This window comes from Bos mutus, chromosome 15 (assembly GCF_027580195.1).
Source record: "Bos mutus isolate GX-2022 chromosome 15, NWIPB_WYAK_1.1, whole genome shotgun sequence".
In the NCBI taxonomy this organism is placed as follows: Eukaryota; Metazoa; Chordata; class Mammalia; order Artiodactyla; family Bovidae; genus Bos; species Bos mutus.
Window position 1 is genome coordinate 25,832,488 of NC_091631.1, and position 283,634 is coordinate 26,116,121.

The 283,634-nt window shown below is 42.3% G+C and overlaps 2 protein-coding genes and 1 pseudogene across 3 annotated transcripts; 1 reads left to right on the forward strand and 2 right to left on the reverse strand.

Annotated features, from left to right (window-relative positions):
* Positions 1 to 1,088: 1,088 nt before the first annotated feature.
* On the reverse strand, positions 1,089 to 169,736 carry ACER3 (alkaline ceramidase 3). The gene is made up of 11 exons (XM_070383662.1): positions 169,517 to 169,736; positions 115,257 to 115,367; positions 92,778 to 92,830; positions 72,976 to 73,028; positions 70,182 to 70,263; positions 67,341 to 67,376; positions 51,435 to 51,493; positions 28,915 to 29,016; positions 24,143 to 24,247; positions 9,828 to 9,873; positions 1,089 to 9,341 (listed from the first exon to the last, which is right to left on the reverse strand). The coding sequence occupies exons 1-11, from the start codon at positions 169,617 to 169,619 to the stop codon at positions 9,288 to 9,290; spliced, it is 804 nt and encodes a 267-aa protein (XP_070239763.1). The 5' UTR covers positions 169,620 to 169,736; the 3' UTR covers positions 1,089 to 9,287.
* LOC138990991 (heterogeneous nuclear ribonucleoprotein K pseudogene) lies at positions 76,328 to 79,035 on the forward strand (annotated as a pseudogene).
* Positions 169,737 to 222,750: 53,014 nt separating the features above from the next.
* Positions 222,751 to 236,204, reverse strand: TSKU (tsukushi, small leucine rich proteoglycan). Of its 2 annotated transcripts, none has more exons than XM_070383663.1 (2): positions 236,104 to 236,204; positions 222,751 to 225,244 (listed from the first exon to the last, which is right to left on the reverse strand). In XM_070383663.1, the coding sequence occupies exon 2, from the start codon at positions 225,235 to 225,237 to the stop codon at positions 224,161 to 224,163; it is 1,077 nt and encodes a 358-aa protein (XP_070239764.1). In that variant the 5' UTR covers positions 225,238 to 225,244; positions 236,104 to 236,204; the 3' UTR covers positions 222,751 to 224,160. The 2 variants fall into 2 exon arrangements, with proteins under 2 accessions (XP_070239764.1, XP_070239765.1); XM_070383664.1 differs by lacking the exon at positions 236,104 to 236,204 and adding an exon at positions 235,320 to 236,036.
* Between the last annotated feature and the right edge of the window lie 47,430 nt (positions 236,205 to 283,634).

The window sequence follows — 283,634 nt, forward strand, 5'->3', positions numbered from 1 at the left end:
TTCCTAATTTGGAACCAGCCCATTGTTCCATGTCCGGTTGCAACTGTTGCTTCTTGACTTGCATACAGATTTCTCAAGAGGCAGGTCAGGTGGTCTCGTATTTCCATCTCTTTAAGAATTTTCCACAGATTGTTGTGATCCATGCAGTCAAAGACTTTGACATAGTCAGTGAAGCAGATGTTCTTCTGGAATTCTCTCGCTTTTTCTATGGTCCAACGGATGTTGGCAATTTGATCTCTGGTTCCTCTGCCTTTTCTAAATCTAGCTTGGACATCAGAAGGTTCTCGGTTAATGTCCTGTTGAAGCCTGGCTTGGAGAATTTTGAGCATTACTTTGCTAGCGTGTGAGACGAGTGCAATTCTGCAGTAGTTTGAACATTCTTTGGCATTGCCCTTCTTTGGGATCGGAATGAAAACTGACCTTTTCCAGTCCTGTGACCACTGCTGAGTTTTCCAAATTTGCTGGCATATTGAGTACAGCACTTTCACAGCATCATCTTTCAGGATTTGGAATAGCTCAACTGGAATTCCGTCACCTCCACTAGCTTTGTTTGTAGTGATGCTTCCTAAGGCCCACTTGATTTCATACTCCAGGATGTCTGGCTCTAAGGTAGTGATCACACCATCATGGTTATCTGGGTCATTAAGATCTTTTTTGTATAGCTCTTCTGTGTATTCTTGCCACCTTTTCTTTATATCTTCTGCTTCTGTTTTCCCATACATAGAAAAGCACTAAATTCCTTGAGATATCTGGTTTTCCTTAATCAACAATAATCTTTCATGTTCAGACTACCTGCCCCCTGCTTTGTTGCAAACTTCTATATAACCTGACTCCTTCCCTTGCCTCCTCAGGGCAGTTTCTCTAATCGAGATGCTCTCTCCCAGGCTTGAAGTCCTGAACATTCCCACTGAATAAAACAACTCTCTGCTTTCAGGTTGTGACTATATTTCTTAAGTTCACACACACACACACACACACACACACACACACACACACACACACACACAGAGTTCCATAGTGTATAAATGTAAAACTAGAGGTTGCAATTCCCTCTGTTAAAAGGACAAAGTTTCTTAGATTATCGGTCTGTATTTAATGAGACAATATAATTACTGTCACTTTGGTCACATGGTTAAGTAATTTTTCACAGTGACCTATTTAATTAAACATTCAAACCTTTTAACAACTTCTTCAAATCAAATTCTAAATTAAGTCTTCTTGACCTCTGACTCAGGTTTCCCAGAGGGCCCCTGGAAACTCTTAAAAGGATTTGTTCTCTCAGCTTGTAAAATGAGAAGTATTAAACTAATTAGATTTATTTGATACATTAAATAAATGCTTTGCATGGCAAGCATTAGCAAATACATGATAATGCTTTCTAGATTATACTTTCCCTAGATTATAATTCTATGGCTATGTATTATTAATATAAGTATTTTGGCAACTGTACAAAATTTCTAGAAATTTGTTAATGTCATAACTATCCATTTGTATCCTATCATAACTCCACTTATCTTGAAATGTTCAATGTCACAGAGACAGCCAAATTTCCTTCTCAAATGCATTATAATGAACTTTCATCAGACCTTCAACCACAGCCATTTTAAACCTTTTGTCAGTCGCAGATACTGTTTTACTCTGATGCCTTCCTGAAAACATTGGTAATCAGCTACAGGACTCACTTTCAACAATACCTTCTCAGAAATCTGTGGGAAAAGACTGTAACAGGTACTCTGGCTTATATAACTTTATATACAGGGCTATATTACTTTAAGATCACACCAGTGTACTGAATAAAGATTTCCAGAACTAATGGAGAAGCTCACAGGTTCATGAAATTGCTAACAGAAATCAAGGAAGACCTGAATTTATCACATGGAACTAAATAGACTGATGAAGAATGATTCCTTCTATGACTTTTGCTTAGAATATTCCTGGTTCTTTAATGTTCTATCTTCTAGATTTAAGGAATCCCTTTTCTCTTGAGCTATCTAGAGTTTAAAGCAATTTAGTAGATTATATCTTTGTAAGCAGAAATAAAACATTTCTCTTTTCTCCCTGACTGAATCCTCAGAAATTTGGAGAAAATGCTTATTGAATACTTATTTTCATGGCAATATAGTTATTTGAATAAATTCAACAAGAATTTGTTCTCCTTGTAACAGGACACAATTGGAAACATTAATTATATTACCAAGGTTTTGACTGGAATGTCATATTTGAGGATGGTGTGCATAAATATGACTCGTTTTAAGGAACTAAGGTTGACTTTAAATAGCCAGTGCTTCTTGGAAGTGGCCCAGGACCTGGTTTACAGGAGGCTCAGCTTTACAGGTGAAAGAAGAAGGCCACTTCCTGGCAGGCCATGGAAGCTTAGGACATTTGAGGTACCTGAAGACGGAGGTACTCATCCACATGTGCAGGTAGCAAGATAAGTCCAATAGCAAGTTCTTACCTTGGATTTCTAGTCTCAAGGCTTTCAAAAGTCCCAGCTTGGATTTCTAACCAAAGTTCAAAAGGTCTATGTCTTCAATTACCATTCCTTATGCACTTATATAAATAATCAGGCCAAGTTTGATGAGGCTAGACTCATCTTGTTAACAAAAACAGTCTTACCTTGATTATCTATGATAGAAATGGGGGGGATTATAGAAGTAAATCATGTATTTCTGTAATTGCTGACTTTCAACGCTCCCTGAAAGGAGCTCAGGGTGGAGAACAGAAATGAGGGACTCTGTGCTCTGGGAAAAACTGACAGAACAGGTCTTCAGATAGTTAGGTATTTTCAGGAGCCAATTTTATGTGCCCAATTCTTGTATTTCCTCATATCTAGAAAAGCAGAAACATCCTTCGTGGTGACATCCGCTTCTTGTGAGTAGCAGAAACCTTGGCGGGGAGGGGGTGGGGGTGGGGAGTGCTTGGTTCCAAGTACTATCCCTTCACCAAAATCACACATATACTGACCTTCCCCTCTATCTCTTTGGACTAGTTTCTCAGAGCTATCTAAAATGCTGTCTCCTAGGCTGAAGTCCTCATTTTGCCCCCGGTAAAATTTAACTCACAGTTCTTAAATCCTCTCCTGGGAGTTTCAGTGCCACATCTAAAACCACATCGTCACAGAACTAGCACATCTCCCACCTATTCTCCCAAGGGCCTATTTATCTTTCCTTAAGCATCATTTGTTTTCCTCTAAGTGCCCTTTTCTGCAGTCCCCTTCTCTTATTAAGATGGTAAGTTGCAAATTCTTCAAGACATAATTTACTCTGAACCCCAATTTACATATGTAAAATTTGCCATTTCTCTTGCTAATCAGGCCTTTGTCAGTTTATTGCACAGGCCACCGCCAACTGAATCTAAGAGGGTAGAGGAGAGGCTTCCCCTCACTATTGGAGAAACCAAGTCCAGGGGTATGCTCTCATAAACCTCATCAATACTGGCAGCTTCTCCCTATCTAGTAACTACAATTAGACATAAAATAAAAGTTTCCTTATTCTTAAAGGGAATGCAGCTGTTTCAAAAATAGCATTGAAGTTTTCATTCAGATGGGTCTTGACTGCTCACTTCTAGCCCCCTCCACAATGGACTTCTAGCCAATTTTTAGTCATTACTTCCAAATATTTAGGGGCTTCCCTGGTGGCTCAGAGGTTAAAGCGTCTGCCTGCGAGTGGGAGACCTGGGTTCGATTCCTGAGTCGGGAAGATTCCCCAGGAGAAGGAAATGGCAACCCACTCCAGTATTCTTGCCTGGAGAATCCCATGGACGGAGGAGTGTGGTGGGCTACAGTCCACGGGGTCGCAAAGAGTCAGACACGACTGAGTGACTTCACTTCACTTCACTTCCAAATATTTACAGCATGATGAATGAGCTGTAATTTTAGACAACGAAAAATAAGACAAAGTGTGGAGCCCTATACCAAGGTGACAGCCGTGGAGCCCTGTACCAAGATCACGGAATAAAAATCTCTAGAACTGATCAAGCCCCATAGCAACTGTTGCCATGGGTGTCCAGATCTAAATCAGCCAGTTCCCTGACTTCATATTCCCTATAGCATCCTAACCAATCACCTAATGCCACCGTTCCAGTAGGAATTCTGTCTTGAGGTTATAAAAATTTGGCCACTAGCATGCAAAAGGGCCCTCTCTTGAGCTGGTCCACTGTTCTAACAGCATCTTGCACTCTAATAAACTTCATTCTCTTTTCATTCTGCCTCATGTCTGGAAATTCTTTTCCAACCCATGCACGTACCACGACACAAAGTGATCAAACATGGTACTGATATGAAGCGAGCTGCCCTGACAGCTCAGTTGGTAAAGAATCCACATGCAATGCAGAAGCCCCAGGTTCGATTCCTGGGTTGGGAAGACTGCCTGAAGAAGGGACAGGCTACCCACTCCAGTATTCTTGGGCTTAACCTTGTGGCTCAGCTGGTAAAGAATCCGCCTGCAATGCAGGAGACCCGGTTCGATCCCTGGATTGGGAAGATCCCCTGGAGAAGGGAAAGGTTACCCACTCTAGTATTCTGGCCTGCAGCATTCACGGACTGTATAGTCTATGGGGTCGCAAAGAGTTGGACACAACTGAGCGATTTTCGCTTTCACTGATATGAAGCAACTGGAAGACAGATGTAGATCTGCAAATTGCTACTTAGTTGCAAATTCCATTTAGAACTGGTGCTTTTTGAAACATCAGTTTCACATAAATGCTTATCCAGTAGCACATCATAAACCACAGGGCTAGAATAATTTTTTTTCTCTCATGTAAATGTGGAATTGAGAGCTAAAACTGTTAAACTTAGCAACAAATGATTTTTTCAAGAGCAAAATAATACGCAACCCATAGGACTCATAAGAAAAACTTAAACTAAATTATTAGCCACCTCTCAAAGCAAAGGCATCACTTTGCTGACAAAGGTCCACATAGTTAAAGCTATGGTTTTTCCAGTAGTCATGTACAGATGTGAAAGCTGGACCACAAAGAAGACTGAGCACTGAAGAACTGATGCTTTTGAACTGTGGTGCAGAAGACTTGAGAGTCCCCTGGACTGTAAGGAGATCAAACCAGTCAATTCTAAAGGAAATCAACTCTAAATATTCATTGGAAAGACTGATGCTGAAGCTCCAATACTTTGGCCACCTCATGCAAAGAGCTGACTCACTGGAAGAGACCCTAATGCTGGGAAAGACTGAGGGTAGGAGAAGGGGTCGACAGAGGATGAGATAGTTGGATGGTATCACCAACTCAAAGGACATGAATCTGAGCAAACTCCAGGAGATAGTGAAGGACAGGGACTGCGTGCTGCAGTCCATGGGATTGCAAAGAGTCAGGCATGGCTTAGCAGCTGAACAACAGTCACCTCTAGGGACCCTGACTAAATTCTGAACGTATTGTCATTAAAACAGCCCTTGTGTTTTTTTCAGGCATTTAAAGATTTTCATGTACCATATACCTGAAGTTCTTGGTCTCTTGATTTTCTTTGACTCACATCTCTTCCTTTCCTTGGTATATGAAAATCCCTCTCACTCTAAGAAAAGTCCAGTCATGGAAATTCTGTACTGAAATTAAGTCATAATACTTGATCTAATTCTAAACCAAATAGCACTATTTGGGTTTCTCATTTGGGGATTACTCAAAAACAAATGTTTCTCCTGTTCAAATTAATTCATATAGTAGCACAAGGTTGAAAGAGATCATTTCAGGAGTGGCAATGTTTCAGGAAAGCACCACGTTGGGAGGGGTGGGTAGAGTGACCAATCAGATGAACATAAGCACCTTTCACCTAGTTTTTCCTTAAAAGGAATCAAACAGCTTTCAATTTTCTGGAGTTAAAATGGCAGCAGAGGTAGGATATTAAAATGTGCAAGCTAACTGCTTCTTTTGCATCCTCATAAAGAAAATGAAAAGAAATAGAGGAAAACACTAGAATGGGAAAGACTAGAGATCTCTTCAAGAAAATTAGAGGTACCAAGGGAACATTTCATGCAAAGATGGGCTCAATAAAGGACAGAAATGGTAGGGACCTAAAAGAAGCAAAAGATATTAAGAGGTGGCAAGAATACACCGAAGAACTATAGAAAAAAGATCTTCATGACCCAGATAATCACGATGGTGTGATCACTTACCTAGAGCCAGACATCCTGGAATGTGAAGTCAAGTGGGTCTTAGGAAGCATCACTATGAACAAAGCTAGTGGAGGTGATGGAATTCCAGTTGAGCTATTTCAAATCCTGAAAGATGATGTTGTTAAAGTGCTGCACTCAATATGCCAGCAAATTTGGAAAACTCAGCAGTGGCCACTGGGCTGGAAAAGGTCAGTTTTCATTCCAATCCCAAAGAAAGGCAATGCCAAAGAATGCTCAAACTACCGCACAATTGCACTCATCGCACACACTAGTAAAGTAATGCTCAAAATTCTCCAAACCAGGCTTCAGCAATACATGAACTGTGAACTACACGACGTGTAGTCATGTATGGATGTGAGAGTTGGACTATAAATAAGGCTAAGCGCTGAAGAATTGATGCCTTTGAACTGTGGTGTTGGAGAAGACTCTTGACAGTCCCTTGGACTGCAAGGAGATCCAACCAGTCCATCCTAAAGGAGATCAGTCCTGGGTGTTCATTGGAAGGACTGATGTTGAAGCTGAAACTCCAGTACTTTGGCCACCTGATGCAAAGAGCTGACTCATTGGAAAAGACCCTGATGCTAGGCAGGAGAAGAAGGAGGATGAGAGGTTGGATGGCATCACAGACTCAATGGACATGGGTTTGGGTAAACTCCAGGAGTTGGTGATGGGCAGGGAGGCCTGGCGTGCTGTGGTTCATGGGGTCGCAAAGAGTCAGACACGACTGAGCGACTGAACTGAACTGAAAGGACTAATGTTTTCTAAAATACAATTTGCTGTAGGGCTCATAGATGAGCACCTTTCACATTAAGTGATATATACACAAAACATTCTTCACTCAGAAGAAAACAGGTTTCTTTGGGCACTTCCTAGTTAACAGGAAAGGGAACAGGAAATGAACAGACAATGTTAATAAAGGGAAGAGAAGTAGTAATAACCCTGTAATACTATAACCCAAAGTCCTAGAAGGAATAAAAAAAGTAAGCCACATTGAAATAAAGATGATTCAGCAGTATCACAAAGTTCATTAGTATTTTTGTAATACTGATACTCGATATGGCACAGATACAAAGTTTTGTGTGCTAATACACAGATTGCTAAAAAGGGAGCCAGGTGTGAGACAAAAACTAACTTAGAAAATTAAAGAGCCTGATTTAGTCTCTGCTTTCTGACCAACCCTTCTAAAATGTCTTCTGCTAAGCTTTCATGCTGTTGTTTTCACAGCAGAAACAAGGGTGTTTGAAAAACTGGCCAGTGTTATAGTCTCCAAGCTGCTGGACAACTTTATTCAACAAGAAATTACACGTGGCTGTGGTTGAAACAAAACAAACTGTTCAAAAGGACCTCAGTGTCAGGGTATGTTCTCTGTACCCTTAATCTGACCTTAATACTGTAGAACCTTAGTCTCACAGTGCCTTCCTGACACAAACAAGACAATGATGTGAAACAAATGACTTATTCAAAAAATGTCAGATGGCTGACAGCCTAGGTAGGTGCGCGTGAAATGCAGCCAGACGCCAGAATCTAGAAGCAAAAGAAAGAATAGTCCTACAGGCTTGTGTTGGTTCTGTTTAGTTTCCATTTTCCTAAGGCACAACCAAAGTTCTTTCATATTTATACTCTGGTAAGTGTTTTTCTCGCTGGAGGATCATAAAAGCAGGTGGAAGTAACAGTCAATTGGCATGCTAAAGTAAGAAAAACAGGACTTGGACTAAAACTAAGGTCAGCTGGTGAAAAAAAACAACAAAATTTGTATTGGTTTTAAATTAATACCAAGGTTTCTTACTGAAGAACAGAAAAACAACAGAAGTGTCTTACATCTTTGCATAAGAAAAAAATGACTTTCCTTTGGAAGCTGTAGCTCAGAATTTAATCTGGGGTAATGATAACATGTAATAAAAACAATATGGATTTTATAATAATGTATAAGCACAGAAAAGTTGTAAAAATGCTAAGGTACAGAGCTACAAATATGGTGATATATGAGCAAAGGGGTCAAATCAAGTTTTCACTCCAGGCAGGTGTTGTGTTTAGACAAGTGACTCAATTTGTTATACATTCAATTCCAATAGAATTAGCTGCCTTACAATGAGATTTCACTGCCATCTCTTAGCGCTTTAATTTTTGGTAGTTCTGTTACAAGTTCAAGTAAGTTAGAGCTGTTTTCAACCCTAATGTCTATTTCCTTCTAAAAACATGAAGGAACAGGCATTCTAATAAGCTTTATGTAAATAGGATCCTGATCATTTTAGCTCTAGTTAACTCCATGCATTTCCCTGGGCATAACTATTGACTCTCTGAAAACTGGAAAATATTGCATAATTTTAAAGTCAGAGTACAACAACATTTACTGGTAACCTCAAATAAGTTATTCTAGGAGGATGAAATATGAGTAGGTCAGTCCACCAATCATGTTTGCCTAGCCATAAGAACAGTCACAACTTAAAGATCTGCAAAGATCAAAGGAAACATGGCAACAACCTTTAACTGGCTGGAGGTGGAACATTCTACAGGTGTCCTGGCAGCCTTCATAAAGGGCAGAAGGTGACTGACTCACCCGCTCTGCTGGGCTGTGACCACACAGAGACACTCCAGCGCCCACCGTAAGTCTGGAATGTGACAAGTGTAGAACCCAGTGGCAGGTCTGAGCTTGCTTACAACACTCCGACCAGCAGAGGCAGATAATGACAAAAATATAAATCAAGGCTGATGCAGCTAAGTGCTGCCTCATAGCAGGCCAACTGGGTATGGGGTTTTGCTAGTCCTTAGCTGACTGTTTTCATTATTTAATCAAATATTAAGAAAAATTCATATGCAAGCCTTGTCAAAAAAGAGAAAAAGTTAACTTCCTATGATCAGCATAAACTGTTAACCTGTTAAGAGAAGACCAATACTTCCAGCATTCGGGTATATACATACACATTATGTCTGTTTCTTTTTAAACATCTTAGGGTGAGGCTGAGGAGAGGGAAGACAAATGAGATAAAGACACAAGCTAAACATCCAACAAGTCCCATTCCTCATTCTCTGTGTGGCTGGCAGCATGTCAGAAAGTCACTCCTTTGCTGTGACGGTCGTAATACATCTGAACATGTAGATCTTTATTTCCTTGTTTGTTTGGCTAGGCCTAGGGTACGTGCTATTTTATTTTCTTGGTGTAACAATTCATCACTGCTTCCTGAGAGGCTCAAACAGGATCACTGGCCAGATTCCGAAGAGAAACTGTTTGGAAACAAGTTAGGACAAAATGAAAGAAGATAAAATTGTTTCATGTTATCCCTGAAAAAGAAGTCTTAGGCTATGACTACAGTGGTTTGTTAGTGGTTGTCCTGGTATTAATAATCAGAGCACAGCATATTCTTTCCAGGTCTGCAGCATATCTCAGAAACAATTTTTACTTATTTAAATATATTAAGCATTTACTTTGTCAAGCATGGAGCTGGGCATTTAAATTCTCTCAGATGCTTAAAACAGCTCTTCAACTTAGCTATTAACAGCTCCATTTTATTGCTGAAGAAACTAAGGCTTGAAGAAAGGAGACTTGCCCAGGGTCATAAACAGTAAGTCAAAGACAGAAGATTCAAGAGCATCTGGTTCCAAAGCCTGTACTCTTTCCACCCCATCCCCTTCTTCTACCTCCATCCCATCCTCCCATTACCTCCTCCTCCAACACACACATACAAACAACTCCCTAGGAAGAAGACTTACCTTCACCTTTGGCCTGTATCTCAAATAAAGTGTTCTTGTATATAAACTGAAAGAAAAGGGGAGAGGGAAGAGCTTTTCAGACAATTTTTTTTCTTTTAAATTAAAGTATAGTTGACTTACAGTGTTGATTAGCTTCAGGTGCACAGCAAAGTGATTATATACACACACACACACACATATGTATTCTTTTTCAGATTATTTTCCATTAAAGGTTATTACAAGATATTGAATATAGTTCCCTGTGCTATATAGTAGATCCTTGCTGTTTATTTTATATATAGTAGTGTGTATCTGTTAATCCCAAAGCCCTAATTTATCCCTCCTTCCCCAACCCCTTTTCCCTTTGGCAACCATAAATTTGCTTTCTATGTCTGTGAGTCTATGTCTGTTTTGTAAATAAGTTCAGACAAATTTTTAATTCATGTAAACTGGCTTATTGACAAATTCAACCACACTGCCTCTGTATATACAAAGAAAAAGTAGCACTGATAAATGAACTTTAGTAACCATTTTTTGAGAATGTACTCTGTGCAGAATACTTGGCAAAGTACTAAGAGAGACGGAGAAATGAACAACTCTAGCACTGGACACTCAGGATATTTGTAGGGAGCATTCCACTCATGCTTGATGTGATTCATGTCATGATTGCCAGTTTCATCTCTGAAGTTATATGGCAGTAAGAATTAAGGCAGAGTATTCCTAGAACATTTTAGAAATGGTTATATCAACTCTATAAGGATTATAATATAGGTGTGAAATAATCAGAAAGGTATCACTTCTTCAGAGAATTCTTTAAAATGAATCACCTCTGAAGATAAGATTTTAATATCAAAGTTAAATTTATTCCTGAAAAATTTATTAAACTATGTATAACTTACAACATACATAGTTTATGTACACTATTTAATTGTATTTGAATAGTAATATATAGCATGAGTACATATGTAAAACATAATTTTAGAGCATGAAAAATTTCCTACTTTAAATAAGAGAATGAAAAAGAGCATGGTAACTTTGTGTGGCTATACCATCCTACTGTACCTCAAACTGGAATTGTGAAGAGAGGCATCATATATTAAGAAGAATACTGCACTGTTTTAGAATATAACCTTTGTTGTTATTCAGTCACTCAGTCGTGTCCAACTCTTTGCAGCCCCTTAGACTGCTGCACACCAGGCTTCCTTGTCCTTCACTATCTCCCTGAGTTTGCTCAAACTTATGTCCATTGAGTCAGTGATGCCATCCAACCATCTCATCCTGCTGCCCGCTTCTCCTGCGCTCAATCTTTCCCAGCATCAGAGTCTTTTCCAAAGAGTAGGCTCTTTGCATGAGGTGGGCAAAGTGTTGGAGCTTCAGCTTCAGCATCAGTCCTTCTGAAGAATATTCAGGGTTGATTTCCTTTAGAATCGATTGGTTTGATCTCCTTGCTGCCCAAGATTATAATAATATAAACTTACTTTGACAGTTTTTCAGACATTAATCTCTAAAATGAGGCTACCATACTCTCTTTAGTGAAGAGTCCTGGACTGGGGCAGAGAAGCCCTGGATTCCAATCCTTGCTGTTCCCTCTACCACTGTCAACTATTTATTAAGTACCTACAACATGTGGGCAAGCACTGGACCCAGAGCTGTATACACACTTCATTCTTAAATTACCCTACTAGATAGGTATTATTCTTGTTTTGCATATGAGAAAGTCTCAAAAAAGGTCAAACATTTCATTCAAGGTGGTATAGCTATTAAATGGTAGAAGCAAGATTTGAAGTCAGGTGCCATCTAATGATTATCCAACATGTTGTCCTGTAACTGGGCAGTGATCAAGTCACCTCTCTCTGGGCCCCAGTTTTGTTCACCATAAAATGAGGAAGTTATACTGGGTTATTTCTAAGGTCTTGATTGGTAGATGGTTGTAAATTTGTGTGAGTAATGTCTGATGGCTACTTCTGTGAAACATATTCCTCTCCCCTAATTTACTATTTTTTTTCCTCTGCTCAGTTTCAAAGCAACTAACTTTTTAGTCTTTTGGGGGTGGAGTAGAGTGAGCTTCTGATTCATTCAACTTGATGCAGAAAAGTCTTCCATTAGACTCCCTTCTTTGGGCTGGCTCCTTTTCTTTGGTTAGCTTTAGGTCTTGACTTCTGCCTCCTTTATTCCATGAGGCCACGGAATCAGAGCTTAGAATTGATGGACTGACAAAAATTCTTCCAGCCCAAAGCAGCTGTGGTGCTCTTTTTAGGTACCTGTTTTCTTTTAGACTGTAACATTTCTTTTAATATTGTCAACATTTGATGCTTTAAATATTTTATTCAACACTCTTCGTTGTTTTAGCAGGAAATCTGTCTGAATATCCTAGGCTGGCATCATTGCAAATGAAAGTCCTGCTCAATTTAAACATTTCAACAATCTATGGAATAAAAGAGTATTCTCCTTATTTTAACAGATCAGGAAATGGAGACTTAGAGCTAAGTAAATAACTTGGCTCAAGATTGTTACCCAGTTATGAAGTAAAGGAGTAAAGATCTGAACTCAGATATTTTTACTCTACTGTGTTACTCTTTGTTTCAAACATCTGTACAGGACTTAAGTTTTAGAGTACATCATGTTACTAAATTCTCAAATCGTCCCTCTGAAATATCATTATTTACATGTTCCCTTCAATGAGGGACCTACAGAATCAAAATTTCCATATAATTAAAACTTATAACATCGAAGTTTCTTTTATTTTAGTTATTTAGGGTGAAATATATCTAAAATATATTCTATTCTTCCCTGTCTCCTTAAAAAAAAATAGGAAAACATTTTAACATTACTAGAAAAAAAAATTAACTCAAAATCTTGCCATCAAATCTCACCAAAATGCTTCAATTTTTGTGTATTTACTTTAAACTGTGTCACCATACAAATGAATTTTTACACTGGTTTAATAATTTTATATACATGACTTTGTTTCACTTAAAAATAAAAATGTCTGTGATTCCATTTTAATTTCTAGATTTTGGATCAATTTCACTATCATTATTCGGAATTCTTTATCAGGTAGATTCCCTAAATAGATAAATAGCTTGGAGACAAGGATTGAGAAGATGCAAGAAAGGTTTAACAAGGACCTAGAAGAAATAAAAAGAGTCAATATACAATGAATAATGCAATAAATGAAATTAAAAACACTCTGGAGGCAACAAATAGTAGAATAACAGAGGCAGAAGATAGGATTAGTGAATTAGAAGATAGAATGGTAGAAATAAATGAATCAGAGAGATAAAAAGAAAAACGAATTAAAAGAAATGAGGACAATCTCAGAGACCTCCAGGACAATATTAAACGCTACAACATACGTAATCATAGGGGTTCCAGAAGAAGAAGACAAAAAGAAAGACCATGAGAAAATACTTGAGGAGATAATAGTTGAAAACTTCCCTAAACTGGGGAAGGAAATAATCACCCAAGTCCAAGAAACCCAGAGAATCCCAAACAGGATAAACCCAAGGCGAAACACCCCAAGACACATATTACTCAAATTAACAAAGATCAAACACAAAGAACAAATATTAAAAGCAGCAAGGAAAAAAACAACAAATAACACACAAGGAATTCCCATAAGGATAACAGCTGATCTTTCAATAGAAACTCTTCAAGCCAGGAGGGAATGGCAAGACATACTTAAAATGATGAAAGAAAATAACCTACAGCCCAGATTATTGTACCCAGCAAGGATTTCATTCAAGTATGAAGGAGAAATCAAAAGCTTCTCAGATAAGCAAAAGCTGAGAGAATTCTGCACCACCAAACCAGCTCTACAACAAATACTAAAGGATATTCTCCAGACAGGAAACACAAAAATGGTGTATAAATTGAACCCCAAACAATAAAGTAAATGGCAATGGGATCATACTTATCAGTAATTACCTTAAACGTAAATGGGTTGAATGCCCCAACCAAAAAGACAAAGACTGGCTGAATGGATACAAAAACAACACCCCTACATATGTTGTCTACAGGAGACCCACCTCGAAACAGGGACACATACAGACTGAAAGTGAAGGGCTGGAAAAAGATTTTCCATGCAAATAGGGACCAAAAGAAAGCAGGAGTAGCAATACTCATATCAGATAAAATAGACTTTAAAACAAAGGCTGTGAAAAGAGACAAAGAAGGTCACTACATAATGATCAAAGGATCAATCCAAGAAGAAGATATAACAATTATAAATATATATGCACCCAACACGGGAGCATCGCAGTATGTAAGACAAATGCTAACAAGTATGAAAGGAGAAATTAACAATAACACAATAATAGTGGGAGACTTTAATACCCCACTCACACCTATGGATAGATCAACTAAACAGAAAATTAATAAGGAAACACAAACTTTAAACAATACAATAGACCAGTTAGACCTAATTGATATCTATAGGACATTTCATCCCAAAACAATGAATTTCACCTTTTTCTCAAGCGCACATGGAACCTTCTCCAGGATAGATCACATCCTGGGCCATAAAGCTAGCCTTGGTAAATTCAAAAAAATAGAAATCATTCCAAGCATCTTTTCTGACCACAATGCAGTAAGATTAGATCTCAATTACAGGAGAAAAACTATTAAAAATTCCAACATATGGAGGCTGAACAACACGCTGCTGAATAACCAACAAATCACAGAAGAAATCAAAAAGAAATCAAAATTTGCATAGAAACGAATGAAAATGAAAACACAACAACCCAAAACCTGTGGGACACGGTAAAAGCAGTCCTAAGGGGAAAGTTCATAGCAATACAGGCACACCTCAAGAAACAAGAAAAAGTCAAATAAATAACCTAACTCTACACCTCAAACAACTAGAAAAGGAAGAAATGAAGAACCCCAGGGTTAGTAGAAGGAAAGAAATCTTAAAAATTAGAGCAGAAATAAATGCAAAAGAAACAAAAGAGACCATAGCAAAAATCAACAAAGCCAAAAGCTGGTTCTTTGAAAGGATAAATAAAATTGACAAACCATTAGCCAGACTCATCAAGAAACAAAGGGAGAAAAATCAAATCAATAAAATTAGAAATGACAGTGGAGAGATCACAACAGACAATATAGAAATACAAAGGATCATAAGAGACTATTATCAACAATTATATGCCAATAAAATGGACAACGAGGAAGAAATGGACAAATTCTTAGAAAAGTACAACTTTCCAAAACTCGACCAGGAAGAAATAGAAAACCTTAACAGACCCATCACAAGCATGGAAATTGAAACTGTAATCAAAAATCTTCCAGCAAACAAAAGCCCAGGTCCAGATGGCTTCACAGCTGAATTCTACCAAAAATTTAGAGAAGAGCTAACACCTATCCTGCTCAAACTCTTCCAGAAAATTGCAGAGGAAGGTAAACTTCCAAACTCATTCTATGAGGCCACCATCACCCTAATACCAAAACCTGACAAAGATGCCACAAAAAAAAGAAAACTATAGGCCAATATCACTGATGAACATAGATGCAAAAATCCTAAACAAAATTCTAGCAATCAGAATCCAACAACACATTAAAAAGATCATACACCATGACCAAGTGGGCTTTATCCCAGGGATGCAAGGATTCTTCAATATCCATAAATCAATCAATGTAATACACCACATTAACAAATTGAAAAACAAAAACCATATGATTATCTCAATAGATGCAGAGAAAGCCTTTGACAAAATTCAACACCCATTTATGATAAAACTCTCCAGAAAGCAGGAATAGAAGGAACATACCTCAACATAATAAAAGCTATATATGACAAACCCACAGCAAACATTATCCTCAATGGTGAAAAATTGAAAGCATTTCCTCTAAAGTCAGGAACAAGACAAGGGTGCCCACTTTCACCATTACTATTCAACATAGTTTTGGAAGTTTTGGCAACAGCAATCAGAGCAGAAAAAGAAATAAAAGGAATCCAAATTGGAAAAGAAGAAGTAAAACTCTCACTATTTGCAGATGACATGATCCTCTACATAGAAAACCCTAAAGACTCCACCAGAAAATTACTAGAACTAATCAATGATTATAGTAAAGTTGCAGGATATAAAATCAACACACAGAAATCCCTTGCATTTCTATACACTAATAATGAGAAAACAGAAAGAGAAATTAAGGAAACAATTCCATTCACCATTGCAACGAAGAGAATAAAATACTTAGGAATATATCTACCTAAAGAAACTAAAGACCTATATATAGAAAACTATAAAACACTGGTGAAAAAGAAATCAAAGAGGACACTAATAGATGGAGAAATATACCATGTTCATGGATTGGAAGAATCAATATAGTGAAAATGAGTATACTACCCAAAGCAATTTATAGATTCAATGCAATCCCTATCAAGCTACCAACAGTATTCTTCACAGAGCTAGAACAAATAATTTCACAATTTGTATGGAAATACAAAAAACCTCGAATAGCCAAAGCGATCTTGAGAAAGAAAAATGGAACTGGAGGAATCAACCTACCTGACTTCAGGCTCTACTACAAAGCCACAGTTATCAAGACAGTATGGTACTGGCACAAAGACAGAAATATAGATCAATGGAACAAAATAGAAAGCCCAGAGATAAATCCACGCACATATGGACACCTTATCTTTGACAAAGGAGGCAAGAATATACAGTGGATTAAAGACAATCTCTTTAACAAGTGGTGCTGGGAAATCTGGTCAACCACTTGTAAAAAGAATGAAACTAGAACACTTTCTAACACCATACACAAAAATAAACTCAAAATGGATTAAAGATCTCAACATAAGACCAGAAACTATAAAACTCCTAGAGGAGAACATAGGCAAAACACTCTCTGACATACATCACAGCAGGATCCTCTATGACCCACCTCCCAGAATATTGGAAATAAAAGCAAAAATAAACAAATGGGACCTAATTAAACTTAAAAGCTTCTGCACATCAAAGGAAACTATTAGCAAGGTGAAAAGACAGCCTTCAGAATGGGAGAAAATAATAGCAAATGAAGCAACCGACAAACAACTAATCTCAAAAATATACAAGCAACTCCTACAGCTCAACTCCAGAAAATAAATGACCCAATCAAAAAATGGGCCAAAGATCTAAATAGACATTTCTCCAAAGAAGACATACAGATGGCTAACAAACACTTGAAAAGATGTTCAACATTACTCTTTATCAGAGAAATGCAAATCAAAACCACTATGAGGTACCATTTCACACCAGTCAGAATGGCTGCGATCCAAAGGTCTACAAATAATAAATGCTGGAGAGGGTGTGGAGAAAAGGGAACCCTCTTACACTGTTGGTGGGAATGCAAATTAGTACAGCCACTATGGAGAACAGTGTGGAGATTCCTTAAAAAACTGGAAATAGAACTGCCTTATGATCCAGCAATCCCACTGCTGGGCATACACACTGAGGAAACCAGAAGGGAAAGAGACACGTGTACCCCAATGTTCATCGCAGCACTGTTTATAATAGCCAGGACATGGAAGCAGCCTGGATGTCCATCAGCAGATGAATGGATAAGAAAGCTGTGGTACATATACACAATGGAGTATTACTCAGCCATTAAAAAGAATACATTTGAATCAGTTCTAATGAGGTGGATGAAACTGGAGACTATTATACAGAGTGAAGTAAGCCAGAAGGAAAAACATAAATACAGTATACTAACGCATGTATATGGAATTTAGAAAGATGGTAACGATAACCCTGTGTATGAGACAGCAAAAAGAGACACTGATCTATAGAACAGTCTTATGGACTCTGTGGGAGAGGGTGGGAAGATTTGGGAGAATGTCATTGAAACATGTGAAATGTCATGTATGAAACGAGATGCCAGTCCAGGTTCAGTGCACGATGCTGGATGCTTGGGGCTGGTGCGCTGGGAAGGCCCAGGGGATGGTATGGGGAGGTTGGGAGGAGGAGGGTTCAGGATGGGGAGCATGTGATTTTTTTTAAATATTTAATAAACAAACAAACAAACAAAAAAAAATGTCTATGTTGCCATAAAATGATCATATTTATAATTTTAAATGGCTGAATAAAGGAGATACTATGATTTACTTTATGATTTTTTCCCTAACTATTGGATATTTTCTTTTTCTTTTTAAATATAAATTTATTTATTTTAATTGGAGGCTAATTACTTTACAATATTGTATTGGTTTTGCCATACATCAACATGAATCTGCCACAGGTGTACACATGTTCCCCATCCTGAACCCCCCTCCCACATCCCTCTCCATACCATCCCTCTGGGTCATCCCAGTGCACCAGCCCCAAGCATCCTGTATCCTGCATCGAACCTGGACTGGTGATTCGTCTCATATGATATTATATATGTTTCAATGCCATTCTCCCAAATCATCCTACCCTGTCCCTCTTCCACAGAGTCCAAAAGACTGTTCTATACATTTGTGTCTCTTTTGCTGTCTCGCATACAGGGTTATTGTTATCATCTTTCTAAATTCCATATATATGCATTAGGATACTGTATTGGTGTTTTTCTTTCTGGCTTACTTCACTTTGTATAATAGGCTCCAGTTTCATCCACCTCATTAGAGCTGATTCAAATGTAGTCTTTTTAATGACTGAGTAATACTCCATTGTGTACCATATATGTACTACAACTTTCTTATCCATTCATCTGCTGATGGACATCTAGGGATTATTGTTTTTCTTTTGCTAAATTAAATAACAGTGATAAAACTTTCTGTGTCTACACACATTTTCATTTTCCCAGGTTTTTTTCTTTAGGATAAATTTTGAGAAAGCTAATAATTGTGATAAAAATATAAACATTTCAGTTTCATCAACATATGTAGCATCAAATTTCTTTCAAATGGATTTTATCAATTTACACTGACAAGTAATGTATGATACCATTTTCACTATAACTAAAGAATAAAGAAGAGAGTTTAAAAATATTACTGTAGCTCACTTAAGGGTTATATAAACTATCCCACTCTTTTATTTCTAAATTATTTTTTGAAAGGCTAATACAAGCATTTGGTTAAAAATTCAAACAGTATGAAAAGGTATACAGGAAAAAAGAGGTCTGTCTCCTATTCCTGACCCTCAGCTCAGAGCTAACTGCTGTTATTTAACAGCTTATGTGTAACCTTAAAAAGAGTTTTCACATTTCTCAGCATATATGTGTACTCAGCCTCCTCTTCACAAAAATAGGCCTGGCCTGCCTCTCTTGTTTTTTTTTTAAATTTAAAAACAGTTTGAAACTTACAGAAAGGTTGCAAGATTAAGAATTCTTGTATCCCCTTATTCCAGATCCCCAATTGTTACCATTGAACCACATCTGTTTTATATTTATACCCATACACAAAAACACATAATGTATGTGTATCTGTATATCTATTTATCTATTTCCTACAGGGTCATTAAATGACATGATGGCCATCATCCCTAAATACCTCATTGTGTATCACCACAAAACAAGAACACTCTCCTAAATTATTATAATATAACTGTTCCAACCATGAAATTAGTATTAATAAAGTACTCCATCCAAGTCAAAACAATTCAACTTGTGCTGAATGTCCCAACAATTTCTCTTCTCCATTCTGATTCAGGGTCTTATCCAGAAACACGCACTGCATTTAGTTTCCATGTCATGTCTTAACCATCATTTCCTAACTCAATAATTCTTCAGCTCTCTGTCTCCCATAACTTGATGGTCTTACAAGACTTTCACTCTGTAGAAATACCTTCAACATGATTTCATCAGTGTTTTCATGGCCAGACACAGGCCTTGCAACTCTGGCAGGAATACCACAGAACTGATGCTAAACTCATTTCAGTGCACTGTATCAGGAGTCACACTGTAGTGACCAGCCCCAACACGGGCAATGCCAACCTTAGATGCAGGAAAGTTGGTTGCTACTAGTTTTCCCCACTGTAAATTCACTATTTCCCTCTCTGTATTAGTGTTTTAGAAGGGGAGCCTCATGGGAATATTTCATAATACTCATGAGAGTGTTCAGTAATTCTGAATTATGTCAATCTGTTTTCCTCATCAAACTTCCACCTATCAGCCAGAGATCAGTTGTTAACTAATATCTATCATATATCCAATAGATAGTTCCCAAATGGTAATTATTTGTTTCTACTGTTCCTTCTGCATTTATCAGTCAGCATTCTTTTGTAAGGAAGAGCTTTCCCTTCTCATTTATTCATATTAGTATGCAGTCACTGATTCCTATTTTATTCAATAGATTGCAATTTGAATACATCTAATGTGTCCTATATCTGAGTGTATGTACATATGTAAGTGTGTGTGTGTGTCACACATTCTTGAGTGTGTTTTTGGGGATGTCGGCAGCATCACTGTACAGCTTGTGGGACCTTCGTTCTCCAACGAGGGACTGAACCTGGGACACAACAATGAAGGTGCGGAGTGCTAACGAGTGAACCACCAGGGAATGCCCAATACCAATATTTTTAATCCCAATCTAACCCCCTCAGAGTTCCTTCTATCTTTCCCTCTTTTCATATTTTTAAATCCCTTGTAATACAGTGGAGAAATCAGGCCCTTGTTAACCTCTCAATATATTTACTTATTGTTTAACCAATTAATTTATTTGTCCAATGTAATCTATTTCCCAACTCCAGCTACCTCCTCCATCCATCCCTTCCTCTCACCATCCTGTTTCCTGTCCCACACAGAAGCCCCATCCTCATCACCTTGATTTTCTTAGAGTATTTCAGCATGCTACTACCACTGACCCCTTTTCCTCACTCCCTATTCCTTGGTCATTGAATCCTGGTACCTCTGCACAGCACTTCTTCCCCCTCACTGCCTTATTTCCTTGAAAGGTTTCTACACCAGGAAGACAGAAGGAGAAAGTAGGGAAAAAAAAAAAAAAGATAGAAAGGAAAATGTAGAAAAGGGGAGGGGGGAGTAGGAAACCCTCAATTCAGTTCAGTTCAGTCGCTCAGTTGTGTCTGACTCTTTGCGACCCCATGAATTGCAGCACGCCAGGCCTCCCTGTCCATCACCATCTCCCGGAGTTCACTCAGACTCACGTCCATAGAGTCAGTGACGCCATCCAGCCATCTCATCCTCTGTAGTCCCCGTTTCCTCCTGCCCCCAGTCCGTCCCAGCATCAGTCTTTTCCAATGAGTCAACTCTTCACATGAGATGGCCAAAGTATTGGAGTTTCAGCTTTAGCATCATTCCTTCCAAAGAACACCCAGATCAGAACATCTGATCTCCTTTAGAATGGACTGGTTGGGTCTCCTTGTAGTGCAAGGGACTCTCAAGAGTCTTCTCCAACACCACGGTTCAAAAGCATCCCTAGTCTTTCAAAATAGGATATATTGAGTATAATTTCATCCCTTCTTGAGTCCTTACTAGAAAAATTCATTGGTATATTATATTATACTGCGTTAATGTACTTGGGATTTCTTGGGGAGTGTTACAGAACCAAGTTTTTAATTCTTGGGTCTGTTCTAGTTACTTTTGGTTCTCCTTTTCTATCATTTGTCAGTTTTCCTGAACATTTCCTGTCATAACCCTTCTTAAATAGGTATTTCTAATATGCTATGGGCTAAGAATCCAAACAATTAATGCAGTAACAGTAGCAAACCAGAATAAGTATACATAGAGCCAGAGTTTTTAAAGCTCTTCCATAATTAATAACCTTGAGCTCTTCAAGGTATGAATTCACCGATTCTTATTTAGCTGCCCAGAAGTTCTTTTTATGTAATTCTCAAGTAGTTAAATTTTAGATAATTCAGGTTGCCTAAATAGATTATCTCTAGATAGGTGGGATGCAAATGTTATTTTGAGAAGGTATTCTAAAATTTCATTTGAATAAATTTTCACATTGGTTCAAAGGAAAATTTTCTTCCCTTTTCTACAAATACTTAAGATCTCTCAATTCTTGAGATGAATTTGAGATTAAACATTAGAGATACCAAGGGAATATTTCATGTAAAGACGGGCACAATAAAGGAAAGAAATGGTATGGACCTAACAGAAGCAGAAGATATTAAGAAGAGGTGGCAAGAATACAGAGAAGAATTATACAAAAAAGATCTTCAAGATCCAGATAACCACGATGGTGTGATCACTCACCTAGAGCCAGATATTCTGGAACGTGAAGTCAAGAGGGCCTTAGGAAGCATCACTAAGAACAAAGCTAGTGAGGTGATGGAATTCTAGTTGAGCTATTTCAAATCCTAAAAGATGATGCTGTGAAAGTGCTGCACTCAATATGCCAGCAAATTTGGAAAACTCAACAGTGGCCACAGGACTGGGAAAGGTCAGTTTTCATTCCAATCCCAAAGAAAGGCAATGCCAAAGAACGTTCAAACTACCACACAATTGCACTCATCTCACACACTAGCAAAGCAATGCTCAAAATTCTCCAAGCCAGGCTTCCACAGTATATGAACCATGAACTTCTAGATGTTCAAGCTGGATTTAGAAAAGGCAGAGGAACCAGAGATCAAATTCCCAACATTTGTTGGATCATTAAAAAGCAATAGAGTTCCAGAAAACTATCTACTTCTGCTTTACTGACAATGCCAAAGCCTTTGACTATGTGGTTCACAACAAACTGTGGAAAATTCTGAAAGAGATGGGAATACCAAACCACCTGATTTGCCTCCTGAGAAATCTGTATGCAGGTCAAGAAGCAACAGTTAGAACTGGACATGGAACAACAGACTGGTTCCAAATTGGGAAAGGAGTACATCAAGGCTGTATACTGTCACCCTGCGTATTTAACTTATATGCAGAGTATATCATGAGAAATGCCAGACTGGATGAAGCATAATCTGGAATCAAGATTGCCAAGAGAAATATCAATAACCTCCACTCTTATGGTAGAAAGCGAAGAAGAACTAAAGAGCCTCTTGATGAAAGTGAAAGAGGGGAGTGAAAAAGTTGGCTTAAAACTCAACATTCAGAAAACATCATGGCATCCGGTCCCATCACTTTGTGGCAAATAGATGGGGAAACAATGAGAGACTTTATTTTCTTGGGCTCCAAAATCACTGCAGATGGTGACTGCAGCCATGAAATTAAAAGATGCTTGCTCCTTGGAAGAAAAGCTATGACCAACCTAGACAGCATATTAAAAAGCAGAGGCATTAATTTCTTGATAAAGGTCCATCTAGTCAAGGCTATGGTTTTTCCAGTGGTCATGTATGGATGTGAGAGTTGGACCATAAAGAAAGCTAAGCACCAAAGAATTGATGCTTTTGAACTGTGGTGTTGGAGAAGACTCTTGAGTCTCATGACTGCAAGGAGATCCAATCAGTCCATTCTAAAGGAAATCGGTCCTGAACATTCATTGGAAGGACTAATGCTGAAGGTGAAACTCCAATACTTTGGCCACCTGATGTGAAGAATTGACTCATTTAAAAGACCCTGATGCTGGGAAAGATTGAAAGAGAGAGAAGGGAATGACAGAGGATGAGATGGCTGGATGGCATCACTGACTCGAGGGACACGAGTTTGAGTAAGCTCCGGGAGTTGGTGAGGGGCAGGGAAACCTGGCGTGCTGCAGTCCATGGGGTTGAAAAGAGTCAGACACAACTGAGCGACTGAACATCCTCTGGTAAAGAGATCACTATGATAACATTTATTCATTAAATCATTTAGCAACATATACTGAGTGCTTACTATGTGACAGGCACTATTTTAAGCACTTGGGAGGGTAGCAGTGAATGAAATAAAGCCCTTGCTCTCAAGGAACTTACAATCTAGCTGGGGAAGGTAAACAAGTAAACCCTTATATAACTGTTTAAAAATGCTGTGAAGAAAAATGAATTCTGGTAAGGGGAGAGAGAATGATACAGACATATTATGTGAGTAGGATGAATAGAGACAATTCTGGTTCCATTTTTACTGTAAGTGGCTGACCTCCAATAAATTCTTTATAAGGGAAACAGTAGCAACCAATTTGTTTCAGGGAAGGAGACAAAGTAAGTTGGTGACTTCAGATGTACTCATGCTTTCTCAGTTGCTGCTCAGGGGATCTGGCTGCTTTTTCCCTCTTAAATTTGTTCTTTATAAACAAAGATATGCTGTTCAACAAGAATTGGAAATGTTTATATCCTACTGCACTAAAAAAGGAGGTGAATGATCTACTTAAAATGTAGATCATGTGCCAGAGGTCAGTTATACAGCTGTCACCCTTTCAGGATGAGAAAACAGGTTCAGGGAGAGGAAGGGACTTGCTTAAATCACTCTGATTCAGTCTCTGACGTTTTGTATTTACACATTCTATTTGAAGAGTAAAGAAAGAAACACTCCAATAGTAGGATTAAAAAGTCTCTATTTCCTACCTGAAAAGGATGTGAAGATAAGAACCAAGGCCAGTTAAAATATGCCACCATGCATGAAACTGTGTGGTAACACCTATGACAGGTGGTACCTTCTTTCGAAAGTTCCTGTGTGAAGGGGAGGAAAATAAGCATTCAATTATTTTTCATATTTAACAATTAATACTGATAGTATCAAAGCATTTTGAAACATTAGTCTCAAACATGGCAATTATTTCATTTCCTTTTGTCTGCTGTATTGTTTTCCAAAGTATATTTTGAGGAACAGTATTCCTAATAGACGTTCCATGAAGAAATGACTGTGGTCAAAATAAATGTAGGAAACAGTACATAGTCTGCTGCCCTTTTGGAGATTTGTAATGCATATTAACAGATTAACAGCTGTAAAAAGTCCTACCATAACTAAACAGTTTATCATCAGTTTTTTCAGGTAAACTACTCGTTCATGGAACCTTTCTTTCAGGTAATATTTATTAACACATTATGGACCAAGTGTTTCCTGCAAGGTCTCACTTCATAGTGAGTCTTTGAGGTGGCTGTTAAAAGCTGTGCTTTGCAGATTAGGAGCCTAAAATTCAGAGATTACTGAGTTGCCCAAGTACTCAGCTAGTGGGACAGCTGAGCCTCAAATTCTAGACCTTGTGATTAAGTGTGTATTATATTAATATTCTCATCTATCAGAGCAGAGAAATTGAGTGTGAAACACCAAATTGTTTTCCACAAGTTTTGCGAACATCTCAACATTTCTCGGAAACAAAGAGGACTCAGCTAGAGGATGATGACTTACTTTTGCACTGTAAAAGCGCCAACGAGAGTTCTGATGGATACTGCTGATTCAGAACCACTCCATTAGATCTTAGTTTTCTAAGCAAGATGTATTATTTGTGTGCATTTAAAGACATTTCAAACATGTGCAAAAATATGCAAAATAATAATGTACCCATTACCCAGCTTCAACAATTATAAATTATTTATTTTTAACAATTACAATTTATGGCCAATCTCATATCATCTAAGCTCTCACCTACTTCTCTTCTCCCATATTATTTATTTTGAAGCAAATCCCAGATAGTGTATCATTTTATCTCTAAATATCTCAGTATATATCTCTAATCCCTTAATCAGACATTCAATTACTAATCATATTTGATATTCAATTAGTGATCATAAAATCATACAGATTTTTTTAAACACAAGTCTGTTTCAATCAAGATCCAAAAAAAGTAATTACATTACTTTGGAGTTTGGTTGATATAGCTCTTACGTCTCTTTTATTTTATTTTTTCATTTCGTGGCTGCATCAGGTGGCATGTGGAATCTTACTTCCCAAACCAGGGATAGAAGCCTGTGCACCTACATTGAAAACAGAGAGTCTTAACACTGGACCACCAGGGAAGCCGCAAGTCTCTCTCTCTTTTTAAAAAAAGTTATTTATTTATGGCTGCACTGGGTCTTTGTTGCTGTGCTTGGGGTTTTTCTAGCTGCAGCAAGCAGGGGCTACTCTCTAGTGATGGTGCACAGGCTTCTCATTGCCGTGGCTTCTCTTCTTGCAGAGCACAGGCTCCAGGGTGCGCAGGCGAGTGCTGGCTCAGTAGTTGTGGCGCATGGACTTACTAAACCCATGGCACACGGGATCTTATGTTTCCTACATTGGCAGGTGGATTCTTAACCACTGGACCACCAGGGAAGTCTCCAAGTCTCTTTTAATCTATACATTTCTCCTCCATTTCCCCCCTCCGCCTTCCTGCAATTTATTTACTTAAGAGGCTAGGTTATTCATTCTATAGATTTCCCAGTTTGAATTTTGCTGATTGCCTCTCTGTGGTGTTATTCAATATTACACAATACCATTAAATCAGCTAATTTTGAGTTGGAAGGAAACTAGTTTAACCTACTTAACATGTTCATTTTATGAAAATTGGGGCCCAGACAGAAGGTGTCTAAGGTGACAACTAGAGTCCAAGACCCATGATTCAAATTCCAGTAAATATTTCTTCAATAAAGCAGATTAGACAGATTTCAAAGACCTAGACAGAGAAGCCTGGCAGGCTACAGTCCATGGGGTTGCAAAGGTCAGATATGACTAAAGCAAATGAGCACAGTCAATATTATTAATATTTGATTAACTGTACACTACTGTGATGTATGCACAAAAATCCCTATAGATGTTATGAAATATTTTTAAGTTCAAATTTTTAGGTAATTTAAACAAGTGTCCCCATAATTTAACTTTATTGTGCTATTAGTTGAATTTAGTTCAGTTGCTCAGTCATGTCCGACTCTACGACCCCATGGATGCAGCACGCCAGGCCTCCCTGTCCATCACCAACTCCAGGAGTCTACCCAAATTCATCTCCAGGCCTCCCTGTCCATCACCAACTCCAGGAGTCTACCCAAATTCATCTCCATCAAGTTGGTGATGCCATCCAACCATCTCATCCTCTGTCGACACCTTCTCCTCCTGCCTTCAATCTTTCCCAGTATCAGCGTCCTTTTCAACGAGTCAGCTCTTCGCATCAGGTGGCCAAAGTACTGGAGTTTCACCTTCAACATCAGTCCTTTCAATGAACACTCATGACTGATCTCCTTTAGGATGGACTGGTTTGATCTCCTTGCTGTCCAAGGGATGCTCAAGAGTCTTCTCCAACACCACAGTTCAAAAGCATCAATTCTTCGGCGCTTAGCTTTTTTTATAGTCCAACTCTCACATCCATACATGACTACTGGAAAAACAATAGCCTTGACTAGACGGACCTTTGTTGGCAAAGTAACGTCTCTACTTTTTAATATGCTGTCTAGGTTGGTCATAGCTTTTCTTCCAAGGAGCAAATGTCTTTTAATTTCAGGCTGCAGTCACCATCTGCAGTGATTTTGGAGCCCAAGAAAATAAAGTCAGCCACTATTTCCACTGTTTCCCCATCTATTTGCCACGAAGTGATGGGACCGGATGCCATGATCTTCGTTTTCTGAATGTTGAGCATTAAGCCAACTTTTTCAGTCTCCTCTTTCACTTTCATCAAGAGGCTCTTTAGTTCTTCACTTTCTGCCATAAGGGTGGTATCATCTGCATACCTGAGATTATTGATATTTCTCTCAGCAATCTTGATTCCAGCTTGTGCTTCTTCCAGCCCAGCGTTTCTCATGATGTACACTGCATATAAGTTAAATAAGCAGGATGACAATATACAGCCTTAACATACTCCTTTTCCTATTTGGAACCAGTCTGTTGTTCCATGTCCAGTTCTAACTGTTGCTTCTTGACCTGCATACAGATTTCTCAAGAGGCAGATCAGGTGGTCTGGTATTCCCATCTCTTTCAGAATTTTCCACAGTTTATTGTGATCCACACAGAGAAAGGCTTTGACGTAATCAATAAAGCAGAAATAGATGTTTTTCTGGAATTCTCTTGCTTTTTCGATGATCCAGCGGATGTTGGCAATTTGATCTCTGGTTCCTCTGCCTTTTCTAAGTCCAGCTTGAACAACTGGAAGTTCATGGTTCATATACTGTGGAAGCCTGGCTTGGAGAATTTTGAGCATTGCTTTGCTAGTGTGTGAGATGAGTGCAATTGTGTGGTAGTCTAAGCATTCTTTGGCACTGCCTTCTTTTGGGATTGGAATGAAAACTGACCTTTTCTAGTCCGGTGGCCACTGTTGAGTTTTCCAAATTTGCTGGCATACTGACTGCAGCACTTTCACAGCATCATTTTTCAGGATTTGAAATAGCTCAACTGGAATCCCATCACCTCCACTAGCTTTGTTCGTAGTGATGCTTTCTAAGGCCCACTTGATTTCACATTCCAGGATGTCTGGCTCTAGGTGAGTGATCACATCATTGTGATTATCTGGGTCGTGAAGATCTTTTTTCTATAGCTCTTCTCTGTATTCTTGCCACCTCTTCTTAATATCTTCTGCTTCTGTTAGGTCCCTACCATTTCTGTCCTTTATTGTGCCCATCTTTGCATGAAATGTTCCCTTGGTATCTCTAATTTTCTTGAAGAGACCTCTAGTCTTTCCCATTCTATTATTTTCCTCTATTTCTTTGCACTGATCACTGAGGAAGGCTTTCTTGTCTCTCCTTGCTATTCTTTGGAACTCTGAATTCAAATGGGTGTATCTTTCCTTTTCTCCTTTGATTTTTGTTTCTCTTCTTTTCACAGCTATTTGTAAGGCCTTCTCAGACAGCCATTTTGCTTTTTTGCATTTCTTTTTCTTAGGGATGGTGTTGATCCCTGTCTCCTGTACAATGTCACAGACCTCCGTCCATAGTTCATCAGGTACTCTGTCTCTATCAGAGCTAGTGTCTTAAATCTATTTCTCACTTACACTGTATAATGGTAAGGATTTGATTTAGGTCATACCTGCATGGTCTAGTGCTTTTTCCCTACTTTCTTCAGTTTACGTCTGAATTTGGCAATAAGGAGTTCATGATCTGAGCCACAGTCAGCTCCCGGTCTTGTTCTTGTTGACTGTATAGAGCTTCTCCATCTTCGGCTGCAAAGAATATAATTGGTCTGATTTCAGTGTTGACCATCTGGTGATGTCCATGTGTAGAGTCTTCTCTTGTGTTGTTAGAAGAGGGTGTTTGCTATGACCAGTGTGTTCTCTTGGCAAAACTCTATTAGCCTTTGCCCTGCTTCATTCTGCTATACATATCTTTTTAATTTCAGTGATGGGAAAAATTCACTTCAGTGCACTAATAATTCTATATGTCTATGAAATGCTCTGCTTAACAAATTCCAAAAATATTTTTCAAAGATTGAAAATATATCTTACCTCAGTGAATCACAAAAGATGTTATCTATGTTCCAGAATAAAAATCCTAATAAAAATACACCCAAGGATGTGTAACCCAGCCCTCTAAGCCATGGATAAACCCTGTGTGGAGGAAAAAAAAGAGCAAAATGAAATTTTGTCAAGTCATGTCATGAGAGGGAAATGTTTTCATAAGTATTAAAAGCAAACCTAACTATTAAATTCTCTAATACATCTGCCCATTACATTTAGCCATTAAAAGTTACTGAGGAAGAAAAGTGCCACTAAGAGTTTGCTAAATGTATCAAGAAGGTAATCTGAAAGCACTCAATAACTTTATTAGTTCTTTGGAAGAGGTAGAAGGCTGGTGGGATAGAGAAAACACTAATGGAGTCACCAGTTGTGTGTCAGGCACTACAGCATATTAGGTACACACGATATATATAAATAAACACACATATATGAATATAATTTTCAAATAAACACACACATATGAATACAATCTTCCAATAAACACTTCTTTAACTTTGCTGATGAGGAAACTGAAGTTTGGTGAGTTACCCAAAACAACAGGTATAGCTAATGTAGTTTTTTTTATAGCTTTACCCTTTACCTCCAAAAACTTATATATTTTTTAGAATGCTATATAAATGGAATAATACAGTATATTTTCTTTGTTATATGGCTTCTTTCAGTTGGCATAATTATTTTGAAATTCATCTATGCTGTTGTATATCAATACTCATTTCCTCTTACTGTTGAGTAGTACTCCACTATATGGATACACCATGGTTTAATCTGTTCAAATGTTGTTGGATACTTCTGTTGTATTCCAGGTTTTTTTGCTCTAACAAATAAAAGAAGCTATGAACATTCATAAATAAGTCTTTGTATGGATATATGCTTTCATTTCCCTTGGGTAAAAAGATAGGAGAATAGTTAAATTGTCTGGCAGGTAAATGTTACTTTTTAAGACAGTTAAACTGTTTAATCAGCACTAAGGGGTTGTATCATTTTACATTCCCATCAGCAGGGTAGAAGAGTTTTTTGTTCTACAATCTCACCAACACTTGCTATGATATAAGTCTTTTTCATTTTAGTTGCCCTATAGGTACATAGAGGTATCTCACTGTGGCTTTAATTTTTATTTCTCAATGATAAATGTTATTGAGCATCATTTCTTGTACTTATTTGCCATTCCTATATCTTCTTTGATAGTTTGTTTTGAATCTTTGCCCATTAAAAAAAATTGTTACTTATTATTAAGTTTCAAGAGTTCTTTATACTTATCTAAATATAAGTCCTTTGTTGGATATATATTTTGCAAACATTTTCTCCAAGTTTGTGAGTTGCCTTTCACGTCCTTTTTTTTTTTAATTGAAATACAGCTGATGTACAATGTTCTGTTAGTTTCTGGTGTATGACAAAGTGATTCAGTTACATACATATATTCTTTTCAATTACAGTTTATTACAGGATATTGAATATAGTTCCCTGTGCTATACAGTAGGACTTGTAATTCATTCTGTATATAATGGCTTGCATTTGCTAACCCCAAACTCTCAATCCATTCCCCACCCTAATCTTGCCTTTGGCAACCACAAGTCTGTTCTCTCCATCTGTGAGTCTGTTTCTGTTCTGAAGATAAGCCTCTCTGCTGTTCTTTTTAAAAACTGTTTTGGCCCTTTTAGATCCTTTGCAGTCCCATGTAAATTTCAGAAACTGTTTCCCAATTTTTACCAAAAAGCCTGCAGAGATTTTGTTGTGACTGCCTTGAACCTGATCAATTTGGAGAGAACTGACATCTTAATAACATTGAAGTTTTCTAATCTATGAAAATGAAACATCTATTTACTTAGGTCTTCTTTAATTTGGCTTAGCAAAAACTTATTCGCCACAGTTTCCAATATATACAGCTTGCATATATTTGCTAAATTTAATCCTTAAATATTTGATGTTTTTTGATGCTACTGTAAATTATACTTTCAAAAATTTCACTTAACAATTTCACTTACTATGCACTTGTTTGGTGCTAGCACACAGAAATATGATTTTTGAATACGGACTTGAACCTCATGATCTTGCTGAATTCCACTTATTGCTTCTAGTGATTTTGTGGTACACATCTTGTGGTATTTTCTGTATGTGATCGTGTCATCTGTAAACACTACATTGGATAGGATTTCCACCAATACAGTGTTGAATAGAAGTGGTGACGATGTATATCCTTGTTTTAGTCTTGATTTTAAAGGTAACTTTAAAAAACATTTTATGGAAATGTGGTAGATGCTGTAGTTTAAAGGTTAAGAAACTTCCCTTCGATTGAGTTTGTAAAGGGTTTTGTTTTGTTTGTTTTGGGTCATAAATAGCTGAATTTTATGGAATGCTTTATCTGAATGTACTGCTATCATCATGTAGTTTTTCTCCTTTATTTTTTAATATGGTAAATGATGAGAATAGATTTTCTGAAATATTTTGTTAACTATTTGTGCTTAGTTGCTCAGTCGTGTCCCAATCTTTGTGAGCCCATGGACTGGGATCGCTTCTGACCATGTGATTCTCCAGGCAAGAATACTGGAATGGATTGCCATGCCCTCCTCCAGGGTTTGCATATAAACAAATGAATTGTGTTATTAACTTAAAACTCATCAGGGACTTCCCTGGTGGTCCAGTGGTTAAGAATCTGCCTGCCATGCAGGAGACACGGATGTCATTCCTGGTCCAGGAGGATTCCACATGCTGTGGAGCAACTAAGCCCACACACTGCAACTAGAGAAAGTCTGCGTACAGCAACAAAGACCCAGCGCGGCCAAAAAAAAAAAAATCATCAGAAAAACACAAATCTGCTTGTGCATGGAAGGGACATTATTGCCATAGTTTGATGAAGATTCTTGGAAAAGATGAGTTTAAAAGAGTCATAGTATGCCTTCAGCTTTTCAGAGTTTATCACTTTCCCATTTGAGGGAGGCAAGAATGAGTCCCAGAAAGCACAAAGTAAAGGCATTTGGCAGAACTGCAGGATGGGCCAGGTGCTGAGATATGACAAGGAAGTGATCACTAGGGGTGAGATACTCTCTATTTTCTGCTTCTAAGCTTACTTACCAGGGCCAATCTTCAGCTCTCAGAAGTAATTCAAAGCAAAATTCTTCTGTGGGGTGAAATGAATGTCTCTGGTTATCCAGGTAGCAGGGCACGTAAGAGAGAGCAAGAACTTCATCAGCACATGGTCCAGGCAAGCTAAGTACAGGTAAGATTCTGGGGACAGACTACTTGTATATTATCAGGTCAAGAGTGTGTAACACAGAAGACCCTCAACATATCTGTATCAGGAGTCACACTGCTTCAATCTAGACTGGTTGCCTGTCCAGTGGACAGCCATTCTCTGAAAAATCCCTTCCCTTTGCCTTCACTTTGGAAATTGCCTTCACCTCTTTGTGTTGGATTTTCTATGTCTCGTTTCCTATATCTTCCTCCTTTTTGGTTTTCTCATTTTGGTCAAACACAACCTTCCACAGGTTTCTGAGCACTAGTTTATGGTATATAAGTATTTTTCTTTTTTTTGAGAACTTAAAGGTATGAAAATGTATTCTGTCACCATATTTTATCAATAGTTCGGCTAGGTATTATCCTGTAACTGGCTTCCAGTTTTCCTTTGCCAAGTCCAAAACCATTCTGATCCCTGATCCTTTGTATGTAGTGTATCTACCTTCTGACTCTAAGCTTGTAGAACTGTCCTTGTCTAGAATTTTGAAACTTGCATGGGTCTATTTCTACCCACTGTGCTAAGTACGCAGTAGGTTCTTTTAATCTATTAACTCTTATTTTTCAATTACAGGATATTTTCTTAAATTGTTTTGGTAATAGTTTCCTCCCTTCCCTTTCCTCTACACAGTACTGGTAGAGGAAATATGCATTTTTATATGCTGGTCCTGAAATCAGAACCCCTACTGAGTTCCTTCTATTCTCCATTTCCTTCCCACCATTCTGATGGAACCCAGGGACCATGGACTTGAGGAAACACTTGCTATTTGTCCACAGCAGTGGTGGTGAGTGGGTCCAAGGGTCCTGAGGCCAAGAGGCCCCATGCTGTCCTGTTCACTCTGGACCATAACATGAGCTCAGTGCCTCTCCTGTGGTGGATGCTTGCTGGTGAATGGGTATAGGGGCTCCTGGACCATAAAACAATCACAATGTGTGTTCTGGAGAAAGAATTCCAATGTCTTCATTAACTGTATCTTTCAAAATATTCATTTCAGCTTTTTACTATATTTTTAATGTCCATTTTTGGGGGATTCTCTGAATGTTCTTTTTTATAGCATTGTACTCTTGATTCATAGATATACTATATTCCTAAGAATATTAATGAATTATAATATTTGTTGTCATTTTGTTGTTTTTAAAGTTTCTTCAGTTTCTTTAAAGCTGATTTTTTTCTCCCTTATTTGTTATGGCCTCTTTCATATTGAATGTATTCATCATACATCTGGCACTGTCTCCTCATTCTTAAGAGTAAGAAACTAAAAAGGTGGTCCCAAGCAAGTATTCAGTTGCTAACCTTTACTGTAGGGCTATTTTCCCTAGTTAGTAACCTTTGCTGTAGGGCTATTTTCCTGGGTCAATTGTTAGGGAACCCTCAACACCAATACCAATAAGGCCTTTTAGGCTACTCATATATTCAATAAGAAGATTCTTTCAGTATTCTGTCTAGACGTTTTTGCATTCAGCATTCATAAAGCACAAGGTCACCTAACTTACCTGATTTCAATATGGTATTTGTATGCTCAACTGTGCCTGGCAAAACCCAATGTAGACACACTGTTTACCCTTTTCCAGAGATTAAATCTGTAGATTTCTGCAGTTGCTTCATGGCATGAAGTTGGGTGAGGGAACCTAAGCATATAACCATTTCTTAAAGCTTTTAATCAATGCCCTTTGTTTTAGACTCCTCCTCCATCTCCTTCACCAAACTGTCTGTTGCTAAGGCTTGATACTTAAGAAAATTCTCTGATGTAAACTGGTGGTTCCTGGCTTAGAATTTGGCTCTTGGGTTAGTTATGGCAATTAGCAGTAATCCATTTACTTTCTAGCTTCTAAAATTTTATTGAGTCTTCAACTTGTGGGTTTATACTTTATAAATTCTTTTGTTATAGTTTTAGTAGTGTCTCAGAAAGGAACAAAATTAGATATCTAGTGATCTTCAATACAGTAGTGCTTTTTTTTCCCATTAATTTCTTTTATCAGTATCATTCTTCATTTCTCTTTGGGTTTATTCTATAAATATATTTTCTAATTACTCAAATACTTAGCTCATTATTCTTCAGACTCTCTGTTTCTAATGTAAATATTTAATGTAAACATGTCCCTCTAAGAACCACTTTAGCTACATCCTATTTTGGTTTATAGTATTTTCATTTTGCTTACATCCTAAGTATTTCAATATTTTTATTATGATTTTTTTTACTCATATTTACAAGTGTACTTATAAGTTTCCAAATATATGTGCTATTTTGACTAATTCTGTTTTATTTTAACTAATTGTCAGAGAACGTGTTATGCATGACACCAATTCTTTATAATCTGTTGAACTTTGCTTTAATGCTAGTATTGGTAGATTTAATAATTACTCCATGAAGGAAAAGATCATGCATTCTTTACTTGTTGAGTATATAAAATCATTTTGTAATGTTACTCAAATTTTGCCTATTCATATTTTTTGGTTTAAGTACTGGGCTAAAATATCTCATCATGGTAGAATGGTTACCTATTTCTCCTTTGTAATCCTGCCAATTTTTGTTTAAAAATTTCCACACAAGTTTAGAGTTGCCACTTTTTAGAATGCGGTAAATAGAACCTTTTAATAACAATGTAATGAACACACCTGTTGTGAATAATGCCTTGAACTTCTTTGTTGTTCAAACAACTAGTCCAGGCTTCTTTTAGTCAATATTGGTATGGTATGTATTTTTTATATCCTTTTCTTTCAAAAGTACTATGTATTGATGTTTTAACCACATTTCTTATGAATAGCAGATATCTGGATTTTTCCCTGTTTTGGAGTCTTGGTCTTTTAATTGTTTAGCTCTGTCCATTTATATTTACTGGGATTACTGATATATTTTAAATTATTTCTACCCCTTAATTTTCTGCTTTGTATTTTTCCTCACTTTTCTCTGCTTCCCTTTTCCCCCTTCTCATTTTCTTTGGATTCAGTTTTTATAATCCCACTTACTCCTTCATCTTTTTGTAACTGAAATTATGAAATCAATTACTGTTTTTAGTAGTTACCAAAAAAGGACATGTAAAATCCAAAATTAATCACTGGCTGTATCGTATCCTCAAATAAAGACCTTGGGAACTATGTAACTAAGAGTATTCTCCTGTATCTCCCATGTTATTCTATCATCATTTTAATTCCTTTTAAAAAAATCTCTCAAACTAGGTATCACTAAAAGTCACAATATTTTGTTTAGATAGTCCCATAAATTTTTCACTTTTTCTTCTTTACTGTTCTTTCTTGTATCTCAGCTCTTCCTTCTAAAAAACATCTTTAAGAAGGATACTAGTAAAATTTCTTCTTTTCTATCTATCTCAAAATGTTTTTATATTACCTTGGTTCTTGAAAGATATCTGGATATACAATTCTAACTTGATGGTTAATTTCTCTCAACTCTTTGAAGATAATAAGTCTACCATGTGTATTGCTGTTCATAAGTCTACTGTAGACTATATGTTATTCCTTTACTGGTAATGTTTTCTATGTCTGGATTTTTTTAGGATCTTTGTCATTGCATTTCAGTATTTTTACTATGCTTTTTAAAAACAGGTATCAATCAGGGTTCAACTTCAGATAATACCTCTATCTAAAGCAGAAAATAAATTGTTTCAATTCCAAAAGAAATACTGAATAGATTTAGACACTTCAGAAATGACTTTTGAACACTACTACAGGATTATTTTGCCAAAGGAATTTTTTTTTTCTTTTTCATATTTACAAACCTGGAGAATTGGAAAGCCTCTGGACCAACCAACTGTTTCATCCAGCATCACACCATCTTAGCTATAAATCACAGCTCAGGAAGTTGCTATCACACATTTGCTCCAGAGCTACAATGCACACCCTAGATTCATATAAGTAAATGGATTCCTTACATACTACCATGTCTCCTCCCCGTTTAACTTGGTTCTGAATTCAAGTCTCATGTGAATACATGTGATTGGCAAAATCTAAATGTACTTGAAAACTTACCTACAAAGGAAATATGAAAAATATACATTTTAGCTTTTTAGCATCTACATTACAGGAAAGCTCACTTGATGGAGGCTGAAACAATATTGAACTAACTAATCTATTATACCTGCTTTACCTGATAAAGACTTTCTTTCATTTATCTTGCTTGGGAATTATTGTTTTTGAAGCTGAGGAGTTATCTTTTAAGGATACTAGAAAATGCTCACCTATTATCTCTTTGAATATCTCTTCCTTCTCCATTTTTTCTATTCTCTCCCTTTGGAACTGCAGTTAGACATGTTATTTCTCTGTGATGCTTTCTGGCTTATTTCTTTAGATATGTCTTTCCACTTAATTAGTTCTCTCTTCAAATGTCTATTTTTAACTTATCCATTGAGTTTATTTCAATAATTTTTTGGGTTTTTTGAAATTAATTTTTATTGAAGTATATTTGCTATACAATATTGTGTTAAGTTTCTACTGTACCACAAAGTGAATCAGCTATATACATACATATGTCCCCTCTTTTTCGGATTTCTCTCCCATTTACGTCACCTCAGAGCACTGAGTAGTTTCCTGAGCCATACAGTAGGTTCTCATTAGTTGTCTATTTTATACAATAGTGTATATATGTCAATAGTATATATATGGTCAATCTTTATCTTCCAATTCATCCCACCCCATCCTTCCCCTCTTTGTGTCTATATGTTTGCTCTCTAGGTCTGTGACTCTTTCTGTTTTGCAATAAGATCATGTATACCATTTAAATGCTGCTGTGGTAAGTTACATGTGTTTTCTTTCTGCCTCAGACACTTAAGAGTTGAACTGAAGAAGCTACCAAGCCAGAAATACCACTAGGCACAATAAAAAAACAGACTGCTGTCTCTCCAAAGAAACAAGAAAAAGGCAATCTAGCAAGATAGAAAGCTTACAATAATCACTATTCTATAGCAAAACACCACAGAAAAAACAATAGCCTCACCCTCCATTCATCCTCAAAGCCTGAATGGGAAGCCTAGACTTCATTCCTAATCAGGCCCAAAGAAGGTACCCCAATCTGCTGCTAAGTCACTTCAGTCATGTCCGACTCTGTGCAACCCCATAGATGGCAGCCCACCAGGCTCCCCCGTCCCTGGGATTCTCCAGGCAAGAACACTGGAGTGGCTTGCCACTGCCTTCTCCAAGGCATGAAAGTGAAAAGTGAAAATGAAGTTGCTCAGTCGTGTCCGACTCTTAGCGACCCCATGGACTGCAGCCTTCCAGGCTCCTCCATCCATGGGATTTTCCAGGCAGGAGTGCTGGAGTGGGGTGCCATTGCCTTCTCTGACCCCAATCTCCTGCTATACTAATACCCCAATCTCCTGCTATACTAATATCAAGCAGTGAGGGGCTGGAACTTTCCCCACTCAGAAGTAACAAGCTCTCCATTTCCTGCAGTGTCAGTGGAGACCATGTGGGGAGCCTGGACTTCCATCGTCATGTGGTAATAATCAGGTGCTTTCTCTCCTCATTGTGGTGATATCAGAGTAGATCTACTGGGGTGTCAGAATTTCTGCCAATGGCCAGAGGTAACAAGGTCGTATCAACAACCTCAGATATGCAAATGATACCACCCTTACCGCAGAAAGCGAAGAGCAACTTAAGAGCCTCTTGATGAAGGTAAAAGAGGAGTATGAAAGAGCTGGCTTAAAACTCAACATTCAAAAGACTAAGAACATGACATCTGGTCCCATCACTTCATGGTAAACAGATGGGGAAAAAATGGAAACTGTGGCAGATTTTATTTTCTTGGGCTCAAAAGTCACTGTGGATGGTGAATGCAGACATGAAATGAAAAGACGCTAGCTCTTTGGAAGAAAAGCTATGACCAACCTAGACAGCATATTAAAAAGCAGAGAAATCACTTTGCTGACAAAGGTCTGTCTAGTCAAAGCTACTGTTTTTCCAGTAGTCATGTATGAATGTGAGAACTGGACCATAGAGAAAGCTGAGCACCCAAGAATTGATGCTTTTGAACAGTGTGTTGGAGAAGACTCTTGAGAGTCCCTTGGACAGCAAGGAGATCAAACCAGTCAATCCTAAAGGAAATAAACATTCACTGGAAAGACTGATGCTGAAGCTAAAATACTTTGGCCACCTGATGCAAAGAGCTGACTTATTGGAAAAGATCCTTATGCTAGGAAAGACTGAGGGCAGGAGGAGAAGAGGGCAACAGAGAATGAGATGGTATGGATGGAATCATGAATCAATGGACATGAGTTTGAGCAAACTTGGTGAGATAATGAAGGACAGGGAAGCCTGGTGTGCTGCAGTCCATGGGGTTGCAAAGAGTTGGACATGACTTAGTGGCTTAAAAACAACAATTAAATCACGTCAGTAGTCAGAAATTTGTATGCAAATGTGACACTGCTAGAATGTTTACCACACATTAAGATAAATAATTGCAGTCTTACAGATTCTCACAGTGAATAGAAAAAGAAGAGACACTCTCCAAGTGATATATGAGGCAATTATAGTTTACTGTAAGATACTGAATATAGTTTCCTGTGCTATAAAGTAGGACCTTGCTATATATCTATTTTATATATAGTAGTTTATATCTGCTAATCCCAAACTTCTAATTTATCCCTCTGCCCGCCTTGTTTGGCAACCATAAATTTGCTTTTTATGTTAGTGAGTCTGTTTCTGTTTTGTAAATAAGTCCTTTTTTATTTATGTCCTATTTTAGACTCCATATATAAGTAATACCATATATTTGTCTTTCTCTTCCTGACTTACTTCACTCTGTGTGATAATCTCTAAGTCTACACATGTTATGGCAAGTGACATTATTTCATTTCTTATATACTTGTTTAATATTCCTCTCTCTTTGTATATACATATATATATATACAGTGGAATATTATATATCTGTGTGTATATATATATCTCACACCTTTATCCATTCATTTGTTGATGGACATTCAGGTAGCTTTCATGCCTTGGCTATTGTAAATAGTGTTGCCATGAAAATCAAGGGGCATGTAGCTTTTGGAATTAAGAGTCTTCTCTAGATATATGCCCAGACATGGGCTTGCTGGATCCTATGGTAACTCAATTTTTGGTTTTTTAAGGAACCTCCATACTGTTTTCCATAGTGGCTGTACCAATTTACATTCCTACCAACAGTGTGAGAGGGTTCTTTTTTTAGGGTTCTCTTTTCTCCAAATCTTCTCTAGAATTTATTCCTTCTAGACTTTCTAATGATGGCCATTCTGTCAGATGTGAGGTGATATACCTCATTGTAGTTTTAATCTGTGCTTCTCTAACAATTAGCAATATTTACCATCTTTTCATATTTTACTGGCCATGTGGATGTCTTCTTTAGAGAAATACCTATTTAGGTCCTCTGCTCATGTTCTGAATGGGTTGTTTTTTGTTATTTAGATGTATAAGCTGCTTGTAGATTTTTGAAATTAAGGCTGTTGGTTGCATTGTTTGCAAATATTTTCTCCTAGTCCACAGGTTGTATTTTCACTTTGTTTATGGTTTCCTTTGCTGTTCAAAAGCTTATAAGTTTGATTAAGTCCCATTTATTTATCTTTATTTGTACTGACCTGAAAGACTGACCTAAGAAAATACTGGCATGATTTATGTCAGAGAATGTTTTCCCTATCTTGTTTTCTAGGTGTTTCATGGTGTCATGTCTTATAAAGTCATGTCTATAATCCATTTGAGTTTATTTTGGGGTACGGGGTGAGGAGTATTCTAACTTCACTGATATATATGTGGGTGTCTAGCTTTCCTAGCATCACTTGCCAAAGGGACTATCTTTTCTCCATTGTGTATTCTTGCCTCATTTCTCAAACATTAATTGATCATAGGTGTATGGGCTTATTTCTCAGCTCTCTCTTCTGTTCTACTGATCCATAGGTCTGTTCTGAGCCAACATCATGCTGCTGTGATTACTGTACCTTTGAGGCATTGTCTAAAGTCTAAAAGGGCTATGCCTCCAGCTCTGTTTCCTCAGAACTGCTCTAGCAATTCTGGGTCTTTTATCTTTCCACATAAATTTCAGGATTATTTGTTCTAGTTCTGTGGAAATTATCATGGGTAGTTTGATAGGAATCACATTAAATTTGTAGATTGCTTTGGGTAATAGGGTCATTTTAACAATATTAATTCTTCCAAACTGAGATAATGAGATGTAATTCCCTTTCTTTGAATCATCTTTAGTTCCCTTTAACTACATTTTATAGTTCTCAGCATATAAAGTCTCTGACCCTCTTCATCAGGTTTATTCCTAAGCATTTTGATTTTTCAACGTGCTTTTAAAAGAGACTGCTATTTTACTTTCCCTTTCTAATAATTCATTGTTAATGTAAGGAAATGCAACAGATTTATGTATGTTAGTCTTATAGTCTGCTACTATATCTTGCTTAATTTGCTTATCAGTTTGAGTAGATTTTGTGTGAAGTCTTTAGCTTTTCTATTTATAATATCAATGCTGAATCTTCATTGGAAAGACTGATGCTGAAGCTGAAGCTCTAATACTTTGGCCACCTGATGCAAAGAGCCAACTCATCGGAAAAGACAGAAGGCAAAAGGGGATGACAGAGGATGAGATGGTTGACTGGCATGACCAACTCAATGGACATGAGTTTGAGCAAGCTCCGGGAGATGGTGAAGGACAGGGAAGCCTGGCAAGATGCAGTCCATGGGGTTACAAGGAGTCAGACACGACTGAGCAACTGAACAACAATACATAATATTAATCATCTGCATATAATAACAGTTTAACCTCTTCTGTTCCAACTTGGATACCTTTATTTCCTTTTTCCCATCTGATTGCCGTGTTGAGGACTTCCAATATAATGTTGAATAGAAGTGGTACGAACGGGCATCCTTCTCTTGTTCCAGATTTTAACAGGAAAGCTTTCAGCTTTTCACCACTGAGTATTATATTGGCTGTACATCTGTCATAAATAACTTTTATTCTGTTCAGGTATGTTTCCTCTATACCCACTTTAGTGAGAAATTTTATCATGAATGGATGTTGAATTTTATCAAATGCTTCTTCTGCATCTATTGAGATGATTTCTGTCTTTTGATGTGGTGTATCACATTGAGTGATCTACCACACTGATTGATCTATCACATTGATTGATCTACTACTGTGGGCAGGAATCCCTCAGAAGAAATGGAGTAGCCATCATGGTCAACAAAAGAGTCCAGAATGCAGTACTTGGATGCAATCTCAAAAATGACAGAATGATCTCTGTTCATTTCCAAGGCAAACCATTCAATAACACAGTAATCCAAGTCTATGCCCCAACCAGTAATGCTGAAGAAGCTCAAGCTGAACGGTTCTATGAAGACCTACAAGACCTTTTAGAACTAACACCCAAAAAAGATGTCCTTTTCATTATAGGGGACTGGAATGCAAAAGTAGGAAGTCAAGAAACACCTGGAGTAACAGGCAAATTTGGCCTTGGAATACGGAATGAAGCAGGGCAAAGACTAATAGAGTTTTGCCAAGAAAATGCATTGGTCATAACAAACACCCTCTTCCAACAACACAAGAGAAGACTCTATACATGGACGTCACCAGATGGTCAACATCAAAATCAGATTGATTATATTCTTTGCAGCCAAAGATGGAGAAGCTCTATACAGACAGCAAAAACAAGACCGCGAGCTGACTGTGGCTCAGACCATGAACTCCTTATTGCCAAATTCAGACTGAAATTGAAGAAAGTATGGAAAACCACTAGACCATTCAGGTATGACCTAAATCAAATCCCTTATGATTATACAGTGGAAGTGAGAAATAGATTTAAGGGCCTAGATCTGATAGATAGAGTGCCTGATGAACTATGGAATGAGGTTTGTGACATTGTACAGGAGACAGGGATGAAGACCATCCCCATGGAAAAGAAATGCAAAAAAGCAAAATGGCTGTCTGGGGAGGCCTTACAAATAGCTGTGAAAAGAAGAGAAGTGAAAAGCAAAGGAGAAAGGAAAAGATATAAATATCTGAATGCAGAGTTCCAAAGAATAGCAAGAAGAGATAAGAAAGCCTTCTTCAGCGATCAATGCAAAGAAATAGAGGAAAACAACAGAATGGGAAAGACTAGAGATCTCTTCAAGAAAATCAGAGATACCAAAGGAACATTTCATGCAAAGATGGGCTCGATAAAGGACAGAAATGGTATGGACCTAACAGAAGCAGAAGATATCAAGAAGAGATGGCAAGAATACACAGAAGAACTGTACAAAAAAGATCTTCATGACCCAGATAATCACAATGGTGTGATCACTGACCCAGAGCCAGACATCCTGGAATGTGAAGTCAAGTGGGCCTTAGAAAGCATCACTACGAACAAAGCTAGTGGAGGTGATCGAATTCCAGTTGAGCTATTTCAAATCCTGAAAGATGATGCTGTGAAAATGCTGCACTCAATATGCCAGCAAATTTGGAAAACTCAGCAGTGGCCACAGGACTGGAAAAGGTCAGTTTTCATTCCAATCCCAAAGAAAGGCAATGCCAAAGAATGCTCAGACTACCACACAATTGTACTCATCTCACACGCTAGTAAAGTAATGCTCAAAATTCTCCAAGCCAGGCTTCAGCAATATGTGAACCATGAACTTCTTGATGTTCAAGCTGGTTTTAGAACAGGCAGAGGAACCAGAGATCAAATTGCCAACATCTGCTGGATCATCGAAAAAGCAAGAGAATTCCAGAAAAGCATCTATTTCTGCTTTATTGAGTATGCCAAAGCCTTTGACTGTGTGGATCACAATAAACTGTGGAAAATTCTGAAAGAGATGGGAATACCAGACCACCTGACCTGCCTCTTGAGAAATTTGTATGCAGGTCAGGAAGCAACAGTTAGAACTGGACATGGAACAACAGACTGGTTCCAAATAGGAAAAGGAGTACATCAAGGCTGTATATTGTCACCCTGTTTATTTAACTTATATGCAGAGTACATCATGAGAAACACTGGACTGGAAGAAACACAAGCTGGCATCAAGATTGCCGGGAGAAATATCAATAACCTCAGATATGCAGATGACACCACCCTTATGGCAGAAAGTGAAGAGGAACTAAAAAGCCTCTTGATGAAAGTGAAAGTGGAGAGTGAAAAAGTTGACTTAACGCTCAACATTCAGAAAACGAAGATCATGGCATCTGGTCCCATCACTTCATGGGAAATAGATGGGAAAATAGTGGAAACAGTGTCAGACTTTATTTTTCTGGGCTCCAAAATCACTGCAGATGGTGACTGCAGCCATGAAATTAAAAGACGCTTACTCTTTGGAAGGAAAGTTATGACCAACCTAGATAGGATATTCAAGGGCAGAGACATTACTTTGCCAACAAAGGTTCGTCTAGTTAAGGCTATGGTTTTTCCTGTGGTCATGTATGGATGTGAGAGTTGGACTGTGAAGAAGGCTGAGCTCCGAAGAATTGATGCTTTTGAACTGTGGTGTTGGAGAAGACTCTTGAGAGTCCCTTGGACTGCAAGGAGATCCAACCAGTCCATTCTGAAGATCAGCCCTGGGATTTCTTTGGAAGGAATGATGCTACAGCTGAAACTCCAGTACTTTGGCCATCTCATGTCAAGAGTCGACTCATTGGAAAAGACTCTGATGCTGGGAGGGATTGGGGGCAAGAGAAGGGGACGACAGAGGATGAGATGGCTGGATGGCATCACTGACTCGATGGATGTGAGTCTCAGTGAACTCCGGGAGTTGGTGATGGACAGGGAGGCCTGGCGTGCTGCGATTCATGGGGTCGCAAAGAGTTGGACACGACTGAGCGACTGACCTGATCTGATCACATTGATTGATTTGCCTATATTGAACCTCCTTGTAACCTGGGATGAATCCAGTTTCATAATGGCATCTGATCTTTTTTCAGTTCTGTTAGATTCGGTTTGTTAATATTTTGTTCAGGATTTCTGTGTTGCTGTTTATCAGTGATGTTGGCCTATAATTTTCTTTTTTGGTACTGTCCTTGTCTGGTTTTGGTATCAGGGTGGTGGTGGCTTCAAAGACTGACTTTAGGCGTCTTCTTTCGTCTTCGCTTTTTTGGAAGACTTTGAGACATACTAGTATAAGTTTGTCTTTGCATGCTTGGTCCTAGAATTCTCTAGTGAAGCCATCCAGTCCTGAATTTGTTTGCAGGGAGGTATATATTTTTTGTTTTACAGATTCTATTTCACTTCATGTAGTAAGTCTGTTCAAATTATCTATTCCTTCTTGATTCAGTTTTAGTGGGTTGCATGATTCTAGGAATTTATCCATTTCTTCTAGGTTGTCCAATTTGCTGGCATATAACATTCATAGCATTCTCTTATTATTATTATTTTTTTTTGTATTTCTGTGGTAGTATGAGATATAATTTCTCCTTTTTCATTTCTTATTTTGTTTATTTGGGAATCTCTTCTTTTCAGTGAACTGTGTAGAGGTTTGTCAATTGTGTTTATCCTTTCAAAAAAACAGCTCATGGTTTTATTGATTTTTTTCTATTGTTTTTTAATCTCTATTTTATTTCCTCTCTCACCTTTACTATTTCCCTCCTTCGCTAACTTTAGGTTTCTTCTTTATCGAATTTTTTTCAATGATAGGTTAGGTTGTTTGAGATTTTTCTTCTTTTTCTTTTTTTTTTTTTTGAAGAAGGCCTATATTGCTATAAACTTCCCTCTTAAGACTGCTTTTGCTGCATCCCATTTTTAATTTTGTATGGTTGTGTTTTCACTGACATTATCTCAAGGTATTTTTAAATTTCCTCTTCAAGTTGAGCTACTGGTTTTTTTAGCAACATGTTACTTAGTAACTTTTTTTCCCCCTTGTTTCTCTTTCTATGGCTGATTTCTAGTCTATCCTAGATCATGTTCCATGTGCACTTGAAAAGAATGTGTATCCTGGGTTTTATGTCATGTCACCATATCAAGATGTATCAAAATTTTAAAAACCAATTAAGTCTAACTGCTCTATTGTGCCATTTAGGATCTCTGTTGCCTTACTGAGTTTCTGTCTGAAAGATATGCCCACTGATGTCAGTGGGATGTTAAACCCTACTATTATTGTATTCTCATCAATTTCTCCCTATTTGTCTGTTAGTATTTGGGTTCTTCTACAGTAGATGCATAAAAATATAAAATCCTCTTCCCTTGTTGATCCTTTTAACATTAGTGGCCTTCCTTATCTTTCTTTCTAGCCTTTAAAGTTTATTTTGTCTGATACTGAGTATTGCAATTCCCACTTTCTTGTCATTTCCGAGTGCATATTTTTTTCATTCCCTCACTTTTCAATCTATGTGTGTCCTTCACTCTAAAAAGGGTCTCTTGTAGGCAACATATATATTGTAGGCTCTTGTTTTTTATCCAATCTGCCACTTTACGTATTTGATTGGAGTCTTTAGTCCATTGACATTTAAGGTAATTATTGATATGTATTTATTGCCATTTAAAACCTTGCTTCCCAGTAGATTTTGTATTTCTTCTTTATTCCTTTTTTCCCTTTTCCTTTTGTAGTTTGATGACTTTCTTTTGTATTATGCTTGAGTTCTTTTTGTTGTTTCTGTATCAATTATGTTTTTTATTTGTGGTTACTCTGTTTTCCAAGTATATTAATCCATTAATGTATCTATTTGCCTGAGACTGGTAGTCATATGGGCTTAAAAAAAAAAAATCCTACGTTTTCTTACTCTCCTCTCCCACATTTTATGATTTTGATGTCTTCTCTAACATCTTCATGTTTATTCTTTTGCTGTTCATTGCAGTTATCACTATTCTCACAAAGTTTTGTTTTGTTTGTTTTTTTAAATTCTGCCTTATTTTCCAATCGTGATTTTCTCTTTCCTATAGATTGTTGCTTCTTTTCTATGTATGTATGTATTTAATTATGCCAAGCTGCATGGCTTGCGGGATCTTAGTTCCACGACCAGGAATTGATGTTGGGACCGGCCCTGAAAGTGTTGAGTCCTAACCGCTGGACTGCTAGGAATTCCGTATTTCTTTTCTATTTACAGACAACCTTTCAATATTTCTTTTAGGTTAGGTTTAGTACTACTATATTCCTTTAGGTTTTGTTTGTCTGAGAAATTCTTTATCCTTCTATTCTGAATGATAATCTTGCTATGTAGAGTATTCCAGATTGCAGGCTTTTCATTTTCAGAACTTTGAATATATATTGCCACTCCCTTCTGACTGGAATGTTTCTGTAGAGAAATGAGCTGAGAGCCTTATGGGGATTTCCTTATAACTAACTCTTTGTTTTTCTCTAGCTGCCTTTAAAATCCTCATTATCTTTAATCTTCACCATTTTAATTATACCATGTCTTGGTGTAGGTTTGTTTGGGTTCTCCTTGTCTGGGCTTCCTGTGCCTGGCTATCTGTTTCCTTCTTGAAGTTTGGGAAGTTTTCAGGCATAATTTCTTCAACTATAATTTCAACCCTCTTTCCTTTTTCTCTTCTAGGATCCCTATTCCACAGACTGGCTCACTTTATATTATCCAAAAGGTCTTATATATTGATTTTGTGTGTGTGTGTGTGTCTTTCTGTCTGCTGTTTTGATTGGGTAATTTCCATTATTATATCTTCCAGATCACTTGTTTGATCTTCTGCATTATTTAGTTTGCTATTCACTGCCTTCAGCTTGGCTTCCATCTTCAGCAAATGAGTTTTCTAGTTTTAATTGATTCCCCTTAATAGTTTCTAGTTCCATGTTACAGTGATGTACATTTCTGTTGATAGCCTTTCTTAATTCCTTCAATATTTTTACTACCTCCTTTTTGAACATGGGATCTAGTAGACAGGAGAGGTCTGTTTTATTGTTCTTTCAGGGGACTTCTCTCGTTCTTTTAATTGGCAGTGTTTCCTCTGCTTCTTTTTACCTCTATTTCTCTATGAATTTAGGAGGAGCAGTTATCTACTGTGGTCTTTAAGGGCTGTTTTTATGTAGGAACATTCCTGTGGAGGAGCTTCCCTAATAGCTCAGTTGGTAAAGAATCCACCCTCAATGCAGGAGACTCTGGTTTGATTCCTGGGTTGGGAAGATCCGCTGAAGAAGGGATAGGCTACTCACTCCAGTATTCTTGGGCTTCCCTTGTGGCTTAGCTGATAAAGAATCCACCTGCAATGCGAGAGACCTGGGTTCAAATCCTGGGTTGGGAAGATCCCCTGGACAAGGGAAACGCTACCCACTCCAGGATTCTGGCTTGGAGAATTCCATGGACTGTATAGTCCATGGGGTCGCAAAGAGTCAGACACAACTGAGCAACTTTCACATTCCCGTGGAGCCTGTATGAGACTAATATTTTTGGTGCAAAGTTTGTTTTTTAGTATGGATGCCTGCCATGTCTTTCCTCAGTATGTGCTGGCTCTTATTCCCTTCATAAGGGTGGGTGCTGTGGTGACCACAGCCTGCACTGTATGTTGACTAGGGCCTCCTCTTTACTCTGTGGCTGTCACAGCCCTGTCAGGGGCAGGGTCTGCTCCCCAGTTGTTGAGTAGAAACCCCCAAAGTGAAAGTGAAGTCGCTCAGTCATGCCCGACTCTTTGCGACCCCATGGATAATAGCCTGCACCAAGCTCCTCTGTCCATGGGATTTTCAAGGCAAAAGTACTGGAGTGGGTTGCCATTTCCTTCTCCAGGGAATCTTCCCAACCCAGGGATCGAACCCAGGTCTCTGACATTGTGGACAGACGCTTTACCATCTGAGCCACCAGGGAAGTCCAATAGAAACCTCCAGATCCAATTCAAAACTCAGTGTCGGGTACATGGAACTGGCGTGCTTCTGCTGGGAGAGGAACCACTGAGTATTCCTCCACAGGAGCTGTCCACCAGAATGTGACTCTGGTGTCATCTGCCACCATTGTGTGGGCTCACAAAGTACTTCATTGTTGGCACTACCCTCGGCCCTGCTTCAGTCATGGGAATGCAGCCAATCAGTATGAATGTCCCTCAGCTGCTGTGCTCAAAAGCCACTGGCCCAGATCTGCCAAAGTCAGGCACTGGGACTTGCCATAATGCTCCCCTGGAACTGCCATGGGAGCTACGGAATCCGTGTAGACCCTGGCCCATGTGTGCATTTACATGCCTGCAAAGCCAACAGCCACTAAATCTGGACCCACTCCAGGCTCAGGAGCACAAGTAATCCACTGAGATGTCCAGCAGGCACTGAACTTACAAAGGCACCAGTGTTGTAAATCCATCAGTCACAAAGCTGCAAGCCCAGATTTCAGCCCTGCCTCAGTGCATGGCCAACTGCCAGGGCTTGCAAGCTCCTAGAGCTCATAGAGGGGGAACTGTGCCTGCTGTGAACAAAGAGGAAAAAAAGTTTTCTACGGCAGGGTCCTTCCCCTCTGTTTGTGTGTGCATTAACAATGGGGCTTCTATGGTGGACATGGGCTCCATCTTGTACATACCCCCAGTTGTGGCCTGGGCCACACTCCAGCTTCTTCAGGCTGTCTCCATATAGCCAACCCCAGTCCAGTCCTCTCCCCAGGTTTGTCTGCTGAAGCCCAAATTTCAGCACTCAGCCCCTACATGTAACAGCAGATGCATGTCTCAGGCTAGGGGGTGCAGCATGGTGGTCAGATCTTCTGTACTGGTCTCTCTCTGTTTTGCCTGCCACAAGCCAATTGCTGTACACTCCTTTGAAGCTCCGATGCTCCCTTTCTGTCCTGACTGATCTCCCAGCTGAGGAAGGGCATTCCCAGGATGAGGGAATCTTTCCTGTTTCATAGTTCCCTCCCAGGGTGTAGGTCAAAGCCCAATTCTGTATTTTTTTTTCCTTTTGTTTTACACAGTTACATGGTGAACTTTCTTGCAGCTTTCGTTGTATGAGATCTTTTGCAGTGTTCAGTAGTCATTATGAGAACTGTTCTGTGAGATGTATCTGTGGGAGAAGGTGAGCTCCATGTCCTTCTATTCTGTCATCTTGATCTCTCTGGTACTATTATTAATATGCTATGTTTATACATAATAAATGTTTGGACAGCAAAATTTAAAAATACAATACCATTGTTAAAAAAAAAAATATCAAAACTCCAAAATGCTGATGGAAGAAATCAAAGATTATCCAAATAAATGAAGAGACACATAAGACACATAGTGTTCATAGACTGGAAGAGTCAACATAGTAAAGATGTCAATTCTTCATAAATAGATATGATGGTTCAATGCAATGTGCAATTCCTATCAAAATCCCAATAAGATTTTAAATATAGACATTATTCTAAAACTTGTATGAAAGGCAAAGAAATCCAAATAGCACAAACAATTTGAAAGCAAAGTGAGAGGGATCAATCTATATGATTTGAAGAGTTATTCTACAGGTACAGTAATCAATAGAGTATAGGATTGGTAGAAGAATAGACACCAAAATCAGTAGAATAGAATTCCAAAACTCAGAAATACATCCACATAAATATATTCAAATAAATTTTGAGGACGGTGCAAAAGCAATTCATTGAAAAAATGGCCATTTCAACCAGTGGTCTTGGAGTAGTTGGATATCTAAAGGCTAAAAAATGGACCTCAAGCTAATCCTTACCCTTATATAACTCAAAATAAAGTTTCATGTAAAATGTAAAACTATACAAAACTTTTAGTAAAAAAACAAGGGAAAACCTAGGGTTAGGCATAGAGTCCTTAGACTGGACACCCAAGTGTGATATATAAAAGGAAAACTGATAAACTGACTTCATAAAAATTAAAAACTTTTGCTCTGTGAAAGACCACGTGAAGACCATGGAAAGACTAGTACAGATTGTGAGAAAATATTTGTGAGCCACATATTTGAGGAAGGATTAGTATCTACAATATACAAAGAATGCTCAAAACTCAACTGGAAAAAGAGAGAAACAATCTCATTAGAAAATAGACAAAGACAGGAACAGACATTTCACCAAAAAGGACATAGAGATGGCAAGTAGGCACATGAAAATATGTTCAACATCAATACCCATTAGGGAAATGAGACTTAAAACCACAATAAGATATCAGTACTTATCTATAAGAATGGCTAAAATTAAAAATAGTGACAATACCAAACATTGGCAAGGATGCAGAGAGAATGGCTCACACATACAGTGCTGGTGGGAATGCAAAATCGAACAGCCACTCTCGAAAACAGTTTGGCAGGTTTAAAAAGAACTAAATATACAACTATCATACAACCAAGTAATTGCATTCTGGGCATTTATTCCAGAGAAATGAAAACTTATCTGTAAACAAATTTTCATAGCAGACTTATTTGTAACAGTAAGAAACTAGAAATAAAAAACTATAAATTCAGATGTCATTCAACAGGTGAATGATTAACCTGTGGTACACCCATATCATGAAATATTATCCACAATAAAAAGGGACAAACTACTGATATATTCAATCACTTGTATCAATCTCCAGTGAATTATGCTGAATGCAAAAGGTCAGTCCCACTGGTTATATATACTGTATGATTCCATTTATATAACACTCTTAAAATGAAAAAATTAGAGAAATGAAGGGCAGATTAGTGGTTGCTAGGGGTTAAGGATAGCTAGTGAGGGGATAGGGCAGGAGCAAAAGTGGATGTGGCTACAGAAAGACAACACAGGGTGATAGAATTGTTCTGTATCTTGACTCTGTCAACGTCAAATCCTGTTATGATATTGCAGAATAGTTTTGCAAGACATTGTCACTTGAAGAAATTGGTAAAGAGTACAGATGATCTCTATTTAATTTCTTACAAATGCATTTGTTTCTACAATTATCTCAAAATAAAAAGTTTAAATAAAAGAGAAAAAAAAAAAGGAACAAACCCATAAATCATATACTATTTACCTACTGAGCACCTGCTATATGGCGAGGCCCTGTGTCAGGTACTCACATGAAATATTTTATTTTTCACAAACTCTATAAAGTTTATGCCTACTTCCTAAATGATTTTTCTGGAACACTGTTTCTCTGTGACACAGACAGCCTTTCTTGAGACATAGTCTGCAGTAGTTTGAGAAACATAAAAACAATTATTTTCCTTTCTACTGTAGGAGTTTTCAAGTCCTTTAATATACTCATGTACATTATAAATACTCAAAAGGAGGCCATCACACACAGCTTTCCTCAAATTTCTTTTATTTTAAAAGTCTTGCTTTCACATGATGCCTATTAACAACTTGCTTAAAGAATTAGTATTCCTTGCAATCTACCATAATAAATGTTGGGTTGTAAGTTTTCTATCAATATCCCTTCTGGAGTTGGATTTTATGAGTTATTTCAATTAGGCTATAGATTTACCACCTAAGTATACTCTTTTGATCCAAACTACTTACCATGTAACAATATAAATAGATCGAACCACTAAAGTGAAGACCAACATTCCATACATGACCTGAAGAAGAAAGGAAAAATGAAGTTCTTAAGATCATCATTCTTTGGCAGTGGAAGTATACTTTGCCTACAAAAACAGCCCTCCAAGTTAAATGTAAACATTTATTATTTTTCATTACATTTTAAAGAACATATGTGTTAATATAATTAAATAATTAAGAGTCATACTAACCTTTGAGGAAAGATCCTGCTTGTGAATAACCAATATCAGAAGTCCCGCATTAATTTTAACTCTGAATGGTTACGAGAAATTTTAAATATCTGCTGAAACCTGAATAAATGCTGTATTTCTGCTTCATACTCCCTAGATATCCCTCCCTTTTTGTTAGGTTCACTTTTAGCAAATGATTCTACTTCCTGTCTTATATATCTGGACTCTTTCAAACTCTCCTCCTAAGTGTTTCTGCATCCTCTCCCTGTATTCTTTCTCCCATTCCTAGTTTTCAAAGAAAGAGATGCCCATTTTTTCTTGACTGAGGTTAGTCCACTCCCCTGTGTTCTTTATTCTATATGTTCCCACATCTTCTCAGACTTGGTTCCAACAACTAACCTCTTTCTCTTCTATACTGAGCACTGGATAGATATTACCAACTGGAAACCTGAAACTAGTGGGAAAATTTAGCTTTTAAGAGTGTGAATTATTAAATACAAGAAAACTTCATAGAATATAAAGGTATAACGTAACAAATATTTATAAAGCCAATAACTGGGTACCATTCAGGTCAAGATATATGTTGTCTCTTCCCAGTCCAACTCTCTCCCCTACTCCTTAGAGAAAACCACTCTGATTTTTTAAATAAACATTTTCCTTTTCCTTACATATTTACTAAATTAAACTGGTCTCCTAAATATGCACTCTTAAATATAGGTTTTTAAATTTTTAATTTTAATTTACAATAGAATAACATTACATACATTTGTTTTTTTCTTTTAAGATCTAGTTATATGTTGCCATGGTTCAATCACTTTTGACATCACACAAATAAATATCACAACTTATTTACCCATTGCTATGCTGATGGACATTTTTGGGTTATTTCTAGTTTTCAATGTTATGAACATTTCTTTTTTTTTTAAATTCTGTTTTTATTTATTTAACTTTATTTTTAAAATTTAATTTTATTTTTTAACTTTACAATATTGTATTGGTTTCACACATTCTACTGCACACATACAAAAACTTCTCCAGAGTATGTACCTAGGGATGTAGTTGCTGGATCAGAGGGCATCTTATTATCAAAATTACTAGAAGTGTCAAACTGTTTTCCATTGATTCAATTCAATTCCAATTTCTAGGATTTCTCTGATCCATGTTATTTAAAATTATATTACTTAAATTCTAATATAATTGCTTTATAGTCAGAAATTATACTCCGATTAAGTCATCTGAAATTTGTTAAGACTTACTGTATGAACAAGTATATAGTCAATTTCTGTAAATGTGGAACAAAAAGTGTTTCTGCAATTGTTGGGTGTAATATTTTACATTTGCTCTATAGGTCAAATTTTTTTAATCATATTGTTTGTCTTCTGTATCTTCTATAAGGTACTGATAATTGTGCACTAAAGTAACCTAAGGTTATAGATTTCTCTAGTTTTTCTTCTAGTTTAGTCAATTTTTTCATTATATATTTTGAGGTATTATATATATTAAAGTGAAGTCGCTCAGTCATGTCCGACTCTTTGCGACCCCATGGACTGTAGCCTACCAGGGTCCTCTGTCCATGGGATTTTCCAGGCAATAGTACTGGAGTGGATTGCCATTTCCTTCTCCAATATATATTAAAGGTACATAAATTATAAATTAAATTAAATTATAAATTAAATTATAAGTTTCCAAATTGAACACTTTTAATACTACAAAGTAATTCTTTTCTATCAACAGAAATATTTTCCCCACTTAAAGCCTATTTTGTCTGATACTATATCATATTTTCTTTTGCTTAGCATTTGCATGATATATATTTTTCCACTTTCACTTTCACCCTTTCTATTTTGGACTCTCTTATAAGGCCCTGCTATGATTCTTGCCTACTAGTTGTGTTTTACTACATAGAATCCAACCATATCTATTGAGCATTGCACTAGTCCCTGGGGAGATAATGTTATGCGTAGAGGGTTAATATACAGCCTGGGATGGTGTGGGCCTGGTTGAGAATGACCTCAGGTCTCCCAGCCTTGAAAACAACAGGTAAGATAAATGAGGAGTGTTGTGTCTGCTTTTGTTGTTGTCAAGGACTGCACATGTTGCAGGCTTGGGGACTACATGAGAACAGTATAAAAGATGCCCATAATAAAGAATGGTGAGGGGGAGGAAAGAAAGAAAAAAGGGGCTGTTGCTTCTTTACAGTGACTTCCATTACTCTTAGCTTTCAAACCTGGCAGATGTACACACGTACATGAATGAGAGGGCAAAACGTGTATCTGATACACAACGTATGTGTATAAGGCTAGCTCTGAATTTCTTGATAAGATGAAAATGTTATACTTGTTGTATCCTCTACCATGTATTTTACAATAAAAATAAATAAACACAGTATTAGATTAAAGTCTATTAGAGACTGATACCTGGGCTTCCCTGATAGCTCAGTAGGTAAAGAATCCACCTGCAATGCAGGAGACCCGGTTCAATTCTTGGGTCGGGAAGATCTTCTGGAGAAGGGATAGGATACCCACTCTAGTGTTCTTGGGCTTGCCTTGTGGCTCAGCTGGTAAAGAATCTGCCTGCATTGTGGAAGACCTGGGTTTGATCCCTGGGTTGGGAAGATCCCCTGGAGAAGGGAAAGGCTACCCATTCCAGTATTCTGGCCTGGAGAATTCCATGGACTGTATATGGGGTTGCAAAGAGTCGAACACGACTGAGCAACTTTCACTTCACTTCACTTCAGAGACTGATTGCCCACCTGAATCAGTAATTGCAGCTATGCTGCTATAACAGTGAATAGAAAAGTCATAATCCCTGCAATTACAACCTGGTGAGGAGAGGGATAAGCAACCATGCAGTTAAAATGTAGTATTTTATCTCTGTGACAGGGACTGAACAGAGCATTTTGCAAGCACATAAGAAGGCCACCTAATCTAAACTTATGCAGATCAAAGAGATTTCCATGGATTAGGGATGTAATGTATAACATGAGATGTAATTAACACTGCTATATGTTACATATAAAAGTTGACAAGAGTAAATTCTAAGAGTTCTCATCACAAGGAAAAATTATTTTAATTTCATTAATATACTGTATCTCTATGAGATGATGTTCACTAAACCTACTGTGGCAATCATTTCATGACGTATGTAAGTCAAATCATTATGTTATACACTTTAAAATTATACAGTGCTGTATGTAATTTATGTCTCAATAAAACTGAAAGAAAAAAAGAAAGACTTTTTGGAGGATATAATGTTTAATTTTATAACAGAAGTATTAGTAGGACAAGAATTATTAGTAATAACAAACATTATTAAAAGAAGGTGGAAGAGAGTAACTGGCATAGCTTACACTGTGGGGACTAGAAAAAAGTAATGCTGTCTAGGACATACTTATTGGAGAGAAGAGCAAGGAAAATGAAGTTAGAAGGTAAGCAGAGATCAAATCTGCTTTACAAGTCATGTTAAGGAGTTGGGACTTTATGTAAAGAACAATGCAAAGTCAATAAAAGTTTCAGCAGTAGCTCAATATAATCACTCATGTATTAGAAAGATGTCCCTGTCATGGTAGACAGAGAATGAATTAGGAGGTGAGACTAATGGAAAACTGACCACTGACAAGATATTGTAGTGACCTAGGTGAGACACGGGGGCCTGAATTAGGGTAGTATCAATGGGAAAGGAGAAAAATGGATAGATTAGGGAGATAATAAGGTTTAGAACAACTTTAAGATATGGTATAAATTCCTGTGGTCATGTATGGATGTGAGAGTTGGACTGTGAAGAAGGCTGAGCGCCGAAGAATTGATGCTTTTGAACTGTGGTGTTGGAGAAGACTCTTGAGAGTCCCTTGGACTACAAGGAGATCCAACCAGTCCATTCTGAAGATCAGCCCTGGGATTTCTTTGGAAGGAATGATGCTGAAGCTGAAACTCCAGTACTTTGGCCACCTCATGCAAAGAGTTGACTCATTGGAAAAGACTCTGATGCTGGGAGGGATTGGGGGCAGGAGGAGAAGGGGACGACAGAGGATGAGATGGCTGGATGGCATCACTGACTTGATGGATGTGAGTCTCAGTGAACTCCAGGAGTTGGTGATGGACAGGGAGGCCTGGCGTGCTGTGATTCATGGGGTCGCAAAGAGTCGGACACGACTGAGCGACTGAACTGAACTGAACTGAACTGAACTGAAAAGTTGGGAACATCTATGATGGCCTGGTTTATGACTTGGGCAGTTGAGTGCATAAACTGTTTATTGGGTTAAATAATAATATGAAAACAAAGACAAGGGATGAAAATGTTTATTTCATTTCTGTGTATGTTCAGACTTTGAGGTGTCAGTTAGATAGCCAAGTGGAGATCTGTAACAGGAGTTGGATACTTGGATCTAAATCTTAGAAGAAAAAACTGAGCTTAATTAACAGATTACAAATTATTAGCATAGAGAAGTCAAAAGAAATGGATGATTCAGAGAGCATGTTAAACATATCTAATGGTGGATAACAACCTATACCCTGGAAGTACAATGAGGATTTTCCAAATAAATTTTCTCTTCTTCACAAAGATCTCTATCCTATATATATTTTTTTAATTTATTTGTTTTAATTGGAGGCTAATTACTTTACAATATTGTAGTGGTTTTTGCCATATACTGACATGAATCAGCCATGGGTGTACATGTGTTTCCCATCCTGAACCCCCCTCCCATCCCATCCCTCAGGGTCATCCCAGTGTACCAGCCCTGAGCACCCTGTCTCATGCATCAAACCTGGACTGGCGATCTATTTCACATATGATAATATACATGATACAATGCTATTCTCTCAAATCATCCCACCCTCGCCTTCACTCAGAGTCCAAAAGTCTGTTCTTTACCTCTGTGTCTCTTTTGCAGTCTCGCATATAGGGTCATCGTTACCATCTTTCTAAATTCCATATATATGTGTTAATATACTGGTATTTTTCTTTCTGACTTACTTCACTCTGTATAATAGGCTCCAGTTTCATCCACCTCATTAGAACTGATTCAAATGCATTCTTTTTAATAGCTGAGTAATATTCCATTGTGTATACGTACCACAGCTCTCTTATCCATTCGTCTGCTGACGGACATCTAGGCTGCTTCCATGGCCTGGCTATCCTATATATTTTTATTCTCCCCTAGAAACCTGAGGCAGAGCCTGTAGTGGCCTACTCAGTATCTACTCCTGCCTCTGTCTTTATAAAAGACTGATCTTATTAGGATGGTTATATGTCCAGCTATAAAAGCTTGATTTCCTAGGTTTTCTTAGAGCTAGGAGTGTCCATATAACCCTTTTTTTATACATATTCAAAGACTGTTGTTGTTGTTCAGTTACTAAGTTATGCCTGACTCTTTGCAACCTCATGACCTGCAGCACCCCAGGCTTCTCTATACTTTACTTATCTCCCGGAGTTTGCTCAAACTCATGTCCATTGAGTCAGGGATGCCATCCAACCATCTGAACCTCTGTCACTCCATTCTCCTCTTGCCCTCAATTTTCCCCAGCATCAGGTCTTTTCCAACGAGTTGTTTCTTGCATCAGGTGACCAAAGTATTGGAGCTGCAGCTCCAGCCACAGTCCTTCAAATGAATATTCAGGGTTGATTTCCTTTAGGATTGACTGCCTTGATCTCCTTGCTGTCCAAGGGACTCTCAAGAGTCTTCTAAGATTATTCATTTTTAAATAAAAAGATAACAGAATGTACTTTCCCATTCTCTATAATTTTCATTTTAAAAGATTACTATAAGGAATTTTCATCTCTATCCATATTTAATAATTTTTTCAATCTCCAAACTCCAAAGAGTATAATAAAAATAATATTTGCATTTTCTCGCTGCTAAAGCATCATAGAAATATACTGTGTGTAAGCTGAGACCTGGTACTTATCCCTAAGAAGCCTAGGAAAAAGGCATGTTGTGATTTTGTTTATCAGTAAAAAGAAAGATTACTTGAGCAAGGCAGAAAAACAATTTTTTCTTCTGTGATGTGGCATTAAGATGCCTATGTGGAAAGATTTGAAGATAGATGAAACAGAGAGGTAAAAGAGGGCAAATTAAGTAGGCTGAGGCTATAGTGTGGGACCTGAAAAACTGTGAAGTGAAGTGAAATGAAGTTAAGTCGCTCAGTCGTGTCTGACTCTTTGTGACCCTGTGGACTGTAGCCTACCAGGCTCCTCTGTCCATGGGATTTTCCAAGCAAGAGTACTGGAGTGGGTTGCCATTTATTTCTCCAGGGGATCTTTCCAACTCAGGCATTGAACCCAGGTCCCCACAATACAGGCAGATGCTTTACCAATCTGAGCCACCAGGGAAGTCAAAAACTGTAGATATACAATAATTATTTTGATAATGAGGGAGATTGACTTTCAATATTTCTTCAGAGCTACATTCTCCATGACTTATTCATTATGTTCTATTCCGTGGATCAAGCAAAAACATAGAGAGGGGTTCCAAATAACTGGCCACTTTATTTTCTAACAAGTACTTACTGAATGAGAATTCTGAGTGACTCAGCAGTAAAGAAACTGCCTGGGATGCAAGAGACACAGGTTTTATTCCTGGGTCAGGAAGATCTCCTGGAGAAGTAACTGGCAACCCACTCCAGTATTCTTGCCTGTGAAATCCCACAGAGAAGCCTGGTGAGCTACAGTCCACAGGGTCGCAAAAGAGTCAGACACAACTGAGCGACTAAACAACCACAAATTATTGAACACAGACTGTGTGACAGTAACTGGACTAGGCATCTGTCATTCAAAGATGAAAAGATACCCTATTTCTGACTGCAAACAGCTCAGTCTAATAGAGGAGAGACATATGTAACCACATATCCAGCACTTGGATCTGGTTTCTAAATTCCATTCTCCAATAAAAGAAACCAAGGCTCCATGGAGATCAGGCCTGGAGCAGGGAAAGAACAAGATGAGTCAAGAACATCTTCTTGTGCCAAAAAGTAAAACATATTCAAAGAGTGATGGGAACAGGTCAAAAGGGCACAGATACCAGCCTGAAATTGCTCCAATGGCGAAATCTGAGACAATTTGTATACCAAAATATATCATGATGGTTCAGTTCAGTTCAGTTGCTCAATCGTGTCTGACTCTTTGTGACCCCATGGACTGCAGCACGCCAGGCTTCCCTGTCCATCACCAACTCACAGAGCTGGCTCAAACTCATGTCCATCGAGTCAGTGATGCCATCCAACCATCTCATCCTCTGTCTTCCCCTTCTCCTCCTGCCTTCACTCTTTCCCAGCATCAGGGTCTTTTCCAATGAGTCAGTTCTTAGCATCAGGTGGCCAAAGTATTAGAGATTCAGCTTCAGCATCAGTCCTTCCAGTGAATATTCAGGACTGACAACCTTTAGGATTGACTGGTTGGATCTCTTTGCAGTTCAAGGGACTCTGAAGAGTCTTCTCCAACAACACAGTTCAAAAGCATCAGTTCTTCAGTGCTTAGCTTTCTTTACAGTCCAATTTCACATCTATATATGACTACTAGAAAAACCACAGCTTTGACTAGAGGGACCTTGTCTCTGCTTTTTAATAAGCTGTCGAGGTTGGTCAGAGCTTTTCTTCCAAGGAGCAAGCATCTTTTAATTTCATGGCTGTGGTCACCATCTTCAGTGATTTTGGAGCCTCAAAAAATAAAGTCTGCCACTGTTTCCATTGTTTCCCCATCTATTTGCCATGGAGTGATGGGACCGGATGTCATGATCTTATTTTTCTGAATGTTGAGTTTTTAGCCAGCCTTTTCACTCTCTTCTTTTACTTTCATCAAAAGGTTCTTTAGTTCTTCTTAGCTTTCTGCCATAAAGGTGGTATCTTCTGCATATCTGAGGTTATTGACATTTCTCCCAGCAATCTTGATTCCAGCTTGTGTATCATCCAGTCTGGCATTTCACATAATGTACTCTGTATACAAGTTAAATAAGCAGGGTGACAATATACAGCCTTGATGTATTCCTTTCCCAATTTGGAACCAGTCTATTGTTTCATGTCCAGTTCTAACTGTTGCTTCCTGACCTGCTTACAGATTTCTCAGGAGGCAAGTCAGGTGGCCTGGTATTCCCATCTCTCAGAATTTTCCACAGTTTGTTGTGATCACAGTCAAAGGCTTTGGCATAGTCAATAAAGTAGAAGTAATTGTTTTTCTGGAACTCTCTTGCTTTTTTGATGATCCAGCGGATGTTGGCAATTTGGTCTCTGGTTCCTCTGCCCTTTCAAAATCCAGCTTGAACACCAGGTAGTTCACAGTTCACTTACTGTTGAAGCCTGGATTGGAGAATTTTGAGCATTGCTTTGCTAGCGTGTGAGATGAGTGCAATTGTGTGGTAGTTTGAGCATTCTTTGGCATTTGCCTTCTTTGGGACTGGAATGAGAACTGACCTTTTCCAGTCCTGTGGCCACTGCTGAGTTTTCCAAATTTGCTGGCATATTGAGTGCAGCACTTTCACAGCATCATCTTTTAGGATTTGAAATAGCTCAACTGCAATTCCATCACCTCCACTAGCTTTGTTCGTAGTGATGCTTCCTAAGGCCCACTTGATTTCACATTCCAGGATGTCTGGCTCTAGGTGAGTGATCATACCATCATGGTTATCTGGGTCATGAAGATCTTTTTTGTACACTTTTTCTGTGTATCCTTGCCACCTTTTCTTTATATGGAAATCATGATATACCAAAATAAATCATGATAGTTACAAATCAGTGAATACTGAATAAAGTAGGAATATAAGAGAGAGTCCAAACAGATAAAAATAAATAAATTCAAAGTTTAATAATTAAGAGTATTTTCATAAATCTCAAAGTACTTTACTACCACGTTGTTATTAATTATGAAAGGACAGAGAACAATTACACAATGGAGATGTCTATTAGACACTATCATAAGTCATCATGTTCCAGTATGTTGACAATAAACTTTCACGTGGTTTGGGGCAAAAGTTCTTTTTATCATCCTTGCAGCTTTTCTGTAATTCTGATTATTGTTTAAAAGTAAAAGACATTTAGACAATAAAGAATTCCATAATAACCCGCTGAAATAATTAACAGCTTCACATTAAATGCCCAGAGTGGGTTCAAGTCTTTCACTCTTGGAGAAAGGCACTCAGCTCATCTGTGGTCAAGAAACATTTATGAGGGTGGGAGATCAGGTAGGGATCTGTGGATAAAGTACCAGTGAGTGGGAACCGATGGTGGTAATAGGTAATGGGATTTAGGCATTTGGAATTTGTAATGAACTCACTCAATTGCCCAAACATAGTAAAGGGAGCCTCTAACAGAAAAAGCCAAGGGCTACAGTCAGGGGAATCCAGATTTTTCTACCACCTGATTACAGTTTCAATACGTAAGTCACTTGAATAAGTCCATTCACTCATCTTACTCTTGGATTCCCATTTGTAAAATGAAGGGACTGAACTAGGTGACTGTGGTTTCATATTTTTATAATCATACTCAAAATACTGATGTAAGAGGCATTTTATTTTGGGAGTTAATAGTATAAATTATTCTCTGGCGTGCTGCAGTTCATGAGGTTGCAAAGAGTAGGACATGACTTAGTGACTGAACAATTCTCATATGATAAGGCTAAAAGGCTGGTGCTTCCTACATAATTAGATGATAGTTTAAATAGTAGTAAGCTAAATGCAGATACTACTTTTTAACTGTAATATAATTTCATAAGACTCATAAGGCAATGAGACTTTGTAAAAGCATAGTTTTTGTAGGTATTCAGAACTAGTTTAAAATCTTAATTCTGCCCAAACTATACAGCCTTCTAATCCAGCCTACATGCAACTACTATAATGTTATGTCTCTGTCAATGACAAAATAAGTTCCAAACTCTAGCATGACAGTCAATAAGTCACAATTTGGTTCCATTCTTCTTTCTCTTCTCATGTTCTACATGATCTTGTGTTTAGCATAAGATTTCCCAAATAAGACCCCAGAATACCACTGTGCTGAGGGATATTAAGAGATATTCAATGAAAAGAAAAAAAAAAGAGTTCCATGGTCAAATAAATCCTCCTCAAATGTCATTTCCTGTGTGAAGCCTTCCAAATATCCTTCTATAAAAATTACTTAATCTCTTTTTATTCCCAAAGTACTTCACTTATATTTGACTTTGGGCAGTTTTTTAAATTGATAACTGAACTGAGGTTTAAAGTAAAGCACAGCTATCCCTAAGTTTTATATATTTGGTCTTCACATTCTTCCAAGTTCACTATTGCACAAAAATCTAAATAGTATTTTTCATTCTTTTGAAAAACAGATCTTTCGGACAATAAATTAGATTCCAAAGTAATTAGCTATAGGGACATATCATAAAAGTAATATGGGTTTCAGGGGAAAAAAGGATCTGGGTTCAATGTCCAGTTCTCCAATCAATGAGCTGAACACTGGGCAAATTATTTAACCTTTCTGATTCTCAGTTATCTCATCTATAAAATGAAGATAATCCCAATTCCTAAACAGATTTGCTGATATTTTAATAAGATAATGAGTTAGTCAATCTACATAAACTATATGAAAGAATATATAATATTTAGCACAATATTTAGTAAACACTAAAAAAGTCAGCTTCTTTTCCAGTGTGCTTATATATCCTTCTACTCTAATTTGTAATAAAATGGCACAAACAAAACATGATAGAATACAAATTTAAAAATGTTAAAAATCCAAGTTTCTGCTTTTCAAATTGTTTACATAGTGTGTCCTTTCCTGCAAACCTTGAGTGTCAAATTAGAAGGCACAGTAATAAAATACTGATGTGCCATGTCAAGAAACAATCTTTAGGAGACATCTACTTTGGTAAGATTTTAAGCAACAGTACTCTTTGAGACATTAGATGAGATCTCATCTGAGATACTCAACTACTGATTGTTCAATTAGCTTCTTTAAAAGGGTTACATTATTTCTTAAATGTCCATTTAATCTATTCTCATGTATGCTTTTGTTTTTGTTTTCCTCCTTAAGACATGCTGGTGTTTCTATTCAATGTGACAGCTATGTGATTTGAATATTATCTTTCGCAAGGCCATCAAGTTAAATAAATAGCATTTGGCTCCCTTTCAGATGTCTGGATCACCTTGGACTCAATAAAGTAGAACTGTTATCAGTATATTCTTCCTCAGAGAAGCTAATCTGGTTAGCAAGACAATCATCCTTGTTGTGACAGGTACTTTTAATTTTACTATCACTACTATCGGGGCTTCCCTCATAGCTCAGTAGGTAATGAATCTGCCTGCAAGGCAGGAGACCTGGGTTTGATTCCTGGGTGAGGAAATCCCCTGGAGAAGGAAATGGCAACCCACTCCAGGATTCTTGCCTGGAGAATCCCATGGACAGAAGAGCCTAGTGGGCTACAGTCAACGGGTCGTAAGAGTCAGACACGACTGAGCGAATAAGCAAACACACATCACTACTATCACTACTTCTTGTCTAGCTCAACTCAAATATCTCTTTCAGAAGCTTTCCATGATCATCATAGGCAGAAATTTATGCATGTCATCTTACATCTTACTAAGTAATTTTAGTATTACACAGTATTATTATGCTTATTGCCTTATGCTTTGCATTATCTTATATTAATTACTTTTATATAATCTTTATGAAATAGTACATATCCTTGTTTTGAACATTTTACAGACAAAGATATTGGAGAATACAATACTGGATTATTGTACAGCAAGAAATCTGTTGATGGATAATAAAATAGCAAGATACTGAGATTCTGAACTTTAAGAAATCAAAGTAGTAAGAAATAAAGATCCCAGCCTTAAGTCAGAGTTCCTTTAGATTAAACCACATTGCTCTGCTTTCCTTTTTCATTATTGTTAAGATTTTGAAAAATCTTGTCACAAATTCCAAAACAATTTTTCCACTTACAAATTCCAAAGCAATTTTTCTAAGTTTCTACAAATAAAAACATCAACATTTATATGAAAGAAAAATACTCTAAACTTTGACAATTAGAAGATTCTCAGAATAAGGTCTCTTTTCTTAAAAATGATACTCAGAAGATAATTAGGCATAAGTTTTTTTTTAAGCCATAAATAGAAAGTATCAATTATAATTACTTAACAGATCAGCATAGGATACTCTAGATCAGACATCTGAGGCTAAATTCTCTTTAAATAAAACTTAACAAAGTAGCAAGGAATACTACTGTATCAAAACAGTGAGCCGTTTTCCTTACTATTGCTCTTCAGTACCAAAGAAAGCAATTATTTAGCTACATACAATAAGTATATTTTGTAATTCTATTTTGAGTCATCTAGGTAGATAGACTGTGTCTTTGCCTGCATTAGTACTTCTTTTACATGTTTATTATAAAGCATATATACTACAAATACATTTTTACAAGTTAATCATCCTGATCAGATAGTGAGTTCTGAGACCAACAGCCATGTAGTATATTAATACTAGTTAACATTTACTCTGGACTTCCCTGGTGGCTCAGACAGTAAAGCATCTGTCTACAATGTGAGAGACCTGGGTTCAATCCCTGGGTTGGGAAGATTCCCTGGAGAAGGAAACGGTAACCCACTCCAGTACTCTTGTCTTGAAAATCCCATGGACGGAGGAGCTTGGTGCAGGCTACTATCCATGGGGTCGCAAACAGTCGGGCACGACTGAGAGACTTCACTTTCTTTTACTTTCTTTACATGCTAGGTTTAAATGCACTGTTTCATTTAAACTTAGACAACTTTAGGAGATTATTATACCAACTTTAGAGACGCAGTCTATAGAGCTCTATAAGAGCAGAGATGTCATTATTTCACTCACTAGTATATCTCTGCTTTTTTGGGGGGCGGGGAAGAATACTGGAGTGGGTTGCCATTCCCTTTTCCAGGGGATCTTCCTGACCCAGGGATTGAACCTGGGTCTCCCACATTGTAGGCAGACGCTTTACACAGAGTACATCATGAGAAACACTGGGCTGGAAGAAGCACAAGCTGGAATCAAGATTGCCGGGAGAAATATTAATAACCACAGATATGCAGATGACACCACTCTTATGACAGAAAGTGAAGAGGAACTAAAAAGCCTCTTGATGAAAGTGGAGAGTGAAAAAGTTGGCTTAAAGCTCAACATTCAGAAAACGAAGATCATGGTATCTGGCCCCATCACTTCATGGGAAATAGATGGGGAAACAGTGTCAGACTTTATTTTTGGGGGCTCCAAAATCACTGCAGATGGTGACTACAGCCATGAAATTAAAAGACGCTTACTCCTTGGAAGGAAAGTTATGACCAACCTAGATAGCATATTCAAAAGCGGAGACATTACTTTGCCAACAAAGGTACATCTAGTCGAGGCTATGGTTTTTCCAGCAGTCATGTATGGATGTGAGAGTTGGACTGTGAAGAAAGCTGAGCACTAAAGAATTGATGCTTTTGAACAGTGGTGTTGGAGAAGACTCTTGAGAGTCCCTTGGACTGCAAGGAGGTCCAACCAGTCCATCCTACAGGAGATCAGCCCTGGGTGTTCACTGGAAGGACTGATGCTGAAGTTGAAACTCCAGTACTTTGGCCACCTGATGTGAAGTTAACTCATTGGAAAAGACTGATGCTGGGAGGGATTGGGGGCAGGAGAAGAAGGGGATGACAGAGGATGAGACGGCTGGATGGCATCACCACCTCGATGGACATGAGTTTGAGTGAACTCCAGGAGTTGGTGATGGACAGGGAGGCCTGGCGTGCTGGGATCCATGGGGTCACAAAAAGTCGGAGATGACTGAGCGACTGAACTGAACTGGAATATATCTCCTGTGCCTAGTACAGCACCTGATATACTGAAGGTACTTAAAAAGTGTTTGTTGAATAATGAGGAAACCAAAGCTCAATAAAGTTAAGTAACTTATACAGTAAGTGGAAAGACTAGCTTGAATTCAGTTATGCTTGACTTTAGATCTTAAGTCTGTGCTCTACTGCCTCTTTATTTCCAACATCAGGCTCAGAATTTGGTACTTAGAAAGTATACAGCAAACATCTAACGAATAAACGAATGAATGAATCCCTACCTTCAGAATGCTTATCCACTTCATCTAGCATTCCTCTACTTCTTCATTTCCCTATCCTGATTTTTAATCTCTAAGCCTAGATGCAAAGAGCTGACTCATTTGAAAAGACCCTGATGCTGGGAAAGATTGAGGGCAGGAGGAGAAGGGGACAACAGAGGGTGAGATGGCTGGATGGCATCACTGATTCGATGGACATGAGTTTGAGTGAACTCCGGGAGTTGGTGATGGACAGGGAGGCCTGGCGTGCTGCGGTTAACGGGATCGCAAAGAGTTGGACACGACTGAGCAACTGAACTGAACTGAAGCCTAGGATATTAGTCATAATTATAAGTTTTCATCCCTCCTATCAGCATACACAGATATCTATTTATCTTTCCTATACACAGAGAAGAAAATATTATTGGAAAAACACAGGAAATTACAGCATGGAAAGTTACATGAATAGTTTGTACCTTTTATTACAAAACACAGTACCAAATAAGTAAAAAACACAAAAGAGAAAACTGAGTGGTCATAAACGTAGAAAAATTAACTCAAATTTTTCAAGTAAGAAGTTTATAAAAACTGAAGTATTCTTCACATAAACTTACTTTATTTTTATACTGTGTTAATAAATATTTCTAATAAAGGGATAAATACACAATGACATCACCTCGAGTTATAACAAACAGGAAAGTGAGAATGCCCCCCTCCCAATACCATCTATGTTATTCAGTACATCTCCTTTCAGCTGGCCTATGGAAAAAACCTAGGCACAATAATGTGGATATGGAATTTATTTCTTTAAAAAACATATTTCAGATGATTATTGTCTAGTTTTAGTTTAAAAGGTTACAGGAACATTTACTTTTTAATATAAACACAAAATATTCTAAAGAGTATAAGGCCTCTAATCCTCCTGGAATATGTGGTTCCTTGCTTATGTATATATTTCTATCTATCCTGCTTTGTTAAAAGAATAGTGACAGGAGTCAAACAAATCTAGTTAGAATCCTAGCTCTGCCCCTTAATAACTGTGTAACCATGGGGCAAATTACCTAATATCTCTGAGCTAGTTTCCCTTAAAATGTAGACAATAATCCATAATTTTTAGGACTGCTGTGGAGATTAAAGTCTATGTAGTAATGAGCATAGTGACAGGCACATCACACCACTCAATAAACAATGGCTCTCTTTATTAAGGGTCTCATACTCATTCTACCCTAGTTTCTTTCTAGGATGCACATAAGTTACTATTTCTTATACCAAAGTTTCTTATGTTTGTTTCTTTTGATATAAATAACCTCCCAACTCATATATGTTAGACTGAAAATTTCTTGAGTATTTTCCCTATATCTTCTCTAAAAGATAATGTCATAAAAAAGACTGTTTACATGTGCATGTGAATAATAGTTCCTGTTTTTTTGTGCTTATAAGAGCAATGCTGCACCTGCATGATTGTCTAACAACAGCTAGTGGAGCCTGGGCATTGAATGTTCTTGGTATTTGTTTTGTTACACCTCCTATAGGAGCTTGTCTGCAATCTGTTTTAAACACTGTTCTTTTGTAGAGCATCCACCATTTCATTTCCATAAGTTATACATGCATATAATATACTAGAAAAGGAAAATACAAAGCAGGTTAAGTAATAAAATGTGTAATAATTTTCAAAAATTACCTGATGGAATATAGGCTCCTTTACCTTAAGGTAAACCTGAAAAAAGATTAAAAGAAATAGATGTGAAAGAAGTGCCTTATGAAGGGGAAAGAAAACCTATACCTACTACCTTGCAAATCTCATACGTCTCTGGCTTCCCTTGTTTTGCATCCTAGAACTGACTCCAGCCATGTGAAACCAATCAGATTACGTGGCTGCCACAAAAGGGCTACTACCTCAGGTGTGTCTGCGCCACGGCTAGCTTCATCATGTTGTCATTTAGTTGCTAAGTTATGTCTGACTGTTGCGACCCCAGGAACTGTAGCCTGCCAGGTTCCTCTGTCCATGAAATTTCTCAGACAAGAATACTAGAGTGGGTTGCCATTTCCTTCTCCAAGGGATCTTTCCGACTCAGGGATTGAACCTATGTCTCCTGCACCCCAGGCAGATTCTTTACTGCTGAGTCACTAGGGAAGCCCGAGCTTCTTCGAGGTAAACTAAATGTTTCACAGCTGTTGTGGACTACTCTGGCCTCTTGGCCTCTGCATGAGCATCAGGGAGCACAGATGCATGAATACTCATCAGAGCTGAAGAGGTTATGCTGACAATCCCCGCAGCAGATCTGTTTCACACTAGCAAGAACACTGGGCTTAGCAGCAAAATTTCAAACTGCCACTTACTTGCTATATGTCTGAGCAAGTCATTTAACCAAAAGACTCATTTTTCCTTATCTGGATAATGGGAATAATAATAGTTAGCAATAATTAGCCAAAATATGCGCAAGTCTCTAGCACATAATATATGCTAATAAGTAAAAGCATTTAAAATAAATTTCTTGTTCTTTCTTCTGCTTCCAAAAATCTCTAATGCATTCACTGAGAAACATTTTCAGTTACACAAACTCTAGTTTCAGGCTCCAATGTCATGTGGGTGATTAAGTTCAATGCCCACTTATTGTATGCATTTATTGCCCTGTAAGAGTACACCTTTAAAAAGACATGGTAGAGAGGAGTCAAAATTTAAATCACAAATCTGAAATGACTCCTATCACTTACAAGACAAAGTCCAAATTTCAAAGCCTTCCCATGACATTGCTCTAGCCTTTCTGTTTGGCCTTATTCGTATCTTCCTGTCTCTTTCTCATCCTAGGCTCCAAAAAGTATACTGCTACCCCAAAGACGCTAGTTTCATGCTTCTGTATCTTTAAACATGCCATGCTTCACTGGGTTAGCAAATGCCCCTGCTGGTAAACACTCATCTTTTAAGATTCAGCTCAAATTATACCTCTTTCTTGAAGTCTTTTCTGAGGTTTTTTTTTTTCTGCTTAGCAGAATCCACCACTCATCCTTCTTTCTACCAGACTGTCAATGTATAAATGTTATGGCATTTATTAGTTTGCTTCTCTCCCCTACAAGGAAATAATCTTTTTGACAGGAAGGACCATTTTTATACATCTCTATAGCCTCATTTAATGTACTGCTGATCTCACAAATTTTATGTAATTTTACAATTTGCTACAGAATTTCTTATTCCTGGAGGAAGTTCCTTCTTTACAAGAGTAGATCATTTCCTTCAAGCAACCAGAAAGCTTTAATAGTAAGATGTGTATGAAATATTTATATACGTATAACTCTAAACTCAATAAAGCAGAATGTTTTTAAACTCTGAAATTTGCTATTTCAAAATACTAATTTCCCTTTACATAATTTCAGATTCTGTTAGTTACAGAAGAAATGCAGAAGGGCAAGGCTCTTAAAAGGCTTTTTTTTTTTTTTTAAGGCAAAAGAATTATGGAGTCCTTACTGTGTACCAGGGATTAATTTTTACAACTAATATGAAATGTATGTTTATTACTATTTTCACTTTACAAATGAGGAAATTTCAAGAGGTTAAGTAACTTGTCCAAAGTCCCATAGTTATTAAGTAACAGAGTATTTAGTAGGTCCTTAACCAAGACAAGCGGAGAAGGCAATGGCAACCCACTCTAGTACGCTTGCCTGGAAAATCCCACAGGCAAAGGAGCCTGGTAGGCTGCAGTCCATGGGGTCGCAAAGAGTCAGACACCACTGAGCGACTTCACTTTCACTTTTCACTTTCATGCCTTGGAGAAGGAAATGGCAACCCACTCTAGTGTTCGTGCCTAGAGAATCCCAGGGATGGGGGAGCCTGGTGGGCTGCCGTCTCTGGGGTTGCACAGAGTTGGACACGACTGAAGCGACTTAGCAGCAGCAGTAGCAACCAAGACAAGCAACTTAGAGCATAAGCAGATTTTGTAGGAAAGATAATGAGTAGGTTTGTATCATGGGGCAGGGGTAAATAAGTTCAACTTGGAATGTGCTGAGATTGAGGTTCCTAATATTAGTGATATCTAAGGCTTAAGATGTGGATTTGGTAGTTGTCAGGTTATAGGTAGTACTAGAAATGTGGGAACAGATGAACTGGCACACATAAGTGATCAGCTATCTCAACCTATTTGGAAAAGTTTAGGCATTAAAATAGTCACAGGAGGCACTAAAGATCAGAGCCAATTTCTTTTTTTAACAAATAGGACGTAATATGTTCATCCATGAGGAAAAGTTAATCGTTATTTGCTTTCTATTGCTATTGAATATCTGCTTTTTGACTTTTCCCACTTTCTGTCAAAAAAAAAAAAAAACAAACAGGTTTAAAAAAAAAATTGTTTCAACTTTTTGTTGAGAAATAACACCTAAATAGAAAACAAAGAAGCAATATCTATAAGGGAGTTTCCTTTAGAAATATTTCAGTTTGAACAGCATGAAGCAAACACTAGAAGCAAAATGTACCAAACTCCATAAATGGCAGTTCACATGCTTAATTTATTAGAAATAAAATATGACTTACCATGGTTACTATTAAACTGAAGAGAACTAAGGTAAAAAGCAGATGGTAATTTACAGACTTCTTCATCTTAAAACATTCAAACCTTAAAAAGAAAAAAAAGAGAGAAACGTTTTAGAATATAAAACTAGGAAAACAAACAGAATGCTATTTTGCCATGTGTATACATGACCTGGGTATACTGGTGCCCATCATTTCCTTGCAACCACACACTCATCTTAGAGAACCCACACGGCCTACAGCCTTCAACAGGCTGTGGGGATCAGGAGAAGACACCTGATTTCAAATAAGGGAAGAAAGCAGTCATCTTCTGCTCTTTTATTAAATTATCTACTCTCAACGCTGTCTCACGCAGGTACAGGTGTATCAGGATATTAGTTTATCAATGCTCACTGTTACTTTTTCTTTCAATAAATATAGTTTTGACAGAAAATATAGATCAACAAACAATGTTAGGGAGAGCACAGACTCTAGTCTCAGTCTTAAGAATAGGTTTCAGAAAACAGTAGCTAGAATTTCCTTGGTTTTGATCTTAGGTTTTCTAAGTGCCCATATCTGCACTGTCACAGATGGGTTGATGACATATTTTTCTAGATTGGGGTTCAGTTCTGTTCAGTTGCTCAGTCGTGTCCGACTCTTTGCGACCCCATAAATCACAGCACACCAGGCCTCCCTGTCTATCACCAACTCCTGGAATTCACTCAAACTCATGTCCATCGTGTCGGTGATGCCATCCAGCCATCTCATCCTCTGTCATCCCCTTCTTCTCCAGCCCCCAATCCCTCCCAGCATCAGAGACTTTTCCAATGAGTCAACTCTTCACATCAGGTGGCCAAAGTATTGGATTTTCAGCTGTAGCATCATTCCTTCCAATGAACACCCAGGACTGACCTCCTTTATAATGGACTAGTTGGATCTCCTTGCAGTCCAAGGGACTCTCAAGAGTCTTCTCCAACACCACAGTTCAAAAGCATCAATTCTTTGGCGCTCAGCTTTCTTCACAGTCCAACTCTCACATCCATACATGACCGCTGGAAAAACCATAGCCTTGACTAGACGGACCTTTGTCGGCAAAGTAATGTCTCTGCTTTTGAATATGCTATCTAGGTTGGTCATAACTTTCCTTCCAAGGAGTAAGTGTCTTTTAATTCCATGGCTGCAATCACCATCTGCTGTGATTTTGGAGCCCCAAAAAATAAAGTCTGACACTGTTTCCACTGTTTCCCCATCTGTTTTCCATGAAGTGATGGGACCAGAGGCCATGATCTTCGTTTTCTGAATGTTGAGCTTTAAGCCAACTTTTTCACTCTCCACTTTCACTTTTATCAAGAGGCTTTTTAGTTCCTCTTCACTTTCTGCCATAAGGGTGGTATCATCTGCATATCTGAGGTTATTGATATTTAAACCACAGTGCAAAAATCAGTTTCTCAACCTAAACTGACTTTGTAAATAAAATGTACTGGAAAACTGTTACACCCATTGGTTTATAGCTTATCTGTGGCTGCTTTTATGCTATAATAGCAGAGGTTGAAGACTTGCAACAGAGACCACAGGCCCAGGGAGCCTAAAATAATTACTTCTGGTTATTTACAGAAACAGTTTCTGATGAGTTCTTTTTAATAATATATTTTTTCAAACTATTTTTAATTTTTTAAAATTTATTTAGTTTTTCAGTTCATTTCAGTCACTCAGTCATGTCCGACTCTTTGTGACCCCATGGACTGCAACACTCCAGGCTTCCCTGTCCATCACCAACTCTGGAGCTGGCTCAAACTCATGTCCATCAATTCAGTGATGCCATCCAGCCATCTCATCCTCTGTCATTCCCTTCTTCCCCTGCCTTCAATCTTTCCCAGCATCAGGGTCTTTTCCAAGGAGTCAGTTCTTTGCATCAGGTGGCCAAAGTATTGGCACTTCAGCTTCAGCATCAGTCCTTCCAGTGAATATTCAGGGCTGACTCCCTTTAAGATTGACTGGTTTGATCTCCTTGCAGTCCAAAGGACTCTCAAGAGTCTTCGCCAACACCACAGTTCAAAAGCATCAGTTCTTCGTGCTCATCTTTCTTTATAGTCCAACTCTCACATCCATACATGACTACTGGAAAAACCATAGCTTTGACTAGACAGACCTTTGTCAGCAAAGTAATGTCTCTGCTTTTTAATATGCTGTCTAGGTTGGTCATAATTGCTTTACAGAATTTTGTTGTTTTCTATCAAACATCAACATGAATCAACCATAGTATACATATGAAAACTTTTTATTTTTGCATATCTTTAAAAGAAGATATTATTGAGCTAACAATGATGATCTGGTTGAAAAGAATCAGATAACCATCACATAAGAGGTTCAGACAAGTTTGAAGTATTAATACTAGGGAACAGAAGGTATACTTTAAAAGTTAAGTTTATTAAACTTGTAGGTTATTAACTGCATGACCTTAAGCAAGTCATCTCAGCATAAGCTATGCTTATATTCTTAGATAAAATGGGGACAATATCCATTTATCTCGTACAACTGTGAAAATTTAGAGATGACTTGCTGCCCTGCATAATTCAAGGTACAAAGTAGAAAAATGTTATGGATTTTGGATAATATATTTGAGATCACACAAATTCATAAACATTGTTAGTATAACTTCCAAAAGATTATACTCTGAATTAAAATCACAAAAGTTATAATCTTCTACACCGTTTTTATCTCCCAGTAATATAACTGCATTAGTTATGTTAATTCCCTATGAAACAAACATGAATTTTAAAATATATCAAGTAAATGAATTTTAAACATAAATACTTACATGCAGTATACAAATATACAACAGCTGTAGATCATTGGGAGTTCATCCAATAGCTAAAAGAAACAGACAGGTAATAGGACTTGAATACTGTAGAGCTGCAATTATTATCAAAATCCAAAATAAAACATCAGAATGACTAAGATGGTCACCTCTTATTATCTAATACATTTTACTAATTATCATATATATATCATCATCTAATTTACTCTCTGTGTGTATAGATTATTGTTTTTGAACAAATGAACTTATCTAGCCATCCATCTGTCTTAAGGTACATATTTAAGTAGGATGCCTGACTCACTGCTCAGCTTGGATCATTCAGCATCATAAACTATGATAACATGCCTCCATCAAGGAATGATGTCCATCATATACAGGTGATAGGTCCTATCAGTATTCTTTTGCATTTTTTTCTTCATCCTATAGCACCTAAGATAAATAAAATGGTTGGATGGCATCACTGACTCAATGGGTATGAGTTTGAGCAAGCTCCAGGAGATGGTGAAGGACAGGGAAGCCTGGCGTACTACAGTCCATGGTGTTGCAAAGAATCAGACAAGACTGAGCAACTGAACAACCACTCATATATATAAGAAGAGATAGTAATGGCTGGGGAAGTCAGTTAATGTAAGTGACGTCAAAGTATGTCTCTGAGAAATAATATTATTATTAGCAATAATAACAACTATAGCTGCTGCTATTGCTAAGTCGCTTCATTCGTGTCTGACTCTGTGCGACCCCAGAGATGGAAGCCCACCAGGCTCCCTTGTCCCTGGGATTCTCCAGGCAAGAACACTGGAGTGGGTTGCCATTTCCTTCTCCAATGCATGAAAGTGAAAAGTGAAAGTGAAGTCACTCAGTCGTGTTTGACTCTTTGCGACCCCATGGACTGCAGCCTACCAGGCTCCTCTGTCCATGGGATTTTCCAGGCAAAAGTACTGGAGTGGGTTGCCATTGCCTTCTCACAACTATAGCTGCTGCTGCTGCCAAGTCACTTCAGTCATGTCCGACTCTGTGTGACCCCATAGATGGCAGCCCACCAGGCTCCCCGTCCCTGGGATTCTCCAGGTAGGAACAACTATAGCTACTATATATTAAACTACAAGCTGGAGAGTGTCCAGCTAAGTGTTATGATAGTTATTTCTTTTTTTTTGGGGGGGGGGAGGGTTTACTTCTAATCCTTAAACCAATCCTATAGAATTTACTCACTAAATATGCAGTTAATGAATTCTTTAATAATATACTACTATACGCTAGGCAACATGTTAGGAGCTGAGGATATGAAGAAAACAAGACATAATCACATAATTCCCCTCAGGCAGTTCACAGTTTACTGAGGTAGAGGGAATGAAAAATAAGTGATTAAATATACAATAAATATTCCCAAAAAAGAAGCAAAAGAAGCCAGAAAAGGTAGTGGCAGGAAATGAAGTGAGATGGCAAAGAAAGGCATTCTAGGGAGAAGGAAGAGAATTTATGCAAAGCGATATATTCTAGTAAATTATTATAATAATGAAAATGACAGCATTTGTGCAAGGTATTATGATTAAATGTTTCACATTAATTATCTCATTTAATCTGCACAATCCTAAGGTAGGAACTATTATCTACATTCCAAGATGAAAACACTGAGGCTTAGATGATTTAAGCAACATTTAGAAGATCACAATGCTAATAAGTAACAGAGCCAGATTTTGAAGGGACTCTTTTATATTATGTTGCCTCCAAGACCTTTCACTTGAGTCACCTTTAAATGTTCAAAAACACTGGTATAACACAATGACAGTTCAGTTCAGTTCAGTCGTGTCCAACTCTCTGCGATCCCATGAATCGCAGCACGCCAGGCCTCCCTGTCCATCACCAACTCCCAGAGTTCACCCAGACTCACATCCATTGAGTCAGTGATGACATCCAGCCGTCTCATCCTCTGTCGTCCCCTTCTCCTCTTGCCCCTAATCCCTCCCAGCATCAGAGTCTTTTCCAATGAGTCAACTCTTCGCATCATGTGGCCAAAGTACTGGAGTTTCAGCTGTAGCATCATTCCTTCCAAAGAAATCCCAGGACTGATCTCCTTCAGAATGGACTGGTTGGATCTCCTTGCACTCCAAGGGACTCTCAACGGTCTTCTCCAACACCACAGTTCAAAAGCATCAATTCTTCGGTGCTCAGCTTTCTTCACAGTCCAACTCTCACATCCATACATGACCAAAGGAAAAACCATAGCCTTGACTAGACGGACCTTTGTTGCAAAGTAATGTCTCTGCTTTTTACATGCTATCTAGGTTGGTCGTAACTTTCCTTCCAAGGAGTAAGCATCTTTTAATTTCATGGCCGCAGTCACCATCTGCAGTGATTTTGGAGCCCAAGCTGCAGGTAAATCAACCACCAGTTTTATGAAGATTCCTTTATTTAAAGTTTTGTACCAGGATCTACTGACTTTACATTAAACATCTAAATGGGTCTTTTGTATTTCCATTTAAAATTTTAAACTTTTCGTTCCAAGTCTGTGAAAAATGTATTATTAGGGATTGCACTGAATCTATAGATCACCTTGGGCAGTATGGTCATTTTGACAATACTGTTTCTTCCAATCTAAGAACATGATGTATCTTTCTACCTGTTTGAGTCATCTTCAGTTTCTTTCATCATGGTCTTATACTTTTCGAGTACAGGTCTTTTGCCTCTGTGAAGTGAAGTGAAAGTCACTCGGTCATGTTCAACTTTTTGCGACCCCATAGACTATATGGTCCATGGAGTCCTCCAGGCCAGAACACTGGAGTGGGTAACCGTTCCCTTCTCCAGGGGATCTCCCCAACCCAGGGATTGAACCCAGGTCTCCAGCATTGCAGGCGGATTCTTTACCAGCTGAGTCACCAGGGAAGCTTTGCCTCCATAGGTAGGTTTATTCCTACGTATTTTATTCTTTTTGTTGTAATAGTAAATGGGATTATCTCAGTTTCTCTTTCTGATATCTCTTTGTTAGTGCACAGAAATGCAACAGATTTCTATATAATAATTCTGTATCCTGCAACTTTATCAGATTCATTGATGAGCTCTGAGAGTTTTCTGATGTTGCTTTAGGATTTTCTATGTAAGTATCCTATCATCTGCAAACAGTCAATATGTGATTTTTAAGGGGACACAATTCAGTTCACAACTGTGGTAGTATGTTTTGTAATATAAATTTTATTATTATTCAGGTATGGTGAAGCCAATAGATCAGGAGATGACTGCCACTGAAAAGGAATTTCCTGGTGGTCCCCTGGTTATGACTCTGCACTACCAGTGCTGGGGCCCGAGTTAGCTCCCTGGTTGGGGAGCTAAGATTCTGCAAGCATTGTGGCAAGGTCAAAAACAAGCAAACGGAAAGGAGGAGGGCGCTTCAGGCAAAAGCACTGCAGACGCCATTATCCTCTGTTTCTCTGCTGCACCGACCTCGACATCTTGCCTACTTCCCGCCTATTTGCGGCCTATAGGCTACTACAGCACTAGGGTGTCAGTTGGTCCCGCCCAGAACACTTCAGTTCTGCCCTGGAAGGATATATTTAATAACTGATTGGTGTGTCCCATGAATACAAGAAAATGGAAACTGAACAGCCAGAGGAAACCTTTCCCAACACTGAAACCAATGGCGAATTTGGTAAACGCCCTGCTGAAGATATGGAAGAGGAACAAGCTTTTAAAAGATCTAGAAACACTGATGAGATGGTTGAATTACGCATTCTGCTTCAGAGCAAGAATGCTGGAGCAGTGATTGGAAAAGGAGGCAAGAATATTAAGGCTCTCCGTACAGACTACAATGCCAGTGTTTCAGTCCCAGACAGCAGTGGCCCCAAGTGCATATTGAGTATCAGTGCCGATATTGAAACGATTGGAGAAATTCTGAAGAAAATCATCCCTACCTTGGAAGAGGGCCTGCAGTTGCCATCACCCACTGCAACCAGCCAGCTTCCACTCAAATCTGATACTGTGGAATGCTTAAATTACCAATACTATAAAGGAAGTAACTTTGACTGCGAGTTGAGACTGTTGATTCATCAGAGTCTGGCAGGAGGAATTATTGGAGTCAAAGGTGCTAAAATCAAAGAACTTCGAGAGAACACTCAGACAACAATCAAGCTTTTCCAGGAATGTTGTCCTCAATCTACTGAAAGAGTCATTCTTATCGGAGGAAAACCTGATAGGGTTGTAGAGTGCATAAAGATCATCCTTGATCTTATATCAGAGTCTCCCATCAAAGGACGTGCTCAGCCTTATGATCCCAATTTTTATGATGAAACCTATGATTATGGTGGTTTTACAATGATGTTTGATGACCGCCGTGGACGTCCTGTGGGATTTCCCATGCGGGGAAGAGGTGGTTTTGACAGAATGCCGCCTGGTCCGGGTGGGCGTCCCATGCCTCTCTCCAGAAGAGATTATGATGATATGAGCCCTCGTCGAGGACCTCCTCCACCCCCTCCCGGACGAGGTGGCCGGGGAGGTAGTAGAGCTCAGAATCTTCCTCTTCCACCACCACCACCACCTAGAGGAGGAGATCTAATAGCCTATGACAGAAGAGGAAGACCTGGAGACCGTTATGATAGCATGGTTGGTTTCAGTGCTGATGAAACCTGGGACTCTGCAATAGATACATGGAGCCCATCAGGGTGGCTCTGGATATGATTATTCCTATGCAGGGGGTTGTGGCTCACATGGTGATCTTGGTGGACCTATTATTACTACACAAGTAACTATTCCCAAAGATTTGGCTGGATCTATTATTGGCAAAGGTGGTCATCGGGTTAAACAAATCCGTCATGAGTCAGGAGCTTGATCAAAATTGATGAGCCTTTAGAAGGATCCGAAGATCAGATCATTACCATTACGGGAACACAGGACCAGATACAGAATGCACAGTATTTGCTGCAGAACAGTGTGAAGCAGTATGCAGATGTTGAAGGATTCTAAAGCAAGATATTTTTTCTTTTTTATAGTGTGAAGCAGTATTCTGGAAAGTTTTTATAAGACTAGTGAAGAACTGAAGGAGTCCTGCATCTTTTTTTTTTATCTGCTTCTGTTTAAAAAGCCAACTTTCCTCTGCTTCATAGGTGTTCTGCATTTGAGGTGTAGTGAAATCTTTGCTGTTCACCAGATGTAATGTTTTAGTTCCTTACAAACAGGGTGGGGGTGGGGGAGGGTGTGCAAAAACTAACATTGAAATTTTGAAACAGCAGCAGAGTGAGTGAATTTTAATTTTTGTTCATTGTTGGTGGTTTAAAGAAGTCCCCCCATGTAATTATTGTGAACACTTTGCTTTGTGGTCACTGTAACATTTGGGGTGATGGGACAGGGAGGAAAAGTAACAGTAGTCCATATGTCCCTGGCATCTATTCAGAGCAGTGTGCAGAATGTAATGCTCTTTTGTAAGCGTTTTATGATTTTTAAAATAAATTTAGTGAACCTATTTTTGGTGGTCATTTTTTTTAAGATGGTCATTTTTCAAATGGCTGAATTCCCTCCAACCTACCCCCAAACGGAACACTAAGTTTAATTTTCAGTCCTCTATTGGATATAAATAAATGGCATCTCTTCTTGGACTTAGGCAAAATATCTTGACAATACTCAGTTCTGGTGATTCTTAATGATTTGAAGTCCATTGCTTGGGAGGAAATTCCACCACACATTCATGCTTATAATAAGCTGGGATTTTTGTTTGTTTTGCAAATGCTTGCCCCTACTTTGCAACGATTTTCTGTTCGTAATTCTGAAGAACCAAGGTGGGGAGCAACACAACCGATGGAATAGTGGTATAAGTTTATACCAGAAGCTTAATGACAAGTTTTATCAATCAGAATAATACTTGGTTATGGAAGTGACTGATGCTAAATAAATTCTGATTATTTTTTATTAGATAATTTCTCACATATAGACTTAAACTGTCAGCTTGGTAGTGTCTATTAGTTAAACTTTGTAAAATATATATATACTCTTGTTTTTCCATTGTATGCAAATTGAAAGAAAAAGATGTACCATTTCTCTGTTGTATGTTGGATTATGTAGGAAATGTTTGTGAACAATTCAAAAAAAAAAGATGAAAAAAAAAAAAACAAGTAAACAAACAAAATAGGAGGTGAAAATTAAGGGGGAACTTTCCTCCTTCAAAAAGAAAAAGAAGGAAAAGATAGTTTGCTATTCACAGTTCCTAAGAGAGAACTGCCTTGCCATGCAGAGCAGCACAGCAAAGCACCAGGGTCAGTCAGGAGGCAGAAAGAACAAGAGGAAGGTTATGGGCAAGAGCCTTTATAGCTATTTCCCTAAGAAATGCAAGGCAAGGGAAGGTAAGCAGGTTTAGAATTGACTAATTTGAATAACTTCAAGGGGCTCTAGGATATAGGCGTTATCTCTAGTTATCTGGTTGTTGCTACTACTGCTCAGTCGCCTAGTCCAACTCTTTCCAACCCCATGGACTGCAGCACACCAGGCCTCCCTGTACCTCACCATCTCCCAGAGTTTGCCCAAGTTCATGTTCATTATATCAGTGATGTCATCCAGCCATCTCATCCTCTGACACCCTCTTCTCCTTCTGCCCTCAATCTTTCCCAGAATCAGGGACTTTTCCAATGAGTCGGCTGTGTGCCTCAGATAACCAAAATACTGGAGCTTCAGCTTCAGCATCAGTCCTTTCAGTGAATATTCAGGGTTGATCTCCCTGCTGTCCAAGGGACTTTCAGGAGTCTTCTCCAGCACCAGTTGGAAGACATCAATTCTTTGGCGTTCTGCCTTCCTTACAGTCCAGCTCTCATAACCGTATGCAACCACTGTAAAGACTACACGAACCTTTCTCAGCAGAGTAATGTCTCTGCTTTTCAACACAATGTCTAGGTTTGTCATCACTTTCCTGCCTAGAAGCAACTGTCTTCTGATTTCATGGCTGGCACTATCAGGTACCTGGCACTGAAATGATTAGGGCAGAGAAATACTGCCTCCTGTAGTGTAAGAGGTAGTTTAGAGAATGGGTTCTGAATTGGTTAGTTTGCATATAAAAGGCACAGTTCAGGCTGAGTAGTTTTGCTATATCTAAGAACTGGCTATCCCTTGTATATTCATGTGCCAGAGCATCAAGAATACAGAAGATAATAAAGTTGTTACAAACTGAATATTTGTGTCAAACACAAATTCATATGCTGAAGGTCTAACCCCCAGTCTGATGGTATTTGGAGATGAGTCTTTTGGGAGGTAATCAGGGTGAGATGAGGTCATGAGGGCCGGGCCCTCATGATGGAATTAATTAATTAATTAATTAATTCTAAGAAGAGACACGAGAAAACTAGCAAGAAGGTGGCTGACTCCAAGCCAGGAAGAGAGCTCTCTCACCAGATCTGATCACGCTGATACCCTGAAAAAAATCTATTGTTTAAACCATCTAGTCTATGGTATTTTGTAATGGCAGTCTGAGATAACTCAGTTCAGGCGCTCAGTTGTGTCCGACTCTTGGTGACCGCATGAATCGCAGCACGCCAGGCCTCCCTCTCCATCACCAACTCCCGGAGTTCACTCAAACTCATGTCCATCGGTTGGTGATGCCATCTAGCCATCTCATCCTCTGTCGTCCCCTTCTCCTCCTGCCCCCAATCCTTCCCAGCATCAGAGTCTTTTCCAATGAGTCAACTCTTCGCATCAGGTAGCAGTTTCAGCTTTAGCATCAGTCCTTTCAATGAACACCCAGGACTGATCTCTTTTAGAATGGACTGGTTGGATCTCCTTGCACTCCAAGGGACTCTCAAGAGTCTTCTCCAACACCACAGTTCAAAAGCATCAATTCTTCAGCGCTCAGCTTTCTTCACAGTCCAACTCTCACATCCATACATAACCACTGCAAAAACCATAGCCTTGACTAGACGGACCTTTGTTGGCAAAGTAATACCTCTGCTTTTGAATATGCTATCTAGGTTGGTCATAACTTTCCTTCCAAGGAGTAAGCGTCTTTTAATTTCATGGCTGCAATCACCATCTCCAGTGATTTTGGAGCCCCCAGAAATAAAGTCTGACACTGTTTCCCCATCTATTTCCCATGAAGTGATGGGACCAGAGGCCATGATCTTCGTTTTCTGAATGTTGAGCTTTAAGCCAACTTTTTCACTCTCCTCTTTCACTTTCATCAAGAAGCTTTTTAGTTCCTCTTCACTGTCTGCCATAAGGGTGGTGTCATCTGCATATCTGAGATTACTGTATTTCTCCCGGCAATCTTGATTCCAGCTTGTGCTTCTTCCAGCCCAGTGTTTCTCATGATGTACTCTGCATATAAGTTAAAGAAGCAGGGTGACAACATACAGCCTGAGATGACTAATACAGTAGTAAATATGTGGTGTCAGATCAGGTATGTGTGGAGAATGCTCTGAAGGGAAAAAGATAAGAGTATTTCTATTTCAGTAAAAAGGCTGATGAGGGAGGCAGAGACATCAATTAGGAACCAGTTATAGGAATCTGGGTTGGAGATAACAGATTAAGGCAGAGGCAGATGGAGAGAGCCAGAGGTAGATGCACTCAACAGTTATTATACAGAAGTTGAATCAAGAGGTTTTAGAGTTTCTAGAAGTGAGAAAAGCAGGAGAAATTAGAAATGAATCAAAGGTTTTGGTTTTGGTTTTGGATGTAAGGTGGTTTCATTCACTGAAATAGGGAGCAAAGGAGAAAGAAGGGTAGTATTTATTTATAACCAGAACATCTGCTGTTGACATTATAAAGTCTGATATTGCTTATATTACTACCTAACATTTAAGCTATTTTTATTTTTGTATTATAAACAAAGTTATAAGTGAACAAACATTTTTCTTTGGTTTTAGTTTCTAGGATAAATATAATTATTTTTACTTAGTTGAAATACATGAATATTCTTTTAATAGCATTTTTCCACTAACATCAAACATATTACATGCTCAGTACAGAATACGTAGAAATAGCAGAAGAACACAAAGAAAAAATTTCTTCAATTTTTACCCTCCCCAGGATTATCAGTAACTGTATATATCAGTTAGTGAACGCATAAAAGAATGAATTGAATGAGTGAATAGATGAAAAGAAAATCTGGGAGAAGTCTCCTAAAAACTTAAAGTTCCTATAATCATCAACGCAAGATAAAGTCCTAAAATGAAACAAAACAAAACAAATGTGGGTCCTAATCTTGTCCCTAACTTCTAGTCAGATAACTTTCCCTCTCTTGGGCTATTCTTCCATTTCTAAAATTTACAAATTTGGACTAAATTTTAAAAATCTCTTTTAATATTAAGGTTCATATGATTCTAAATTGTCCTTTGGTTGGTACTTTTCACCCCTTATGTGACAGCCATCTGCCCACACCAATTATCTCTACCCCTTCTCTATAATGCTGTCCTTAATCCTACTCCCAAATGTACTGCTCTTGACTGGCTGCCACAAAAACGTGACACAATGATCACAAGGAAGGAGTCAGGAAAAGCCTCCATAAGGGCACACACAATTCAATACTACTTACAGGGATGAATCACTAACCATGGATCAGTAATGGTGGTTCAAACATTCTGACTGACTGAAGAAAAAGGAAGGAAATTAACATTTATTAGACACTTAATTAATAGATCCTATGATGGTCTTTTCATATGCTAATCAACTGATCCTCATAATACTCCTACAGGTATTATTAGACTCATTAGATAAATGAGAAAATTAAGGCTCAGCAAGATTAAGTGGCATGACTATGCTTAAACAGCCAGTAAAATGGTAGAATCAGAACTGGAACTCATGTAGCAGCCACCTAGGAACAATAAATCTAATGAAAATATCACTCTAGCTCTGCTGCTGCTGCTGCTAAGTCGCTTCAGTTGTGTCCGACTCTGTGCGACCCCATAGACGGCAGCCCACCAGGCTCCCTGGTCCGTGGGATTCTCCAGGCAAGAACACTGGAGCGGGTTGCCATTTCCTTCTCCAATGCATGAAAGTGAAAAGTGAAAGTGAAGTTGCTCAGTTGTGTCCAACTCGTAGCGACCCCATGGACTGCAGCCTATCAGGCTCCTCCGTCCATGGGATTTTCCAGGCAAGAGTACTGGAGTGGGGTGCCACTGCCTTTTCAGCACTCTAGCTCTAAAGCATTCTTAATACAGAACTGTCAATAATTGCTGTGCTCAGTGTGTGCAGGAATAAAACAGGCCTCCACTTTCTCTATAGCTACAACACACTAAGTTCAGGCTGGTGAAATGGTTTGCTGACCACCAGAGGCAGATATGTGGCAACTCTGCCATTTTTCACTTTGCTTCAGCAATTGTGCCTAACAACAGCCTAACACTGTGGAGCCAAATTTATCCTGGAAGGAGACAAGACAGGGAGAACTTGTAGTGAATATTTATGATCATTTTATGTTTACATTAAGAAAATGGAGAAGCTATTTAAACCAATCCTTCAATATTGATGACTCCTCCTTCCTCCTCAATCATTGATAAAATGGGTCATATTTCATTTCTGCCCAGTTACACAAGCACATGAAATCACAATAGTGTAGAAAAAGGGCAAATGAAATAAGGCGTATGTAAAATTTGCCCATGAAGTTGATAAAACAGTATGATAATAACGACAAAAACACAGTGCCAAAGACCGCAGGATCAACAGCCATCGTGTCCATCCAAATGTGATGTTACCTTGGTGACAATCTCGCCAACAACTAAGCTTACCAGCAAATCAAAGCGTGTCCTACCTCTGCTCAAAATGCAGGTTAAAATAATGACTCACAGAGGATAAAGTCCATGAGGCTTTGATGGGCCTGTGGTGAGTTCCCTAAACCACATCTCCTTCTACTTAGTTCAATGCCTGCTCTGAGCAGGTACTCAATAATGTAACAAATGGTAGCTGTTATTGCCGGTAGCGCTGTCACCATCATCACCACATCCATTCTCCCACTGCACGACTACAACCATAATGTATCAGTACTGCTTTCAGCACCCTGAGAAGCCAAACCTATTCACAACTGTGGGTTCCAGTTGGCCTGGCAAATTCCTATTCATCTTTGACAATTTAACTCAAACAAGTGTCTGAATTTGTGTGAAATCCCTTTTCTGACCTCCCCGCCCTAACAATCACTTTCAATAGCACCCTGTACATACCTCTATCATTGCATTCACTAGCATATAATCTTCAACCCTAGAACACAGATTTCTTGAAAGAAGGATTATATATTCTTTACCTGGGCATACCTGTTAGCTAGGTATCAAAAAAAAATTTTTTTTAACTGATGAAAGTGTCTGTCCAGCCTATGCTTGAGAACCTCTAAAGACAGAGGACTCAAGATCTTCTAAGGTAGCCCTTACTATCTATTGGCTAAGAAAAGTCTTCCCTATGTTGAGCAAGATGGCTCAATCTTTAACCCCCACTAGAACCACACAGAATAAGCCTGGTCCTCCTAGTGTCAACTTTAAATACTGATTTGTAAAACATTTATGTTGTGGTATATGCAAGACCCAGGGGATAAGTATACCAAGGTCAACTAGACAATCCTTGGTCCTCGGTAACTCACACTCTCTTACAGAAGTCAGACACATAAATACAAATAAAATAACATGGATAAGGGCAGTAATACAGATGCATGAAGCGTGTTATGAAAGAACACATGAGGGGTACAAATCTCACCCTGAGGCCATGGAAGGCTTCCTAGAGGAGCTACCATTTTGCCTGAGAGTTTAAAAGACAAACTGAATAGTGAGAGGCCAGACATAAACAAATGCAAAGAGAAAGTCTGGTGCATACAGCTGAGAGGGGGTAACTAAGCATATCTTCTCTTCTTCAGGCTAAACATTCCCAGTTCCTTCCTCAGGCATCATGACTAGATTTTTAGTTATTTCACTATTCTGAGGTCTCTCATTTGAATACATAGCCAGGTTGCAGCTGGGGAGCCTCTACATCACCACCCCAGCTCAGACACCTAGTCCTGTCTGATATCCTGTCTAAGCACACTGGCCCAGTTTCCTCATGTGTGGAAGACACACACACTAACTTCCAGGGTAAACATTTTAGGAACAGTAGACAGCAGGAATGATCCTTGAAATTTTAAAATTTATCTAAGTCTTAGAAAACATGTGTTAAGGGAATGTCAGAGAATACTGCATGCAAAGATTTAGACTAGAAGTTTTTTAATTGTTCTGGTCATATGTCACTGTATTAAAAAACCACCTCAAAATTCAGCAGCTTAAAATAGCAGTGTTTACTTTGCTCATTCATACGCATTGAAAGCAGAGTTGAGAGAGGACAGTCCATCTCTACTTCACTCAGTGTGAGCTGGGATAGCCAAAAGGCTGGGAGCTGGAATCACCCAAAGACTTGCTCACTCAATTTTCCGGCAGTTGACGCGGGCTAAAGTCTGGGGATTACGCGTGAGGTACAGCAAAGACATCTATGTTTGGCCCTTGCAAGTGGCTTCTTTACAATATGATGCTGGGTTCTGAGCATCCCAGGAGGACTAGGCAGAAGCTGTATTGCTTTCTGTGATTCAAACTTGGATGTCACACAGCTTTGAATCTGCTATAGTCACAGTCTTGCCCAGTATTCAAGGGCAACAAAGATTCCATCTCTTGAGGAGAGTCAATGTTACCTTGCAAGAAAAGCAGGTGGGATGGGATATGTGGGTGTGAACATCTTTGGAAAATATGATAATCTTACCATGTAAATAAAACTTAATGCTGAGTTAAATATCCCTAATATTAGGAGGCAGTCTGCTTTAGGATGAAAGGTATTCTGACTGGTTTGTTAGTAGTATTATTCCACCAAAGCACCTCTGGCGTCTTTAAAGTCTCTTCTTTAAAACAAACATAAACATGAATTTTTCTTATCACAAAAGTACTTCATATTTACTGCAGGAAATTTGCTAAATGCAGAAATGCAGAGAAATATAGCTGCATGTAAACCCATAGACCAGGAGTTTCTATAATTTAATATTTCAATATAACTCTTTTATTCACTTGTGTGATTAACTAAATGGGATGGTGATTTCTTAAACTAAGGTAGAAGCAGTAAAAACAGGGAGAGCAGGCAGATCTAGATATACATTAAAAATAAAATCAGAAGGACAAATTAAATATGAGGGATGAGGAAAATAAAGAAATCAGGGATGACTCCAGGTTTTTGGATGTTTCCTTTCCCATTTCCATTCAGCAAATGGGTGGGTGAGGCCATCACAGGGGAACACCAGGGAGGAACAGTTACGGGAAAAGAAATAAAGAATTACGTATTGCTCATGTTAAAGGTTGAAATGTCTATGATATGTCAAACATGCTTGGATACACAAATCTATAGCTAAGAAGTGAGATCAGAACTGAATAGAGATGTTTTGAATCATCAGTGTATAGGTCACATTCAAAGGTACGAGATTATATAAGATCACCTAGGAGGGAACACAGAGAATATTGCTGCTGTTCAGTTGCTGAGTGATGTCCAACTTTTTGCAACCCCATAGACTGTAGCATGCCAGGCTCCTCTGTCCATGGGATTTACCAGGCAAGAATGCTGGACTGGGTTGCTATTTCCTTCTCCTGGGCATCTTTCCAGACCAGGGATCGAACCCATGTCTCCTGCACTAGTAGGCAGATTCTTAAATACTGAAACACCAGGGAAGCCCACAGAGAACGTGGCTCAGGACAAAAGAGTGGCCAGTAGAGTAAGGAAGAAAGCTGGGGGAATTTCGTTTTCCATAAGACAAGGAAAACCAGGAAGTCAAGATAACTGTTTCATGAAGAAAAAGTAAACACTGTATAGAATGCTCAGTTCAGTTCAGCTCAGTCGCTCAGTCGTATCTGACTCTATGCAACACCATGGACTGCAGCACGCCAGGCTTCCCTGTCCATCACCAACTCCCAGAGCTTGCTCAAATTCATGTCCATTGAGTCAGTGATGCCATCCAACCATCTCATCCTCTGTCGCCCCCTTCTCTTCCTACCTTCAATTTTCCCCAGCATCAGGGTCTTTTCCAATGAGCCAGTTCTTCCCATGAGGTGGCCAAAGTATTGGAGCTTCAGCATCAGTCCTTCCAATGATTTCCTTTAGGATTGACTGGTTTGATCTCCTTGCTGTCCAAGGGATGCTCAAGAGTCTTCTCCACACAGTTAAAAGGATCAATTCTTCGGCACTTAGCCTTCTTTACAGTCCAGCTCTCACACCTATACATGACTACTGGAAAAACCATAGCTTTGACTAGATGGACCTCTGTCAGCAAAGTAATGTCTCTGCTTTTTCATATGCTGTCTAGGTTTGTCATAGCTTTTCTACCAAGGAGCAAGTGTCTTTTAATTTCATGGCTACAGTCACCATCTGCAGTGATTCTGGAGCACAGGGTATGAGGCCAAAAGAGATATAAAAAGAAATCTAAAAAAGGAAACAGGTGTAAAATAATGGTTCTGGGAAGTGAAACTATGAGGGAAATGTAATTGCACTGCTTTGTGGCATTCAGTGCTTATTTGCAATTTCTGTTTAATAACTTAAAAGTGAGGTCACTCAACAAAGGGATGTGACTTCTATGAGCAATACTTAGCTACTGAGTTCAGGCACATAGTAGGCAGGTAATTGAGCTTGATCTGGGCTAAATATTACTCAAAAAGCAAGACGGCTTTAAGGGTATCTATATGGATGGGTGAGAATTATTATAATTGAGGGCCACAGATTACAAACTTTGTAAAAAAGGGGAAAGGAGAGGCAAAATGTACTTCCTCCCAGTCTTTTCATTATTATTTATACAACTGATATCATATTACACAAAGTTTTACATCTTTATAATATTTTCCCATGTAAACAGTCTTCAAAAATATTACTTTAGTTTAGGTATATCACAGCATATTTAGCAACTGTTAAATTATTGTTTTCTTTTTGTTTGGCCACGTCTCACAGCCTGTGGGGTCTCAGTTCCCCAACCAGGGATTAACCCAGGTGTCAGCAGTGAAAGTGCTGAGCCCTGTAACCACTGGGCTGCCAGGGAATTCCAAAAGACCTTCCTACTGTTAAACATTTAGATCATTTAAAATTCTTTATCACATGTGATGCTCTGATAAATATCTTTGTGAAACATCTTTTCTCTACCTCTGATTACTTTCTTAGGAAGCAATCCTAGGAGTGCAATTACTGGGTCAAAGTATACGTCCATTGTTTTTCTGTTTAAAGTACAATAAAAATAATTTTCTTCTCCCTGAACCATTTGAGTCAGCCAGTGACATGAGGTTCCACAACTCCAAAGTAGTTTAGTGCACGTTTCCTACAAGGATATTCACTCAAGATTATATGCCTTGATTAAATGGAATTTAGCACAGGAATGCAACGTTGGTATTATATGTGAAAATAAATCAACATACTAGACCATACTAATATAATAAAGAAGAAAAACCACACGATCATTTCAAGAGATACAGAAAAAATCTGAAAATTCCAACACTTTTTCTTGATTAAAAACACTCAAATGAGGTAGAAGGGAACTTCGTCAGCCTAATAAAGTTAATATTATAATTAATGGTGAAAACCTGAAAGCTTTCTTCTTAAGATAGGAAGAAAATAAGGATGTCTGTTCTCTCCACTTCTATTCAACAGTGTCTAGGATACAAATGAATATACATGCAAAACAGAAACATATTCACAAATATAGAAAACAAACTTGTGGTTACCAAAGAGAAGAGGAAGAGGGGAAGGACAATTAGAGTGTAGAATTAATAGATACAAAGTACTACATATAAAATAGATAAGCAACAAAGATACATAGCATACCAATATAAAATAGATAAGCAACAAAGATATATAGCATACCACAGCCATTATCTTATAGTAATTTATAATGGAAAATAATCTGTAAAAATATGGAATCATTATGTTGTACATTTGAAACTAATATAATAATGTAAATTAACTATATTTCAATTAAAAATAAAACACTGTCCAAGAAGTCCAAGTCAGGGCAGTTAGGCAAGAAAAATAAGTGAAAGCCATTTAATTGCTAAAGAGACGTAAAACTATCTCTATTTACATATGACAAAAATCCCTAATGAATCCATATACATATACACATAAAACTGTAAGAGGTAAAAACAAGTTCAAGAGGGCTGCAGGAATAGGAGCAATAGGCAAAAATCATTGTTATTTCTATACAATGGCATGAGAAATCAGAAAATGAAATTAACAATTTCATTTATAGCATCAAAAAGAATACCTACACAAAAGAAGTCAAGACTTGCACATAAACTATAAAACATCATTGAAAGAAATTTAAAAGACTTAAATAAGTGAGAAGATACCCTGTATTCAAATATTGGAAGCCCTAATATATAGATGGCAATACTTTACAAAGTATGGATTTAATGCAATCTCTTTCAAAATCCCTTTTCATACTGTTCATGGGGTTCTCAAGGCAAGAATACTGAAGCAGTTTGCCATTCCCTTCTCCAGTGGACCACATTTTGTCAGAACTCTCCACCATGACCCATGCGTCTTGGGTGGCCCTTCATGGCATAATGCATAGTTTCATTGAATTAGACAAGGCTGTGGTCCATGTGATCAGATTGGTTAGTTTTCTGTGATTGTGGTTTTCAGTCTGTCTGCCCTCTGATGGAGAAGGATAAGAGGCTTATGGAAGCTTCCTGATGGGAGAGACTGATTGAGAGGGATACTGACTGGGTCTTGTTCTGATGGTCCCCATGCTCAGTAAATCTTTAATCCAATTTTCTGTTGATGGGTGGGGCTGTGTTCCCTCCCTGTTATTTACATGGGGCAAAGCTCAATATTCAGAAAACGAAGATCATGGCATCCGGTCCCATCACTTTATGGGAAATAGATGGGGAAACAGTGGAAACAGTGTCAGACTTTATTTTTCTGGGCTCCAAAATCACTACAGATGGTGACTGCAGCCATGAAATTAAAAGACGCTTACTCCTTGGAAGGAAAGTTATGACCAACCTAGATAGCATATTCAAAAGCAGAGACATTACTTTGCCAACAAAGGTTCATCTAGTCAAGGCTATGGTTTTTCCTGTGGTCATGTATGGATGTGAGAGTTGGACTGTGAAGAAGGCTGAGTACCAAAGAATTGATGCTTTTGAACTGTGGTGTTGGAGAAGACTCTTGAGAGTCCCTTGGACTGCAAGGAGATCCAACCAGTCCATTCTGAAGGAGATCAGCCCTGGGATTTCTTTGGAAGGAATGATGCTAAAGCTGAAACTCCAGTACTTTGGCCACCTCATGCGAAGAGTTGACTCATTGGAAAAGACTCTGACGCTGGGAGGGATTGGGGGCAAGAGGAGAAGGGGACGACAGAGGATGAGACGGCTGGATGGCATCACTGACTCAATGGACGTGAGTCTCAGTGAACTCTGGGAGTTGGTGATGGACAGGGAGGCCTGGCGTGCTGCGATTCATGGGGTCACAAAGAGTTGGACACGACTGAACGACTGATCTGATCTGAAAATCACTGCAGAGGGTGACTGCAGCCATGAAATTAAAAGACCCTTGTTCCTTGGAATAAAAGCTATGACCAACCTAGACAGCATACTAAAAAGCAGAGACATTACTTTGCCAACAAAAGTCCATCTAGTCAAAGCTGTGGTTTTTCCAGTGGTCATGTATGGATGTGAGAGTTGGACTATAAAGAAAGCTGAGTGCTGAAGAATTGATGCTTTTGAACTGTGGTGTTGAAGAAGACCCTTGAGAGTCCCCTGGACTGCAGGGAGATCCAACTAGTCCATCCTAAAGGAAATCAGTCCTGAATATTCACTGGGAAGGACTGATGCTGAAGCTGAAACTCCAATACTTTGGCAACCTGATGCTAAGAACCAACTCATTGAAAAAGACCCTGATGCTGGGAAAGATTGAGGACAACAGGAGAAGGGGACAACAGAGGATGAGATGGTTGGATGGCATCACCGAGTCAACGGACATGAGTTTGAGTAAACTCCAGGAGTTGGTGATAGACAGGGAGGCCTGGCATGCTGCAGTCCATGGGGTCGCAAAGAGTCAGACACGGCTGAGCGACTGAACTGATTCACTGACTTTCAAAATCCCACCTAACTTTGCAGAAATTGATAAATGCCAGGGATCCAAAATACATTAACCAATTTTTAAAAAGAAGAATAAATTTGGAGGATTCACAGCTCCCAGTTTCAAAATTTACTACAAACCTACCTGAATCAAGGTACATATAGGTCAGTGGAATCAAGAGTCAAGAAATAAACTCATAAATTTATAATTGATTGATTTCAACAGGGGTGCCACGACATTTCAGTGGGGAAAGAACCTACATATCCACAATACCACCAACAAAATCAAGAAATTAACATAGATTAATTACTACTACATAATCCTCCAATCCCATTAAATTTTTCTAAGTGTCCCAATAATATCATAAGTATAAGCGCACGCGCACACACACACACACATGCACACACATATACATTCACAGGATCCAGTCCAGAATTATGCAGTGTATTTACTCCTCATGTCTTTTTAGTCTCCTTCAATCTTGAACAGTTCCTTGGTCTTTTCACTTTATGATCATGGATACTTTTGAAGATTACAGGCCACTTGTTTTACAGAATGTCACTCATATTTTAATATAGCTGTAATTAATAATTCATAGACTGTTAATTAAACAGGTTCTTCCAGATTAGCACTATCCAATACAGTAGGCACTAGGCATATGTGGTTATTGAGCATTTGGAGTAATCTATACTGAAATACTGGAGAAGGCAATGGCACCCCACTCCAGTACTTTTGCCTGGAAAATCCCATGGACAGAGGAGCCTGCTAGGCTGCAGTCCATGGGGTCGCTAAGAGTCGGACACGACTGAGCGACTTCACTTTCACTTTCCACTTTCATGCATTGGAGAAGGCAATGGCAACCCACTCCAGTGTTCTTGCCTGGAGAATCCCAGGGATGACGGGGCCTGGTGGGCTGCCGTCTGTGGGGTTGCACAGAGTCGGACACGACTGAAGCGACTTAGCAGCATACTGAAATACACTGCAAGTGTGAAATATATACCCAATTTTAGGCTGTGAGACATTTCATTAATAGATTTTTATATTATATGTTGAAATAATAGCAATACTTTGGATATACTGAGTTAAAATATATTATTAAAATTAATTACACCTATTTCTTTTTAATGTGGCTTTTTAAAATGTGACTACTAGAAATTATACAAGTAGTTCACATTATTTTTTTTTCAAATATATTTTTTAATTGAAGGATAATTGCTTTATAGAATTTTTTTGTTTTCTGTCAAACCTCAACACGAACCTCAACATTATATTTCTATTAGACGGTGCTATTCTAGAAGTTTCTGGGTTAGTAATGGGGAACAAAGAGGTTAAAAGATTCAGGACAACCTATATGGCCCCCTTGGAGCAAGGACAGTAAATATAAATCCTAGCATAGCTCTAAAACCCTGCTAGTTAAAGGAACCAGACCATTCAACTGGACACCGTAAAAGAGACATAAGGGGACATAGCAGCTAAGAATAAGAATACATTGTTTTGGTGAGGATGTCTGCATGGCATTTTACTTTCTAATCCTGCTCTAAAGCCATACATGCCTTAACAGAGGTGGTCAAAAACTCATACTGCTCTTGCTTGGTTTCTCTCTGGACCACTTCTTTGCTTGCCTCTTTACTTCACTTATTCAACCTGGATCCTTTGGCCTGAAGTAAAAACTCTTGGGATTACAGATCTCATCTTTTTTCTCTTGTCTCAATATCACCCTCTAGAAATTCGCTCTTTCCTAAAATATGAAGTGTCTCTGGATTAAGGGAAATAAGCATTTAGTAAATTTTGTCATTACTGACCTGCATTTCATATTTCAGAGTCATGTGGAAGCACCAGGATCCCATTCCTACCACTGAAATTAAAACAAACAAACAAACAAACAAAAACAATTAGCATGAAATTCTTTGTGGGGGGCCAGAGTGACTTGAAAAAACAATAAGACATTTTAAAGCACTGAGTTTTAAGAACAAATTTATGAAATCCTGTGGCAAGATATACCAGACCCTGCCTAAGCTCTATCTATAATTGATGAAATTTTGGAACAGGAAAAAAAAAAAAAAAGCATAAATTCTCGTAAATTCCCTCCAGTAAGTGATTTACTAGATTAATCAATATTCTCCATTTTTTTGCATAAAATGTATTATGGATGCTAGGGGTAAGTTTTAATGCTCAGAGCTGGTTAGCTACTCTTCAGTACTTCTTTGTATTTCTAATCCAAATAGTTGAAGTATATGCTTAATAAGAACCAATCAGTTATGTTTGTTTGTTCCCAAACTTGTTAATGCCACTGCATTTAGTTAACAGAAATATGACTGCAAAAAGACAGCTACTGTTTCTATAAAAACTATTTAAAATATTTCAAGAAATGTTTTAAAACAGACAATAAAATTGAGTTGCTAATAAAAATTGCTCTTGATATCTGTAGATACATGTTACAAATTGGGTGAAATTCTATATTCATGTCTCGAAGTTCTTTCCAAGTGCTTCTATTTTAAATAAATCGTTTTCATTTTAAGGTTTAAAATTTTCTGTTTGTTTTTCAATGCAAAAAAGACTAATCAGAACTATAGGGTACTATATTCAAAGGCCATGATCTGCATCAAATCATTGTCAAAGATTATACCACTATGCTTCAATTAAAATAAAACTTAAAGAACAGGTATATATATTTTTCAATAATTATAGCTTTGACTCTTTAAAAATTAACAGAATAAATATCACTCCTGATCACATCTGATAATCCAGCTTCTACTGTGATGAAGCTCAGTTCAATAAGCCTTTACTGAGTTCTTCCTATTTGCCAAATTCAACTACAGACGCTGAGGTACAAAGATAAGATCCAGTCATTGGTCTTTATGAAGCATACAGGCTAATGGGAGAGACAAGCATACAGGCTAATGGAAGAGACAGGCCGATAAACAGAAGATACCAGTACGTGGACAAATGGGGAGGAAAAAAAAGATTATTGCATAGAGTGAACTTCCTTGGTGGTTCTGCTGGTAAAGAACCCGCCTCTCGATGCAGGAGACATGGGTTTGATCCCTGGGTAGGGAAGATTCCCTGAAGAAAGAAAAGGCAACCTGCTCCAGTATTCTTGCCTGGAAAATTTCACCGACAGAGGAACTACAGTCCACAGGAGTGGACATGACTGAGAGTGCAGTGCACACGCATGCACGCATGCACATGCACACACACACACTACCATAGAAGCACAGTCCTTGGGAAGAGTTGGACACGACTGAGAGGAACACACACACACACACACACACACACACACACACACACACTCTCTCTCTCTCTCTCTCTCTCTCTCTCTCTCTGTCTCTCTCTCTACCAGAGGAGCACAAAAGACGGCACTTACAAAAGAAGCCAGAGAAAGCAAGAATGATGCCAGAGGAATCTGTCTCAAGGATATAACAGTTAGCCCAACAAACACAGTAAATATGGATGTTATCAAATCATTTCAACAAAGCCATTAGGGAAAGATTTTAAACCCTTTGTTACTCTTGTTTAAAAAAAAAATCAGTGCCGATATTATCACATTTTTTTAGTGCTCAAAAGGAGATGATAGAAGTAAAGAGTTACTGAACTCATCTTACTAAGGCATTGAGGAAGTGGGATGGTGGCTGTCCTTTTTCAAAGGAGAAATCACAAAATTAGATAATTAATGGCAGGAGAAAAAACCAAACCTTGTGAGCTATTTAAACTCATACAATATACTATAAAGTAAAAAAATAAAAATGAGGTGGATGACTATTTATCCTGAAAGGCAGACTGGCCTCTTAATCTATGTCTCACTCAAGGGCTGTTTTTATCCAAACATTTCCAAATATTCTCTTGTCACTGTTTACTATATCACATTAAAGCCTGATTTTTAAAAAAATCTCTACAGTTTATTCCCATTCAAAACTCCATTTAGAGTGCAAAGAAACAGAACAGAATATCACCTTTCACAATACAATATTTTATATTTTGCCACTATAAAGCAAACCACCAATTTTTGCTAAAATGTATTAGCTTTATTGAGATGCAATTCACATGTATGTGTGCATGCTCAGTGAAGTCTGACTCTTTGCAACCCCATGGACTATAGTCCTCCTCCTCTGCCCATGGGACTCTCCAGGCAAGAGATCTTTCTACTGATCTCTACTCCACTGATCTTTCTACTGTCTATAGTTTTGTCTTTTCCAAACTGTCATACAGTTGGAATCATACAGTAAGTAGCCTTTTCAGACTGGCTTTTCACTTAGTAATATGCATTTATGGTTCTTCCATGGCTGTCCATGGCCTTATATACCACAGCTCTTTCTAGTGCTGAATAATATTCCATTGTCTGGAGGTACCACAGTTTATTTCTTCATTCACCTATTAAAGGGCAGATTAGCTCCTTTCAGGTATGGCATTGTGAATAAACCTGTATCTGTGTGCAGGTTTCTGTGTAAACAACAATTTTCATCTCTATCAGGTAAATGCCAGGGAAAGTTCGATTGTATGGTGAGAGTATGTTTTGTGAGAAACTGCCAAACTGTTTCAAAGTGGCTGTGCCATTCTGCATCCCTACCAGCAATGAATGAAAGTTCCTGTTGCTTCAAAACCTCAGTTCCTTTTCAACAGATATTTACGGGGCGCTTAACAATGTTCTATGGATCCCAGCCTTATCTAACTCAATGAAACGAGGAGCCATGCCAGTAGGGCCACGCAAAACAAATGGGTCATGGTGGAGAGTTCTGAAAAAACATGGGCCACTGGAGAGGGAATGGCAAACCACTTCAGTATTCTTGCCTTGAGAACCCCATGCACAGCATGAAAATGCAAAAAGATAGGACACTGAAAAATGAACTTCCCAGGTCGGTAGGTGCCCAGTATACTACTAGAGATCAGTAGAGAAATAACTCCAGAAAAAATGAAGAGATGGAGTCAAAGTGAAAACAACACCCATATGTGGATGTAACTGGTAATGGAAGTAAAGCCCAATGCTGTAAAGAACAATATTGTATAGGAACCTGGAATGTTAGGTCCATGAATCAAGGTAAATTGGAAGTGGTCAAACAGGAGATGGCAAGAGTGAATATTGATATTTTAAGAATCAATGAATTAAAATGGACCGGAATGGGCATATTTAATTCAGATGACCATTATATCTACTACTATAGGCAAGAATCCCTTAGAAGAAATGGAGTAGCCCTCATAATCAACAAAACAGTCCGAAATGCAGTTCTTGGGTGCAGTCTCAAAAATGACAGAATGATCTCTGTTTGTTTCCAAGGCAAACCATTCAATATCACAGTAATCCAAGTCTATGGCCCAACCACTAATGCCAAAGAAGCTGACGTGGAACAGTTCTACAAGACCTTCCAGAACTAACATCAAAAAAGATATCCTCTTCATCATAAGGGGACTGGAACGCAAAGTAGGAAGTCAGGAGGTACCTGGAATAACAAGCAAGTTTAGCCTTGGAGTACAAAATGAAGCAGGGCAAAGGCTAACAGAGTTTTGCCAAGAGAACACACTGGTCATAGCAAACACCCTTTCCCAACAACACAAGAGACAACTCTACATACAGACATCACCAGATGGACAATACCAAAATCAGATTGATTATATTCTTTGCAGCCGAAGATGGAGAAGCTCTATACATACTCAGCAAAAACGAGACCAGAAGCTGACCATGGTTCAGATCATGAACTCCTTATTATTCAGACTTAAATTGAAGAAAGTAGGGAAAACCATTAGATCATTCACTTATGACCTAAATGAAATCCTTTACGATTATACAGAGGAAGTGACAAATAGATTAAAGGAATTAGATCTGACAGACAGCATGCCTTAAGAACTATGGACAGAGGTTCATGACATTGTACAGGAGGCTGTGACCAAGACCATCCCCAGGAAAAGAAATACAAAAAGGCAAAATGGTTGTCTGAGGAGGCCTTACAAATAGATAAGAAAAGAAGAAAAGCAAAAGGCAAAGGAGAAAAGGAAAGATATATCCATCTGAAGAATAGCAAGGAGAGATAAGAAAGCCTTCCTAAGTGATCAGTGCAAAGAAATAGAGGAAAACAATAGAATGGGAAAGACTAGAGATCTCTTCAAGATAATTAGAGATACCAAAGGAACATTTCATGCAAAGATGGGCACAATAAAGGACAGAAATGGTATGGACCTTACAGAAGCAGAAGATATTAAGAGGTGGCAAGAATACACAGAAGAACTATACAAAACAGATCTTCATGACCCAGATAACTATGACGGTGTGATCACTCACCTAGAGCCAGACATCCTGGAGTGCGAAATCAAGTGGGCCTTAGGAAGCATCAATATGACCAAAGCTAGTAGAGGAGATGGGAATACCACACCACCTTACCTGCCTCCTGAGAAACCTGTATGCAGGTCAAGAAGCAACAATTAGAACAGGACATGGAACGATGGACTGGTTCCAAATCGGGAAAGGAGTAGTACATCAAAGCTGTATATTGTCACCCTGTTTATTTAACTTATATGCAGAGTACATCATGTGAAATGCCAGGGCTGGATGAAGCACAAGTTGGAATCAAGATTGCTTGCCGGGAGCCAGTGAGGCATTCCACTCGTGACAAAGGTCATGAGGAAGGAGGCTCGGCACACGCAAAGGCGGGATCGAGCTTCAGGAGTCCCCCCGGATATTCTCGAGCATCTACCCCCCAAAAACCAGAGTCTGCCTACTTTACTGCTTTGTGCTCTCACCTCTGACTTTACTGGGGGCTGTCCCCCAACACCATCTCGCTCTCTCTGTCAAAGAGTTAACTTACAGCTCCAATTAATAAAGTTCCTGGGCAATTAGGAGTGTTTAAATCCAAACCCCTCAGATGGCTCTCTAACTCGCCTGACAAGTTTACCCGGACTCCTACAGCTATGCATACGATTGTTTACAGTCTCCCAGCCTCAAGAGGCACGGGAAGCTTAAGATATTCAAATAGCTTAGAGCCTCTCAGAGAGTTAGAAACTGTCAGAATAAGACTAGTAAAGGATTTCATTGATGAGCCAATGTTTGTTGCCAAGTTTTCACATCCCCTGAATTGTATCCTTGAATATGTATTAATTAATAGTTGGTATGTAGAAAAAATAAGTAGTGGCCTTGGTGTTAGTAACTTTAGACCCTTAAGGTAATAAATTCTTTTCTTTGTTGTAAACCCATTACACATCCGCCCTATAGGAATGCAATTTTATCTTCGGAAGATGGCGCCAAACCTTAAAATAATTACTCTTAGAGAAAATAAGTCTTTGTTGATAAGTCCTTGTCAAGAGTCATAAAATGTTAGTAGGCCTTCTGGCCAGAAGATGATGTAAATCACCTAAACCATTTGTATACGATAAATTTGCAGGAAAGAAACCCTGGTTTTTGATAAGAATCAAAGACTGCTGACTTTGCATCCCCTATTATCCTCTATGTGTAACTTAGGGTATATAAGCCCCCGTTGAAAATAAAGCTACAGGCCTTGCTCACCAGCGCTTGGTCTCCCCATGTCATTCTTTTCACATTCTGGCTGAAGTCTCCATCTGGAGCGCGGAACCCACCATGCTTACTAATTATGCCTGGGCTTCTAAGACCCACTCGAGAAGGTGTCTAGGGTGAGACACCTTCCGCTATTCGAGAGGGCGCCTGCGGCCTACGTAAGTGGTGCAAACTTCTTGTCTTGAAGTTTTATTGGTCTCCCGCGTAAACCAAGCTACTCAGCCTCTTTTCTCCACTGAATTTTCCTACTGAGCTATCCTCATTCTATTACTCTTTATATCTTTGATAAATATGTAAATAGTCGCCGACTCTGTCTCCCCTTCGAATACCCTGAATCAGCCGGGGCTGGACCTCGTCAATTGCCAGGAGAAATATCAATAACTTCAGATATGCAGATGATACCACCCTTATGGCAGAAAAAGAAGAAGAACTAAAGAGCCTCTTGATGAAAGTGAAAAAGGAGAATAAAAAAGTTGGCTTAAATCTCAGAAAATTCAGAAAACTAAGATCTTGGCATCTGGCCCTAGCACTTCATGGCAAATAGATGGGAAAACAGTTCAAACAGTGACAGACTTTCTTTTCTTGGGCTCCAAAATCACTGCAGATGGTGACTACAGCCATGAAATTAAAAGACGCTTGCTCCTTGGGAAAAAAGTTATGACCAACCTAGAGACCATACAACAAGGCAGAGACATTACTTTGCCAACACAGGTCCATCCAGTCAAAGCTATGGTTTTTCCAATAGTCATGTATGGATGTGAGAGTTGGACCATTAAGAGAGTTGAAGAATTGATGATTTTGAACTGTGGTGTTGGAGAAGACTCTTGAGAGTCTCTTGGACTGCAAGGAGATCAAACCAGTCAATCCTGAAGGAAATCAACCCTGAATATTCACTGGAAGGACTGATGCTGAAGCTGAAGCTCCAATACGCTGGCCACCTGATGGGAAGAACTGACTCACTGGAAAAGACCCTGATGCTGGCAAAGATCGAAGGCAGGCAGAGAAGGGGGACAAGAGGATGAGATGGCTGGATGGCACCACTGACTTGATGGACATGAGTTTCAGCAAGCTCTGGGAGTTAATGATGGACAGGGAAAGCCTAGCATGTTGCAGTCCATGGGGTCGGAAAGGGTCGGACATGAAAGAGCAACTAAACTGAACTACCAACATTCCACGGCAGTTGTAGCTCAGTTAGTAAAGAATCTGCCTGCAGTGCAGGAGACCTGGGTTCGATCCCTGGGTTGGGAAGATCCCCTGGAGAAGGAAATGGCAACCCACTGCAGTATCCTTGCCTGGAAAATCTCATGGACAGAGGAGCCTGGTGGGCTGCAGCCCATGGGGTCACAAAGAGTCAGGCATGACTGAGCGACTAACACTTACCAACATTCCAAGCATTTCCACTGGGATAAAGGAGTAAATAAGAGATATATGTTTCCTGTCCTAAGAACTTTTAGGAAGACACTAAAAATATGAGAGAGGCCATTTCAAAGCTAATGGAGACTACGCAAGGGGGTTATACTACCTCGTCTAGTGAGTCAGAAGAGGGATATCAGGGGAAGTAACACATGGAGTTAAATAGGTGAAAAGAACTTTTTAAAATGAGATCATTCTATGTAGAAGGATCATCCAACATAAAGGAATGACAATGCACTTAAAGAAGTAAAAGAGCTTGGCTTCAACTATAAACATTGTTGCATCCAGTGAGAATATTGCCATGATTTGCAGGCAGTAAACTGAGAAGAACTTTTAAAGTCATGCTATGATTTGAACTGCATCCTAAAACACAAAGTAAGCCTTTGAAAAACTACATCCACATACACAAATACATAAGTGCACACACAGATTAACAGGACTGACTTTTGCATTAAAAAAATATCACTGTGGTTACAAGGCAGGAAAATGTTTACAGGAGTAGTTTCCTAACTTTGATAGCAAAAAAAATTGTTTAGGAACTCCATATATGTGTATTTATTTATAAATTGTATACACACTGCTGTGTTAAGATACTACATATATTTTTAAACATGTAAAATAGAAAAAAAATTTTTAAATGATATAAATAAATACAAATAGAGGAGTTACAGCTTTCTTCCTGCACCAACAGATCATTTTTCTCACTACCTGGGGAATGAGCATCCCACTTGATGACTGTCAGTTTTAATGATAAAGACTAAACTCCTTGCAAGGCATACATGGAGCTTCCTAATTTGGCTCCATTCAGTTCATTTTACCGAACTTGTAGTTCAGTTACACCTGACTGCTTACTTCTCTCATCTCAACACTATCATCTTCTAATCTGTTCTGCCTTTGTTCACAGCTTACCCTGTTGTTTCAGCCTGGAACACTTATCCCTTTCATTATTTAATCCTACCTGCCTCTGGTGGCTCAGCGGTAAAGAATCTTCCTACAATCCAGAGATGTGGGTTCAGTCCTTGGGTTGGGAAGATCCCCTGGAGAAGGGAATAGCAACCTACTCCAGTATTTATGCCTGGGAAATCTCACTGACAGAGAAGCCTGGCAGGTACATGAGCTTGCAAGAGATAGACATGACTTATTGTCCAAACCACCACCACCTGCCACTAGCCTTTGTCTCTGCTTACTGAAATCTCATGTAACTTCTAGATCCAATTTATTTTGTGATTTTCATTCCTTTCAGCTTTTACCTTGTCAAACAATTTCAAACTTTAGAATGTTGAAAGAATAGTCTAATGAACTCCTGTATATGCTCTATTCAGATTTACCAACTTTAATAATTTACATATGCATATATAAATTATTATCTTTCTGAAACATCTGTGTAAACTGGATGCATCATGTCCCTTTACCCCTTAATACTTCAGTGTATATCCCAAATCCATTTTATTTATTTATTTTTACAACTCAAGCAGGCAAGATTTACTGGGCAAGCAGTAAGCAGAACCATTTTGAGACGTGAGAGTAGACCAACCCCCTACAGGAGTAGCCCTGCCCCGTTTTGGCTTCCCTCTTTTATATCTCTTGTTCCCTCCCCTGAGCAGTACCTGCCAGATCCATTTTAAATGGCATGTCCTAACTTAAATCTTCCTCTGTTTTCTCCCCAGTTAAGTCAACCATACAAGGCATCTAAGAAATAATGTTTGGCTACACCAGTAGTTATCAGTTTTTGGAAAACACTATTTTGCCTCAAGATCTTTACAACTGCTAGGACCTTGTCCCAGAAACTCCTGATTCAGTGGGTGTGCTGGTACCTATATTTTAAAGGCCTATCAATGACTTGGTGAACCTTCAAAGTGAAAGATCACTGTTAAATTCAAAGATTCTAAGACAAAGTATGGTCCAGGTTTCTATAGTTCACTAAAGAATCTTTGACTCAATGGACATGAGTTTGAGTAAAGTCTGGGAGTTGGTGATGGACAGGGAGGCCTGGCGTGCTGTAGTCCATGGGGTTGCAAAGAGTCGGACACGACAGAATAACTGAACTGAACTGATAGAATCTCTAGAAGCTAGCACAGAACCAGGCACATACAGAACACTTATTAAGTGTTTGGTGACTGGTTGATTTTTTTTTCTTTCTCCCTTTTTTTCTCTTTTTCCTTCTCCATGATCTAGCATTTCACATTAAAGTAAGAATGTGTGTATGACTAGTAGAGGAAAATGAGGAATGAATTGAGAAAATATAACAGGAGAAATAAATGAGTATCGAAGAGAAAAAAAATATTATTTGGGAATAATGTGGACAACAGAACAGAAAGCCTTGCCTGGCAAGGTAACATCTGAGTCAGAGAGATTCACAGGCAGAGAAAACGCAGAACAAACACACAGTTTGAGTCTAAATATTCAACCTAAAACAACGCTCTGATTCTGTGTGAACACTGCTGATTCTCACTGTTATATGTTAGTGTTCTGTGCTGCCATCACCTCAGGCCCAGGGCGCTCCTCCCCTCTGTCCCCACAGCAGCACGCCTCTTCCATGCAAAGGCCAATTGGGCTCTTGTGGTCTAGGGCACCACCTGGTCTCTAAGTACTTCATGTTTTATCACTTTTCTCTCCTGTATCACCATCGCCACCTGGCTAATGGACTGTGCACAAAGTCTCTAATACCTCCTGTCCCATTTACCTGTGCTTCCTCACTTTCCAGAGTTTTCAAAAAAACTGCCTCCATTTCCTCACCTCTCTTCCCCATCCCTTCCTCAAATCTATTCACACCACTGAAAAAGCCCTTCTCTCTTTTTATCCTCCTCAATCTCTTAATAGTATTTAATAAGCAAGACGTGTTCCGCTCTAGTTTTCTGTAACACCTTGTTCTGCTGGTTTTCCTATCTTGGTGTTGCTTCCTCATAGGTTCTTTTGTTGGCTCCTTCTATCCTTAACATGTAAATCAGGGTCTGTAAATTCAAGTGCCTAGAGAGATATTTGACTAAAACATGCTAAGTTAAAAAAAAAAGTAAGAAACAGTGTGGAGACTGTGCTTAACTGGACAGACCATACTAAAGAACAGAGCTTAGGCTGATTGCTCCTGCATAGAAATATAGGCTTAGTGATGCTGCATTTTCAAATTATTCAAGAGAAGGCAAAAATCTGAATTTTTATGGGAACTCTCAATTTTCAAATATGGGAAATTAAAGCATTTTAAAATTTTAAATATGGCAATTAAAACATGTCAGGATGCCAGATTCTGCCTTTGGTGATGAACCTGTGGTATTTATGTTCATCTTTGGGCTTTTTTCTCTCAATATATTCATCCTCTTGGGGATCTCATCAGTTCCCATGGCTTCAAATACCAATTATAACAATGATGTCTACACCTCACCTCTAAAATTCCAATGTCATGTATTTAAATGCCTACTTAGCACTTCATTTAGTGTCTCACAGGCATTTTAAACTCAACATAATCAAAACAATGCCAGATTTTCTCTCTACACAGTTGTCCAAACTGGAAACCTGAAAAGAAACTTTGAAAATCTTTCCTTTTTTCCAACTCCCACTTTTAATCCATTAATGAGTCCAATAGGCATTAACTCCAAAATACATGCTGAGCCATCCACTTTCCATTCCAATCCCAAAGAAAGGCAATGCCAAAGAATGCTCAAACTACCACACAATTGCACTCATCTCACACGCTAGTAAAGTGATGCTTAAAATTCTCCAAGCCAGGCTTCAGCAATACACGAACCATGACCTTTCAGATGTTCAAGCTGGTTTTAGGAAAGGCAGAGGAACCAGAGATCAAATTGCCAACATCCTCTGGATCATCAAAAAAGCAAGAGAATTCCAGAAAAACATCTATTTCTGCTTTACTGACTATGTCAAAGCCTTTGACTGTGTGGATCACAATAAACTGTAGAAAATTCTGAAAGAGATGGGAATACCAGACCACCTGACCTGCCTCTTGAGAAATCTGTATGCAGGTCAGGAAGCAACAGTTAGAACTGGACATGGAACAACAGACTGGTTCCAAATAGGAAAAGGAGTTCATCAAGGCTGTATATTGTCACCCTGCTTATTTAACTTATATGCAGAGTACATCATGAGAAACGCTAGGCTGGAAGAAGCACAAGCTGGAATCAAGATTGCCAGGAGAAATATCAATAACCTCAGATATGCAGATGACACCACCCTTACAGCAGATAGTGAAGAAGAACTAAAGAGCCTTATGATGAAAGTGAAAGAGGAGAGTGAAAAAGTTGGCTTAAAGCTCAACATTCAGAAAACTAAGATCATGGCATCCTGTCCCTTCACTTCATGGCAAATAGATGGGGAAACAGTGGCTGACATTATTTTTCTGGGCTTCAAAATCACTGCAGATGCTGATTGCAGCCATGAAATTAAAAGACGCTTACTCCTTGGAAGGAAAGTTATGACCAACCTAGATAGCATATTGAAAAGCAGAGACATTACTTTGTCAACAAACGTCTGTCTAGTCAAGGCTATGGTTTTTCCAGTGGCCATGTATGGATGTGAGAGTTGGACTAGAAAGGAGGCTGAGAGCAGAAGAATTGATGTTTTTGAACTGTGGTGTTGGAGAAGACTCTTGAGAGTCCTTTGGACTGCAAGGAGATCCAACCAGTCCATCCTAAAGGAGATCAGTCTTGGGTGTTCATTAGAAGGACTGATGTTGAAGCTGAAGCTCCAATGCTTTGGCCACCTGATGCGAAGAGCTGACTCACTTGAAAAGACTCTAATGCTGGGAAAGATTGAGGACAGGAGGAGAAGGGGACGACAGAGGATGAGATGGTTGGATAGCATCACCGACTCTATGGACATGGGTTTGGGTGGACTCCGGGACTTGGTGATGGACAGGGAGGCCTGGCATGCTGTGGTTCATGGCGTCGCAAAGAATCGGACACGACTGAGTGACTGAACTGAACTGAACATCCACTTTTCACCAATCTCCACTGATGCTATCCTAGTCTGAGCCACTATCATCTCTCACTTGGGCCATTGCAGTAGTCTCTGTTGACTGGTTTTCCAGCTTGCACTTTTACTGTCCACAAATAGATTCTCCACAGATAGTCAGGGAGATCTTTTAAAAACACAAATAGGATCATGCCACTCTCCTGCTAAAACCCTCCACTGGCTTTTAGAATAATATCCATACTCTTCACTCTGGCCTATGGTGAGACCCAACGTGATCTGGCCCCTGCCTAAATCTCTCCAACATCATGTTCTGCTACTTTCCCTCTTAACTACTAATGAATATTAAGGGAAAATCAAAAAGTAAACAGATAAAATATGATGCATTAAGTGCTGTGATAAAGATATGCATCGTATTCAGTGGGTCATCTAATTCTATCAAGTGGCTGAGGAAGGTTTAAAAGGAAGGCTTTCTAGAGAAAATGACACTTAAACTGAGTCCTGACTGACATACACGCCAAGTTCACCAAATAAGAGGTTACAAGCAGAGATATAAAAATATATACAGTACTAAAAACAGCTAATAGGCTGATACAGCTTAAGTATAAGGTACATGTGTGAGAGTTATGGAAAATGAGACTTGTTAAGGCAGAGAGTCCAGATTAGGACCAACTTGCCTAGAAATATAGATTTTGAAATAGGTTATCTCATTCAAAGAGAAAATGGTTGAATCAAAAGAGGCACACTCGCCTAAAGAGGACACTGGTAAAATTTAGCTAGTAAGCCAGTTTTCACCAGTGACAAACTACAATTTATCAGCAAGTACATATTTTATAACATATTATTCAAATTGACACAAATAATAAATTCAAGAATAGGAAAGTTGAGTTCTTTTAGCTAAGAAACAAATGCTAAATGTGTAAAAGCAAAACAATACTCATTGATCCTTGAATTATACAGATTAGAAATTTTGACAATATTTTAAAAAAGAATCTAAGCATTGTCCTTTTCTTTCTTTTGCAAAATAAATGATTCAATCACACAGAGAATAAAATATTTAATTAATGTAAGGGTGACCTAGCCAACATTTCATCATAGTCTCCCTTAAAAAGTCTGAGACATCAAAGTGAAAATAAAATTCACATTTTTAGGAATTGTCTAGAGCATTCCGAAAAACAAGTAACAGGGAAAAACAACTTTGCTGACATGGTTATGGCTATACGTAGTGAAAACTGAGGCAGTCAAATTAGTAATGGAACCAGATAAAGAGGTCAAATGCACCAATATATCTAGTTAGAATTTTCTAACTAGATGTTCATACTCACAGCATTTTACCATGGTTTAAAGAGTCTCTCAAGCATATAAACAGAATTTCACCAGGTTGGAACCTCTTGATTCAAATATTTTGGTATGCTACCATCTTTTTCAAGGTTACAACAGACTACAGATATGTTCTGATACACATCTCTTTAATCCATTTGACGTCTGACCACACTGAGGAAACAGTGTACAACTTAACCATCTGAGTGCTCAGAAGCAGGAAACTTTGGAAGATGTGACTATGGCAGAACGGTCAGAGATGTAAAATTACTAGGTTTGAAGATGGGGGAAAAGGGACCAAGTTAAGATGGAAAAGACAGAGTATGTGGGCAGCCACATAAACTGGAAAGGACAAGGAAACTGACTCTCCCCCTACAACCTTCAGAAAGGAACACAGGCTCTCCCCCAACAGCCTTCAGAAAGGACAGATATGTTGACATTAGCCCACTGAGACTTGTATTAGAATTCTAGTTTAAAGAAATGCAAAATAATAAACCTATCCTTTTTTTTGGTACTTTGTTAGAGGAGCAGTAGAAAACCAATACAGGGCTGATTTTGAATATGTTTATTTAAAACAAGCATTAGGTTCTTATTCCCTCTCGTCTTAACAGCAAGTTTTACTGAGATCTATTAGAAAAATAATGAGAGGACATTTTTTGTTTTTCCACTGATCTGTTATGAATATCTCTTCCTTTCATAAAATGTACACATTTGGGTATAATATAGCAGAAAAATAAACAAAAAGGAAGAAAAAGATAAAGGGACTAGGTAGTTCCAAAGCAGTTATAAACGGGCAGGTAGACTAAAGTGAAATCTGGCTTACTGGAAGAACTGGCAGTTGCTCAGGGACATGGGATGTTAAAACGTAATGTTTTTCACTCTTACCTTCCCTCATTCTTCTTCATTGCACTTGGCACCTTTCCATCATAACACCACACTGTTAGTACATTGTTGCTGCTGTTTAGTTGCTAAGTCAAGCCCAACTCTTTTGTGACCCCATGGGCTGTTCATGGGATTCTCCAGGCAAGAATACTAGAGTGGGTTGCCATTTCCTTCTCCAGGGGATCTTCCTGACCAAGGGGTTGAACCTGCAACTCCTCTCGAGTTTCCTGCATTGCAGGCGGGTTCTTTTACAGCTGAGCCAGCAGGGAAGCCCTTGTTAGTGCACACTTAATTATAAATTTATCAGATTAATTTGTTTCCCCTGCTAAACTCTAAGCTCCAATGAACAATGGTTTGAGAGCTATGTGTGTGCTAAGTCACTTCAGTCATTCATGTTCAACTCTTTGTGACCCCAAAGACTGCAGCCTGCCATGTTCCTCTGTCCATGGGATTCTCCAGGCAAGAATACTGGAGTGGGTTGCCATGCCCTGCTCCAGGAGAAATTCCCAACCAGGGATCAAACCCATGTTTCTTACGTCTCCTGCAGTGGCAGGCAGGTTCTTTACCACTAGCACCACCTGGGAAGCTTGAGAGTTATAACTAACACATAACTAAGTATAACTGACTTTTAGTAAAAATCTGCCGAATAAATTAAAAAATTACTAAAATAGGCTCTGAGCCAGAACACAATGACCCCTGTAACAATCTGCTCCTAATATACTTCTACACAACATCAAAGTTCCCAATTCTTTCTGCAAAATTTCCCCCAATGCCAAAAAGTTCATATCAATTAAGTAGTTATTATAGATTTTTGGTCATAAATACACACAGAAATGCACTGATTAATACCTCTAATACTTCTTTAAACAGTCGTGGAGAAAGGCATACTTGCCTTGCTTTGACCTTCTAGGAATGCTTCTATTCCTAATGCTAGCTTCAAGATGGATCTGTGTATCTTACCATGTTAAGACAGGATTTGTGAATTCTTATTTCCTTGAGTTTTTCTTTTTAAATTAGAAATGGTTGCTGAATTTTGACAATGGCTTTTACAACATCTATGGAGATAATCACGTAGTTTTTCTTCTTAAATCAATTAATATAGTAAATAGAATTAATGGATCTTTAAAATTTGAATTATCATCCATTCTAGAGACAAACTCCAGCTGTCTTGGTGTATTATTTCCCTAACGTGAGACTACATTCTGTTTACTACTTACTACTTTTTAAAAGAAGAAAACAGAAAGATAAATTTACATAGCTTGTTTAATAACACAATTCCAAAAAAGGCTTTTAAAACCAGAAGATGTTTTGTTCTTTAAGTTTGTCACAAATTCATTTGATAGCAAAGCCTGACTTAATTGGAAATGAGGCTATTTATAGTGATTATTAAGCCTAGTTAGTATGAATATTTACATGTTAAGCAGCAATATGGATATGTTCACCTGCAGGGTGCTGTCCCAGGTTTCAGCAGGCTTTATACTATACTAGCAAACATAGTCTATTAATTTTCTAGAATTAAAAAACAATCTGAGTTCAGAAATACTTCTGGTCCCAAGGGTTTGGATAAGGATCTGTTAACATATATTAGTGATATAATGGAAAGAAATTAAAAGAAAGAAATTGAGCTCATGGGCTTTCTCTGAACTTCAGAGAGTGAATTCTATGAGGATGACTTTCCATGAAGAGATACTGATATAAAGAGATCTGCCTAAAAATTACCCCCTAACATTCTTCAGTTAGAAGAAGATTACAGGAAAAAATAATCCAGGAAGTTATGCTCCTCCACACAGTCACAAGAATACTAGAAGAGGGCAGATTACTATATGTAGAATAGTTTCTCCAAACATCGTATCTGTATAGAGATCAAACAATAACTTGAGGTCTTTAAGTTGCAAAGGAAATCACTTAATAAAGAATGGATCCAGGCTTCCCTGGTAGCTCTGGTAAAGAATCCTCCTGCCAATACAGGAGATACAGGTTCGATCCCTGATCTGGGAAGATCCCACATGCTGCAAAGCAACTAAGCTTGTATGCCACAAGTACTGAGCCTGTGCTCTGGGAGTTGCAACCACTGAGCTCACGTGCCTAAAGCCCATGCTCCACAAGAGAAGCCACAACAAACAGAAGCCCATACGCGGCAATTAGAGAGTAGCCCCACTCACCGCAACTAGAGGAAAGCCCACACAGCAGTGAAGACCCAGCATAGCCAAAAATAAATACATAAAATTAAAAAGGATAGATTTCCTCTCTCTGTATACATATATATATATAAGACACAGATCCTTGCAAGAGAGAATAAAAAATCCTCAAAATCAGAGAGACAAATAAGACTTACCTAATCTTGAACAATTAGGAGTGGTTGTTTGGATTCTACTTGTCAAGGACAAGAGGAAAAGTAGCTGCATTCTTCTGCAGAAGAGTCTCAGCACCTATACATGCTACCACTGATATAAAATGTTCTCTCTATATTTATTCTGCTCTACTATTTTCTTTCTTCCTTCCACACCACCTCTGAGATGTAGGAACTAAACATCCCTTCTTCTCTCACACAATATGCACATTCCTCCATGTCCTGTGTCCACTGGGTTTTATTTTTTAAACAAGAATTGAGATATACCATCAAATTCACTCAGGCTAAGTGTACAGTTTTAAGAATTTTAGTAAATTTAAAGAGTTGTGCTACCATCATCACAATCCAGTTCTATGAGAATTCCCTCAACCCCCAATTTCTCTTATGCCTATTAGCAGTCAACATCCACTCTAAATCACAAGTAACTAATTATTTGCTCTTCATCTGTATAATTTTACTTCTTCTAGAAATTTCATATGAATAGGATCATACAATCTGTGGTCCTTTGCATCTTTTGGTTCCTTTCACTTGGCATAATGTTTTTTTAGGTTCATTAATGATGTTATATGTAGCAGTAGTTCGATCCTTTGGTTTGCTAATAATTTACATAGGATATTTGCACTGATAATCATGATATTAGTTCTTAAATTTATTTTTATGGCATTTTATTAGGTTTGCCTCATAAAAAGAATTTGGAAGTCTTCTTTCATTATCTATGCTTTGGAAAAATTTATGTAGCATTGGAACTATCTGGTCTTTGAAAGTTTACTAGAACTCTTTGAAACTATCTGGACACAGCACTGCTTGCAGAGGAATTCCTTAATAAGTTACTCTATTTCCTAAATAAAAATTAGCTGATAAAACTTTCTATCTTTTGGATCAATTCTGACAAATTGCATTTTCCTAGGAAATTAGCCAATTCTAATACATGGAGGTTTTAAAATTCTTGCTTTTGTTTCAGTGGACATTTCCTCTTTGTCATTTCTTATTTTTTAAAATATTTTATTCATTCATTTATTTTTGGCTGCACTGAGTGTTGGTTGAACCATGTGGGCTTAGTTGACCCACAGCAAGTGGGATCTTAGTTCCCCGACCAGGGATCAAACCCTCATTCCCTGCATTGGAAGGCAGCTTCTTAACCACTGGAACATCAGGGAAGTCCCCATTTCTTATTTCAGTGTTCATGTTTGCTTTTTTAAAAAATTATTGATTCATTTATTTTTGGCCATATGAAATGGCATGTGGGATCTTAGTTCCCTGACCAGGGATCAAAACAGCATTCCCTGCACTGGAAGCACAGAATTTTAACCACTGGACAGCCAGGGAAGTCCTTGCTTCTTTCTTCTAAAGTTTGCTAGTTGTCTACTTTTTTCTTAAAAAAATAGATTTTGATTTGTTAATTATATCTACAGTTTTCTGTTCTCTATCTTGTCACTTTCTGCTTTTATCTTTATTTTATGGTCTTTTTCTTGCCTTTAGAGTTGGGATTTTAATTAATTTTTCACTTTTCATTTTTATCTTTTATTATTATTTGTTTAAGCCTATGGATTATCCTCTGATGGTGGCTTTATATAAATCTCCATAGATTCTGATATGCAGACTTTTTTTTGCAACTGTATTTTAGGAATCCTGTAATTTTCATTTCTATATTCCCTTTCAACCAAGAGTTAGTAGAAGATTTAAAATTTTAAATAGCAAGAGTTTTTTTATGGTTTGAATTTGTTGTTAATTTCTAGCATGGATGCACTATGACCAGAGGATGTTGTTTTAATATTTCTACTTAATAGAACTTACTGTTTTGTTTTTATAAATGTTCTATGCATACTTCAAAAGAGGATATATTCTGTTCTCAAGGTGTAAACTTCAGCATAAAGCCATGCTGCTGCTGCTGCTAAGTTGCTTCAGTCGTGTCCGACTCTGTGCGACCCCATAGACGGCAGCCCGCCAGGCTTCCCTGTCCCTGGGATTCTCCAGGCAAGAACACTGGAGTGGGTTGCCATTTCTCCAATGCATGAAAGTGAAAAGTGAAAGTGAAGTCGCTCAGTCGTGTCCGACTCATAGCGACCCCATGGACTGCAGCCTACCAGGCTCCTCTGCCCATGGGATTTTCCAGGCAAGAGTACTGGAGTGGGGTGCCATTGCCTTCTCCGAGCATAAAGCCATAAAATCAGCTTTACTGGTTATGCTCTTTAGGTCTTCCAGATATTGGTTGATACATTTTGTTCACCTCATTTGTCTTGTACTGAATTGTAGCATATTAAAATATTGTTATTCTATTTTACTAGACCATATAATGTCCATACACTATTCTTTGGTCCTTATCCTATCATTGTTTTAATCTTAGATTTATAGTTAAATGTATTAAAAGTTCATTATCAGACATTTTGCCCAAGTCTGCCTAGTTTTCTCCTAGTTGAATGAACATCGTTCTCCAGACAACACAGTCAATAGAGCTTTCTGTACTGAAGGTGATGTTTTATATCTGCACTGCCCAACGTGGCAGCCATAAGCCATATTTGGGTACTAAGCACTTGAAAAATGGCTAATGTGACAGAGGAACTGAAATTTACATTTTATTTAACTTTCATTTATTTAAATTTAAACTGCCACATGTGGCTGCTGCTGCTGCTGCTAAGTCGCTTCAGTCATGTCCGACTCTGTTTGACCCCATAGACGGAAGCCCGCCAGGCTCCCCCATTCCTGGGATTCTCCAGGCAAGAACACTGGAGTGGGTTGCCATTTCCTTCTCCAATGAGTGGAAGTGAAAAGTGAAAGGGAAGTCGCTCAGTCGTGTCCAACTCTTAGCGACCCCATGGACTGCAGCCTACCAGGCTCCTCCATCCATGGGATTTTCCAGGCAAGAGTACTGGAGTGGGGTGCCATGTGGCTAGCAGCTACTAAATTAGACAGAGCAATACTCATGGATTCATCTGGAAGGAGTCATGTGTGTAGTTTTCAATGAGTACTTGTATGTTTAAAACTGTTTTTCCACAACCTAGATACCTGAAAAACAATTTGGTTAGGATATAAAATCCTTGGTTTGCACTAAAAATGCAGTTACACTGATGCTTTTCTATGTTGCTGAGGTCTAGTGCCAGTCTAATTTTCTTGCCCTTATGAGTAATCTGGTCTTCTTCCCTAGAGCTGTGAGAATTTTTTTTTTCATTTTTAAAATCCAGTAATCTTACTAGTCTTTTTCAGAGTTGACCATTCCAAGTCAGTTTTACAATACAAAAATGCACCTTTCAAAATCTAGATTCAGGTCTTCTTCCATTTTCAAAAAGTCATCTTTCAAATTATTTTTAAAACTATAGTTTTAAATATAAGATCTGTATCATTGTTTTATTTTCCTTTTTCAGGAACTTCAATTAAATTATATTGAATCTTCTTTGCCTGTCTTCCATTTCAGTACTTTTTCTCTTACTCTTTATTTCTTTATCTCATTTTCATTCTCTTGCTGTGTCTTTTTCTTTTTCCTTTCTTAAACAGTCTTTATTAAATACTCAACACGTTGTAATTCAGGATTCATTTCTTTCCTAAGTTTAATCAATTTAATTTTATTTCTTTTGGGAGGTGAGGAAGCTATTTCCGTTAATATTTTTTAATTAATTTTTATTGGTGTTATTAGTTTTTAAATTTTTATCCATTTTTGGTTTGAGGCTAATTCAGTTAGGAATATCGTGCTGCAGTTTCTTTCTGCTTTATAATTAGTAGTGGGAAAAGAATAACCACGAATCAAAAGGTATTGATTCTCATTTTCTGTTTTCTTATTACAGTAACTGCATAGATGCAGACTGACTTTGGTGGGGTCTATTTTGTGGAAAGAGTAAAGCTTTGGGGTGGCTTAAAAGATTCCTAGTTTGAGACTGCCCCCTTCTGAATAAAGAAGGTTACATTCCCTTTTCATATATATGTGTTTGTTTTGGGAGCAGGGGGAGAGGGCCAAGCAGGGAGAAGGGTCTAACGTATTTTAGTTATTTTGTTTCAGTAGGATCTTAATTCCTGCCTCTAACTTCATTCTTTTCCAACACATCTCCAAAGGCTATCTCCTTTCCCAGAAGCAATACCTTTTCAAAACTGCCACATGAGGCCTCACATACTTTCAAGTCTTTTACTGTGTACTTGCCACTACTATGATTTACCAGCTCTTAGAATGTTTTCAGAAATTTTGCATTTATCGTGAAACTTTCCCTTTCTCTTGGTGTTTTGTCAGACTAAGTCCTCAAATCTTCTCTCCTCTTTTCCACATAGTTTTTCAAACCTCCCAAAGTCTAAAACATTAAAGACAGTTCTGTTAGAATTTGGTATTTATTTCATGTTTAAAAATTATCTGAAGTTCATAGTATTCTTTTTCTTTCAGTAAGGCTGCAAGTGTGAGCTAAAAGTGGCTTATTTACTTTCCTTCTAATCTGTACGGTTGTCCACAAGGATGAGAGGACAAACTCTAAGGTCAGTATTATTCTAAGGCAACTTGGAAGTCCCTCAAATCTTTTTATTCTGTTATTACTGATTGTGATTTGTCAGTATTTTACAAACATTCTTAAAACACCCCAGGAAATAAAGCAAAGGGTTAAGTTTGTGAACAAGTCTTCCTACTGAAGATCAATCAAGTAACTTTCTCAAAACACTACATAAGAGACACAAAAATTAAACTCTCTCATCAGTTCAGTTCAGTTGCTCAGGCGTGTCCGACTCTTTGTGACCCCATGGACTGCAGCACACCAGGATTCCCTGTCCATCACCAACTCCAGGAGTTTATCCAAAATCATGTCCATTGAGTCGGTGATGCCATCCAACCATCTCATCCTCTGTCATCCCCCTCTCCTCCCACCTTCAATCTTTCCCAGCATCAGGGTCTTTTCAAATGAGTCAGTTCTTCTCATGAGGTGGCCAAAGTATTGGAGTTTCAGCTTTAGCATCAGTCCTTCCAATGAATATTCAGGACTGATTTCCTTTAGGATGGACTGGGTGGATCTTCTTGCAAAACAAGGGACTCTCAAGAGTCTTCTCCAACACCACAGTTCAAAAGCATCAATTCTTCAGCACTCAGCTTTCTTTAAAGTCCATCTCTCACATCCATACATGACCACTGGAAAAACTCTCATACACAGTGACTAATATGATTATATAGAATCAGATATGATACACTATATCTTACAGTTTTGTGGTAATTAGATAAATATTACTGTGTAAATAATATCTACCTTGAATTAAAACCAAAGAAACTGTTTAGCTTAGAAAGTTATATAAAATACAGACTAGAACCTACTTTCTTTGCTAGTTTTGTTTTTATGATGATAATGCATGAACATGAAAGAGTGATTTTTCCATCTTAGACTCCGATAAAGTTCACTTATACTCCATGTCACATTTATTGAGGACCACTAACTTGCCAGACAACCAGTATACAAATATAACTAAGATACAGTCTCTGTCTCATAAACAGGTAGAGAATAGGAGTAAGCTGTAAAAAGTTAGATACAATAGAATAGTCTTTACAAAAAATTTTATAACTCTAGCAGGGTGAGCAGGGAGGAAGATGGGAATAAAATCAGGCAGGAATACAAACAAAGCGTTAACTTTTTACGTTTATTTCTTTAAAAAGGAAAAAGTAAAATCTGAAACAAATATTCCAAAATATTAAGATCTGACAAAGGAGGAAGGTAGGATACATAGGTATATTTGCTATATTATCCTTGTTCTTTTCTGGATGCTTGAAATATCTTGTGGTTTTTTTTTTTAATTTACTCAAAATACAGTTCAAATACTGGCAAGATTGGTGTAATTTTATTCAGAACTTTCAGAATATGCTACAATTTTAAGAATGAATAAGAAAAACCGACTGTTTGAATCCTGTACATCATTTTTTTACATCATTCTTAGATGAAGTGTTATACATACCTGTGAGTGCTAAATAAGAAGCAATGTACCGCTTTTCCAGTCCACTTCTAACACTCTGCATCGCACCAAAAATTGGAGGTAAAATCATAATCAGGTTACTCACTGTATTCCCTACAGGAAAAGAAAAGCACAAGAAGATAATGAGATTAATCAATATTAATTTAAATTAAAAGGAGGTGGCTCAGTGCTACAGATTTCACCTGCCAATGCAGAAGACGCAGGAGACATGGGTTCGGTCCCTGGGTTGGGAAGATCCTCTGGAGAAGGAAATGGCAAGTCACTCCAGTACTCTTGTCTAGAAAATCCCAGGGGCAGAGGAGCCTGGTGGGCTACAGTCGGTGGGGTCACAAAGAGTTGGACACCACTGAGTGACTAAGCACACAGACATGCACTTAAAGATACACAGTCAGCCTTTAGCAAAAATCAAGTAGGTGACTTCTTAGAAAGATGATGGAAAGATATTTAAAAGGTGCTAAAGGAAAATAATTTTCTCCTCAACAAAAATTTCTTATAGATATTGAAGCAAAACAAAGATACTTTCAAACAAATGAAACTAAGAATTTTCAATCAGAACATCCACTAGAGAACTAAATTCTCAAGGTAAAAAGCAAAAGTATCTCAGAATAAACCTCAAAGATAACAACAAAAATTGAGTTGGAAAAAGCAGCTTATACCAATGCTTCTGAAAGAGTGGTCCATTTTGCCTTAAAAAAAAAACATTTTATTTGTTTAGATTTCATCATTCATCTTCATGAAGTTTCTTCAAGGATTTATAGGTACTGTATTCCTTGACTTCCTAAGTGCTTGAGAATATTGTCTTTTGCCTTTATACTCAAAAGATAACTTAGTTATAAAATTTTGGTGTCTTTTTTTCAAAAGTTGGTAAGTACTATTATACTGTCTTCCAGACTGAATATTACTATGAAGTTTAAAGCTAGTCTGAATTTTTTGTATGTGACTTCCTTTTTCGTCTGTACTCCTGATGAATTCTTTCTTTCTACTTGACTGTGTATTTGAGTACAACTGGGCATCCAGATAAGACAGATTTTATACCTACCCTATCTCTATATACAGCTAAGTAAATAACAGTATTAAATTAAAGACATTGTTGACTCTAGTTAGACTGACAATCTAACTACAGCTGTGGTGCTACAGATATAACTTACAATAACCTCAGCACATGTCATATACCTAGGTACAAATCTAACAAAAGGTGTGCAAGATATAATACTAATAAAACTCCCAGCAGGTTTTTGGGGAACAAATTGATAACCTGATTCTAAACTGTATATGAAAATTTAAAAGGCCAAAAAGAGTCAAGACATCTTGTGTACCAACAAAACTAGAGTATTTATATAACTAGATATCAAGGCCTATTAAGAAGATAAAGAAGTAGAACAAATAAGATTGCAAGAACAATCTAAAATTTAGCCACTTGATTCATGACAAACACGACCCTGAATACAGTATGAAAAAGATAATCTTTTCAATAAAGGTAAATGGATCAATTGGATATTTAATTTACATGGGAAAAAAAATGAACCTGGACCCCAACCTCACACTTCTTATACAAAAAATAAATTCCAGATGTACTACAGATCTAAATGTGAAAGGTAGAACAGTATAATTTTTAGAAGAAAACATGGGAGAACATCTTCATGACCTTGAAGTAGCAAAGAGTTTTTCAATAGGACACAAAAACAATTAACCACAAAAGCAAAAAGATTAAACAGTCAAGAAGATAATACTACAAAAAGAATACATTTGAATCAGTTCTAATGAGATGGATGAAACTGGAACCTATTATACAGAGTGAATTAAGCCAGAAAGAAAAACACCCATACAGTATACTAACACATATATATGGAATTTAGAAAGATGGTAACAATAACCCTGTGTACGAGACAGCAAAAGAGACACTGATGTATAGATCAGTCTTATGGACTCTGTGGGAGAGGGAGAGGGTGGGGAGATTTGGGAAAATGGCATTGAAACATGTATAATATCATGTATGAAACGAGTCGCCGGTCCAGGTTCGATGCACGATACTGGATGCTTGGGGCTGGTGCACTGGGACGACCCAGAGGGAGGGTATGGGGAGGGAGGAGGGAGGAGGGTTCAGGATGGGGAACACAGGTATACCTGTGGCGGATTCATTTCGATATTTGGCAAAACTAATACAATATTGTAAAGTTTAAAAATAAAATAAAATTTTTAAAAAAAAGAAGATAAGACTTTAAATCAAGAAGAATAAAAGGTTGTTTTTAAAAAGATAATTTAAAGAATAATTGATATGAAATGACTTTGTAAACAAGAGGATAAATACATACTAATTTAAATTTACTGAACAAAAAGAATGTACAAAAACTTATCACAGACTGAAATTTTTGGTTAAAAATGCTATTAGTCTGGGTCCAATCAAGAGAGACAAGCCACAGTTATTTGAACAGGAAAAGTTTGCTATAAAGAGTCATTAAATATAAGAGGGAATTGTAGTAATGAGAGATTGGCTGAGCTGTACTAAGTTGCTTCAGTCATCCGACTCTTTGCAACCCTATGGAATGCAGTCCACCAGGCTCCTCTGTTCGTGGGATTCTCCAGGCAAGAATATTGAAGCGGGTTGCCATGCCCTTCTCCAGGGGATCTTCCTGACCCAGGGATGGAACCTGTGTCTCCTGCATCAGCAAGCAGGTTCTTTACCACTAGTGCCACCTGGGAAGCCCAAAAGACTGGCTCAGTTCAGTTCAATCACTCAGTCGTGTCCAGCTCTTTGCAACCCCATGGACTACAGCATGCCAGGCTTCCCTGTCCATCATCAACTCCCAGAGCTTTCTCAAATTCACGTCCATCGAGTCAGTGATGCCATTCAACCATTTCATCCTCTATCGTTCCCTTTTCCTCCTGCCTTCAATCTTTTCCAGCATCAGGGTTTTCCCTAATGAGTCAGCTCTTTGCATCAGGTGGCCAAAGATTCAGCTTCAGCATCAATCCACCCAGTGAATTTTCAGGGTTTATTTTCTTTAGGATTGACTGTTTTGATCTCCTTGCAGTCCAAGGGATGCTTAAGAGTCATCTCCAACACCACAGTTCAAAAACATCAATTCTTCAACACTCAGCTTTCTTCACGGTCCAACTCTCACATCCATACACAACTACTGGAGAAACCATAGCTTTGACTAGACGGACCTTGGTCGACAAAGTAATGTCTCTGCTTTTTAATATGCTGTCTAGGTTGGTCATAGCTTTTCTTCCAAAGAGCAACCGTCTTTTAATTTCATGGCTGCACTCACCAACTGCAGTGATTCTGGAGCTCCAAAAAAAATAAAGTCTGTCACTGTTTCCATTGTTTAGCCATCTATTCGCCACGAAGTGATGGGACCAGATGCCATGATCTGTGCTTTTTGAATGTTGAGTTTTAAGTCAGCTTTTTCACTCTCCGCTTTCACTTTCATCAAGAGACTCTTCAGTTCCTCTTCACTTTCTGCCATAAGGGCAGTGTCATCTCCGTATCTGAGATTATTGATATTTCTCCCAACAATCTTGATCCCAGCTTGTGCTTCATCCAGCCCAGGATTTTGCATGATGCACTCTACATGTAAGTTAACAGGGTGACAATATATAGCCTTGACATATTCCTTTCCCAGTTTGGAACCAGTTTGTTGTTCCATGTCCAGTTCTGCGGCTTCTTGACCTGCAATACAGGTTTCTCAGGAGGCAGGTAAGGTGGTCTGGTATTCCCCATCTCTTGAAGAATTTTCCACAGTTTGTTGTGATCCACACAGTCAAAGGCTTTAGTGTAGCCAATAAAGCAGAAGTAGATGTTTTTCCAGAACTCTCTTGCTTTTTCAATGATTCAGTGGATGTTAGCAATTTGACCTCTGGTTCCTCTGCCTTTTCTAAATCTAGCTTGAACATCTGGAGGTTCTTGGTTAATGTACTGTTAAAGCCTAGCTTGGAGAATTTTGAGCATTACTTTACTAGCATGTGAGATGAGTGCAACTGTGTGGTAGTTTGAGCATTCTTTGGCATTGCCTTTCTTTGGGATTGGAATGAAAACTGACCTTTTCCAGTCCTGTGACCACTGCTGAGTTTTCCAAATTTGTTGGCACATTGAGTGCAGCACTTTCACAGCAACATCTTTAAGGATTTGAAATAGCTCAACTGGAATTCCATCATGGCCACCTCATGCGAAGAGTTGACTCATTGGAAAAGACTCTGATGCTGGGAGGGATTGGGGGCAGGAGGAGAAGGGGACGACAGAGGATGAGATGGCTGGATGGCATCACTGACTCGATGAACGTGAGTCTGAGTGAACTCTGGGAGTTGGTGATGGACAGGGAGGCCTGGCGTGCTGTGATTCATGGGGTCGCAAAGAGTCGGACACAACTGAGCGACTGATGTGATCTGATCTGTATATTCTCGCCAACTCATCTTAATATCTTCTGCTTCTGTGAGGTCCATACCATTTCTGTCCTTTATCATGCCTATCTTTGTTTCCTTGGTATTTCTAATTATCTTGAAGAGATCTTAGTCTTTCCCATTCTATTGTTTTCCTCTATTTCTTTGCACTGATCACTTAGGAAGGCTTTCTTATCTCTCCTTTCTATTCTTCAGATGGATATCTTTCTTCTTCTCCTTTGTCTTTCACTTCTCTTCTTTTCTCAGCTATTTGTAAGGCCTCCTGAGACAACCGTTTTGCCTTTTTGCATATCTTCTTCTTGGGGATGGTTCTGATCACCACCACCTACACAATGTTAGGAACCTCTATCCATAGTTCTTCAGGCACTTTGTCTGTCAGATCTAATCCCTTGATTCTATTTGTCACTTCTACTGTATAATAGTAAGGGATTTGATTTCAGTTCAGTTCAGTCACTCAGTCGTGTCCAACTCTTTGCGACCCCATGAATCACAGCACACCAGGCCTCCCTGTCCATCACCAGCTCCTGGAGTTCACCCAGACTCACGTCCATCGAGTCAGTGATGCCATCCAGCCATCTCATCCTCTGTCGTCCCCTTCTCCTCCTGCCCCCAATCCCTCCCAGCCTTTTCCAATGAGTCAACTCTTCGCATGAGGTGGCCAAAGTACTGGAGTTTCAGCTTTAGCATCATTCCTTCCAAAGAAATTCCAGGGCTGATCTCCTTCAGAATGGACTGGTTGGATCTCCTTGCAGTCCAAGGGACTCTCAAGAGTCTTCTCCAACATCACAGTTTAAAAGCATCAATTCTTCGGCACTCAGCCTTCTTCACAGTCCAACTCTCACATCCATACATGACCACAGGAAAAACCATAGCCTTGACTAGACGAACCTTTGTTGGCAAAGTAATGTCTCTGCTTTTGAATATGCTATCTAGGTTGGTCATAACTTTCCTTCCAAGGAGTAAGCATCTTTTAATTTCATGGCTGCAGTCACCATCTGCAGTGATTTTGGAGCCCCCCAAAATAAAGTCTGACACTGTTTCCCCATCTATTTCCCATGAAGTGATGGGACCGGATGCCATGATCTTCGTTTTCTAGATGTTGGTTGAGCTTTAAGCCAACTTTTTCACTCTCCACTTTCACTTTCATCAAGAGGCTTTTTAGTTCCTCTTCACTTTCTGCCATAAGGGTGGTGTCATCTGCATATCTGAGGTTATTGATTTAGGTCATACCTAAATGGTCTAGTGGTTTTCCCTAATTTCCCCAATTTAAGTCTGAATTTTGCATAGGAAACTGGAATGTTAGGGCCATGAATCAAGGTAAATCAGAAGTGGTCAAACAGGAGATGGCAAGAGTGAATATCAAACACCCTTAGGAACTTGTCCTTAATCTGCCCTCTAGGATGCCAGGGAAAAGTGATCACCTGGAGTGGGAAGCTAATGGCCACTGGTGCTGCTGACTGCAGTAATGAATGAGCTGGCACTGGAGAAGCCACGTAAGCTTCAGGATCTGGGCACTGCATGGGACAGAAGCTGGATGAACACTTACACAGCAAGGGTCAGGCACTTAAGAAGCCACCAAGCCAGCACACCAGAACCAGGAAGGGAAACTCTTCCTCTTGCAATGTCTCTCCAGCGCCCTCTACTGACAAAATTTAACATCTGGCTAGTTGGCAAAGGAAACAAATTTAAACCGCACAGGTCCATTTTCACAGACCACGCAATGAATGATGAATTTAGATCCAAGAGATAATATACTGATAACTCATTGATAACAATGATAAAACTATGTTTTTACCAAAACATATGTTTATTATTGCTGGGCCAAACTATGCTTGGTGATGGTTCCCCAAGCACCAAAGTAAGAGAGTTTTAAGATAGTAAAGCAACGGATTTTTTTTTTCTACAATGTGGTTATCCTGTTTTTATAATTTAAGATTAAAATATTAGTAATATAATTATAGAAAATAAAGGCTAGATTTCTTCTACTAAGAGTTTAATTGATCTTGAGCTGCTTCCAGAAAATTCAATTAAAACAGGGTTTTTCCCCTCAGAAGTAAAACTGGAGATTCATTCATATACCACACAATAGTATACTAAAACTTTAAAGTAGGAAAAATCTTTTTTTTTTTTCTAGAGGGAATCCTGTTTGGATATGGACAAAAGGGATTTTTTTAACTCTAAAAACTATGGTATTTTTATACTCTGAAACATAGTATCTTTGAATTCTCCTCTCAATACAAATTATGGGTGAGGCTGACAACATTTCAGTAATTTCAAAATTTATTAATCGGTAAAGTCATCTTTTAGCAAATGATAAGAAAACTCAAGTATCTAAAGTATAAGAAAGAAAGTCAGGGGAAACAGGTAATGTGCAAAAGAGTTAAGTTTGAAATAATGCTGAATGACTTCGCAGTAGCAGTAGCAATGCTGAATGAAGATGCAGTAGCTTCAGCATGACAGTAGGTGGAGCCTACAGTGCGCTCAGCAGTCTTAAAACGGCTCCTAAATTGGGCAAAATACATGAGTCCTGGGGCAACAGAGTAGACAATTTACAGCTCAGCTGTATTTACAATTGTATAACCACTACCCAGAGCTAAGGGTGAAAAAAGAGAACCATTAAAACCTGGTGAAGCTGAAAAAGTGATCTATACTGCTTCACTGCCACTGCCAAGGAGCCCTCCCAAGCAGTTAGCAAATGAGCTAGATGAAATCAGTTACCGGTTTGAGCCTGAAAGCAACCTGGTACCTTCCTCAAAGCAAGTTCATTTTGTCAAATATTTTACTGCCTATCCAAGTGCTCAAATAATGTAAAAGACTCTCAGAGCTTCAGAGTCTTTGGAGCTGGAAAAAGGGAAATCAACTCATTTAATCTCCTCAATTATAGAAGGCAACATTCTGTTTATACCTATTAGCACTTTCTGTGTGAATCTGGCGATTTATTTATGCTTAAGTCTTAGTTTCTTGACCTATAAAACACAGGAAAATACTATTTAAATAATTAAAATGATGAAAATAAATACAACCAAATAACACAATATAAAGATTATTTCTGATATGAGAAAGATCCATGGAACATTATATAGGAACTTCCACAATCTTCCTGTGCTAAAAATTAAGTGCTGCCTGGGAATTGTCTTAATACTTAAATCAGTTCAAGAGCAGTTGTCACAAGGGAGAAAGTCCGTCTTCCAATCCAGACAAGGAAAGTTGAGTATTCTGATTCACCAAGTTTAAAATATACATATATGTACATGTGTGTGGGTGTGTTACAGGTGCTCCTTAGCAGCTATTTTTTTTTTAAGTCTTTGCTAAATTTGTTACAGTACTGCTTCTGTCTTATGTTTTGGTTTTTTGGCCACAAGGTATATGGGATCTTAGCTCCCTGACCAGGGATCAAACCTGTACCTCCTGCATTGGAAGGCGAAGTCTTAACCACTGGAGCACCAGGGAAGTCCCTCCTTAGCAGTTTTTAATTAAGACAGATAACAAAATAAAAACAAAAAACCAATACAGGTTTGTCTTTAAAAAGTGATAAACACAAAGCAAATTCAATTTGACAAACATTCATTAAGAATTTTTTATGGGCAAAGCACTGAGTCAGGAGATAGGAAGAAAGGTTAGCAACCCTGGTTCCTGTCCTGAGAAAGTATACACACACACACACACACACACACACACAATATTTAGTAGGAAAGACAAACAGATAAGCAACCAATAACGGAGAATGGCAGGATGAAACAGCACAAACAGTATACAGAGGGAACCCAAGAAGGGCTTCAGTAAGGAGGTAGCACTTGACCTGTCTTGAAAGAAGGAAAGGTAAGTATTTATCATTATCAATACAAGAAGCACCTTTTTTCCTCTGCAGCACATACAGTAGCTTCAAAACATTATTTAATTTATGAAAATTGTTTTTTCACATTATTTTTTAAAAACATCTCACACTTTCACTTTATTGCATTTAAGTTTTAACAAAAATATTTTAAAATTACATATAATAAAAATGGAAATAATCACATTAAATTCAAGAAGAAGTACATTTTAGATTTGGGAAGAAAGGCCAAAAACATAGGAGTAAAGATGTGAGAGAACTGGGGAGCTCCTATCAATTACAGCTCAGGTGAACTCTTGCCTAACAGGACAGCGGTTATAGGGCGGGAAAGAATAGCAAAAAGAGCACTGGTGGTAGTTTAGTCGGCAAGTGGTGCTCAACTCTTGTGACCCCATGGACTGTTACCCGCCATACTCCTCTCTCCATGGGATTTCCCAAACAAAAATACTCGAGTGGGTTGCCATTTCCTTCTGCAGGGGCTCTCCCAACTCAGGGATTGAACCCATGTCCCCTGCATTGCAAGCAGATTCTTTACCACAAAGCCACCCTGAGTGCATACTAAATTGCTTCAGTCTCTCTGACTCTTTATGACACTATGGACTATATATAGCCTGCCAGGCTGCTCTGTCCATGGGACTCTCCAAGCGTGAATACTGGAGTGGGTTGCTGTGTCCTCCTCCAGGGGAATCTTCCCAGCCCAAGGATCAAAACTGTGTCTCTTATGTCTCTTGTATAGGCAGGTGGGTTCTTTACCATTAGTGCCACCTGGGAAGCTCGCTAAGCCACAAGGGAAGCTCAAAAAGAGCCTTACCTGTATATAATAACTGCTTTCAAGAAGGGTCAAAGATGAGAGCTGAACAGTGAGAATTAATAGTTAACAGATTAGCATGGCAGAGAAGAAGAGAGTCAGGAAAACAAGGGAAATAAGACAGTCTTAAACTCGCTGGAGAAACATTTGATGAAATCAAGATTTTTTTATAATCCCCACTTCCTCTCCATTTTGATTAAAAGTTTCTTTGCAGGGCTCAACTCAATAAAGTCAGTTTTGCCTAATTATCCTACTGAAAATGATCATTCTCTTCTTATAGCACTTACTGTTCTAATCTCTCATCTGGCACTTAGCACAGACTGTCTTCCACAGATAGCTCTTTTCACTAAATCAGAATATAGATATTTATGTATTATCTCTTTAAGTTAAATTTTTTAAGAGCAGTTGCCTTACATTTACCCATTCATTCAACAGCAAATATTTACTGAGCATCTACTCTGAAAGGCACTGTAAGAGAATACAAAGGAAAACCAGATAGACTCTGCCCTCACACAAATCAAACTAGTAACAAATTCACAAAATAGTAAAGGTACTTAAAACCAAAGTGACATTATTTTAGATGCAATTCAATTATGATATAATCGAGCCATTCTTTACCCTCAAATTAATTTAACATTCATTCTTCATGGCTAATTTCACTATAATTTTTCATTTACTTAGAGTTGAAATGCATCTCTTAAAAATCATGAATGTGCAATGCATTTAAAACTTTAGATTAACTTTAATAAAAATGCAAGCTACTTATTACTATTAAAATCTCACCAAGGACACGCATCCATATTTTATAATTTATTTTCATTAAGTTTTTTACAATGGCATAAAAATTTCCTAAGCTGACTTAAAAAATGCAAACAATGTTTTTAAAATAACTTATTCTCATTTATATTAGGCACAAGGGGAAAAAAATGGCTGTTACACTACCTCCAAGTTACTCTGATCAAGACTCAGGGATTTCGTCCACCAAATATGAGTGATTAGAGTTCTATAACCCTTTTCTTTAACTGCCCTAAAGGAAAGTGATAAAGGCCATATATGATTAGCCCACAGCCAGCATCTTACTCAAGGGTGAAAATCTGAAAGCATTTCCTTTAAGATCAAGAACAAGACAAGGATGCCCACTCCCACCATTTTTATTCAACATAGTTTTTAAAGTCCTAACCACAGCAATCAAGACAAGAAAAGGAAATAAAAAGAATCACAGTTGAAAAAAAAGAAGTAAAACTGTCACTGTTAGCAAATGACATAATACCACACACAACATCCTAATGACACCACCAGAAAACTACTGGAATTCATTAATGAATTTGGTAAAGTTGTAGGATACAAAATTAAAAAATAGAAATTTGTTGCATTTCTATACACTAACAATGAACTACCAGAAAGTGAAATTAAGAAAACAATCTCATTTACAATCAGATCAAAAAGAATAAAATACCTGGGAGTAAATCTAACTAAGGAAGAATTGTACTTGGAAAACTGTAAGATACTGATGAAAGAAATTAAAGACAACATAGATGGAAAGATACACCATGCTCATGGGTTGGAAGACTTAATATTGTTAAAGTAACCATTCTACTCAAGGCAATCTACAGATGTAGGGCAACACGAATCAAAATACTAATGGCGTCTGTCACAAAGCTAGAACACATAATTCTAAAATTTGTATGGAAACACAAAAACTCTGAATAGCCAAAACAATCTTCAGAAAGAAGAACAAAGCTGGAACTATCATGCTCCCTGATTTAAACTATATTACAAAGCTGCAGTAATCAAATCAGCATGGTTCTAGCACAAAAACAGACACATAGACCAACGGAACAGAACAGAGCCCAGAAACGAATCCCTACTTATGTGGACAACCAATCTATGACAAGGAGGCAAAACCATATAATGGGGAAAAGACAGCCTCTCAAATGGTGTTGGGGAAAACTGGACAGCTATTAATACATGCAAAACAATCAAACCATATAAAAATAAACTCAAAATGGATTAAAGACTTAAATGTAAGATCTAAAACCATAAAACTTCTAGAAAAAAAGATAGGCAGCATGCTCTTTGCTCTTTGACATTAGTCTTTGCAATATTTTTTGGATGTGGCTCTTCAGGCAAGGATAACAAAAATAAAAAAATAAACAAATGGGACAATATCAAACTAAAAAGCTTTTGCACAGTGAAATAAATCATCAACAAAAGAAAGGGGCACCTACCAAATGGAAGAAGATATTAACACATAATATGACTGATAAAGAGTTAACATAAAAAATACGTAAACAGTTCATACAACTCAACATAAGAAACAAACAGGGAATTCCATGGTGGTCCAGTGGTTAAGAATATGCCTTCCAATGCAGAGGAAGTGTGTTCAAGCCTTGGTTAGGGAACTAAGATCCTACACACCATAGGGCAACTAAGCCAATGAGCACAGCTACTGAGCCCAAGAACTCTGGAGCCTAGCACTGCAAAGAAAGATCCTGGATGCTGCAACAAAGATCTCATGTGCCACAACTAACAGCAAATGTAGTCAAAAAAATAAATAAAATATTAAAAAACAAACAACCCATTTAAAAGGTGGGAAGAAGACCTGATTAGACATTTATCTAGGGAAGACATACAGATGCCAACAGGCACAGAAAAAGATGCTCAACATCCTTAATTATCAGAGAAGTACAAATTAAAACCAACAAAAAGGAGATATCACCCCACACCAGCAGAATGGCTACAATTACATATGAAAAAAAAAAAAAAAAAAAACCACAAAAAGCAAATGTTATCGAGGATGTGGAAAAAAGGTAACCCCCATACACTGTGGTGGTTCTTCAAAAACTAAAAATAGAACCACCTTACGACCCAGCATATATATCCATGCCTGGGTATATATCTGAAAAAATGAAACACTAATTCAAAAAGATACAGGCACCCCAGTGTTCATAGCAGCCTTATTTACAACAGAAAAGATATGGAAACAACCTGAGTGTCTATCAACAAATGAATAAAAAGATGTGGGAGTTCTCTGGTGGCTGGTGGTTAGGATTCTGGGCTCTCACTTTTGTGGCCCAGGTTCAGTCTCTGGGTGGGGAACTGAGATCCTGGCAAGCCAAATGGCGTGGCCAAAATAAATAAAAGCTAAAAAAAATACATGAGATACACATAAAGATGCACGCGTACACAAACACACGATGAACTACTACACAGTAATTAAGAACTGCAATTTTGACATGTTCAACATGGATGGACTTGGAGGGTATTATGCTAAGTGAAATATGTCAGAGAGAGAAAGACAAATACTGTATGATTTCACTTATATGTGGAATCTGAGAAAACAAAACAAATGAATAAACATAACAAAACAAAAACAGACTCATAGATAAAAGAACAAACAGTCGGTTGGCAGAAGGAATAAGGATGGGGCGGGGTGGGGAGTGGATAGGTGAGGGAGATCAAGAGGTACAAAGTTCCAGTTACAAAATAAATAGGTCACTGGTATGAAATGTACAGTGTGGTGATTATTACAGCCAGTAATTACTTAACATCTTTGTATGGTAACAGATGGTAACTAGATTTATCATTTTGAAACATCTAGAAGTAATCAAATCACTATGTTGTTTGTATACCAGGAACTAACACAGCATTGTAGGTCAATTATACTTTAAAAATAAATTAATAGAAAAGGTACAAACTTCATTATAAGATGGCTGTTCTACAATGTGTGTGCTAAGTTGCTTCAGTCATGTCCAACTCTGTGAGAACCCATGGACTGTAGCCCACCAGGCTCCTCTGTCCATGGGACGCTCTAGGCAAGAATACTGGAGTGGGTTGCCCTGCCCTTCTCCAGGGGATCTTCCTGGCCCAGGGAACCAACCTGAGTCTCTTATGTCTCTTGCATTGGCAGGCAGGTTCTTTACCACTAGCACGAGATCATATAGGAACGTAATATATATATGATAAATATAATTAGCACTGCTGTATGTTATATATGTTGTTAAGAGAGTAAATCCAAGCTGCTTTCCAGAATGATTGGAACAAGTATTCTATTAGTAGTATGTAAGGGTGAGTGATCACACTATAACCCTAAAACTGAACAATACAGTATCTTATTTAAGAGATGAAAAATTATATATCATTATATTTCTTTGGATTACTGAACTATTTTTGTCTATACATTTTTATTTTTGTTTATTAATAGTATATTTTATGAAAAGCTTATTCAGGCCATTTAACAACCTTAAGGCTTAATCTCCTCATATGTACATTAGGCATAATACCTATCATTATGATAAAATGCTACAAAAATACACTGAGTTGGTACACAACAAATGTTACCTCTTCTCCTAAGATTTTATTCTGTAATAAGATATAACAGTTTTATTCTAATACTGTGAAAGAATTTAGAAAAATATACACCTATAATCATTTCTTAGAAAAAACAGTAATAGATTCATTGGAATCTATACATAATCTTAAAAAAAAAAAAAGAAGTGGTTATTCTAATATTTATTGTGAAAATTATAGTTGGTATACCATGGTTAAAGGCTTCCTTGATGATGCATGGTAAAGAATCTGCCTGCCAATGCAGAGACACAAGAGACTCGGGTTCAATCCCTGGGTCAGGAAGATCCCCTGGAAAAGGAAATGGCAACCCACTCCAGTCTTCCTGCCTGGGAAATCCCATGGACAGAGGAGCCTGGTGGGCTACAGTCCATGAGGTTACAAAAGAGTCGGACTTTGTTACTAAACAACAACAGTATCATGATAAGCAACAATAATTTCATAAACCTGGACACTGTTGGCTTATTTTCTTTGAAAATAGTCTTGTAAATCTGAACAGTTAAAAAGGAAGAAGGAAAAAAAAATGAAAGCACTCAAAGTCACCACATGAGATTGTTATCCTTGTTGCCAACAATATGAAAGACGTAACCAGAGAAACAAATACAATCATACCAGCAGCAAGTCCACTAAGAACAAGTTAGATAAATACCTGGAGAAGGAAATGGCAACCCACTCCAGTATTCTTGCCTGGAGAATCCCAGGGACAGAGGAGCCTGGTGGGCTGCCGTCTATGGGGTCTCACAGAGTCGGATACGACTGACACGACTTAGCAGCAACAGCAGACGCACATACAGGCTGCTTCTGTCAATTTCTCAGACTTTAAGAGTAAACTTTTTAACTTGCATATCATTAGGTCACTCCTTTACCCTATGTATTAGATCCTAAAAGTTCACCAACACCTCATTGTGTTAAACCAACAACTCTGTACCTCTTTCTCCGAGAAGGCAATGGGAACCTACTCCAGTACTCTTGCCTGGAAAATCCCATGGACGGAGGAGCCTGGTAGGCTGCAGTCCATGGGGTCACACAGAGTCGGACACGACTGAAGCGACTTAGCAGTAGCAGCAGCAAATAAATACCACAGGTTTCACAATAGATTCATTTGAAATCATATCTGGTGAGTTGTACTTTACAGAAGACTTTCAAATGCAGAAGCAATCACTGGGTAACAGCACAAAAATTGCTAAACAGCAAGTACTGGTATTTCTTATAAAAACTGGTTCCTGGCCCAATCTGTATCATAAAACATTATTACTGATCCACTTCTTCTCTAGGAATGGGTGAAGAAAAGTAGGAGTCATGCTACACAACATGAACTTTAATTTCAGAAACTTTAAAATGTAGAAAAAAAAGAATAATGGTACCAACACATCTACTGCCTAGAGCTGATCACTGCTTATATTTTGTCTTGTCTGCCTCAAGGTTTTTACTTTAATAAAGGGAATAAACTATTAATATTACAGATAAAGTCAAAATTACCCATCTCTCCAGTTCAACTTCCCTTTACAGACTTCCAGAGGTAGTGGCTGGTGTTACTTTGGTATGCATTACTGAAATTCATTTAAAAATTATTTTACATATGTGTCCATAAACATACAGTTTAGCTTTGTGTTTTTGATGTTTACCTAAATAGAGTAACTCTGCATATATCATTCCACCAATAGTTTTTGTTTTGCTTTATATAATTTTTATTTAGTTAGCTATTTTTGGCTGTGCTGGGTCTTTGTGGCTGCACGGGCTTTACTCTAGTTGTGAGCAGAGGCTACTCTCCAGTTGCAGCGTGTGGGCTTCTCACTATAGTGCTTCTCTTGATGCAGAGCACAGGCTCTAGAGCACAGGCTCAGTAGTTGTGTTGCTCCGCTGTGTGTGGGATCTTCCTGGATCAGAGATCAAACCAGTGTCTCCTGCATTGGCAGCAGATTTTTTACTACTGAAGCAACAGGGAAGCCCCCCACCAATAGTTTTTATTAATAAAAATTATAATTGAGAGATCCAGTAGATAGTTTGAAGGATGCTCTAGTTCATTTCTTTAAAATTACTGTACAGTATGCTATTATAGGAATATACTAAATTTTACATATCTAAGGAATGATGCTAAAGCTGAAACTCCAGTACTTTGGCCACCTCATGCGAAGAGTTGACTCATTGGAAAAGACTCTGATGCTGGGAGGGATTGGGGGCAGGAGGAGAAGGGGACGACAGAGGATGAGATGGCTGGATGGCATCACTGACTCGATGGACGTGAGTCTCAGTGAACTCTGGGAGTTGGTGATGGACAGGGAGGCCTGGCGTGCTGCGATTCATGGGGTTGCAAAGAGTCGGACACGACTGAGCGACTGATCTGATCTGATTCTCATTTTAATGGACATTCTAGGCTGTTTCCTACGTTTTTCTATTAAACAGTGTTTCAGTGAAATCCTTATTTATGTACACGTATACAGGTGTTTGTATACATGCTTCATATATATAAAAGAGTCTTTCTAGTTCGGGTAGAAGGAAAGGAAAAGACGAAAGGGGTGGAGAAGCATCCTAGCTATCACAGGAAGCAGAAGGACAATGGACAAAGAACGGGAATGCTCACTGGAGTAGAGTTCCCTTACATCCATCCTCACTATCACTGCCAGATTTCAGGCTCTTACCTTGACTTATATGATTAAAAGTGTATTAAGTGAAAAGTTATAGAACAATGCATGCTGAGAGTATTATTTCACAAGCTGCTGCTAAGTCACTTTAGTCGTGTCCGACTCTGTGCGACCCTATAGATGGCAGCCCACCAGGCTCCCCTGTCCCTGGGATTCTCCAGTCAAGAACACTGGAGTGGGTTGCCATTTCCTTCTCCAATTTCACAAGCAGTAAGTCAATAGATACTGTTTCACTTTTGATAGAGAAATGCAGGTTCAATATTTTTTTTAATTTAAAGGTAAGCTCCTATAGAATGGGAAAAGTATATCTTCTAAATTACTTTGTAAAGACATGTAAGGGTCCAGCTATGGTTTTTCCAGTAGTCATGCACAGATGTGAGAGTTAGACCATAAAGAAGGCTGAGTGTCGAAGAACTGATGCTTTCTAACTGTGGTGTTGAAGACTCTTGAGAGTCCCTTGGACTGCAAGCAGATCAAACCAGTCAATCCTAAAGGAAATCAATCCTGTATATTCATTGGAAGGACTGATGCTGAAGCTGAAGCTCCAATACTTTGGCCACCTGAAGTGAAGAGCCAACTCATCAGAAAGACCCTGATGCTGAGAAGGACTGAAGGCAGGAGGAGAAGGGGATGACAAAGGATGAGATGGTTGGGTGGCATCACCAACTCAATGGACACAAGTTTGAGCAAACTCCAGGAGACAGTAAAGGGCAGGGAAGCCTGCTGTGTTACAGTCCACGGGTCACAAAGAGTTGGACACGACTGAGCGATGACAATAAGTGTTCAATAAATTCGTTAAGTCAGATAATCATATCAAAAATATTACCTCATGTATATTCACATTTTTATTTTAAAAATGTGTGTGTACGTGTGTATATATATATAGAAATAGAACAGTCTGGAGAATATATAACAAATAACTAACTGGTCTTAAGAAACTTTCTCTAAGGCCACAGGCATGGGATGAGGGTGACGTGGAAAAGCAGTAGGAGCCAGTACCATGGATTGTAAGCACCTGCTTGTGCAGTGAAATTGTGTGTCATGGACCTGCTTGAGCAAGGTTTCATTTTTACCAATTTCTTTTTTTTTTTTTTAATTAATGTATCTGGCTGTGCCTGGTCTTAGTTATGGCATGCAGAATCTTTAGTTGCAGCGTGCAGGCTCTTAGTTGCAGCAGAATTTATCAGTTCCCTGACCAGCAATTAAACCCAGCCCCACTGCATTGGGAGCAGGGATTCTTAACCACTGAGCCACCAGAAAAGCCCTCAGTTTCATTTTATAACATGATGCTGGTTACAATGATTACTGGTGCTTTCATTTTCTTTTTTTCAGCTTCTTTGTATTTTATTTTTTTCCTTCACAATATTTTGAAGAGTTAATGTGTTTGAATACTTCCCCATGTCTATTATGAGCTCCACAAAGACTTTACCATTGCTGGGAGCTTCTCTGGTGGTCCACTGGCTAAGATTCCGAGCTCCCAGTGCAGGGGCCCAGATGCAATCCCAGGCAGGCAACTAGATCCCACATGTTGCAACTAAGAGTTTGCATGCTGCAACCAAAGATCCCATATACTGTAATGATGATCGAAGACCCCAAGTGTGACAACTAAGAGCCGGCACAAATAAATAAATAGATAATTGTTTAAAAAGACTTTACCATTGTTTCTCTCAGGCTTAGCATTGTGTATGGCATATTGAAAGTAATCAATTAATATCTACTGACCTATTAAAAATGTTCTACAATAGGAAAATAATTTCTTCTAACAAGAAAAACAAGAAAAGTTGTTTTCACAAAGAAAATTCATATGAACATAGCATCAATTTTCTAAATGTAACATACCATAATGGAGGTTGATAAAAATGCTATCAATTAAAACTTGACCTAGTATAATTGATGAAAAATTCACAGAAGAGACATTTGAGTGTGCCTTAAAGGGTGAGTAAGAGTTAGACACATGCAAAAAACAGTATTCAGGGCAGAGATAATATAGGGATGTACAAAAGCAAGAAAGAACACGGTATGCCTATGAAACCACGAGACATAACTTATGTTCAAGGAGCAAGTCGGGGAAGGAAAAAAACCTACGAGGATGGCACGGCAACCCACTCCAGTGTTCTTGCCTGGAGCATCCCCACGGACAGAGGAGCCTGGCGGGCTACAGCCCATGGGGTCGCAAAGAGTCAGACACGACTGAGCGACTAAGCACAGCACAATATAAACATAGGTAACATGTTTGTGATCTCTGTATAGAACTGTAAAGAAATTTGAACTGTATCCCAGAGGGAGCAAATGGAGAGCAAATGATGCAGAAGAAAGACAAAAAGACAAGTAAGTTTAAGATACACCTGACAGACTGGAAGGGGACAAAAAGGACACTTTAGCAATAGTCTAAATAAGTGATCGTGAGTCTTCTCATAATACTGAGAGTTATTTACTTTATTCACTGTATTGACATTTGCCCTGATGGCACAAAGGCAATGCTGGGTACACCTGCTGGCACCTTTGCTCAAATCAGGGCAGTAGCAACCAAACTATACTATATTCTTCCCCACCACATATTGTATTCTTTCCCACCACTGAACATTCAGTTTTGCAAAAAAGGCAGTTTCATGTGAAGTGATGACTGTGCTAATTAACTTGACCACAGTAATCATTGCACAATATATATGGGTATCAAATCATCACGTTGAACTTTAAATATATGTGTGCATGCTCAGTTGCTAAGGCATGTCCGACTCTTTGCAATCCCATGGACTGTAGCCCACCAGGCTCCTCTGTCCGTGGGATTTCCTAGGCAAGAATACAGGAGCGGATTGCCATTTCCTTCTCCAGCGGATCTTCCCAACCCAGGGATCCAACCCGTGTTTCCTGGGTCTCCTACATTAGCAGGGGAATTCTTTACCACTGAGCCATCTGGGAAGGCCAAAACTAGGCAAGGGGGCACCCAGATTTCAACCGGGAACTTCTTTAAATATATACAATCTGTCAATTATACCTCAATAAATCGGTGGGGGAGGGGTGTTAAAAAAGCAGTTTCAATCAGCAATGTCTTTGATGAAGGCTTTCATTTAGATGAAGATTTTAATGCTTTTTACTTTGATAAAAATAAGAAAAATTACTAATTGCATTAAATCTAACATGCAATTTTTAATATTCTCTGTAATGAAATGGGAATCTGCATAAAGAACTAAAAATTTTAAAGCATGATAGTCATTTCAAGAAAAAATATCTGTGTCACTATTTTGAGTTGTGATCTCAATTTTTCCATGAAATGTCAATTTATAAGAATTCACAGGTAAACTATGATTATTCATTTATGGATACAAAATTCTATTCATCATTTAAAACTATCTAAATTGTTATTTCCTTTGTGAAGCCTTCAATAAATCTTCACCAGACACCCTAACAGAGTCAGCTGCTTGTTCCTCTAAATGCCAGTATCACTTGGTTGATTTTTTTGTTTCTTCACTAATCCCTGACCTCTCTAGCTGTCTTACTCTTCCTGGTGCGCCAAAGGCGCAGCGTATGCCTTGTGCACAGTAGGTGATCCAACATAACTGTGTAGGGCAGAATCCATCTATAGCAGGACTAGGAAAGCTCTATCCTTATCGCTGGGAACACCTGGATGTCTGGATCTTGGACAAGACAAGATCAGTTGGATTTAAAGATGTGCTGCTTAGAGTCTAAAACTGCCCTGGTGGCCTCTGAATCAGTGTTCACTGATGGTTTTTACCTGTTAGAACTCATTAGTCTGCCTACCTTGACTATATGACCAGAACGACATAAAAATATCCCACTGGGATCTTCTACCTTGAGTGCTCCTGAACCCAAAACTTATCACACAGATCTCAGTGGTTCAATCCAGAGATGAAATAGACATGTGTATAAATCAGGATCTTGAGTTTTCCTTTGACATTCCCCACATCCTCAATGCTTGTCTGCTGTCTTTCTCTTGCTGCACCATATCCTTTGCCTTCAAATAAAAGCCTTAGGTAAATATGCTCTATGGAGGCCTGTGAGTCCTTCAACTATCCAAACTTGTGAAATCTTGCAATAATACTTTCTACACTTCTGTGTATATAAAAATAAGCCACAGGACCCAGCTTATATCCATGTCAACATCTTATAAAACAAAATTTTCTACATTTTATAAATACTTTCACATCCACTAACACTAAATTCCCAAAGAGACCCTGTAGAGGTGTAGTCTCACCATTTACACTAGAAAAACTCAAGCACAAAAGATTAAATGACTTGTCTACAGGAGCTCAACCAGTTAGGGGCAGAACTGGATTCAAGCCTAGTCTGGACCTCTTGGCTATAAGAGGCTGACCCCAGTGGTTGCAGCAATCATAGCTGACCCTTGAACAACAGGGGTTTAAACTGCACAGGTCCACTTACTCACTGATTTTCTTCAATAAATAGGTACTACAGTACTATACAATGCATGATTAATTGAATCTGTGGATGAGGAACTCTGCATAAGGAGGGTCACCTGTAAAGCTACACAGGGATTTTCAACTATGCTGGGCTCAGCAGCCCTAACCCCTCTGTTGTTCAAGGGTCAATTGTACATGACTATGCTGTAACTTGAGGATTTAAGGTAATATCTCTGTATCCTGATAAAAGTTTCCTGAAACAAGTCACAAAGACATCAGCATTAATCTATTAAAGAGGTTAACAGTAACATACAATGTTGTTAACAAGAAGCTGAACATATTTACCCCTTCACTTCACAAATATATGAGCACCTATTATAGGGCTTAGGCACTGTGTTAGGTAGAGTTTACAGTTTTAGTGAAAAAGTGAGACATTTTAAAAGAGAGAAATGAATACTTTTTCAGTTCATGTATGAAAGGAAAGCTTGAATGAGTGCATAATTTGATATTCTAAATTCTTAAGAAAGCCATTGAACAGTGTTTAAATAGTACTTTAGCATGTATAAAGTTATTTATTACTTTGCCTAATTTGATCCTCAAAACAAAGCTATGAGATATTCGTAATTCAGTTTGACAGCTAGTTCAGTTCAGTTCAGTTCAGTCACTTAGTCGTGTCCGACTCTTTGCGACCCCATGAATTGCAGCACACCAGGCCTCCCTGTCCATCACCAACTCCCAGAGTTCACTCAAACTCATGTCCATCGAGTCGGTGATGCCATCCAGCCATCTCATCCTCTGGCGTCCCCTTCTCCACCTGCCCCCAATCCCTCCCAGCATCACAGTCTTTTCCAATGAGTCAACTCTTCCCATGAGGTGGCCAAAGTATTGGAGTTTCAGCCTCAGCATCAGTCCTTCCAATGAACACCCAGGACTGATCTCCTTTAGAATGGACAGGTTGGATATCCTTGCAGTCCAAGGGACTCTCAAGAGTCTTCTCCAACACCACAGTTCAAAAGCATCAATTCTTTGGCGCTCAGCTTTCTACACAGTCCAACTCTCACATCCATACATGACTACTGGAAAAACAATAGCCTTGACTAGACGGACCTTTGCTGGCAAAGTAATGTCTCTGCTTTCCAATATGCTATCTAGGTTGGTCATAACTTTCCTTCCAAGGAGTAGATGTCTTTTAATTTCATGGCTGCAATCACCATCTGCAGTGATTTTGGAGCCCAAAAAAATAAAGTCTGACACGGTTTCCACTGTTTCTCCATCTATTTGCCATGAAGTGATGGGACCAGATGCCATGATCTTAATTTTCTGAATGTTGAGCTTTAAGCCAAATTTTTCACTCTCCTCTTTCACTTTCATCAAGAGGCTTTTTAGTTCCTCTTCACTTTGTGCCATAAGGGTGGTGTCATCTGCATATCTGAGGTTATTGATATTTCTCCCAGCAATCTTGATTCCAGCTTAGGAAAGTAAAAATTTAAATTAAGTAATTTGTTCTAATATATGTATAAAATCATGCAGCTTGTATAATAAGGCAGTCAGTATTCAAATGCAAGGGTACTAGTAACTTATTTTCTTTCTACTTTATATTTCTCTTATTCTTATGTTGATTTGGATTTACATGTGCTATTTCACCTTTTGTTTTAAAAATCCACAAGATGAAACTCATTAAGTAAAGGTATCATAATAATTATTTGATATTTGGGTATCATAATAATTATTTGGGTATCATAATTATTAATAATTTATCATTTAAAGTAAAATAATTTAAATGTCCTAGGTTTTCTTTTTTCTCCCTCTTTTTTAAATTGAAATATAGTTGATCTACTTGTCTTCCTAACTGATGATTATAAATAAATATTCTTAAACATTTATTGAATGATATATCTTTAACCTCTGGGTAATTTTAAACAGTTTTTGGGCAAATGAAACAAAAATCATTCATTTCTTTCAGTCAGCTTGTGGATCAATATAATGGAAACAAGTAATTAAATTTAGTATTTTCTAAACATGAAAAGCTGTCTGAGTTGTGGAATTTTTTGAAAATGTATAATTAGTTGTTAATGTTTAATAGTATCTCAATTGTGAACAGTGTAAGAAACTTTTTTTTTTCCCCAAAAGAAAACATTACGTAGGGCTTCCCTGGTGGCTCAGTGATAAGGAATCCACCTGCCAATGGAGGAGACACAGGTTGCTTCCTGGATCTCTGATCCAGGAAGATCTCACATGCCCTGGAGCAATTAAGCTCCTGTGACACAACTATTGAGCCTGCGCTCTAGAACCCAAGGAGCTGCAACTACTGAGCCCATGTAGCACAACTACTGCGGAGAAGGCAATGGCACCCCACTTCAGTACTCTTGCCTGAAAATCTCATGGGCGGAGGAGCCTGGTGGGCTGCAGTCCATGGGGTTGCAAAGAGTCGGACACCACTGAGCGACTTCACTTTCACTTTTCACTTTCATGCATTGGAGAAGGAAATGGCAACCCACTCCAGTGTTCTTGCCTGGAGAATCCCAGGGACAGGGGAGCCTGGTGGGCTGCCATCTATGGGGTCGCACAGACTCAGACACGACTGAAGTGACTTAGCAGCAGCAGCAGCACAACTACCGAAGTCCAATGCCCTAGAGCCTGTGCATGCACGCATGTTCAGTCACTCAGTAATGTCTGACTCTTTGCGACCCCATGGACTATTGCCCACCAGGCTCCTCTGTCTGTGCGATTTTTCTGGCAAGAATACTGGAGTGGGTTGCCATTTCCTCCTCCAGGGGACCTAGAGCTTGTGCCCTGCAACAAAAAGAAGCCACGGCAACGAGAAACCTGCACATCGCAACTAGAGAGTAGCCCTCGCCCGCTACAACTAGAGAAAAGCCCAAGCAGCAACAAAACCCAGCACAGCCAAAAATAAATAAAATAAAAATTTTAAAAAGAATACATTAAAACTACAAGTTAATGAATCCAATTCAGTGTTTGAGCTAAATTCCTAAGCAGTAAGGAAAAAATTATAAACACTGTAAAACACAAGTTTCAAAACTTTTTTAAATCCCAAATCTCTCAAATGAACTGTTCTAGTTCTTTCTGAATCCTTTGGGCCAAGTTCCACTGAAACTAGACTTTTTTTCCAGGGTATTCACTGCCGAAGTGTCAGCTTTTAAAGGTCTGAAAAAACCTGCTTTAAAGAAAACCAGAGAAAATGAGATAGGTCAGCCAAGACAAGTGTGCCATGTAGCAAATAGAGGTTTCTCTGTGATCCAACTAAAATAGCAGTGCTGTTATACCCATACACACATATAACTGTAATATTTCTATGGTTTTTCCCATTAACCTTTAATCTAAACATTAATTTTTTTTAAACTTGGTTTTGATTTTACATGAAAAAAATAAAGAGAATGAAATAGTGAAAAAATTCACACAAATTAGGTAATAAAAGAAAAACAATAAAACAGCGTACCAAAATCTATTGAACTTCTATGTCCAGAAGTATCCTGGTGATTTTATTTACATAATCTCTTTTAATATAAACTATCACCTTGTGAGCTGGGTGTTATCATTTCTATTTTACATATCAGGAAACTGAGACACAGTAAGAATAAGAACTTGCCCAGTGTATTCGTAAATAGGAATATCTAGATTAAATCTCATGCCATTTCTCTTTAACGAAAGCTGTTTCTCCTACCACATCATACAAAAAGAAAAAGAGAAGGAAAAAGATAAAAAAAGACACAATCATGAGCATTGGTCTACTTGAACAATTTTTAGAGGGAAGCAAACCACATTAATTCTGGCAACTATCTTACATTCATCTGAACCTGTATAGAATTTATTCATTTGTACTCCATAAAAATAAAGAAATGATGCTATCTTAAAAACAATTCCTTCACTGGTGTAATGAATCATTTATCTTTTTTGCTATTTATCTTTTCACATTTTAAAGCTTATATTCTAGCTAACACATAATCTATTGGGAAAAAAATCCATCATATGACATTGCAAAGAAATACACATATAGTAGGTACTTAGTAAATATTTGTTGGTTGAATACTTTGTATATTCATAATGCCTTGAAATCAGTAAGTATCTGAATAGCTGATGATATGATTAGCTGTCATTGACTCTGGTCTTAAAGTTCTGGTTTTGGAGTTCAGTTTGAAAAAGGGTTCTATCTTAATTGATCATGACACATTACTGGTTATCTGACTTGATTTATCATTTCTCTAGTATTCGTCATTTTATCAAAATGGGTTCAGAATGACAACCAGGCAAAACAAATCTTTTTTTATTCTGTAGATTACAATGGGCAGAATATGCCAAACAATTCCATACTCATTTAATAAATATTTACAGCAAATTTAATCTATATTAGACACTATGTTAAGTGCTGTGGATACAAGCCTAGAGTTAAAAAAACTTTTTAACCTGAGGCATTATCAAAACAGTAGAGGATATAGACATATAAATAAATAATATCAAAACTGTATGAAGTATACACACATCATTCAATAAATATTTACTGAAAACTTCATACAACAAACACTGTAACAAGGCCTGGGATACAGCAATGAACAAGGTTCGAGGGTCCCTGCCCTCACAAACTTTATAACTTAACATGGCTTCAAAGACTTCCTAAGTCTCCAGAAAAAATAAACTCATAGTCAAATATCACAAGAACACATGAAGGAATGTACCCATAAAGAAATCAATGAGTAAAAGAAGAAGCGACAAAAACAAATAAGCAGAGATGAAAGATACTGAAATTAATGGACACAGAATATTTAATAACTACATTTAGTATATTTAGAGAAATAAAAGCAACAAAAAGAACCAAGGAAGGAAAAAAAAATCATCAAAAATCGCCATACAGATTTTAAAAAGAAATAAGAGAACTTTTAAAAATGAAAATATATAGCAATTAAAAATATTAAAGAGAAAAAGTGAATTTAGAAGAAAAAAAAAATAAGCTGAATTAACCAAGTAAAGAGAGATGAGAGGGATAAAGAGGACATTCCAGACAGAAAAGACAGTGTATGCAAAAACATGAAACCATGAAGCTGAATTCTGTGTCTGAGGAAATAAAAGCTGAATTATATTGCTGAAGCATAATGTGCAAGTGTTTAAAAAGGCAAGCGATTACATCAGAAAAGTCATCCAGGGCTAGACTGTGAAAGCCTTCATGCTCTATATTTCTCAACTCTATAGTCTATGTGTGCCTATACTGATACCTGAAGTTCTTATTTTATATACAAATTTATACGAATATACAGTAAATAATATTTCCAGTTTTTAAATATATAAATCCTTAGTTAAAAGAAAATAGCTATTGGGCAATTTGGCAGACAACCCCCAAATCCTCTCTTTACAAACACCTAGATAGGCCGAATAATATTTAATAGGTGTATTTTTTTTTTCTAATAGGTGTATTTTTAAATGCACAGCTGAGCTCCCAAGAGATAAAAAGGTAATTCCAAGAAGAGGAAAGAAAAATGAGAGTAAATTGAAAATCAATATAGTATTTGGGTATGACTCTCCTACCAAGGGAAAAAGGTAAGGCAGTGAAATGCCTGACTCCGTACCATAGGAGGCTGAATTTAATGATCACACAGGAATAAAAGATGAAGCACTGGACCACACATGTGTGGGAAATGGATCTGAGATCATCTATGTAAAGCTGAGATGCTTGAGAGACAATCCACACAGTAGCTAAGTGAAGTAGGAAATTAACTACCCACTATCATAGAGAAACAAGAAAGCTTTTCTATGTAGAAAAAAATATAAATAAAACAATAAAAACAATTACCACACTTGGAAATATAAAAACAAGATGTGCAACAATCACTTGAAACTCAGTCCCATGATCCTCACTCCTGGCATACATACCCTGTGTAACCCTGCAAGTGGACAGAACCTGTGAACTGCTTTTAACCAACAGAATACAGTAAGGTGACAAGATAGATGTGACTATGTGTATGTGATAACATTGCATAAGATTGTAGCACCCATTTTGCTAGAGGCTCTCTTTCCCTTGCTGCTTTTGAAGAAGCAAGCTACTATTTAGGGGGTTGCTTATCTTTTTTTTTTTTTTTAACAGGTTTTAAATTTTATTTTATTTTTAAACTTTACAATATTGTATTAGTTTTGCCAAATATCGAAATGAATCCGCCACAGGTATACCCGCGTTCCCCATCCTGAACCCTCTTCCCTCCTCCCTCCCCTACCCTCCCTCTGGGTCGTCCCAGTGCACCAGCCCCAAGCATCCAGTACCGTGCATCGAACCTGGACTGGCAACTCGTTTCATACATGATATTTTACATGTTTCAATGCTATTCTCCCAAATCTCCCCACCCTCTCCCTCTCCCACAGAGTCCATAAGACTGATCTATACATCGGTGTCTCTTTTGCAGTCTCATACACAGGGGGTTGCTTATCTTAAGGTGTCCCATGTGGTACTGGAGAAGTCTCTTAAGACAGCAAGGAGATAAAACCAGTCAATCATAAAGGAAATCAACCCTGAATATTCACTGAAAGGAGTGATGCTGAAGCTCCAATACTTCAGCCACCTGATGTGAAGAACCAACTCACTGGAAAAGACTATGATGCTGGGAAAGATTGAAGACAAGAGGAAAAAGGGACAGCAGAGGATGAGATGGTTGGATGGCATCATTGACTCAACGGACATGAGTTTGAGCAAACTCTTGGAGACGGTGAAGGCCAGAGAAGCCTGGCATGCTGCATTCCATGGAGTCTCAAACAGTTGGACACGACTTAGCAATTGAACAACAATAATCTGACAAATTACTGAGGATGGCCTCTAGGAGCTAAGGGTAGCCACTATTCAAAATCCAGTAAGAAACTGATACCTCATGTCTAAAACCACAGGGGGCGGATTATTCTAAATGGAGTCCTCCCTATTCAAGCCTCAGGTGAGACTACAGCCCCAACTAACCTACAGCAACTGTGAAATGATAAACATGCGTTTACTTTAAGCCACTAATTTGTGGGTAATTTGTTATGCAGCAAAGAAGACTAATACAAAGTGGAGCTAAATACTGCAAAACAACAGAATATAAGTTAAGAGGAGCATATTGAAAGTTAAAGGAGGTTCTCTGAAAAGAACAGATAAGTTTGCCTTTAAGTCAAATATGCATTAAAAAAAACTTCCCGAGTAGCTCAGTTGGTAAAGAATCTGCCTGCAATGCTGGAGACCTGGTTCAGGAAGATTCCCTGGAGAAGGAAATGGCAACCCACTCCAGTATTCATGCCTGGAGAATCCCTCCTGGACAGAGGAGCCTGGCAGGTTACAGTCCATAGGGTTGCAAGAGTCAGACACGACTTAGTGCTATCTTTCTTTCTTTTCAGAATAAAACTAGGACAAACCAGTAACTCTCAAAACAGTAGAGGGAAGAAGGGAATAATAATTTTTTTAAAAAGCCTATCAATGCCAAGTTAAGTTTAAAAATATAGGGAAGAAAAAATTCTTATAAATGTAGGATAAATAAACAGCATTAAAAACGGTGTAAATAAAAAATGTATCAATAATCAGAGTAAATATAGTAGAAAAAGAATGAGACTGAATTTTTAAAATAACAGAAATAGTTACCTGCTATTTACATTACAAACACCTAAAACACACAGAACAGCTCAAAGTAAAAACCTGGAAAAAAAAAAAATATGCCAGGCAAAAGAATCTTTCTTTCTCTCTCTCTCTCTCTAAGCATAAATTCAACATACAGCTTAAGTTTCAAGTCATTTCTTGGATTAGTACTCTTTTGATCTTACCTCTTAAAGAAACAAACCATTGTACCAATCTCACAGCTGACATAGTAAAATTTCATGAAAATACCTACACAGCATGCTTATCACATAATTAAGAAAGATTACTCTAACAGAGGACAATAACAAGCAAGACAGGCAGTATACATGACAGGGATGGAACCTGGGCCCCTGCAGTGGAAGCTCTGGGTCCTAACCATTGGACTACCAGGAAATTTCCTTCATGAAAGTTACTGAAGAGTAACGACTTTCAGAATGCTTAAAAAGTGACTCAAAATCCCATTAACTAATTCTTTCTTTTTCTTAAGTGTGTAACTAATCAAAAGGCTTCAATCCTTTAAAAACTTTTGAGACAAGAACAGATGATTTCATATAAGTAGGATTTATTCTTATGCTTACTGTCACACCTTTGAATTTGCTTATTACTTTTCTCTTAGTCTTTAAAGGCACTGATTAAAATATCTTTTCCTTGAAATAGCTTAATCTGAAATACATGTGGCCATCCATATCCTAAAAATCATTTCTTTTACTGAAATAAAATTTAATTTTAAGAAACCAACAAAAACACATACAGCCTACAGAATGTGAAATATTTAAAAATACAATGTTGGCAACCAATTATATGACTTTTTATGATGATTTTCTTGATGCATCTAATACAAGGCATATAAATTTATTTCAAGCTACCTTTGTACTTCAGTTTGAGTTTTCCTTTGCTTTCTCATCACCTACTCATAATGTTTATACTTTCTTAAAATTAATTTAGCTTTAGTCCTCCAATCTCTTACTGAAAATATTTCAAAGAAAGTTGAGGACAATGACCTTCTCTGACTTTTATAGCTATTTTATATCTCCTTTCTCTTATCGTTTCTTCTGACTGTTCTTAAAATTTAAACTTTATCTATATGTTGTTCTTGATAACAAGCCTTATGTTTAAAAAGTGAGGGCACCACAGCACACAGGCCTGCTTTGTTGGATTCTTCTCCTTTCTAGTTTCATCCTCATTCTTCACCAATCCTAGTCTCCCCTCCATAATCAATATTCTCTTTAGAAGATAACTGTTTCATGAAAACCTTCCCAACTTAATAACATCTTCACTTTTAATCATGTAACTGTAACATGTTAATATATCTCCCACATGTTACGCTGTCATTGTCATGGTACTCTACAGATTTGTTCTGAGCTGAGTGTAGAAAGATTTACTTCTCTGGCTAAAACCTTCTGAAGGGTTTTGATCACAAATAAAATAAAAGCTGAATACTTTATTGTGGACTACAAAGTCAACACTACAAAGTCAAAAAACTACAAAGTCAAAACCCTGCCTACCTCTTCTAATTATGCTTCTTGCCCATCTGTTCCAACAACACTAGCCTTCCTAATGCTTCCTAGCTTCCAAAACAAACCAAGTCTATTATTCCAGTCTCAGGGCCATAAGCAGAACTGCCTTGAACATCACTACCCCAGATGACCTAACACTCCTTCTTATTCTTTAGGTATTATGTCCAATATTACCAACACAGGGAACCCTTCCTTAATAACCCTCTCTAAAGAAGTCCTCTAGCCATTCTCTGTCATATTGTTGTTCAGTCTCTTAGTCGTGTCCAACTCTGCGACCCCATGGAGTGCAGCATGCCTATTACCTTGTTTTATTTCTTAATAGCATTTATCACAATTAGAAACCATTTATTAAAATAGACTCATTTATGTATTTGTCATCTTCCCTCATTAGAATGCATTAGTACTTGTAATAGCCATGTTTTCTGGTTTTTGTAATTTCTGCTTTGATATGTGGGGTCTTGCTGACCTTGGTAGGACTGTTCTTCCCAGGGCTAGCTGCTGCTACTGCTAAGTTGCTTCAGTCGTCTCCGACTCTGTGCAGTCCCATAGACAGCAGCCCACCAGGCTCCCCTGTCCCTGGGATTCTCCAGGCAAGAACACTGGAGTGGGTTGCCATTTCCTTCTCCAGGCAAATAGTGTGCCAACTAGCTAGCCCTGCGGAGAAGGCAATGGCACCCCACTCCAGTACTCTTGCCTGGAAAATCCCATGGACGGAGGAGCCTGGTAGGCTGCAGTCCATGGGGTCGCTAAGAGTCGGATATGACTGAGCAGCTTCACTTTCACTTTTCACTTTCATGCATTGGAGAAGGAAATGGCAACCCACTCCAGTGTTCTTGCCTGGAGAATCCCAGGGACGGGGGAGCCTGGTTGGGTTGCCATCTATGGGGTCGCACAGACTCAGACACGACTGAAGCGACTTAGCAGCAGCAGCAGCTAGCCCTGGGAAGAACAGTCCTACCAAGGTCAGCAAGACCCCACATATCAAAGCAGAAATTACAAAAACCAGAAAACATGGCTATTACAAGTACTAATGCATTCTAATGAGGGAAGATGACAAATACATAGAGTCTATTTTAATAAATGGTTTCTAATTGTGATAAATGCTACTAAGAAATAAAACAAGGTAATAGGCATGCTGCAGTAAGCATACCTTTTATATCCCCTGGAGAAGGAAATGGTAACCCACTCCAGTATTCTTGCCTGGAGAATCCCATGGACACAGGGGTCTGGTGGGCTGCAGTCCATGGGGTCGCAAAGAGTCGGGCACGACTGAGCAACTAACACTACACTACTACTACATACCTTTTATATGCAAAGCAAACAATCCAGAGCCCATAACCCCAACTACCTCCTTTATCAGACTCCAGGCCACTATTCCCCAGCCTTAATCACTTCAGGGCCATGTACCAGACAACTAAAAACAGTCCCTAAGTCCCAGAGCCCATTGAAAAATTATTCAAACCTACCTATCCCAGACCTGCTTACCCTACCTTGCCCACTCCTTTCCACAATATTCCACAAGATTATACCACAATAAATGCTCTCACCCACATCCCCCCTCCCTCCACAACCTCCCCTCCCCTGACTGATCGTGGTGCTTCCCCATGTGGTGCTGCACAATGTGCTATGTCTTCAGCTTCTAGGGGACTGTGAGTAATACAAAAATTCCTCCTTCTTGGCAATCATTTTCATGTTTGTGTCTTATAATACCTTATTTGTGCTTAGTCACTCAGTTGTGTCTAACTCTGCAACTCCATGGACTGTAGCCTGCTAGGCTTCTCTGTCCATGGAATTCTCCAGGCAGAATACTGGAGTGGGTTGCCATTTCCTTCTCCAGGGGATCTTCCCAACCTAGGGATCAAACCCACATCTCCTACATTATAGGCAGATTCTTTACCATCTGAGCTACCAGGGAAGCCCTAATTAAACAAATATGTACCTTTAAATAAATGTCTGACATAAAATACATGCTCAATAAATATTTGTTGAATGTATCACCTGAAGAATAAATTCCTTTGTTTCCCTTCAGTTCCTAGCATGACTGAGTTTACTCACATCATTCTTTAATACACTTTAACAATTGAATCATTTATAAAACATGTATTCTTTGCCCAATAAAAGATAGGTATCCTGTTAAGCACTAAAGATACAGGGATGAATAAAAATCAGATATGCTCTGTTCATAAGAGTTTCAAATAAGAAATAAGAATGCAAAAAAGTTGATAAATAAAATGATGAAAAAGATAATTTATAACTACTACAGGGGAAGAAAAGCTGGTATTGCTATCATAATATCAGACAAATAGAACTTTAAAATAAAAAGTACTATAAAAATAGGGATCCAGTATACCAGGAAGATATCATAACCCTAATCACATATGTGTCTAATTTAACTGCGTAGCTTCAAAACACTTAAAACAACAACTAACAGAATAATATAGGGGAAATTATCAAATCCATCAACCTATCCATCTCAATGTTTGAAAAATAAAGCAACTTTTCTCATCCTACTCTCCACACCACCCTCACCCCCAAATCAGCAGGGTTCCAGAATATGTTAATACCACAAGTGGTTTAAACAAGTAAACATTAGCACTAACAGATGTAAGGACACTACAATAATTTGAGGGTCTTTCACATCTAGCCATTATAGAGTAACTGGGACTGGACTTTCTCTTGCTGTCAACAACTAGAAAAGAGGTCAGAAGATAGGAAAAAACTCTTTCAGTCACTGAACAACAAGGTAGTGCAGAAAGGTGACCTTTGAGAAAAGGGAACCAAATGAGGTGAGTGATAAGCGTACCCCAATTTTTTGGAGGACACACTTTCCACACCATGGTGTAAGAAAAGGAAAATCAAACACAGTACAGCCATCTCATTAAACTGAGGAGACAGATTAGACTTTAGAAAGACAGAGACATTAAGATTTAGAGGACAGAATACCAAAGGAGAGAGGTAGCTCTGCAGAGAAAGAGGTCCAGAACTCTACAAGGGATCCTCTTGTGTCTATTGCTGAATACTAAGCAGCACGTGCACACAGTGAGGCTCCATTAGGCAGAGGAAAGAACAACTGGGGGGAAACTACTATAGAGCCGTAAAAGAACAGCTAACAAAGCAGACAGAAGAGAGATCACACAGAATGCATTCAATCCCTAAGGCGTGCAGTAGGGATCCCAGAAATGTCCTGTTTTCAGTAATGAAGCAAAACTAGCAAAAGAGTAAAGACAACAGCTCTAAACCCACCCCAAAACATGTTTTAAAACAAGCCATGAAAGGATAAGCTGATCAGAAATTTAATCACTGGCCAAAAAGAAGCCAAACACCCTTTTAAAGAAGACAACAAAAACAGTCTAGTCATTCAACATCACATTACAATTCCAACATCAAAAAAAAATTACTATTTAAGTTTAAAAAGCAAGACAATCAATCAGTCAAAAGAAACTACCTAGAAATGACAGTGATAACGGAAGTGGCAAAAATTTTTTTAAAAAATATTTATTTGGCTGCATCAGGTCACATGGGAATTTCTGTCACGGCACACGTGCTTGAGTTACGGACTCCAGAGCAGACAGGGTCAGTAGCTTCAGTGCACAGGAGGAGCTGCCCCATGGCATATGGGATTTAGTTCCCCAACCAGGGATCATCCAACTCAATGCACATGAGTTTGAGCAAGCTCCGTGAGTTTGTGATGGACAGGGAAGCCTGGTGTGCTGCAGTCCATGGGGTTGCAAAGAGTCAGACATGACTGACCGACTGAACTGAATTGAACCAGGGATCAAACCCACATCCCCTACAGTGCAAGGTGGATTCTTAACCACTGGGCCACCAGAGAAGTCCCCTGAAACTGGCAAAAATTTTATACCAGCTATTATAACCATGTTCAAGAACCTATAGAAAAACATCTAAATAAAGAGGAGAGAATGTAATAATACATTTGTTTTCAGTAATGATAAAGTAAGATCTTACTGTCTAATTCTTCTTCATAAAAATGGTAAAATCTGGAATAATACTAAGAGAGACTTTACATGAAAGCACTGGAGAGTATAAGAGAAGCAGACTCTAATGCAGAGTATATACTTGAAGAAGGGGAGCTGTACAAAGCAAGTTCCTATTTACCCAGCTTTCAGCCTTGGGCAAAGTACAACACACAAAGAGCAGTAGAATATAACACTACAGGCTTTCTAGCCTGGGAAACCAAGAAACTGAAGTCAGAAGAAACATGACCACTGAAGAGAATGGAGAAATCCTTAAAGGGAACAACACTAAGAAGGTTATCTCCAAATTCTGTCTGCTTATATTTGTCCCATTAGAGAACCCCACATGTATGTGACAGATTGAAAGAAGTTCAGCTAAAGGCAAAAGAGACAATGGCCAAAAAATAAGAGCTTACAGTTAAACTCAAGTCAGTCAAGATAACTGTCAATTAAAACCAAAGAAACACTCACCAGGAAAAAAAACAACAAAAAAACCCAGAATCTCCACAATTTAACATTCTTACTATCCAAAATAAAATCTAAAATTATTTAACATAGGAAGAACCAGGAAAATGAAACACATTCTTAAGAGAAAAGAGTATCAACTGGGGATGAATCCCCAGATCACCCAGGCAGACAAGGGCTTTAAAGCAGATCTAATAATAATCTTCAATAAATTAAACCAATGACAAGACAAAATATGCTAACAATAATGAAAAGAGGGAATTCATGGAGAAAAATAGAAATGATTTTAAAAAGCACTAAATGGAAGTTCTAAAACTGAAAAAATGCAATATCTGAAATAAATTATTCGCTGAAAAAATGACAGGAAAAAAAGTGAACCTGAAGACAGATTAATCAAAATTATCCAATCTGCACATGCATAGAGAGAGAAAAAAATATCTTTTGTAAAATTATCTGACCTTAAAAGTCCTGTTAGATGACATCAAACAGTCCAACATACTTGAACTAGAAACAAATGATAGGAGACAGAGACTGAGGCAGAAGAGAATATGTAAAGACTGACCAATCTTTTCTAAAATATGGTAAAGATAGAAGTTTATAAACATAAGATGCTAGACTTGCTGAAGGGAAATGATACCAGAAGGAAATACAGATCCTCAGACAGGAAAGAAAAACATTAGAAACGGTAAACCCCCAGCTAAGTACAAAAGTTGATATTATGCCTTTTTCTTTCAATTTACTTGTAACTTTCTTACTTTTACCATATAGTTGTTGTGACGTTCATAACACACGTGAAAGTGAAAGTCACTCACTCGTGTCCAACTCTTTGCGACCCTATGGACTATACAGTCCATGGAATTCTCCAGGCCAGAATAATGGAGTGGGCAGCCTTTCCCCTCTCCAGTGGATCTTCCCAACCCAGGGGTCAAACCCAGGTCTCCCACATTGAAGGCGGATTCTTTACCAGCTGAGCCACAAGGGAAGCCCATAACATATTAGATTAAAAAAAAAAAAAAACCTGCAGCATAAAAACAAGGAAAGTAGGATATGGACCTATATAACTGACTTATTCTACACATTTCTAAATTTTTCATGAAGTGGGCAGTGAAAAGTTAAGGATATACACTGTATCCCTCAAGAAACCACTAAATAAATACTACAGATGAAATGCCAATAGGAAATGGAAAGTTAAAATAAAATTCTCAAAAAGTTAAAAAAAAAATCAAAATATGAAAGAACAGAGAAAACTAACATAAAAATAATAAAACGGTAGACCCATAACCAACCATCAGAGATAAACCTGCTGGTCTGTTGTCCTGTTGATAATTTTTTGTTACTTGTTCAGAGTTTTGTTTTTAAAAGAGAAATACTTGTGATATTTCTCTGTTAGAAGAGCTTTGGGATTCTCCTTCTCCCTTCATACTTAAAAGTAAAACTGTGATTTCTAATGGATTTCTTACTTAAAAAGTTTTGAGGGTTGCTGTTTATTTAATTTCAACAATTAGTGTTTAGATCAACCAAAACGAGAGCAGCAACTGAAGAATAATGGCTCAAGGTGGGACTGAGATAACAGCAAGCAGAGAAAGGTAAAAATGACCTTCACCGGTCTCCCTCTGAGGAGCCTGCCTGTTTCTACACTATTCAGAACTATGTACTTCAAACTGTTTATACTGAGAGAATCTTCAGGTTATTAGAAGGCGTGCAAGACAACTGTATAACAGAACTGTAAGGATTTCTTTCCTCTTGCAATTACTTTGAGGTTCTACTGATTATTAAGATGCATAGTATGTGTGCTGAGTTAATTTTTACCTAGAATTTAAGGGTTCTGGTTTTGAGAGTCTGATCAGCTTAAAATCTTAACCTGATCTGAGGAAAGTTTTTTTTCCTTTGCAAGAATTACACTATCCTGGTGAGGGGAGGGGTTCTTAGACTGTAAGCAAATTAGCAAACATTCTATAAGGAAACTGGTATATCATCTTCAAAATTATCACGGTCATAATGGTCAAAAAAAACTTTAGGAACTATTCCAGACAGAATGAAACTAAATAGATGTGTGATCTAAATGTAACATGTGATTCTGGACTAGATACTCTTGCTAGTAAGGGCATTTTTGGGAAAACTAAAAAAAAAGTTAAATGGGATTATAGGATTAGATGGCAGTAATACATCAATGTTCATTGTGATTTTAGTACCTGTATTGTGGTTATTGTAGGACAACATCCTCCTTTGAAGGAAATATTCAATAAAGTATGAGGGGTAACAGAATTATGTTAGTGACATACCTTCAAATGGCTCAAAAAAAAAGTTATTTGCACTGTACTTGAAACTATTCTTTACATTGGAGATGCTTTCAAGGTTTTTTTTTTTCCCTAACCAGATATAACTGTAGATTAACATATTTATATAATTACTTTCCATGCAAAGAATCAGGAAAATGTGAAAATGTGACCCAACACCAGGGGAAAAACATCAGACCCAGAAATGATGAACAGCAGAACTAGTAGATGAGGATTTAAAACACCTATTACAAATGTGTTCAAGGATTAAAAAAAAAAAAATGAATATGACAAAGAGAAATACATAAACTATTTTTAAAATTAAATGAAACTTTTATAGCTGAAAAATGCAGTATCTGAAATTTTAAAATTCATTGTATGTGCTTAACAGAAGGACCAGTGAACCTGAAACTAAGGAAATAGAACCTATACAAATTGAAGCACAAAGTGAAACAGGCAAGAAAAAAGAATCAAAGGACAAGTAAGATAATAACTATGTAACACGTGTACAGGACTTGCCTGTTGGTCCAGTACCGCACTCCCAACCCAGGGGGCCTGGGTACAATCCCATGTGCCACAACCAGAGATCCTGCGTGCCGCAACTAAGACCCAGTGCAGCCAAATAAATAATTTAAAATCGTTAAATAAATAAATCTGTAAAAGACTATTAAAAAACACATGTATAATTGAAGTACTAAAAAAAGGAGAAAACAGAAAACAAAGTAGGAAAATATTAAAGCCATACTGACTTAAAATACTCCAAATTTTATTTTTTTAAAAATCAATCCACAGGCCTAAGAAGATGAAGAAACTTCAAGCAAGATTACCACACACAAACCACCATTAACATCACCACATTATCACTAAGGAACATAACAATAAACTACTGAGATCAAAGACAAAAGAGAAAACTCTAAAAGCAGATAAAGAAAAATGGCAAAGGGAATAAAGATAGCAATAAATGATGACTCCCTAAACAAACAAATAAAATCCAAACTAGAAGACAATCTAACAAGTTGTTAGCTGCTGAAAGAAAATAACTATTCAACAAGAATTCTACACCCAGCAAAAATGTTTCAAATAAGAAGGTGAAAAAAGACATTTTCAGACAAATGTAAACTGACAAAATTTATTACCAACAGAAGTGTACTATAAGACAAGTTAAAGTATATAATTCAAGGTTATCACATTCTACATTCAGTTCAGTTCAGTTGCTCAGCCGTGTCCAACTCTTTGCAACCCGTAAACTGCAGCACGCCAGACCTCCCTGTCCATCACCAACTCATGGAGTTTTACTCAAGCTCATGTCCATTGAGTCGGTAATGCCATCCAACCATCTCATCCTCTGTTGTCCCCTTCTCCTCCCGCCTTCAATCTTTCCCAGCATCAGGGTCTTTTACAATAAGTCCGTTCTTTGCATGAGGTGGCCAAAGTATCACAGTTTCAGCTTCAGCATCAGTCCTTCCAATGAGTATTCAGGACTGATCTCCTTTAGGATGGACTGGTTGGATCTCCTTGCAGTCCAAAGGACTCTCAAGAGTCTTCTCCAACACCACAGTTCAAAGGCATCAATTCTTCAGTGCTCAGCTTTCTTTATAGTCTAACTCTCACAGCCATACATGACTACTGGAAAAACCACAGCCTTGACTAGACAGATCTTTGTTGGCAAAGTAATGTCTCTGCTTTTTATTTTTGTCTCTGCTTTTTAATAAGCTGTCTAGGTTGGTCATAGCTTTTCTCCCATGGAGTAAGCGTCTTTTAATTTCACAGCTGCAGTCACCATCTACAGTGATTTTGTAGCCCAAAAAAATAAAGTCTGTCACTGTTTCCACTGTTTCCCCATCTATTTGCCCTGAAGTGATGGGACCAGATGCCATGATCTTAGTTTTCTGAATGCTGAGTTTTAAGCCAACTCATACATTACAATGGAGAAGGCAATGGCAACCCCCTCCAGTACTCTTGCCTGGAGAATCCCAGGGACCAGGGAGCCTGGTGGGCTGCCATCTATGGGGTCGCACAGAGTAGGACACGACTGAAGCAACTTAGCAGCAGCAGCAGCATACATTACAACATTATACATTAAGTGGTATAATATTATTTGAGGGTAAACTATAATAAAGATATATACTGTAAACTCCACAGCAAACTGCAATGGAATTAAAGAGAGAAGTAGTGGAGAAGCTAGCAAACAGGATGAAATAAAACAACTAAACACACACACACCCCTAAGTTAATTTAAAAGAAGTCAGGAAAAGTGTGAGGGAAAACAAGCCCCAAAAAAGAGATGAAAAAAATACAAAATAAATAGCAAGATGTTAACTTAATCACAGTGATGATTACATTAAATGTCAATTAACTATATGAACTAATTAAGAAACAGAAATCATCAGAGAGTTTCCTGGTGGCCTAATGGTTAAAGTTCAACCCCCTGATTGGTGGAAGAAACTGAGATTTTGCAAGCTGCACAGCACGTCCCCCTCCGCTGACCTGGCAAACAAACAAACAAAAACATCAGACTATCAGACTAGACCAAAAAAAAAAAAGGAGAGAGGGAGAGAGCCAACTATAAGTGACTATAAGCAAAGCACTTTCGGGGACTTCCCTGGTGGCCCAGTGGTTAAGAATCCACATGCCAATACAAGAAACATGTGTTGGATCCCTGGTCCAGGAAGTTTCCACCTGCTATGAGGCAACTAAGCCCGTGGGCCACAACTACTGAGCACCTAGAGCCCATGTTCCACAACAAAAGAAGCCAGTGTAATTAGAAGCCCATGCACTGCAACTAGAAAGTAGCTCCCTCTTACAACTAGAGAAAGTCTAAGCACAGCAACAAAGACCCAGCATAGCCACATGAATTAATTAAAGTAAATAAAGAGGATAAAATTAAAAGTATAGAAAAGTACCATACCAACACAAGTTATAAGAAAGATAAATGGCTACATTAATATTAGACAAATAGACTTCAGAATATTAGGATATTGCCAGAGAAAAAGGAGTACATTTCATAATGATAAAAGGTGAGTACCTCAAGATTACATCCTGAAGTGTATAAACCTAAAAATGTAGCATCAAAGCATATAAGAATAGAAAGGAGATATAGGAAAATATACTACTATAGTTGTAGTATAGTATTTTTGATTCCAATACTCCTCTCAATAATTAATAGAGGTACACAGATATATCAGTAAATATACAGGAAATCAGTCCTGAATATTCACTGGAAGGACTGATGCTGAAGCTGAAACTCCAATACTCTGGCCAATGCGAAAAACTGACTCACTGGAAAAGACCCTGATGCTCGGAAAGATTGAGGGCAGGAGAAGGGGATGACAGAGGATGAGCTGGTTGGATAGTATCACCGACTCAATGGACATGAGTTTGAGTAAGCTCCAGGAGTTGGTGATGGACAAGGAGGCCTGGTGTGCTGCAGTTCAAGGGGTCGCAAAGAGTCGGACACAACTGAGCGACTGAACTGAACTGAACTCATACAGAAGACTTAAACAACACTATCAACCAATTTGACCTGACATTTATAGAATTACTACATGCACAAAGAGCAGAATATAAATTATTTTCAAAATCATGTGAAACATTCACCAAGTATACAATATGAAGAGCCATGCTGCTGCTGCTGCTGAGTCACTTCAGTCATGTCCGACTCTGTGTGACCCCATAGATGGCAGCCCAACAGGCTCCACCATCCGTGGGATTCTCCAGGCAAGAACACTGCAGTGGGTTATGAAGAGCCATAAAACAAGCCAAAAAGTTTAGAATAATTTAATAATATTTTCTGAACATAATGAAATTAAACCAGAGATCAGTAACAAAAAAAAAACAACTTGCAAATTTCAAATATTCGGGAATTAGACAAAATAATCAATAGTTTATTTCTACATCCCCTGTGATTTATTCTTTAACCTATGAGTCACTTAAAAGGAATCATAGGAAGAATAGAAATAAAGCATATAAAAATGTGTTGTATAGTTACAGTATATTAAAAAAATTTGTAACTATAAATGATTCTGTTTTGAAAAATAAGGTCTACAATTACTATTCTAAGCTTATACCTCATGAAACTACAAAAAAAAAATACACTGAATAAGAAATAAGGTAAAAAGAGAATAGAATAAAAAAATGGAGAAAATTAACATATTAGTAGCAAGAGGTTGTACATCTTCCATGATAAACAACATTTAATAAACCACTAGGATAATTAATCAACAAGAAAGAGAATATACAGATTACCAATATGAAGAATGAAAGAGCAGAGATCACCTTATATTCTACAGACATTAAAAGAGCAATAATACCAGAAAATTCAACAATTTACATAAAATTAATTTCTTGAAAAATACAATCTATAAAAACTGACAAAAGAAGCATAACAAAAAACAAAATTATAGACCATTATCTCTCACAAAGACACAAAATCCTTACCAAAAACACAGCTGACCATTGAACAACACAGGGTTAGGGGCACCAACCCTCCAAGCAGTCAAAAATCTGAGCAGAACTTTACAGTCACACTCCACCCATGGGCTCTGTGCCCATGGATTCCATATTGGCAGATTCAACCAACCACAGGCCATGCAGAACTGTAGCACATATTCACTGGGAAAAAAATCCCCATAAAAGTAGACCCACACAGTTCTAATCCATGTTGTTTAAGGGGCAACTGTACTGGCAAATCAAACCCAGACATAGATGTAGATGATAATATATCATATCCAAATGGGCCAGAGATGCAAAGTTTGTCCATCAGTGAAATAAAAAAAAATAAATTTCATTCATCATGTTAACATAAAGGACAAAATCACTTCAATAGATATAGAATACTATTTGACAAAATTCAAAACCCACTCATGATAAAACTCAAGCAAGTCAGGAAAAGAAAAGAATTTCCTCAACAAGAGGTCTAAAAAAAACCTAGAGTTTATCTAATAATAACAACAACAGAAAAAACCCCATCATATCTAATAATGAATCATTTAAGGCTTTCCTCCTTAAACAAGGAAAGACAAAGCTTTATGCTCATGTCACTTCTATTCAACTATGTACTGGAAGGACCTAGCCCATGTAATAAGGCAAGAAAAAAATGCAAAAAGATTGAAAAGAAGGAAGTGAAATTTCTATTCACAGATTACATGATTGTTTACTTAGTGACAAAAAATTAATAACCAAGTTTAGCAAGGTAGAAGATAGAAGGATGATAAACAAAAATCAATTTTAAATCTTTATGCTAGCAACAATGAGAAACATGAAATCTTAAAAATACAATTGATAAGAACATCAAAAAATATAAAACACTTAGAAATAAATTTAACAAGATGTTTAAGACCTCCACAATGAAAACTATTGAGAGAAATTAAAGGAGACCTACATACATGGAGAAATAAAAGATGGTGGATTATAAGACTCACATTTTTAAGATGTCTGTTTTCCTCAAACTGATTTACAGATATAACACAATCCCAGTAGGCTTTTAAAATAAAAACTGATGCATTATCTATTTTATTTAACAGATTACTTCAAAACTTAGCAGCTTAAACATCAAACAATTATCACATCACATAATTTGCTTCAAAAATATGGAAGCAGTTCAGATTCAGGATCTTTCCTGGGGACACAGTCAAAATGCTGGCCAGCTCCAAAGTCTTCTGAAGGCCTAAATGGACATGGAAGATCAACTTTCAAGATGGCTAATTCTCCTGGCTATTGGCTGGAGGCCTCAGCTCCTCACTACATAGACTTTTCATGACATGAGGGCTTGCTTCCCCCAGAATGAGTGATCCAAGAAACAGGACAAGAGGGAAGTAGTCATGCCTTTTATAACCGAGTATGCAAAGTTTCATCACATTACTTCTAATTTATTTTATTAGAAACAAGGCACTAAATTTGGCCCACACTCAGGAGAAGGTGTAATAATTAAATTTTATCTCTTAAACAGAGAAGTAGCCAAGGATTTGTGTACATACAGTGAAATTCTAAACAACAGTTAAGAGAAAAATCAACTATCTAACTTATCAATGTAAGTAATTCTCAGGAACATGGATGATACTAAGGACCACAATTTGAGTGAAAAAAAAAAAAAGTTGCAGAAGAACATATATATATATATATATATATACACACAAAATTTCACTCACATAAAAAGTAAAACAAGCAAACTTAAACTGTGTGTTTTAGGAATGCATGAGTGGTAAAAGGCTAGGAAATGAAACACTGAATTAAGATAGTGGTTACTTCTGAAGAAAAAGAAGACAAGCTGAAGGAAGGGCAAAAAGGGGCCAAATGTTTACCTAATTATGGCTGCTCTTAACCAAAGAACAGTCATCCTTTATCAAGGTCATAATTCTCTTCAACTGGCAAGCTTTAAATTGGGCATTCCTACAGTAGCAAGATGGGGAAACAGTGTCAGACTTTATTTTTTTGGGCTCCAAAATCACTGGAGATGGTGATTGCAGCCATGAAATTAAAAGACGCTTACTCCTTGGAAGGAAAGTTATGACCAACCTAGATAGCATATTCAAAAGCAGAGACATTACTTTGTCAACAAAGGTCCGTCTAGTCAAGGCTATGGTTTTTCCAGTGGTCATGTATGGATGTGAGAGTTGGACTATGAAGAAAGCTGAGCACTGAAGAATTGATGCTTTTGAACAGTGGTGTTGGAGAAGACTCTTGAGAGTCCCTTGGACTGCAAGGAGATCCAACCAGTCCATTCTAAAGGAGATCAGTCCTGGGTGTTCATTGGAAGGACTGATGCTGAGGCTGAAACTCCAATACTTTGGCCACCTCATGTGAAGAGTTGACTCATTGGGAAAAACCCTGATGCTGGGAGGGATTGGGGGCAGGAGGAGAAGGGGACGACAGAGGATGAGATGGCTGGATGGCATCACCAACTCGATGGACATGAGTTTGGGTGAACTCCGGGAGTTGGTGATGGACAGGGAGGCCTGGCGTGCTGCGATTCATGGGGTCACAAAGGGTCGGACACGACTGAGTGACTGAACTGAACTGAACTGTACAATAAGATATTCTGAGAGACCACAGTCACATAACTTTTATTACAGTATTTTGCATAACTGTTCTATTATTAGCTGTTATTCATCTCTTATTGAGCTTAATTTATAAATTAATTTTATCTTAAGTGTATATAAGAAAAAACATAGTACATACAGTTGACCCTTGAACAAAAACTGGCTAGAATGGTGCAAATCCACTCTGTGTGGATTTTTTTCAATAAATACATACTACAACACTACACAATCCACAGTTGGCTGAAACCACAGATGCAGAACCAGGGATATAGAGGGCTAACTGTAAATCAGTATGTGGATTTTCAACTATATAGAGGATTGGGGTTGTTCAAGGGTCTACCATATACGGCTGTTTCAGGCATCCCTTAAGGGTCTTGGAACATAAGGAAGGTCTACTATAGAAGGCTGTTTCAGGCATCCCTTAAAGGTCTTGGAACATAAGTAAGGACTACTATATTACAACTAATTACTAAATACAGTTGTTGTCCAGTGAATAAGTTGTATCTGACTTTTTGAGACCCCGTGGACTGCAGCACACCAGGTTCCTCTGTCCTCCACTATTGCCCTGAGTTTGCTCAAATTCATGTTCAGTGAGTTGGTGATGCTATCTATCTATCTCATCCTCTGCCATCCCCTTCTCCTTTTGCCTTCAATCTTTCCCAACATTAGAATCTTTCCCAATAAGTTGGCTTTTTGCATCACATAGCCACCATATTAGAGCTTCAGCTTCAGCAACAATCCTTCCAATGAATACACGGGTTGATTTCCTTTAGGAATGACTGGTTTGATCTCCTTGCTGTCCAAGGGACTCTCAAGAGTCTTCTCCAGTACTACACTTCAAAAGTATCAATTCTTTGGCATTCAGCCTTCTTTATGGTCCAATTTTCACATCCATACAAGACTACTAGAAATACCTTAGCTTTGACTATACAGACCTGTGTCGGCAAAGTGATATCTTTACTTTTTAATACTCTGTCTAGGTTTGTCATAGCTTTCCTTCCAAGGAGCAAGCATCTCTTAATTTCATGGCTGCAATCACTGTCCACAGTGATTTTAGAGCCCAAGAAAATAAATTCTGTCACTGTTTCCATTTTCTCCCCTTCTATTTGCCATAAAGTGATAGGACCAGATGCCATGATTTCAGTTTTTTGAATGCTGAGTTTCAAGCCAGCTTTTTCACTCTCCTCTTTCACTCTCATCAAGAGGCTCTTCAGTTCCTCTTCACTTTCTGCCATTAGAGTGGTGGTATCTGCATATCTGAGGTTGTTGCCATTTCTTCAGCAGTCTTGATTCCAGCTTGTGATTCATACAACCTGACATTTCACATGATATGCTCCACATATGAGTTTCCCTTGTAGCTCAGTTGGTAAAAATCTGCCTGCAATGCAGGAGACCTGGGTTCGATCCCTGGGTTGTGAAGATCCCCTGAAGAAGGAAATTGCAACCCACTCCAGTATTCTTGTCTGCTGCTGCTGCTAAGTTGCTTCAGTCATGTCCAACTCTGTGCGACCCCATAGACGGCAGCCCACCAGGCTCCGCCGTCCCTGGGATTCTCCAGGCAAGAACACTGGAGTGGGTTGCCATTTCCTTCTCCAATGCATGAAAGTGAAAAGTGAAAGTGAAGTCACCCAGTTGTGTCCGACCCTCAGCGACCCCATGGACTGCAGCCTACCAGGCTCCTCCATCCATGGGATTTTCCAGGCAAAAGTACTGGAGTGGGGTGCCATTGCCTTCTCCGGTATTCTTGCCTAGAGAATCCCATAGACAGAGGAGCCTGGCAGGCTACAGTCAACAGGGTCACAAGAGTCAGATATGATTTAGCAACTAAACCACCACCACTCCACATAAGTTAAATAAGCAGGGTGACAATATACAGCCTTGTCATACTCCTTTCCCAATTTGGAACAGTCAGTTGTTCCATGTGTGGTTATAACTGCTGCTTTTTGACCTGCATATAGGTTTCTCAAGAGTCAAGTAAGGTGATCTGGTACTTTCATCTCTTAAGAATTTTCCACAGTTTGTTGTGATCCACACAGTCAAAGGTTTTCACCTGGTCAATGAAGCAGATGTTTTCCTGGAATTCCCTTGCTTTCTCTATGATACAACAAATGTTGGCAATTTGATCTCTGGTACCTCTGCCTCTTCAAAACCCAGCTTGTACATCTGGAATTTCTTTGATCACATAACTGCTGAACCCTAGCCTGAAGGATTTTGAGCATAATCTTAATAGTCTGTGAAATGAGAACAACTGTATGGTAGTTTGAACATTCTTTGGCATCATCTTTCTTTGGAATTGGAATGAAAACTGACCTTTCCCAGTCCAGTGGCCACTGCTGAGTTTTCCAAACTTGCTGGCATATTGAGTGCAGCACTTTAATAGCATCATCTTTTAGGATTTGAAATAGCTCAGTTGGAATTCCATCACCTCCACTAGCTTTGTTCGTAGTAATGCTTCCTAAGGCCTACTTGACTTCACACTCCAGGATATTTGTCTCTAGGTGAGCGACCACACCATCATGGTTATCTGGGTCATTAAGACCTTTTTTGTATTGTTCTTCTGTGTGTTCTTGCCACCTCGTCTTAATCTCTACTGTTTCTGTTAGGTCCTTACCATTTCTGTCTTTATCATGCCCATCCATGCATGAAGCATTTCCTTGGTATCTTCAATTTTCTTGAAGAGATTTCTAGTCTTTCCCATTCTGTTGTTTTCCTCTATTTCTTTGAAGGCTTTCTAAATATAGACCAAAGTCTAAAAGATAGTTTGGCTTGAGCTTGGCTTAGATATCAGGAACAAATGAAAATTGTTTCCAAAATGAAAATGTAATACATTCAATTTTAAATTCAATTTGGCTCACGACCTAGGACCATCATTTTCAAACTTTTCTTCACATGCAGTGTTTTTGGCCTGTTATTCCTGGAAGCAAGGTTGGGGAAGAGGGTGGTGAGCAACACCTAACTTGATTTTCAAGTTAGAATCCTAGATTCCAGTACCAGCCCTATGATCCTGAACAAGTCATTTATCCTTTTGAACTTGATTTCTTACCTACAAACAGGGATGATACTTACATCCCATAGGAAAAAAAGAATAATGCTTTGTGAACTATAAAGTCTTGCTTCTCCCAAGTATAATCTCCAGACTTGATAGCTTATAAGACTTGATAGTAATGACTTGATAGCTTATAAGAAATGCAGAATCTAAGGCTACATTCCCGTAGAAGGCAATGGCACCCCACTCCAGTACTCCTGCCTGGAAAATCCCATGGATGGAGGAGCCTGGAAGGCTGCAGTCCATGGGGTCGCTGAGGGTCGGACACGACTGAGCGACTTCACTTTCACTTTTCACTTTCATGCATTGGAGAAAGAAATGGCAACCCACTCCAGTGTTCTTGCCTGGAGAATCCCAGGGACGGGGAGCCTGGTGGGTTGCAGTCTATGGGGTCACACAGAGTCGGAAATGACGACTTAGCAGCAGCAGCAAGGCTACATTCCAGACTTACTGTACTGGAATATACATTTTAACAAGACCTCTAGGTAATTCACATGCACATGAAAATCTGAGCAGCACTACTGTAAAGCACTCTATAGTTGTTAGGTATTTTCACAACAAAAAAATAATTCATTAGGCACACTTTTTGTTCTGAGGAAGTCCTATGACCTGGTAACTCATTAACAGTATGACATCAACAAGATATGACATCATCCTCCTCAGCTCTACCATTTCCCATACTGAGAAACAACTGAATGTGGATTCTGGTCTAGGTTTCATAACTAATTTGCAATATAATCTTGGGCAAATCATGTTAACTCTCAAGGTTCTTCTCTTTATATGTAAAATGAGGTTAGACCACTAGTTATGAACCTGAGGTCCCTGGACTCACTGAAGTCTGAAAAAGTAGTAATGGAAGGAGGCAAGATAAGTTAAGAGGATAGCTTTAGAATTAGATGGCCCTCGGGTCACTTAAGCTCTGCCACTTAATAGTCTGTGATCTAGGGCAAGTTACTTAACCTTCCTAAACTTTAAAAGAGTTATAAGGATTATAATAATCATTCTTATAAGATAATATACACACAGGGCTTTGCACATTGTGTCGTATAATGTTAGCTTTTCTATTGGCTAATAAGTGTCCTATAATGTTAGCTATTTCTATTGGCTATTTTCAATATCTCAAAAGTCAAATTTATCTGAAATAAGGCTGCAAAGAAAATATTATGCTGCTTTTCTTTGGACTAGAATTAAAGCAATACATTAAGGTAATATATTACCTTATATATCTCATATGAATCAATACAGTGTAGTAACATATCCTCTGATTGACAGTCACATGTGCTTTTGATTATTTTAAATAGGGATAAAGTATATTAATAATTATAATTTATGTAGAATATTAAGTTACAATTTATATAAGAAAAATAATAAATTGCCCAAAAAAAAAAAATAATAAAATATAAAATGATTTTTTTCTAATGAAAAGGTTAAAATAGCTGCAATATCACCATATGAACCAGAGATTCCACTTTTGGGTCAAAGAGATATTTGTACACCCATGTCACAGCCTCACTATTCACTAGAGCCAAGAGGAGGAAGCAACCCATGTGTCCATCAGTGGATGAATGGATAAGCAAAATGCAGTGTACACATATAATGAAATATTATTCAGCCTTTGGAAAGAAGGAAATTCTAATACATGGTACAAAATGCTACATAAGGGCATTATGCTAAATGAAATAAGCCAGTTGCAAATAAAAAACCCACTGCTGATCCCACTTATATAAATTCATAAAGACAGAAAGCAGAAGACTGGTTGCCAGGGTCTAGGGGTAGGGAGGAAGGAGGGAAATGGAGTTGTTAAATGGATTTGGGGTTTCAGTTCTGCAAGATGAAAAGAGTCACAGAGATTGGTTGTGCAATGATGTCAACGTACTTAACACTACAGAACTGTACAGTGAAAAATGGTTACAATGGTAAATTTTATGTTACGTGTGTTTTTCCACAATGATTAATAAATAAGTATACAAACAGCTAGCTGTTCTTCCAGCACTAACACTGTAAAGCCCTTATGCATTAAGTTTTTAATAAGTACCCCCTTCCTTGCATTCCAATGTATACATATATTCATCACAGCAACTGAAACAATTTACTGGCCATCTCTGACTTGTATACATTAAATCCAAACCCTCTGGTACCATGAATTTGGCCCTCCATTTAGCCTTCATTCTTCAGTGGTGTTTCTGAGCCATGAGTCAGAGGCAGTGCTGTTTGCTTGTCAATAACTCTCAGGAAAAAGACTGTTTCCTTAAGGTGACAGGGACACCACCTCCACCAAGCCCACAGAACCCCAGGGCCAAAAGAAGCCTGAAGTATGCTCAATTCCTAGAGGCCACTATTCAGAGAAGACAGTAGGAAAGGGCCTGAAAAAAGGAAGAAAAAGTGTGCAATAAGACACAAGTAGCACATGTGTATGGCAGAGGTAACTGGTTAAAGCCTCTCTAGTCTCCTGCTGCATTGGCAACAAAGGATAGTTGTTTTATCCAATCTAAGAGAATCCCATCATAGCGGTGAAAGACTGATTGCCCTGCTTCCCTTCTGCTCAACTCCTGTGAACAGGATGGGGAGAGGGGCAGCAAATCTGTAAGAAGAGCCAACGCCTATCTAGCTTGAATAATCCTAGCCCAAGGCAAAGTCTCTTGGTGTTTAGTCACTGCACATCTGCTCTTCAGTTCCCGTACAGAGGGCAAAGTATGTAGCTAAGTTGCCTCCTAGTCTCCCGGTGAGGAATATATGTGGCATTTTACAAAAATGGATAATTGAAAGGTGGAACAGGCCAACAATGATGAAAATGCAGAAAAGAAACAAAAAAAGTAGTAGTGTTAGAGGTGGGGGAGGGATGACTGGAAGTTTGAGATTAGCAGGTGCAAACTATTATATGGGCTTCCCTGGTGATTCAGACAGTAAAGTGTCTGCCTGCAATGTGGGAGACCCAGGTTCGAGCTCTGGGTGGGAAAGATCCCCAGGAAGGAAATGGCAACCCACTCCAGTACTATTGCCTGGAAAATTCCATGAACAGAGGAGCCTTGTAGGCTACAGTCCATGAGGTCGAAAAGAGTCGGACACGACTGAGCGACTTCACTTCACTTCAACTATTACACAGAGAATGGACAAACAAGGTCCCACTGTATAGCTCAGAGAACTACATTCCATATCCTGTGATACACCATGAAGGAAAAGAATATGAAAAAGAATGTACGTATGTATAACTGAATCACTTTGCTGCACATTTGCTGAAATTAACACAACACTGTTAATCAACTATACTTCAATAAAATTTTTTTAAAAAGTAACCGTGTTAGAAAAAAAAATTCAAACATAAATGGAGTTACAAAAGAAACTGGTTGTGAGAAAAGAATGAAGAAAAGGACCAGAAGTGACACCAGCAAAAACTGTGCATTAAAGGAACTCTCAGAAATATTCCAAAGTGCTAAGAATGAAATGTTGAAAAGTGATCCAAACTTAGAAAGGATCAAGACAATCCACCAAGGCACAGAAGAAAAAAAAAAAAAGTACTCATTCCATATCATAGGTTACATGACAAGAAGGCAAGTACTACTCAGACTACTCTAGATCAGTTCTTTGACATAGAAATAAAACATTTTAATTCTCAATGATTTTAATGTCAAAATCACTGCAGATGGTGATTGCAGCCATGAAATTAAAAGACACTTACTCCTTGCAAGGAAAGTTATAACCAATCTAGATAGCATATTCAAAAGCAGAGACATTATTTTGCCAACAAAGGTCCGTCTAGTCAAGGCTATGGTTTTTCCAGTGGTCATGTATGGATGTGAGAGTTGGACTGTGAAGAAAGCTGAGCGCCGAAGAATTGATGCTTTTGAACAGTGGTGTTGGAGAAGACTCTTGAGAGTCCCTTGGACTGCAAGGAGATCCAACCAGTCCATTCTAAAAGAGATCAGTCCTGGGTGTTCTTTGGAAGGAATGATGCTAAAGCTGAAACTCCAGTACTTTGGCCACCTCATGCGAAGAGTTGACTCATTAGAAAAGAATCTGATGCTGGGAGGGATTGGGGGCAGGAGGAGAAGGGGATGACAGAGGATAAGATGGCTGGATGGCATCACTGACTCTATGGACGTGAGTTTGAGCAAACTCTGGGAGATAGTAAAGGACAGGGAAGCCTTGTGTGCTGCAGTCCATGAGGCCATGGGATCACAAACAGTCAGACACAACGTAGTGACTGAAAAAAAAGCATGTTTTAATATTTTTTTATTTTTTCATATATTTATGACTAACAATGAGGATTTACAATGTTTGACAAAAACCTGTAAAAGTCACAGAACACTCATAACTTTTCTCATTGAGTATTAAGACTGATTAGCTAGGTTTTAACTTGCATAGTCATTTGCATTGTCCCACCCTACTAAACAAAGTGAGGACTGTCTGTACTTGTAAGTTCTGGCACATCAAGGTATTTAGTATTTCACAGCTAAAGAGAAACCATCAAAGGGACTTCCTTAGTGGTCCAGTGGCTAAGATTCTGCACTCCCAATGCAGGGGGCCTGGATCTGCTCCCAGGTCAGGAAACTAGATCCCACATGCTTCAACTAAGAGTTCACATGCAGCAACTAAGACCCAGCCCCGCCGAATTATCAACTTAAAAAAAAAGAAACTATTAAAAAAAAGAAAGAAACTACCTTTTCCTTTGTTAAAATCTGCTTAAACAAAAAAGGAATATGAACTCAAATTGGATGATGTTAAGAAGATTGTGTTTAAGGGTTTTTAGTGACTGAGAACTGCTGCCATCTTTACATGCAATTCCCCAAACCTGTTTTTAAATTACCCAAAACACACACACCCAATGCTGAGAGATAGGCTTCCTGAAGAGTTATTTAATTTGTCATCTGTGATAGTATACTACTTCATGCTTGTCCTCATCCCTTGCATGCTGGGGCAAAACAATGAATACGTGATAGAAATAATATGGTATAGTAACTTTAGAGTCAGACCTCAACTTGAATATTATCTCTACCCGACTTTTCTGCAACCTTAAATTACTTATTAGGGTTTCAATTTCTTAATCTGTGAAATAAGGATAATAATGCCTTCTTTTTGGAATTATAGTAAATGTCAAAAAAGATAAGATACATGAAGTGCTTAGCAAATTGTGATACATAGTAAGCATTTATATATAGCTATTATCACCATTATCATTATCCTTAATATTTCTATCATTATTGTAAATATTTTAATCATGATAAAGTTGCTTTGCTTTAAGCACATTATTGTGCGTGCATGCTAAGTTGCTTCAGTCATGTCCAACTCTTTCCTAACCCATGGACTGTAGCCCACCAGGCTCCTCTGTCCATAGGATTCTCCAGGCAAGAATACTGAAGTGGGTTGCTATTTCCTATTCCATGGGATCTTCCTAATCCCAGGGATCAAAACTCATGTCTCCTGCATTGGCACGCAGATTCTTTACCAATGCGCCACCTGGAGAGCCCAAACACATTATTAATCAGCCTATTTTTCAAAGATAAAGTCTCATATTCAGATATGAATAGATACCCACTACTTACTGGTTAAGAAGGCTGCCCTTAAATTCTTTCAGATCATTTTCTTCCATGGTACATGTGCAAAAGGCAGCCAACACTCACTCATCCTCTTCTTGCATTCCCTGATACCTAGTCTGCTCAGAGTTTCCTCTTCTGAGGACATTAAGAACCAAAGCCATTTCCCATTTCTCAGAGCTATCTGTCAGAACAATAGTATCTTGCTCTCTCATATCTCACATGACTTAACTGTCAGTTTTCTCTTTTGATTCTAATCCTTGACTCTAAACTAACAGTCATTATTACCTATATTGACCCATAAAGCTGCAAAGGACCTAAAGTCCAACTGAAGCCAATCCCTTTTCTCCACCAAACAGTTGTTTAGTTGCTAAGTCATGCCTGACTCTTCTGTGGCCCCACGGACTGTAGCCCACCAGGCTCCTCTGTCCATGGAATTTTCCAGGCAAGAATAGTGGAGTGTGCTGCCATTTTCTCCTCCCCAGATCTTCCTGACCCAGAGACTAAACCCAAGTCTCCTGCATTGGCAGGCGGATTCTTTACCACTGAGCCATCAGTGAAGCCCACCAAACAATTAATTCCCTCTAAACTATTCTATGTGAATTAGCCTAGCAAGGTCTGTTTTAACACTTTTAGTGACAGAAAGCCCTCTACCTCTCGAATCAATCCATTCAATGATTATAACTTTTTAATTTTCCTTATGTTGAACCAAAATCTCTCCCCTTACAAGTAGTTTCCAACCATAGGCTCTAATTTCACATTCTAGAAAAATACAGGAAGTTTATCTATTCTATACTACAGCCCCATAACATTTGAAGATTCCTGAGTTTCACTTTTCCACATTACACATTTCTAGTTCAGAAAGCACAATTTTAAGCCCCTTCTCTCATGGACCTCCTCTGGACCGTGTATGGGCTTGTCAAAGTGATCTAACAAATATGTAAAGCACTTTCTTTTCCAACATTTGAGCTGCCAAATAATTACACTACAAATGATCCCTTTGTCCATATCCATCCATTACTATGTAAAAATTATTAATTTAACTAGTAGTTCAGGAAAAGTAACTCTCAGCCTAAATCACAGTTTAAAGAAAATGGTACTAAAAGTCTTGAAAACAATCTTTTTTTTTTTTTTTTAATGCTAGTCAATTACCGGGGAACCCAATAAAGGAGGATCAGCAGGCAAGAAAGTCTTGTCTCTCCCACAAAACCAAACACATGCCTGGGGGAAAAAGATCCAACAATGGGAAGTTTAGCTAAAAAAGGGTTTTGCTTCCAGTCCTGAGAAAGTTGAGCCAATTAAAAGAAGGCAGTAATAGTGAGCCAAAAAATATTCTATGTACTTTGCCAGAAGCAGGTACCTGAAGGATCAAATATTGTGCTCTTAAAACTTTACCAAAGTAAACTACAAAAAAGAAGTGGCAGATTTTTCCTGAGCTCTCCTCGCCTGGCAAGAACGTCCATCTGGGGAAATACACACGCAAAGCCCCAAGGGACCAGTCAAGGGCAGTAACTGGAAGAGGATTCTTCCCCAAGTCCTCAGTGGGTGCAATCAGTGCAAGTACTGTCCTGAGAAGAACCTTTACCTTTGTCAGGTAGTCGGAGAGGAGGCAGGGTGGAGTAGGGATTGGAACCCTTGTGCCCATAGAGGCCTGGCACGAGCCGGAAGGTCCTGACTAGACGCTGCCGTCTACCTTCGGACACAAGGAGATAGACGAATGATCGTACTCCGACAGGAGGTGATCTCTGGTACCCGAAGATATCCCGGGTGGGAGTGGGCTGGGGGGTACGGACAGGGGTCGGGATCTGACACTGGGAAAACCGTTCCCTGTAAAGTGACCGAAGAGGTCTCACAGAACAGAGAAAGAGGAAGGGAAAGACCGTATTTTCACGTATTTGGGGTAAGACTGAGCCAGGACCTGTTCCCTTCTCCTGCGCCCTTATGACGAAGGTGGTGACAGCAACAGTGGGAGCAGGTGTCCCGGGCCCTCATTCAAACGAGCAGAGTCCCCCACTGTCCCGAGCCCTTCTTGGGCTGCCCCCACTCGCCCCTCAGGCAGCGGAGTCCCCATTCCCAACCCTGCCCCTCGGGCTTTCCCCTTAGGTCCAGCAAGGGCTCTCCACTTCTCTTCCGCCCCCCTATCTCAAGGCCCCTCAACCCGTCCAGACTGGCCCTCCTCACTCGCCACTCCGGATTGCTCTAGCTGCTGCCTTCCTCCGCAACATTCCCGTTCCAGTCCCCTGGCCCGATCTCCTCTACGCCACCTCCCCCGGCCAGGCCCGGTGCCTCCCGCGGCGGCCAGGTCCGCCCTCTGCCTTCCTCACGCGGCGTCTCCCCCTCAGACCGGCGCCCTCCCTCCCTCGCTCCCGCCTCAGGCCGGCACCCGCACTCACAGAACTCTGCGATGTACCAGGTCACCGCGTAGTTCTCCTCGCACCAGTCCAGCGTGGAGGTCGTTGGACCCCAGTAGCCCTCGCGGTCCCCGGCGGGAGCCATCGCGCGCACCGCCGCCGCCCAAGCGCTCCACTGGCCGCAATCGGCTCCGCGGGCTCCCAGGCCGGCTCTGGCCCTGCTGGCGCGCTAGTCTAGGGTCCCGCCCGCCCTCCGTCCCTGAGGGGCGGGGCCCGGCGCCGTCAGCGACCCGCCGGGCCAGAGACCCCGCCCACCGCGGCCGGCGCAGAGCCCAGGCCGAGGCCCGGGGACCGCCCTGCCCCCTCCTTTCTCGGGAAGGGGTGTGACCTGGGCCGCCGGCCCCGCCTAGACACGCCCTTGGCTGTGGGTTAGGCGTTCCTGACATCCCTGAGGCAGTTTTCTATCTGAACCTCTGAGCTTCTGTAGGAGGGGCGGTTGATTTTATTGAGGCGGGGGTGGGATGAAGGCTTCAATCAAGCCCTGGCTTGATAAAACCTGTGCAGGGATGCGCCTCAGTGTCTTTACTGGGTCACAGGCCTCCAGAGGAGCCCAGAAACCGCCTACTCCAGCCCCGCCGGGGACTCCCAGGAAACAAACAATAATTTTCTGATAAAGGTGTAAGTGTCAGTCAGTTCAGTCGCTCAGTCGTGTCCGACTCTTTGTGACCCCATGGACTGCAGCCTGCCAGATTCCTCTGTCCATGGGATTTCCCAGGCAAGAATACTGGAGTGGGTTGCCATTTCCTCCTCCAGGGTATCTTCCCCACCCAGGAATCGAACCCAGGTCTCTTGCGTCTCAGGCAGATTCTTTACCATCTGAGCCACTGCGGAACAACAAATCCTGGTCCTAGAAAAAAGAAGGGGGAGGGGGCACTTAGAGAGCCTAAAACAACAGTGCAGCCAGAACGCTAAAGCCTGCTTCCCTTTGGGCATCCAAGCCGAGAAGTTTCCACCGTCTAGCAAATCTATAATTGTGCCCTGTTCTTCAGGCAACCCACAGCCTCCCCTACTACCAGCTTCAAGACCTTAATACTTCACAGAGCTGCTGGAGGGATCTTTTTAAAACACAAATGCACGCCCCCTGCCCCTAGAGTTCAGCTGCATCAAACTTCCCTAGCTCACAATGTACAGGGTCCATTCCCATCTTCCTGCCTTTGCACCTGCCTTTCAGCTGGGACTGCTGGCCTTCCTCTCTTCTCCATTGACTAATTTCCACTGGTCCTTTAGAATCTGGCTTCCTGAAACCCTCCTGACTCTTACCCTCAATAGCTCCTTTGACCTTTGTTCATATCCTCCAGTGAAAGATACATCCTGATCTGAAAGTCTGATTTCCATCTTTACCTCCTAACATCCAGGATTCTGCCTGACCATGCACTTTGCAACACAGAGTATAGTTAAGGATGACACAACTGCAGTTTAATATTTTCTAAAGAAATAAGTCAGGTAAGATGTAATAAAAGGTAAAAGAGAAAACAAGGAGAGTTGAGGCAACCCACAGCCTCTCTACAAAATGTCTATAGCAGATAATAGATGCAGAACATTTACTGGCAGTGTGCAAACCTAGGAATAGAGGATGAGTGTTTAATAGAAATAGTAGGATATCAAAATTTTTCTTTTGAACAGCAGACATTGAGCTGCTATGTACTCAGCCTTTGGCTGAATGCTAGGAACACATGGGAACTTCCCTGCTAGCTCAGTGTTAAAGAATCTGCCTGCCAATGCAGGAGTAGAAGGTTTGATCCCTGGGTCAGGAAGATTCCCCCGGGGAGGAAATGGCAACTCACTCCAGTATTCTTACCTGGGAAATACCACGGATAGAGGAGCCTCATAGACTACAGTCCATGGAGTTGTAAAGAGTCATACAGGACTTAACAACAGCAGGAACACATGGAGGTAAATAGAAGACATCCAAGATGGCAGTCTCTAAAGAGAGAAATAATACTGAGGAGCGGGAGAACTTTTATTTCTGGTCATTTTTTATCTTGACCTTTAAAATTTCTGTCTCAGGTATGTCCTTAATATATATAATAATCATAAGTTTATATAATTTATAAATTATATATATACTTGTATATTCAAAATGAATATGCAGAAATACATACTACAAGTGATTTGCTGATGAGATTTCAATAAAAACTGTAGAGACCACAACTGTAGACTGTGATAATACTTGTTGCTAGAAGTAAAGCAAAAATTAGGGTGTTGTGGGAGCCATTATGTGGAAAGAATCTCTAACTCAGCCAAGTGACCCAAAGCAGAAGATGAGGTCTTGGCTACATCAATACCTAGCACATTAACAGTTGGGGGCAGAGGGGACCTACAATGATCAGGACAAAATTTAGGAGAGAAAAATCAATTAAAAGAATTATTTGTTATTGTTGCTATTTAGTCAATAAACCCTGTCCAACTCTTTTGCAACCCAATGGACTGTAGCCTACCAGGCTCCTCTGTCCATGGGATTTCCCAGGCAAGAATACTAGAGTAGTTTGCCATTTCCTTCTCCAGGGGATCTTCTAGACCCAGGGATTGAACCCATGTTTCCTGCATTGCAGAATTCTCTACCCCTGAGCCACCAGGGAAGCCCAAAAGAAATATTAACTGATCAATAAAGAGAAAAGGTAAACTGCAGTAGTATCACTGAGAAAAAACAAAGTGGATTTCATAGATCCTTCAGCAATATCTGTCTTCCTTTCTCTCTTTTCTAAAAAACTTTACCCCCAACCCAGTATTAATGCAATACGTGAAAATATAAGGAAGCAGAGCAACCAAAACTATCTCGAAAAAGAAGAAGGAACATTTACACTTCCCGATTTCAACACTTACTACAAACGTACACCAATCAAAACAGTGTAGTACTGGCATATGGATAAACCAGTAGATCAATGGAACAGAATCAAGACTCCAGAAATAAACTAGATATTTATGGTCAGTTGATTTTCAACAAGTATGCTAAGGGAAGGAATAGTCTTTTCAACTGGTGGTGTAACAACTGGATGTTGTTGTTTGCTCCTAAGTTATGTCCAACTCTTTTGGTGACCCCATGGACTGTAGCCCACCAGGCTCCTCTGTCCATTGGATTTCCTAGGCAAGAATACTAGAGTAGGTTGCCTTTTCCTCCACCCAGGGATTGAATCCATGTCTCCTGCATTGGCAGGCAGACTCTTTACCACTGAGCCACCAGAGAAGCCCAACAACTGGATATCCATATGCAAAAGAAAGAAATGAGATTCCTTCTAATTCCTTCTAAATGAAATGAGATTCCTTCTTAAAAAATTCCTTTTTTATAGATGACCTAAAAAAATTAATTTAAATGGATCATAGACTTACATGTAAGAGCTAAAACTATAAATGAATTAACAATTCTCCAGGCCAGAATACTGGAGTGGGTAGCCATTCCCTTCTCCAAGGGATCTTCCCAACCCAGGGATCAAACCCAGGTCTCCCTCATTGCAGGTGGATTCTTTACCAGCTGAGCCACAAGAGAAAGGTCCATCTAGTCAAAGCTGTGATTTTTCCAGTAGTCATGTATGAATGTGAGAGTTGGACTATAAAAAAAGCTGAGCACCAAAGAACTGATGCTTTTGAACTGTGGTGTTGAAGAAGACTCTTGAGGGTCCCTTGGACTACAAGGAGATCCAACCAGTCCATCCTAAAGGAGATCAGTCCTGAATATTCATTGGAAGGACTGATGCTGAAGCTGAACTGCAATAGTTTGGGCACCTGATGTGAAGAACTGACTCATTGCAAAAGACCCTGATACTGGGAAAGATTAAAGGTAGGAGGAGAAGTGGATGTCAGAGGATGAGATGCCTGGATGGCATCACCGACTCGATGGACATGAGTTTGAGCAAGCTCCGAGAGTTGGTGATAGAAAAGAAGCCTGGCACGCTGCAGTCTATGGGGTCACAAAGAGTCGGACACGACTGAGCAACTGAACTGAACTGAAAAGGATAAACTCTTAGGAATATACATAAAAGTAAATCTTTGTTGTGACTTGCCTGGTGGCCCAATGGTTTAGAATCCCCCTGCCAATGCAGAGGATACAGATTTGATCCCTGGTCCAGGAAGATCCCACACATAGTTGGCTGCAGAGCAACTATGCCCTTGCAGTGAAACTACAAGTGTCCAATAATCACATGTAAAGATGTTCATGTTTGCCATACTAGAAATGCAAATAAATAACCATAATCAGATACTACTTTACACACACTAAGAAAACCAATGTTAAAGAAAGATGTGGAGAAATTGGAACCTTCATGCATTGCTGCTATGTAAAATGATGCAGCCACTTTGAAAAACAGTTCCTTAAAATGCTAAGCAGATTTACCATATGAACCTAACAATTCTACTTCTAGGTATATACTAAGAGAATTGAAAACACATGTCCAAAAAATGTACAAAGATGTTCATAGCAGCATTATTCACAATAACCAAAAAGTGGGAACAAAGCGAATTCCATTAACTGATGAATAAAGTAATAAAGTGTTGACTACCCATATGTGTGTCAGTCACTCAGTTGTGTCCAACTCTGCGATCCTATGGACCGTAGCCCACCAGTCTCCTCTGTCCATGAGATTCACCAAGCAAGAATACTGGAGTGGGTTGCCATTTCCTCCTCCAATGTCAGCCAACTTAGTATAGTCTAAAATCTTAGCATGCGCTCGCTTGAGTCCTTCAAAAATACATCTGGCAAAGTGTCTCTGTTGTGGGAACTGTTTGGCTCCCAGTAGGGAGGAGGGCCATTTCGTGTTCCCTCTTTCCCCTTGTCTCACATTCAAGCCAATCATCTCCAAAAGTAGTAGCTACCCACAAAACTCGAGTTTTCGAGTCAGGAGTCAGCGTCTGTCCAAAGACATACATTATATCTCTCCAAGTAAGGTCATAAAGGAAGGTTAGTCCCATAAAGGCTTCATGTACTTTTTGGATCCTCTAAATAGTCTCAACTGCAATCGGTACTGTTTGAATTTCTACCAAGACTGAGGCAACCCCTCCTGGAAGGGTGCCCTGACTCAGCCTGTTCAGTTGGGAGCCCTGGATACAGGAGCTAAGTAAGAGGACAGGAGGGAACCAAAGGTTTCACACCCAAATCTGCACCCTTAGGACACAAGTCTGGCATGTCTCACAGAGAGATAACAAGCAACACATATGGCACATCTACCCATTTCTCTTGTTTTCTACAGATTGAACTTAAAGGGGTGGTTCTTGGAACTGCTAGCTATTCCTATGGGTATAGAATACCCATATAATGGAATATTATTCCATATAATGAAATATTATTTGTCAATGAAAAGAAATGTAACACTGATACATGATACAATATGGATGAACCTTGAAAACATACTGCACCAAAGAAGTCAAACACTAAACGGTCCATATTGTATGATTCTGTTCATACAAAACATCCAGGATAGGCAAATCTATTAGTGATAGAAAATAAATTAGTTGTTGGCAGAGAAGTGGGTCGGAATGCAGAGTGACTGCTAGCAGGTACACATTGGTTTTCTTTGGGGATGATGAAAGTGTTCTAAAATTAGTTTGTGGTAATGGTTGCACGACTCTGTAAACATGCAAAAAAAAACCAGCATTGAATTGTATATTTTAAATTGCACAGCTATTTTAAATGTTCTAAATAGCTGAACTGTGTGATATGTGAGTTTTATCTTAATACACCTTTCTGTAAAATACATTCTAATGTTGAAAAATTTAGAAACTATACAAAAAAGTGTTAAAAAAAAAAGAGGAAATCATTATAATCTCACAAACTAGCAATAACCATTGTCAACAACATTGAAGTATATTTTCTTTGAGCATTTTATGTATGGATTTTTTTCACTTGGTGCTAGCAATGACTTTATACATCATACTTTTTTCAAAAGCATTTCTCATGCCACTAAAAACCCTTGTAAATTATGATCATTCAGTCGCTAAATCCTGTCTCTCTTGAGACCCCATGGACTGTAGCCTGCCAAGCTCTTCTGTCCATGGGATTTGCCAGCCAAGAATAATGGAGTGGGTTGCCATTTCCTTCTCCAAATATAAAAGTTATATTCAATTTCATAGATATACCACAATTTACTTAATTATTAAATACCCATGTTACTAGTCCCTTACTACTAGATATTTAGGTTATTTCCAATGCTTATATTTATTTTTCAACTAGCAACTGAGAATCCTAATTTTGAAAGCTTTACTCAGATTCCTACTAGAAACCTTTATACTAGTTGCCAAGACAAAGAAATCCCAACTGTAATCCATTTTTTCCACATGAGATACAATTTGTGCCGTAACTTCATAACTGCAAAGGAAAATTTGAATCTACAAAGATTGAGTGTGTAGGCTCACCAGATTAAGTGATCTTATGACCTACAAGTTACCCCTTAGCCTCTCTTACAGTGAGGTGCAGGCGTGGCCGTCTATCAACACTTCCTAGCCCCCATCTGTAGGGGATATTAGAGCATTGCCCAGGTCCAACAAACCACAACCTGGGGACACAGCCCTAGGCTTCCCTGGGAAGAGTCCCCAGACACCCAGCCTGGGTTGGGTCCTCTATATTCCTGCAGCCCCTGGGTTTCCTTCCACCATAGCTCTTCTCACACTTCACAGTATTCTGCTTAGGAGTTGATCTTCCAGACAGAACCTGTCTCATTCTATTTCTGCGTCTCCAATCTCTCACTTGGGCCTGACACAAAATTGATGTTCAGGGAATATTTATAGTAATATCATAACAATGATAAAGCAAAATAACAACAATAATAAGGTAACATTTATTAAACATTTACATGGGCCAAGTTCTGTTGAGTCCTTATATATATTAACTTAGTTAAAGACTGAACTGAACTGAAACCTTACAACAACCCTACGATGCTATGATACAACCCTAGGTACTATTCTCTCCCTCATTTCATAGTTAGGGAAATTGAAGTATAAGAAAGTTGAATTACTTGCCTGAATATACATGACTAGTGGGTAGCAGAAATAAAATTTAAAAAATTTTTAAAGTCTTCTATGACAGTAACACAGTGGATTTATCCATTTTTCTGAGATGAATATAAGTTGTTTCCTATTTTGGCTATTATAACAAATTCTACCCTGAACATTCATTTTTCCAAATCTGACACATGTGCAAAAATTTCTTTAATGTATTACCTATGAATGGAAGTGTCTTTGCATCTTCAAATTTCTCAGATAACACCAAATAGTTTACCAAAGTGGTTGTACCAATTTACATTTCTACAATAAAATTATGTTTCATAATATAAAATGTATTTATAAAAGTAAAACCCACAATAAAAAATGGATAAAAAATAAAAAATATAAAGAATCACTTGAAATTTCATCATTTGGTAGCAACCACTGATAATATTTAGTATATAAATGGCCAAACATTTTTCTCTGTGTGGGCGTGTGTATATGTTTTATTACCTATAGACATATATATATTTTGTCAGAATTTAAAAATGCAGATCATTTTGGAGCTTCCTGTTGTCAGTTACAATACATGATAAGAGTTAAAGAATAAGTGCTTTATGCACATGCTGATGCTTATGCTTCCAGGAGCATCATTACTGTAATCATCACACCCAATCCTAGACACTGAGACTTAACTGACACTTTTGTGGGAACCCCAGGCCCCATTCTTCAGGCAAAGTTAGTGCTTTCCTTGCTTTCTGCCTTCTGGTGCATTTCCCACACTTAATCTCTTTGCCTATTGACTAGTTAGTACCCACAAGGCAGTTATGAGTTCCCTGGGCTTCCCAGGTGGCTCAGTGGGAAAGAATCCACCTGCAATGCAGGAGACATGGGTCCAATCTCTGGGTTGGGATGATACCCTGGAAGAGGAAATGGCAACCCACTCCAGTAGTCTTGCCTGGGAAGTCCCATGGACAGAGGAGCCTGGCAGGCTACAGTCCATGGGGTCGCAAAAGAGTCAGACATGATTTAGCGACTAAACAATGGAAAGAAAGGATCATTTATATTCAACTTATGTTCCCAGTGCCCATTATTGGGCCTTCAGTTCAGTTCAGTCACTCAGTCATGTCCAACTCTTTGTGACCCCAAGACTGCAGCACACCAGGCTTCCCTGTCTATCACCAACTCCTGGAGCTTGCTCAAACTCATGTCCATGGAGTCAGTGATGCCATCCAACCATCTCATCCTCTGTTATCCCCTTCTCCTCCAGCCTCAATCTTTCCCAGCATCAGGGTCTTTTCAAATGAATCAGTTCTTCTCATCAGGTGCCCAAAGTATTGCTATTTCAGCTTCAGCATCAGTTCTTCCGATAAATATTCAGGACTGATTTCCTTTAGGATTGACAGGTTGGATCTCCTTGCAGTCCAAGGGACTCTCAATTACTGGGCCCAGCATGTGAGCAAATTTGTAGATGTTTCTCAGATTAAGTAAAAAATCCACTTCTATGAAGCAATCTGGCATAGCTGTCAAGGGTATTGGCTCTGCAATGTGGCAAACATGATTTTGTATCTCAAACTCATCTCTTAATAAGCTGTGATTTTGGTCCTATTAACCCTCTAAGCCTCAGTTTCCTCATCTATTAAATGGAGAGGCGGTAGTACCCACGTCACATTTAGATTAAATTCAAAAAATAGTTGTTAAATACAGTATCTGGGAATGGAATGAGAGCAATACACCTCAGGGTATTACTCTGAAGGGAGGGGGACGCCTCCTTGGTGAAGCACAGTATAGTGCCCACCATGCACAGGGGAGATGGGCACATTTGGGCTCAATTTCCCCATAACACTAAAATGAAACTTGGATTACAGAGGACAAAAAGTCAATTTCTTACTCCTTGAGTAGCTAAACTTCCTTGGCCCCTGCTGCTACTGCTAAGTCACTTTAGTCGTGTCCGACTCTGTGCGACCCCATAGACAGCAGCCCACCAGGCTCCCCAGTCCCTAATCTCCCAGTATTTCCTCTCACAGTCTGTCACCTGCTCGCATACCCTAGCCACAGCCATCTGCTGCCCTATCTCCTGCACTATTCTAGACAACAGAAGAGGACAAAATAGACACATCTAAAGCATCAAAATGAAGTGTAACAGTTATAATAGTTAACACATATAAGGTTTACTCTCTTCCTGACACTGTTCTGAGTACTTTTCAGTATTACCTTCTAAAATCTAACAACCCCATGAATGAAAGCTACTTTTAGTTCTCATTCACCAGTAATGAAATGGACACTGTCTTCAAATCCTACTGATTCTATCCCCTAAACATCTGTGAATTCTATCCCCTAAACATTTGAAAATTTTGTTTCACCCAAGGGCACCCAGCTATATCAACTGAGGAGAGGCTGGGATCTAGGCACTCTGGTGTCAGAGGCCATGTTCTTAAATACCATGCCAGGCTGGTCCTGCAGGTGCTCAGCAGAGGGGCCGTGTAGGACAGAGAGCCAACACTGGATTTGAATTCTCTCTGCTCCTGGAATGTAGAAAATGAGGATTGAGAGTTCTCTAGGGATGATTTCCTTAGGGACCAAGAAGGTTTTAAGGAAGAGATGCACATGAATAAATGTGCAGAGGGAAGGATGGATTGATTGACTTGGGAAAGAGTGAAGACATGGAGGTTCCTAAGAGATTTACAGTGATTTGGTTAGTAGCAGGAGTGATAGAGAAAAGAGGACAAACTTACAGATGTTTAAGGGATAGAATCAACAGGATTTGAAGAGCAGCTGGGGATGGGGAGGAAGCATAGAGGGAGAAGTAGGAAATAGCCTGCTCCTGGGTTTCCAGCCATTCATGGCTGCTGAAAGACCAGCAAATTATTCTGGTTACAGTGAGTATGAGTGGGAGACGGAGTGCAGGAGATGGAGAAAGCATTATTGGGTGAGAAAATAGCCTGCCAAGGCTTGAAAGGGCAAGAGGAATGTGGGCAGAATGAGACATTCATGGTGGCTGCCCATGTGTGCAGAGATGGAGGAGCGGTGGAAGCAATTATCAGGGATTGAGGAAGGAGAGATTGGAGTTTACTATGCTGTGATAGGAGAAGGCAATGGCACCCCACTCCAGTACTCTTGCCTGGAAAATCCCATGGATGGAGGAGCCTGGTAGGCTGCAGTCCATGGGGTCGCTGAGGGTCGGACACGACTGAGCGACTTCACTTTCACTTTCCACTTTCATGCACTGGAGAAGGAAATGGCAACCCACTCCAGTGTTCTTGCCTGGAGAATCCCAGGAACCGGGGAGCCTGGTGGGCTGCCAGACGTCTATGGGGTCGAACAGAGTCAGACATGAGTGAAGCGACTTAGCAGCAGCAGCATGCTGTGATAAGACATTCAGGCTTTATTCTAGAGACCATAAAAGTATTCAAGAGAGAGAATAACATGTTTGCATGTATTAGGGAGAATAGATTTTTGGTTTAGGGATTTTGTTGTTGTTGTTTGGGGCAGGGTGGGGAGAAGAGAGAAATCAGGAAATTAACCTGCTTGGCCTCAAAATCAATTAGGAGGCTGTGGCTAATAATCTTGACAAAAGATAGGACAATCCAGTTAAATTGCAACACAGACCCTGGGCCAGCCATCCTCGCTCCAACCCACCAGAAGGAATTGCAGGGGCACTTGCTCCAGGGAAAACAGGATAATGAAGGTTTACCAAGTCCATTCCTGAGCCCCAAACACACCACTCCCAGGGAAGGAAGTCTCCACACTTATGACCAGAGTCATCAGCCTTTGCTTAAGCACCTTGAAAGTTGTTACAGAATAGAATTTCAGGTGGATTAAGTATGAATTGAGTAGCCCTAAATTGATTGTTTTGTTTTGAATGAGGCTATGGAAACATCAACAACAAACAAAGTGAACTGTGAACAGGAATGCCTCCTTTCAACATTGCCCACAAACTGAGCTCTCTCAGTCTTTTAACTCACAAGAACCTCTTACATTTGTGCCTACCTGGGTGCCTAGTTTTCTTATACCTACCCAAATACTGTCAGTTACCATCCAGACGCTGACCTAAATAGTTATCTCTAACCCAGATCTATCTCCAGAGCCTTAGTCCTTGAATCATATTAAGACCATGTTTTGCTGCAGGTGACAGAAAACCAATCCTGGGGGCTTAACTAAGTTAGGGTTTATTTTTCTCAGATGGTATATAGCCCAGGGCCATACAACAGCTCTACAAAGTCCGAATCCTCCTGTCTTCCTCCTTTGTCTCCCTTAGCACAGAGCCTTCATCATCATGGTCACAAAGTGGTTGTATCTTGTCCAAGCATCACAGTCGGTTTAGGCAGGGAGAAGGAAGGATGAGGGGGAAAGGCAAATATCAGCTGGGGCCATACACTGTTATCAGGAAAACAATAGTTTTTCCAGAACCTTCACTCAACAATGTCCACTTAGAGCTTTATTGGTCAAAACTGAATCGCATGACCAACCATAAGGAGTCTGGGAAGACTAGCAGGAGTCTAGAAAGGTGGATGTTTTAACTGGGCACTTCACTGTCCCAAACAAAGCTGGCTTTTGTTAGGAGAGAAGAAGAGGATATTGAGTGAGTAACTAGCAGGATTTTCACCTGTCTTCTGGACAGCTCTCCTTGGGTATTTCATAAGGATCTCAAATTCATTATGTGCTAAAGCCATCTTGTCATTTCCCCTCCACACTGATTTCTCTTCTGGTGTTTCTTGTTGTTGTTTCTTCTTCTTTGGTGAAATTCACAACCATTGACCCAGTTTGCAAAGAAAGTCTTAACTCCTTCCTAACCCTTCAGATCGGATCAGTCGCTCAGTCGTGTCCGACTCTTTGTGACCCCATGAATCGCAGCACGCCAGGCCTCCCTGTCCATCACCAACTCCCAGAGTTCACACAGACTCATGTCCATCGAGTCAGTGATGCCATCCAGCCATCTCATCCTCTGTCGTCCCCTTGTCCTCCTGCCCCCAATCCTTCCCAGCATCAGAGTCTTTTCCAATGAGTCAACTCTTTGTATGAGGTGGCCAAAGTACTGGAGTTTCAGCTTTAGCATCATTCCTACCCAAAAAATCCCAGGGCTGATTTCCTTCAGAATGGACTGGTTGGATCTCCTTGCAGGCCAAGGGACTCTCAGCAGTCTTCTCCAACACCACAGTTCAAAAGCATCAATTCTTCAGCACTCAGCCTTCTTCACAGTCCAACTCTCACATCCATACATGACCACAGGAAAAACCATAGCCTTGACTAGACGAACCTTTGTTGGCAAAGTAATGTCTCTGCTTTTCAATATGCTATCTAGGTTGGTCATAACTTTCCTTCTGAGGAGGGAGAAGGGTTCAGGATGGGGAACACATGTATACCTGTGGCGGATTCATTTTGATATTTGGCAAAACTAATACAATTTGTAAAGTTTAAAAACAAAATAAAATTTAAAAAAATAATAATAACTTTCCTTCCAAGGAGTAAGTGTCTTTTAATTTCATGGCTGCAGTCACCATCTGTAGTGATTTTGGAGCCCAGAAAAATAAAGTCTGACACTGTTTCCCCATCTATTTCCCATGAAGTGGTGGGACCGGATGCCATGATCTTCATTTTCTGAATGTTGAGCTTTAAGCCAACTTTTTCACTCTCCACTTTCACTTTCATCAAGAGGCTTTTGAGTTCCTCTTCACTTTCTGCCATAAGGGTGGTGTCATCTGCATATCTGAGGTTATTGATATTCCTAACCTTTAACTCCTTCTTAACCCCATCCACACATATCAAATCGTGTTTTGATGGATTGCCAGAAGAATATGGATTCTTCTGTCTGTCCACTTCCCACCTTCTCTCCCTGCCATTATTTCAGTCCTAGTCATTACTGCCTATGCCTTTCCTGATTGCCCTGAGCAAAGTCTTGCTCTGTTCCAGTCCCACAGCCTATTCTTAACATTGTGTCTGCCATAGGGTTCTTTCTTAAATTCAAAACTATGGATGCCTTCTCCCCAAAAAATAAATTTCCCACTACCTGTAGGGTAACATCTAAACTCCCTGACGTGACCAACAAGGTTCTTTGTGACCATTGCAACTGTTCTGCCCATTTCTGCAGCCTCATTGCTTCATTATGAACTCCACTCACACTAAAATACTTTAAATGAGCTGGTAAAGAATCTGCCTGCAATGCAGGAGACACTGGTTTGTTCCTGGGTCAGGAATATCCCTTGGAGAAGGGATAGACTACCCACAACAGTGTTCTTGAGCTTGCCTGGTGGCTCAGAAGGTAAAGAATCCACCTGCAATGCAGGAGACCTAGGTTCAATCCCTGGGTTGGGAAGATCCCCTGGAGTGGGGCATAGGCACCCAATCCAGTATTCTTGCCTGGAGAATCCCCATGGACAGAGAAGCCTGGAGGGCTATAGTCCATGGGGTGGCAAAGAGTAGGACATGACAAAGCACAGCATACGGCACTCTTTAAGAGAGCCACTTCTCTCATTTTCCTTTCAGCTTGAATCTCCCCTTTTGTTTCTGCCCATGACTAACTTTTTCTTATCTAACAGATCTCAGCTTAGATCAAACTTCCTCCAGAAAATCTTCCAGGATCTGCCTTTTTAACTATTATTTTTCTATATTGTAGCCATCTATTACTTGTCTTTCTCACCAACAAGATCAGTGGCTCTCAAACTCATGAGAAAGAACAGAATTCTCTGTTCATAATGTTCTTCCAGAAACCTAGAGAATCAAAATCTCTGAGGAGGAGAGAGCTGGGAATCTGCATGTTGAAGAAGCAGCAAGCATTATTGTTAGACAAATGGTCCAGAAACCAAATCTTAAGAAACACTGAACCACACTCCAGGCAACCTCAAGGAAAGTGCATCCCTAGCGCCAAGCATGGGGCCAGGAACAAAATAGGTCACCTCACTCCAGCCTTTTCTCCTTCGTCTCCCCTACATTGCCTTATGGACATAATATATGCATGTGTTAGTCACGTTGCTCAGTCTTGTCTGACTCTTTGCAACCCCCTGGACTGCAGCCCACCAGGCTCCTCTGTCCATGGAATGCTCCAGGCAAGAATACTGGAGTGGGTAGCCATGCCCTCCTCCAGGGGATCTTCCCAACCCAGGGATTGAACCCAGGTCTCTTGTATTGCAGGCAGATTCTTTACCATCTGAATGACCAGGGAAGCCATAATAATAATAATAGCAATTACTATTTACAGGGTAGCACAAACTGCTGTCAGGCAAATGAATGAATGATTCCCCTTCAGTGATTCTCAGTAGTGCCTCTTACTATCTCTGTGATTTTGAGCTATTTGCTTGAACTATATATGCTTTGGCTCCCTCACTTGAAAAACTATGCTAGTACTTATACCAACCTCATATGGTTGCTATTACAAGTAATTGAGATCATGAACTTCAAGCACTTAGGACAATGCCTGACTCATAGCAAGAACTCAATACAAATTTACCACTTATTATTTAGCAAGAACTCAATACAAATTTACCACTTATTATTATTACTACTACTACTATTCTTTGCAGAGTACCTATCAAATTTTAGCCAGGCATTTGAGTATGCATTTTTTGATTCAGTCCTCCTGCTCATTATAATAAGATGAGTATCATTATCCTCATTTTACAGATAAGAAAATCCAGGCTTAGAGAGGCAAAATAATTCATACTAGGTGTATTGAGAGAAAATGGAAGAGATGAAATTTGAACTTGGTTAAAAAAAGAAACTTTTTAAGGCTTTATTAAAATAAATCAAGTTTGGCAACCACATAGAACAACATGAACTTCACATTGCTAGTAGGAATGTAAAATGATTTATTACCACTTTGGAGAGTATGGTAGAGCAAAAATGAAGCTGTGCATACACCATGATTCAGCAAATGCGCTACTAGGACTATATCCTAAAAAATGAGCACACCTGGGTATTAGGAGGCATATTCAAGAATGTTCGTTGTGTGATTGTTTATTGAACAGAAGGATATTTAAATGAATTGGAATATTATCACAAAATGAAATATTATACATGAGTTCTACTGAATGACTCTCAAAGCATAAAGTTGAAGGGGGAAAATCAGAAATTCAGGAATAGTTACAGGAGAATACCATTTATATAAAGCTTAAAACATGCAAAACAAGCCATCTGTTTTTGTGGATAAATACATATGTACTAGAAGTGTAAAAACACACATTGAGTTGGTAAATTGGTGAGTCTCAAATTCAAGATGGCAGTGACCTGTCGGGAGAGAAGGGAATGAAATCAGGCAGGATTAAACAGAGACATTTAGCTATATATATTATTGCTTCATTGCCTAAAGAACAAGACAGCTGAAACAAATGCAGGAAAGTTCTAAGCAGTGACTGGTACTTGGTTATATTATTCTATTTTTGTGAGTGCTTTATTTTACAATATTTTTAAAAGGTTTCATCAAGAACATGGAGAATAGAGACTGCGGGGTCCGAAACATCCTAAATGTCCCCTTGGATCAGTCCACCACCTTCAACGACGAGGGCCGCCTCCCCAGGCCTCTTGGTAAGCCTCTGGGCCTCAGCGACAAAGTGACTGACCTACGCCACGGGTGCCTGACATCTGAAGTCTAGCAGGCTCTGGTCACTCTTGGGAGAGTCTTGCAATTCTCCTAAGTGAGGACACCTGCCTGCTGGTGCCACGGAAGTTAGAGCCAGAGGAGAACCAAAATTCCCCACCAGGAACCCGTCCAAGCCAGGAACCGCCACAGCTCTAGCCATGCCAGACTGCTGGTGGTAGGGAGACCAGAGGACACCAAACCCTCCCCGGCCCAGGCCCAGCCTCGGGCCTGCCTCCCAGCCCAGGACTCTTCCCTGGCCTCTAGGTTCCCAGCGCCCGCAGCCGAGGGCCCAGCATGTGCTGCAGTGAGCCCTTCACTGTCGCTGCCTCCCGCTGCAACAGGATGCTGCAAATCCCAGTTCAGGAAAGTTCATCTCAGCATTCTCCAAATATAAAGGGCTTGGAAACCATCTGAGCTTCAAACAGTATTATCAGAGCTTTATTCATAGACACAAAAAGTAATGTGTCATAAGATTGTAATATGAGAAAAAGAGCACATTACAAAAATGGTGTGTGTAAATAAAAGCCCATTCTTAGCGTGTGGGTAGGGGAAAAAAGGCAGATACAAGTATCTGTGTAAAGTGGGATTAGAAATGATTTTTATTACTGGCTATATTTTCTAAATGTTCCACTATGTTCCCTGGTGGCTCGATGGCAAAGAATCTGCCTGCAATCCAGGAGACCTGGGTTCAATCCCTGGAGCAGGAAGATCCCCTGGAGAAAGAAGGAAATGGCAACCCACTCCAATATTCTTGCCTGGAGAATTCTGTGGACAGAGGAGCCCATGGGGTCGCAAAGAGTTGGACACGACTGAACAATTAACACACGTTTTGATTGGTTTAAAAAACTGGTGTAGGGGAGGAAAAATAAATTTCCTTCTATCCTTCTAGGTTCTTGGCTGAGAACCCCACAATAAAAAGGCAGATTAATGGAATAAAAACAAATTTTTGCAAATATATGGGACTCAAAGGCAGTTAGGCAATTGAGGTTTATCTACCATCCTGAGCTAAGGAAAGGGACAGGAATCTGGGTCTTCAAAGAAGTGGTGGTGGGGGCAGGTAGAAGCAATTCACAGAAAGGTAAGAAGAGCAAACATTTAACAAACAAATGCTTGCTTTGCCATGCAGATATGTCTTGCAGATGAAATACTTGTCTCTGATAATAGGTCTCTTCTTAGAACGTGCCCCCTTTCTAAAGTGTTTTATGCAGGTAAGGGAGAGGTAAAAAGCTTTTCTTAAGTGCTGGGTCTTGATTGCCTTCAGTTTAAAATAACCCATAGCCAAAATGCCACCAGGGAAGCCCCCAGAAGTAATTTTTATAATCAAAAACAAAGGGACATTTGCAATGAATGAGGTGTTCGTTTCTGAGTTTCTAAGAGACTTGGGAGATTCTTAGGTTTTGAACCATAGTTCTGCAACTAGTGCAGTCTTGAGGTCATCAAGGCTTTATAATCCTTGGTTTTCTCATCTTTGACATGGAGTAACTACCCATCCAACATTTTATCAAGATTAGATGAGATCATGTGTATAAAGCACTTAGTGCCATTGCATACATATAAGTGCCTTGTAACTGCCAAACTCTGTTATTAGTCATTATTTCTGGTGTGGTACATGAACTGGCACTTAGATAAAGTCTTCAGAAATGGACTGATGCAGGGAATAATTCCTGAGATGAAGAGCAGCTAAAAAAAAAAAATCCCCTGAAGGTGATGTGGGCTTCAGGGAACCACAAACTCTTTTGTAGCTTGGTAGCTGGTGGGTGGGGTGAAGTATTCATTATGGGAGGAGGAATGCTAAGACTGTGCTCTGTAGCAAAACCACGCTGCATAAAGCCGTGGGCAAACCCAAATATGTATGCTCTCAAAAGTCTCAAAAGGCAACCAACCAACCAGAGGAACATAAAGAGCTGGACCTAAGGGTGAGGAAGTTAATATGCACTTGTCTTTTGTGTTGAACTCAGTGTCCCCATCTTCTGTGGGTGAGCAGTCCCCTGCATGCACATACTGAAGACCTCAGAACTTGGAGTATTGGGTTACTGTATTCAATCCCCCACAGAGATTGGGGGAAGAGCCAGGTAAGGGACTAAGGTTTACTGAGCCTGACTACATGTAAGCCAATTTATACACATTTTTTTTCACTAAATCCTTGTAATTTTGTGAGGTAGGTACTACTGCCCCATTTGCAGATGATGCAGTCAGAATTAGGGAGGTTGGTGACTTGATTAAGATTACACAGTTACTAAATGATGGAAAAGTGAAAGTGGCCTCAGTCGTGTCCAGCTCTTCGCGACCTCACAGACTGTAAATCCGTGGAATTCTCCAGGTCAGAATACTGGAGTGAGTAGCTGTTCCCTCCTCCAGGGGATCTTCCCAACCCAGGTATCCAACACAGATCTCCTGCATTGCAGGCAGATTCTTTACCAGCTGAGCCATCAAGGGAACTCAAACTCAAACTCGAAGGCTGACCTACCCCAAGCTGGCAACTTTTCCATCACACCTCTCCATCATGTGAACTTCCCATTGCCTCTACGAAGGTTTCATAGCAAAGATGGCTAAATATAGTGGAAAGGCAAGGGCTCTCAAGTTAGAAAAGCTGGATTCAATTCTGGAGACTTTCTGTGTGGACCAGGATGAGTCACTTGATATTTCTTAACTTTGGTTTTCTTCTCTGCAAAATGGAGATCATGAAACCTGTAGCGTTGAATGGCTGAACAGATCAAATGGGGCTGACAGTGCTGCTTAAACTTGAAAGAGTCGTGGGAATGTTAGTGCTTTTGGTTAGAGGCTGGAATTTTAGGATGGGCTTCCCAGGTGGCTCAGCGGGTAAAAGATCTACCTGCCAAGAAGGAGATGTGAGTTTGATCCCTGGATCAGGAAGATCCCTTGGAGAAGGAAATGGCAACCCACTCCAGGATTCTTGCCTGGGAAATCCCATGGACAGAGGAACCTGGTTGGCTACAGTCCATGGGGTTGCAAGAGAGTCAGGCCTTAGTGACTAACCAACAACAAAGAATTTGAGGATATCTCAGAGGAGACTGTTCCCAGCAAGGTAGGGTTAATACAGATGCAGGGTAGGAACTTCTGCTTGAGCCTGGAAAGATGAGATGAAGAGAATGGCTCAACTCGCCCAGAGCAGGAGGGCTTTGCACAGCATTTGGTACGTTAAAACGGGTCGGTAAACATTAACTGAAATTAATCCAGGCAGTGCACAGGAAGTGCTTTGGGTGAAAATCAATCCTTTCATTAAATATTTGTTACTCACTCTGTACAAGGTCCAGAGAAGATAAAGGAGAATAAAACAGGTCCTTAGTAATATGAAATGAAGTGTTTGACTCTTTTCGACACCATGGACTGTAGCCTACCAGGCTCCTCTGCCCATGGGATTTTCCAGGCAAGAGTACTGGAGTGGGTTGCCATTTCCTTCTCCAGAGGATCTTCCCAACCCAGGGATCAAACCCAGGTCTCCTGCGTTGTAAGCAGATGCTTTACTGTCTGAGCCACCAGGGAAGTCAAGTAACATGAAACAGAAGGTGTTAAATAAACATTACTCAGAGAAATCCTCTGGAGGTGCTGTGGAAATAGACATGAAAGACCCAGGCCCTTGCTCAAAGAGCTCCATTTGGGAGAGGGATCTGCTGCATCCTAGACAGAGTATTCAGGGTTCTCAAAGTAGGGCAGAGGTGCGGGTGGTCAGAAGGGGAGGGGAGATGCCTGCCTGGGGGCAAGAGACAGAGAGATGGGGAAGGTGGGAAGAGTAGCTGGGAAATAAGGTCCTTGGCTCTTGTTTCTAATTCAGGGGATGGTCAGCATCAGTTTGAAACCTGGACAGTAGTGGGGAGGACAGGAAGGGGACAAGGAGGAATGAGGTTGGGAGGGAGGGACTGATTGGATGCTGTGAGGAAGGGATTGGGGGTGGGGGGAGGGGGCAGGGAGTAGAAGCTGACCAGAGAGGCGCTCTTTGCCAAGGAAATGGGAGGTTGGGTTTCTCCTCTCAGAGACAGGAGGTTCAACATATAAAAGCCTCGCACCTCTTATTAGAGCCCTATCTTTAGCCGTTTAAATTTTCTGAACCTCAATGACTTTAAAAAATGAGGCTAATTATACATACCTTATACGATTGTTGTAAAGAATGAACTCCATCAATTCCACAGCATACGTGCCCTAGGAGACATACCCAAGAATGCTCCTAGCAGCACTGTGTGTATTGGAAAAACATTGGAACCATCTTAAGTGTCCTTCAATTCACTGGATAAATACATTATAATGTATTCATAAAACAGAATGCTACATAGCCAAGAAAATGATGAATTAGAACTCTATGGATCAACAAGTATGAATCTCAGGAACATAATGTTGAATAAAAAAAGTCACAGGAAAACATATGCACCCTAATTCGTTTTATATAAAGTTAAAAAAACACACACAAAAAAACTGGAAAAAAACTCTTAAAAATACAATTATGTAGTTAGTTGTAAAGAAAAGCGAGGGAGAAAGGCAAAACATTCGGGAATGTGATTATCTCTGGATGAGAAGGAAGGCGATGGGATGAGGGACTCAGGGGGTTTCTAAGGTAGTGGTAATGTTCATTTTTTTATATAAAAATTGTTTTTGGTAGTGTTCATTTTTAAAAACTGCTTTTGAGTGCAGAAGTTTTGTTGTATCATTTTTGAATACCTTTTGCATATTTTATAAGTATATTTTTCCTCCTTAATATTAATACAAACAAAAAGTCTAACCCACCTAATACTAACTGATATAAATTATATAATAGTTTTAAAAAGAAGCCAGGAAGTTTAGAGAATTAACTTTGAATGACTCAGCTTTTGATGAATTAATTTGTTGGCTTTTTAGCCATGTGACAGCGTGTGGTTTGTGATCTGCTTGTAAAATTGACCTGGAGTCTGGTGTTGCCTAAGAGTGGGACTATCAGCAGAAAGAAAGGCATGGGCCAGCTGGAGGAGGGTGACCCCTAACCCTCCTAGAGGAAGAGGGGAGCTTTGTTGGAGGCCGTGGCTGAGTCCTGATAATGAGTAAGTGCTAACCAGTTCCCCGCCTTAACAGCTCTCAGGTGTGCCCCCTTCTCCCCGCCCCAACAGCCACCCCCAGGACCAACGGTGTGGGCCTCCTGATGGGTCTCTTGGTATCTACTCTGATCCCCTTCATTGCTCCAAACCAGATCCAGAGAGAAATGTTTTATATATAGATCTGATCTCTTTGCCCTGTTAAACACCCTGGCTTCCTTGGCTCACAGGATAATAATCACAATGATTAAAGTTGTTGAGACAATTAAAGGAGTTAGTGCATGTAGCCCTGGACTGTAGCCTGCCAGGCTTCTCTGTCCATAGGATTTCCCAGGCAGGAATATTGGAGTGGGTTGCCATTTCCTTCTCCAGCAAAATCTGCCCGACCCTGGGATCTAACCCACTTCTGCATTGGCAGGCAAATTCTTTTAACACTGAGCCACCGGAGCTGTTACTATAGTTAAAAGGCTGTGCCCCTCCCCCTACCTCCACCTTGCATGGCCTCTCCAGGTTCACCTTGGGATCTTGTAAATAATCTCCAGGTACTTCCCACTCATCTTCTCAGTTCCTGAAGTGCACCAGTCTCCTTCTTCCTTTAGGAACCTGTTCTTTGGGTCTTAGCCACATGTTCTTGTTCTGGGAACTGTCTCAGAGCCCACTACCTTTACCCAGACAAGCCACTTCTCCTGGGCAGGAACTGACTAATTTCTCTTTCCTTGGTGCCAGGCACAAAGTGGGTACTGGCAAGCTTTGTTAAAGAGAAGAATGACACACTCAGGGTCTGAACAGTTGACACCAGGGCCACCACTGGCTGACTTCCTGCCACTCTGATGATGACAAAGCTGCATGTCGCACTGCGCTGGGTGGTCAGCAGCCTGGAGGACCAGCATTTGGGGGGCTGCAGGGAGTTTCCTGAGGACTTTCCCGCTAAGAACCACTTGCTCAAAGCCTGAGCAGGTGCCCTAGGATAACCAAAGCTGAAGCATCTTTTGCTGTTAACCAGCAGGATCTTGGACTCTGAAATATGATGCAAGAGGCTCTGGCAGCCTTGGGTCGGCCCTTCGCGCTTGTCCGGCCCTATTTCTCACTTGACTTCTCCCCTGCCTCGGCACAGCTTATTTACAGGGCTCCCACGTGTGAGCACGGGAGAAGGGGCACTCAGTGATGACAGCCAGCAGCGGCCCAGGCCCTGGGGGGTCTGGGCGAGGAAACAAGAAAGGTATGTACACAGTTCATGTCAACAGTGGTGACTGAAACCTCAGGAATCTGGCCAGGGCAGCAGCTGCCTAGAGGGAGTTTCTGGTGCTCGGTGAATGCCCAATATTGTGGGGTGGATGTATGGCTAGAGTTGGGGGGTGTTCATTCAGTCAGCCATCTCCTCCCTCACAAAGAAGGCTTTCATCAGCACTGGGTTTTGAGGCATGGGCAACTGTTTTTCAGATGTTGAGGGATCATTTGAAGAAGAGGGAATAGCATAGGTCAAGACACACAGACCTGAAATGACACAGGATTGCCGTGGTATTACAGTAGTTCTGGAGTACAGCAAGGAAGTGTAGGCGTTTCGGAGGAAGGGGCATGGGAGCAGAAGATTAGGCTGAAGAGAAAGGTGACTGAGGCTTTGTCCTGTGGCACTGGGAGCTAAAGCAAAATTTTTACCAGGGGAAAGGCATGATGAAATTGCTGTTTGCAAAAGTTCACTCTGATAGTCTGTGCAGGGGTTAGAAAGCAAGAGGAGAGACTGCTAGAGCCTATTGTAACAATTCAAGTTGAAGATGGTGTGGTCTGACTTAAGGCCAGCAGCAGGACTGAAGAACAAGAGACCGATTCAAGACACCCTTTCTCATCAGAATGGTAAGGGCAGGTGGCTCCTCTGTTAAATATGCATTATACTCTGGCTGTGTTAAGGAAAACATGTATGCGTGTGAGAGGGGAGAGGTGCAGAGATGAAGAAGGCACTTCCCTCCCATTGAGGCCAACCCACATTAATCCATCACATTGACTGAGGGCTCGCTTAGCCCAGGACCAGAAATATACACCACACACTGTCTGCAGTGGTAAGCGGGTGAGGAGCCGGACCCTGAAGCCCTGTGGGAACTTAGGTGCCAGAGGGTCGCTTCTAGCTCATGCAGATGTGTGGGGTCAGGTGAAGAGGAGGCCGTAGAGTAGGACCTTGGGACATGGGGGTTTGATGCTTTAGGAGGCCACTCTGGGCAGTGGGCACAACGTGAGCAAAGCACAGTGATGCCGAGGCCCAAGGAACAGATGATTCAGTCTGGGGTGTGTGTGTGTGTGTGTGGCTACAGGGAAAGAGACAGGACATGGCAGGGCCAGCCGGGGGTGGCCCATGGTGAGCCCTAAACACCAGCCTAAGGAGCAGGGGTGGGTGGAGCAACTCTGGAGGCCACAGAGGCTTCTGTGCAAGACTGGGGACATGGTCTGTGCTTTAGAAAGAAGGACAAATCTGGGGCTTCCCTGGTGGCTCAGTGGTGAAAAATCCATCTGCCAATGCAGGAGATGTGAGCTCGATCCCTAGTCTGGGAAGACCCCACACGCTGCAGAGCTACTAAGTCCATGTGCCACAACCACTGAGCTTGTGCTCTAGAGCTGCAAACTACAACTACTGAGCCCACATGCCCTAGAGCCCGTGCTCTGCACCAAGAGGAGCCACCACAATGAGGAGCCCGCGCCCCACAAGCCAAGAGTAGTCTTCACTACAGCAACTAGAGAAAAGCCCTTGCAGCAGTGAAGACCCAGAACAGCCAAAAATAAATAAATAAATAAAAGTATACGATGACAGATTTGGTAGCATGTTCACTAAGCTGGAGGGACAAGCCCTTCCCTGAATGGGGAGATCAGTAGGCGGTTGTTGGCATAGCCACCGTGAGGTTCTCTGGACCAGATTTCTGGTGGAAATAGTGAAACTGAGGCGACAGATGTGTGAAGGAGGCAAAGGCAGCCTACTCAGGATTCCACAAGTATTAACTCTCTTCTTATTGCTTATTCTCAGTTCACAGGGTCAGACTTTGTGCTAGGCTTGAGGGTGTGGGCAGTTATTCAAGCACAGTTAACAAGGATCCCATGATTGGCAAGCTCACAGGCCAAGGGGAGAGAAGAGAGAAAGGAAGCATTCATTGTCTTTCAATTAGGAGCTGGGTGCTGTGCCTGGAACTTGATATACGTAATCTCAAAACGATAGCAGGAGTAAGAGTATCTCCATTTTTTTTTCAGATGCGGGAACAGATTCTGAAATGTGAAGTGACTTGTCCCAGGTTGCAGAAGCAAATTAGGGGAAACTTCCAAAGACAGCACCTTGTCTCCCATACTGGGAGCCTCCACTGAAGCCATCCAGACCTCTCTGGCATTCATGTCCCTCGTTGCATATGGAGATAACAGTGATGATATAGATGACTAATAGTTGAGAGGGACCAAGAATTGTTTCTCATGTATATCAACTAATTTAATACTTGCAACAATGCTGTGACGTGAAAGTGAAGTCGCTCAGTCGTGTCCGACTCTTTGCGACCCGTGGACTCTAGCCCACAAGGCTCCTCTGTCCATGGGATTCTCCAGGCAAGAATACTGAAGTGGGTTGCCATTTCCTTCTCCAGGGGATCTTCCTGACCCAGGGATTGAACCCAGGTCTCCTGCATTGCAGGCAGACGCTTTAACCTCTGAGCCACCAGGCAATGCTGTGGGTTGGATACTATTATTATCCCCTCAAGATAGACAAGGATTCTTGAAACTCAAAGAGGTTAATGATTTATCCAAGGTCAAACCACTGGTAAATGGAAGAGACCAGATTTGAACCTAGGGGGTCCAGTTCAAAGCCCATGCTGTTAATCAATGTGTTATCTATAAGTAATAACCAGCTAGATTCTCCTACGTAGACATAAATTAAATTACCTAGTGTGCTTGTTTTCAGATTTTATTTATTGTTTTATTTATTTATATTTGACTGCACTGGGTCTTCGTTACTGCAGAGGTTTTCTCTAGTTTCGATGAGCGGGAGCTACTCTTTGTTGTGGCGCATGGACTTCTTATTGTGGTAACTTGTCCTGTTGAAAGCACAGGCTCTAGGAGCTCAGGCTTCAGTAGTTGCAGCACTCAGGTTCAAGTTGTGACACAAGGGCTCAGCAGTGTGGCTTGCAGGCCCTAGAGCAAGAGCTTCAGTAGTTGTGGCAAAGGGCTTAGTTGCTCCGAGGTATATGGAATCCTCCCCGACCAGGGACTGAACCCCTGCATTGACTAGCAGATTCCCATCCACTGTACCACCAGGGAAGCCCATTTGCAGATTTTATATTTACACATGTTTGTTTATTCATTCAAAGAGCCTATGCTAAGAGCCAACTCATTGGGAAAGACCCCGATGCTGGGAAAGATTGAAAGCAGGAGGAGAAGGGGATGACGGGATGAGATGATTGGATGACATCACCAACTCAATGGACATGAGTTTGAACAAACTCCAGGAGACAGTGAAGGACAGGGAAGCCTGGTGTGCTGCAGTCCACACCAGGCTTTGCAGTGAGAAGCACTGAGGTAGGGCCAAGGGAGACTCCCTGAGGAACAGAAAGGAAGCCGATGGGGCTGGATTAGATTAATGATAGGGAAAGTGACAGAAAATGACATGGGAGGGTGATGGGATCATATGGGGCATGGAGTTTAGATACCTACAGAAAGTAAGGTAAAGAGGGTGGTGATATTTAGCCTTAGGGATGACAGGAATGGTAGAGTCATTGTTTGTAACCATTCATTTGCAACCACACCAGGGGTTGCAAAGAGTAGGACATGACTGAGTAGCTGAACAACAATACAATTTGTTCATTCAGCAGTTATTGAGTGCCTTTTATGGGCCAGGTCCTCTATCCAGTACACCAAGGAAATCCAAGGATATTTAAGACCAGGGCCTGCTCTCAGGGCTGGCAGAGAGACAAGTGAACAGGTACAGTGAGGAACAGGGAAGACGTCAGAGGGGTTGGGCAGAGGGAAGATACTATCTAAAGTAAGGGGTACCATGTTCATTCTGCCTGCTGTGTAGACAACAAGCCCTAGGAGGGTAAGGATGAGAGTCAGAAGACCAGTGAAGATTGGTGCAATTGATCAGGAGAAAGACACATTGGTGGCCCGGGCCAGGATGGTGGCTGGGCAGTTGTATTACAACCTGGGTGTCGGTGGCCTGGCTGAGGGCTCTGGTTGAATGAGATCTCCCACCAACTCCTGGCTCTACCACTGAGGACCCTGTTAGTCTCTGGACAGGTCTCTTCCTCTGGACCAGTGTGAGGTAAGTTGCTTGGGTCAGAATGACTCTACTATTCCTGTCATCCCTAAGGCTAAATATAACTACCCTGCTTACCTTACTTTCTGTAGGTATCTAAACTCCATGCCATGGCCCCATATGATCCCATCACCCTCCCATGTCCTTTTCTGCCACTTTCCCTATTTTTAATCTAAGCCAGCCCCACCGGCTTCTTTTCTGTTCCTCAGGGAGTCTCGCTTGGCCCTACCTCAGTGCTTCTCACCTGCTGTCTTTCAGCCCAGGAAGTACTTTCTCTAGATCATTATTTGGCTAGGTCTTTTGCAACCTGATCTCAGCTCAAAGTTCATCTCCTCAAAGAGGCCATTTCCATCTGAACTTAGATGGAACCCCAATTTACCATATCAATTCTCCTAGTTTACATTTCTCCTAGAACTTAGTACAAACCAAAATCATCTTCCTTAATTGTTTTCATCTTTGTCATCTGTCTTCTCAATACAAAATCGGTTCCCTGAGAACAGAGACCTAGTCTGTCTTTGCTCATTATGATACATCCAGTGCTTAGAACAGGACATATTTGGCACATAATAAACAACTGGTAAGTATTTGTTGAATGACTGAGTGAACGAATGAATGAACCATCTCTCAGCTTTCTGTAACGTATATTCTAAAACAAGATATTATCCATTTCCTGAATCAGAAGGGTTTTTTTTTTTTTAATTAAAAAGATTAAAAGTCTGGATTTAAAGAAGGAAGTGAATATGCATTCTCCTGAATTGATTTTTTTTAATCATGGTGTCATAGACTGTTCAAATTGGGTGGAAACTATCTTGATCTTTAGAGTCAGGCAATGAAAGTGAATGTGTTACATGTACCCCAGTGTTCATCGCAGCACTGTTTATAATAGCCAGGACATGGAAGCAACCTAGATGTCCATCAGCAGATGAATGGATAAGAAAGCTGTGGTACATATACACAATGGACTATTACTCAGCCATTAAAAAGAATACATTTGAATCAGTTCTAATGAGGTGGATGAAACTGGAGCCTATTATTCAGAGTGAAGTAAGCCAGAAAGAAAAACACCAATACAGTATACTAACGCATATATATGGAATTTAGAAAGACAGTAACAATAACCCTGTATATGAGACAGCAAAAGAGACACTGATGTATAGAACAGTCTTTTGGACTCTGTGGGAGAGGGAAAGGGTGGGATGATTTGGGAGAATGGCATTGAAATACGTATAATATCATATATGGAATGAGTCGCCAGTCCAGGTTCAATGCACTATACTGGATGCTTGGGGCTGGTGCACTGGGACGACCCAGAGGGATGGTATGCGGAGGGAGGAGGGAGGAGGGTTCAGGATGGGGAACACATGTATACCCGTGGTGGATTCATTTCGATATTTGGCAAAACCAATACAATAGTGTAAAGTTTAAAAATAAAATAAAATTAAATTAAATTAAAAAAAAAAAGAAAGTGAATGTGTTAGTTGCTAGTTGTATCTGACTCTTTGAGACCCCATGGACTGTGGCCCACCAGGCTCCTCGGTCCATGGGATTCTCCAGGCAAGAATTCTGGGGTGGTTTGCCATATCCTCCTCCAGAGGATCTTCCTGACCCAGGGATTGAACCCAAGTCTCCTGCACTGGCAGGCAGATTCTTTACCATCTGAGCCACCAAGGGAGCCCAGGAAGACCTGGGTTCAAATGCCAGATCTGTTGTTTGTTAGCACACATATGCCACTTAACCTTCTGAGCCTCAGTCTCACCAGCTATAAAATGGGGGTAATAATGCTTACCTTAGAGGGGGCATTCTATTACACATTAGACGTAAAGTGCCGAGGACATAGCTGGTGCTCAGTAAGTTGTTAATTCCTCCTACCTCCATGGGGACCCTGTGGGCACAAGCCCGTCTCACTCTCCAGGATGTGACCTCCAAGGGCAGCCTTATCTTCAATATCTCCTCTGTGTGGCTGCGCAGGTCCTAAAGACTTGTATATATTGTGTAATAGTGGAACCTCTTTCCACAGAGGAGGAAACTGTAGCCCAGGGAGGCAGAGTGACTGTCACACAGTGTGTGAATGGCAGAGAGTGGCTGACAGCCCGGCTTAACTTAGAGCCCGGTGCTTTTTTATCCCCCTTTCCTCCATTTTCTGCTCTCTGCTTTTATTCATTGTTCACACGCAGCATTCTGGGGCCTGTCCCAGGTTTTGTATGCAGCCACATAGCTCTCTGCAGCTCAGGGGGCTATTTAGGCTCGGAGGAAGCCTGTGCCAGAGCTGGTAAACAAAATGGAAATACTTCACAAGCTTTATAAAAAGTGTGCCAACAGGATTGCAATGGTAAACTCTGAAATAAATCCTCAGTGACCATAAGCACAGGCAGAGACACAGTAATGTTCACCAGCCCTCAACTGTGCTTCTCTGTCATTCTGCTCAATTCATAATGCTTCCTGATCACCCCATAGGCTGGCCTTATGCTGAGCCCTGGACTCTGGAAGACCAATGACATCAGATTAAGGGGTGGGAACAGGCGTGGACGTAGGCACTGACCACACGATGTACTCTGAGCAGAGACAGAAAAATACAGGAAGCTGGGGGAGCCCAGAGGAGGAGTCCCTAGACCAACTTGGTAGATAGGAAGGGCTTCCTGAAGGAGGTGACATCTCAGTTTCACTTTTTTCTCTGTGAAGAATATTCTCTTGCCCTGGTAACATGGCTTTCCTCAAACCTGAAAAATGTATGGGTGAGGAGAAATGAACTACCCCTGAAACACTTTAGTTTTTGCTTCTTGGACGTTTAGGTAATTCTGATTTGCTGATTGGGTCCTGATGTGGACATTTTTGCTGTAATGCCATATATATGATCCTGAAACAAAACTAAGTAAAACATAATCCTGTTGCAAAGTCACATGGTATAAACATGATAGGATTTAACAACCAAGTTTGGGGCAGATCATTTAAATCTATGAATCTGTGTAAGCGGAGCACTAACACAAACAGCACTGGTCCCAATAAAACATTAGCAGGGCTAATCACCACCAGCGTTTGCACCCAGCCTCACGGTCACTTTGGGCTTCCCTGATGGCTCAGATGATATGGTAAAGAACCTGTGCGCCAATGCAGGAGACATAAGAGACATGGGTTTGATCCCTGGGTCAGGAAGATCCACTGGAGAAGGAAATGGCAAACCACTCCAGGATTCTTGCCTGGGAAATCCCTTGGATAGTGGGGCCTGGAGGTCTACAGTCTGTAGGGTCACAAAGAGTTGGACACGACCGAGCGACTAACACACTTTTCATGGTCACTTCATCCTAGCAGCCTAGAACCTCAGGTTTTGTGTTTCCCCCCAGATGTAGGATCTTTATGGCATTTGCCTCTGACAGAGACTAGGGTCACCGGAGTGAAAAATCTAAGGTTTTGATTTTTTCAAAAGGAATACTATTTTTTTTTCCTTAGATACCACAGGAAGTATCTGCACTCTCCACTTCCCCAGAGAGTCTCACATTGGAAAGGATGGTGTTTCCCAAAGCCACTAAACCGGTGATGTGCACCAGAACAAAGCACTTCTGCAGGGTTTTCCGCATTTTTGTAAGGTCTTCATAAAATGTTACAGCTTCCTCTTTAGTGGTGAGAAGGCCTGCTCCTAACTGCTTCAAAACAAGCACGTGCTGGAATATACTGCATAGGAATCAGTATAACTTCCACATAGTGTGGACAGGGTTCCCCGCCTTTATCAATCATGTTTATGGGTGTGTGCTATTCCTATAAAAGAAACACATTTCAGCAGAACAGACTGGTTTTTTGTTTTGTTTTATTTCTGCCACACTGGCATTCAGGATCTTAGTTCCCCAACCAGAGATTGAACCCACGCCCCCTGCATTGAAAGTGCTAAGTCTTGACCACTGGACCACCAGGGAAGTCCCTAAGAACAGACAGTTTTTAATCTTCCTTGAGGGATGACATTTAAAGTGGTTTCTTCTTCAGGAAGTTTTCAAAGACCCTCTGGCCTCTGAGCCCACTCATCCTTTACAATGCCTACAACCCTTTATAACACACATTCTTTTCTTCAAAAGTCACAACAGTTTCGTGGATTAAGACACGTAGGTGACACACACCACTCCCACTGCTCCCTCTCAGTGGGAAGGGTGATGGAATTATCCACTGCTGAGGGCCCGCAGGCTACAAGCCTTGTGCCAGACACCTGCCATATGCCACCTAATTTCGTCCTCACGACAGCCCAGTGAGGCCAAGGAGAGTTAACTTCCAAGACAAAGTTTGATGTCATCTTCACTTTCCAGGGGAAGAACCTGGAGCCTGGGTATATTAAGGTCATCCATCTGAGAAGTGACAGGGCAGAATGGAAACCAGGGCTTGTATGAAGATAACCCCTGTGGTGTTTCCCTACCATCTCAGGGAGCCAACCTAGCAACTGGCCACAAAACGGATGAGGTTATCCCCACTGCAGGTTTGATCCCTGGGTCCAGAAGATCCCCTGGAGGAGGAAATGGCAACCCACTCCGATACTCTTGCCTGAAAAATCCCATGGACAGAGGTGCCCGATGGGCTACCGTCCATAGTGTTGCAAAGAGTTGGACATGACTGAGTGACTGAGCACACACACATACATACCTATCCCCACTGCAGAACAGCTCTTGAAAGCCTGAAACCTCCCAGGCTGAGAGCAAAAAGCTCACATCTCAGCAGGGCTGTGTAAATATCGATTCCTATTTAAGTGAGCATTTATTAGAAGCCAGACACTGTGCCAAATGCCTTGCAATATAATTTCCCTGAACTTCTCCCAAGCCTTGTGAGCTAAGGATTTCTAAATTCTTAATTTAGAATTTCTCAATTCTCAAGTGAGGAACTTGAAGCCAGGAGTTAAGCAATTTGCCCCAAAGGCTTGTTGAGGAAGGGGCTGGGATCTGAATCCATATCCCACTGACTACGTGAGAATCTAAGTGTTGATGGAATCAATGGAGCCTCACAGGGCTGAAAGAGCTTCCTGTTTGTCTGGAAGAATCTCTGGAGGCACCAAAAACCATAGGCAAGACAACCTACATGGGACAAGCTGAGAGACTAAAATCCTCACCTTGAAGATACATGAAAGCTGAGACTTTGATGGAAAAAGAAGGTTTCATTGGAGAGTGGACAGTATTGTTCCTCTCCATCCCTGCCTGTACAGACCCCCATGTGAGAAGGGTAAAAGGGAGCTTCTTCCTTTCTTAAACCAACTGAGGGAAGCCTCCAGGGAACCACCCAGAGAATGTTTTTTTGTTGTCAACATTTCGTGAGTGTAGAACTAGTCCCTGAACCACACCTGAACATGTATATGGGTGACAGCCTTGGCTAGAGCGCCCACTGGTGGCCGAGTCATGACATGGCATGCTTTGGGATGCGTGGGGGTTTCCCACAGCCAGGTATGTCTCCATGGAGAAGAGCAGGTTAAGAGGTACCTCTAGAAGGGCAAGTGACCCCTAGAGGGCCTGAATGGGAGCTGAACTGAGGGAAAATACATAGATTTCAGGCAGAAAAGGCAAAACCATGTCAAGGTGCCAAAGGTGGGAGATCCCTAGGGATGGGGAAGGGCCATGAGGCCTTTCCACAAGGCAAATGCCAGTGATCACACAGCTACATTCAAGAAGATTCCAGTGTTATGTCTGCACCTGTAAATTCTGACTTCGGCTATTCTGATCTCAACTTCCCTCCGCTTCCACCTAAGGGGGGTTTAGAATGTGTGGGGGAGGGTTGGGGTGAACAGCAGTTAGAACAGCTGGGTGTGGAGATACCCAGCTCACCGAGGGCACCAACTTAGAGACCTCTAGACTCAGTCATTTCCTTCTGAATCCAAAGGGATAATCATTCAAGATAGTTCATTTCCTTATAGTGATGAAATATTCCACATCTGGAATAAATCACTGTTTTCTTTTTTAGTATCCCTTTAAACACTGCCACTCCTTTGCCCTGGAATAGGAGTGGGAAGTGTCTGTTGCTTTTTTTGGAGGGGTTGCACTGCAGCATGTGGGATCTAAGTTCCCTGACCAGGGATCCAGGGATTGAACTTGTGCCCCCTGCAATGGAGGTGAAAGTGAAAGTTAAAGTGAAGTCACTCAGTCGTGTCCGACTCTTTGTAACCCCATGGACTGTAGCCTACCAGGCTCCTCTGTCCATGGGATTTTCCAGGCAATAGTACTGGAGTGGATTGCCATTTCCTTCTCCAGAGGATCTTCCCAACCCAGGGATTGAACCCGGGTTTCCGGCATTGTAGACAGACGCTTTACTGTCTGAGCCACCAGGGAAGTGCGTGGTCTTAACCACTGGACCACCAGGGAAGTCCCACCTGTTGCTTTTTAAAAATTATAATAATAATTTACGTGCCTGTTGTTTTAAACTGACATCTGGCTACACTGTGGCCACTCAGTTCCATCTCTTACCTTCCTTAAGCAAAGCTATTTCTGAAGGAAAAGGCCTGCTCTGGACAGGAATTCCACATGCCGTAGATGGGAGGAGTTCCGGGATATGGTGGAACCCAGTACTGAGCTGCTACTTTGTACCAGGAACTTCCTCAGTGCTTCTGGGGAGATGACTGAGGATGGTTGTATGTGTAAAAACACGGAGGGACCTCCCTGGTGGTCCAGTGGCTAAGACTCTGTGTTCCCAATGCTGGGAACCTGGGTTCAATCCCTGGTTGGGGAACTAGACCCCACATGCTCCAACTAAGACCTGGCGAAGCCAAATAAACATAAATAAATAAATATTTTTTAAAAAAAGACATGAAGGAAAATGTCTGTCCCCCAGGGAGACTGTGCCAAGCTAACCAAGCCCAAGAGAGACCCCAAAACAATCATCACTAACTTTGGAGTGAGTGGCAGGCATTTTACTCTTATCATAAGAAGACAGATGTTATTTTTTCCTTGTCATATATGTATTCAGTTATTAACAGACATTTTATTATGAACCAGGCACTGTGCTCCATTCTGTGTAAAACTCCCAGATTTAATCAGAACCTTTAGGGAAGACAAGAAACATCGCTTCACTAAATGTACATACAAATTTTCAGCCACATCACAAATTAAAAACACAATCCAAGGAGAAGAAGGCATGTCTTGGAGGTGAGGAGCTACAGCAGGACTCTTGGATGGGACTGCTTTGGGCCATCCTGACTCTCACCAGGCCTCTCTCCAGAGCCTGCACCTGGTTCCCCCACCCTGGCCTGAATCCAGGTCCAAAGCTGCCAGGAACCCTGGGACTCACTCAGGACGCTGCCAAGGCCCTACGACGCCATCTGGGCGAACCCTGGATGACAGAGCAGGGCAGGGCCGTGTTTCCAGATGGCGCCTAGGAACAGCTTGGTTTCTGAAAGCAGTTGATCAACTCTCACTGACGCATCAGGCTGGGAGAGCAGGGTGCACAAAGGATTTAATGGGACTAAGAGATTCAAGATGGATGACAATGAAATACAGCGAATTTCTTAAAACACTTCCCAGAGGGCACTAGCGGTAAAGAACTCACCTGCCAAAGCAGGAGACATAAGATGTCGGTTTGATCCCTGGGTTGGGAAGATCTCCTGGAAGAGGACATGGCAACTCACTCCAGTATTATTGCCCATGGACAGAGGAGCCTGGTGGGCTACAGTCCCTAGGGTTGCAAAGAGTCAGGCACAACTTAAGTGACTTAGCACGTTATTACATAATAAGCTTTTCCTTGTTGAAAATTTGAAAAAATACAGAGGAGGCAAAAGAAAAATAGCTATTAGGGAAAAGAAAAATAGCTACCATGACCCAGAGATAAGTACTTTTATCACTTTGGTGTGTAGTGTGGAAAACTGACCCACCTTCCCCCGGCTTGCCTGCTGCCCATCACATTCACATATATCACACTCACATATCCACCCTCTCACACACCTCCACAACACACACATGCATGCACATCACACATACATACTCACTGCACATACATCAAGAAGAGAACTAAAGCATTTGATAAAAATCCTTATTAGAATGGTCAATCTGGGGACTTCCCTGGTGGTCTAGTGGTTAAGAAGGCAATGCAGGGGAGGCAGGTTTGATCCCTCGGCAGGGAACTACGTTCCCACAGGCCGTGGGGTAACTGAGCTCTCATGCCTCAACTATTAAGCCCACGCACCACAACTAGAGTCTGTGCACTGCAACAAAAAATCCCACATGATGCAACTAAGATCCAACACAGCTAAATAAATATTTAAAAAGGGAATGATCAATCTGAACACCTCCTTCATTTGAGGGAGAGAACCAAGGAGCAGAAGTTGCAAGCCTCGATGAGTCTAAAAACTACCCAGAGAAGGTAGTCTAAAGGTACAGATATCTGGTCTCACCCCCAGGATTCTGATTCTGCACATCTTGGGTCAGGGTGGGCTGGGTGGGTAGATCCAAACAGTGAGACCTCCCTCCTGTGGTGGGCACTGGATTTCTGTGGGACTGGATTGGAAGCAGATGAGAGGCTTGTGAGAAGGAGGCTTTTGGAGAAGGAGAGGTGTGGATCTCAGAGCAAGTGTGTTAGTTGCTCAGTCATGTCCCACTTTTTGCGATCCTGTGGACTGTAGCCTGCCAGGCTCCCTGTCCCTGGTATTTTCCAGGCAAGAATACTGGAGTGGGTTGCCAGCAAGTGAGGGGAGGTTAGAAACGGGTGTGCCCTGTGGGAACCTCTCCTTTAATGAAAAGTCCTAAGGGTTTCCCTTCCATATGCTGGGAAATGTCAAGAGAGGGAGAGCCTTAGCCTTCCCCTTGGATACTGTAGCACCTTTTAGGATTGTTCAATCCTTCTATGCAGAAAGGTTTATTCCCTGCCCAGTTTGATGTTTAACTAGAGGGACTGAAGGGGCAGGGAAGTGGGGAGAAAGGGGCCTTGTTCCTTTCCATCTCCCCCAGGACTTCTATGGAGAAAGGTGTTCACATCCCACTGAGGGGCTACAGCCCAGGTCCCAAGACAGAGACCTGTAGCCCAGTGGATAGTGGCCCAAACTGCCAAGAGTGCTCCAGGGTGGACAGTTGAAGAGAGGCAAGAAGACTGAAATGCCTCTGACCCCTGCTTGTTAGAAAGGGTTTCGTTTTTGAAAGGAGAAAGAAAAATACCATGAGTATTGGACCACCTGTAACCCACTTGGTACCTTTGTGCAAATTCGAAAAAAGGCCCTTCCTCAGGACCCTCAACTTCCGTCTGACAAACTGACAATATTATGGGGAAGCAAGCACTAGACTACTATCTACTGGAAAGCTGCTCTAACAAACATACGCCTCTCAGTAGGAAAGGGCACGACCTTGGGAAGGGCACCCTGACGTGCCACATGACTGCATGGGTCAGACTTGCTTAAGATGTCTGAGAATTTTACAGAATAGGAAGCTGAGCTGAGAGGATGAATAGATAATTTGATCAGGGTCACATGGCTGGTTAGAGATGGATTCAAACCCAGCTAGTCACACCAGTGCCCAGGCTCTGTACCATCAGGCCACTGTTTCTACTGGAAATACATGTTACTCCCTCATCTCCTTGAAAACACCTTAACTATTATCCTTAAAAATGTCAATTTTTACATTTCAAATACCACTTCCATTTACTCAGCCTTCTTTGACCTCACCATGTCCAGTTGGCCATTCAGTTCTCTGATCCCTGCTCTTGGACTTTTATCTGGCTGTCTACTGAAGCCTCATCATACTGAGTGAATTTCGTAAGTTTACTGTCTGTCTTTACTCTGAGACTGTGAGCAAACTCTTCAAGGGCTGTTGGGGAGACTGAGGAGCGCCAGCTCTGAGCCCCCAGAGCCTGGCACTGAGCCCAGGACAGAGGAGCAGCTCGGTGATGATGGATGAAAAGAACTGAAATGAGCTCTCATGTGAGGGGATTGGATACCGTGCCCTCCCAGGACCACTGCAGCTCTGACCTTCATGAGCGCTTGACTGAGTGTTTGATTCTAAACCTCTGCCAACGCTGAAGGCCAGAAATCACAGCCATGCAGAGCAGAGGGAGGCAGGATAAAGAGTAATTGCCAGGAAACAGCAACTACATCTGCTTAGAAGATGCTAGAGTGATTAGACGGAAATGAGTCTAGAAATCGTGAAGCTTCTTAGGAGGCTCACAGGAAATACCACTGAATGCCTGAGGCCTCCCCAGGCAGAGTGGTCGGAGAAGCTGTCAAGGTCATCACCAACTCTGAAATCCCCATGCTCCTCCATTAATAGGTTTTCAGGAAAGGAAGAAAAACACAACGGGCTGTCATTCTAATCGGAGAACATTGATAATGCTTTCACTAGAAAAAGGTCAGGGGCTTTTTGCCAATTTCAGTCAAGTATCCAAGGACATCCTGGGCATGTAGAAATTTGAGGGGAATAGTGAGAGATTAGTGAGCTCTGGGGGGTGACAAGACACAGCTAATGAGACCCCCCCGCTTCCACCCGCTTCTCTGCACTTAGTAGAATGTAACTGAACCCCATATGGGCTGGGCCCCACCTTTAGAGAAGAACAGGCCTTCTTTCTCACTCCAGAACTCAGGGGGATCTTGAGGGCTCAGGGGTGTCTCTCACCCTTTAGATTTTACTAGCACTGAGCTCTACTAATCTGGGGCAGTTAACATATAGTGACTTGTATTTGGTGATTTAATTGGTTTATAATTTGTTCAATTCACTCATCATTTGATAAAAAGAATTCCCAATGCCTCCAAAAGATTCACAGAGTTGATCTCGCCCCTTCATCAACTCATTCAATATGGTTTTCTTGCATGACTGTCATGTACTCGTGGGCCTCCAACAGCAGCTTACCCCTGTCCTACTCATCCACTTGGAAGGAACAGCCCCAGCACCCTCTTAAGCCAGAGATCCTGATGCAATTCATTAGTGGCCTCTGTCCCACCTAGACTAGGGTCTAAGACTCCAGAAGGATTGCACCATTCACAACCCAGAGAAGTAGCTGCCCAGCTGCTGCCAGGGCCCAAGGAGCTGCTTTTCCATGTGACAAAACACTCAGGGTGAGGGGCAGAAGTGCCTTCAGACCCTTTGGCATGGCTCTAAGGGACTGTCAGTTCAGACTCTGTATCTTTATAGCAGAGGACGTGGATTAGTAACATTTGGTTTTGTTCCTAGAGAAGGAATGAGGAAAATACGTAAAGATGGTAAAAATCCCCTGTGATTCATCATTAAGAGATAATTGTTTTTAATACTTTGATGTTTACTATTTTAGTTTTTTAAAAAAAATTCATACATAAACACAGACAATATTTTTACAAAAACAGAATTATTCTGTAACACTTTTTTATGACTCCCTTCCAAAGCATAAATTATTGTGACTATTTCCTCATATTTCATATTTCATAATATTGCTTAGTATAGATATAACAGTTTTTTTAACTTCCTCTCTATTGACATCTAAGTTATTTATAGTGTTTTTCCTACTGGGCAAAAAGTAAATTTTTAAAAGAGATGATGGGCATTTCTTATTATTAATAACTCACTATGTATCCCTCTCCCTTGGTTTTTCCTTCTGTTTCATCCACCAGCTTGTCAGCCAAGCCAGAACTCTGGAATCAATCCTATCCCCTCCCTGCCTCTCACCCGCCCCCCCGCCCCAGATCCAATTAGTCACCAGTCACCCAACAATCTCTTCTCTGGGGCCTCAGCCCTAGCTCAGACCTTGTCCGTTCTTTCTGGACCATCACCAAGGTCTGGTCTCCCGGAGACATCCCTCAATTCCTCCTCCTCCCCACTCTGAATCATTTTGGAACCAGGATGATATTCAGTTTACTCATCTAATGTCACTGGGGGCAGAGAATGCAGCCAAAAGCTCCTAGTCTTGGCTGAAGAGAACTGTGTTTAATGGGGATGGCCATACCCATGTTTTGAGGATGCCAGCCTCCAGGGGACAGGGGAGAAATTGGTGATGGGGTGTCAGAACGAGACAGTTCCGAATCTCCGGGATCTCTGCTGGGGGTCCTCTGGGGTCAGTCAGGGTGCTGGCTGGGAGCTCAACCTTGGGCCGCTGGCTGGAGCCCTTCTGGGCCCTTCCCTGTGCTTTCACAAGTCCTCACTCTGGCAGGGAGGGCTCAGCCCCTCCTTGGAGAAGCGAAGGGGAAGCCAAAACTCGATTCTGGGAAGATGAAGGCCCTCCGGGCAGGAGAGGCTGTGCGTGTTGAAGGCTGGCTGCAGCAGGATATAGATCCCACTGGGAGTTGGGTAATCCTGTAACTTTGGCTCCAGACCCTTCTTTAGTCCAGAGACATGACACTGCCTTTTGGGTGCAGAGGGAAAATAACCTTATGTTCTCCTTTTAATCAGGGTCAACTTGGAATCTCAGACTTTAGAAAAATATGAAAGGCCTTTTATTCCAGCCTCTCTGTCGCCTACTAATGTTGTCTCCCCAGAGTATTCCAAACACAGCCAGCTCCTTCCAGGCCCTTCCTTCCAAGAAAGACTTTTCAGTCTTCACATGGATCTTTAGAAAGCTCTTCTTGGACCATGACGGGGAGGTCCTTTCTCACGTCCTTGCCTTTGCTTTGTAAGTTGGCTCTGTCCTTTCCCATCTTGTTCACCAGGGCAAACTCCCATTCCTTTTTCAAATCCTAACCTAAGGTCACTTCCACCTTCCTTGTATCTCACAGGCTGAGTTCTTTCTCTGGATTCTCCCACAGTTTGCTGAGCATCTCATGATCATTGGCAATTGTTAGTTTACTCATCTACATTCATCCCTGTTCTCCCCTAGTGCCTCCTGCCACGATGGACACTTCTGAGGGTGGGACCCTGGCTGATTCATTTATCACCAGTGCCTGGCCCAGGGCTTGGCCAAGAGAGAAGGCCTGAATGAGTGGATGAAAAGGGAAGAAAGGAGGGTCCCAGAACTCCAAAGAGCAAGAGCTCCTGGATCACCTTTGTTATCCCAGGTCCCTGATTGTTGTTCTTCTAAGTCGTGTCTGACTCTCTGTGACTCCATGGACTGCAGCACACCAGGCTTCCCTGTCCTTCACTATCTCCCAGAGTTTGCTCAAATTCATGTCTATGGAGTCCTTGATGCATCCAACCATCTCATCCTCTGCAGCCCTCTTCTCCTTTTGCCTTCAACCTTTCCCAGCATCAGGGTATTTCCAATGAGTCGACTCTTCACATTGGGTGGCCAAAGTATTGGAGTTTTAGCTTCAGCATCAGTCCTTCCAATGAATATTCAGGGTTGATTTCCTTAAGATTGACTCCAAGGGACTCCCTCCCTTATTCCTGGTCTTACTGGATCCTCACAGCAGCCCTGAAGTGGTTGACGGTGGGGACACACGTCCTGGTTGGCAAACAAGGAAGCTGAGGTCCAAGGGGAGAAGTGACCTGTTCAAGGTCATTTCAGAATGCCTTGTGGGAGACCAGGAACTGTTTCCTTCCTTCCTCACCTTCTTTTCCCCAGCTCCTCTCACCCGACTCATGTCCCTCAGGACTGCTAGAGCAGAGCTGGGTTTCGTGAGACCTGAGGGATTTCAGAGGCAGTTCGGGGCAGTGAGGTGTGTGGGTGGTGTGCATGCAGGCTCCCCAGGGTGTCTGTGGGGGAAGGGCAATGCTGGCTCCCACAGGACCCCGAAGAGGTTTGGCACCAAGATGTCTCCTAGGTCCCCTTTCTACCCCCTGCTCCTCAAAGGGAAATCCCAGATGGCCCCCCAGTGTCCGGAGTGCTCCAGCCGTGTCAGTTGAGTCAACAGAATGCTGTGCCACGACAGCCACTGATTAATCACCTATCAAAATTGCTGTGTGACCTTTGGTAAGTCACTCAGTTTCTCTGGGCCTCAGAGTCCGGATCTAGAACATTTAGAAGCTTGGAGCCTTGTCCTTAGGAAATAGGGACAGGGAGAGATTGTCATCTCCCGAATTCTTCAGGACTGCACATGAAAAGGGGATCATGCCTCTTCGTACAGCCCAAGGGGCAGGGTGAAGGTGGATGAAGGAGAGTGGAGGAGTGGGTGTAGATTTGGGGTCAGTGGAAACACCAGGTGGTCCACTGAGCACTAGAGCAGCTCTAGAATGGAAGCAGCTCCCCTGACTGGAGGTGTGCAAGTAAGGACCAGGTGGGAATCTGGGGACACGATGTAGTACTGGACTGAATGACACGTGAGGTCTGACTCAGAGGGCTATGATTCCAGTCACCCTTGGAAGTCCCCTTGGTGCCCAGCGTAGTCTGTTGCTCACGTCAGCAGGGTGGTGAAGGTGAAAGCTCAGGATCAGAGCTGGCAGACCCGAGAGCTAGTCTTCATTCAGATTTGTAAATGTCTGGAGACTCTGGATAAGTGACTCCTCCTCCCTGCGCTACAACTGCCTAATCTCTTTAAAGTTTTAATTTTCTCAACTTAATTGATTTTTAGGTATGCGGGGTCTTTGTTTCAGTGCACAGGCTTCTCACTGGGGTGGCTTCTCTTGTTGCGGAGCACAGGTTCTAGGCCCACAGGCTTCGGTTGTTGCATCATCCAGGCTCAGGAGTTGTGGTTCCAGGGCTTAGTTGCTCTGAGGCATGTGGAATCTTCCTGGACCAGGGATCAAACCTGTGTCCTCTACACTGGCAGGCAGATTCTTACCCACTGTACCACCAGGGAAGTCCCTGCCTGATCTTAAACCAGAATAATGCTCTCTCACTTGCTGATCTTTCTGAGAACATGGTTACTAACAATAATACTTGTAAGCTAGGATATTCCATACAAATATCAAAGATTAGCATATAAAACGACTTTTTGTGTGTGTGTTTTCAAAAGTAAAACATGTTTATCACAGCAAATATGAATAACACCAACAAAGAAAATTTAGAATTAGTCATTATTCCACCACCCAGAGACTGCCAATGTGAACATTTGGACATGTCTTTCTTTATTCACTTTTCTCTGTGTGTATATATTCATATAATTTTTAAACTAAATATTATATCAAATAATAGATACTATTTTGTCCTCTGCTTTTATTTCCACTTAAGATAGCTATATATACATGAACATTTTCTCACATCCTTAAATATTCTTCTGTAGGTTTAACTTTTAAGGAAACACTTTATTGAAGTATAATATAGATACAGAAAAGTTCATGGATTATAAATGTACAGCTCATTGAATTTTCATAAGCCAAACTCATCTGTGTAACCAGCACCCAGATCAAGAGAACAGAATATTACCAGCTCCCCAGAGGGTTCCCTCAGGCTCCCTGCCAGCCACCACCTCTCACCCCTGGGGTTGTAGCTTCATACAACATTTTTTATTCATGGGGTCTCAAAGAGTCGGACACGACTGAGCGACTGAACTGAACTGAACTGAAATATAGATTCAGAGGAAGTTAGCGGAAGAGATGTACAGGGAGGTCCAGTGTATCTTTCACCTGATTTCCTCCAATGGCAATATTTTTGCACAACTATAGCACAGTATCAAAACCAAGAAATAGACATTGGTATCATCTACCGAGTACTCAGGTTTCACCAGTTTTATATGCCCTCATTCTGTGTGTGTACTTCTGTGCAATGTTGTCACTGATACAGATTCATGTAACCATCATTACAATAAATATACATAATTGTTTCATTTCCACAAGGCTCCCTCCTGCTCTGCCCATTATAACCATATCCACTCCCCTACTACTAAACCCTGGCAACTGCTCATCTGTCCTCCATAATTTTGTTACTTCAAGAATATTAAATAAATAGAATCATGCAGCACATAATCCTTGGGATTATCTTTTATAACACAGCATGTGTGTGTGAGTGCTAAATTGCTTGAGTCCTGTCTGACTCTTTGCAACCCTATGGACCAAAGCCCACCAGGCTCCTCTGTCCATGGGATTCTCCAGCCAAGAATACTGGAGTGGGTTGCCATGCCCTCCTCCAGGGGATCTTCCTGACCCAGGGATTGAACCCAAGTCTCTTGCAGCTCCTGTATTGCAGGCGAATTCTTTCACTACTGAGCCAACCAGGGAAGCCCATAACATAGCACAATTCCCTTGAAATCCACCCAAGTTGTTGCATATACCAAGAGTTCATTCCTTTATATTGCTATGCAGTATTCCATAGTGTGGGTATATCACATTTGTTTAACTATTTATCTGTTGAAGAACATTTGTTCCCATTTGTTTCCTTCTTTTTAAAACAAAACAAAACAAAACAAAACTGAATGTTCCAACCCAAAGCATGAGATTTCTATGCCTTTATTTATTTATTTAGCTGCATCTCAAGACATGCAGGATCTTAGTTCCCCAGCCAGGGATTGAACCTGTGTCCCTTACAGGGGTTAAGACCAATGGACAGCCAGGAAAACTTGTTGGAAAACTTGTTTCCATTTCTTGACTATTGTGAATCTCCTTTATGAATATTTGTGTACACATTTTGTGTGAACGTGAGCGTTCATCTCTCTGGGATAAATACAGAAGAGTGTGATTGCTGGGGTGTGTGGTGAGTGCATTGTTTAGTTTTATAACAAACTGTTTTCCAGAATGACCGTTCCCTTTGCATTCCCACCAGCAATGTACAAGTGATCTGATTTCTCTACATCTTTGTCAGGATTTGGTATCATCACTGTTTTTTTTTTTTATTTTAGCTATTCTGAGAGGTGTGTTGAGGTATCTGACTGTGGTTTTAATCTACATTTTACTGATGGCCAATGAAGTTGAACATCTTTTCATATTTATTTACCATCTGTATATCATCTTCAGTGCAATCTCTGTTCTTGTTTTTTTGCCCATTTTCTACTTGAGATGTTCTTTGTCTGTTGAGATTTGAGATTTTTTTTTTTGCATTCTTAATACAAGTCCTTTGTCAGATATGTGGTGTCCAACTATTTTCTCCCAATCTATAATTTGTCTTCTCGTCCTCTTCATGGGTCTTTCATGGAGCAAAAAATTAAAATTCTAACGAGGTCTAAATTATCCATTTTTATTTTATGGATTGTGCTTTTGTTATCAAGTCTAAAAATCTTTTTGGCTAGATCTTAGGCTTGAAGCTTTTCTCTCCGCCCCCCCCCAAATTTGCATATGTTTATCTTTTACATTTAGGCCTGTGATCCATTTTGAGTTAATATTGTATAGAGTATGAAATTTGGATTAGTGTTGACTTTTCGGTTTTGTCTATGTACAGCTTAATTTTCAATGAGTGGCCAATATTCTATCCTTAGACATAAGTTACTTACACAGCTACCCTATCGATGAATCTTCAGATTGTCTTCAATATTTTTGCCATTATCAATAGGTGATGAATAACCTTGTAGCTAAATTTTATACTTCTCCATGATTGTTTTCCAAGAACATTTTAAAAGTGGCATTACCAGGGCAATTTTTAGGGTATTGGGTACATACTGCCAAATTGCTCTTCAGCAAAGTTGGTGCCAATATGCTGGCATGAAACAGCCTACTCTTCTGCCACCTCCTTCCTCCCAGGAGGGCCCGCCTCCTGGAAACAAACAGAAACCACATGAGCTCTCCACTGTGTTTTAATTTGTAATTCTTTCATTACTAAAGGCAACCTGGGAGGCAGACATAGGGGATTCTATGCTCCCATATTGCTTCCTTCTTCCCTGTCTTTCTATGTGTTCTTACCAGGTCTGGGGACCAGGACTGGAGTTTTCTCTCCTATCACTGGATATTCGGCCCTGGACAAACCCCATTCCTCCTCTCTGACCCTTGGTCTCCTCTTTTGTAAAGGGAGCTCACAATGCCATCCTAGCTCCTCACAGATTTTTGTTAAGATCAACATACGTCATGGACATGCAATGGCTTTGAAATATTACATGCTGTTCAGGCTGTAGGGCATTACTCATTGTACTGTTCCTTTTAGTTCCTCTTCCTGAGTATTTTCTGGCTAAACTTTGCATTGGTGTCATTTGTTTTATCAGTGCCCCCAACTGAGTAGTCGATGAGATAATGACCCGGTCCTCACTCTCCAGATTAGACCTAACGATGTAAGGACAGCAGCAGAAGAGAGTCACAGGATGTAACTGCCCAACATGGCACTAGTCAAAACTGACGTGGGGCCCTGTCTTGGGATATTCACCCTGAACCTCAGCCTTGGGGAGGGGAGGAAGGAGCTGATGCTACCTAAGTCCCTCAGTGGGTCAGGCATGTGATGGGGCTCTGAGCGTGGTGAGAATGTGCTGTAAACACTGTTAAGGTCACCACTTTCCTGCCAGGTAACTGGAGCTCAGAGGGTAAAATGCCTTGGCTGGGGTGATGCAACTAGAAAAGTGGCAGGAGAGACTGGGATGCAAGGTGCCCACAGCTTTCTCTGCCACCCTGATTTTTTAAAAATATTAATGATTTTATCTGGCTGCTCTGGGTCGTAGCTGCAGCACACGGGCTCTTCGATCGTCACTTGTGCATGCGGGACCTTTGAGCTGCAGCACGTGGACTCTTTAGCTGCGGCATGCCAGCTCTTAGTTGTGGCTCCCTGACCAGGGATTGAACCTGGGCCCTCTGCATTGGGAACGTGGCGTCTTAGCCACTGGACCACCAGGGAAGTTCCCCCTGCCACCCTGATTTGAGACACAAAATATTTCCTTCCCCCACTGACCTACCTTAGTGTCTGAGAATCCTCACATAACCAAATATTTTTAGCAAATCTCTAAAGTCCCTATTAGAAAGCCATGGACTAGGGCACAGACTAGGCCGTGTCCTCATCTGCCATAAGCAGTGGCCCACAAGACGTTTTTGGGCTTACCCCGTGCTGAGCAGGGCCCTGTGAGGGAAAGGGAGGACCCGCCTGGATAGGAAGGTCAGAGGACCCAGGTTCAAATCCATGACCACATGGCTGAGCAGCTTTGAGAAGGTTACCTAAGGAGGGGAAGAATGCACACTGAGGAGCCTCCCAGAGTAACTGTCCTTGGCCAGGAAAACACCATGCAGCATCGAGCAGACGCTGCTTCCGATTGACCCTGCTTAGAGGCTGTAGCATTGGGCTGGAGCCTGGGTCAAAGCAGTTGGATCACTGGCCTGCGGGACCCAGAGTCCCTTCTGAAGTCCCCACCAAGCCCATCTTGGTTTTGTTAAGGAAAGAGCAAGGAGACTGACACTCTGGGATCCTCTGTTCCTGATTATGTAAGGTTAGTATTCTACTTTTACCTTCTATACACTTATTTTATTTCTGGGCTCCGGAATCAGAGAGATTTACTTTTAAAATCTATAATCCGTCACTTTCCTGCTGTGCGACCTTGGATAAATTATTTAACCTCTTTGAGCTTCAGTGTTTTCAACTGTCAAACACCTTTTTGCATAATGTGTGTATGTGTATGCTCAGTGGTGGCCAACTCTTTGTGACCCCATGGACCGTAGCCTACCAGGCTCCTCTGTCCCTGGGATTTTCCAGGCAAGAATACTGGAGTGGGTTGCCATTTCCTTCTCCAGGGGATCTTCCTGACCCAGGGATTGAACCCGCATCTCTTATGTCTCCTGCATTGGCAGGTGGGTTCTTTACCACTGAGTCACCTGGGAAGCCCATTTTGTATAGTAAGAATAAAATAAGTCCATGTATAAGCATTGGTTTAGTTGCTAAGTTGTGGCCAACTCTTGTGACCCCATGCACTGTAACCCAACAGGCTCCTCTGTCCATGGAATTCTCCAAGCAAGAATACTGGAGTGGGTTGCCATTTCCTTCTCCAGGGGATCTTCCCCACCCAAAGACAGAACTCAGGTCTCCTGCATTGCAAGCAGTCTCCTGCACTGCAGGCGGATTCTTATATAAATAGTTAATATAAACATCAACTATTTGTTATATTGAAAAAAAAAAAAAACCTGAATACATGTTCGTTTTAAAATTCTGTAAAACACAAGGCTGGGAGTTATTTCATCCAGGGGAAGATATGAAGGTAATGGAGTCCTTGCAGATTGCCGAAAACCACTGTTCCTTCCAATTTCTGCTATTCGCAATCAGCTCCCCTGTAGGAATGCCCCCACTCACCTTCCGCCCTAGGCCTGGGCAAGAGCAACCCAGGAAAAAAGGCGCGGACAAAGGGCGGCGGGGGTGGGGTGCGGGGGGGAGTCCCAGGCAGCGCCCTCTGGTGGCCGATCAGAGACCTGGCCTCAGCCCGGAGCTCTGCCGGCAGCTCAGTTCTGGCCGGGACCAGAGGGGTGGGCGGATCCTCCGTTAGTCCCTCTGTCAGATGGGAAGGCACATTCCAGTCCCGCCTATTTAGTCACTTGCCGCCTTGTATTGGAGTCGACAGGGATCCCCCGGGACCAGGGCTGGGTTTGGTCCACCTCTGGGTGCCCTGTGGCCAGGACTGTGGTTTCTTTCTAACAAACGCTGGCTTAAAAGTGCGCGTGGGCGGATTCTGAGCTCTGAGGCCTGGGGCTCACCCCCTGGGCTGCCCTAATCGTTTGAGTCAGTCTCTCAGCAGCCTGTTGCCTTTGTCTGCGAGTTTTATTATTCCTGTCATCTCTCACTCCCACCTCCTAGAGAATGGGCTTCCTACCAAATGATTTAGCTCTCTGCCAGGGCTCAGCAAGCTATTTGGGCAGGTCTCAAGTAATTATACTTATTCTTCTTTTTTTTTTTTTCCTTTTTCTTTCTTTCTTTTTTGTTTGAACCAGAATCACTCTGGTTCAATCACTCTGGAGAAGTGGGAGGAGAGTTTGGAATAGGTCTTTTGACTACAAGTCCCAGGTTCTGCCACCCACTCTCTGGGCATCATTTTCGCCACCTGTGAAGTGGGTTCCTGATAGACCTTCCTCAGGAGAAGGTTGTGAAGAGGACATGAGGTGTGGGTGTGAGAGGAAAGTTTTGTGTAAACTTTAAAGTGTTGCCTAGACCTGATTATGCTGTAGAATCCTCTGGATTTTTGTTTGTTTGTTTTTAAACCTTGGAAACTACCATCACACACGCGCACACACAATATAATATATAGTGAAAGTTAGAAACTTATGTAAAATACTAAAGTAAAACTCTGGAACCTTCCCTGGTGGCTCAGCTAGTAAAGAGTCCATCTGCAATGCAGGAGACCCAGGTTCAGTCCTCTTCCAGGTCATGAAAATCCCCTGGAGAAGGAAATGGCAAACTACTCCAGTATTCTTGCCTGGAGCATTCCAAAGACAGAGGAGCCTGGAGGGCTAGAGTCCATGGGGTCTCAAAGAGTAGGACACGACTGAAAGACTTTCTCTTCACTTCAAAACTCTGGTACGTTTAAAAAAAACAAGATTTCTGGGCCTTTTTGGTGCTTGGTGAAGGTTTGTGCTTGATGCCACACAGAAAGCTGGCCAGCTAGCCTTCTTCAGTCTCTTTCCTAGGAGTTCCCAGACCCTCAGTTAGAAGGAGCCTCCGGATCTCCGACTCACGTTTCTGCTGGGAAAGCAGGCTCAGAGAGGTGGGACTTGCCCTCCCATAGCTAGTGGGGCTGCTGTTGGGGTGGGTGAGGCAGGGCACAGACTTAGTCACCCGGTGGAAGTCAGAGTAGAGGTGGGCCCCTGTCAGGGTGCTGGAGAGGAGGAGGTGGATCCTCACTGTGGACTCCTGCCCGTTCAGGCCTATCAGGGCACACACTTGCCACCTGAGGGATGGGGAGGGAAGCAGGGGGAGGGAGGGTCCTGTTTCACAACTGAAAGTCTCAAGAGTTGGTTTCTTGCTGAATTTGCTGTGCAGCCTTAGGAAAAAAAATCCCTTAACCTCTCTGAGCCTCCACTTAACCATCAATAAAATGGACATATTTTTTATTTTTTGAATGTGCGTTGATAACCAGTTATGTGCCAGGCACCCAGCTTGGGTGCTAGGGACCCTTTGGAGAGCAAATGTAGGCACAGTTCTTGCTCTCAGTGTAAAGTGGAAGCTGGAAAAATAAACAGAAAATCAACGTGCTGAGTGTCACTCTGGAGGGAAGATGAGGTGAGCATGGAGGAGATGCACTTAATCTTACCTAGAGTGGGATGGCAGAGGTGGTCAAGGGAGGCATCCCAGAGGAGGTGGCAGGGACACTGAGAGGGGAAGGATAAGGGGGAGGTAATCGGGCTGACAGGTGTGAAGGCAGGGGAGCATTCATGGCCCCCTACCCTGTTCCTTCAAGCATCGTCTTCCTGTAGAACCTGTCGGCAAAGGGAAGTTCTCCGCAGTCACTCCTGAGGAGTCTGTTCCAAACCTAAACCACACTCCCTCCAAGCACTCCTCTTGGTCCCCACGCCCTACGTGTCTGCACAGACGCAGATTTTACCGGCAGGTGGGGCCCGTCAGGAGAATTACAGTGTTTGTGTGTGGGGAGACTATTTTTAAAGCTTGAGCTAAGTATGACTTTGTCCACAGTCTGCGGGAAGTGCTAAAAAGCTACGCCTTCCCCAGGGCCCTCTGTGTTCCAGACTGGGTCCTCCCTTGCCTGTTCTCATTAGACTGCTCTCACCTGTCCCGGCCCAGTGCCTGTCCTCCCCCCAGCCTCCTCAGTCCTCTGCCTGTAAGCCCCTGGGTCTGGAGGAAAGGCCCTGAGGGCAGGAGATGGTCCCTTTGCAGGAGGGTGTGTCTAGGTCTTTACGCTCCCAGTTCCCAGCTGTGGCTGCGGACAGATGAGGGTGAGAGGTAGGTCTGTCTGGGGACCTGCAGGTCACTTGTCTGGGCTGTGAGGGGAGTGCAAGCCTGAGGGGAGACAGGCCAAGCCTGCTGGGTGGCTGTGAGGCAAAAATATAACATGAGATGATGAGCTCATGTGCAGGCCCCATAAACTTTAAAATAGGGGGCACATGTGTTTCCTTTCAGCTGTGCCTCTCTGCCTGGTCCCTAGGGGAGGCTCTGGATGTCTGGCTTTGTCATTTGGTGTCTGCCTCTTCGGTTGCTCAGATACCACGGCTAGGTTAGCCATTCTTCCACTAGGAAAGCCAGGGGGTGGAAGAGGGACCACAGGGCTGGTGTGTGTGTGTGTGAGGGGGGAACCCAGCCTGTGACTTGTTTGTTTTGGTTATCAACTGCCATGTAGGGCTTCCCTGGTAGCTCAGCTGGTAAAGCATCTGCCTGTAATTCAGGAGACCCTGGTTTGATTCCTGGGTTGGGAAGATTCCCTGGAGAAGGGATAGGCTACCAACTCCAATATTCTTGGTGTTCCCTGGTGGCTCAGCTGGTAAAGAATCTGCCTGCAATGCGGGAGACCTGGGTTTGATCCCTGGGTTGGGAAGATCCCCTGGAGAAGGGAATGGCAACCCACTCCAGTATTCTGGCCTGGAGAATTCCATGCACTGTATAGTCCATGGGGTCTCAAAGAGTCAGACACGACTGAGCGACTTTCACTTTCACTGCCGTGTAAGAAACCACTCCAACGTATAATGGCTCAGCACAGCAGTCAATTGCATTTCCTATCACTTATTATATGGAACTTATTATATGGCAGGCACTGTTCTAAGTATTCTACGTACATTGACTTACTTATTTCCCGTAACAACCCTTTGAGGTGACTAGTATCTCCATTTTATGGAAATATGGGAAATGTGGAAACTGAGGCTCAGAGAGAAGCTGAGCGGCTTGGCCCAGCTCACTTAGCTGTAAGTAACAGAGCTGTCCTTGATCGCAGGCAGCCACTTTTTAGAGCCTGTGCCATAACCACTTGTTATGCTGCCCTAAGCCACTTGCGTCACTGACTTAACTTGATTTGAGAACTTAGCTTTTTTCAGCCCAAAGTAGGGCTTTGTGTCCTTCTTTGCCAGAGCAAGGGGGCTGATGTCTTGAATTATTAACTCCGTTTTGGAAAAGTTGCTGCCTCTAAGAATCAACTAATTAGAAAATTTTTCGTGTCTTGACACTTCTGTCCTTAAAGCAGTTTCTCTTTTTCTGTCCTTCTGTACCTTTCCTATATTTAATAACTATATATATACACGTTACATATACGAACGTGTATACATCAAGAAACATAAATGTATGCTTGCGTTCCTAATTCAGAATATGTTGACTGATGGGTATGCCAAATAAAATAATAAATAGCTTTTGGAATCACACTGTAAACACAGGAAGAATTTCCCACCCAGCTCAATAAACACATTAATCTCCATAAATACAACCACCGGGACTTAAATAAATAGAAGAATAAACACAGGGCATGTGACTTCACCAGATGGCTATTTGCTGTTGCCAGATGTTGAGCTATGGACCGACACGAGGTACTGACATGCAGAGCAATGATCATTGCAGTGAGCTACCTGTGAGCCCTGGCACTGGGTATGTTGGGCAGCAGTGGGCATTCTCCCTTTGTGAGTATCAGCCACTGGTGAGGGCTGTCATGGATGAACAATGGGTGCTGATAAATATCAGTTATCAATGGACATTTGCCCCCTGGTGAAATTAGCTGTCATACAACATTGAGCATCAATGGGCAAGACCTTATTAGCCTGTGATGATGTCTAATGTCTTGATGGACATTAGGTACAAGCAGAAGTAGGTCCCTGCTCCCCACATGCCTGGCAGTCTCGTCCAGAGACACATCCTATGAGCTGAGTTGGAGGCAGTTGATGGGTGATGGTATCTCCATACCCTCTCTGAGAGGTCAACTGCTTGGCCATGACAATTTGGGGAAATCAGCGGGTGGTATGATAACACTCATGGAGGGAAATTACTGGATTTTCAAGATCTAAGCACAGCAGGACTGGCTTCAATGGGCAATGGGAACTTAGAAGGGCCCCATGTTTGGTTTAAGACTCTGCTCTTGCCATCTTGAATTCTTAATAATTTTGAACACAAGACCCTACATTTTCATTTTACCCTAGGTTCCACCAAGTATGGAGAAGGAAATGGCAACCCACTCCAGTACTTTTGCCTGGAAAATCCCATGGACGGAGAAGCCTGGTAGGCTGCTGTCTATGGGGCCGTACAGAATCAGACACGACTGAAGCGACTTAGCAGCAGCAGCAGCCACCAAGTATATAGCCAGTCCTGAAGCACAGAATCCTGGCCAAGGGGCCCTGTCACCTGTCATGTAACCTTGGGCTGCTCCTCTCTGAGCCTCCATTTTCTATCTGTAAAATGGGGCCAGGAGGGGAAGGATTTTATCTTTGGCTTTTCATGCTCTGCAGTGCAGGAGACCTGAGTTCGATATCTAGGTCAGGAAGATTCCCTGGAGAAGAGCATGGCTACCCACTCCAGTATTCTTGCCTAGAGAATCCTACGGACATAGGAGGCTGGTGGGCTATAGTCCATGGGGTCACAAAGAGTTGGAGTGACTAACATTTTCATGCTCGAGTCCATGGTCTGATTGGAGATACTTAGAGTTGCATAACTCCACCCTGTCTTTTTCTTCTAGCAGAAAAAAAAAAAAAAATGGAGTCCTAGTGTTTATTGGTTTCTCAGAGCACCTCTGCCCTGACACCTCTGCACAGTTGACCTGGACACTGAGGTGAGACAGCCAGGAATGCCAGACTCACCATCTGACAGATGAAGACAGGAGCAGGATAGTTTCCTCAGCTGTGTATGGTGACAGTAATGCCCAGGGCAGTTATGGGGAGGAAAGGATGGCATGTACACCATGTCCAAGGACATGTGCCCAGTAAATCACAACTGAATTATTAATGAAGTGCAGTGAAATTTTGTAGCCTGTGCTCAGCTGTTTCCCCATCTCTAAAACTCAGCTGACGTGTGTGTTGAAGGTCTATTCTGCCTAGGTGCACAGAGCAAAGATCCCATGGACCACACTATGGCTCTGCAGGTCTACCATCCTAAAGCTTTATGAAATCCTTCAGTTCTGAATCAGATATCAAAATATGAGTCTACGACCACGTGGTTCTACAATCTAATCCATGATTCTATGGTTGAATGAATGAGAAAACAAGCATTTCTGGAGTCTGTATTTTCTGCCAGGCACTGTACCTGATTGTTTACAAGTGTTATTACGTCCTTTCCTCTCCATACAATCCTGTGCAGGGAGATATTTTCATCCCCATTTTCCAGGCTCAGAGAAGAAAAGTGACTTGGCCGAAATCACACAATTTAAACCCTTTTTTGGGAACTCCAAAACAGAAGGTTTGCACTAATCTCTATGACTGTAAGATTGCAATGATCTCGTTCTCTGCCCCAGGATTCCAAGAGGGCGGAGTGTGGCGGGATGAAGGCAGTAGGGATGACTGCGCAAACTGCACTGGTCTACTTTGGCTTCCAGCGGCTCTACGCCTTGCTTGGCGACCCCTCGGATCTGGGGTGTCTGGCCATGCGCGACCACGAGGTGGCGCTGCGGGCTGAGAGCCTCCGGAGGGGTCGCGGGAACGCCTGGTTCTGTGAGGCCACGCAGGCGCTGGAGGTGTGCAAGGGGATGCCCCCACTGGGAAGGAGGAGCCCAGCATCCTGCTGGCGCTTCCCTCCCCGCCCCGTTTTGCAGATGTAGAAGCTGCAGCTCAGGGCCAGGTGACTTGCAGGAGCCCCGGCTACCGGGTACCTTTCCTCCGATTTCAGCGCCACTAATTTTAAGACCCCTATGTTCCATAGCCCTCCCCCAAGGACACTTTCTTCAAATGGGGCTTTTAAGACCCACTGGGTGAAAGTCTTAGGGATCCCTCCCTCCACCCCTGTATTTGAGGTCTCTCCTGCCCCAAGGAATGTGGGAGGATGAAGTACTAATCTGAGGACTGTGAAGGCTGGGGTCTCACTCTGATCCTTTCCTGTCCCCCTTGCTTCAGACCTTTCCCATATTGGTGGTGGCCAGCCTCTGGCTCAGGGAGTCCAAGCCGTGGGGGGCTTAAGCCACATGATGGGCAAGCACCCCAACCACACACATAGCGTGAATGTCCTGGGAATCTGTGCCATTGCTCACCAATGACCCTTCCAAGTGCCAGCCCCCTCTGTCCAAGTCCACTTGTCCTTCTTCTTGACCCCATGGATGAGCCTCCTCCAGGAAGCCTTCCTAACCCCACCACAGGGCTTGCACAGCTCCCTGTGCTGCTCTTAGTCAGGTGTCCCTGTCCCCTCCCATCCCAGGAACTTGAGTCCCAGAAGACAGAACAGACAGGATAAGCTTGGTGGTGGTGGTGACCGTTACGGATATATGCCTGCAGATCTTGGCCAGTTAGAAGAACTTGCTGACAGCAGCGCCATTCAGATGAGCTGGAAGTGGGTTCCCTGTCACAGAAAGTGTGTGAACAGGAGAGGGTACCACAGTATTCAGATGCCAGGAAGGAACACAGTACTGTTGGGGCTTAGCGGGAGGGATGGTGGAGACCTTGGGGAAAGCTTCTAAGGAGATGAGGCAGAAACTGGGTCTATTAGGCCGGGAAGGAGCAGAGAAGCTGGGGTAGGGGGGCAAGGGCCTGGTCCCAGAATAACAGCCTGATCAAAGGCAGAGGCATGCAAGGGCCTGACAGCTGGAGCTGGGGAGGCAGGAAGAGAGGTAAGGAAGGTCGAGGGTGTAAGTTGCACCGAAAGGTTCCACCCCAAGGAACTCCCTCCCTCATTCCCCTAATCCTAGGAGGTTATTGGGCTTTTCAGAGGGAACAAGCTTGTCTTGATTCATCCTTGTGGCCCCAGAGACCCGTCTGGGGAATGTCAATGGATACTGGTCAAATGATGGCAAGAGGAAGACTCTTTGTAGTGTTTATTAAACCAAGATGTTGGGTGGGGCTTGTGGGGGAGGACAGAGCTCTCATTGTCCTGTAGGCGTCTCTGAGGGACCGGCCCCATGGATGCCCACATGGCGACATATGGCTGGCTTCTACCCAACACCTCCTCTCCAGCTCATCCCCAGGACACAGTGTTACAAAAGTGAACAAATGCAATGTCTTCCTTCTTTTACAAATGACGTATTTCCAATCCCCTGCCAGCAGGGACCTGGATGGGGGGGGGGGTGGTCCTAAGTGACAGTCCATTAAAAAGGCAACAACTTTTATGAAACTGATACTAAGGAAAGAGCCCAGGGCTGGGAAGCTGAGATGCTACCCTGGTGGGGAAGCATAAACATGGGTGGGGGCTACCCTGCCTCCTTGGCTGCGTTCGGAGTAGGCTGAGCTGGGCTGTCGGGCACAAGGCCAGTAGGGGCTGACTCCAGGAGGCCCCTCGGAGCTGGTGGGGCTCCAGGACTGCATCAACTCCTAAGGAACCAGCTAGAGGCAGTACCTCAGGGGTCAAGGAGCACATTTCCATTCTGGACGCTGGGGGATGCCACCCAAGTGGGAAACTGGGACTGGCACCCCTGAGGCTTCCAGAGGCTCTGAGGTGAACTGTAGCCTGTGCCACAGCTAGTTACCGGGCCCAGAGTGCCACCCTTGAGGCCCTGGCCTGCCCTCCTGGGGATGACAGGGAAAGGGCACAAATGGGAGGATGTGTCTTGGAAGCAAGGGGGAGCCCAGAAAGGGGAGGGGGGCATGATTTAGAGGAGAGAAAAGCGCAAACGGGCCCTGTGGGGGGCAGGCCGGGCAGGCAGGCCAGACACTGATTCACGCACGCCTCTGCTGCTGTGAGACCTCTGAGCACCGTTTTTCCTTCTCTAGGCCTCAGTTTCCCTATCTGTCACATGAGGAAGTGGGCTTGACATTTTTCTCCCATCCTTTTTATAACTGAAGTCCTATCCAGAGTTCTAGGGGAAGAAAAAAGAATGAGGTAGGCCTCACGTGGCCAGAACAAAGAGAGATTTATGCCATAGAAGAACCCACATCCGAGCGGCTGGACCTCCCTCCCACTCACCTCCTGTCACAGGTCAGGTTGGTCCAGGCCTCAGGGAAGGCACTTTGGGGACAAGTGGGGAAGGACAGCAGGGGGCTGCTGTCTGGTTTGGCATCGAAGACCCTCGGCTTATGGTCCGGGGAGCAACACAGACAAAGGACAAGACTTTGCTCCTGGGTGTGGGTCCCAGGTTCAAAGCCTCTCTTTCAATGATGCTGCCACACAGGAATGGAGAGTCCCTGTGGGCATTGGCACATTAAAATATAAATTACCCAGGACCTGAGGAAACTCAGGACACAGTCTGTTCCATGGCCCCAGGCCGCACCATTCGTCACAAGGTATTGGAGTCCCTGGCGGCTAACTCCTGGGTGTCTATGCAGTGCAGGGCCACCTTGGGGGTGAAGCCAGGCTGCCGTGGGTAGGTGCCCTCCCGCACCAGGCGCCGGCACTGCACGCCCTGGCCCACGCTGATGCTCTGCAGTGCGGGGAGGTGGACGAGCAGCTTCTCGGGCAGGGGCACCAGGCCCGTGCCCGACAGGTCCAGCTCCTGCAGGGAGCCCAGGCCTGAGAACACCTCAGGTCCTGCCCACTGGAGCCTGGGGTTGCTGGACAAGTCCAGGACCTGCAGGCCCTGCAGCTCGTGGAAGCTGTGGGGCGCCAGCATGGGGAGACCCTGCAGGCTGCCCAGCGACAGGTGAGTGAGGCCCGCCAGCCCCTCAAAGGCGCCGGGGCCGATGGCTGCCAGCGGGTTCCCATCCAGGCTCAGGTAGCGCAGGGGCAGGCCCCGGAGGTCGGGCACAGCGCGGAGCCGGTTCCAGGCCAGGTTGAGGCTCTGAATGGTGGGCGCCGGCTGGCCAGCCCGCGAGGAATGGGGCAGCAGGCGCTGGAGGAGGTTGTGGGAGAGGTCCACGTGCAGCGCCCTGCCCTGGCTGTGGGTGGTGAAGGCGGACACGGAGACCTCGCGGAGCCGGTTGTGGCTCAGGTTCACGTCGCTCAGGGGCGAGCTGGTGAAGCTCTCGGTGGGCAGGGCGGCCAGGCCATTGTGGCTGAGGTCGAGCGACTCCAGGTAGCGGAGGCGGGAGAAGGCCGTGGGCGAGAGGCTGGTGAGCAGGTTGTAGCTGAGATCCAGGCCAGACAGCGTGGTGTAGCCCGGCCCTGCCAACACGGACTCGTTCACCGTCTCCAGCCGATTTGAGGACAGGTCCAGGTGGGCTGTGTCCAGGGGGATGGGCACGGGCACAATGTGGGGGCCCAGGCCGCTGCAGCCCACCCGTGTCAGGCTGAAGCTGTCAAAGAGGCCGAAGGTCTCCACCTCGCACTGGCACCCGGGGAAGCAGGGCCGAGTGGTCTGGGCCCCGCTTGCGGCCAGCAGCAGCAGCAGCAGGAGCGGCAGCAGGGGCCACGGCATGGTGGGGCTAGAAAGAGAGCCACAGGTGAGGGTTGGCAGTGGGTACCCCGTTCCAGGGGCTTCCCAGGTAGCATTAGTGCTAAAGAACCTGCCTGCCAATGCAGGAGACATAAGAGATGCAGGAGCGATCCCTAGGTGGGGAATCCCCTGGAGAAGGGAATGGCAACCAACTCCACTATTCTTGCCTGGAGAATCCCGTGGACAGAGGAGCCTGGAGGGTTACAGTCCAAAGGGTCACAAGGAGTCGGACACAACTGAACTGACCATAAGCACGCACGCACCCCATTCCAGATGGTTCTCGCCCAACCTGGAAGACCCCAGCCAACATGTGTAGGCACAGATGAAAATTGCCACATGCCCCTCAGTGCCCCTAGATGCTTTCCCTGAATACCCCTTCCTCAAATAATTCCTAGTCCCCGTTCCTCTCTGGCCTCAGTCTCCCCATCTGTATGATATGGCGAGTTAGGCTAGATAGCTGGGTTTTAAACTGGAAGTATGTGAACCCTTTCTTGAATAAGATTGGCAGGTGAGAGTGGGCCTGTTCTGGAGTGAAGGTGGGAGCCTGAGTCTTCCGTGCATGTTCACTGTCCTGCCGTGGGATGTGAAGGGCAGGTGCTTTTGGGGAGTGCTCCCCTCACCTCTGCAGAGCCTGTGCTGCGGGCTCGGTGCTGTGCTCGCTGGCTCTTTGCACGGCCTCACTCAGCCCTCACAGCCACAGAAGCCGCACGGCAGCAATCTTGTCAGCACTTCACTAAGAGGAAACTGAGACTCAGGTTCAGAAAGCCATGCATGGCCACATGTGAGTGGGAGCGGAACTGAACGGTGCTCCCAGGGGTATGGCTCACTGTCGTGCTGAGCTGTGCCTGAGACTCCTGCTCCAGCTTCCCAAACCAAGGCCTCTCCTGCAAGGGGGGCCTGTAGCAACTGTCCCCTCCTCACTCCTTTTGTGGGTAACAATGGCTGGGTTCAGTCATAAGCCCTCTCCCCTGGCCTGGCCTCTAGGGGCAGGATCCTTCATTCCAACAGGGGACCCTGCATCTAGACTTCCAGATGGGCCCCGGGGACCACTCTGCTGAGTCCCTTCCCCTTGCCCACCTTGACCCCCAAGCTGTCAGTGATTACACTTTTCTGGCCCTTCCTTTAACCCACGGCAGGCAGCTGGGCTGTGTCCCCCATTATACAGATAAATAAACAGAGGCTCAGAGACAAAAAGGGTTTTACCCAAAACCCGTATGTAAAAAGCAGGGCAGGATTAGAACCCAGGCCTGCTCAGTCCTAATTCTACTTTCCTCTACTGCCTCCGTGACTGGCAGGAGAGATGCGATCCAAGAGGGGCTCTTCCCACCGACGGGGGCTACAATGCAAGCCACTGCCCCTCTTCTGGCTTCACTGTCTCTCCCTGGATAACTCTAACAGCAGCTGCCACTGATGCCAAGCACCACCTGTACACTGCCACCCTCAACACTCATCCCCCCACACATCTGCAGCTCCCTGGAGGATGAGAGAGAAGGCTGAGCAGTGAAAGAAAGCTGCTAACTGGACAGCCTGTGGTCACCCTCTCCCGCTAGAAGAGCAGAAGACACCAAGCCTCACGCCAGCAGATCCTTCAGCTGGAGTGGCCCAGCTCTCCGCTCTGCACCCCTGCCACGTCTTCCCCCCAGCATTCCTCCCCCTGGCCTTTAGGGAGGGGTGGGCTGGGGGGAGGGTGGATGGGGGAGCAGCAGGATCGCATTACCAGTTCTACATGAAACTTTAAAGGGGCAGCCACTTGATCTGCACTTGGGCGCTTCTCCCCGGCCTCCCTCTGCAGGCCCTTCCTCTCCCACCCCTTTCTTTTGTAGAGTCCAATTTGAGGGTTAAACCCAGCCCAGGTGCACCCTGGGCTCGGTCCCAGTTGAGGCTGGACAGAGTGTCCCAATGTCTGGAACCAAAAGGAAAATACTAAGTTGCTTCGCACCCCTTTTGTCCCCGGGGTGAGCTTCTCACAGCAGGAGTTCATTACTACCTAGGGCCTCACCTTCCCTGCTAAGCTGATCTGCTCATACCCACCCCTTCCTGGGGTTTAAACAAACACCAAATGCACACAAAAAGGCCTAAGATTACCCTTCGTTCCCAAAGGTGATTATACAATGTGCCTCTCAAGTGCCAAACAGCCCCTCATGAGCTCCTGCTTATGTAACTCAGCTCAGTGCTCCCCTACCCCCCTGACGAGGGGCCTCTCCAGCCCTAGGCTTTGTCCTCTGTACCACAAGGCAGTAATTCCTGCCTGCCTCATACACACTGATGCAAGTCACATGCAGAGCAATGCCAACTGTGAAGCGCTGTGCACCTGTGCTGGGAGGTCATCACCGGGCCACAGAGGGGCAGGAGTGTGGATGGAGACCCGCCTGGAAAACTGTTTTTGATGCTTCCAGGACACCCCAGACAAGGTCCCTGCTCAGCCCTGCACTGCGGACACTCTCCATGGGCCCCCATTCTGGGCCAGGCCTGGACAGAGTGGAAAGTGCTGACAGTGACTGAGCCTGTCCCCACCACGTGCCAGTCACATGTCCCCTTACGCCATTCTCGGTCACTCCAGGAGGTCATTCTTATGTCCGTGTTACAGTGGAGGAAACTGAGGATGGCAAGGGAAGGCGCCAGAGACCAGCAAGCGAACTCAGGCCTTTGTAACCTCGTAACCGGCTAGGTTCAGGGGGAATGTGCACTTCTATGTGTTGCTGGGAAAAGAGCTAAGCGTCCAGGGTCCCAGGGCCAGGCTCCAGCTACTGTCGGCTGCTGTGACCGTCAGTACCCAGCTTCCTAATACTCAGTGGCTCTTGGGTGTTCCTGAGGTCACAGCAGAGCCCAGAGGTCTCTCAGGGTTGTCCCATGCAGCTGGGACTGGGAAGCGCTGGGCCTGGAATCAGGTCAGAGCCTGAGCATCAGCTGCTATCACCTCACTGGGGACCCAGGGACAAGATGAGGGACCTCAGCTTTCTCATCTGGAAAGTGAGGGATTACATACCCTGCTCTGCAGCCCTCACAAGCTCAAGTAAGCAAAGGTCTTTTGGAAAGTATCAAGGACTGTGCCCTTGGTAGGGGTTTTCCTTATCTTTCCCTGGGAGAAGAAAAAAAGGAGAGAGAAATCTCTGGAAGGTCTCTCAACTCTGGAGCCAGCAGGGGGCAAAGGCAGAGACGTGGGCTAGTGGTCTTTGAGGGTTGGTACCCCTGCTCTGCTCAGAGGTCATGTCCCCTTTTGGGTAACGTGAGGAGTGCCTTTGTGTGAGTGACTCAGAGATGCTGAGGTCTGGTTTTGCTGCTTAGAGCAAAAGGCCCAGGAGCCAAAGGCAGGGCAGAACTTTCCCAGGAGGAAACTGAGGGAAGATAAGGAAAACCCCTGCCAAGGGCACAGCCCTTGATATTTTCCAAAAGACCTTTGCTTATTTGAGCTGTGAGGGCTGCAGAGCAGGGCGTGCAATCCCTCACTTTCTAGATGAGAAAGCTGAGGTCCCTCATCTTGTCCCTGGGTCGCCAGTGAGGTGACGGCAGCTGATGCTCAGGCTCTGACCTTCTGATTCCAGGCCCAGTGCTTCCCAGTCCCCTCAAGATGCCTGTGGAACTCTCGTAGGGATCTTATGGAGTCAATAAAAATAGTGCTCAGAAGAGTCTGCAACCTCATGTAGGAGGGGGCTGATGCCATAATGCTAAGGATCATAAGGGTAAATTGTATGCTAAGAAAATTATAGCTATACATTTAAAAAAAGACTAACCTAAACGGTAATTTTAGAAAGTCTAGAAGAAAATCTGTCAACCCTGTAGTGGTCTTCCTTTAGATGGCAGAACTTTGGGTGGTTTCACCATGTCTTAATCTCCTTTTCCCCCTCTTATTTCCTCTCTTATAGTAACTATATATATATAGATATAAAACAGACTGAGTAATGAAGACTCAGGACTGTCTCATGGCCATCTCTGCTTTCTCTGACCTTGGCTAGCCACAATCTCCAAGCCTCATCCTCCTCATGTGTCAAATACAGGTGTTAATAGCCATTTCACAGGCCTGTCAAGAGGATGAAACGTACTGGCAGGGGGGGCACCTGAGCATGGTTCCCCACACGGGGGAGGGTCCAGTGGGGGCTCCCCGGCCCTCCTCACCAGACAGGGAGTGGCTGGGGAGGGGATTTCTCTTCCTCCAGCAGACACTATCAAACATGACAAAGGTCTTACTACTGCCCTCCAGGAAAGCAGTTCTTCCTGGGAAACCAAGCTATGCTGTTTCTCAACAGGGCTGCTGCGTCTGGGAAGGGATGACTAATGTGAGTTCCTCTTCACAAAAACCACTAGCCTCAGCTCCAGGGAGAGGTAAGGCCCGCACAGAGACTGAGAAGACTCTCGACATCAACTTGCAGTAGAACTGAGCAAGTCACTTAACCTCTCTGGACCTTCAGCTGTGAATCTGGGATACTAATGATGGTTCCATCAGCTGCAGAGAAGATGGCTGTGAAGAGACTCAGAAGACCAACATCCCTGTAAAGAAATGAGGCCCCAAGGGCGTGGAAGCCATATAATTCAAAGACTGTGCCTTTTCATTCCACCTCTACCCATATCCACTGCAGACACAATCAACCACAGCACTAAATTGCTGAGGGCAAGGCGGTCTGTTAGGCCCTGTGAGGTGCATGCTGGGGTCAGGGCAGGAGATCCCAGGGCCTCTGTCCCCATGAGGCTTACAGACCAGCAATGGGGACAGGACACCAACTCATATCAAGATCTAGCACCTGCTTTAGATCCAGGAGACCAGGACTCTAGTGCCAGCCCTGCTACTAACTGTGTGAACTTGAGAGTCTTCTTTCTTGGAGCCTCAGTTTTCTTGTCTTGTAGAACCGACTCTGCCTCCTTCCTTCTCTCGAGACCCTGTGATCTACGCTCGGGAGAAAGGGAAAGGCAGGCAGGTATTCACCATGGAACGCCAAGAGAGGATACTTCACTTTCTCTCCAAACCCTAACCTGCAGATCAAAGTCATCTACTGATGAGCCAGGTTACAGAACATAAGGGCAGCCGGACAAAGGCTTAGCGGCATGAGGTCCGCTGGGCAGGGGCCATGAGTGATTCCTTGATGGGTCCATCGGGACGCTAAGGAAAGTTACAGTGTCAGTGGTGGGATCCTAAGAGGTCCCCAGGCAGGTCTCCCCACTGCGGACTCCGCTAGGAGAGCCTCTCAAGCAGCTCTGGCTAGATCATGCCCCTTCTTAAAAACCTCCTGACTTTCGCTTTACCTACAGAAACCAAGTTCTCTCTGGCACACAGGTATCTGCACCTCTGTGCAGATCTGCCCCCATGGTCCTCCCTCGGGTTGAAAGTCCCATCTTGATCTGAACCTACGGTGGTGGCCTCTGAATTAGTGCACACTTCCCCAAACTCAAGAGGATTCCAGGACTGAAGAGCTGGAAGGCCCCTCCGAGATCACAGGTAACTGAGGCCCAGAGAGGGACTGTGATGGCAAGGAAACAGCACAGCAGGACCTGGGGCCTGGGTTTGGATGCTTCACACTACTGCCAGGACAGCCGCATCCCCCAGGCCTGCCCCAGCCCTGCCAGTGGAACAAAGCCCGTTCTGTCCATTCAGGCCCCTGGGCCACTCCCCCTCCTTTCCTGGCTTCGCGGGGCCTCTGGCTCCGTACTGTCAACACGCCTTCAGACGCACACTAGGTAAATTCTCTGCCTTTACTGACCTGCCTGTTTCCTGACTTGAAGTGTGAAGCATCTTGGGGCGGTGACCCTGCCTTCTTCACCTGTTAACCCTTCCCCCAGCTGGGGCCGGAGCCAGGCCTGGCAGGCATGGCAAACTTGCTGGATGAATGGAGGGCCCAGAAATTAAGAGTCAACCGTGGGACACAGAGCTGGCTGTGGATTCAGCTCTGTACCTACTGGCCTCGAGCACGTCTCAACCTTGCTGAGGCTCAGTGTCCTCCACACGGGTGACAACACAGCGTTGGTGGAAGCATTAGGGGACAGCGAGTGGAACATTTGGTGTGACTCCTACAAGCTGAGTGCCGAATGCATAGTAGACAAGGACCGTGATGATTTATTAAGCTTTCTGAAAGCCATGACCATGTTATTTGTTGTTCTTTTCCTCCCCACCCAACTACCCAAAGAGGTGCCAGGCACCCGACGGGTCTTTGACTACTTGTGCTAACAGCCTCTGGTCACCATGCTGGTGTCTGCTGGCAAGGCCCCCATCTCCTTTCTCCTCTGAGGCCTATCTGGGGCTAGGGGTTCCAGCTCGTGTCCTCCTGGTCCCACTCACCTGCACCCCAGCATCTATGGCCCACAGATTTGCCAGCTCCTCACCATGTCTTTAAGGGGAAGCCCCTGGTAAAGGGACGAGCTGGGCAGGGGACCGAGCATCCACCCAAGATGGGTTTTGTCTCCACTGGCTGCTCAGTGCTGAGTCACGTCCCACCCTTCATCGTGAGCTCACGCAAGTTGATGCCAATGAAATCCCCAGGTGGAAATTCCATCAGTGTCCTGGCCCCCAACTGCTTAAGTCAGTTCTGGAAACGCAAGGCAAAGAGAATGCCTAGGGCCAAACTCCCCGAGCCTTGAGGGTTGGCTCTCCCAACAGAGGCACTAACGCCACACATCTGTGCAAACACATCAGCTCACCACACACTTCTACAGCAGTGGCTCCTTCCTGCCTCCCCACCACCCTTGACCATGGGGACTACTGTCCCTGTTCTGCAGACAAGAAGACTGACATTGAGTGGGGCAGAATAGGAACCAGTCTCAAACCAAATCCAATGCTCCTTATACGGCTGTGCCTCACCTTACAAATGGGCACATGTGGATTGTGCTGGACTATAATTACATTTACCTATTTGTGCTCCTGTGGGCAGGCATGGGGTTAGATTCACTTTTAGGTCTTGGAAGCTGACTGCTAGGCCTGGCACAGAGCAGGTACTATATGAAGATACACCAGGCATTTAGAATATTGCCGCCTCACCAAAGGATACCTCTCAGTCTTTCCACTGCCTCCTCAACTCTCATCTGCCCAGTTACCCTACAAGATCAGCAGGTTGGATGGCATGGTATCTATTGTACACCTGCCTAGAGACCCAGAGAGGTTCGGTGATCTGCCCAGAGTCACAGAGCCAGTGAGGTCAGAGGCTGGACTCAGGATCCAGGTGTTCTGACACCTGGTGCCTACGCTCCTCCATGATATCATCCCTGGAGAATAATCTACAGAGAAATGGACAAGGCTCCCAATACTATTTTCTCCATTCTGAAGCTTGGCAAGTTCCCTTTGGTCTGAGGCATGTGTAGACACACGGGAAGGCAGTATGGGGCAGAGGAAATGGCTTTTGCAGTCAGGCACACTGGGCTCCACCCCACCGAACCTCACCTGCTAGGAGGCCTGTGTGTCCTCTCCCTGCCGAGTCTTCATCTGCAACCTGGTGAGAAACCTGGTGCTGTTCCCACAAGGTCACTGAGGATTACAGGAGGTAAAGGAAGACTGAGCTCCAGGCCTGGCACACACTGGCGCTCACTGCATGTGGGTTCCTGCCCCACCCCCTGACCAGAGCGTAACTTCAGAGACCAGGAAAGAAAAAGGAGCAGTGACACGAGCAGATCTGAGAGCAAGGCAGGGGCAGAGGACAGAGAAGACTCCAACGTGGGCTCTTCCTGGATTCTCAGTGCACCCTCCAGGGCTTCAGTTGGGCTACAAGTGCTCTGCCAGCGAGCTGATAAGGGAGTGTGGAAATACTGCAGAGGCTGGAGGAGGCTGAAGCAGGTGTGTCACCGGTGACAGAATGACGACCTGAGACTTGGCAGCCACCCCTGGGTGGGTGGCTCACAGTCCTCCCCTCCCTCTCCCCTGGGCCTTGCCCCGGTCGGGTTCAGGAGGCCTCCTGGCCAGAACTGCTGCAACAGCCTCATTCCTGGCCCTCTGCCTCCAACTGCCAGCCTTGCTGGGCACCAGAATGCCATCCAGACAGACCAGGACTGCACCACCGCTCCTACTTTAAAGCCTCTCCTGCCAAGAGAGTTTGCCTGTCTGGGGGCCTGTCTTTCTCCTTGGGCCCCATGTCTTTGCACAGGCTGTCCCCTTCAGTGAAGATGACAGAGACACCCTTTTCTTTGTCCTCCATACAAATTCTCACTCATTTGATTCAAAAGTCACCTCCTCTGTGAGGTTTTCCCAGTCTAACTCGCCCTTCATCCAGTAAAGGTCACTCTCCTCCTGGGCCACCCCTGTCAAGGTTCAACACACTTTGTGACGTGTGGCCATCTCCAATTCTGATGGTCCAGCTCCTCTCCTGCGTGGACCTGGCCATGTGAAGTGGATAAGCCAGATGGGAGAAATGCCCTGGGCAAAAAGCTTCCCTCTGCTAGGAGAGGGTATCAGTTGGTCCAAGCTTGCAGGATACTTAGGGCTTTTGCCAGGTGGTGAACTAAGGTTTAGGACTCACAGTAGATACTGGCTCTGCCTTCTACTGTTAGTGCAGTTCGACAGATGTCTGCACAATGCAATACAGGCCACAAACCTCTTCTCATTTTATTAGCACAGGTAGTTTGTCATCGTACTTAACATGCATAACAATCAGTGAGACCAGAATTACTATCCTCATTTGAAAGATGAGGAGACTGAGAATCAGAGAGGAAGAGTCACTTGCCCAAGGTCACAGAGCTAGGAAGCAATGAAATAAGTTAAAATCTCCTTCTGACTCTAAGAGGCCGGAGCACTCAAGCCTCCAGACTGGCTTCCCAGGCTCCAGCACCACCCACGAGCCAGAGGACAGTTTCTGAGAATTACCAACCCCACCCTATCATGCCAGCTTAAAAAACCCTCCAGCAGCTCTCCACTGCCTAGATCTCCGCTCCTAGGTCTGGCATTCAAGGCCCTCTTCTGTGGCCCCTGCAGTCCCTCCCAGCCTCAGGGTGAATTCCATCCCTTCTTCCCCAATCTTGCATCTGGCAGTCCACAATGCTGACCACCCCTGTGCTGTTTCGGGACACACAGAGTCATGCAGAGCAGCTCCCTAGGGGGGAGGCACTTTCTGCCTCTTTTCCCAGTGTATTCCCCCCACTTCCCCATTCTGCTGCTTTTTAGCCTTCCTGGACTGCAGGGACTCCAGGAAGGCCTTAATCTGTACATAACTTCACAGCCATCTCCCCTCTCCCTCTTCAAAAGAGTAAATAAGTGCCAAGTCAGAATGGAAGTGTTAAATATCAAAGTGTTTCCAGGTTCTAAGGTCTCAACCAGTCAGCCACAATTGGAAGGGAAGAAAGAGGCTGTCAGCAACCCCTTTTTCAGCAGGGAAACTGAGGCCCAAAGAGGGAAAGGAAAGCGCCCACAGTTGCCTCTTTCCAAGGTGAGTGGCTTGTACCCACCCTTCACATCTGCAGGACCTAGCAAAATTCTAGGTTAAAGACTGGCAAGGGGTAGGGGAGGGAGGGGGGTTGTTGGGTTTATCTTTGCCATCCAGGATCAAAAAGCAGGCTCCCGGCAGTCTGAGCCCTCACTCTCAGATCAGACTTGAACTCTGCAAGTCTGGACTTATCGAAGGGTAGAGCAGGCAGGGAGGATCAGAAGCTCCTGAGTCACCTCCTCCGCCAGGCAAGTGTGGGTGGGCACTGCACTCTGGCCGTCCCTGGCTGCGCCGCTCATCCCCACCGCAGGCTCTGCCTCGCGAGGGAGTTTTCACCCCATCCAGGACAGGGTGACTGCGGCTCAGAAAGGTTAAGCAACTTGCCTAGTGCCATACTGTGGGCCAGTGGATGTTCCATTTGAAACTACAGTGTGTAAGGTTCCTACTGCCAGCAGCCCAGCTGGAGGTCCCCGGAGCCATCATCACCTTTCCACCTTTGGGATTGGAGGGTTCAACCCCCTCACCCCAGGGGCGGGATGCAAACCGAGTGCGGATCTCAAAGAGGAGGCGCGGGAGGAGGGGAAGGGGGGCCCCAGGGGCTGGCCTCTCCGCCAAACAGACAAGTCTCTCTCGGTGACAAACACTCTCTCCGAGAAGCGTGGGGCGGGCCACACCGGTGCCCGTTCCTCTCCTCTCTTCAACCCCCAAGTCGGGGGGCCAGGACCCGCTGCTTACCTTTCTTCTCCCAGCCACTTCGCCTAGGGTGTCCGGCACGCTCTGCCCAGCCTTGGCTCGGATCAGTCTTCAGGCGCTTTCGATCCCCCCACCCACCAATCCTATTCATTCCCTCTCGGCTCTAAACATCCCTGAGGTGTAGGAAGGGAGGACTGCCAGCGCCCCCCCGCCCCCGCCCGCCCCCCGGCCCGGGATGCAGCGGGGAGGAGGAACGCGGAGAAAAGTTTGAAGCTAAGTCGGCCCGGGTGGACTGAGGGGAGCGAGGAGTTGGGGCGGTGTCTGGCTCTCGGCGCGCACATACTCCGCGGACACCCAACCCAGACACGTCGACAGGCACAGACCACGTACGCGGACACAACGATGCGTCCACCCACACCCACAACCAAACGCGGGCCCCCATCCCGGGTCCTTGCCCCCGTCCCCAAATCACGGACACACAAAGGCACGGGCAGATGCATGTCCCCGGACCAAATTCACAAAGACCCACAAACGCACGTGTCCGCACAAAGACCCCAGAGGCGCCGGCCGACGCCCACGGCCCCGGGTCAGAGCCTTTGTCTCCTGGAAGCCCCCCTTCTAGGTCCAGGTTCCTCACTCTGGCCGAGCCCCAAGCGTCAGGCGGCCACTGCCGACGCCCTGGGTCCGGGAAAAGTTGAGGGGCCCCGGCCCCGCCCCTGCGTCCAGCGCGGCTCGCCCGCCGGATGGAGCGGCGAGGCTGGGGTAGGGGCCTCCGGTCCTTCGCCTGCAGCGCGAACTCCCGCTCTGCCCGGGGACCCGTACCCACCTGGAAGCCTGCGCCGCAGCCGCCTCGGCACGCTCACCCAGGCGGCCCGGCCGCGGGCCCTCCGGCCGGCGCTTTTCTCGGCGCGGCGTGGCCCGCCCCCCGGCCCCCACCCGCCCGCCCGGCGCCCACTGGCGGCTCCGGCCGGCCGCCGGGCGACTTAGGGAGTGTCGCTAAAGTGCTGGCCTTTCCCGGCGCGCTCCCCACTCCGCGCCCCCGCCCGCCGGCAGAGCCCGTGCCCAGCCCGGGTTCCACCCTAGGGAGCGTCTCAAAAGTGCGCATGCAGCTCCCGCCCACTCTAGTCGGCCTTGCTCCTAGCTTTCTGCATCCCGGGGTCCCTGCCCGCTTCCCCGGAGCGCCTGAGCCTTCTCAGCAGATGGCCGCACGGTCGGGAACATCTGGAGGTCGCTGGAGTGTGTGTGTGTGTGTGTGTGTGTGTGTGTGTGTGTGTGTGTGTGTGAACATCTGGAGGTCGCTGGTGTGTGTGTGTGTGTGTGTGTGTGTGTGTGGAGAGAGAGAAAGAGAGATGTTTTGTTAAGAAAGAGATTGGGTGGTGAGGGTTCCCTCTTCTCGAGTTCATCCCCCCGGTTCCCCAGTTTTTTAAAACGGGTGAAAGAGGTTCCAAGACGTTAGTGAGAGGGAGTCCAAGAATCTGAAGCAGGGAAAGACTGGCTGAAAGACGAATCGACAGAGAGACAGTCAGGCTTAGGCAGAAAAGCTGGCAAGAGAGGAGAGAGAGGGAAACAGATTTTTTTTTTTTTAATTTCTTTTTTCTTTTCCTGGAGGGAACCATCGACTTCTGGTTAGATTTCTAAGAAGGGAAACAGGGAGCAGTTTAAATCTATTCCTCCCTCTGCAGCCCATCCTCTCTCACCCTTCCTTATGGTAAAAAGTGCAGAAAAGCATCCAAGAAACCTTTTTCACTTGGGAGTTGGGGGGAAGAAATTGCCTGTTGGATGCATTCCCTACAAGTAGTGTGTGTGTGTGTTTGGTTGAGGGGCTTGAATTTGAGTCTCCCTGCACACCCAGACACTCTGGGGTTGAAGGAGGTGTTAGTTCTCAGGCACCCCAGAAGTATATGGCCTGGGGATTGAGGGAGGTTTTGGCCTTGAACCCTGGACCTCCCAGGAGCTTTCCTGCTGTGCAGAGATTCGGCAGTGTTCCCTTTACAGTAGCCCAGACTTGCACACCCAGTCTTTTTGTTCCTTTTATTGCTTTTTTTTTTTTAATTAAAAAATTTTTGCTTGGGCTTCTGAGTCTGTGTCTGCTTGTCTGCCTGGGGAAGGAGAGAGACAAGTAAGGAGATGGGGAGGAAGGAGTAGAGGCCACTGCCCGGGCCTCAGGGCAGCAAAAACAAATCGGCTTTCCAGGGGACAAAGTGCTCTTGCAGGCCCTCACTGGCACTAGTCTGTGTGGTTGCGTGGTGGTGGTGGTGGTGCTGGTGGCCACTCTGCTCCCCTGGGATGGCGAGGCCTGGGGGCCCTGGCAGTTAGGGAGGTGCAGGGAGAAGGCTGGGAGCCTAGTCCTACCAGCCTGGGACAGGGAAAGCTCCCCTCCCTCCTTTCTGCCTCTCACTGTCCTCCCCTCATTAGAATCCCAGCTTCTGGAACTGGGAGGCCACCAGCTCAGACGTCTCATCACAACTGTCTTTGAAATTGTACCATAGGCCTCTCTGCACCCAGTCTCCTCACAGTCATGCTTAATAAGGATGCTGTTGACATTCAACTGTGCATCCCCTTGTGGTTCTCTGTGCATCCTGGGGCCGTCAAGAAGGGTCAGAGACCTTCCCGCTCCTACTTCTTCTGGGCCTGGAGGTGGGAAAGACCTGCCAGTTCGTGTCTGGTGAGGGCCCCCAGCTTGGACAGGGTTCAGGTTCCAGCCCTGGCACTTACCAGCTCTGGGTTATTTTAGGGAAGTTACCTAACCTCTCTGAGTCTCTGCAGCTGTAATAGAGCTGTTGTGAGGAGTAAACAGTATCTTAGTAAGGCTTTAGTCTGGCTGATAGGAAGTGCCATTGTGGGTTATTAGCGTTATTATTAAACCAAGTTGTCTCTGATCAGGGATGGTGTGTGTAGTCTGGAAAGCTGAGCTGGCTTGGGAGGGGAGAAGCCAGGGGAATGGTCACTTGACCCTCTGCTCATCTAGCCCACCTGCTGGCCATCTCCTGCCCTCCTGTGGGGGACGGAGCCATCTTTCAAAGGACCCCTCCCCCTCAACCTTTGCTCTTTGCTGGAGAACTTGCATCCTCCCCTCCCTTAAGGTGGAGTTCTGGGATGAGGCTCAGGCTCAGCATCTGACAATGGAGCTAAACACTAACTCTAACTCCCACTGTCCTTTGTCTGCAGGCTCCAACCACAGAGGCTGGAGGCTCTACGCCCCTCCAAAGGGCCTCTCTCATAACAGAAGCCTAACAAACCACCTTTCACACCTTGGCCGGCAGCTGGCGGCAGTTTCAGTGTACTGCTACATTCATCATTTCCCTTGCTTGATCTTTTCTCAGTGGGAGGTGGCCTCTGGAGACTTTGGATTGGGCATCTCCATCAGCCCTCCCCCCTTCCCCCACAATGGTCCTTTGGCCTCCAGGCCCCTCCTCCTGTCTGCTGTTCCTGCTGCAGTAAAAATGACCTTTTTAAACTGCAAATCTGCAAAATGGATCAGGATGCTTGCCCCCTTAAAACCTTTCAATGGCAAAAGTCAAACTCCTTGGCTTCACATTCAAGGCCCCTGTAATATGTTCCCCTGGATCCTAGCTTTTCACTTCTGGTCGCTCACATCCCAAGCTCCAGTCCTCTAAGTCACATGAAACGAGAGGGAGAGAGGGAAGGGAAGGAAGGGCCTCTGAATTCTTCAAATCTCTGTCCAAATTTCCCTCCCCCAGAAACCCAATGCCTGGTGAATTTGGTCCCTCCTTCTGTTCTGTCGCTACACCCTTTGCACATATGCACTACCACTTTCCCCATTCTCTTCCCCTTCTTGTGGTCACATAGTTGCCAAAATCTTGACCCCCTGTCACCCAGGGCTGAATAAAAAACGTGCGGAGACAGAGTTTGGAAGAAATAGAGAAATGGCTTCATTTGGCAAAGGGGAGTACACAGCAGGCTAGCGCCTCAAGAACTGTGCCCTGCTTCTATGGGGAACAGGGAGAGATTTTATATCCTCATCAAAGTCTTGTATATAATTTTTTTTCTGCAAGTTTACAGCCAAAAGCTGGCATCAGGTAGCTCAACCACCTGCTCTGGTGTCCCTGAAGTTATTGACTGTGAGCTCCTTCCTTTGGAAGTGCAGAATCCTACAAGGGAGTGTAGGGGGAGAAGAATGCCAGCTGTAGAGTATAATTTATACGGAGTCAGAGAGTAATTAGTTTTGTGAAGGACAAGTCCAGCTACAACTGTTTGTTAGTAGTAACAGCTAAAGAATAACCAAGACTGTTTAACTCTTGCAGTTCTGTTTGGCTGGTATGGACAAAAGGCTGTTCACTCATTACTGTTTTTGCTGCAACAGTCTTGGCTGTTATCCCATGCCAGGGACTGTGCTGGATACTTTTACGGTTATTATATCATTTAATCCCTGTAACAACCACCCTAGATTGATAGTGATGAGGCCCAGAGAGGGTAAGAGATCTCTCTTGGGTTACACAGTATGTTTTCTGCAGAGCTGGAACAATATTTAGGACTCTAGTGCTCTTCCTACTACCTTACAATCAATACAAGAAGCAGAATGTGGTGTTGTAGGGAGGCCTTGGTACCTAAGAGTCCCAGGTGGAAATCATTGCTCTGTCCCCGGCTACCTATTGACCTTGGGCTAGTCACTCTCTCCCCCTGAGCCTCAGATTCCTAACCTGTAAGATGAGAATAAATAAGAAACCATACCTCACAGGAACTAAAGTGCCTCTTGATGAGGGTGAAAGAGGAGAGTGAAAAAGCTAGCTTAAAACTCAACATTCAGAAAGCAAAGATCATGGCATCTGGTCCCATCACTTCATGGCAAATAGATGGGGAAACAGTGGAAACAATGAGACTTTATTTCCTTAGGCTCCAAAATTACTGCAGATGTGACTGCAGCCATGAAATTAAAAGACTTGCTCCTTAGAAGAAAAGCTTTGACAAACCTAGACAGCGTATTAAAAAGCAGAGACGTTACTTTGCCAACAAAGTCAAAACTATGGTTTTTCTAGTAGTCATGTATGGATATGAGAGTTGGACCATAAAGAAGGATGAGCACTGAAGAATTGATGCTTTTGAACTGTGGTGTTGGAGAAGACTCTTGAGAGTCCCTTGGACTTCAAGGAGATCAAACCAGTTAATCCTAAAGGAAATCAACCCTGAATATTCACTGGAAGGACTGATGTTGAAGTTGAAGCTTCAATACTTTGGCCGCCTGATGCAAAGAGCCAACTCATTAGAAAAGACTCTGTGCTGGGAAAGATTCTAGGCAGGAGGAGAAAGGGATGACAAGGATGAGATGGTTGGATGGCATCACCGACTCAATGGACATGAGTTTGAGCAATCTCCAGGAGATGGTGAAGCACAGGGAAGCCTGGCGTGCTGCAGTCCATGGGGTCACAAAGAGTCAGACACGACTGAGCGACTGAACAATAACCTTACAGGGATATGGAGTGGATCAGTTGGATTAATACATATATAAATATGTTGTAAGTTGTAGGGTTTTGTGTACTTTTCTTGACCAGACATACTTCAAATGGGGTGTTGGCTGAGGATCTCTTTTCTCTCAGAACTCTCCAGATTAGAGGTCAAAGGCCTCATTAGCCCCTTTGGCTACCTTGCTTATTTCCCACATTTTGAGAATGCTAAAAGGTCTTTCTTTTTTCTCTTTTATCAAATCTGTCAAGCCCTGACCAGAAAAAGCATCCAAATCCAATATATTTCCATGAAGCTCCAGTGCCTAGTGCTTAGTCGCTCAGTTGTGTTCGACTCTTTGCAACCCCATGGACTGCGGCATACCAGGCTCCTCTGTCCTTGGGATTTTCCAGGCAAGAATACTGGAGTGAGTTGCCATTTTCTTCTCCAGGGGATCTTCTCAACCTAGGGATCAAACCCAGGTCTCCCGCATTGCAGGCGGATTCTTTACCAACTAAGCCACCAGAGAAGCCCATGAAGCTCCAGGATCTCTGGCTATTCTTCTTACTGTATTTTCTTCTTTGCAGTTGTCAGAAGCTGGCAGATCGAAAGTTAACAGAGCATCAAGACCTTGTGAAGAAATAATGGAAAAGAAGAGCTGGAAGAAAAAAAAAATGCCAGTTCAACCTCCTGATTCTGTTGTGTTTTTTAAATTAATTAATTCATTTATTTTTAATTTTTGGCTGCGCTGGGTCTTTGATGCGACGCAGGGGCTTTCTCTAGTTGCGGAGAGCAGGGGCTACTCTTCCGTGCGGTGTGTAGGCTTCTCATCATGGTGGCTTCTCTTGTTGCAGAGTGCGGGCTGTAGAGTGCGAGGGCTTCAGTTGTTGAGGCATGTGGGCTCCGGAGCACCAGTTCAGTAGTTGTGGTGCTCGGGCTTAGTTGCCCTGCGGCATGTGGGATCTTCCCAGAGCAGGAAATCAAACCTGTGTCCCCTGCACTGATAGCCGATTCTTGACCACTGGGCCACCAGGGAAGTTCCATACGTTGTGTTTTTTAAAAGCACCTATGGTGGTTCAGTACAGGGATTGGGGGACATGGCAGAGTGCCTTAGGGTTTATAATGTCTTTCCACAGATAGTCTCATTTTGAAACCTCTTAGAAAAAACTTTGGATAGTCTCTTATCACCTCCATCTTACAGATGTGGAAACTGAGACTCTGAAGTGACTCATCCAGGGTCACCCAGATAGAACCTACAAGTGGTTCTTTAAAACAATTCCAGCCATTCCTCCGCAGGGCCAGATTTGGTGCATGGGCTTTGCCAGTGTTCAGCAGTCACTGTACAACGAACATTCCTCCCTTCCTGCCAAATCAGATGCTTCCCTAAATATTTCTCTCCCACTCTCCCACCTCCATACTTTGTCCCCTGCCTGGAATGACTTTCCCAGCCTATCTACCAGCTGCAGTCCTCGCTAGCTTCCAAGCTCTGCTGCCTCCTCCACAAAGACGTTTCCATTGCCCACAGTGTCTTTCCTTTGAGCCTGGAAGCACTTGGGTTGTGCCTCCGTGCAGCCCCCCTCGCTAGCCCTGCCTCCTGCTGTGACTTGATTCCCTAGCATCTTTAGCTGTTGGGGTTCCCTGCATTCTGCCAATTCCTTGCTGCCTCCATGTCTTTGCCCCACCTTTGGAAGTGCCCCTTGCCCTATCCCTGTCTCTTTCTTATCATCCAAAATTCATCTCAGGTTATCACTTCCTCCAGGAAGCCTCCTCTGATCTTCCCAACCCTTAACTTTACCATTGGAGGCCCTTCCTCTGTGCTTCCATGGTACAGCGAGGATACCTCTGTCGTGAACAGGATTGTTCATTTATTCATTAATTCATTCATTCTAGCACGGCACAGATTTTGGAGCCAAACTGCTTAGGTATGCATCCCGGCTTCAGACTGGCCAAATTCTTGAAACTTCTCTCTGCCTTATTTTTCTTATCTGTAAAATAGTCCCTAGCTCAAGCGTTGTTGCAAACATTAAGTGAATTAATCCGTGTAGAATAGTGACTTACTCTAGTGAGCACTGGATGACTGTGGGTAACTAATATTATGATTTATTAGTTCATAAGAAAAACACATGTAAAACTGGACAAGGAAACTGAGGCAGGAGCCTGATTGCATAGCCTAGGAGAACACAGTGGGAGATGTAGGAAGCTTGGCAGGTACAGTGGTTTTTTCTCCCACTGCAGAGAAAAAAATGGGAGGTGGCTTTGACCTTGAGTGAAGAGAGGGGACACAGTAGAGGAGGCTCCCTCAACTGGAGCCTTGGGTCTCTGTTTAATCCTTTGGGCAAGGAGACCATGGCCTGCAAAGAGCAGACGGCTATCGGTCAAGTCTGCCAAGTCCTCAGCCTCCAAATTGCTGTTTGGTGGTAGTGGTGGTAGCAGGTCAGGAACAAATTATTTCCTGAGTTGCTGCCAGAGGTGGTCTCCTGCCAGGAGGCTGGGTCCACACCTCAGGTGCTGCCCTTTTGTACCTTGGCTTCCAGGCTTCTTCTGACCCCAGAACCTTGGCCCCCACCCCTGTATCCAGGAGCCAAGTGGACCTGAGTGTTCAGACAGAATGCGATGCATCTGCCACCATGGAGCCAGCAAGGCAGGTGGAGGGCCCTTGGGGATCAGATATCAGGCACTGTACCCTATCACCTCTGTCACTGTATAGGCGGGAGACTGATGTCCAGAGAGGTGGAGTGGCTTGTCCCAGGTCACTGAGCTAATGAACACAAAGGTTTCTAGACTCCCAGTTAAGAGTTCTTTTAACCTCTCTGCATTTTCACAGCAACTGCGTGCTCCTCTTCTCCCAGACCATCCTTCCATTCATCTTTCCTAATGTCTTTACTCTCCATCCATCCATCCATCATCTATCTAACAAATCTTCACCTCTTGAACCTCTGACACATGTCAGATCTGGTGCTGGGCTCCCGGAGTTTACAGTTGGAGTGGGTCCCAAAGACATGTCTGAGGTCCTAAAGAGTTTTGGATGCCGATAGAAACCTGTGCAGAGCATTCAGAACAGAGAGGGGCCAGGCTCTAGTCGGAGCAATGAGGAAATGTGTCATCAGGAAGGTGATGCTTGAGAGAACCCTGCTGGGTTTAGAGAGATTAGGAATATGGGATTAAGGAGCAAGTTAAGGGCATTCCCCCTGTGGGAGCAAAGGCCAGAGGGAAGAGTATAGAACAATAAGTGGTTCAGTACTGTTGGGCTACAGCACCTGAGGGAGCCCAGCCAGGGACAGTTCTGAGAGAAGAGGAGCAAGTTGCAGGGCATGGGGCCCTATGGGTTGGCTGAGGTGACAGTCCTTGGGGCCAAAGCTTCCAGAGACCTTCCGTCCCTCCCCATCCCCCACTAGTCATTCCCCCCTTCCCCCTTCCCTCCTCTGGCCCTGTCTCTGTCTCTTTTTAGCCTGTCAATCCTTATCAATCATCTGGGCCCTCCCCACCTTTCCCCTTTGTCCAATCTTCCTGACAAGAAACAGACTGTCTCCTACCACCACACTCTGCAGGCAAAGAACCCTGGACTGGAGGTCAGGACATGGGATTCCAGGCCTGGCTTTGTCACCAGCTGACCTGGGCAAGAACAGCTTGTTAACAACAACGTATCTGCCGGGCCATTTCCCCCTGATAAAGTCGGAGGACTGTTGTCTCCTTGACCCCCTTGCCACAGCGCCTTCTACAGGGGAAGAGGGCTCATCTACACACCGTTCAGCAGCCTTTCTGGCTAGTCTAGTCCTTGAGGGCCAGTGAACTCTGGGGAACTTGTTAAAAGGCTTGTGTTACATAATTACGTTATTGCGTGCAAAGGAGTGTGTGCTCAATTTATTACCATCTGTCCCAGGACAAACAGAGCTGCAGAATTCTACCCCCACAGAAACTGACTCTCAGAAAACCTTAGCATCTTTCTAATCCATAAGCAAACAAGTTCTTTGAAGAGGCTTTCAGATTTTTCTCTTTCTTTTCCTATCCTTTCTTTCCTCTTTCTTTTCCTATCCTTTCTTTCCTCTCTCCTTTCCTCCCTTCCTTCCTTTCTATGTATCTATTGACTAAAAACAAAATCTGGAGAAGGAAATGGCAACCCACTCCAGTACTCTTGCCTGGAAAATTCCATGGACAGAGGAGCCTTGTAGGCTACAGTCCATGGGGTCTCGAAGAGTCAGATAGGACTGAGCAGCTTCACTTCACTTTTCACTTCATGGATAAAATCAGTTTCATAAAACAATATTTACCCTTACCACAGATGGTACACTACGATATTTTCTTTTCCCTCCTATTCTGTTCCATTAGGAATAATGATGATAATCACCAAAACTTTCTCTCCAAAACTGGTCTCTGATACATTCACTTACAAATGTATTTACTGAGAATTTACTGAGCTCCTTGCTTTTCATCAAACTTCTTGAATGATAGCCTGGATCTATTGTTTTCACTTTCCCACCTCCCATTCATTCCTTCTAAAAAATCATAAACTGCCCTTTGCTACTTATTGCTAAGCTGCTGACAATGGCTCACCAGCCCTCAACACCTGACATTTGTCAAAGATGACTCCGTTTCTCCTTGGCTTCCCTCTTGGTCTCCTTTGCTGGCTCTTCTTTGGTCCTCAGTCCATATGTAACTGTTTCCCAGTCTCTGCCCTGCAACCCCTGCTCCTCTCACTCTGTGCTTGGTTCTTGGGCCTGCTCACCCCACCCCTACCCCTTGCCTTCAGCTGCTCCCCGAAGTTGAGGCATGCGTATCTGTATCTCTTGCCAGCATCTCTGATATCAGCCTTTGTCAGAACTCTCTGGCCACCCGCTTGCTTGTTGGCTCCACTTGGGAGTTCCATGGGCCTTGCACTTCATTTGCCTGAATCAAAGATTTAGCTTTCACTCAAACTTGCCCCTCCGAGTCCTCATCTTAGTGAAAGGTGCCACCACCCACCCGCCTGTATAAACCAGGAAGCTGTGACTCCCCCAGGGCTCCTGCTCTCTCTTCCTCCTCCCTCTTCCTCCTCCCCACAGTCAGTACATGCCCAAGCCTCTCAAGTCTATCCACTTCTCTGTTTGCATCACCTGATCCTGGTCCAGATGATGGCATTTCTTGCCTAGACTGTGGAGATACCTTGAGGTCTCCCTGCCTGCATATCTTCACCCGCCAGACCAAGCTCTTTGGAGCAGTAAGAGGGTTTCTTTTAAAATGCAATAGTGATCTTGTCTCTATCTGGTTTAAAATCTTCCCAAGACTATTGCTTCTAGCGTGAAGTTGTAATTGTCTAGCATGATATAAGGAGAAGGCAATGGCAACCCACTCCAGTACTCTTGCCTGGAAAATCCCACGGATGGAGGAGCCTGGTTGGCTCAGTCGGGCATAACTGAGCGACTTCACTTTCACTTTTCACTTGCATGTACTGGAGAAGGAAATGGCAACCCACTCCAGTGTTCTTGCCTGGAGAATTCCAGGGACAGAGGAGCCTAGTGGGCTGCCGTCTATGGGGTCGCACAGAGTTGGACACGACTGAAGCGACTTAGCAGCAGCAGCGTGATATAAAGAATCCTGTGTAATCTGGCCCCAGCTTACCTCTCCTGCCTCACATTTCTCCTGTGTCTTCGTATTCCAGATGTAGCAACCACCTTCGGTTCCTTGGACAAGGTGCCCCTACCCCTGTTCCAGACTTTGCACCTAGTTCTGTAGAACTAGGACTCTGGTTAATGTGCACCTCTGTCTCCATGTGCGGCTTAGCTGGGCAACTCTTCAGGAGGCCTTCTCTGACCTGCTCTAAGTGGGTCTGCAGTATCCCCTGCCTCTTCCATCACGGTTCTCACCTCACAGGGTCATAATGGGCTCATGCTTCTCCTTTCTGCCTCCAGATGGTAAGCCCTGTGAGTCTAGGGACTCTGCTGTGTTGGTTGCTATGTCTCCGGCATAACATAGACACTCCATGAGAATTTGTAAAAGAATGCGTTTTTAGACTGAACGAATGTTGGAAACATAACAGAACCACCACAGTGTTAGGGACAGTAACCAACATTTGGAACAGAAACTGTTACAGAGTCAGAGGATGTTGGAATCATGGACACATAGTGATTGGGCTTATAGTATACAGATTTGTGGGACCAAAGGATATTCAGTTCTGCCACTTCCCAGCTGCAATATCAAGCAAGTTGATGAAACCCTTTCTCTGATTTTTGGTTTCATTTTTTATAAAGCGCTGATAAGAGTCCCTGCCAGTCCAGTCTGTGGGTTTTAAGCCATGAAACCATGAACGTGACTATGAGTGTGCACATATTGCTCCCTCTGATCTGATTGAGTTTCTTTGCAACCAAACAGCTATCCTGGGCTTTTCACGGGGAGACCTGGTTGGATTATTTTACTTAAACTATCTGTGCTTTGGGGCTTATTTTCCTGGGGACTCAGAACAACCCCTGCCCTTGACTGGCATGCATCAGTACCCAGAGTCAGGCCCTGGGTGAGAGGACAAATATCCTTCAGGAGCAATTCTCTATAATGAAGTCAGGCTGAACTGCCTTCGAAGTCTGGATTTTACAGATGGGGAAACTGAAGCTCAGAGAGGGTGGGAACTTGTCCAGGATCACACAGCATGTTAGGGCAGAGCCACAGCTAGAATCTACTCCTCTGGGCTCTGAGTCATCAGGGAATCTCCTTCTTAGATTCCCAATCTCTCTAGTTCTAGACTATCTGGAGGCATTCACTTTGGTCTAGAACAATAGGAACCATGCTTAGGGTTTCTGCAGATGGCAGTGTTCCAGGTTCATTCTTCAGATGGTTCCAGATCATTACATTCTGGGTCTGCCAGCTGAGCAGAGAGTTCTGGTTAATTATTCCTTCCATGACCACAGTAAGGTCATGTGCACAAAATGGTTCTCATACCCCTGTGTGAGATGAAGAGAAGGAAAGGGGCATTTAATTTAGGCTCTGGGCTGAGGGCACACATCCATTACATCATCTTACCTCTGTCGTTTGAATGAAGAAATTGAGGCTTAGCGAGTTAAAACAGCTTGTCACTCAGCTCACAGATGGAAGAGCCAGAACTCCAGCCGGATTCTCTGATTCTGAGGCCCACACTGTTTCAGCTGCATCACGCTGCCTCCCTTAGGCACTCACTGCCTCCTGCCCTGGGAAGTGGACTGAGCAGGGAGGCTGCTGGGAAAACGATGGACCACAGAGTACAGTGGAAACAGCCAGAAAAAGTGGGAAGAGCTCAACTCTTAGACATACAGACCTGGGATGGAATTTGGGCTCTGCTGCTTCCTTTTAGCCCTTAAAGACTCCACTTCCTTTTCTGTAAAATAAAGGAAATTATTACCTTGCAAGGTAGTGGAAGGGATCCAATGGATTCACTTATGTAAAGTGGTTCACATGATTCTGGACATACAATACTTGCTCAGTAAATGTTTATTGCATGTTGTGTGTATGTGCTCAGTCACGTCCAACTCTTTGTGACCCCATGGACTGTAGCCTGCCAGGCTCCTCTGTCCATGGAATTTTCCAAGCAAGAACACTGGAGTGGGTTGCCATTTCCTACTCCAGGGGATCTTCCCAGCCCAGGGATTGAAACTGTGTCTCTTGTGTCTTCTGCGTTGGCAGGGGAATTCTTTACCACTGTGCTATCTGGGAAGCCCAAGTGTTTATTATGGTCAATAAAATAATCATCTCTTACAATAAACATTTTAGAAGGAGGTGGTCGGTAAAGTCTTATTGATTAATTTGGGGTGCTCAGATCATGTACCTGCCCGCAGAGCTTAGAGCAGAGGGTAAAGGAGTGGAGGGCAAGGGAAGGGACTTATATGATTGAAACTCCTGCTGTGTGTCAGGCACTGGGCTAAATGTCACGATCGCCCACATCACCTCTGTGAACACGCACAACAAAATAGGTGCCATCATTCATTTGAGTTTAGAGCTGGGAAAACTGAGGCTTAGGAAAAGGGAGGGGTTGGATGGCTTGTGTGTGGCTAGATGGAGATTTAAACCTCAGGCTGGGGACTTGCAAGCCTGGAGCACCCAGCCACACCCCTCCAGGCTCACACCTGCCAGAACCTCCCTCAGAGCAGGTGAGTCAGCTCTAGCTCTCCTGCTGAGAGGCGCCCCATGCACGCCCCACACAGGGCCACCACAATGGACCCTCTGAGGGGGCTCTGGTTCCAGGGAAGCGCACGCTGATCATTAGGGCTTTGCCCCATCACCTCTGCTCCCCTCAGTCTCTCAGTGCTCTTGGGAGGTCACGAGGGGGGCTCTGCCTGCCCATCCAGGCTCCTTCCCACCACACATCTGCCCACCCACATACACAGATGATGGTCACCTGCACCAGCCACAGGCCCCCAGACACTGCATGCTTTCCATCCTCCAAACGTCTGCTCTGGCTGTTTCCTCTATTCTTAGTAACCTCTCCCCTTAAACCCGAAGATGAAATCCTGAGTATCTGTCGTAAAGGCCTAGGAGCCGGGAGGTCAAGGTCTATCCATAAAACCAGGGCTTGAGCCGGGGAAGCAGGATGATCTGAGGGTGAGGAGGCAGGAAGCAGAGAAGAAGAGGTGAAGGAAGGGAGAAGGTTGGGAGAGAAGAGGGTGAAAGGGCAGGGCAGGACCCAGGGTGCTCTTACATAAAGTTGCGTGCCCAGGGCCAATGCGTGACTGAACTCAGGTACCTTCCCAGGCAGGTGAAGAGAGTTCATCAGCGGCAGGCTCTGTGCTTCCAGAGCAAATATCCAGGAAACAATTGCACAAGAGAGGAATGCTTCGGCCTTTGGTGAGCACCCGGGATCAGTGACTTGTCCATGTCAGAGATGGGGGCCTCCTCCCCATCCCAACAGGCTCCAAGTCCTATTCTTTGAAGCTTCAGGGTGAGTCCCCTACCCAAACACAAAAAGGATATTTGTCTGTTCACATGTTTTCATTTTAATTTCTGGGGGTAGTCACAGGAGTTAAATGTCTGTAGGCTATTTCTTAGGTTGTTCAGTGGTAAAGAATCCTGCCAATGCAGGAGACACAGGAGATGCTCCAGTATTCTTGCCTGGGAAATTCCATGGACAAAGTGGGGCCTGGCAGGCTACAGTCCATAGGGTCACAAAAGAGTCGGACACGACTGAGCGACTGCTCACACATGCAAGCAGACTATTGCCAGGTTTCCTGCTGTGGTTACCTTTGATGCTTGTGGGGACCCTGGAAAGTGGGACTAAAGCCCTTACTTTACAGACTGGGGCTCAGAGAGGTTGCCCATGGCCGTGCTGTGAGAAAGAGGCAGAGCTGCGATTTAAAGTTAGTTTTTGTGCTCTTGGTGCCTGTGTCAGTGGCTCTGTTAAATAAAACTTAGACTTAACAACTTACTGAGACTTACAATGGGCAAGATACAGATCTTAACTCATTTAATCCTCGCAACTCTATGAGGAAGGCACTAATGTTATCATTCCTATTTTACAGAAAGGGAAACTGAGGCACGTTGTTGTTGTTTAGTGGCTAAGTCATGCCTAACTCTTTTGTGACCTCATGGACTGTGACCCTGCCAGTCTCCTCTGTCCATGGGATTTTCCAGGTAATAATACTGGAGTGGGTTACTATTTCCTTCTCCAGGGGATCTTCCCGACCCAGGAGTCAAGCGCAGGTCTCTTGCATCGGCAGGTGGATTCTTTACCACTGGGCCACCAGTTAAGTCCAGCTGAGACATACAGAAGTTAAATAACTTATTTGATTCATGGACTTAGTAAGTGGTAGAGCCAGACTTAAATTCAGGCCCTCTAAATTCACTTACGTGGGGGTTCAGGGTGGAGGAAGTTCCACTTGTGCCCTGAGGCCCCTGCCCTCTCACTCGTGGATAGGGGCTCATTGAGCCCCCAAGTTCAACAGCATGGTCAGCTGGCCTGGCCTGGGACAGGCAAGTGGATGAGGCATGTCTTCTAGGGATGGTTGCCAGGCTTATTTAGCTCAGCTTGGGTCAGGGCAGGTTGTGACACTGCAGGAACTCTGGTGCCCTGTTCTAGGCTTCTTATCTCCAGTGGAAACCAGCAGATAAGAGGCTGTTGAACTTACACGCAGTTCCTATGGGTTGAGGTCATGGGTGTGTGTGGAAAGCTGGTTCTGGTGGGGTCAGGGCACTTGGGCACATGTGGTCAGGAAAGCTGGAGATTAAAGTGCCAGCCCTGCCTCTGGCCCAGCTCACCGCACACACCAGGCAGATCCTTGTCCCTGGCACCAGTCTCCCATCTGCCCAGTAAGGGGCTTGGATGGTGCAATTTCTCAGGCCCCTTCCAGCCCTGTACCCTCTTCTCTGAGCTATGACTCCTTAGATATGGCTTTTGTTTTCAAAGGAAGGAAACTCCTTCTTGTCAAGCACCTTCTAGGTCAGGAGGAATTCCAGGCAGTTTTCCACCTTGATTTTTAGTGATGGTCCTAACCAAAGCCAAAGAATGTTCAAACTACTACACAATTGCACTCATCTCACACACTAGCAAAGTAATGCTCGAAATCCTCCAAGCCAGCCTTCAACAGTACGTGAACCATGAACTTCCAGATGTTCAAGCTGGATTTAGAAAAGGCAGAGGAACCAGAGATCAAATTGCCAACAACCTCTGGATCATCAAAAAAGCAAGAGAGTTCCAGAAAAACATCTAATTCTGCTTTATTGGCTATGCCAAAGCCTTTGACTGTGTGGATCACAACAAACTGTGGAAAATTCTTCAAGAGACAGGAATCCCAGATCACATGACCTGCCTCCTGAGAAATCTGTATGCAGGTCAAGAAGCAACAGTTAGAACTGGACATGGAACAACAGACTGGTTCCAAATCGGGAAAGGAGTTCGTCAAGGCTGTATATTGTCACCCTGCCTATTTACTTTATATGCAGAGTACATCATGTGAAATACCGGGCTGGATGATGCACAAGCTGGAATCAAGATTGCCAGGGGAAGTACCAATAAACTCAGATATGCAGATGATACCACCCTTATGGCAGAAAGCAAAGAACTAAAGAACCTCTTGATGAAAGTGAAAGAGGAGAGTGAAAAAGTTGGCTTAAAACTCAACATTCAGAAAGCTAAGATCATGGCATCCAGTCCAATCACTTCATGGCAAACAGATGAGGAAACAATGGAAACAGTGTGAGACTTAATTTATTTGGGCTCTAAAATCACTGCAGATGGTGACTGCATCTGTGAAGTTAAAAGACGCTTACTCCTTGGAAGAAAAGCTATGACCAACCTAGACAGTATATTAAAAAGCAGAAACATTACTTTGCCAACAAATGTCCATCTAGTCAAATCTACGGTTTTTCCAGTAGTCATGTATGGATATGAGAGTTGGACTATAAAGAAAGCTGAGCATCAAAGAATTGATGCTTTTGAACTGTGGTGTTGGAGAAGACCCTTGAGAGTCCCTTGGACTGCAAGGAGATCCAACCAGTCCATCCTAAAGGAAATCAGTCCTGAATATTCATTGTAAGGACTGGTGCTGATGCTGAAACTCCAATACTTTGGCCACCTGATGTGAAGAACTGACTCAATGGAAAAGACTCTGATGCTGGAAAAGATTGAAGGCGGAAGGAGAAGGGGACAATAGAGGATGGGATGGTTGGATGGTGTCACCGACTCGATGAACATGAGTTTGAGTAAGCTCTAGGCGTTGGTGATGGACAGGGAAGCCTGGTATGCTGCAGTCCATGGGGTCACAAAGAGTCTGGACACGACTGAGTGACTGAACTTAACTAAACTAACCATAGGAATGACTGATGGTAGAGAATAGGCCTGGCATTCAGATTGTGTGCATTGGGACTGCTTCACTGACTGTGAAAAGATGGATATATTTCTACTTGCTTTGTAAATAGCCATTTCCCTTCATTTCTTCTAGTGCTCCCTAGTCTGCCGGACACTCCAGCAGCTCAGTGGTTAGTGCCTGGCAGCCCCTGTCCTAGCCAGGAGTGCCAACCTCCATTTATCCGTGCCGCCATATTGCTCTGTGGCCATATTGCTCTGTGGTCAAGCAGTGTGACTATTGCCCCGGGTGAGCAGCAGTGTGGTGGGGTAGAGCAGGTCAGACACAAGAGTTCATGCCCTGCCTCAGCTATGAACTCCCTGCGTGCCATCAGCCACTTCTCTTCTCTCAGCTTCAGTTTCTCCAAGGTGCCCACCTCACAGCATTGTATTAAATGCAGTCATGGGGGCAAAGCACTTAGACACTGAGAGCGTGCTAGCTCGCCTTTAGGCAGGCTCATGAGAAATCAACCTCGGATTCGGGAGAGAGGAAGAAGGATAACGTGGTATGATAGAAAGAGGTAGATTTTCGAGCCAGAAAGACCCAAATTCAGTCTGGTTCTGTCACTTATCCATCGTTACAGGCTGAAATGAGTTCCCCTTCAATCCATACATTCAAGTCCTAACTCCCAGTACCTCTGAATGCCTGTATTCAGAGATATAGTCTTCAGAAAAGTAATTAAATTAAAATGAGGCCATTAGGGCAAATTCATTTCCAACATGACTGGTGCCCTTCTTAGAAGAGGAAATTTGGACACAGACACATGTAGAAAGAGCGCCATGTGGACATGAAGATGGTCACCTACAAACCAAGAAGAAGAGTCCCCAAAGAACCAACCCTGCCCACACCTTGACCTCAGACTTCTAGCCTGCAGGACTGTGAGAAAGCAAATTTTTATGGTTTAAACCATTCAGTCTGTGTGCTTTGTTAGGGCAGCTATAGCAAATGAATACACTCATTATGCAACATGGAGCTGGTTACCTCACCTTTCTGCGCTTCAATTGTACATTGAATTAGGTGCTGCCTGAGAAAGCCCAAGCACATAGTAGGCTTTTAGCAAGTGCTAGCTTTGCCTCCCCTCAGTGCATGGGAAGGGCAGCTGGCTCTCTCAGGAGAGGGGGGTGGCGACGTTCCTGAGTCATCCTACTTCAGCATGAACCTGCGGGACACCTGACTCTTGACTTGACCCTTACCTGACCGCAGACTAGCAGTCCTGCTCTCAGCCCCACCCCTGACCTTGACACTGGCTTTCTGGCTGCCAGGCTATGAGGTGATCAGAGTTCACAGAGGTTTTTGCCCCTGGCCAGGTTCAGCTGCAAACCTGCTGTGTGTTGTTGGCCAGTTTGGTTTAGGCCCTACCCAACACCAGGGCAGGGTTGGAGGGGTAGGGAAGGTAGCCTGGGGATGTTCTCAGGGTGAAGGAGCTGACTGTTGTGTTGCAGTTGCATCCCCCAAATACTTGCATATTGTATTTCATCTGCTGTTCATAGCAACCCCTTCAGGTGGGCTGGCTAATGGCTCCTCTTGACACAAAGAGAAACTGAGGCCCAGAACTGTTAAGGGGTCCTTCCCAACTCAACAAACCCTTGTTGGGATTAGGACCTTGCAATCCAGACTCAACCCCTGGCTCCTTGCACCATGGGGACCACTCGCTTGCCCTCCAAGCCTTTGGGGGTCTGTGGGGTGTGTGGGAAACACATGACCCAGGAGTCATGGGCCAGGGCTCAGATCTCGGCCAGGTCCGGAACCAGCGCTGTGACCCTGGACAAGGGCCTGCCTCACCAGTGCGCCAAGAGGCTTCGTGAGAGAGGGCGGCTAGCTCTGCCCCTGGAGTTCTCTAGGTCCACAATAAATGATGGCTATTGTGACTTTTTCATAACTAACTGCTCAGTAACTGTGGCTGAATTGAATTCCTGGAGAGCCAGGAAATGTGTCTGTGGGTGGGAGAGACGTCTGGCACTTCCAGGGGGGCCCAAGCCTTCCTTCCTACGTGCCTCCTCCCCCCAGCCCCTAGCAGCGCTGGAGAGGGAGTGTAATGGGGTGGGGTGGGGGGTCTATAGCCGGGTGGGTCTGGAATTTACCTCCTCCAGCCCACTGTACCTGTCTGGAACTCCTGTCTCCGTATCTGCAGTTCCCCTTCAATATACATAACGGGCTTCCCTGGTGGCTCAGACAGTAAAGAATCTGCCTCCAATGCAGGAGACTTGGATTTGATCCCTGGGTTGGGAAGACACCCTGCAGAAGGGAAAGGCTGCCCACTCCAGTATTCTTGCCTGGAGAGTTCCATGGACCAAGGAGCCTGGTGAGCTTCATAACACCTACCACCATCCAAGCTTATTTGGACTATGATATTTTCACTGTCACCTGCCCCCTTCCCCCTCCCCACCCCTCATAGAATGATAGTCACACAGCAGGATTTTGTCTGTATTGTTCCCTGCTCTATCTCCCGCACCTAAAACAGTACCTGGCATGTAGTATTCAGTCATTATGTGTGGAAGGAATGAATGAGGTGATCATTTGTGGTCAGCTCTTTTCTGCATTTGTGGAGGTTGCTCAAGTCAGAACCCCAATCTGTTTTCTGGAGGCTTCCAGCCTTTATGGGGAGGTGGACACAGGCTGTGACCAGGGTGTGACTTGCACTTCCAGGAGGTGCCTGGGCTGGGAGAAGCTGGAGCAGGGGACATCGATCCACTTCAGGGAGAAGGAAAGGCCACGAAGGAGGACTTGGGAAGGCTCTCAGAGCAGCCTCTGCTAAAGAAATAAAAGACAGTAAGAGAGAGACAAGGAGGGGACAGCTTTCCAGGCAATAACAGCACGTGCAAAGGCACAAAGGCAGGAGAGGTCACATGGAGTTAGAGGCATCTGGTGCGGAGACAGGCAAGGCAGAGGAGTACTGGAACTGGGACCATGGATGCTGGGGGCAAGGAGGGGCACCCGAGGAAACAGCGGAGTCTGATGGGAGCACAGCAGTTGTTGTTCAGTTGCTAAGTCTTTTCCGATTCTTTGCGACCCCATGGACTGCAGCACACCAGTCTTCTCTGTCCTTCACTGTCTCACAGAGTTTGCTCAAACTCATGTGCATTGAATCGGTGATGCCATCCAACCATCTCATCCTCTGTCGCCCCTTTCTCTTCCTGCCCTCAACCCTCCCAGCATCAGGGTCTTTTTCAATGAGTCAGCTCTTCACATCAGGTGGCCAAAGTATTGGAGCTTCAGCATCAATCCTTCCAAAGAATACTCAGGATTGATTTCCTTTAGGATTGACTGGTTGATCTCCTTGCTGTCCAAGGGACTCCCAAGAGTCTTCTCTAGGACCACAGTTTGAAAGCACAGCTGGGGGATGTGTAAATCCAAGCTGTTTCTCCTCTCAGTTCTCAAGGCTTCCTTCCCACCTGTTGCGAGGTAGGGCTGCCACTGCTAGCCAGGGGGTTGTGGCTGTTTCCTCCCTACTGCCTGACTTCCAGGTGAGTGCATTCTCCCCGCTGAGCTGGTGTCTGTCTCCACCTCTCTCTGTCTCTCTCTTGAGAAAGAATGGGCTTGGGGTCAAGGCTTGCCCATCAAGGCCAGGCGGTGTAGCGGGGTGGGGTGGGGTGGGGGTGGGGTCTTGGAACAGCTGCTCCCCTTTCTGAGCCCAGTTTCCTACTCAAACTCACAGTGGTTGGATAATAAGTACTTTCCAGGCCTCCCTCCCTGGAGTTTTGGATTTTGACAGATGGAGCAGGGTTGGGGACAATGTGGTGGCTTTTCCAGTCAGGAGACCTCCTCAGTGGCCCCAGGAAGCATGACTCATTCTGGTCTCGCTAGGGGTGGGGATCAGGCTCCTCACTGCTGCTCTCCAGAGAAGCCTCTGGGCACAGCCAGTTCTGGGGGAGCCCTGAAGCCAGAGAGAGGATCTATCACAGACTCTCTTGGTGACCCCAGCAAGTTTCTCCCTCTTTTGAGACCTTGGTCTCCTCTTTTGTCCCTGGAGAAGGAAATGGCACCCCACTCCAGTATTCTTGCTGGGAAAATCCCATGGACAGAGGTGCCTGGCGGGGTGTTGTCCATGGGGACACAGCTGAGCAACTGAGCGCGAGCATAAACTCATCTTTTGTGAGACAGGTTATAACAGTGCCTGCCTTCTTTTTCAAGAGCCTGGAGACCTACCTGCTCCTCGTCCTGGATTTGGTGCTGGCTCACCTTGGGCAAGTCTGTCCCCTTCTGGGGCCTCAGTCTTCTCATCTGTATGCCGAGGGAATTGGTCATCAGGGGAGAGGATTTCCTACTCAGATATTCTCCCCAGGCTCATAGATTCTCTGGATGAGTCGGTTCTTAGTGATCACACCACTGGAGTATACTCGCCCAAGTCTGCTTGAATGCTTCCCTGAGTCACCACATCTCCTGCAGCTTCCTTCTGCCTCGGAGAGTTCTAGCAGTTCTAGTTCTCATACTCTCTCTTCCCTTCTGCATCACTCAAACACTGGGATCAGTCCTGCCTCTGGAGGCTACAAAACTCCATACAATTCAACAGACTAGGCCCTGGGCACCTGACCAGGCCTTGTGCTGGATTCCAGAGACATGGAGGAATTGGAAATGATCATGGGTCTCCAGGCTGTCATTGTCAAGCTGGGGAGACAGACCAGCAAACAAACTTGTAATTTCAGTGAAAACTTAGGGCATGAAAGAGAATGCTGGGACCACTGGAGACAAGCACCAGTGAGTGAGAAGTGAAAAGGCAGGCTGGGTGTCTCGGGTACCAGGCCAAGAAACTTCTCTGTTTCTCCAGCAAGGACTGCAGAGATACACATCCATCAGCTCTGTTCAGCCCCAGGTTCAATAATAATCCTGGCTGCCATCTACATCTCCTGGGTACCAGGCCTCATTGCCTTACCAACTACCCTCAGTAACTAGCTCATCGAATCATCACAATGATGCTGACAGGTGGTAATGCTTATTCCCATTTCATAGATGGGAAAACTGAGGCCCAGAGCAACCAGGTACCTTCCCTAAAAGTTCATATGGTCAGTATACTTTGAGCCTGATTAGAATGAGTCTGGCTAAAAGCCTCTTTCTAGGCTTTGCTGCCTCTTATTTGTCCATCTGTCCCTGTTATGACCGAGTTTGGGGTCTGTTAGGACTAGAATCAGACCCTGGCTGCTAGTTCATTTTCTAAGGCAAGGGAGTGGGGTGGGAGGCTCCCAGCTGGCGTGGAGATTTTGGACCTGAGTGGAGAGTCAGGAGGCTCATCATGGTGGAAGATTTCTAGGTATAGCCTGCAGCCTTAGGAGGTACACCTCTGTGTGGGTGAGGAGGGGCTCTCTCTTGTCCTCTTAAATTCCCCCTTTATGGTGGCCTTTGTTGCAGTAGCCTGGTAGGGCTCTGGTCTGGGAGCCTTGAGTCAGTCCAGGCTATATCCTGGCTGGCCCCTGACACACAGAGTGACCTTGAATGGGACTCTTCCCCTTCAGGGCTTCAGATTCTGTGTTCACAGACAGGAGGAGGGGAACAAGCTCTCCAAGCAACACTCATAACTGCAGCTGAATCAAATGCTGTCTTGGTCTGATCTAGAAGGGCACATGTGATTCTGAATGTGTTCCCCCAGCCCCTCCCAAGACTCCTCCCAAGTCTCTAGGGGCGGCAGCTAGGCCTACCCTGTTCTCAGTGGGACGTCCGTTCATTTAGGGGAGGGGTTTCCGCAGACAGTGATTGGACGGGAGGGGCAGGAAAGAATGAGGTCAGTGTGGTGGCAGCCTGCTGGTGAGCCGAATAATGTCCTAGGGTCAGACAGGCCATTAACCAGCTGTGTGACCTTGGGCAGAACCCTTAACTTTCCTGAACTTCAATTTCCATATCTGTAAAGTATGATAATAATAGTATCTACTACTGGGGGTTATTAATAGTGAGGATACAATAAGGATTAAAGAAAAATGCGTCTGTAAAACACTTGGCTCAGAGCCTGGTATGTTGTAAGTGCTCAACCGTGTGGCCTTGATGACAACATGATAATAGTAATGATGGTGGTGAAGGGGAGAATAACACGGTTATGTTGGGCAGTGTGAGACGCTGCGGGGCCCTCTCTCAACACGCTGCTACTTTTCTCTTCTCTCTTCCAAGGCTTGGCACTTACTGGTTGCCAAGTGACTTCCCAGAGACTCTTCTACTCGGTTGCCACAAATGCATCTGGAGTAACTGAGGGCTCTGGTGGTACCTGGCCCTGTGGATCTGACCTTGGACGAAGATCTCATGCAAATCAATGTCTGACTCCTGCTCCCTGGGCACACTGGGGGCATGAGATTTGCAGGAAGTTAGTAGAAGGTTTCTTGGGGAGGGAGAGTTTCACCAGTCTCAATGGAGGAGTAGGGATGGGCTGGAAGGAGAGAAAAGGGTTTCTTTTTCCACTTCAAGGCATTCCAGGCAGATGAAATACCACGTGCAAAAGCAGAGAGGTGTGAAATAGCATGTTGAGCTCGGGAAACTGCAAGAAGCACTGTATGGTTAGAAAGTTGGGAGCAAGTGGGGAGGGGTGCGAAAAGAGAGTGGGGTGGAAAGGATGTCAGGAGCAGACCGCGAAGAGTCTACTGTCCTAAATAGACATCCCAAATTTGTCCTGAAGGCAGCGAAGGGTAATTCTTTTCATCGTGTACAAAAGCATTCCCGAGGATCTACTTGACTCAGAGCACCTTTGTAGGGGGTGCTGTGTTGCACTCCCCAAACCCTGGCACCTTCCCCCTCAGACTGGAGTATTCACTCATCCCTCTGATGGCTGACAGCTCACCCCCGAGACTGAGACTCCTGTTTCCACCATCATGTTAGGCCGATGAAACCCTCTTTATCTAATGTCACTCCCCTTCCCAGGACCAGCCTGTATCCAATGACTGGTCCATTTGGAGGTTTAAAGGGCTCCTGGCTCCAATTTGGCACATCTGTGAAAAGTCATTCCAGCTCCAAAGCTCCTGAGAGTGGGCTGAGACATTCATGGGGTCTGAATAACAGTCTAACTTGTCCCTCTGCTCAGTTCTGCTTCATTCACAACACCCCTTCCCCTCATAGGTATTGATCTGGAGATCAATCCCCAGGAAACCTCCTGCTAACCGATATACGTCTCAGAACCTCTTCCCCTTGAACCCTTCCCGGGACAGCCATCAGCGAGTGAGGTTAGTGACAGTGGACATCTCCTCTAGGGGTCAAAGAGAGACCCCCGCTTTTGGAAATGGCTCTGTTCAGTGTGAGAATGAAAGGGAGGGAGACATCGGAGTCCAGAGGCCAGTGCGGAGGTTGTGCCACCTTCACAGAGGAATGATGAGGGGTGGATCAGGGGAGTCAGACAGTTGCCAGACTGGGGACAGACTGGGTACGGAGGCTGCCTGGAGCATCTGGGCAGAGGTGGAGCCAATTCCTGGGATGGATTTAATAGGACTCAGCTCAGGTTGGGAGTGGGGAGCATGCCTTGCCCATAAGACATCTGTGGATTAACCAGCATCTGGCAGTTTACAAAGCATTTACTCACACCCATGAGTTTAACATGGGCACCAACCAATTAGAAGGGTCACCAGGGCCCTGGAGACTCTCTAGTGGGCCAGATGTTAGTCCTTTAGTTGCTGAATCATGGGGACAGTGGTTGATGATGTGCTGGGTGGGAGGGGCACTCAGGGGACTCTGAGTAGCAACTGTTTACCAAGCAGTAAGTTAGAATCTTTGCAGGTCAGCTGAATATCAGCCCTACTGGCTCCTCATATAATCCTCATAGGAATCTGCTGAGGCAGATACTATAATCCCTTCTTAAAAAGAGGAAACCAGGGCTCAGGGAGGTGAATGACTTGCCAAAAATATGACAGCTCCTAAACAGTAGAGCTAGAGTCAAAAACAGGTCTGTCTAATCTTGCAGCCCATGCCTGTGATTGCTCAAGTGGGAACCAGAACCTGCAAATCTTGGCTCTTGGGTCAGGGTCCTACCCCCTTGTTTATACGGCCACTTCCTGTACTGAATTCCAGAACTTGTGTTCATGAGCCAATATCTCCTTCCAAGAAATGGTGCTGAGAATGTCCAGACTCGTGGGGAGGTAGGGTGGAACAAGAAAGCCCAGAGCCAGGCACCAGGGAATTTCCAGACCCGGGGATCCCCCAGCAACTGGTTTGGAGCCCAGGCGTGTGTGGGAAGGCTCATGGCCTCTCCAATAGACGGTGCCTCCCGGGAGGCAGAAGGAGACCTAGAGGGCCAGCTGTTCACCACCTCCAACCTGTTCCTCCAGAGACATGGTTTCCCTGTGAAACAGTGAGCATCTTGTTCCTGTGGAGCATGCTGCTGCTGCTGCTAAGTCGCTTTAGTTGTGTCCAACTCTGTGCGACCCCATAGACGGCAGCCCACCAGGCTCCCCCGTCCCTGGGATTCTTCAGGCAAGAACATTGGAGTGGGTTGCCATTTCCTTCTCCAATGCATGAAAGTGAAAAGTGAAAGTGAAGTTGCTCAGTCGTGTTCGACTCTTAGCAACCCCATGGCCTGCAGCCTACCAGGCTCCTCCGTCCACGGGATTTTCCAGGCAAGGGTACTTGTGTGGGGTGCCATTGCCTTTTCCACCTGTGGCACATAGCTATTCATTTATTCATTTATCCATTCATTAAACATTGAACCATTGGTGGCTCAGATGGTAAAGAATCAACCTGCAATGCGGGAAATGCGGGTTTGATCCCCGCGTTGGGAAGATCCCCTGGAGAAGGGAATGGCAACCTACTCCAGCATTCTTGCCTGGAGAATACCATGGATAGAGGAGCCTGGTGGGCTACAGTCCATGGGGCTGCCAAGAGTCAGACATGACTGAGTGACTAACAATTTCACAATTCCAGGCTTACCTGGGTCCAGCCTCACCTGGGTCCAGCCTCATCTGGGATCAGACTGGTGGGGAGGCTGGATGCTAAACAATCCAGTGAGACAAATGGGGAGTGTCCAGGGTCCATTCTGTTGGTACCTGGGTCCTCTTTACTAGCACATATGAACCAACACAGTGATGCTGTCAGGAACTATGGATTAATGGATCATGGAAGCAAGCGCTGGCTGTGATGGGACAAATGGAAGGAGCTCCTGACTGGCCTGAGAGAGTCTTGCAGGGGACATTAGAAGAGGGGGAGCATCTCCATCCTGGGAGAACACCAGCCTTTGCCTTCAGAGTGCAGAGTGCGACAGCTACGCCTATCGAGGCGGGAGGCTGGACTCAGAGATGCCGGGACCTTCTCAATCTGGAATCTTCAGTTCTGCTGGATCCAAGTGGCATCCAGCTGCCAAAAGGACATTTTGGTTGTTTGCTCAGCTGTGACCTAGAACACAGTGAACTGACTTTCTGGCTAAATGCTCCTCGGGGAGGCTGGGAGAGGGTTGGGCCGAGGGAGAAGAGGAGAGAGAAGCTCCAGCCACAGAGCTCTGGTTTCCTGTCCCCAAGGCCATCACAACTTGGTAGGTTGCATGGTGCCACTTTTTAAAAATGACCTGGCGTGTGTGTTTCTTGTTTTATTTTAACTGTTTAAACTTTTCTGCGAAGATGATTTTAGATCTTGACTCTTTTCCCATGTCTCAGTCACGATTTCATCTTTATCCCCGTGGGGCTATGATACTCAGAAAGGAGGACAGCTTCCTATGTAGCCTCCCACGAAAGAAGTAACTGCATGAAGAGGGGAAGGAGCAGGAGGAAACTTTAATGAGCGCCTATGTGCCAGGTTTCAATAGCTCTGTATGTCATCTCGGTTTTTTGGTGGTGAGGAGGCCGAGAGATAAAATAACCTGTAGAAGATGCACAGAGTTAATGATGCTAATACTAACAAAACGATAATTATGAGGTGAAACTCTTACTTGAAAAACTGGCAATTTCATGCAGTTCCTCCTAAGACATTATTCAGGCACAACCTAGAATGTTCTTTCTATAGTCTCAAGGGAATCCTCTGAAAGGAAGGAGTTATTATTCTGATTTCAAAGCTGAGGAAATTGAAACTGAGAGAGATTAGGCGACCCGATAATACGTCCCAGCAAGTCGGTAGTGGGGCCAGGCCTTGAACTCAGGTCAGTTTCTAAAGCTCTTCAATTTCCTGACATTGAGCCGCAGACCACTTTGTTTCCTTCCCTGCAACTCATACTGACTCAAGAGGTGGAAAGACACTGGCCTGGTGGTTGGAAAGCCAGCTGCGACAGGCTCTGCTCCCAAGTGCTGGGTGGCAGGTCTGCCCCTCCCTGGGACTCTGTCCACATCTCTGAAGGGAGGGCTGGAATGCACCCGTTTCCGCTGTGGCCTCCTTTGGATCTGTGCCGTGTGCAGGGCGGGCTGGGACCACGCCTGCCTCTTCTGCACTCTCCATACCCGGGGTGGTCCTTGGCTCAGAGGGGGCCATGGTGAACTTTCACTGACTGTTGGGGTGGGAGGGAGCATGTGTGGCCGCTCCGTGGGTGGGCATCGCAGTCTCCAAGTGAGTGGGAAGGGGGTCTAGGACTATTCCTCCAGGGTAGGAGTCTCCCTGATGGGGAGGAGTGCTCCCTGCTTCAGGCAGGCCCTGCTCTAGGGACCCCTGTTGGCCTCACTGGGGGACTCGTACTCTGGGATGCTCCTTAACAGAAAGACCTGCCGCTGTTGACCTTTCTTGGGCCTCCTGAAGGTGGGAGTGGGAAGCTTGCAAGGGACTGCAGTGTCTAGAGGCTTCCTCTGAACTGCCATAGTCATTAATGTCACTGAGGACTCATCCATGCTCCCAACTCCAGAGGAAGAAGACCAAGTCATGGGCACACCTGGAAAAGAGAGCTGTCTGCCCACCCAGCTCTGAGGGCAGGAGGGAGAACCAAGTTAGGAGTGCCCACAGCCAGCCTCGGGGAAGGGAGGGAAACTGGCGGTTCCCAGGGAGAGAACTCACAGGTGCTGCACGCCAAAACCTGCCTTGACCTCCCTGTTCATGAACTTCAGGTGGCTCCAGCCGAGGGCAGCATGCGAGCCCTCCTCGTATCACCTGACCTGCCAGCCATGGTAGCAAGAGTGACCATTTATTGAGCACCAACTATGTGCCAAGCAAGATGCTCAACTCTCTGCATTTATCATCATATTCAAACCTCACAACAGCCCTGTAACTGATTGCTTTTATTCCTACTTTGCAGCTGAGTAAACAAAATCTTAGAGCTATTATATAACTTGTCCAAGTTCAGACATCTAGTAGATGGTTGAGTTAAGATACAAATCCAGGCCACAAGACTTGGACTTTGAAAAAGAAAATTATTTATTTAATTTTTGGCTGTGCTGGGTCTTCATTGCTGCACACAGGCTTTCTTTAGTTTTGGCGAGCAGGGGCTGCTCTCTAGTTGCGACAAGTGGGCCTCTCATTATGGTGGTTTCTCTTGGGGAGCACAGGCTCTAGGGCATGTGGGCTTCAGTCATTGTAGTACATGGGCTTAGTTGCTCCGAGGCATGTGGCATCTTCCTGGACCCTTGGGATTGAACCCGTGTCCCCTGCATTGGCAGGTGGATTCTTAACCACTGGACCACCAGGGAAATCCAAGACTTGGGCTTTTAATGGCTACATTATACTAGTTCCATCCACCCATCCATCGAGCCATCCAATCATCTCCCCAGTTACCCATTTGTATCAGACAAGGTGCCAGTAGAAAAGAGATTCACATGTAAAGCCAGGATCATTCAAGGTGGGCTTCGTAAAGGGACTATTTATAAAGACGGAATGAAGGGAAACCACACAGGACCCTGTCATGCCTGAGAGTTAGGAACAGTGGGATGGTTAGTGTTGGAGCCTGAGGAGACGTAGGATGAAATGTTAATGGGATCCGGGAAGAGGGGACCTGATAGAAGCCATGCCCTTTGTCAAGAGATGTACCCGCCCATCTGAGGCTCCTGCAGTGAGGAGTAAGGCCCCCAGCAGCTTCCTCCCTTCCTCTCCCTCCCCCTCCTGCTGGGCTCCCCATCAGCTGGCCCAACTGGAGGCCAGAGGACACTGGAGCTGGTGATGCAGTCCCTTCAGGTCTGGGGCCCGGGCAGGGGGCTCGGAAAAGTAGAAAACAGAGCTGGAGGGACAAAGGGAGGACACCCTTTATACCATCCAACTCTCCATCCTACACGTCTCTCCTGGCGCTGTGCCCTGTTGTACATGAGAAGATTATTCCAGGCAAAAGAGATTTGATTCATTCATTCACCAAGTGCTGTGCAGGCCTCTGTGAGAAGCTCCACGCTGGATATTAGAACACAAGGAGGAGAGGAACCCAGATCCTGCCCTTGAATTTATCACAAACTGAGATGTGACCTGGGCTGCCTGCTCCCTTGTGTGGGTCTGGGGATACGGGGAGATGGGTCAGGTGAGACGGAAGGAGACGAACCAGCAGGAAACCTATGTGCTGGACTCACTAGTTTGACCAAGTATTCTTCAGATTGTACTCGTCTTTTGCGGATGGGAGCTGTAGTCAGAAATGAAGGGCCTTGCTTAGGGCCAAGACTCAGTCTCATTAACATTGCTATGCTATGATGAAGAAACAAAGCCCGGCCACAGGGGAGCAAGTCACTGCCCTAGAACTTCTAGGGCTCTTATGGTGCTTGGGGAGGAAGGCAGAGCCCACTTACTGAAGGTCTGGCTGCTACACCAGCTCAGCTGTGTGCTCTTGAAGGAGTCCCCGCTTCCCTCTGGACCGGCCTTCCCAGCTATACAGAGGCTGCTGGGACCTCCAGCTCTGAGTTTTGGTGAGTCTGGGAGGAAGCCACAGCTGGGGCTCCTGTCCCCTTCCCCGTGCTGTCCCTGGAGCTCTGGCCAGGCCCCATGTGAATGCCTCTGTACTTCTGTTTCCCCCCAAGACCTTGAAGCTGCCGCCTCACTTCCTTGCACTCAATTACCATCCCTCCCATTGGCCCTGATTTAATTACCGCATCAAAGCCCCTCTGAGGGGTACTCAGGCTTGCTGTGAAGTTAATGGTGCCAGTAGTGCTGATCCTGGGGTCCAGGCATGCTGGGGGCGAACTGAGAGCCCACCAGGGTGTGTGAGAGCGGGCGGAGGGGTCTGCCTCTCTGGTGCCTCATTGTCTCCTGACACCTCAGTGTGCCTGACACAGGAATGCTCGACGCTTACCCAGTGATGCATTTGTGGCACTGGGGCCTGGCCTGGCAGGGATGGGGGCAGTTTGTCTCTTATTTCCATGTCTGGTCTTTTTGTTTGCTCAGTTAGCAGGCTTCCAAAATCATTTCTTACCAGACTAGACATCCTGCATTTCGATCTCTGTGATACGCAGGAGGCTCTAGAGTGCACGACCCAGGCAGGAGACCCTTTTGCCCAGATTTACGATGGTCGTTGTTCAGATGGGAATGTGGACCCTTCAGCGGATGCCAGTGGGGAGAGGTGCTGGTGACCAGAGCCACTAGTGGGAATGAGGGACCGTGGGGACTGCTACTGTGGAACGAAAGTGACCAAGGACAGCTGCCCTTATCCTTGCATGTCACTGTGAATTCTACCTACTTCCAGAGCTCCAGTGCCCCAGGTAGGAGGGGAAGGGGAAAACCCTCAAGTGTCTGAGAGAACCTGGAGCTGACCCGAGTTGTGTCCACCCACAGCAGAAGTTCTGCTTCTACACTTCTGCACTCGTGAGCATGGCTGAGGTAGGCCATCCCTCTCTCCAGCTCAAGCCTGTATCGTTGAGGTTTTCTCCTCTGTAATGGCTCAAAGCCCTTTCCAGCTAAAAGCATCTCACCCTTTTTGGAGTGAGGGCTGAAATTCTGCATCCTTGCCTACCGCTGTGACAGCAATCACCCTCTCCTGCCGCTGCTCAATTGGTAGTAGGCGACTCCTTGGCAAAGAGTATGTGTGACTGTGGGCTTAACTGTGTGTGTAAGAGTGTGAACGAGGCTTCTGTGCTAGAATGTGTGCCCACGTGAGAAACCTCCTTGAAATGTACAAGAGAACACTGAAAAAAGACCCAGCAAGTGCTACTGGCCCATCAGCCTTTAAATCAAGGTGTGCATTTCAGATGAAGACCCCAGCAGTAAGCCTGGAGTTGACTAAGACTCCAGCCCTTTTTTTTGGCAGGTTCCATCAGCATCTTGGGGTGAGAGTCTCCTCAGGCTGAAAGGTTAGGGAGAGTCAAATGTCAGGAGCCAAGGAGACATTCTGTGTCTCGCAAAGCAAACATGAGTCCTTGCTCAGACCTCACAGAAAGACCATCACAGGATAGATTCATGCAGAGGACCAGCTCTGTGGCAGGGAATGGTTGAGGGAAGTAATGGAAACTGGAGGAAAGAAGGAATGGAACTCTCTGGGATGAGATACGTCACTTGGTCCTTCCTGTGCAATTCAGTTCCTTGTCACCATGGTCCGAGCAGGTTAGATTATTACGCCCACTTTATAGAGGCAAAAGTGATTGCCCCAGAGGGAGAATGACTTGCCCAAGGTCATGCAGACAGTAAAAAAAAATCTCCATTCTATCATGTTGCCACATTGTTCCCTAATGCACAACAGAACCTCTGCCTCAGGAAGTGGGGAGGAAAGGGGTCAGGCCTGGGCTTGCCCCAAGGACAGAGCAGGCAGTTAACAGGACTCCAAGATTCGAAGAGCCTGGTTTAGGGGAGCTTGACCAGGTGGGATTTAGAAGCACAAGAGGTTTTGGAGTTAGTGTCTGCAGACTCCTGGCTAGGTGATCTTCGGCTCATCATTTTACTTCCCGGAGTCTCAGTTTTCCCACCTGTAAAATGGGGGTAATGAGACCCTTTACTCTCTTCATCAGATTGTTATGAGGGTTAACAGAGCTACTGTGAGAGAAGCATTTGGGCCTGACCCAATATTCTTGTGTGGCTGTCATCATTGGTGCCGGGAAGGAGGTCCCATCTCTGCAGGGTTGGCATGAGGGTGCCACATCTGGGGAGAGCAAAGAGGAGAGTATCCCCAGGTAAGAGAGAACCTGGACAGTGACCAAAGTTGCTCTGTGTCAGGAACAACACATAGGGAATTCTTTGTTCTTGTTCTTTCCCGGTGAAGCTATTCCCACTTCTATACCCGCTAGTAACCTTTAACTTTCAGATAAAGAGTGGAATTGTTGGGAGAATTGCTAGCTCTTCAGATTTTTCATCTCGAATCATCACCTTCTACTCCATACCCTTCCTCCACAATGCTGGCCATGAGAAACCCTATTAGTTGGAGCAGCAGGGCACCTCCCACTCACCCTGGGGATTGAGAGGGTGCTGGGGAGAGGGGAGGACGGAGGGAGAAGCAGGATGGCTTCCGCTTCTCGCAGGAGGTGGGGCCCAGCCTGCAGGTGGATGGACTTCAGTAGGACCAATCTCTGCTTACAGAGGCAGAGCTGACTGCTTTACTGTCCCTGATCTCTCCCCTGCTTTGTCCTGGTGCAGTCTAGCGCACACACCATGCCACTGACCACGCTCTCCACAGGTCCGCGGTGAGCTCCTCGCCAAATACCTCTGACTCGGTCTTGACCGGCTGGCCCTCTTATCACCTTGAGTGTTCTAGACACACCCTCCTTCTTCAGACACCCCACCTGATGCCAGTGATCGGCTTCCCTCACCTAGCTGCCTCTTCCCTCTTCCCGAGGCTCCGTCTTCTCAAGGATCCCCCACCATAGCTGTGTCCAGGTGACTGTCCCGTGACAGGTCCAAGCCCTTCCCACTCCACATACCCTCCATCCTCCTTTCTCTAACTCCTCCCAGATCCCCCTCTCCAGCCCCAGGGGCAGTCTCCCCCGGTTCAAAATGAATGCTGACCTGGAAACTCATTTTCACCTATAAAGGTGACAAATTTTGAAAAATATTGATGATATCCAGAGTTAATGAGAGTTGCTGGCAGTGTAAGCTGGTGTAGCCTTTCTGGAGCCCAACTGACAGACTCTATCAGACTATAAAAGCACACTATCTTGGTGTATTTGACCCGACGCTTCACCTCTTGCAATCTACCCCAGTGAAACACCAGCACGTGTGCACAGAGAGGATGGCACGAAGATATTTGTTATAGGATTGTTCATAATAGTGAAAAATTGGAGGGAAATGCACAAGGATAGGAGATGGTGCATTCATTCATTCCATGCAATACCATGCAGCAACAGGCATGTGCACTCATAAACTTGAACTTAGAGTTCGGCTTGAGCATGTGCTTCCCTGGGCTGTCCTGAACTCCAAGGGACCTGGAGACTGAATTAAGACCCAGTGAACTAAAAGGCCTGGAAGGATAGAGTCCTGGGCAGGGGGCTAGACGGAGAACAAGGCAGAGACTGTGGTTCTGCAGGTACCACAAGCCAAGGTGGAGCCAGATGAGGCAGGGCCACCAGTGGGCGCGTGACCTGGGCTGGAGACCTCCCTTAAGGAACCCAGCTTTGCCCTGGAGAAGCAAGCAGTACTGATGGTGACTGCCTCTTCCTGACAATCCTATAGCTGCCTGGTTGCTCACATTGAGTCCTTCTCCTCACCACATGGGCTTCCCCCGTGGCTCAGCAGTAAAGAATCCACCTGCAATGCAGGAGCCGCAGGAGACACAGGTTTGATCCCTGGATGGGGAAGATTCCCTGGAGGAGGGCATGGCAACCCACCGCAGTAATCTTGCCTGGGAAATCCCATGGACAGAGGAGCCTGGAGGGCTACAGTCATAGGATCGCAAAAAGTCGGACATGACTGAAGCGACTTAGCCCACACACCCATACCTCCCCACACAGCTGGGGAGGCAGGTGGAGGTGAAAGCTGCCTGAGGGATAGAATGTTTTCGTACAAGGCAGGCTGAATATTACCAAAAAGAGACTGTTTAATGATCAGATCAGATTCAACTTGAAGCCACATTAGATGACATTATGTAATGTTTTCCCACTGACCAAGGCAGGAGTGGTTTGGGAGGAAAGTCGGATTAGTAACAAACAAAATAATTATAGCTTCCTTGTGCACCGGAGTGCACAGGGAGCTGAATTTGTGACTCGGATGCATCTGTACTTTTTTCGCTCAGTTTCCTGTGCCGGCACACTCTCCCTCCCCTCTCCTTGTGGATGGCTCCTACCCACCTCTCAGTTTGCCCTGATAGGCCCCCACAGGGAGCTGCCCTTGGATCCCCAGACCGGCTTGCACACCACACAGCTTCCCTTTATCCCAGCATCTAGCCCACTGTGTTGTCAGGCTTGCTTCCCCCATCAGACTGTGAGCTCTGGGGAGCAGAAAGTTCAAGTGTTAGTCGCTCAGTTGCTCAGACTCTTGGTGACCCCTTGGACCATAGCCCACCAGGCCCCTCTGTCTATGAAATTCTCCAGGAAAGAATACTGGAGTTGGGTTGCCATTTCCTTCTCCACGGGATCTTCCCAACCCAGGGACTGAGCCCGGGCCTCCCATATTGCAGGCAGGCTCTTTACTGTCTGAGCCACTAGGGAAGCCGCCAGGGAAGCCTGAGGGGCAGGGGCCTCTGCTAATCATCAAAGTACCCCAGGACCTGGCACCGTAGTCTTAGCCCAAAGCAGGTGTTCAGTTAATGCCTGTTGAATCATGAATGGCCACATGGATGAATGAGGGAGAGGGGCTGCCTGTATAGAAGACCTAGAAACTCTGTGACCTCAGGCCAGATGTTTCCAACCCCCACCTTCCACCCTGGGTCTGTTTTCCTTCTACAAAGAGGTGGGGCAGGCTTCTCTCTGACAACTGGACCCACCCAGTCCTCCTGCAGAGCCCAAGACAAATGGGATGGATGGGGCGGGACCTCTGTCCTCTCTGCCCACTGAGAAATCCCAGACCAGAGAATCCAGTCTGTGTAACTTTCCTGCCCACTGCCAACTCAGCCTTTGCAAAATTCTGCCGGTTTCTTTTTCCAGACGTGGCTCATGTCTGACTCCCTCCCCACACCCTCCTCTTGGAGGGACCCTGAGTGCTTCCAGATGCAGGCTTTCCTGCCTCTTTCCTGGAGTCTGGTTGGCTAGCTCCAGTGGAGGAGCTGCCCGAGGCCTCTCCCTGCCCCCGCACTTGGGGGCAGGGAGGAATCCCTCTTGCTCGGGCAGCTCTCTCTGTGCTGTTCTCCCCTTCATCACTGTGTTCCTCTTCTGTTTCCCTCTCCGTGGCTGTCTTTTGGCCTCTCTGCCTCTGGCTTTGTCTTTTTTTCTTCTCCTGCCTTTCTCTCTGTCTCTGCTTCCTCTTTGCGTCTGTGTTTCCCTCTGTTCCTCGCTCCTTGCTTTTTCTGCCTTCTCCTCTCCAGCTTCTCTCCAGACCCCTTTCCCATCTGAGAGGCCCCTCCCCTTCCACAGTCCCCTTAGCCCTGCTGAGGGGTGGTCTCAGTTTTTCCCAAAGCCTTGGCCAGCCTGAGTTCCCGCACAGCTCCTCTGTCAGGCAGGCACCCCAGCACAATAGGGGGGAGCATGTTGGACCCACAGCATCCTAGCTTGGACTTCCTGAGAGGGACAGGGAGGGGGCATAACCATGACCCATGGGGAGGGCTGCCCCTCCTTTTCCAGCCTGGAGACACCTCACCCTGACCCTGTGTGGGGCAGCCTGGGCCCCCTCCGCTCCTTGATAGCTGGGGTGCCCTGGCCAGGGAGCGGCCCCCAAACAAGGGCTGCACTCATGGCTTCCCCAAGGGGCCGCTTTTCTCCACTAGTGTCCTCCCGCAGAGCCTGCTGGGAGCTGGGCTATTGGATCTCAGGGCTGCTTCAGTTGAGAGGGATCAGACCCCAGGACCTAGCCAGAGGGATGTGAGAGAACCAGGAGCATAGGTGAGGCTGGAATGTGAAGCCTGAGGTGGGAATTGAACCTGTGAGCTTCTGCCCGTTGGATCCTGGGCTCTGCCCCCCACAGTGGGGTAGTCTGACACAAACCGCTTCCCCTTTGTAAGCCTCTGTTTTCTTTCTTGTAAAATGGGACAAAAGATTCCCTCCTGCATTGTTATAAGAATTGAATGCTAAGCCATGGATAAAACCCAACGCTGAAGGCTCACAATAAACTGCTAGAGGTGGACTCTGAATGCCTGTTAAAAAAATCAGATCTGTGTCAAATGCCACCTATACTTTCTCAGACTGACATAGGCTGGGAGCAGGGTTGGGGCTGGGGAGCAGGGGGAGATGGTCCAAAATGAGTTAAAGAGTAAATAAATGAAAAGATGAGGGAGTGAATGATTTAATCTCAGGCAGATCAATAGTGGCTTTGCATAAATCACAGGTCCTCAGTAAAAGGGAGAGGTAATTCCTATCTTGTAAGGTTATTATGAGAATGAAATTAAATGAGGAATTTATTTATTTTATTTATTTTTTAAAAATTCATTTATTTATTTTAATTGGAGGCTAATTACTTTACAATATTGTAGTGGTTTTTGCCAATCATCGGCATGAATCAGCCAGGGGCACACATGTGTTCCCCATCCAGAACCCCCCTCCCACCTCCTTCTAAATAAGGAATTTAAAAGTACATAGTTAGTGCTCAATAAATCTTAGCTCTTATATAAATTATAACAATCACAGCACAAGAAATAAAAGAAAAAAATCAAGGACTTCTTTGATGGTCCAGTGGTTAAGAATCCACTTCCTGACGCAGGGGTCACAGGCTCGATTCCTAGTCTGGGAAGAGTCCACATGCTTCGGGGCAACTAGACCCAAGTGCCGCACCTTCTGAAGCCCTCGCTCTAGAGCCCACAGGCCACAACTACTGACCCCAGCACCCCAGAGCCTGTGCTCTGCAACAGAGAAGCCATCTCAGCGAGAAGCCTGTGCACCGCAACTAGGGCGTAGCCCCTGCTCACTGCAGCTTGAGGGAGCACAAGGGCAGTACCCAAGACCCAGCACAGCCATAAATTAATACCATTAATTCATTAAAAATTTAACATAGGAGGATCAATCTTATCATTACGTATGTGGCCAGTTGCCCTACTTAAGCCTAAACTGCTAAGAAGCATGGGCAAAGGACCCAGTGGACGTCAGGCTCAAAGCAGATTGAGTGAAGGGGCCTGGAAGTTGCTTTTGCAGGCTTTTGGCCAAGTGGCCGAGGTGGCTACGGAGGAGCCAGAACCAAGGGAAGCTGCAATGGAGAGCAGACCCAAGAGGGCGGGGTCAAGGAGCCAGTTCTGGCCGTGAGGACTGAGTCCAGGGGAGAGGCCGTTTCCATGACTACAGGCTTCACCCCATCTTGATAGTGGCCTGGCACACCCTGTCTCCAGGTGCGTCCCTGGACCCTTGCTACATGGGCCAGCATGGCGAGCCAGACACAACAGCCCCTACCTAATTCTGGCTGCCCACACCCGCAGGCCACCACCCTAGGATATGCAGTCCAGTCTTCTCTTTCTATTATCCCACTCTACCCTTCAACTGGCGGCTCTGCTACAACCCTCCAAGATCTCCCAGGATCTGAATCACTCACTCACTAAACTGACTTCAGGCAGGTTACCTGACTCATGGAGCCTCAATTTATTCAGGTGTAAAGCATACTTTTCATACTTGGCTTTGGGTCTTATGAGCATTTAATGAGAAAACCCACAGGAAAATTCTCCCTTATCTTGACATTCTAAAACATTTGTCTTGCTCTTCCCCTTATGCTATTGGCACATGTTCCCCATCAGAATGGCAAGTCCCTGAGGACCACGTAATTCGCATCCGCAGTGCCTGACCCAACACAACACATGCATAGGAAGTGGCCCCACCCCTGACCCGCCTAATACAGAGCCACAGTCTCTGAGCACTTACTATGTGCCAAGCAATGTGAGGAGCATTCGCTTGAGCATCAACAAGTGGTTAGCTTCTACTGTCGGTAGCACTAAGTAACACCAGTTAACTAAAGTCACAAATCCTGTCCTTGCAGAGCTTGCCTTCTAGCAGAGGGAGCAGGTGACAAAGAGCAAGCATAGTGAGTGTTAGATGGTGACAAGCGCTATGGATAAACATTGTGCAGTGCAAGGGGGCATGTGGGGTGCGAGGAGGGGAATGGGTTACAATTTTAAATAGGGTGGTTGATGTAGGACTCCTTAGAGGAGGACATTTGAGCCAGTGATTGAAGGAGGTGAGAGAGTTGGCCATATACATAATTCCATGGGCGGTGTGTTCCTGGCCAGGGGAGCAGCTGGGGCAAAGGCCATAAGGTGGGGCCTTACCTGGCTAGATGGGGTGGAGAAGGGGAACAGGAATATGAGGGCAGGGCAGTTACTGGGCTACTTTGCTAAGGCTTAAGAGGCCATTGTAAGGACTTTGATTTGTTTGCCCTGAATGGATTAAGGAGCCCTTGGAGGGACTTCCCTGATGGCACAGTGGTTAAGATTTCTCCAGGGCCAGCCTGGTGGCTCAGTGGTAAAGAATCTGCCTGCCAATGCAGAAGACACAGGTTCGACCCCTGATCTGGGAGGGTCCCACATGCCTTGGAGCAACTAAGCCCATGCACTGCAGCTACTGAGCCTGTGCTCTAGAGCCCAGGAGCTGCAGCTACTGAGACCATGTGCTGCAACTATTGAAGCCTGTATGCCCTAGAGCCTGTGCTCGGCAATGAGAGAAACCACCGCAATGAGAGGCCTGGACATCTTAACTACAGAATGGCCCCTGCTTGCCACAACTAGAGAAAGTCTGCACACAGCCACAAAGACCCAGCACAGCCAAACATAAATAAATAAATACAATTATTGGAAAAAGAAACAGACTTTTCCTTCCAGTGCAGGGGGTGTGGGTTTGACCCCTGGTCAGGGAGCTAAGATCTCACAAGCCTCATGACCAAAAAAACCAAAGCATAAAGCAGAAGCAATATTGTAACAAATTCAATAAAAATTTTAAAATGGTCCACATCAAAAAAAAAAAAAAAGGAGCCCTTGGAGGTCTTGAGCCTAAGAATGACACAATTTGATGTGGTTTATCTTATTGAGATATAATTGACATATGACACTGTATTAGTTGTAACTGTACAATGTAATGATTTGACATATCTATATATTGCAAAATAAATGATAATCACAATAAGTTTAGGTAACAGTAAGTTTTGTTTTTTTCTTGTGATGAGAACTTTTAAGATTTACTCTCTTAGCAACTTTCAAATTTGCAATACAGCAGTCAAGAATCCACCTGTCTATGCAGGACATGCAGGTTCGATCTCTGGGTTGGGAAGATCCTCTGGAGAAGGAAATGGCCACTCAATTCAGTATTCTTGCCTGGAAAAATCTTATGGACAGAGGAGCCTGGCAGGGCTCCATGCGATTGCAAAAGAGGGGGACATTACTTATTAGCAAGTGATTAAACAGCAACAACAAATTATTAACTATAGTCACCATTCTGTTGGAGAAGGAAATGGCAACCCACTCCAGGGTTCTTGCCTGGAGAATCCCAGGGACGGCGGAGCCCGGTGGGCTGCCATCTATGGGGTCGCACAGAGTCGGACACGACTGAAGCGACTTAGCAGCACCATTCTGTAACATTATGTCCCCAGGACTTTTTATCCCGTAGCTAGAAGTTTGTAGCTTTGACCACCTTCTATGACTCATGGTTTAGAAGGCTCACTCTGCAGGGTTCTTCTATGAGTTCAAACCCCAGCTCCACCTCTTTGTAGCTGCATCACCAGGCCAGACACTTTACCACCCAGTTTCAGTTTCCTCTCTGTATAAAAGCAGATGAAGAGTATGTGTCTAACAGATCTTGGCAGAAATGCCTGTCTGCTTTTAGGCCTAAGAATAGCAGCCCTTCTGAGCAGTTGGTCTGTTTCAATCTCATGGGCTTCTCACACTCACTGGCTGCTGGGAAGCCGAAAGCAAAGCTCGTGCCCTGCCCGGAGAAAACTCATCCATCTTTAGATACTTGCAGCTTTATTCCTGTGCTTGGTTCTTCCCACACCTACTTTAAAAGCTTTTTTAAAATGTTATGCCCTTTAAATAATTTCTTCAGAATAAGTTTTTCATCAATTACAAAAAATTTACATATTAATGTCAGATATTTTAGGAAACAGACATGTAAAGCACCATAAAATATATATATATATATATGTATGACCCAAAGATAATCATTTTTATTTTTTTTTTTTTGGTAGTATCTCTTTCAGAATATATATAAAAATATACATTTAAAATATATTTTAAATATATATTAAAATATATTTAATATATATAACAGGTGAAAGGAGATGGGGGTGGTTTGTTTGGGTGAAATGACTGAGATTAAGTTTCCACCTCACATAATGGGAGTTCATAATAGAAATTAAATTTAGTCCCCAAAAAAGTTATCACCTTTTTGGTAGATCTGAGTGGTCTGCAGTTGGAATCCACTATATATACCCATGCATACACATACTCCCACAGTTAGCACTCATCTATAAATACTCTTATGGGCTGATTTTTTTAGCTTAATAAAATGCTGGGAACATCTTTCCATGGCATTAAATATTCTACATCACCATTTTTACAGCTGCCTTTAACATCCCGTTGGTATTCAATACTATAGATACACCCACGTGTGTTTTTATAATATCCTATAGTTAAAGTGAAAGTCGCTCAGTTGTGTCCGACTCTTTGTATAGTCCATGGAATTCTCCAGGCCAGAATACTGAAGTGGGTACCCTATCCTTTCTCCAGGGATCTTCCTGACCCATAAATTGAACCAGGGTCTCCTGCATTGCAGGCAGATTCTTTACCAACTGAGCTATCAGGGAAGCCCAGACACCTTAAATCTTGTTTTTACTTATGACATTATGGGAAATCAATATATTTATGAATATCTTACAAGGTTGGTATGAGGATTAGCTATAATATATGTAAAATTTGAAATTGTAATATGTTCAAACCTTTCTTTGCCAAGTTTACTTCTTCATCGTTTCTTATCACAGTAAAGGTGATGATTGAATTAGAAACTAGGATGCCACTCTTGCCTCCTCCCTTTTGCCCACGCAGTCCCCTATAGCTAATCAGTTGCCAGGTCTCATTCATTCTATCTTTAAAACACCTCTGGGATCAGTGAGTTCTCTGCATTCTCAAAGCTCCTCTCCTTAGTTAGGCCCTTATCATCTCTCCCCTGCACAGCTGCACCAGTGTACTCCTAGGATGCCTTCTTTGCAGTCCCTGCAAAAGCAGATCCTGATATAAGAACTTGGATACACACAGTTTTTGGAATGTGGTTGTTATTGCTGTTGTTGTTGTTCAGTCATTAAGTCATGTCCGATTGTTTGAAACTCCATGGACTGGAGCACTCCGGGCTCCTCTGTCCTCCACAATCTCCTGGAATTTGCTCAAATTCATGTCCGTTGAGTTGGTGATGCTATCTAACCATCTTATCCTCTACCACCCTCTTCTCCTCCTGCCTTCAACCTTTCCCAGCATCAGGGTCTTTTCCAATGAGTCAGCTCTTCAAATCAAGTGGCCAAAGAATCGGAGCTTCAGCTTCAGCATCAGTCCTTCCAATGATTATTCAGGGTTAACTTCCTTTAGGATTGACTGGTTTGATGTCCTTGTAGTCCAAGGGACTCGTATCTTCTCTAGCAGCACAATTTGAAAGCATCAGTTCTTCTGCGCTCAGCCTTTTTTATGGTCCAACTCTCATATCCATACACGACTATGGGAAAAAATCATAGCTTTGACTTCAAGGACCTTTGTCGGCAAAGTGATGTCTCTGTATTTTAATACGCTGTCTAGGTTTGTCATAGCTTATCTTCCAAGGAGCAAGCCTCTTTTAATTGTGTGGCTGCAGTGCTTTTGGAGGGTGATCCTAGGAGTAAATTAGGCAGTGGGGAAGTGAGGAGAAAAATCAATAAAACTCAGTCTCCTTGGGGCCCTTGAGGTGTCTCTAAGGCAGAGCAGGCTCTTGGGAATGTCTTTTTCCTGGGCAGAAAATAGAGGATGTCTCTTGGAGTGGGAAGCTGTCAGCAGGTATGGGAATGGTGTCCTGTGGTGTCCCACTCTAGAACTTGGGGGGTGGACCGAGGGATCCAGGGCCAGACATCACAGCAACTGAGACACTGGTCTTTGGCCTCAGTCTGTCTTTCTCCGGCTCGTCTATAGCCACAGGGGTCTTTCTGAAACACAGAGTCCCAGGATGAAGTGTATGAGAATGAGGAAGCAGGCAGAGGGGTGCTGGGACAGACTAGCTCCCACAATGGGGCTCGTTCAGGGGCTGCAGCTTGCTTCACGGGCTGCCTTGTGTCTGAGTTCAGTTCAAGTTGAGCTGGACTGAGCTGGGCTGGACTAAGCAAGCCTCAGGACACCAGATTTCTTTTGGTTCAGGTTAAATTGTAAAGACTGAGTCCTTAGCATGAGATGAGAGGGGGAGGTGGCTCAGGAGGCCCAGGCAAGACCCCTGGGAATCCACACTTGCCATGGACAATCCACATGAAGATAATCCAGAGCTTACCCTGTGCATTTTGACCAAGGCATGAAAAGTACACAGATGCACTTAAATCAGCACTGATAATAATTAATATTCTCATATATGAGGATAAATTTATCTGTTGCTCTTACTTGAAAAAAAAGTATGGCACTACTGGAATATTGCCAGTGCTGGAAAATTAAAGACTCACGTGTATCATGAGATCAACTGAGAAAATAGCTGTCTGGAAGCCGAGGACTTTCCCCAAAGCCTGGTGACTGCCCTCACTCACAGGAATCTCAGAGCCTGGGGGCTCACTTCCCAGTCTGGCTGGTAAAGCAAGCTGAGTGGCTGGCAGCCAGAGCAGACCCCTCTGGGTCCTCTTTAAGGAACAAATTTCATCATGTGTTGATTAAATAATTAGTTCAGCGGCCATTTCCTGATACCTGTTTGTGCCAGGCCCTGGGACTCAGAGGTGGTTCAGACATGATTTCTATTTTCTGCCCAGGAAAAAGACTTTCCCAGGAGCCTGCTCTGCCTTATGGACACCTCAGAGGCCCCAGGGAGACTGAGCTTTATTAATTTTTCTCCTCACTTTCCCTACTGCCTCATTTATTCCTAGGATCACCCTCCAAAAGCACTGCAGCCACACAATTAAAAGAGGCTTGCTCCTATGACAAACTGAGACAGTGTATTTAAATGCAGAGGCTCTCAGGGGTAGCTGAGATAGAAGACAGAATTCCATACTGTGATGGAGGGAAATGTGGAAAGCCCCGGGTAGCTTTTGAGTCACTGGGGAGACACTCTGCAAGGGTGATATGTGAGATGGGTCTTGATGAATGAGTAGAAGTTTTCTGGGTAGGAAATACGCTGGGGTCAGAGCAAGGGGCCGTTCCTTCAACTCCATCTGTGGAGCATCTGCTCTATATTTTAGGCCTCCTGCTAGTAATTGTATGCGTGAAAACAACAAAGAGAGGGAACTTGGTGTTAAGGCAGCTGAGGCCAGGAGAGGCCACTTGACAGGTTCAGAGTCACACAGCACATCAAGCGTAGAGAGGACTGAACTCTCTAAGTCCCAACCTTTTCCACCCTTACTGGGCATGACTCCAGAGGACAGTGCCAGGCAGTGGTGGGGACATGTTCTCACGTGTGCGTACTCCAGATCATCCATCTCACCTGAGTGGAGGTTGGATATGCCTTTGACTTTTGTTTTCTGTGCTTCTCTCCACCTCTCAAGTTGGAGACTGTGAAAGTATACACCCACGTAAGGCTCAGGCCTGGGGCTGCCTGGGGAGGGTCTTGCTGGGACAGCTGGAGAAATGGAGCCCAGGCAAACATCAGCATATCAGGTATGGTGAAGGCAGCGGTCTGAAGCAAAAAGTAACAATGTGTCACCTGCAAAGTACAGGCCGGGAGTGGGGGAGGAGGCCAGAAGCAGGGGAGGGAGCTCAACATATACTGTGTTTCTATGACCTAGACCCGGAAATCAACACATCTCCACTTTGATTGCGCCCTATTGGTCAAGGCAGTTACAAACACCTGTCAGATCCAAGGGCAGAGGACGCGGACTCTGCTTCTTGATGATAGGAGACATCATTGCAGTCATCTTTGGAAAATAAAATTTGCCACACCCACTTTGCACTCATGTTTTCACTTTCTTTTGTCCTTTTTTTCACTTTCTTTATGGTATCTTTTGAGGAGCATAAGTTCTAAATTCCATAGCAATAAAATTTATTTCACTTTTCCATTTATGTTCGCATTTTTAACATCTTATTTAAAACGTCCTTCTCTTAAGTTCATAAAGCAATGTTCCTATATGTTTTCCAAAAAATTAACGGAAAAGTTGGCACTCAAATTTAGGTTCTGAATCCATCTGGAATTCATTTCGGTGCATGGTGTGAGGTGCAGCTCACACTTCCTTTTTCGCAGAAAGTTAACCAGCAGTGTCGACACCACTCTGTGAATGGTCCTTTCTTTGTCTGCAATGCAGCTGTCATAGCTCAAGTTTCTGTGTTTTCAAGGACCTGTTTCTGGGGTCTCTATTCTGTTTCATTGCTCTAGTTGTTTACCACCTGTGTCAACACCCACACTTTCTTAATTTCTATGGTTTAATGATGTCTTAATACCCAGTAGAGCAGGCTCCTCATTTGATTTTATTTTGCTGGGGTGGGGGGTGGTGGAGTGTTTTGGCTTTTTTGCTTACCTATTAGAAAAACACAATGAAATCAACTTGCAAAATTCTCTGAAAGGTCTGCTGGAATTTTGATAGTAATGATATGAAATCTATGACTTAATTTGGAGATAATTGACACTGATAATTAATGATGAGTTTTTATCCATGATTCTTCACTATCCCTCACGTTTAAAAAGTCTTTTAAAATGTTTTTCAACAAAATTTTTCAATAAAATATTTTTTCACAAAAGAGCTTGATGTCTTCTGTTAAATTTATTTCAAGGTACACATAAAATTTTGTTTTGTTGTTTATAAATGCATCTTTTAAAAAAATTACATTTTTGAGTTTTATGTTGCCAGTATATAAAACTGCTGTTGCTTTTTATAATAATGTATTTATCTTATATTTAAATTTAAATTATCTTAAATTTAAGTAATGTATTTATCTTATATTCTCCCATTTGCTAAACTATATTAATTATGTTTCAGGATTGTTTGTAGATTCCATGTAGAAAATAATATCATCAGTAAACAACGAGAATTTTGTTTTTTCCCTCCTCTCTTTCTTTTTTTGGCTGCACCACACAGCTTGTGGGATCTTAGTTCCCCAACCAGGGATGGAACCAGAGCCCTCAGCAGCGAGAGTGAGGAGTTCTAACTACTGAACCACCAGGGAATTCCCTACTTTCTTCCTTTCATAACTTTACACTTCTCTTCTCTTCTCTTTATTGTATTGCCTTGCCTTGGGAATCCAGAACTGGATTCAGTAGAAGTTGTGACAGCAGGAATCCTTGTTCTGTTCCTAATTTTAAAGAGGATGTTTTAAAAAACAATTCACTGCTGACTATAATATTTGCTTGCGTAGGTTGTATAGGTATTATTTATTAGCTTTAGGAGGTTTTTTGTCTGTTCTGAGTCAGCTTTAAGTTTTTTTTAAAACTATGAACAAACATTGACTTTTACTTAATCCTTTTTCTTTAAGTCTACCTAATGAAAATATGGCTTTTCTCCTTTAATCTGCTATTTATTGCTCAATATTAGTTAAGATTTAACTGTAAATGACAGAAACCCCCAAATAATAACATCTTAAACATAAGAGAAGTTCATGTCTTTCTCATATACCAATCTGGAGTAGCCAATCCAGGGGTAGTTTGGCCACCTGCTCTGGGAAGTCCTCAATGGCCCAGGCTGCATCACCTCTCAAAGGGCTCTCCTGCCTCTTAGGGAGTGGAGGACCCACCAGGTAGGGGCATGGGGTCGGACAGTTGGCTTTCAAGAAAGGCCCTGGAGTCTGTTGCCTTAGATTAAGCTTGTATTTTTTATTTGGGATTTTTACATACATGTTTGTATATTCTATAAGCTTACAATTTTCCTTTATCACATCAACTTTGATTTTGGTGTGGAAGTATTGAATTTATTCGGGGTTATTTATTCCTTGAAAATTTGGCATTGTTTATATGAAAAACTCTTTATTTGGGAGTTTCATTGTAGGAAGATTTAAAAAAAACTCTTAATCTCACATTTACAGAAAAGTTGATAGTACCCATAATTTATTTTCTCCTGAAAGGATATTTTCATGTTTCCTATAAATAAGGACATTTTTCTACATAACCACTATAAGACCATCAAAATCAGGAAATGAACATGTATGCATTACTGTACTCCTTAGACCCGATTCATCTTTCTCTAATTGTCCCAGTAATGTCCTTTATTTTTTATATTTAACTTTTATTTATTTATGTGTTTTTGGCTGTGTAGGATCTTGGTTGCTGCACTCGGGCTTTCTCTAGCTTCAGGATCAGGGGCGACTCTGGTTGCTGTGCGCCGGCCTCGTCGAGGCGGCTTCTCTTGCTATGGTGCACAGGCTCCAGGGCACGAGGGCTCTAGTTACAGCATGTGGGCTTAGTTACCCCTGCCCCCTCCCTCTCCAGCATGTGGAATCCTCCGGACCAGGGGCTGAATCTGTGTCCCCTGCATGGGCAGGCGGATTCTTAACCACTGGACCATAAGGTAAGTCCTAATGGTACCAATCATGTCCTTTAGAGCCAAAGGATCCAGTTCCAACTCCTGTGTTGTGCCGTGCCTCTTTGTCTCCTTCAGGCTTAAATGGACCCCCAGCCCTTCCCTGACTTTCATGATCTTGATATTCTGAGAATTACAGGCCAGTTATTCCTAGGATGGATGCCCTTCAACTTGGGTTCATTTGATGCTCCCTCGTGGTTATCATTTTGAGCAGAAACATCACAGAAGTGACGTTGCGTTCTTTGCAGTGCCTTCCATCAGGTGGATTTCATTTGCTCCATTACTGGTGATGTTCACTTTGATCACTCTAATGGTGCTTGCCAAGTTTCTCCACAGGAAAATTGCTGCAGAAAATGACCCCTTCTCCATTTGTGATGAAAAAGTATTTTGTGGGGAAGTATTGTGAAACTATATCAATATCCCATGGACATCAAATTCTCTCTCCCTCCCCTCCTTTCCCTCCCTCCCTGACTAGACTTCTGGTTTCTCATTTTATTCAACGAATTATAATCTGTTATTCTTATGACTTATTTTGACACGCAGAGTATTCCAGATTTGACCAGTGACTTCTGTGTCCTTTTGATATATCCCCATCATTCTTTGAGCACATCTCTACTTTCCAGAATAACAAGCTGTTCTGGGCTCATCTTGTTCTTTCCTTGTCCCAGGCTTGGAATCAGCCTTTTCTACAAGGAGCCCCAGTTCCTTTTAGAAGCTAAGTGTTAAGGGTGTTCTCATTGCTACTGAAATGTTACTGCTCCCATCTCCTCTCAGTGGAGAGAGCTAGAGAGCATTATCTATCTGGAAAACCATGCGTTCATCTCACTACCTCAAATTCCGCTACAATACCACACAGAAAATTCTATTTTTCTCTTTCCATATTTGTAACTCCCTCATCCCACAGTGAGAAAACTGACTTTCATTATGCTGAATATATTTACTTAGTTGATCATATATAACCAGTCTCTCATCACAGGCGCTGCCCTGCTCCTTCATGTGGGTAACTTCCTAACCCTTTCTGTCCTATAAAACCCTATGCTAGGCCAGCCCCCATGTGGACTCCAGGCCTGGCAAAGGGGAAGTAAAGGTCAACACGTGTTTGGCTGACCCACTCAATGGTCAGCCCTTAACAGCAACCAATAAATTCAAGTCTTAATCTATGAAAACCTCTTTTAACTTTGAATTGTCACTGAAAAGGAAATCATTTGCTTTTGTAACTGGGAAGATAATTTAAAAAATAATGTCAAGTAAGGGAAAGACTGAGGGAAGAAGGAGAAGAGGGCGTGCCAGAGGCTGAGATGGTGGGATGGCATAACCAATGCAATGGACATGAACTTGGGCAAACTTCGGGAGATGGTGAGGGGCAGGGAGGCCTGGTGTGCTGCAGTCCATGGGGCTGCAAAGAGTCTGACACGACTGGGTGACTGAACAACAGCAACGAGGAAAACGCATGGTTAAAAATTCTCAGAGAGTTCTTGTACCCTCAGAATTCATTGCTGGACTACGGATTTGAGACCATTTTTCTAAAATGTGTGTTATACTTCTGCAGCTTTGTAAGCAGCGTTCACTAGTGCAGTTACACAATCATGAAAACGCTGCTTACAAAGCTGCAGAAGTATAACAACTATTTCCCTATTTGCCTCTGATTCTCTTAGTTTATCTACTTCCTCTTTCTGTGACTTTATTCCCATCTCTGAACATCTACTTCCTACCTTAATTTTTCTTTCTTGAATTTCTTTGTTTCTTTCTCCCTCTCTCCCTTTCTCTGTTTCTATTGCTTCCAACGCTGTGG

Excerpts from the sequence above, each read along its gene's own strand:
- ACER3 (XM_070383662.1), bottom strand. The coding sequence starts at position 169,619 with ATGGCTCCCGCCGGGGACCGCGAGGGCTACTGGGGTCCAACGACCTCC. Across the intron at positions 115,368-169,516 it reads CTGGTACATCGCAGAGTTCT|GGAATACAGTGAGTAACCTG; the intron begins GTGAGTGCGGGT and ends CTTTTCCTGTAG. Across the intron at positions 51,494-67,340 it reads AGGAGCCTATATTCCATCAG|GTCATGTATGGAATGTTGGT; the intron begins GTAATTTTTGAA and ends TTTCTTCTTCAG.
- TSKU (XM_070383663.1), bottom strand. The coding sequence starts at position 225,237 with ATGCCGTGGCCCCTGCTGCCGCTCCTGCTGCTGCTGCTGCTGGCCGCA.